At 35.1% G+C, this 288358-nt stretch overlaps 8 protein-coding genes and 1 non-coding gene across 14 annotated transcripts; 5 read left to right on the top strand and 4 right to left on the bottom strand.

The window, feature by feature from the left end:
- The first annotated feature begins 2357 nt into the window (after window positions 1-2357).
- On the top strand, window positions 2358-17841 carry LOC118276290 (gustatory and odorant receptor 22). Its single transcript, XM_050707369.1, has 8 exons — window positions 2358-2499; window positions 3320-3418; window positions 3912-4084; window positions 11573-11772; window positions 12203-12348; window positions 14948-15144; window positions 15602-15763; window positions 17662-17841. The coding sequence occupies exons 1-8, from the start codon at window positions 2466-2468 to the stop codon at window positions 17821-17823; spliced, it is 1173 nt and encodes a 390-aa protein (XP_050563326.1). The 5' UTR covers window positions 2358-2465; the 3' UTR covers window positions 17824-17841.
- A 64208-nt stretch (window positions 17842-82049) lies between these two features.
- On the top strand, window positions 82050-82122 carry Trnav-aac (transfer RNA valine (anticodon AAC)). Its single transcript has one exon. It is a non-coding gene; the product is annotated as a tRNA-Val (tRNA).
- Window positions 82123-132056: 49934 nt separating this feature from the next.
- On the top strand, window positions 132057-260944 carry LOC118276016 (Kv channel-interacting protein 4). The gene is made up of 8 exons (XM_050707175.1): window positions 132057-132135; window positions 132496-132610; window positions 132787-132968; window positions 173322-173342; window positions 245528-245722; window positions 256752-256825; window positions 256912-257124; window positions 257359-260944. The coding sequence occupies exons 1-8, from the start codon at window positions 132057-132059 to the stop codon at window positions 257467-257469; spliced, it is 990 nt and encodes a 329-aa protein (XP_050563132.1). The 3' UTR covers window positions 257470-260944.
- LOC118276291 (small ubiquitin-related modifier 3) lies at window positions 253336-255514 on the top strand. The gene is made up of 3 exons (XM_035594547.2): window positions 253336-253512; window positions 253681-253797; window positions 254939-255514. Exons 1-3 carry the CDS (start codon window positions 253495-253497, stop codon window positions 255077-255079), a joined length of 276 nt encoding a protein of 91 aa, XP_035450440.1. The 5' UTR covers window positions 253336-253494; the 3' UTR covers window positions 255080-255514.
- A 267-nt stretch (window positions 260945-261211) lies between the features above and the next one.
- Window positions 261212-265650, bottom strand: LOC118276285 (delta(14)-sterol reductase TM7SF2). The gene is made up of 4 exons (XM_035594537.2): window positions 265382-265650; window positions 263956-265288; window positions 263292-263712; window positions 261212-262902 (listed from the first exon to the last, which is right to left on the bottom strand). The coding sequence occupies exons 2-4, from the start codon at window positions 265285-265287 to the stop codon at window positions 262616-262618; spliced, it is 2040 nt and encodes a 679-aa protein (XP_035450430.2). The 5' UTR covers window position 265288; window positions 265382-265650; the 3' UTR covers window positions 261212-262615.
- Window positions 265651-266012: 362 nt separating this feature from the next.
- On the bottom strand, window positions 266013-267899 carry LOC118276186 (phospholipid hydroperoxide glutathione peroxidase). Its single transcript, XM_035594409.2, has 3 exons — window positions 267532-267899; window positions 267085-267245; window positions 266013-266555 (listed from the first exon to the last, which is right to left on the bottom strand). The coding sequence occupies exons 1-3, from the start codon at window positions 267737-267739 to the stop codon at window positions 266409-266411; spliced, it is 516 nt and encodes a 171-aa protein (XP_035450302.1). The 5' UTR covers window positions 267740-267899; the 3' UTR covers window positions 266013-266408.
- Window positions 267900-268645: 746 nt separating this feature from the next.
- LOC118276187 (uncharacterized) lies at window positions 268646-272148 on the bottom strand. 2 transcript variants are annotated; one of them, XM_035594410.2, is made up of 4 exons: window positions 271981-272148; window positions 271530-271729; window positions 271125-271297; window positions 268646-269224 (listed from the first exon to the last, which is right to left on the bottom strand). In XM_035594410.2, the coding sequence occupies exons 1-4, from the start codon at window positions 272064-272066 to the stop codon at window positions 269081-269083; spliced, it is 603 nt and encodes a 200-aa protein (XP_035450303.2). In that variant the 5' UTR covers window positions 272067-272148; the 3' UTR covers window positions 268646-269080. The 2 variants fall into 2 exon arrangements, with proteins under 2 accessions (XP_035450303.2, XP_035450304.2); XM_035594411.2 differs by having other exon boundaries at window positions 271134-271297.
- A 458-nt stretch (window positions 272149-272606) lies between these two features.
- On the top strand, window positions 272607-274902 carry LOC118276188 (iron-sulfur cluster assembly enzyme ISCU, mitochondrial). Its single transcript, XM_035594414.2, has 3 exons — window positions 272607-272861; window positions 273340-273643; window positions 274487-274902. Exons 1-3 carry the CDS (start codon window positions 272769-272771, stop codon window positions 274558-274560), a joined length of 471 nt encoding a protein of 156 aa, XP_035450307.1. The 5' UTR covers window positions 272607-272768; the 3' UTR covers window positions 274561-274902.
- Window positions 274903-276489: 1587 nt separating this feature from the next.
- Window positions 276490-287368, bottom strand: LOC118276117 (protein Son). 5 transcript variants are annotated; one of them, XM_035594290.2, is made up of 14 exons: window positions 286384-287368; window positions 286047-286145; window positions 285542-285754; window positions 284865-285028; window positions 284309-284484; window positions 283660-283806; window positions 283197-283288; window positions 282783-282841; window positions 282065-282147; window positions 281754-281837; window positions 281200-281310; window positions 277825-278019; window positions 277259-277435; window positions 276490-276690 (listed from the first exon to the last, which is right to left on the bottom strand). In XM_035594290.2, the coding sequence occupies exons 1-14, from the start codon at window positions 287205-287207 to the stop codon at window positions 276580-276582; spliced, it is 2535 nt and encodes an 844-aa protein (XP_035450183.2). In that variant the 5' UTR covers window positions 287208-287368; the 3' UTR covers window positions 276490-276579. The 5 variants fall into 5 exon arrangements, 4 of the variants coding, with proteins under 4 accessions (XP_035450183.2, XP_035450184.2, XP_035450186.2 ...); XM_035594291.2 differs by having other exon boundaries at window positions 277265-277435; XM_035594293.2 differs by lacking the exons at window positions 276490-276690; window positions 277259-277435 and adding an exon at window positions 278313-278388 and having other exon boundaries at window positions 277871-278019.
- Between the last annotated feature and the right edge of the window lie 990 nt (window positions 287369-288358).

Genomic DNA, 288358 nt, shown 5'->3' with positions numbered 1-288358 from the left:
AAAAGACGATGTTTTCATTATTTTCTTCGTGTAACGTGACCTCAAAACTGTTGCATTGTAAATGATGCAGTTGGGTGGTATATGGACGCTGTCATAAAGGTTCTGGTTCACTTGATAGTAAAAGTAATATTAGTTTACTATTGTAAAATGCTTGTTTTAAGTTTGTTAAAAGCAAGGACTGGACTTAAGCTAGTAGTTAGCTAACAAAAACGGGGTTGTTATTGAAAAGTGGATTTGTTTCTATAATTTCTTATAGTTAAATTTATCTTACTGACTCCTTGTCCGAGTGGTCACAAGTGCGATTGCCGGACAAGGGGACTCGGGTTTGATACCCGGGTCGGGCCAAGCATTATTGGACTTTTTCCGATTTCCGAAAATTTCTCAGTAGTAGCACTGAGTCTGGAATTTTGCCTAGTATATGAAAAGTGGGTGTACATTGTATAGCAGCATTACGCGCCGTAATGTGCACCTCTGCCTACCCTTTCGGGAATAAAACATTAATCTTAATTTGAAAATCAAAGAGACATTTTGTTTAGCTAATTAATAAACAAAAACAAATAATCATATTTTGATTAAGCTAATTATAAACATTAATCCAATAACAAAACCCAAAATAAGAATAATACAACCACACACGACCATCGTAATGGTTTGCCCGAGTCCTTAATTCGATATTGAATATTTAACGCTACGGCACGAGGTCTTGCTTACATCTCACTTAAGGGATCGTTAAGTGTTTTCGAAAGTCGCCATTACTGTGAAATATGAATTAATGGCGTTGGAGCGACGCTGCGGCGTCATCGGTATACGGCGTCAAGAGGTGTCTGACGACTAGAGAATGGGATGGAGTGTCCTTTCAACAATTTTTGGTGGTCCTTGTGAATTGATTACGTTGAGTAGGTTGCTTTTGGTGGCGTGCAATGAGGTGTAGCGTTGTTGAAGTTTTGGAGATCGTTTGTTATTGAAGTTGTTATTAGTTTTTCCATCATTATTAGTTAATTCTATCGCAATATTATGTTTCTATTATTTTCGTGAGACATACTAAATTCATTATTATGATATCGGCTTACTCACGTAACTGTTTGACGAGGAACTCAACTACTTTCAAGCCATGCTAGAGGCTCATATTCATGAGCAGCATTCCGCGACACACGACGTGGCGACTGTCGCGCTGTTACTGGTACTAATTACTGGTAATAATTAATATTATATTTATTTTTCATATTGATTCGGACATGCATATAAACGTGTCCATTGCAATATGAAAATTTTCAGTTAACAATATTATAAGACATGAAATTCGAGTGTAACTATTATTTTCGTGCTTATTCACTATCAATTAATCTATTATAATCACAATTCTGACACCCAAAAACTACTCTAATAAAGCTAATAATATATCAAAACAAAGAAAAAAAACAAAAGAACACAACTCCACCCCACTTTATTGACAAACGGGCATAACCAAGTAAGCTGAGACGGTCGGGTTTATGATTGATTATTACCTATTCCGTAGCCAGAGCTTTCACAAGGCTCATTCGCTGCGGTCGACGCAAGGGCTCTCAACCATTTCTATATTTGGGAACAAAAGCGTAACTATGAACAAAGAACATGGATTTCGGGTTTACAATCCCAATCCTGTTAACAAAGAGACTCGTAAGAGGGAAATGTTTCAGAGGATTGATGAGAAAGATGGTATTAAAGGTGAGAGTTTATCTATAGTCCGGGATAGGAGTAATCTTGAGATATTGCCGTTTGAAGTGTACCTGCCAGGTTTTGTTACCCTTGGTTACAATGGTCTGTAGTGTGTTCTTGGTTGCAAACCGTTTTTGTATCTAGTCCAGTTTATTTGTGATGAGGTCATTATTGTGATTAACGAAAGTGTGATGATATAGTTTCGAGCTTCATTTTCGAAAAGTGTTTCTGGATACCATTTGTCTGTGCAACAATGCTAGTTGGCGATATATTTCCGGGTATCAGATTCTGTAACAATAAAAAAAAATATTATAACTTTCGTGAGACATACTAAATTAATTATTATATTATCGGCTTACTAACGTAATTGTTTGACAAGGAACTCGACTAGTTTCAAGCCATGCTAGAGGCTCATATTCATGGACAGCAGCTAAGTAGCAGCCCGACAATCGCATCAACATTCACAGTCGGTTAAAGCATACACCCATAATTACGAATCTACACCACAACTGTAACAAAGAATAATATAATAAATCAAATTCTTTGAAAAAAAAGGAAGTGTTTTCTCGTAATTTTTCACAACCGAGATAAGTGATTACATCATCTTAATCATTGTAATGAATCTTTTATTTTTTTCTTAATATTTCTTTTTAGAGTACGATGCGAAGGATCTTTATGGGCCGGAGATAACGGACAAGGATGGAGCCCTTTTGGATGCCCATGACAGTTTCTACATCACGACCAAGAGTTTGCTTGTACTATTCCAGATTATGGGAGTCATGCCGATTATGAGAGTGCCTAAACGTAATTTATTTTGTGTATTTTTTCTCATTAGTGTTTTCTCGTGCATTGGTGTTAGATTAGGTAGCTCAAAAGATGGTCCAAGCTCTAGAAAGAGGTGTACTTGAATAAAATTGAGAGAGCGGACAAAGACCAATTAAATTGGAAGACACTTGGAGCAACGAATAGAAATCAGTACTAGGATAGCAGCTGCTTTTAAAATCAATTTTCGATCAAGGAATTCTACTAGTTCGAAATCTAAATTCAATCCAGTGAAATATTTTGATAAATAAAACCGTAGATTGTTTTGATTGATTAAACTGTTAACCAACTCCTCGGGGCCAGTTTTGAGCAAGAAATAAATGACAGGCACAAAATAAAACAATAGATTTGAAAAAGTTTAAAAATATTCTCGGTTTAAATTTTCAAAATGTCGGCATTCATCTTCATCAGATGGAATACGGTCGTAAAACTTTGTTTTAACTTTAGCACATATAAGTTTAAAAGATTTCAGAAAGAAAATGTGTTGAGATTTTTCAGAATCCAATAACTTTAAAACAATGTTTGGATCGTTGGAGTGCACCCTTGTATTGTTGAGCCATAAAGCCTTCAAATATAATAATAAACTTTATACAATGGAAACCTCAAAATGTATTTTTATATTACTTTATCGTTTAAGTTGATAAATATACTCTAACTGCCGCACTCAGAGACATTTAACCATTTCTTAGTAACGATTTTGTTAGGAAAACAATTGCTAAGGCTAATTAACCATTAAATGACTCTGAATGCGGTTAGCCTTTGTAATAAAATGTTTATGAAAACATTTAAATGACTTTAACAGATGCACAAACAACGAAGCGGACAACTTTCAACTGGATATCAAAGGCAACGCTATGGGCGTATCTAGTATGGGGCTTGGAATGCATCATTGTAGTTAAAGGTATGAAATTCCTATAGAAGTTAGTAGAAGAAGAACCCTTTGTAGTAATTTACTAGTAGTTTTAAATCAGTATCTGGAATACAGAACAGTTTAAAATATTATAAATACTTTATTTTACATAGAATCCACTCCCTCTTTCTGTCGGATAAATCCTTCATGTTCGAGGATCGTGGTCAGCCTCAGTCTTGCAACTGGAGTGGACGATCTGCTTATATCAGCTTGTAATAATATTAACGCATATTTCCAAATGATTGCTAATACTGCTGTGAAAAATAAGACACTTAAATACAATTTTACTTTCATTATGGTACTTTTCCTTTTGTTTATCAAAGGGAATGAAAAGTCCTTCTAACATTAAGTATGTACCTAATCTAAAGGACCCAAGCGGCGTGAATTTCGCAATCACTTTTAATTGCTCGTAATTTCGACTGGAACTTTTTGAACCTTTTGAAAAGTCAGGAAACAATTTTCTATAACCGAAGTCTCCTTTCAGTCGGCAGAGAGCGCTTGGCGAATTTTCAAAACAGTTCCAATAAGCGATTTGACGAAGTCATCTATAATATTATATTTTTGAGCATTTTGATACCGCATTTTCTTCTGCCGATTGCCTCGTGGCGACATGGGCCTCAAGTCGCTATTTTCAAGAATATGTGGACGCATTACCAGGTAAGTTTTGATCAAGTACTAATCCCTCTTAAGGAAATAATTGTGCTATTTAAAAGTATTTGAGATTTAGGGATAGCATTAGCAGTTGTTGTATTATATTTTAAGGAACCTCATGTTTTCTTTAAAACATAGTTGTATCTTTACGCAATTTTACGACTATAGAATTAGTTTCATATAAAATATTTTCTAGTTTTATATAGGCAACAACCGAATGCAGTTTATAGGTTCAAATTGCTTACAGGCCTGTGAAGCTCTGAATACTGGTCGATTTTCGACACTCTGTCATAGAGTGAGCTGTGTTTGTTGTTTTGTTTTAGAATGATTCAAGTGTCAAAGGCTGTGTAGGATAGTTATCAACTGCTTTTAAAGTCATATGTACCCTAGGATAGTTATCAATGCTTTTGATTTTTTTGAAAGGGAAGCCAGTTATATCAATTAAAGGAGATTTGGCTGAACCGATTTCGATGCAGATTTCAGCATAGTATTTTTCAGACTTAGGAAAAGGTTTAAGGTTCAAACTTTAATTTTGAAGGCTTTTTTAGAGCTCTTTAAAAAAAAGTTTTATGAAAATTCAATACTTTCATGTCATGTATTAAAGACGTAAATATTGGAAACTGTTACTTATGTAACAAAATATCCTCTTTTCAAACTAGTTCTTACGAATTAGGTCAAGATTAGTCATTCTATTGTTAGACCAATGGTTCAGACGTCACATATCTTCTCTATTCAACAAGTAAATAAAGGGTTCCTTTATATTGAGAGCTAGACCTTTCCAGGTATTGGGTTTCAGTGCTTCCATTAGTGCTCGTTTAATGGACCTATGTAACAATGTTTCTTTGTTAGTACCTCTGTGATACTTAGTAATTGAAGTGTGTTAAGGAAAGTTCTTAGGAGTTCTTCTATTTTGATTCAGGCAGGAGGATAGTACTCTTATCATTAATTTATGAGTTGGCTTTTGATACTGTAGGTTTGTTTATAGACTATGTTTTGCCCAGGTGGTCTAAACCATATAAATCATGAGTATAGGCCCTACGCAGGAATCGTGCTATCTAGTAGTTTTTCAGTTTATCAAGTTCATACGAACAGCCCGGTGCGACAAGGGGACTTCTTTTTATAATTTCTAAGAATTTTAGTGGATGTACTTATACATATATTTATCTTGTCTATTATTATCAAGAGCCATTGTCGAGTATGCTGTTAGATCGCCAAAGTATGTTACTATCCAAATTATGGGTGCTTTTTTTTTTTTTTTTTTTTCAGGGGGAAAATCATCCAATGACTTCTCCCACCTTGGGCGAGGCGAGAGGGAGTGTCAGACTCTTACTGACTAAAAACCACCCCGTTCCTTCTCCTGCTTTTCGAGCCGGAGCCCCGGTAAACCCGCTAGGTAGTCCGCAGCTCCGGATCAGGCATCAGCCCTACTGGGCCCCATCTGTGGTGGTCTGATGGCTCTTTGAGGCGCGCGCGGAACGCTACGCGCCGTACGCACGGGTCTGGTTCTGTTCGGGCGGTGAGCTACCCTTACTCGCCGCCCGCAGGCCCGCACTTACGGTGGCCGGAGATCGTCCCGCGATCCCCGACGCCCGGAGTGTCTCTCGCGACGGCTGGGGCGTGAGGAGGTTTGTTCTCTCACGCGCCCCGCCTCCTCCTTAGCTAGCATGACTGCTTCGCAGAAAGAGGAGACGGCATCCCAGTCCCTCTCGCTCCGCACCATGGCCTGAACCAGTGCCGGGCGCGAGAGGTCGCCGTCGCCGACCACATCCCTGAGGACTTGGCGGTGCTCAGCCCACGCAGGGCACACCGCCACCGTATGTTCTACCGTGTCCTCCGGGCGGTCCTCGCAGTGATGACACCCGGGCGTTTCCTCCCGCCCAATAAGGAACAGGAACCTACCGAAACTCCCATGTCCGGTAAGCACCTGCGTCAGGCGGTAGGTGAGGACGCCGTGGCGCCTCTCTAGCCACTCCTCAAAGAGGGGACTTACCGCTGCGATGACAGCGAGCCCAGCCCTCGGTTGCGACAGTCGTTGCTGCCATTCCGCCATGAGATCGCGCCGGAGCTCGTCCCGCCACGCACTGATCTGGCGCGGCAGTGGAGTTTCGCCCCGGCGGCACGCGTCGGCGCGCAAACTGAACACGTGCGCGAGCACCTTCGCCTCCAAATCCCACGGCGGTAATCCGGCAAGGAGGTTCGCCGCCTCCCCGGAGATCGTGCGATATCCACGGATCACCCGGATGGCCATGACCCTCTGAGATGTGAGCAGCGCCCGAGCTGGCCGCCGCATCAGGTTCGGCGCCCACACAGGGGCGCCGTAGAGGGCCATGGATCGCACGATCCCCGCGTACAACCTCCGGCAGGAGGCATTTGGCCCCCGAGGTTTGGCAGGAGCCGCTTAAGCGCAGCCCCCGTCCGTTCCAACTTAGGAGCCAAACGTCGAAAGTGTTCCACGAAGTTCCATCGACTGTCGAGGACGAGTCCTAGGTACTTCATCGTCGTCTCGACGCCGATGGAAACTCCTCCCGCCGTTATTTGGGACCCACCCGGAGGTGGCGCGTTCCCGCGGCCATGAAAGCACATGGCCTCGGACTTGTGGAGCGCCACCTCGAGTCCCAATTGCCGGATCCTTTCAACTACTGTCGCAACCGCTCTCGCCATTAAGTTGGCCGCCGCCTGGTGCGACCTCCCGTGCGCTAGCACTAGCGTATCGTCGGCGTAGCAAATTACGTCGACGCCGTTCGGGAGGTCGGTGCGCAGCACCCAGTCGTAACCGATATTCCACAGGAGCGGTCCCAAAACCGAACCCTGTGGAACACCGCGCGACATCTCTCGCCGTTTCCATTCGCCCTGGTGACCGGGGTATATAACATACCTGTCTGTCAGGTAAGCCTCGATTATACGACGGAGGTAGGTAGGCACCCGGTGATACCGGAGTGCCTCCAGTATGCAGCTCCAGGGTAGGGAGTTGAAGGCGTTGGCGATGTCCAGAGACACCGCCACTACGACCTTACCCCTGGACACTGCAGTCCCCGTCGTGAGGTCCCTTACGCGCATGATGGCGTCCACCGTGGAGCGCCCTCTGCGGAAGCCGAACTGGCCATCCGCGAGGTCCGGCCCAATTCCGGACAAGTGCGCGACGAGGCGGTTCGAAATTATCCTTTCGAAGACTTTTCCCACCTCGTCGAGCAGCACAATGGGCCGGTACGCGGACGGAGAGTCCGCAGGGCGCCCCGGCTTCTTCACGAGGACCAGTTTTCCCGTCTTCCACTGAAGTGGGAACTGGCCCCTCTCCATGCATGCGCTGTAGAGACCGATTAATCGAGGCCTGAGAGCCTCTGAGGCCAGGACCCACGCCTTGCCATGCAGGCCATCGGGTCCTGGGGCGGTGTTCTTGGCGCCCATCCGGCGCACCGCCGCTCTCAATTCTGCCTCGGTCACCTCCGGAACGATGTCGTCGTCGTCGTCACTGTGACCCGCATTGGGAACCGCAGGGGGCGGAGTCATAGATGGAGGGGTAAAACCCCTCCGTAGTCGGGGGAACAAGGTGCCGACTACTTCCTCTACGACCTCTGGCCGGAGACTCTGAGTCAGTGGGGGAGCCCACGTGCGGAGCTTATCACGCACCATCCGATAGGGGCGCCCCCATGGATCTCTGTTCAGAGTCTCCAGCATCTGCCGGCGGGCTTCCTCCTTAGCCCGCCAAATCTCCGCTTTGAGGGCGGCCTTCGCCACCTTGTACCCTTCGTACAACTCCGTCTCTCTAATCTCCGCATCTGGAGGGCGGATACGGAGCCTGCGGTGCCTGGTGTACTGGCGTCGCGCAGCTACGCACGCACTGCGCATAGCAGCCAACTCCTGCGACCACCAGTACACCTGGCGCTTGCGCTGACCTGGCCGGATCCGGGGCATCGCCACGTCACATATTCTGGACATGGCGTCCTGGAGCCTTCTTGCCTCCTCATTGATGTCGGCAGGCCTGTCCGGTGGTATCACCCAGGCCTGCACGATTGCGGCTTCCAGGAAAAGCTCCCGGTCCAGCCGTCTTAGCGCCCAACGCGGGCCACATGGGGCCTGTCTGACTGGCGGGTCCGCGGACTCGGCGGAGACGTTGAACCGGATGTACCGGTGGTCAGAAAACGTCTCCACCTCCTCCATAACGCGCCAGTCAACAACACGCGGTGACAGAGCGGGGCTGGCGAACGAGATATCCACCACCGACTCACCCTGCATCCGCACACACGTGGGGACAGAACCCCGGTTCAGGACGACTAGGCCTGTCTCCAGAGCCCAGTCTTCCACCATCCTACCCCGAACATCAGTCAACCGGGAACCCCAAGCCAAGTTCTTGGCATTGAAGTCCCCGAGGACAAGCACGGGGAGGGAACGGAACCCGACGACGACGGCGACCAACTCCCTAAGGGAGTTGTGGAACTCGGCGAGAGTTCGGTTCGGAGAGAAATACACGCCCACCACAGCGATCTCTCCGAACCGTGCTGCGACACAACCCCGGCCTCTCCGAGCGCTCTCGAGAGTCGGGGTACCGGCGGCGGCCGACGAGATGATGGTCACCGAGCCGTCCAAGTCCGCCACCCAGTGATCCCTGGGCGGGACGAAATACGGCTCGGAGACTACGGCGACATTGATCGACCACTGCGCCATGCTCTGGAGCAGGAGATCCTGAGCAGCGGCGCAGTGGTTGATGTTCGCCTGGAGGAGGCGGAATGGATGCATTAATGGCAATCCATTACAACCTCCTCCCTGGCGGCATTAAAGCCGGCGCTTACCGCGGCGGCGGTGGCAGTGGCAACTGCTACGGTGGCGGCGGTGGAAACGACGGGGGCGGCGGAGGGCCTGCCCTTGCCCCTGGGTTTGGTAGGCGGGGAGCAGGCCTTGCTCCCGGCCCGGTGGTTGGCCGGCTTGCCAGCCGCCGCACATGCGTCGCAGTGCAGCGGGGCGGTGCACGTACCGGCCTTGTGACCGGGCTGACCGCAGCGGAAGCAGCGGTCGCTGCGGTCAACCTCCGAGGTGCATTTAACGCTCACGTGGTGGCCCACGTGGCAGCGGAAGCACCTCAGAGGCCGGACCTCGAGCAGCTTGACCTGCGCCGAGACCCAACCCACCAGGAGCCTTTTGCCCTCCTTAATTTTGTTGGCCGCTGTGACGGGGCAACTCACGACTACCGTTCGCAGACCCGAGTTGTCCGGACGGATGGTGCCTGCTTTGACCTGGTCAACAGGGCACCCTCCCGTCCTGGCGACAGCGGCCACCACCTCATGCTCCGTCACGGAGTCGTCCAGGCCCATTATTCGCAGATCCAAGCACTTAGTGGGCCTGGACACGCGAACCTCGTCCGCACCCAAATTATGGGTGCTTGCTATGGTGTTCTGGTAGACCAAGCATGGTAAATCACAAGTGTGATTAAGAACACTTCTACCTCCCCTTTTGGGGGTATAATGATCTTATGTTTTGTGTATGTTTTTTTCCTCTAACACAAATAGAAAATGACAGCCTCGTTGGTCGAGTGGTCGCAAATGCGACTACCGGACAAGGGGTCTCGGGTTCGAATATTAATATAAGTATTCCTGATTTTTTTTGTTTTTCTATAATTTCTCAGTGGTAGCACGAAGTCTGGAATTGTGCCCAGTATATGGCAATAGGCTCACCCCCTATTACATGGGACTTATACCACAAATAGTGAAAAGTGGGTGTACATTGTATAGCGGCATTAGCCGTAATGTGCACCTCTGCCTACTCCTATGGGGATAAAAGGCGTGACGTTGCTGCTGATACAAATAGAAAAAAATATTCTGCTGCATATCGACCATGCTTGTATAATTTAGTACTGTAGGTTGATTACTCTGTAAATACAAACCTACAAATTATTGCATCGATCAAGTTCACTCATAATGGCTGTATTCGAAATGAATTGAAGTATTAAATATTAGTAGAGTCGCGTGTGCCTAACCAAATCATTAAATATGACCTAGAACCTAACTAGTGCGGAAACACAGATGAATAATAAATCATAACTGATGAATGTGAGGTTGGATTGTGGTTAACCATAGTATTACACCTATTTTTATGCAGTTGGGTTTGCAGAGAGATATTATGACATGTGAACCAGAGCTGTGACTACCTAGCGGGTTACCAGGGCTCCGGCTCAAAGAGCAGGAGTAGGAACGGGGTGGTTTTTAGTCAGTAAGAGTCTGACACTCTCTTTCGCCTCATCTCAGGCGGAAGAAAGCATTGCATGATTTAAAAAATGCCATGATAAATTCTTTATTGACCAGTCATTTTCCGTCAGATTCTTGTAATTATAATTTTGTTTTTATAGTCCTGTATTTTATTAGTTAACAGCGGTAGAGTTCGTACTGTATTTTGTACAACACTTATTGCGAAAAGAATTTCATAAGGTCCATTTCTTGTGAACTTTGATTTACATGAGAATATTAATTAATTTATTTAACGCCTCCAACTAACTATGAATCACTATAATTCTATGATACTCAATTTTAAAGAACAATCCAAAAGACAAAACGTTGCCAATTTAAACCAGATGGGTAAGTTTTACAAATATCACGTTACGCGTATCTTGCCAAATGTTGTATAGTTTACATATTCGTGTCACGTAATCTATGCCAGCGTTGCAACGTGAAGCCGAGAGTGTCAACAATGTAAACAAATTGGCACGCCCCGCGCCCCTAGCGTATCCGATTCATTTATTTTGGAGGAACCTTTCCCTCCTCTTGAGTCCTCTACGATGGAGTCGACTGTATGAATATAATTATCTACATTTGTATCAGGATCTGTGAGAAATGTTTATACCTAAACAAAGTATGGAGGAAGAACTAAATCTGCACTTTTCTGCGCTTTTTTTAAGGGGGTTAAATCATCCAATGACTTCTCCGCTCTTGGGTGAAGCTAGAGGCAGTGTGAGATTCTTTCTGACTAAAAACCACAGGGCCTAAGTTTAGTTGACAAACAGGCCATGATATTCACTCTTGCATGGAGAAGAGTATTACATGTGGGTCGGTCAGGTTCTATTTGATATATGTAGTTCCAAAAGCATCAGAAAACATTTACAGTAGTCCTGTTGTCGATTTCTCTACAATTACGTCACGAATTGAGTTAGTTTGAGATGTGTATTTGTATTTGCTCACGTATTTATGACTCCTGTACACAAGGAGATAAGAATCGTTTTAAAATTCGTTGGGTATCGGTTTTGGAGGCCTTGTATAATACTTGTAAGGCATACTAATTATATGAATTATAGGCTTTTTTTTTGAGAGAGGAAATCATCCTTTGACTTCTCCCGCCTTTAGCGAAGCGAGAGGGAGTGTCAGACTCTTACTGACTAAAAACCACCTAGGTAAACCCGCTAGGTAGTCCGCAGCTCCAGATGAATTTGAAAGTTAAAAATTAAAATTAAGAAAGTTTGCATATGATTATAATTTTATTATTATGTCTAATTGGTTGTATTTTAATTTTCAGCTAAAATATTTAAAGATCACAGGCACGCCTATTGTGTTCCCCAACCTATATTCTCTTACCTGGGGTCTATGTGTTTTCTCCTGGGGTCTCAGTTTTGCTGTGATCTTGTCCCAACATTATCTGCAAGACGACTTCGAGTTATGGCATTCATTCGCTTACTATCACATAATCGCCATGTTAGATGGATTTTGTTCGTTGTGGTGAGTATTATTTATAAGTCATATGTTTTAAAATCACTCATTTAAATTATGAGCGAAAGATTAGGACGTCTAAAAGATTATTTATTTTGAAATATTTCATTTTAGCAAGTGGTCCCAATGCACATCAATTCGTATTTTGTTTAAACAATAAATATCTTGACTAAACTTCAGTCTAATTACTAGGAATTAAACTATTCCTATAACCACAGAACAGAGAGTGCATACAACGCAATAATACTTTGCACATTTTGATTCGAAGCCTAAAGCTGCACAGGCACTGTGCAAGAAGCTTCGGTAACAACATAGACATATTATATGCACTTGAAAATAATCGAGCTCATAATTTGAATGCCAATAACATAGCTCAAATTCAGCATAAAAATATTGATTTATATAACAAGTCATAAATTCTTTATCCTAACAAAATCAGGTACATAAATTGCAACGCTTTCGGCACGGCGTCTCGCGGCTTGGCAATGAACCTCCATAAAGCCTTGGGAGCTGAACATCCGGCGCTGAAAGTGGCACAATACCGACATCTGTGGGTCGATCTCTCTCACATGATGCAACAGTTGGGTACGTGGTTTATGTCACAGTAGAGCTGGACATTGTTGGAAATTGATATCTGTGGGTAATATTTATAAAGCTGAGATTGCTTCTTTTGTTTGTTTGAATTTTACTGTTTATTTTTTAATTAATGTAATTGTAAGAAGGAGTATTAATTACGTGATTACATAGACGGTCGCCTAAGATGGGCGATTCATTAGGTTTGGAATTTAAGAGCGTTTTACGCTATTATGGAAAATATACGAAACATAGAAATTAACTATAGGCTCAGCTCATAATACGCAATAATAATACGAGTATAATTATATTTTATTATAATTTTGTTGATATAACAAACCCAACTTATCTTTAGTATTGTAGAATTGTACAAAAATATATTTTTGACAACAGCCTGAACAAAGCTAAATAAAATAGCTGATACCGAAAAATAAACGTTTCGTTCGCAAACAATGTAAAAACAAAAAGCTTTAAAACAATCAGTTATTGCTACGTGATGTTCGCATCAGTAGCTGCAATAAAATAATTGTGAAGCGCTTTGTACAACGCGGAATAGGGTTCCGTAGTACAAGTTCTTTTGTCACATTTGTACCAAGAGTTAAAAGACAATTTGCAAAGTAACTTTACAAAGTAATTTAAAGTTATAATAATCCACTATCGTTTGTTATTACTTAATAAGCGGATTAGCAAGTGCAGTGCAACAGGCTTCTGATTAAATCAGATTTATAGTTTACTTTTAATATTTGCTAAGTTAAGAACTCGTTCCCGATATTACCAAAGTATTATCTCTATCTTTTTGCCCTCTTGCTTTCTTTAAAATTTACAACAAAAATACCTAACATAAAATAAATAAATGACATGTGTAGCTACCTAATTGGTTGAGAGATAGTTGTTGAGTTGGAGAGATGATGCGTATTGCTCATCTCAAATAATACTATGTTTATATACGTAAGTCAGTTTGTTTGTTTGTTCGTTACCTCTTTATGCTTTATCTACACAACCAATCATCGTGGAATTCAGTTCACACATAGTTGGGAGTACGAAAAAAGTCATAAAGTACATTTTTGACTTAATTATTATGTTTTGACGAGGAACTCGACTAGTTTCAAGCCATGCTAGAGGCTCATATTCATGAGCATCATTCCGCGACACACGACGATGCAGCGATGGTCGCGCTGCTGCTACAGTAGGATAATAATTATTTTGTATGTCTCACGTAAATAACTTCTACGGAACCCAACAAAGAATACAGAAATCTCATCTAAATAACTTCTACGGAACCCAACAAAGAATCCAGAAATCGTTCACAAGTTTAGCAAATGTTGTGTACTTATTGTTACATGACTGTTGGTGCGAATTGCTCTCTTTGTTCCAACGACCATACTTACTGGGTTGTTTGTTTTCATGGACGATTCCATACATTTTGTACAAAGTGATGTCTATTACATTCAATGTTCCGTGTTAAGATAGGACGAATCTTCGTATTTAAAGTACGAATTAATGTTTTTTAGACTTTTCAGGTACATCGTATGAGGTCAGGTATGCGTAAGATAATTTCCTTTGCTAGCACGGGGTGAAGGTACAGATAGAAGGCCACCAGTCTAATGTTGATTCGGTAATAATAATATAATAAAACTTAATTTTTCACTTTATATTTATTACTATTAAGGCATATCAACATTCCATTGTTACGTTCCACAGACACTGAAAGCATGGAATACAGAAACTAGATTGAAAGTAATTAAATTGACAGAGATACAGACTAGTGTTTACATCAATTAAGGATATTATAAGATTACCAGAAGCTTGGAATAATATCGTTGAGCTAGATAATCTAGAATTCCATAGTGAAATGCGAACAAAAGCATAAAAAGTAAGGATCAAGAAAACTGTCAATAATTCCATTAATTAATGAAAATTTCCCGCAGCTTTAATATTAAGGCGACGTTGTTTCGGGGATTAAGAAGAGTTATAACTTTTTGAAGACTGTTTTCACGCCAAAACAATTAAGTACAAGGCTGTCTCCCCAAATGCTTATTAAAATCAATTTTGTGTTTAGACATTGACGGCTCAAGAAAGACAAACTTTATTTTATTTTTGAGATAACGTTATTTATAGAGCAATATTTTTGTATAAATTATAACTTTAGAGAGATATACTATATTAAATGTTTTTCGGCTAACTCACGTAAATATTGATAGTAGCATCGCGGCAGTCGCCGCGTCATGTGTCGCGGAATGCTGCTCATGAATATGCGCATCTAGCATAGCTTGAAACTAGTCGAGTTCCTCGTTAAATAGTTACGCGAGTACGCCCAGTTGTCCAGTAGGATGTTTATAGGTTTTTTTTAATATTTTAGATACATACAGAACATGACAGTTGATTTTTAGTAAATAGGCAAACCCAGTTTTAGATAGTCAGAAAGAACGATAACTCTATACTTTACCTACCCTTTGACTAGAAGTAGCTTCAAATGGTCAATTTACCTACCGTTTTAGACTGTTTATAATTATAATTCATATGTGTGTAAATTCGCCCACGATACACGAAAGATTGTAATGATCGACAATGTATAACAAAGGCGTATTTATTTTATTCGATTCTTCCACAGGTCGTGCCTACTCGAACATGTACGGTATCTACTGCATGGTGATCTTCTTCACAACTACTATTTCTCTCTACGGGGCACTATCAGAGATCTTGGAGCACGGTCTGAGTTACAAAGAGATGGGACTGTTTGTCATTGTGGGATACTGCATGACTCTTCTTTATATCATCTGCAATGAGGCCTATCATGCGTCTCGAAAAGTAAGTAGCAGAAAAGAATAGAGTTGAATAGTATTGAAAATCTGAATTATGATATTAGCCGGTAAATGAGCAGATTAATCACCTGATGGTAAGATATTTATCGCGTACTGGATACAAATTCGGAGTCCCGATAACACTAAAAACGCGATTAATCAATCGATATTTCTTTCAAGGCCTAGTAAACCGGTCGAGCCGACCCATTCATTCCGAAGCATGGCTTTCCCAGACTTTAAATAGATAGAAAAAGTGATACAATATTAGGGATACGTATCGTCAAATTGTATTTATCGCGTAGTAAGTGGTAGACACCTACAAATTTGGAGTCATAAATTAAAATACGAATAATATTTTGTTCAACCTTAAACTAAAACTCATGACTTAAGACTAGAAGTATTAGACAAAGAATACTTTTGAACAGATCTCAATACTTAAGCTCAAATTATTTACTTTTCTTCAGGTGGGACTAGAATTTCAAGTTCGTCTTCTGAATGTGAACCTCGGAGCAATAGACAGGAGCACACAGCGAGAAGTAGAGATGTTCCTAGTGGCTATCTCGAAGAACCCGCCCATCATGAACTTGGATGGCTTTACTAATATAAACAGGGAATTGTTTACAGCTGTAAGTATAAAATTATTGTTCAAAGGCACGCGTATAGGTACTAACAATTACGTAATTGACACACCTATAATAAATACGAAGTGTTTTTGTTTGCTTTTCTCTTACGTTGCAACGAGGCGTTTTTATTGTATGGTTTGTCTGTCTAGAAATAGTTAAGAGGTTAGAGAGTGATAGAAGATACTTTTTTCTTTTTTATATAGTGAGAGAAAGATACTCGTATTTATATGGAAAGCGCAAGCAAAAAAAAAGTTACAAAGGAAAAACCGGCCTCTCTTTTTTCTTGAGCTTTCCAAAGCCGTCAAAAGATATATAAATTATGTATATCATAGAGTTTTGAGATAACCTGTATATGACTAACATGAGTGCACAATATGCAATATTTTTTTAAGAAAATCGAACATTGTTTTTAAAGCCTTAATTTACGTATGACCACTGAAACAATATGAACTTAGGGTAAAACTTTCCTCCCCCTCAATCTACACACTTTGTTGGCAGACAACCACAGTTCTAGCCAGGATTTGACTAACCAGACGTTCTGGTCTAGTTTATTTGTATGTCAACATGGTTTACTACATGAGTTGAGTGAGTTTACCATTTGATTGGTTAGCTATGTTTGGTTAATGTAAAATCTAAATATTCTTCGTTCTATTTCTTTATTAATAGAATCCATTTTTAAGAGAGGACAATCATCCTATTACTTTTCCCGCCTAGAGCGAGGCGAGAGGGAGTGTCAGACCCTTACTGACTAAAAACCACTCCGTGCAGGAACTTCGGTAACCCGTTAGACAGTGCGTAGCTCTGGGTCGATAAGAGGATGCTAATAATGGCATTTCCACATTGAACATCAGTCGGTTAACTGTCGGTCATAGTAGTCATCTGATCTGAACGGGTACAGAATCATTCTCTAATTAATACACGTTATTAGGTAAATCATTTTCTAAAACCAAATGTACTGAAAAAACAAAACAACAAAGATTTTAGATATAAGAACCTCGTAATTTATCTCAAATACAATATCACATAAACTGAATCTCAATCACAAATGACCCGCAGATTCACTAATAAAACTAGATCAGTTCTATTTATAGAAACATTAAGTTCTATCGTCGATAGTAGACATTACATACGCAACGCATCAAGTTAAGCAACCAGTATAAATAGACCGTTGAATGTACGGAAAGATTATACAAAGCGAGATCAACATAAATTGGTTTTGTATAGCTCGATTTGCAGTGGACAAGTAAAAGGATAATATTCTCCATAAAAGTCGTCGACCCGGAACTAATGTTCCGTCTATTAAATATAAGAGTCATTCATTATTCGCCAATCAGAGCTCGCTGGAGCTCTACTGGTTATTTTTCTTGTTTGCGAACGAATCAACTTGGAAAATATTAATAGCCAGTTATTAGTTCTTTCTAGCTAATAAATGAGGTGAAGCAATATAGATTTTGTAAAATTGTTATTATATTTTAGTAATAAATGTCGATTCTTTCTGTAGTTACTTATTGCAAATACGTAAAATTTAGGACACGATCACATGTGCGTGCGTCTTTTCCAAGATACCATGCTGTGTCATGCATTTTCAAAAGCTATAACGAAGATATAACAGTGCCGTTAATAAATAGTCTTTAAAATGTAATTTTGAGCGGGTATTTTTTTAATATGTGGATCCTATCAAACTGTTTTGTATACAATTAACTATAATTTTTAAAATAACTATCGTGCGACATACTAAATGAATCAAATATCAGGGTTTACTCAAGTCAGTAGGCTGTACGACGTCTACGCACACAGCTCATGATAAAAAGTCCCTCTGTGACTCGAAACTAGTAGAGCTTTTCTTCATTAATGTACGTGAGTAAACCGTGATGTTTAGTTAATGAACTATAATTTTCCAGAACGTCTCCTTCATGTCAACCTACCTGATCGTGCTCATGCAGTTCAAGCTCACTCTCCTTCGACAAAGTGCCAGGAAGACACTGAAGTCTATAGTGAAGGCAGTCTTCAATACTTCTACCACCATGCTAGATGATGATTTCGACGAGGAAGGTGAAGAATAAAGAACAATATAAGAAGATAGTGATAGCTTATTCTAAAATGTACTTTAATCTTTTGTAGTTTTAGTTCATTTTTAACCGACTTCCCAAAAAGGAGGAGGTTCTCAATTCGGCCGATATGTTTTTATTTCTATGTATATGTATTAACACCGAGGTTTATTAGATGTCGAAATCATGAGTTTACTAATTATTTTTCTATTGCTTCCTTAGTAAAATTGTAATATACCAAGATTAATGTGAAGGCAATTAATTATTGAATATTAGAGTTCGTAGTATTTTTAATAAAGTAAATGTATTACATGGTAGAGATAATGTATTTAAAAAGTAGTTGAAGGCTATTATTAAAGAGTATTTATAACACAAATCATATTTTTTATTACTTTGTAATAAAATTGCCTACTTTTTCCTCAAATCCTAGTTTTAGATCGTACTTGATCCATCAACACAGTATTATTAATACAACATAAAATAGAGGACATTAATTAATTCACACCAATGAATGGAATATGACGTCATACGCAATTTGTTAATTACACATTGTTTAATTAAATAAAAGCACGTTTACGAGTCACTGGGGTATTCTGCAAATAATAGATATAAAAAATACTGAAACAGGAAAAAGCTAGGCAGCGAAAATATTTTTGTTTGATGAATGTTTTGAAATAAGTATACAATATATACCTACTCGTATCATGTCGTCTCGTTCATTGAACTTGGTGCCACGTGCCTTGAAATTGGTTCAAGGTTTTGATCTTTGGTTTTGATGTTTCCGTATCTCGTCTTTGAGGTCCCACAGTAGATAGTAAACCTATTGTGAAAATTCAGTGGAATCTTCCAAAGGAAGTCATTACCTAACTGGGCTAACTATTACTAAACTTGTAAGTACACAATCTATCCGTTTATGGATTAATGAACATTTTGATATTGTGCGTATCGTCACGCCTTTTATCCCCGAAGGGGTAGGCAGAGGTGTATTTTATGGCCCGTATTGCTACTGTACAATATACACCCACTTTTCCAGATTACGTGCTACTACAGAGAAATTTCTGAAAATCGAATCCGGGAATCGAACCCGAGACCTCATGCCCAACAGTTGCACTTGCGATCATTCGGCCAACAAGGCAATCACATTTTTATATCTTCGAACATAATAGTTCACAGCTGGACATAAGCCTCTTCAAAAGACCTCTACATGCTATGCAACGTAGCACAAGATTCTTCATCTTCCTAAGCCTCTATTAAATTCAAGTCAGGTCACAAATCTCATTCATAAACTACACAAGTTTTATTCAATGAAAACATAATCGAAAAATCTTTAAATAGAATAAACGAAAGCTACTAAATAAAACATTAAAAAGAAAATTATTCTGCAAAGTGAAAGTAGAACCTAAAATAACATTGTAAGAAGAAATGTAACAAAATGTATGAGGATAATTAAAACAAAACATTGAACTGACTACCAGTATATCTTGATCTCTCTGAAGTTGTCTATTTCACTGAGAAAGCGAGATAAACATAGGCGCTTATGCTAATGAGTGACAAAGATGTCGATATAATTATGGCGTACTTCAGATCGGTCAAGGTATTGGTTCTGAGAATTCAGTTAATATGAACACTGATTTTGGAAGCAATGAGTTCGAGATTGTTCTTTTCTAGACTAGATTTATAATTTCAAAATAAAAACAAGTATTCTAATTATGTTATTCTGATGATATTCTTTATTATACTTGTGATTCAAAAAAGATTGGGTAGAACTTGAAATAGAAGTTAGTAAAGTCGCAAATAAGCATAAAATCTTCGTGTCTCTCTTAAGGAAGATTAAACAAATGTAATTTAAGCCATAATACTTAACATTAGACACATAAAAAGATGTCGTATATGTATGTATATTCCCATTTAATGCCTGTCAGCAAACATGGAGTATCCATCTTCATTGTAGGAACCCAAATACATTTCCGAGAAGTAACTTGCTTTATAATTCAAGTAAGGCTTTGTTCACACTTGGCGTACTACTGCTCGAATTGATGATGTTTCTTGGAACTGCCAGATTGTGGTTGGTGCAGACCACATGTATGTTATAGTAGTGAAGCTAAGAACACTAACCTGGAACATAGTAACAATATTTGTATAAATATAGTAATTAATAATAAATAAATATCGTCACGACTTTTATCCCCGAAGGCGTAGGTAGAGGCACGTAATACCACTGTACAAGGTACAAGCACTTTTCACAATTTATGTTATGATTTCAACTAGGAACATTTCTAGACTCCCTGCGGTTAGAAAATTTCAAAAAATCCCAGCAATTATTTGCCGACGAGGGAATCGAACCCGAAATCTCTTGCCCAGCGACTGCGACTGTATTTGCGACTTGACCATTCGGCCAACGGGACAGACAATGATCAATTTTAGTGTACATAGTTTCCACCAGTAATTAAAGGAATCAAAATGAGTAACACACTTTCTAATTAGCTTAATAAGAAGGTGCCTTCATTAACTAGTAGACAAATATGTGTACTTTCAAAGGATGATATAATTTAAACTATCTACTTTACATAATTATCTAATTATGCAAAAAAGAACGCTTTACTTTTTTAAAAGCTACAAGAAGACCGTTTATTCTTACGACGGCCTTAGGATGTTTCTTACAAACAACGTAATTTGAAACTATGAATCTTTTTTCTGACTTAAAGTGAAGGCAACCATTTATATCAAGCGTCTTAATAAATGGTTTTGACTTTCACCTTACCTCTAGGATTCTAAAGAGATAGTACAAACTGTAGGTGAATTTTTTAACAAACAAATTGGTCTTTTGTTTAGATAAACCATACAAATGTTTTCTTTCTTTTTTTCTTTTTAGGTATTCTCATTTCTATTGTTCCATGATATTTTATCATGATAGTCATTTTAACAATCCGTCTTCGTATCATACTCTGTATTATTAAAACTGAAGTATGTAATACTGACGAAAAAAAAACGTGATGATAAACTTTAAGGAAACACTCAACTTTCTTGAACGTATCTCAATCAGAAAAGATCAAAAAATTTATCAGTGACAGCAGTAAAAACGCATTAAATATTATTAGAATCCAGAATATCAAGATGAAATTTTGATCATAGTGTTTTAGAATTACTAGTACTCAACATGTAACTTTCTTTTTTCTTCTATTGACCTTGACCAACGATTGCATAAAATAAAAAAAAAATGATCCCACAAAAAAGAGACAAACGATTTCATCGTAGAAATAAATTATACTACGAACGACTACGGCGTAGCAGTCGATGACGTCACCGCTACGCCAGTATAGTTCATTGAACTTCAAGTGACAAGGCTAGCAGAATGACATTGAAGTAATTAATTAAACTATGTTTCATTTGAATACAGTCATAGAGAATCCATTATTCATAATTTAAAATGTACTTTTTAAAAGTATCGTGGAATTTATAACGAGTTTCACTTTTTTTTTAATTGGTTTGATTGTGATACTTTTTCTCTGAAGGTTAAGTGTGAAAATTTATTGATTAATATTTTTTATTATTATTTATTATATCTTACGCAATTACATTTTTATTTACATTACAATGTAGCTACACAACGAAAACTCCAAGGCGTAATTTTATAAGTAAATAATAATATGTTCTTATATTAGGAAACGTTTACATCTGTACCTATAGCTTTTCGATATTTTTTTTATTTTCTATTGAACAGATAAGGTGTACTTGGAGACGAGCATAGCATGCTGTAAAGAGCGTGCTCGAAAAATTCTGTTGCAGTTTATGAAGTTAAGAATATTTTTTAGACTCTAAATCTGTTTAAAAACAGACAAAGCTACGTTTAAAAACTAAATTACTATAAATCATATTATATATTACTTAACCATTTAACACAAATCAGTTTACGACAGCAATACTTGACATTATCATTACTTTACAGCCTCCAAAACATAATTGTGTCATCACAAAAATATCTCAACAAAAGATAATTTGTTCAGGTTTCAGCTGAAAAGGAGCGAAACACGCAGACTTTGACGATTAATCAAATGTCCCATTTGATCAATGTTACAAACGAGGGTAGATAAAAAATTACTTGTTCTCAAACCGTTATTGAATCATGCTGTATACGAGTATGCGATAAATACGTTCACTTTTATTTTCAGGAGTGGTGACAGGTTTATTTTACAATTTGAATGTCTGTATCGATTGTGGTATGAAATAAAAAAGTAATACAATTATTGTATATCTTTTTTATGGTTTAAGCCGGTAAACGAGCAGACGGACTACCTGATGGTAAGCAATCGCCGCCACCCATAAACACCCGAAACACCAGAGGCATTACAAGTGCGTTGCCGGTAACCTCACACATACAACGCAAGTGTTGTTCCACGTATGTTTTCTGTGAGGCCGTGGTATCACTCCGGTCCAGCCGGCCCATTCGTGCCGAAGCATGGCTCTACTTTAGATAAAAAGTTATATAACAAGCTTTACTTCTTTGATCACAGGTAAAACACAAAATTCAATAATGAGAGTAAAATTATTGAATGAAAACATTTCAATGGCACTCTTTAATTCAGTACTCAGAAATACCCAGAATCTCAATTGCAAATACGTATTACGTAATTTTTTATACCTAATTGAAGAATCAAATTAATGTGTAAAAATCTCTCTGCGGCTTGATTCCACCAACCGAAATTAGGCTCACCATTCAATATTTCAAACTTTGATTCAATGAAAAATCCAACTGAGTGTCGGAGTTCGTAAAATATTCGGCTGAAACCGAATTAATTGACTTTCATTTAAAAAACGGGAACCATTCAATGAGGGTGCCTGCCATACCGACTTCCATTCATCTCTTTTCCACCTTTGTTTCATTTAAACTTTATTCGTTAGTAGTTTTATAATATTTTCCCACAACCCAAACTACATATAAAATGGATTCCGATATTCAGCTAAACAGAACCTACCACTATAATTATTTTTTGCATTATAGCACATATTAAAAAAATCACTGGACCGTTCGAGACATAACTTCTTCTAAAAGTTCGAATCACTTTGTTTCTATCAAACTGACAACTCTTAGACCTTCATTTTGTATTCAAAGTTTCACCTCGTAAAGGGGTGTGTCCACTTACCTTATACGTTTATAGCCGCACTGCGGTGTATCCGCATCGCTCAAGTCCAACGGATTTTGTGAATGCCACTCAATATTCTATTGATGGTCCGTTCACTTAGTACACTGCAGCTCTTTTGCCTACCAATATATTTTTGCTTTGGTTACGTAAATCTAATGCCTACATACATGCAGTAGCGGAGGAAACTTTTCTGTGCCTAGTAGTATTGTGTACATATTGAAATGTGATTGCTGCATTAATATCGTTGGCGACTGCACTTGATTGCTGAGCAAATTGTCACAGGTTCAATTACCGTGCCGACTAAAAGTGATAATGGCATTTCCTGAGTAAAATTATCATTACTAGCCCAGAGCCAGGTAGTTCGGCGGTGTTTTACTACCGTGCGAGAAGCATGCTATAATATCTCCTGCCTACTTGGCTAGTCTAGTTAGAGAGACTGGACACCATGATTGAAATCCATCGGAAGATTATCGTTATATTTAAGTTTTAATGTTCGATATTTGAACATGCATCCTTGATAACAAATTAAATCAATCCAAAAATAGTTTTAATAAAGGAACATCATTGTTTTGTTTCGATTGCAATATTAATCTCAATTATTATTCAACTTTAACGATAATGATGTTAAATTGACATTACTAGTGTTAAAACATAAAAATATATGGCATGTATCAAGTAACCTCTCGTATTACGATCTAGGCAATAACTCAGGCTTAGCTTGGCTTGAAACTGGCTGGGAGGGTAGTCAACGGTGAGAGAACCACTTGTTGCTATGGTTACGCCAGTAACATTAACCAAAAAACTTATTTCAAACCTTAGGTGTTACAAAAATAAGTTTGTTTTTCTTCAGCAAGATACTATTGTGGCTGTATTTGCGGGAGTCGTGTGATCTGGTGTTATGTGGAGTATTACCACAAGTACCTACACAGTGTATGTTATAGTATTATTACATGTCTTTCAGAAATAGTTATGACAGGCGCATGCGACACCAATTCTCTTCGATATTTGTATTTAAATTACTTTTATACTTATATCAGTATTATCTCTTATCATGAGAAGCGTTAATATATAACTGTTACTTCAATTATTTTCTATTAGGTCACCTATTTTCATGTGTGGATATAGAACTTAGGTGCATACTTATAAGTTATAAATACTATATTCCGATAAATAACTAAACTATTACTAATATATAAAAACACCTATACCATGTTTGTGAAACTTAAACATATTCAGAATTCAAATACATATTTTGTATATTTTAAGCAATAAATACAAACTCACACCTCCACGTAGTGATAAAATACTATCTCATGGCAAAAATCTGACATCACTATTCATGGTATCTCACTATGGTACAAAATATTCCCATAAAACAGTTTAAACTTTCCATCATAGTTCAATGTTCAATGTTGCACTGAACGCATAACTTTTAACAACCCTATAATAGCAACAGGGAATTTATACCTTATATGTATGTAGGTAGGTACTATAATGTTCTAGGACATAGAAGTAATAAAGTTTACACGCGTGTAAACTGTGATAAGACAACAAGTTTACTTAGACGCGACGCTGGGGCGTAGAATGGAACGGATACAGACCATCGCTTTTCATCAGATTACTTTTTTTCAATTTCTTTTTTTCAACTTAGTTTTTTTGGTGTTTAGAAACGGGAAGCATGAAAATCGGTGTTGAATGCATTGATGTTGTGGGTAGTTCTTCAGAGACAAAATTTTCGATGTCTTTGAGAATATTTTTGAAACCAACTAACAAAAAGGCATGTAATATTTTTTTAGTATAGTTTAGCTATATCAGTTACTAGGACAAATAATATTTTTTAAATAATTCCAGTCTAGGTACAAAATATATTTTTTTAAAGCTTGTTCTTCTGATTCATATGGCGTGTCCGTTTGCCATTTTCCGGAACAAAGTAGTCGATTTCGCATTTTCCCTTTGATACTTCAATATAAATTATAATTATATCGAAAGGAGATGAGTTGTCCTCTTCAAAAAAAAATATGCATTCGTTATAACTATGTTAGTATGATTATAAATAAATAAATAAGAAGTGTCCGGCGTATAATACTGATTAATATGGCGTAAGCTGCGAATGACCATACTTGGTCGGGTATTAATAATGAGAGTCTGGCTTCCTGTGCGGAGGGAAGCCAGGCGTGCAAGGGACAAGCTAGGAGGCGGACGTGCGGCTGGTTGGCTTAGATCCAGGTGTTACTAAGGTAAATATCTGATTCATCTGTGTTTGGTTTACATGGCATCCTGATTACAATGCCTATTTTATAAAATTTACTTTACAGTTTTAAAACTTTAATCTATGTTTCGTGTGAAGCTTTTTGGTTATACATTCGTGTAGAAAAATGACAAGAATGAAGTCTGTATATACGATGAGTTATGCATGATTGTAAGCAAAATCCTGATTCATCTGTGCCTGATTCGTATGGTCAAAACCGCATATGAATCATAAAAGTTGCGTTGTCCATTTTTTTACTAGTCTTATTTTTAAATTAACTTAGCTATAAAGGTTATAGCTATAATTTAAAAACTTTTTTTGAGGAATGTAATTAATATGAGTCTGAAATTGCTAATCCGCCCTGAACAAGCGTGATGATGAATGCTCGTGATTTCTCTGTGCGAAAGTACTTGAAAATGGTATTCTAAAAAGAAATTAAAAGAATGTGAAATTAAAATAAATACAGAGCTCATTTACATACAATTTTCAATTGTTCAACAGATTCATCTGTAACAATTTCTGATTCATCTGGGCAGAAAATATTCGAACGTCGATATCTCGAAAACTATTTTTTAAAAACGAGTCCCTCATTCGAATATACGTTATTCGGTATATCTATTTTCATATGAACACGTGTTACATATCTTAAAGTGGAATAAAATTTTGGCCATATGAATCAGTCGAAGAATCAAATTTCGAAGAACTACCCTTGTATTCCTGAATGAATATAGGTAATAATTTTTAGAAATGTGTACTTGTGTCTTATATTAATTAGCAGTGAGACAGAGCCCATAACACATGAAATTGAATAATACAGACAATTGTAGACCCTCCTTGTACGCCCTTTCTCTCTCCTACGAATTTTATATTTTGCTGTACCCGACAGGGTCCATAATTGTAATTAAATACTTTATTTTCTGTGTGCATTATGGATGCAATAAATACTTGAATAATAAAAAAAAACCACCAACATTATTTTCTTCTTGAATCTAGTTCTGTCATTTACAACAGAACTACTCAAATATGTTTTAGGAAACTCTTTACAGAAAACGATAAAATTAAAACCCTCTCTTATGTGCACTTTGTACCCCAAAAAAACACAAAAGGAAGGGATCTTTCTTGTTGATTCTTCGATTTTTCTCAACCCTTACAAAGTCGGTGGTCTGCCCATACATTGTAGGTTCAGAGTTTAACCGGAGCACGCTTAATTACGGTATCAGCCCCAACGGCGACGGGAACTGGATTAAAGTCACCAAGTCTTCGGTTATGTGACTTTATTGTTGATACAGAGTGTCCCTAATTAGTACCGACTGTGGGTTACTGTTCTTAATTCTTTTATGAACTAAGTTTGTTGAAAGTAATCAAAGATCCATTCGATACTAATGAGATGGGGTTTTCTTAATTGTAGTTTTGTTTAATTTGCTTTTACATAATTATCTGTTGGAATAGTTCAGTGATTTAAGAAATTATTCTATTACTATTGCACTTTGCCGGAGTCTGTGTTTCCTGATGGGTATAACCTGGGTGTCTTCAAGGCCCGAGTGAATAGGTTGCTTATGGGCAGACGTGCTCCACCGTAGGCCGCATCATCACTTACCATCAGGCGAGATAGCGGCCAAATGTCGACCCATTAAATGTAAAAAAAAAAGTTTAAAAGATTACAAAAATACATCCATGATGTAGCTTAAAAAAAATATTACTTACTACATCATTTAATAAGGTAAAATGTAATAAGGAATAAGGAATGTAATATTTATTCACCGATTTTCAAAAGGCACCTATGTACCTATAATGTGAATTAAAATATTTCACTCGATCATTTTGGACATATTGTGTATTTTTTGATTTTCCTTGAATGAAACCTTCAGTATCAATTTAATACATTATTACTATTATCAATTTCTCTTAAACCATTAATATACTATTAAGCATTCGTAACAAGAATCAATGGAGGCCATTGAGACTACGAGGATGGATTAGGCGCGTAATTACTCGATGTATGTCTCATTAGAGAGATTAAACGGTAGTGGTTCCACTGCGGCGACGCAAGGATTAGCTGCTCCATTGAAAACCCTTACTGATGCTTTTTGATCTGAATGCTATAGGACCAACATAAGTGCTTTACTATTGATTTAGGTTATTTAGTAGAAATGGAATTCTTGCTACATAATATGTCCTTGAAGACAGGAACAATGTTATGTAGGTGTAATGGAACCTGTCAAGTAAAGCAAATCACAAGGTTTTATTATAATACAATTTTTCAAAGTCAAAGTCTAAATTACTTTTGAACGTCTAAGCAAACATAATAAAATAAAAACTGTCTGTCTGTCTGTCGATCATTCATCTAGTTAAGGTATTTGCTCGTTCTAAAGTGTAAATTCTTATGAAGAAAAACGATTGGTAAATTAAATAAATTAGTCCAAATTGAAAACCTCTTTCGCTTTGTGCATTCAATAATTTATCATTTAGGATTTTTTCCGTCCATTTATTTTAAACAGTTTATTTCTTTTTCCATTTTCAATTTTAATTAACACGACTAATCCTTCTTTGACTACGCTAGTGTTGTGAGTGAGCCGGTTAAACTCACGTCGTTGGCAGAGTCCCAGCAGTTTACCTAATCTGCATTGTAATTATCCCCTGTAGCCGCCGTGCAATTTGTCCACAGGACGGACTTAGCTTGATAAGTGAACTCTGTTGTTCTATTAATTTTAATGCTGGATTTGTGGTCGGATAATTATTTTCTGGATTTTTCGTGAACAGGTTTTGTTTTATGAATTGCTAGTTTAGTACTAGGGTTAGGTTAGGTTAGGTTTAGGTTAGGGTTAGGTTTCTTTTTTATTTTGTCTGTGCTGAAACTGAAAATGATTAAAATTTTACTAAGTTATTAAAACTGGGTCCTAGGTCACATTTCATTCCGGAGCTGCGGACAACGTAAAAGCTTACCGGGACTCCGGCTCAAAGCAGGAGAAGGAACGGGGTGGTTTTTAACTAGTAAGAGTCTGACACTCCCTCTCGCCTCGCCCAAAGCGGGAGAACTAATTGTATAATTTTCCCTCATAAAAAATAAATACATGGCAAAGGTTTAAATCACGTATAAATTCATATTCATTATAAGTCTGTTCTACGTTCTAATTTCTTCGTTAGTAGCCTGTTTTAATTAACCCGGCGTCATGGGGGTTGGGTCTGTGCGACCCACCACATTTTATTTCGCTTGTAGTTCGGTTACTATGCGTGTGACGTTGCTGCTCTTCTCAATAGCTGGAGCTGTTGAGTTGTCCTACGCGTCGCAAGCTACACGTTAGTCGTGCCACGGCCGCAGTGGGAGATACAGGAGCACAAAGTTAAAAAAGGTACGTGAGACCCATCCCCGCAGTCGGTGTAACAATTTTGCGCCATTTTGTATACATAGTCTTTAACTTATTATCTGTGTTTTTATCATTTTTATCTTTGATTTTTTATTTTTATTTACAATTGTAGCTGGTTATGTATAGTTCAATGTATTTTATTTGTATTTTTTGTAGGTACTTAGTAAAAATGGACCGTGAAGAGGCTGAACGACAGCGTATTCTGGCAATTTTACAAGAGTCTGACTCACGAAGTGTGTGACGAAGAAGATCACTAGAGTGAGCGTAGTATTTCAATTGACACAGAACAGGATATCTCAGAGTCTGATAATGATGATATTCCACTGTCTATTCGATTGCATAAAAATCGTTCGCGAGAAGAGCAATTTACATCCGAATTGTTTAGTTCTTCAAACATAAACCGTGATAATTCTTCGGACTTTTATCATGGCAAAGACGGAACAAAGTGGAATAAGAGGCCTTTTTGACAAAATGTCAGAACCAGACCATTTAAGTAGAAGAGAAAATGTTTGTTAATAATTTTAGTTCTTTTTTTAAAATTTTATTATATATAATTAAAACATACATAACATAATATTTGTGTTTTATTTAATCACAAAAATACCCAAAAATATAAACACGCATAAAAATAGTCTTTGTTATTTATAAATTTATACAAATAATTTGGACAATATGAAAGGGTCGGTAAGACCCACCCCAACGTCCGTGTAACACTTTTCTACCCCCATGACGCCGGGTTAAATCAAGCAAGCAATCAAGTTTTCTACTCTAAACCTCGCAACACCAGTTAATATGTTTGACAAAAAAATACTAATAAAAAAAACTAACGTTTCAAAAAGTTGGAGTATACACAAAATTTTTGCTACTTATAAGACAGTATATTCATTTTTCAAATCTCCAACCTAATAATAGAACATGTACTTAAAGTCTGAAGGAAAAAATAATTGATTTCCCAAAGGCTGTGTTTTTCGTTTATATAGCAGACATTTGGTAAAAAAATGACGTGACTCAGATACAGAAGTTTCTGAATAAGCCCACATTTGTGGTGTACTTACTAGGGAAAGTTTTAACAAGTTTTGTTTAGGTATAGCGCATACATTCGGTTGAGATGGCAACTAAATACGGCGACAGACATAAAACTGGTGTTTAAAAACCTATTTTATATGAAATTGGATTAAGTCCATTTTTCTTAGAAACAAATTAGGGCTCAACGCCTAATTTTCATCTTTTCACATAATAACGTAAAAAAGATTCCCACGAATTGAACTAGTAACCTGAACACGTAATCATTAAAACGTGAAGGAAAACATTAAATATGATTCATCGGAGTCTTAACGAGTATCTAGACTCTTCTATTACTGCTTCAAAAACTTTATCTAAGTTGTCAAATAAAATGTATCTATCAGAAACAGCCTAAACACATGAAAAATGTGTGGGCGTACAGGTCCTAAAAGTAAGATATATGCGAGACCTTACCTGCCTTCACAGGCGTCCTACAAAGGCCGTTTGAGACGTAAACAAATAAATCCCGAATTGTTTTCAACAAACAGTTACCTTCTCAACTTTATGTTGGCCATTATTACAGACCTTTTCGATTTGAGGAATCATTTTATGACTTTTCACGTGCCATTCACAATTTTCTCCTGTATTTTGGTGTAACTTTATTTGTCTCATTATCCGTGTGTCGTAAAATATCAACTGTAAGGTATAAAATATAAAGGTCCACGTGTATTTACGATCAATTATAATTTAATGTCTATTTTATTGCCCGAAGGCACTTTGGATACCTTTTCTAGAGATCGAGCAATCGAGCATGTTTGTTTTACTTTGTACTTGAATATCGAATAAAGTTGTAATAAATAGTACAAAGTTGTGAAGCGAAATACGTCTCCAAGACGCCCATTTTGGTAGATACAGACGATATGATTATCGTCTCTTTATAGAGACTATATAACTATAGAGACTATAATAGAACAACAAAAGATTAAGTAACGATCCAATGATATTATATTGAAAGTTTTGTAATCAAAATTCTTAGTAAGAAAATTGTTGATTGGGTATTATGCCTGCCTCCAATATCCAGAAATCAATTCGCAAAAACGTAATTAAAAACTCTCCCTAATCCAATTCCTCGACGCCTGTCTTCAAACTGCCATCTGCGTTCAGCCAATTTATGTATTTCTTCCAATATTTTTGTAATAATTCCCTGTCTATCCAGGTGACATAGTCTCAGAGCCTAATTTGATCGTAGGAGGCCACCAATTTGTCCCCCAAAGTAAACACTCGGTGGCCACGACTCATCCCCTCGCCAAGAAATTCAATTAAAGCTGGTAACTCTGTTGCATGTCCTTGCTTCGTTACCTACACAGTGTATATGTATCATGTACGGCAGGTAGGTGAAATAGTGTGGAATATATGAAGTAAATTGGTGTTGGTTCAACAAATTAAGCTGCAAACGTGTTGTGTTCTTTTCTCGGAGATATTGCGCTGACTGACTGTGGAAAATTATTTCGCTGTTTGTTCTTTTTGCACTATGGTATTGGTCACGTCTTTGCATTTAGAGAAAATTCGTTTATAAAATGACTAGGGTTAAAAAAACATATTTAATGTTGAAGTCATTTCATTTGGCAGTGTTTATGTATATGTTTATGTAGGTATTGCCATCAGCACTCTGAACCAATTCAGTAACTTGCGTCAAAACCCAATAATACCTATCTTCTAGAAAAAATATAACCTTCTGTTATTGTAATATCGTTTCTGTCATCCTAATTTTGCGAGACAAGTCGAGACGAATACGATAATTTGTTTATTTTTTTCTAGTAAACTCGTTACAATTTAGTATAATTTTGATTTCTGTAAACAAGGTCCTATTTACTCTGTCTTTCTTAAGAACAAATATTTGTACATGAGAGAAATATATGTACCTACGTACCTGCTCAATCACTGAAAATTCTAGTCACGTATAATAAGACCCACTCCAAAAAAGTAGGAGCAAAAGTAAAATAGCATTAAAAGGATCAAACGACCTTTTGGTAGTCATCCGAGCTAGGCATCTAGATTCTAGATATCTAGGCATTCAAATCGAGTAGAATTTTTATCGATAACAGAAAAAACGTGAATTTCTATTGGAATTGGCTGACTTTGACAATAGAACACATCTGTTGTAGATACTGACAGCCATTCAAATGGACAACGCTGAGAATAAAAAGTTAGTACCAAAATCGTTTCATTCTATTGTTACAATCCAAATTGAAGTTTACAACGCGTAGACTGTTTGATGTCTGACAGTTTTGTTTACTATGTATTTTTCATTCGACTTTGTTAAACTAAGAGTCGATGAAGAAGTTCAATTTGAGAAATTGATAGATTATAAACAAGAATAGATCTCTTGATTACTTACTTGAAACACTGTTACGTCATTGTCGTAGCAAGATAATTTGAAATTGTGTTTACGCATTTAGTATAAAGCTTGTTGTATTGTAATTCTTTTCATCATCCTATAGGAACGCCTGCTCGCCTCGCCTAAGGCAGGAGAAGTATAAACCTTGAAATTTATATTAGAAAGTCTTATTTATTTTCTACTCACACTTATGACCCATAATTACCTATTAACATTCTTCTAAACTGAATAAAATTTTCCCTAACACAAACTGCTCTTATCATTACATGCGATAATCGCCATTATCAAAAAAAACTTCGTGTCAAATTTTCCCTTAAAAGACTTTTCAACAAAATGTCCTACCAGATATTTAGGTCAAGTGGTACATATTTTTGCATAGCCAAACAAGAAGATGTGAGCTAAAAGGGAAGGCAGCCCAATCGATTGGTGATCAATCAAAATCTCATTTAAACACGTCATTTAGGCGGAATCTTCTATCCATCTTGCGTAATTTTGACCTTACACTGTGTTCGTAGGTCTGGAACGAGATATCGACCATGTTTCTTGATTTTTTGTAATGACTTCATTTTGTGTCTTGGCTTGATGAATGGTTAAGGAATGTTGTAGTTTGATTTTTGCATCAGTGCTTGTGGAAACAACGATACCTACCTACGGATTTACGATATTATTATAGGATGTTGAAGCATTTCTTTACGTATTTCTTTTTTGAAAACTATAATTGTGGTATTTATAGGTTTACAGAAAGTATATGAAGAAATGAGGTATTTAACATTTAGAGGTGTTTTCTTGATAAATATGTATAACAGTTGTCTCTGGTTGACATATAATAACTTCAACATTGTATACCTGTAATTAGGTATACACAGAAAACCTACAAATACTGTCTTGGTCTAAAATGACCTACACAGTTCACAAAACTCACTTAATAAACTGGAACCACCAACAAACATTAACACATTGCTCCTTAATTGAAACCAAGGAAGTTTTCACCTTCGTTCAGTCTTTTCCTCTCAATAATTTTCAATTTCTCGAATTCCATTTCCATGTCGTCTCTTGAGTCTATTTCCCGTCACTCAACATACTTTATTCAGTACCAAACTTTGCCAATAGTACTTTAAAACTCTGTGAAGGTTCGAGAGAGATCGTGTGTGATCGAAATTGCACTGCTCACCTAGATTGAATGGAACGGTTATTTAAAAGAGACGGAATACTTTGAAAAATTGTATTGTATTCAGTTTAAGAATACGTGTATTTTTGTTTAATTACATAAATAAAAATATTGAATATCGATCTACTCGGAACCAGAATTGGTTGTTGTATAAATATCTTCGAATTATAAGCGTTATACTTTCAAGCGATTGTGTTTGAGTAAATATATAAATTCTGAATCAATTAGCCCTATGAATGAAAGGGTAGGGTGAAGTGGACTTACGGCACGTAATAGATACCACAGTACAATGTACACCCACTATTCATAATTTGTGGTATAAATTCAATGTAATAGGGGGTGAGCCTATTGCCATATACTGGTCATAAAACCAGGCTCCGTACTAGTACTGAGAAATGTCTGAAAGATCGGAAAAGGTCCAACAATTCTTTGTATTCTTTGTATCAGTTACGAATAGTATTAATAAATATAACACACACCTTTGCCTATCGCAAAAAATCAAGCTAAATAACAATAATAATTCGTACCAAAACACCGAAAAGCACTCACAAGAAACTATTCTTTCCTATTCCGATAGCGTTCGGTAAGCAGATTAGTATTTCAATTACGTACAAGTTGGCTGGTTGCCATTTCACACAAGTTATAAGTGCTGGTTAGGAACGTTGGGTATTATGGCACTTGTAGACGATACGGTACAATGGCCAACTTGTCTCAGGCTCAAACCATTTATTGTATAGTCCTACTCCTAAGAGGTTTTCGTACAGGGTACAGCCTTGAGCTAATAACTCTTTGTTATGATATCATCATTCTTTGTAATGTATGAGATTGTCTAGTGACAAAGGGTAGTTGATTTGGAGTTTTATTTGTAGTGCGATTACTTGTAGCTGGTAGAAATTGTTGGAATGAAATTTGTAGTCTTAGTACGAATTTGTTTTACGTTTAAGGTAATCGGAACGATAGCGCGTTCGGCATGGTTAGTTCATTTGAACTGGCCAATCACAGCGCATAACAAATTCGTAAAGCAAGCTTGTACTAAGGGTACTCGTGAAGAACCGCGAAAAATTAGGAAATAAAACGAACTAAATTGATATTGATACTACTAAAAGTATATAATGTTAAAACAGACTAAACTTAACATAGAATTTTCTACCTAAACGTAAAAGTAATAAGTAACATTATCCCATGAATTAGTTTACCCATCTTAATAAACTACAGCAGTGAAAAAAAAAACGAACGGCCAACACCTCTCGACTACTTATCGACGAAGATGGATGGAACTGGCCTGTCACTCAGTACTCCTCCTTCCCTCACTTACAAAATAAAGAACACGACTGGAATGAATTCGATAAATGAGAAACGCATGTTAATATAAGAGACTAGGCACCAGCGTACTGTGATGAACCTAATCCTATAAAACTGTGATCACACGCTTGAAAAGCGTGGAGAGAATTGAGGAGATAGTTCAGCACTGGATTCTCACGAGTTGATGATAATGCGTGTTGATTCTCTGGCCTGGAGAATTAAAGTCTGTTGTTCAATTGAGGATTTATTTACTTTATTTTATTTTACACTTTATGTACATTAGTTATACAACACCTTTGTATATTTACAGACTTAATGCCAGTTTGGCATTCTCTACCAGTCAAGTCAAGATTTATTAGTGCCTAACCATTGGATAGTCAATCTTTGATAACTACAATGATTGGGCAATTCGCTTGTGCATTAATATGATAAAGTTTACTAACTTGTTTGATATTGTCAATATAGTAGTAGTTCATATGATATGATAGAGTTTACATGTTATTTAATATTATCAATAGTTTCATGTTTATCCGCTATTCGATGAGACTAATAATGCGAATTCCATTGTTGAAACTTTGTTAGTCGGTACAATGGTATTTGTTACAAATTATATTTTTACTAGCCTCTGCCAGTGGCACTGCCCGCGTTCCCGTGAAATAAAAAAAGCCCCAAAAGGCTGAAATTTCGGAAAAATCTAAAATATCCCAGTTCAATATACAAAGCAACACTACAAATTAAATATATGTAACAAATTGATTTGAATTTTGAACTCTGGTCTCCGAGTCTCGCTGTGTCGTTCATAGCTTGAAAACAAGACGATCGATTGAGCCCCAAATTCATGGGATACGTCCGATGTATTCCTGGTAACCTTTTCAAACTTGTTTAATGTGTGTTTTTTTTCTGACTAATTTACAGATTATTAGATATTTTAAAACTAAATAGATGTTTATTAGTAGTTATCATTTACAGATTTTTATTGTTAGTTAAAATAGCACAAAGAATTTGTTTTTTTGTCATTGTTTCAGTCTTATTGAAATGTATGATAACTATGTATGTACTACAATGCGTATCAAAAGATCCTTTTTATTGCATTTTGTTTATGTTCATGCACAGTTTGATTTTCTTACTAACCCCCAACAACAAAGTTTCTCAGATCCAAACCACAACGAACGATACTCGTTTGTTTATCATTGATATTATGAGTCAACAGAGTTTTCTTTTATGTGTACACATATTACAGCTTAACGAACATTTTCTACATAAAAAGCAGAAATATCTCAACATATAAACTTGACTTTTTATGTAAGGAAGGCTGGATAAAAATAAAGTACGTACTTCCTTCAACTTATAATTGAAAATAACGTAAGCTGAATCAATTTCATTCATACAAGTAAATTGCTTGACTTCCGTGCGTTCACATTATCATTTTCATACATTCCCTCACGTAATGTCTTCGTGATATTCACCCAAACGGCCATTTTCATCGATTCCAATAACATTTCAATCACACACAAATAGCATATCAAAAGCATTTTATCAGGAAATTGCTGAAGAGCTATTACGCAGACAGTAGCAGTTATACGTAAAACTAGGTTGCGCGCCACTCGTCTAGGGCGGCGGCCGCAGGGGGGTAGCGATGGGTGTCGTATCGTAGCAACGAGCAGCATCCCTCTCAGTGTGCTCCCGACGATCGTACGGAACGCCCGCGCGCCCCTCCCTGACATACCGCTTCGCTCAACTTGAACGAACCTCACCGAACGTTCCATTCAAATTCAGTGCAGTGACAACCAAAATGTTCATACTGTTCATATTACTGACTGTGTACCTCATAACTCTATGCCACGGTTAATGTGCTAATTGCAATGGATTTGATATTATCGGCGTAAGATAAGCCTGCCACGGAGTTGACAGAACGTTGTGGATCTTTTCAACTGCTTCGACAGTTGGTGAGTTTTGTGATTGGATTTTTATCTCTAACATCGTTTTCGTTCCTTAGTTCTAATACTCTTTTGTGTTTACTTAGCGCGTACTTTGGCTGTATACAAAGTCACCATAATACTTTTACTACACGCAATTACCTAAGTACGCGTGTTTAATGTCGTCATTTGTTACGCCCCGTGGAATTAAAATTAATTGCTAAACATAATTTCGTTGGGTTCCAATATATCTGTTTCAATTTAAATTATGTTACATAGGTCGTTTTAATTATGTCTCTGCTAACGTTCTTGTTTTGTAATTAGTTTCGGAGCTTGAATTTCGATATCTTGGCGCGTTGACGATGGAACCTTTTTCCAAAAATTCGTCGAAGAAAAGAGGGTACAATTTACCTGTTCTCGACCGTGGAGTGTGTAGCTACGTAGCTACATATATGTATGTGTTTTTGCGTCGTACGGACACAATTGAGACGAAATATGATGTATGGACCGATTAGTCATATTGTTTTGTACGTCACGAGCTGTTTACAGCGTTACAGGCATATTCCTACAATGTCTTTGGCATGAAATACTATATACATTTTATACTGAAGACGGTATCGAGAAACATTCATAACAAAATTGTTGTTTATGCAACAATGTTATGTAACATGTATTTTATATGGCAATAAGATGAAATCAGTTTTGACTTTGTTATTTACGGGACCAAAATAAATATTTTATTGCAATGACTATCAAAACCAATAATATAAATAAGCACCAATCTACAAATAATAATTAAAACAATGAATCAATCGGGAGATAAACAAATAACTCGAACTAACAAAGGGATGGTATAATTACAATTTGAGTCTTGTATTTATTTGACTAACCACCATCGTAGAGTTAGTAGATAGAGATTACATATACCTACCTACAACTATGTAGCTATATATAAACCGACAACTTATAAATTTTTTGTTACTAAACGAACTACTGCTTGATTGGTCAAAGGGTTATACCTAATGGACTAACTGAGCATGAAATATCTAAAAGATGTCCTACTGAGCTTGAAAAATTCCAGATGTTTTCTTCATTCGAATGCCCATTTTCAGTTTTTAGTATTAGGTTATCAGAGAGTATATAATAAGTATAGGGGAAGTTAGTATTTAATATTAAGTACCTAGCATGATGTTTGAATTTGTGTTTCACATTTAAAAATTTAATCGCTCTCAATGTAGGATTAGTATGGTAAAAAAGATTAAGTTTACCTTTGACTGGAGCATCAGACAAAAAACTACCATAATGTTATATTATGAAGGAGCATATTTGCGTTGCGCATTTATCATAACCATTCTCTTTTAGGGATATTACGCAGAGCTAATTCTTAAAAACAATTTTTGTTGCAAGTACATTTTGCCGTTGTTATGTTTTCCCTGAAATGTTTGTCTGTCCCCCGGGGCATGATTCAATGGCGGCATTGCGTTTTCCGTGTTTCGTAAATTTACGCGACCTTCAGCAGGTCGTCGATCCACAATATACGAGGATACTCTTTATGTTTTTTAAAACGTAATCACCATTTTGGGATTTTTTATTCACATTAAATGATATTTTTTTACGGTGTCGCAATCATTAAATAGTAATGTTTGTTGATCAGGACTATCCTGTCAAGTTATCTCTACGCAGCTTTTACATGCATGCTTGAAAGCCTTCGTCTTACCGAAATAAATAATGTTCCTGTTCCAAACTATATCTTTTGATACCAACGTCCCGCCTTTTTATCCTTGAAGAGTTAGGCAGAGTTAAACATTACGGCACGTAAGTCCCATGTAATAGGGGGTGAGCCTTTTGCCATATACTAGGCTATATCTTTTGATGTGTTTGAATTAATGACTAACAATAATTATTATTATTCCTTTGAACAGAAATATGATTTCGAATGATCTTTTCTATTTTTTACTTTGTGTAATACAGAAACTGAATATCTTACAGTCAATTCAGTGCCAATACACAAGTTGCGGTATAAAAACTGCAAGTTTAAAACTTTATAGGGCCTTATTAATGACAAACACGTACCTACTTCTATTTATATACCTTCATAGTTTAGATAGAGGACTGTGTTTGCGGTCACAGACCCTTGTCCAGGGTGACATAGGTCATTATCAAGTGCGGTATACATCTATTGTTAGACTACAAAATGTAAATAATTATTTTAATCTGTTATAAGTAGTGTCAACTTATACTTTAATCCAAAAATTATTAATTATACTTGTGGTATTATTTCATCTTCCTTAACTAAAAAAATCACGATTTACTCACACGCAGCCTAGTCACGCTGCTCATGATGAAGAGTTCCTCTGTGACTCAAAACTAATAGAGCCTTTTTTCATTAATATTCGTGAGTTAACCGGGATTTTTTAGTTAATTTAGTATGTCACACAACAGTTATTATAAAAATTCGTTAGAATGCTATTTTCAGCAAAATCCGATAAACATATAAAGAGGCCATATTTTTGAAATTCCTATATAACTTAGATGCCATCTTTCATTCAAATAATAACGTAGGTACTTATTCTCTAAACTTTAAAATACATTAATTCAATGTCATGTTAACGCAGACTTAAAACAATATGCTTTTTTAAAGAATATGTTCGGTTCAGCTCACAAACTTGTGATTTTATCCAATAGAGAAAAGGATTTATTTTTCTTTTCATCCGTACTTATGAACTTTCCGCTCTCGAATGTAATGGAAATGTTCTGACAACTTTCCAATTGTAAGTTGAATATTGTTAAAAGATTTCGCGATCATAATTTCATTGTAGTTATTTTTTAAACGTATTTAATAGTAACGATAGGTATTCGCGAATTAAAATTAAGCCATAGCTCTAAGTTTGTAATCGCCAATTTGGCTTAAGCAAAGGTGATGATAAAGAGTGCTTTTCCACTAGAGATGTGCCATGTAGCTGTGCGATGAAGATGCGCAGCTCGTGTATGCGATTTATTGATAGTGGGGAAGTCATATACAGCCCACATCTTTCCATATAAAAAACATAACTTGAGTGTATCCGTTTCTACTAGTGCTATGCTATGTGTACCAATAAATAGCGCATTTCTGGTAAAAAAGCACCCTAATGCCCTCTTCTTATGTGAGAAGAGGCCTTTATTCTTAAATAGGATAATCAAGTTCAGGCTGATGATGATCATGATCATATAAGCTTATGTAATCAAAAGCAGATGATAACATAATAATGATTATGTTATATCATAATGATAATAATGAATTAGAAATGGTTCGTTGGTTTAGAAGATAAACTGTTAATCTAATTTAAAATGTGATTTCTATAACGAGTTTCGTCTTACGTCAATTTTAAAATAACAAATAGTATTATGGTTTTATAAAAGTAAACAAGTTGACTAAAGAAAATTTTATGTTGTTTTACTTTTTTACTTACTGCTAATGAACTTCAAAGTTAAACAAAAGCAAAGCATTAAGACTCTTCCTTAAAAATATTCACCCTGAAGGCACCAAATTGATTACTCTACTCCCTAGGGAAATAAGCTTAATGATAATTTTAAAATTGACGAGAGCACATCCAGGTTTATGCATTCACACTCGATTGAATATCTCAGCTCGATCCTCGGGAGAACGGACTTGGAAATAATGATAATCATAATAAAAACGCTTGGCTGTGCACTTTTGTGTTCAGAATTCTTGGGTAATTTCTCATTTTGGGGATATATTTTTGAAATGGTTTCACTATATTTCCAGAAAAATCTACGATTTACTAACATGACAAATAAGCTTTTTGGAGAAGTGTGTTTTTTTGTTGTTTATAATATGTATATGTGTGTGTAATTTTTTTAAGGGGTGAAATCCTACAATGACGTCTTCCGCCTTGGGCGAGGAGAGAGGGAGAGTCAGACTCTTACTGACTAAAAACCACCCCTTTCCTACTCCTGCTTTTCGAGCCGGAGCCTCAGTAAACCCGTAAGGTAGTCCACAGCTATGTATGTGTAGTTAGTGTGGAGGTATGTAATAGATGTTCAAAGAAATCAAAGACCGATTTTTTTTTGTAACTAATAAAAAATAAATAGACATGATGATTTAATAGACACACTTTTCGTTTGTTTTTTTTTTCGGGTGTTAACGGAATTCTAAATAGGTGTAGGTGTTAATGTCTCGGCCCACAGCTAGCCAAAGGTTATTAATATTGCCACCCACATTGCTTTGATAGTAGTAGGTACAGAAAACACCACGTCAACCTACATATTTTTGTTACATTTGTTGGATTTTCAACTTTTATTATTTTGTTATAAAGTCGAAAATCTAGCAAAAAATGTTTGGCTATTTTTATTTTAATGTCAAAACGTCATCGCTCTGTTTATGTTGTTAAATGTTATATTGGCAGACATATAACTTGGTTGGTTCGTTATTTTTCTATTTAAAATAAATTGAGCTTTAAAGAGGACCTGGCCCATTATTAGGCTACAATATTTATGTAAAATTATGATTTTATTTTAATCCCAATTTATTTTAATTGCTATTTAATCCAGGTTCTCGTGTAGATAAACTCATTGGCATAATTCTATTAATAGATCTGTCAATGCATTACAGAATTAATTAAAATTATAGATTAATATTAAAATGTTTTACTCGAATTTTAGTTTAATTATACTTTCATTAAGTGTATTAAAAACTAGCTTCAACCACAAAACACAAAACTTTTTAATGTTTTACATTTAGTCACTTTTAATAACAGACTTGCATTGTTAGTAACTTAATTTTATTAAAACTTTTGAATTAAAAGTAGCTTAATTTAAATGACTACGAGTTTTAACTAGCATAGTTTTTTCGTAGTTTCTTTTTGTTAGCAATATAAGTATTAAATGAATGAAATTGAGTAAAGTGATATTACTAGATTTTTTATTTATACATAACTCGCTGCCGTAGACGCTCTGATTGGTTGGTTTATTCGAGCCGGCCAATCATACCGTCGAACGCGCTCACGTTTCGGTTACTTTAAACGTAAAGCAAGCTTGTATTAAGGGTCAGTAGCAGAAATTATGATAATTATAGTGGCGTGAATTATGTATTGTATAATTTTCGATAATAGGACAATTAAAAGTAAAAAATTACACGTAGTCATTAAATCAATATAATATTTTTTGTTAATAGCGACTAAATGGAACAACACTACCCAAAATCGACGAACCAAATAACATTTAAAAAGCAAACAAAACAAACCACTAAACTACAACACAACAAAAGTTAAATAAACACACGATATAATGAAAAATGTCCACCATTTTATTCAGAGATGAAAAAATAAACAAATCCATTATCGTAAAAACAGTGTTACCAGGTCCTTGCGTCATCTAATATTTATTATATTCGGTTCGTATCTCAATTGATACGTAACAGTGGTAATGCGTACTCACAAACGGAATATTAATGATCTTAGGCATACTGCGCAGCTTACAGACTATAATAGATCAGCCGACTGCTTCCATTAATTATTTAGATCACTACAATCTCAATTTACATCAAGATATCTTGGAGAAATTGACAGGGAGTCATTGTTCATCTGTGAAACGGTATTACTTAGTAGACGTTTGCTTGATTTAGTGTTTACAGTATTCTATGGTTAGGTACTTTATTTTTGTAACTTTGACTTTTATAGACCAAGAATACAAACTGTGATCAATACTCTTATACTCTACTCTCGTTTTTTGTATCTTTCAATGTGTTTGTTTTGTTATTTCAAATATTCTTTGAAAAGTTTCAGTTGATAGTACCTACAGTTTATATTTGTATGCTACTAACGGCTAGACGTAGGGAACTATAAATATAACACTGACTATGTACACCTTTTTATGCCTATGATCTACAAATAAACATTTTGATTTGATTTGATAATTAATAAAAAAGCGTAAAATTTTTGAAAAATCAACTTCACACCCTTCCCAATTATACCTCTTCTAATTCTATGGACAGCTCCGTTGATCGCTTACAATTAAGCAATTAGTCTGCTCGTTTGCCCCCTATCCCATAAAACTGTTTTATTTTTCTGTAATTTTATTAAATTTAATCTTCCATCACCAAATTAAGCAAGCAAATATTCTTAAAATTCAATCAGTATTTCTATTTTTATGTCTATTTTTTGACCATTCCAAACCAGGATATACATAAAAGGTGACATTTTCATTTACTGCCCGTCTGTGACCCTCGAGGTGACCTCATTTAATATCCATCTCGTATCGAGGATACAAAAATAGTACCAACAAGGACTCCGATAGCTTGTACCGAAACTTTGAAGGCCACAGTTATTTACAAAATGTGTCTATGATAGATTACTTCAATACTAGACAACTATTATTATAAAAGATATTTTATGTTCGTTTTTGAGGAAAATGTGTATTGTATACCTAAAATGTAATATTTCTAGCCGATATCTAAAATGAATTAACATTACTGTGTGTTGATAATCTCAGTAATTAATATGATCTGATATGATCTGATCAAAAAGTAAATATGTAACGAAAATATAATAAAAAAAATCAGTAACTTTTCACTCAACAGTTTTCACGAAAATATAATAAAAAAAATCAGTAACTTTTCACTCAACAGTTTTCTGAATATTGTATGCAAATGATTTTCCAATGAAAAACAATCATGAGCTTTTAATAAACTGAACTGAATTCTATCAATTATACCATTTATAAAATCAAAACAAATCAGTGCTAAAAATCCAGTTGTTCAAACTAACCATTACAAAAAAAAAATGTCTAACAAAAAACATTAGACTTTTCAACTTTACTCATGATATGACATTTCATTTGCCACAAACAACAAAAAAATATTTGTAAGAAAAACATAACTGGTAATTTCCCAGCACTAAAAGGTCACACTGACATTTCATACCTTATTTGCAATGTCAGCCTACGCACAGACACGGGGCGTATTTTATTTCACATCTCTAGTCTAGTAACACCTGACCATACATCATTCTGTTTGTAGAAAGTCTGAATCTGTAATAAAAAAAAGTCTTAAAGAAAGTACTAGGTATTCAATTATACTTGACATTTCGTTTTTAGCAATTTAAGAAGTCTATTTTACTATTTTTTGAGTTACAGTGCCAAATCCGCGTGAAGATTAGTAAACTACTTAAAAAGTCGAAGTAAAAATAACTTAGTAAAAGTGTCCTTAAGGATAAATCTCAGGTGGTCTACTTTATTTTAGAAGTATGTATCTCATTATATTTTATGTAGCCGTACGAATAGGTTTTGCCCATGTTTATGACTAACTAGCTACTACACCGCAAATTTTAAATCGAACCTGGAGATCCTGTGGTCAGCAAGTTCAAACAATTTCTCTTCAGCTTTATATATCAAGTATGTACATAAACTAATTGGCATTATTTCCGTTCCCAAAGTGTCATAGAAAAAGAACCCAATACATTTTAGTAACAGTCATTGATACCTATACCTTTTCCCATATACCTACATAGATAGGTACAATACGATTTACCCGAAAAAGGCTTTGTGTGAAAATTTTCCACAGTTACGTTTATAACACATGTCTCGGTGAAAGCATAATATTCAAGATCACTCAAAAGGCGACGACCTTTGAAGTTCCCTATTGTACCGAAGTTCTTTACAGGCTTTGCTTCAAGTAAAACCTTATCTTTCTTTACCTGCTAGCGTAGATTTACCGATATAAAGACGCCGCAAGTAAAATAATGGAGTTGTAATCAATCATAGTTTGGTAAACAGAAATTTATAAAAAAACGTATGCTTTCCTTCGTATACACGTTAAAGTAGTCCATAGGTTTATATAAGTTTTTAAACTGACATGGTCACTAACACTAGAACTTAGTAAACATAGTAAATATCCCTTTTTAAGTTTCAATTCTAGTTCATAGGTTTATATTCCACCAGCTGACTGTCTCGGGCTATTGATTATAATAATGTCTCTTTATTGCACACATACATTAAACACATCTAAATCGTAATAGTAATTTGAGTACAATGGGCAAAAACACATATCTCATGATAATTACAATACAAAAAGAAAATGTAAAACACGTCGACACTACCTATCCAAAGAGAACATAAAGCCATAAAATTTCAGAGAGCCTAGTACCAATACTAGGCAGATGGTATTACCAACACGTGTGGAGTATACCGAGTCGTAAACTGTGATAGCAAAAGTTGCGAGACGTTCATTAAACTTTCGTTATTGATACTAAGTAATATTCGATAGGGATCGATACGTGGTATTCGAAGAATAGGGCTTCACAGTTTAGTTGGTAGCTGTATTGAATGGCATTGAATGGATCGTTGGATCAAATTTTGAACTTGAATTGTTTGTTAGGATAGTGATCGATGCGTGCACGTGTCGTTACACGTATCGTTGTGTTGAAATATGACTCGTGATATTGTTAGCATAGATGTAAGTTTTGTTTTGTTTTTTATGGAGATAGCCGGTAAACGAGCGTACGGTACACATGATGGTAAGAAATTGCCGCCGCCCATGTACACTTGAAACACCAGTGGCGTTACAAGTGCGTTGTCGGCCTTTTGGAAGTTAGGAATTTAAGGATAGTTGGGAATTTGAATGATATAACTTTATTATTATTGAGTATTTAGAATAAACCACTACTTTAAAATTGATTAATTAAATTATCTTAATTTGAATAAAATCAAATATGAATAAGTCGTAGAGTTCCTACTATACCTACTACTCATTTATATTTGTTTTGTGTATATGTGTGTATCATATATACATGAACACACTTACCAATTCATGGAAAAATATTTAGACTAGACGACAATAAAGTTCAATTTGATTCCGAAAACGTGACTCATATTTTGTCTCATTTTAAACGTAGGTATACAAATTTCCATTCGCCGGAATATGACTACATTATTCCGATACCTAACGAAAGCATTAATGTCAAAGACTGATACGAGTATGCCTAAAACGTTTTTATAAATTCGAAACACAAAAAAGGTTTTATGAAAAGTAATAAATGTATCCGAACTCATTACTTTTCCTTTCTCGCAGGGAACTAATAAGGAATTATGTGCGAAATATCATAGCCGCATTTTTCGTATAATAATATAATATAGTTATGTGAATAACAATATACGTATAATCACATCCGCTGACAGAAACTCTATTAAGATCCGTTCAAGTTATATCTTATATTGTATTTTGTTTATACATATTTATAATGTATACAATGTCGCAACGTACGATGTAACAAATTAATTCTTGCTTTGTTCCTTGTGACATTTTCATTACAATGTTATACTACTGTGATCTCGTATGAAAACACAAGTACTTGTGTAAACCAAACACAGGCAAATGTTTAATGTACGCTACACACTTTGGGTTTTAACTCTGCAGTTTTAACTATACACTTCGACAACTACCTGTGTTTGGAACAAAAACAGTGTCTTACAGAGGCTACACAGTAGCCTCTGTAAGACATTTTTGTTCAACAGTGGCGCTTATTACTTACCATCTGGTGATCCATCTGGTCGTTTGCCACTGTATGTCTTAAAAAATATGAAAAATTAGATGAAAAGGAGTTTGTGAAATTAAAATTATCGCAAATTCATATCATGCCTATGTATTTCCAAACATCTTACGTTTCACTTAAGAGAGTCCACAATAAGCAAAATGTTTTTGTTTTACGGAAAACTGAGTTAAATATATTATAAACTTGACACATGTCTTACCCAGATCGTGTATACGAACCCTTATCCTATCGATTTCTTCTTTAAGAGGGTGTTCGACGAATGTCAGAAAATTGATATCGGGTATTTTAACAATCGCTTCCTGCCCTTCGTTCGCGCTTGTGAACATAGCTTTAGAGCTACGTACGTACTCGTATGTTTTAAAGTAATTCAATTTTGAAATAAGATGGAAAATACTAATTTCATGACAACTTAAGAGTAAAAAGTGAACTGAATTGAATATAATTTATTGTAATACATGTAAAAACTATCGATTTTTTGGGGCCATTATTTTATAAGTATACTAGCTTCAGTCAGCGGCTTCCCTCGCCTTCCCATGGAAGAAAAAGTATCCTATCTCCTAAGTCAAATCCGTTCAGTAGTTTCAGTGTGATTGACGGACAAACATCCAAATAAACAAACTTTCAAATTTATAACATTAGTGTGATATAAGTAGAACTAAGGCTTACGAACGAGTAGATTTTGTGTCAAATATTCATTTATAAAACTACGTATTAAGTAATTACCAAGTTTAGTACATAATGTTGTTAGGTTAAATAGAACACGTGTTAATAAAAAAAAAAATACTGGCAAATAGGTTCTATTGCAGTCCTTAGCTAATTTATTTTATTTTTGAAACAATAACAAAATGTCATTGTAAATGTGTTTTTACTGGGTAAGCTTTAAAACCCTTTTTGCTGATTGTATATTTAATGTATTAAAGGCTTTATACAACAAAACAATTCAAAATAAGCATTACCAACGAATTTCACAAAATCCTTTCAAGATTTTCATTTAATTTGTTTTGCGGTTGTTACATTGCATCCAAAATTAACGTTGAGTCTTAAACGTTTCAGTCATTTGAAACTGAAATTTGTCTAATTCACTTAAAAAGCTTAAAAATTTTGTTTTACGGTTTAAGCCAAGGTATTATCCTCATACTAGTTAATGGTATTATCCTCATAAAAGTAACATAATAATTACATATTATTATTGAAAGTGTTATTTTAAATTTAACGTTTTTTATTTTAGTTTTTAGTCTATTTACATTATATCCTAAATGCTAACGCTACATAAACAACGTTTCTTCATTCGCTCTTCAAACGAAACATTGCCCTCTACTTTGCTACGATTTTGCTACGCGATGCAATTACATGCTACGACCATGTGCTACGACTTTTGTAGCCGTAGCTCGTAGTAGCACTCGTAGCTTTTACATTTCATTCTGTCCTTTATTATTATAAATAATAGTATGAAGCTACTATTTAGCAGGGAATAATGTAACTAATATTGAAGATTTTTATCTTTTCTGTTTTGTTGATCAAGTGGTCAAGTGACCGGATCGATTAAGGGCAGAGAATAGTACACATTATAGGAATTTTCAAAAATTCTTCGTAATAGTCTGGCGTATGACATAATGAGAATAGATTGGACCCATATTATAATATGGTATTTGTAATATCAATAGTGAAAAGGATTTTTTCATTATACTTACGCACCTCTGCTTTATCTTTCTATGTAGGTATTTAAGCTTTAAAGCCGTCACACACCTAGATATAATATTTATTATAGAAAGGCATATTATCACATATTTTCAATACAAATCTTTGAGTGATACACCTAGCTATAATATACAGAAATGTATATTTCTGTGACATCACCAAAATATATTCACGAAATATAATTGTTTGAAAAAAAAAGACAGAAAACAAAGGCTGAATTTCTTCTGAAATAGAATTGGCACGATACTCGCGCTCAGTAATTTTATGAGGAATTTAATTATAATGCGCGCACAGATCTAGGAATGCAAGCAACGCTCGAGCTCTCATTATCATATTAATGAGAGATTTCTGTTTATTTACATGTGTGTATTTTCTCCATATGTGGTTGTATTTGTTTCCTCGCATTAATATTAACTCCAGCTGCTTGAATTCAATTTATGTAATAATTTAATATTACGGAAGATGTGAGTAACGGTTCCGGTGCACGCACATTATCAGTTCTAAAATATTGAATGCACGGTTGGCGCGGTGGCTGGGCAACTGGCTGCTGCGTAACGTGTTGCGGGATTAATTTCCGCACGTACAGCAGTTTTTTGTGTGATAAACAAATTGTTGTTTCGGGTCTGGATATGTGAACTTGTATGTTTGTAAACGTACCCACGATAGGAGAACAAAGTGTGGAGCAATGTTTAAAAAAAATGTTGAAGCACTTTAATATTAAAATTTTATATAGTTTTATAATCGTCATTTAAATGTAAATGCCAAAAAAGTTTAAGACGCTTTCTTCATTAATAATTCATGATATTCGAACCGCTAGTATTCAATTAAAATGTAAAAAAGACAATATTCAAACACACAGCAAATTGTTATTACCGAACAATTCGGAATTTGCCCTAACACGCGTCGGTGAACGGTACACTTTCGCAATTTGCATATCATTCTCATTTTGGATAGTCATTTGAATAATTGTTTAATACCAAACCGAGGTAGGCATGCATTCATTCAGCTTTATACTGATTTATTTGCACCGAAGCGATAAACGAATTTTAAGCATTTTTTATTATAATTTATGACTTTTCATACTTTTATCGTATTGTGGCAGAAATGTTTGTAAGCCTGAACCAAAATAAAACACATACATTACTACACAATTCTCTCAATCCGTTCATGCAAATAAGATCTTGATCAACATCAGGTCAACCTCAAGACATTTACTACTCCAAAGACCAATAACTAAATTTTTTTTCAGTTTGTCAATTCATAGTGACAGACAGCGTAGGTGGACAGTCCTTAACGTAAACGTCACATGGAAATAGTAAAATACACAAATATCGTAATGTATTCATGTCAATCATACAACTTCAGACTATGCATTACTTCCCACTATAAAAACTTTTCCTAATTATATATTTTCTGCTTAGAATTAAAATTAAAATTGTGAACAGCCATCGCACTTACCTACTGCCACCCAACCAACAATTCAGCCAAAACAGAAACTGGAACACAACAACGAAACATTTGTTAATCCCAGGCCTAATTCGCAATTTATGACAACCCTAGGAAGCAGCGGTGTTCTATTAATAGCCGAGAGCAATCTGTTTAGAATATTACTAACGAATGTTACTTGATTGGGTTTCTGGGTCAGTCAATATCCTAGGTCAGTAACCAGTCAGTACTGATGCCATTGCAATATGTACAATTGACAACAGCAAAATTTACAAATTGGAGTAGATAGGTAAATTTTTTCATTGCATTTTCTATTTAATATCAAAACAATTAAGTTGTTTTTTCTTCGTATAATAACAATAGTAAGATAGGTACTAAATTATTCGCATGAATAAGAGTAGCGTTGTAACTTTATACTAATTGAGTTGTTCTTGAAACTGTTGAGTTACTTCACGTAAGTAAGAATTTTCAATTAATATTAAAGTTAAAAAACTAATAAAGAAATGTGATTCGAATTAGAGTATGTCACTAACCTGCTTGTCGATTGTACCTTGTCACAATACCATGTTGCAGTAGTTGCAAAAGTTTTTAATCAAATTTAGGTTTACTTTGTAGTTGGAGGTCGATGTATTTACAATATGGGTATAGAGTTGTTTTTCTGTGCTCCGGTAAATTGGTTACGACATCACGCGCACACACACACACACAAGTTGTTTTTCAGACTTGTGACAGACTGTCTGCTGGTTGTTTGATATTAGTTATAACGTATCTACATAATTAGTCCATTGAAATGTTACATGAGCTTTACATTTTTTAGAGGACGCAATTTTATTTTTTGATCATGTAGGGGTCAATAGAAGCTTAACTTGAAGTTTGTGGGGTCGCCGCCCTTGTCCCTCGGCCGCCATCTTGGAAAAAGGGATGGAAACACTTTTTTTAACTATATCTCGGAAACTATGCATCGTAATAAAATTTTCAAAATCATAATTTGTAGAAAATTATTTTGCCTACAAATATGTTTATATACCTTTTTGCCCTAAATTAACAATTAAAGAAGTTATAAGTAAAAAAGTGATAAATTTTTAATAAAATTTTCTTTTTTGCTCTATAACTTTTTTTTTACATTTTATAAATAAATGACTACAGACCAATCTTGTAGAATATTTTTCGAGACAAATTTTCACCTACAACTGTTTTCAATTTCATTCATTAGAAACTCAGTTACAGCGCTCCGAAGTTAACCGGGTTCGTCAAATTAGTCCAGTCAAATAAGCTTAAATTAGGTAAGAATCTCGGAATGCGAGATACCTAGCTGTAAGTTTGTATATACTTATATATTGACCCCCTAAAGCTTGTCTCAAAACCATGGTATATATGGTAGGGTGTAAGCAACTCTTAAAATTCAGGGTCAAAGGTCCCAAAAATCGTTTTTTTGCGGTTTTTTGGAAATATCTCATTTCCTTTGGGTTTTTGGTATTTGTATTCATTATTAATATTGTAGAATACAAAATTCTCTACAAATTTGACTAAGTTTTTTTTATACGGTGAAGCGTTTTCGAGATAGAGGACGGAGAACGCGCGGTCACTGCATCACATCAGACATTTTTTTTTTCAGCTAACCTATCCGTGATGGTTGGTTATTGATAGGACATTAAAAAATACGTTATAGTTTCTAAAACCATTTTTCGTCAAAATCAATTGTTTGAAAGATAGACGCTTCCAAAGTGGAAAATTGACCGTGCGTTCTCCGCCCTCTAACTCGACAACGGTTCACCATATAAAAAATAAATTTAGACAAAAGTTTTAGAGAATTTTGTGTACTACAATATTGATAATGAATACAAATACCAAAAACCCATAGGAAATGAGTTATTTCCAAAAAACCGCAAAAAAACGATTTTTGGGACCTTTGACCCTGAATTTTAAGAGTTGCTTACACCCTACCATATATACCATGGTTTTGAGACAAGTTTTAGGGGGTCAATATACAAGTATATACAAACTTACAGCTGGGTATCTCGCATTCCGAGATTCTTACCTAATTTAAGCTTATTTGACTGGACTAATTTGACGAACCCGGTTAACTTCGGAGCGCTGTAACTGAGTTTCTAATGAATGAAATTGAAAACAGTTGTAGGTGAAAATTTGTCTCGAAAAATATTCTACAAGATTGGTCTGAAGTCATTTATTTATAAAATGTAAAAAAAAAGTTATAGAGCAAAAAAGAAAATTTTATTAAAAATTTTTCACTTTTTTACTTATAACTTCTTTAATTGTTAATTTAGGGCAAAAAGTTATATAAACATATTTGTAGGCAAAATAATTTTCTACAAATTATGATTTTGAAAATTTTATTACGATGCATAGTTTCCGAGATATAGCAAAAAAAGTGTTTCCATCCCTTTTTCCAAGATGGCGGCCGAGGGACAAGGGCGGCGACCCCACAAACTTCAAGTTAAGCTTCTATTGACCCCTACATGTTCAAAAAATAAAATTGCGTCCTCTAAAAAATGCATTATTCGGCCCTCAAATTGTAACATTTCAATGGACTAAATACGAAATGCTAGCAAACAGTTTATAAATTGAAAAGATACAAGTTCTCAAGAGACAAAATGTTTCAAATTACTCAACACTTTTCTAAACGTCCTAAGTTTTCAACAAAAACAACAATGCATGGCTTATAGGCCACTGGACAGACTTTATATAAAATTGGTAAAATCTTGAAAGATCTGTTGTCGATAATTTTTCTAGCCTAATAATCTTAATAAATTTGACGACACATAACATATTTCACAAATACTTTCACATTAAACATGCCGTCAAACCCCAAATAAAGGTAATAAATCACAGAGCAATAACAAAATTAATCAACGTCGCTTCGAACGAGCTTCGAGAAATGCCGTGTTATTGCTACAAGATGAGACAGATATTGCCTTATATTTAGACATGGTGCCGTGGTATAAATAGACATGTTGCTATGGTAAGCTTGATAACATCTGGATAGCAATTGAAGTAAATGACTGTTGAAGATGGATCAGATTATGTATAAATAAAACTTATTTACAGAACTTATAGTTTTGTTTACTTGCTGTCATAATCAGAGTCATTTAATGGTTACTTGGCCCAGACCTTGGTAATTATCTTGTTTTTTAAATATATAGTTCAGTTAGAAAAGTGTGAGTAATCATTAAATGTCTCTGTATAGGACAGTTGGACTCATATCTTCTTCTTCTTCTTTCTACAGCCCATTACATCCACTGCAGGATATAGGCCTCCTCCAATGCACTCCATACACTTCGGTCTTTTGCCTTCCTTCTCCACATCGGACCTGCGGCTTTCGCGATATCATCGCTCCAGCGAGCTAGCGGTTTCCCTCGGTTCCTGTGGCCCGATCTTGGTCTCCAGTCAAGCACCTTTTGGCTCCATCTTCCGTCCTCCCTACGGCTTATGTGCCCGGCCCATTTCCACTTAAGCGAGGCTACTCTTTGAGCTATGTCGGTGAGTTTTGTTCTCCTTCTGATCTCGGTGTTCCTGATCCTGTCTCTCAGTGATACACCTAACATAGCTCGTTCCATAGCTCGCTGTGCCAGATATATTTGTTTACTTAAGTTTTTCCATGGCTTCCACTGTGAGGGTCCAGGTTTCACAACCGTACGTCATCACGGGGAGGACGCATTGGTCGTACACTCTCCGCTTTAGGCTCATAGGCAGTTTCCCTTTCAGGACATCCTCCAGTTTATTGAAGGCTGCCCATCCTAGCCTGATCCGCCGCTTTATCTCTTCCTTTTGAGCATTTTTATCGAGGGAGAGCATTTGACCTAGGTAAATGTAGTGTGGAACTCGCTGTATTTTTTGCCCATTTACCTCAATATGATCCACACCGTCCTGGGTCATAAATTGGGTTTTATTGATATTCATTTTTAGGCCGATTTTACACGAGGCTTGCTGCAAGTCCTCGAGCATACTTTGAAGATCTTCTACAGAGGTGGCTATAATAGCAATATCGTCAGCAAACCTTAAATGTGTTAATTTCCCTCCGTTTATATTTATGCCTTTGTTGGACCAATCTATTGTGCGAAACATATCCTCCAGTGCCGATGTGAACAATTTTGGCGAGATGGTGTCACCCTGTCTTACACCACGAGACATTTTAATTGGGTCTGTCAACTCATGCAGGCTTATTAGTAGGGTAGCCTTGCTGTATATGTCTTTGATGACTTGAACATATCGATCGTCCACGTTGGATCGCTTGAGTGCATGAAATACAGCCCAATGTTCCACTGAATCGAATGCCTTCTCATAATCAACAAACCCTACGTGCACCGATAAGTTGTACTCCCTACATTTCTCGAACAGCTTCGGACTCATATACCTTGTAACTTATAGCTTTGTTTTATTACCGCTATCAACTTGCTTGCTTGCTACCAACTTTGCGTTAGTGAAACCGACTGGATTTACTATACAAATGAAAAAAAAATTACAATTCCAACCAGTAGTCCAGACGAGACAGATATTGCCTTATATTTAAACATGGTGCTGGGATATAAATAGACATGTTGCTATGAAAAGCTTGATAAGATCTTGACACGTTATTCCAAAGCAATTGGGGCGACTATTGAAGATGATGTCGTATACAAGTGGAATTAATAGAACTTATGGATATGTTTAATTGGACTTATAAGTGATGTAGATACTCATAAGGCCATTATTTTGCATTTAAAATAATATTTTATTCACCAAGAATTTACATTTTTATTGGATGAATTTCATTCAGCTTGGACTTGAAACGGAAAATCTGCAAACTTCAAGTTAGTCCATGATCAAGAATAAGGAAATTAAAATTCTTTTTGTGGTTTTAAAAGTTTCATTATAAGTAAATAAAGTTTTACATTTCAATGTAATATTCAATACCAGGAACCAGAAGTCTTTATAAAGCTACTTAGAAAATACGACGAATAAATAAAGTTCTATTCCTTAGTGTACCAAAAATCGAAAAAACAAACAATGAATTCTGAAACGTATTACTGAGAAATCGTTAAGGAAAATTGTGCTCTAATCGTAAAGTCAATGGAATCTATTTTGTTTGACATTTTCCTCTATCATTATGTCGATAAACATCTGATTATGATGATTGAACTGCTCTATGTTTGTTCCCAGTTTTCGGAAAAGGGGGATGAATACAAAGGCCCAAGTAAATCATAGGGGGCTATTATTATTTAACTAATTACTTTTATTTATCTTTTTTTTAGTTAAGAGGCTATTTCACAATGTCTGATTGAGTTATTTTTGTCACATTCCTTTCCTTCGTATAAAATTCGTCAAATTATTCGTCAGTAAAACTGAGTAATCAGTACAATTAAAAAAGACACATATAGTCACACGCTGGGAATGGGATGAATACACTGGTTACAATATGCTAGTGCGTTTTATATTTACACTCGGCGCTTGTTAGCCAGTTTCTTTGCTTGAACTTGGCTTGACACGCTGCCGCGTTTTCAGATAGATTTGTTCTTATTTTATTTCTATCATATACGTATACGTACACTATACAGTATTGTATCAAAAATAAATTACAATAGACATCTATTTCAATCCAATCAGAAGTAAGATTTCCTCGAAAATCTCAACAAAAATGATTACTTACGTTCTGTTGAATTGATCTAAGATGGCGGATGATACAATGTGGAGAGGTTCTTTGAGTGGACGACATCGCCGATACGATTGTGGGGTTCAGATATTAGGTTGGTTTCGTTTTGGTGCGAGTTATAAACGAATTATTGTTATTTTAATTATTGTGAATATTACCCCATTTTAAGAGATTGTCGTATTTATGTGTTACAGTTTTTCAGATAGTGGTGTTATTAAGGAGGTTAGATGATCACAATCAGCTCCTGTTTTACATCTTCAACTATTACGTTTTTAATTTAAACTTGGTACATAGTGACTATCCAGATAAAACTCAGTACTACTCTAATTACTAGAAAAAAACGAAGATTTTAAAGTATTGCACATAACGCAACGCATAACAACGACTACAACCATGAAACTGTAAGTTCGGGTTATAAGATCGCCAATATTTCCAATATCTTATACCAAGAAGTGTCAATCAGTGTTCATACAATACATATTAAGCCTAGTCTTAACATCATGAAACTAAATTAATACAATCTAAATATGGCAATACTACGAATAACCAGAAATAGATATCTCAATCAAACACACGACATTTCTAGAAAGATCAGCTATAATATTCAACACGTAATTTCAATTAAAACCTCATATACGAAGCTGGATCAAGCAATTACGCTATCTAGATTACAAGCACGTGTAGACGTCTACTCACTCAGTTCATAATATCTTCTTTACCAATTATTTCTCAACGTACGCTTTGCTCTTACGCTTTGAACACAACGTGTGTAAAGTCACCGTAAGCGACTCGCCTGCTTTAATTAAACTCTCAACTCTAACTGGAGGTAATAGAACTGTAATTAGATTGCCGCTACTTAGCATTTCAATTACGTCGCTACTATAATTTTGTATGTACAAAATCTAGTTGAGTTTGTTTGTGAAAGGTTTGCTGAATATGACGTCTAAAGAGAGTTTTATAGTGTTTTTAAAAAGGTTGAATCAATTTGTAGACTATTTAGTTTATTTAAATTGCACTACTTGACATGCAACACATGTGATTGCAGAAGAAACTTTTTTATGGTATAAGCTTAGCATACATACCTGCATCACCTGATGATAAGCTATCGCCGCCGCCTATGGTAACCGAAACACTAGAGGTTTTACAAGCGCGTTGCCGGCCGTTTGGGGTAATGAATTGAAGGGTTGTTGGGGAATCGGGGTTTGAGTTGATTGGAATGGGGAACAATTGGGCCTTCTATAATCTCACTCACACACAGAAACACAGTGCAAGCGTTGTTTCACGTCGGTTTTCTGTGAGGCCGTGGTATCACTCCGGTTGACCATACTTGGTGATTTAGAGTCTCGTTTTGATTTTTCCGTAGTAACGTGAAACTGTGCCCTTTTACTTAATTTTATTTCGTCGTCACTCTTAATTTGTAAAGTACATCATATTAACTCCAAATCTTAAAATTTGCTACAATCATAAAGATTTTGATTAACCCAGTGCTCGCGACGTTGCCAACGCATAAACTTCTTCAAATCTGCACTATCCATGTGGTTTGGCTAAGCAGCTTGAAGATAAGCTACTTATACTGGCTTCAAGCCAGATAATTACAAATCGGAAACATCAAATAGTTCCTTATGTGGATGTCTTTTGACAATGTTGGTTTAAGATTTCTGATGGACACATCTGCTCAACACACAGAAATCTTCTTTTGTTATATTTCTGGTTTAACAAGATCTGAACAAATAAAAGTTAATGAACTCTATCGAGTTCCTCTTACTGCCGATTTCAATAACCGATCTCAATCCAAAATATTTAGATTAAGTTCGATTTTTGTCATTAGTTCTATAGAGTTTCTTAAAAAAAATACCGATCCAAAGATTTTGGATGAAGATCAGTTATTCATATTCGCAGTTAGTGTCATTTTGATTTTCCAAATACACAATTAATTAACTTTTAATATCAGTCTAATGTCAATTTAATTGGTCCTATGTATATCACACCACCTCCTATATCTAAAAGTATAAGTAAAAGGACATAACTTAAAATCAACTGTTCACACATTCACATTTAAAATGACCACAACCACTGAACTTCGGGTCACAATTTGTTTTAAAACTGCAATGTATCACATAAACGATTTGCGGCACTAACCGGCATGGAACGGCGCCAACATATTAATGAACCGTTTTATATAGCTCAATGGTTAGGAAACATATTATTATAGACTTTACATTATGGACTAAGTTATCGGAAACTGACTAAACTGACAATGCTAGAGATACTCGGAGACAAAAATCTGTTATTCTAAGGAAAACTCAAGTTTCGTTTACCTTGATAAGATGTTAGTTTTTTATTAATAAGTATAAAAAATAGTTACCCTTAGAAGTACTCTAAATAAACCTCTTTATGATTAAGACACATATCGTCACGCCTTTTATCCCCGAAGGAGCAGGCAGAGGTGATCGTCAACGGCACTTAATGCCTCTATACAATACATACAATGTACGCTCACTTTTCACCATTTGTGTTTTAAGTCCCATGTAATAGGGGATGAACCAATTACTATATACTGGGCACAATTCCAGACTCCGTGATAAGAGAAGATTATTTTTTTCGAAAACCGAAAAAAGCCCAACTTTACTTTACCCAACCCGGGAATCTAACCCGAGACATAATTATAATCAAACTCTACTTATAATAATTATGTATTTCCTAAATGTTTATCCTTGCTTGTTTATTTAAAACATACTAGACATTGCGCTTCAAATGATGATTCCTATATTAAAATAGATTATATTCCAAGTCGTCACTATTCATACAACTGAAATTACAAACTCTCTCCCTAGGACCTCGAGTATTATTTCGACAAACCCTAGACAATATATTTCGGGCAAATCAAACAATAATTCAATTAACAAACGGACCGTTTTGACTTGTGATCATTTGAGGAGCACTATAAATTAGGACCTCTAAGCGTTTACTTGGAACAAGGGTCTAGACAGCTGTGATATATTAGCATTTAGTTACAGTAGGCCTCGTGGAAATAAATTTTAATGTAAATTAAGATCATTACTTGCTATCTTTAGTACCCAAAGATAAGCGCAATTTTATAATTATATGGCTAGTAAAAATATAACATGTCTAAAGGACTAGTCGCCAAGAAACTATACAACAAAATCAAATATTACTTACCTTACTTATTACCAGCATCTATTCATCATTACCAAGTATTACCAGTCTAGACGAGACCTAAATTAAGATACAAAACCTCTTTTGTTTCTCGATACAAAGTCATTCTACCGTGTAAGTACTAAATCGAAATTGGAATCAGGTTCATCAGAGAATACATAATTTATAAGGCTGACAACAGATGTATTAGACCTTAACCTAGGAATTTCGCAAACACGTACAGTAACTTTGGTTCGTAAACGACCCAAAAGGACGTGACGGAAAACGACAATTCAGCGGTCCCAACCCTAGGGGGTGACAATTCAAAAATGCTTCCTCCTTCTTTTATTCAAGAAGGTTTTACCTTATGAAAAGAAATAATCTTGTTATCGGCGGCGCTAAGAGTGGCTGAAAACATTTTCGGATGCCAGAAAAAAGTTATTTGTTATTATGACAGCTTTTTAAATTGGCGGGATTCCCATTCTTTTTTCTTTCACTTTCTGACAACTTGCGTCTATTGTAAATTGTCGTCATTGTCACTAACAATATCTTATCGTAATTATTTATTAAAATTAATAATTTAAACTTGTTTCTTTATTATTTAACGTTCAAATAAAATTGATATCTATGTACTTTAATTCTTTACACAATTATCTATGACAATAAGCTATATCATAATAAGTTATTAAGCTCATGGCAAATCATTCCAATTCAATCAATCGATCGAAAGTCAAAATAATTTTATAGGTCGCAATACTTCGTTTCAGTTCACAAAACCACTTAAAGCGACCACGTAAAGTGCTTAATTAGACATTTAACACAAGAAACAACAAACAAAAAAAGCAACTTCTACTGTCTATTTGAAAAGAAGTAAAAACTAATTACTGTCGAGTACTAACTAACTGTTGTTAATAAAACACAGAAGCTCAATAAAGCCGACCTTACCCTTACAATAGCCGCGTAGCCTCCCAGAAAGTGCTAAACCTATTTACGTAATACCTATGAACGTTACTTTTATATTCTTACTAATAAACGTTGGGGTAACTACCAATAATACTGGCTTCGAAATATTCCAGCTTATTCGTCTACGGCTGACTAATAACCATAACAATGTCTTGGTAACAGAAAACAAGGGAATATTTAAGATTAGTTAATTGCGTGGAATAGATAGGTACACGAACTGAGCAATACTCTTTATTATTTTAAGGGATAAAATAAAGATAACCCAAAAAGTAAACAATCCTAATACCTTAGTTGATCTTCATATTTACCAAATAAAGTTTTCTATTGCTAATAATTTTAAGACATGTAAACAGTCACTCTCCATTCAATTGTCACACATATCTTTTAAGGAGCAGCAACTCGATATTAATAGAGAGGGATCCAATTTCATTCCGGTAACTTCGAGACGAGACGTAAGAGTTTGAAATCAATTGAAAAGTACTCAGTCTGGCCAATAATACTTTTTCCAAATCTTGCTTAAAGTTCTTCTTAGTTCGATATCACTATCTCTTACGGAGCAGCAACTCGATATTAATAGAGTGGGATCCAATTTCATTCCGGTAACTTTGAGTATGAGCTTCACACGCTTTCAAGACTCAAGAGTTTGAAATCAATTGAAAAGTACTCAGGCTGGTCAATAATACTCTTACACTTAAAGTTCTTTTGATATCACTAACATATGTAAATATTGTGTTTACTAGCAAAAAACTCCGTCCGCGCGGAGTCGGTCTTCGCGTAAGTTTTATTTCTCCATTTTGAGTAACTCTGACAATGACATTTTATAAATATCTGTTGGACCCAAATACTCAGGCCCATAATAATTAAGGAGATCCCTCTATTGAGCTACTGCTGTTGAGCTCGCGTTCTGTAGAATAAAACTGAAAAATAAGGATTTTTTTTCTACGTATCTTTCCAGGATAAAGAGTATCCCATTTTAATCAGGATAGTAAGATATAATTATACCAAGTTTCATCAAATCGAACCGTTAGTTTTCTGTGATGCCTGACATACAGACAGACAAAAAAAAATTTAATCACATATTTAGGTTTGGTATCGATCCAGTAACACCCCTTGCTATTTATTCTTTCAATATTTTCAATGTACAGAATTGAACCTTCTACAGATTTATTATAATATAAAAAAACTAACTACAGTAACTACTAATAATCGATATCAAACTAAACCTACGTTAAATAGTTTAACCAAAAAACCAGGAAAACCCAACAAATAAACTTATTAATTGACAAATACAACGAAACCAATTTAGAATATACGAAACAGCAGGACCACTACAGACAAATAATCACGTTGATAATAAACTTTTTCTACGATAGTACCGAAGCGCTCGGCCGATACCCAACCAAATGAATGTAACGAAACCATAGCGCGATTATTTCGATCCCAACGCCATCTATCGAGGATAAAGACAACTTGGATTATTTATTTATACTCCGTTCGGGCATTTTCTTTGTACTAAAAGTTTAATTATATTGATATTATTTTTTTCATACCTTTTTACTATTTATTTACTTTTTTTCGATGAATTAAAACAATAACATGAACCGAAGTCGTGTAACGATCCATTATCTATACTCCGTTAGAGCATTTTCTTTGTACTAAATGTTTTATTATATTGATATTATTTTTTTCATACCTTTTTACTATTTATTTACTTTTTTCGATAAATTAAAACAATAACATGAACCGAAGTCGTGTAACGATCGACATAGAATTATTTATAAATAATTTATTTCTTATTTTTATTTTTTGATTTTTGAAATAAAAATATATCTATGTCCTTTCTAATGTTCTAAACTATATCTGTACCAAATTTCAACCAAATCCGTCAAATAGTTGCGGAGATTAATGGTATAAGCATAGAATGTTCGACGTGATTCTTTAATTTGACATAACTTTTTTATTTATGAACCGATTGACATGAAACAAACACTAAATGTAAATTTAAGCATCCCACAATATATTCGTGAAAACCGTCCAACTCGGATGCCGTTTCTGAGATTAGCGCGCACAGACAAAGACAAACGGCAAACAGACAAACAGACAAACAGACAAACAGACAAACAGACAAACAGACAAACAGTGCAAACAGACAAACAGACAAACAGACAAACAGACAAATAGACAAACAGCGTTAATTACATTTTTGGGTTCGACATCGACATAACAATAACCCCTGCTATTTTTTTTATTTTTATTTTCAATGTACAGACAGACTTTTCTACGATTTTATTATGATGTATAGATTTCACTAATAAACGAAGCACAGTCTAGAACTGACTCAGACTGTCCCAACTCATCAAATAGAATAACTCACATAACTACCAAAGTCAAGGTTACACTTATAATAACTTTTGGGAACAAAACAAAAACATTATGACAAACAAAAAATGTCGCCAGTTTTCCTACTTCTACGACAAACAAACTTAATATCAATTATGTTTTTCGGCTTACTCACCTGTACCCTTAGTATGAGTTTGCTTTATGTTTAAAGTAATCGAAACGAGGGCGCGTTCGGCGCTCTGATTGGTTTGTTTATTCAAACCGGCTATATTTTAAACGTAAAGCAAACTACTGTTTGACGAAGAACTTGCCTAGTAAGACAGTCATTGCCGTCGCGTTTGGTCGCGCAATGTCGCTGATGAATATAAGCCCTTAGCGTGGCTTGAAACTAGTTGAGTAGCGCGACAAACAGTGAAGAGTTACGTAAATAAGCTGAAAAACGATATAGTTAATTTAGTATGTATAATGAATATAGATCCACGATTAAATAGCTTATTACAAAGGCTCACGTTAAAGTAAAGTCATTAAATAGCTCGGAACTGAGACTCCCAGAGGTCGAAACCGCGTTGTACTACTGGATGCTACTCTGTTAATTAATATTGGAGTGTGCGGTCGGATATTGCATAATTTTAATTATTTTAATAGCATTTTGTTAATTTGTTAGCGTGTAAGTGAGATGCTTTGAGCGTGTTGTTCGTTCCATTACGTTGTGTTGTTTAGTCTTTTAATTAGATTTACGGTAATGGAATTCGTGTATTCTATTTTATTGCGCTTTTTCATGTCTCCTTTTTGTTCCAAAAATATCGACCGAATACAGGAGTTTGAAATATAAAGAGCATTTTTAGAAAACGTAGAACTTTTCTCTTTTTATTTAACACTCCATGACAGAATCTAAGAGCGAATATCCTCATCTCTCTCATATATTATGATTTCTTCACGTCCCCATCGTTAGCGTCGATTTAAAGTTAGCATATTAAGGAACAGTTTCTCCTTCAAAAGTTTTACACGCTAATGCGCCTTATCAAGAGATGCAAGTGTCATTATGGCTTTAAAAAACTTTTAGCTATAAAACAGTATCGCTCGTTAAACAAAATTGCTTTCTTTATCTAGATAGTTCTATAAAAAGAAGATAAAACAGGCCCTTTGCCTTTCATTTACACAGGCAATAGACGGCCTAAACTTTGTCCTGGACCTTACCCATTTTTCTTTCTTTTACGATGCGAACTAAGGGTTTAAAGAAAGTATTTTTTCTTCTGTGTTGCTTGTTTACAATAATTTTTTGATTTATTTTATGTAAAGTTATGGACTTACAATGAAGATTGAATACTTGTATTGATTTAGTTTGTTAACGTTATAATTATGTTAATAATAACATACTACTTTTACTACTCAAGTTACAATTTAATAACTTAAGTTACAATTTAACGTTTTATTTAATTCAAGTTGGAGGTTTCCTCTTATAATTGTTTCAACTTCATTAAGTCGACTTTAACTCTTAACAAGATTCATTTGTATGCATTTTCTGTCAATTTTGTTTTGTTTATGCTCAGATAAAAGTAAAGTAACAAATTCCTCAAATGTCCGCGGAACTCCTTACGAGTGAAACCGTCAGTCAAGCTAACTCTAATCATAAACTATAACTCATTTTAGAAATAAGTACCCTAGTACTAAGGTTTTAACAATGAATATTGCATAGCAAAATGATATTAAAGATACTTTCAAAGTGCATGTACCGCATTATTGTTAGTTTGGAACAGTTACGACCATACCAAGTTAGTGGCACTTAAACTTTTGTATGCTGTGCTGGGAAAAATAACATTGACATATCGTGGGTTGTAAACAAAATTCAACTTTAATAACTTAATAATAAATTGTTATTTTGAGGTAGGTTAATATACATACATACGTAATCGAAACGACACCTAGGCGCTCTGATTGGTTGGTTTATTCTAGCCGGCCAATCAGAGCGCCGAACGCGCTTTTATTTCGAGTAGTTTAAACGTAAATCAAAGTCATACTAAGAGTACTGCACTTATGAAAATTGGTCAATATTTTTCAAAACTGTTATCTACAACCAATTTCAAGCATTTAAGGATTTATATGTAAGGCCTATGTCCAGCAGTGGACAGAACAGGCTAATGATGATGATGACCAGGAAACACAGTACTCTTTCATCACCTTGGTACGTTTACGTATGGAAAAACTCAGTAAAAAATATATTTCCCTCTTCGTTCCTCATGCACATTAACCAAAAAACAATGACATGACATTCTTTTGAAGCGCTACACAGAATATTTTTCCGTTAACAATGTAACTGGTCATTAGATTCATCCAGTGTTCAAAGTATCGATAAGTTTCCTTCGGAAGAATTTTAAACAACAGGCTGTTTGTTATTCAACTTTCGTAGTTTTGTTTTACTTTCAATATAATTACACCCTGTTAAACCCTGTATACTTCTTTGTTATTACGAAAATTTTGAAAAAGTGAAATATTCATGATTTTTTGGGACGTATTTATACACATAATATACACCTAGTCAAAATATTATCGTGAAAACAAGTGAGTAGCCGACATTAGCTACACACTTAATGAATTAATTGTAGAGTCGAACTGTACAGTTAAATTTTAAGGTGTTCAATTTCAGGGCTTGTATACATGAGCTCTTATTGTTTACATTGCATTTTTTCATTTAGATTTCATCTCAATCTAAACATCGAAGACCATCATAATCTGTCAAATATCAAGATTAGACCATTATGCCCACAACATTTCACCAAAGCTATAACATGCTATAATTGACATAATTCGTCACGTTGGCATGCGGCGCACGTGCTTGCCTAACCACTTCACTTCACTAGTTTGGCATTCGGTTACACGAATTCTTGACTAACCAATGTCCAATTGTTCGGGTACAGACCCGAATAGACCACAGGGTCGGTTCTGAACTCTGTTGTAAGAACAGTACAGTTTAATCTAAGAAACCTTAACTACAAACTGGCTTTATAAATAATGCCTTTATTGAAGAAAATTGTTTGTTGTTATGTTGAACCTCATTGCCATACGTATTAAAGGAGATATGTAAGAATCGTAGCAATTGGCATTCCATGCCTACCCCTATATGTAACAGTCGTTAGGTTACGTGTGTAAAACTTTAACATTTTAGAAATCATATTCCATTATTTAGTATCTAAATACTTTTTAAATTATACAGGATCTTCAATAAAATTATGCTGAATGTTCAGCTAAACTGGTTTCCCATTACAATATGTTTCCTGCTTATTAAATCTTTGAATAATTATCAGCATTCTACTCTGAATAATATCTGCACCACGCTGCAATGAAAAACTGCATCATAATAATTACATTCTACAACAATAAGGTTCATTTTCCTGTAAAATGAATTCTATTTGTCTGATGTTTCATAAAATATTGCGCATTCATTGAAGGAAAGTACTCTTAAGTTTTCTGAGAATTAAAACTAAATTTCAAGTAGTACGTACGGTTGAGAAATTCTAATTTAATTTCCCTTTTGTTTACGAAACGCCAGAAAAGATTTATTAAAACTTTTAAATCTGGGTTATTATTTCCTGTGGGAAATTTTCTATATGAATGGCGTTCTAGTTCAACATTTCAGTGGAAGATATTTTTTGGATATATGAACCTACAATATAATGTAGACAAAATATGATCAAAGCGTGTTTTAGTAAATGTGTATGGAATTGAACAGCGAGCAAGGGTAGCTCGCCACCCGTACGTACGGAGCGTTGCGTTCCGTGCGCAGCGCGTCTTAAAGAGCCATAAGACCACCCCAGATGGGACCCAAGGCTGATGCTTGATCTGCTGCGAAGCTGCGGAATACCTAGCGGTTTTACTAGGGCACCGGCTCGAAAAGCAGGAGCAGGAACGGGGTGGTTTTCATTCAGTAAGAGTCTGACACTCCCTCTCGCTTTTCGAGAAGTCATAGGATGATTTTTCCCCCTCAAAATTTCATACAAGACTCATCATTTCACAAAATTTCATACAAGACTCATCATTTAAAATAAACTCAAAAACATTTTAATAAAACTCTTAGAAACCACTACATACCTAACCTCCAACTAATCCACGAAATTCTCAAAAGATTATTTTTAGAAAATAAAAGTTTAGAATGTCGCCACAATTCCAGTGTTCAGAGCAAGTTAACACGTGTAAAACTTTACAAAAACTGGGTCAACATACTCTCATACATCCTTATGACGTATTTTGTATGTTTGTGTGTGTGTGTGTTTGCAACAAACACAATATTCCACTCCAGGCCGTGGCCGTTCACAAGAAAAACAATTACTACGATTTGTACGCCACGTGGGAATGAATAGAGCAATATGCTAAATGGATTCTGAATATTACTTATTTTTTCTCTAACTAGTATAGAAGTTTACCATTTATTCTTGTTAAAAATTGTTTAATGTCAGCAGCCTAAGGAATAGACTTCATCCCAACGTTATCGAATAACAAAACATTAGCACATTAAATGCCACGTGGGGCAAAAATGACCGGCGCTAACGGAGGATTTGTCTTCAACAGATTTGTGTTAAAATGAACAGCTTGTTACTACACATAATAAAAGAAAAGCATATTCTGAATCACTAGTTTTTTACCAATATCAATAGTCTGACAGACAGAGAGTCAAGTCATCAGCCGAAGTTTCTCCTTAAAAGCTTCAATACCAAAACACACTTACTATAATAAGCTAATACAATAAAAATACTTAGGTAAATTCAACCTCATTTCAGGCGCAATACCCAAATGCCAGCACCTAGAATGAACCACTAACTATATGGAAAATTATCGTCGGCGTCTCGCCCGAGGGACTAAAACACGCTACGGTTACATCGCTGCTTTAATTACTGTCTCACTTCTGCTACACAAACATAGCCGGCAGTGTATGTAGCGCTAATAGATTGTGTCGCAATTTCACCGTCAATTGTTATAGGGCTGTCTAAATAAAGATTGTTTGTTCTGATAATGCGGTGTCCGTCTATGTACGGGTATTGACGTGAAGGTTTATTATGTGGTAGGTTCATAAGTACGTTGCTATAGTATAGGTAGGAGTAGAATGGTGTTTGGTGACCTAAAACTTCTGTGCGTTATCAATATGTTAGTGATATGTTCGATTTCGTTGGTGATTGGATTGGTTGGATCATCGCTTTGAAATTATTAATCGTTGGCGTCGTTGTAATGTGGAAATAGATTCAGTCTTCTGATTTTCTCTCTTTTTGTATTTGCACTACAAGATATCGCACCATCCATGTTCATCGTGTTGCCCATCACTATGGACTTCTGAAAATCACAATTTTATATGGTTAAGTTTTAACGAACTGAGCTCATTCTATGTTGAACTCTTAAAAGAGTATAGGACGAGATACCTCTATACTATATGGAATATAAAAACTTAATATATAAAAGCTGAACTTAAAAAAAATATATAAAAAAATAAGTCACTCAAAACACATTCGTATCACTCGCACGTAGGAAGGTACGGGAAATAATTGGGCGTACTTCTGAGACTGCCGACCTCTTAATGGGTTGGTGGTAGTGTTAGTTAACTACGCTCATTATTACGGAGCGCTTGTACGGTCAGCATCGAAATTAAATTGCCAGCGACTACGTAGAATATACCTTGGAGACTAGGCCAGGAATTGTTATTGAGTGTGTTATAGTTATAATTTATTTAGGTTGGAGTAGAAAGATAACATAGTTAGGTACTGCGGAAAATGGGATGACCTTCTCTATAAATGGGACTTTTTTGAAAGTTTTTGCGGTTGATACATTCAATAAAGTTTGTGTGGTTAGTGTGTTAAGGAGAATGTAGTCCACAACTATAATGTTTTTCTAGATTATAGTCTCATAGAGACCTTAAGACCTTAGATGTCGTGTTTGAAGGCTTCTCATTGATCAAAATACGGGTTCAAAACCTACTAACGACAAATTTGGTAGCTTGTAACTTTTTCGCGTTATTATTATGTATTTTCTAAGATTATTTAGATACCACTGCCTAACGGTGAAGGAAAAAATCGTGTGGTAACCTGGGCTTTTAATTTCTAATTATAACTTCGAAATCGCCAATCCACGTTGAGCAAGCGTGGCGATTAGTGCTCAAACCATTTCCGTGCAAGAAGAAGCCGTTTTCACAAATGCTTATCTATGTGTACCTACCAATGAATATGATTGGTGGATACCCAACATAGCACATCTTTGGTGGAAAGGCAATATGGGGCTGCTTGTTATTTCCCTACAACCAGATATTATGACATCCTTGTCATTAAGTAGTAAAGAATATTTCACCTGTATTTAAATCGTACAAACTGGAACACGAGTATACTGTTAGCACGAGTAACGAGTACAGAAAAATAAAGATAAAGGTAACAGGTTCCCCGAAAATTCTTAATTAACAACAAAAATTAAAATGGGTCAACCGAAATGTTTCACTTAGTAATTGCTATCTTTTCACTTTTCAGTCTGTTTTTTGAGTGAATTGAATAACTTTTAAATGAAAATTCTAAGTACTGACCTAAGTATGGGGGAGCCATGCTTCGAAACAAATGAGCCGGCTCGACCGGAGTGATACCACGGCCTAACGACAACCAGCGTAAAACAACGCCTGTATTGTGTATAGCCATGTGAATGGTGTTACCGAAGGTCCAATGCTCTCGTATACCACTTACCATCAGGTGATTAGCTGCGGACTATCTAGCAGGTTTACCGGCTCCGGCTCGAAAAGCAGGAATAGGAACGGGGTGGTTTTTAGTCAGTAAGAGTCTGACACTCCCTCTCGCCCGAGGCGAGAGAAGCCATTGGATGATTATCGTCCCTTAAAAAAACCATCAGGTAATTAGTCAGTTTGTTGGCCACCTATGACATACAAGACCCTAAATAATTATCATCCTGTCCGTACTACAGTAATATTTTTACAAGTGTAGAGATATTATGTTTGATATAATGTAGATATTAACTTATTCTTCTCCTTATGTACACACATTAGTGGGGCTATCTAGGTCTATTTCTATCTAAGTACTTTTTTGCTTGAGAAATGAGGCGTATATTTAGGCTAGAATATGGAGTGTAATATATTATCATCAACGTCTATTATATGAGGGTATGGTTAAAAGCATAGTTCATGTAACTACTACTGTACGGCATTGGTAGATTATGATACTCAACCTTCAGTCACTAGTAATAAAGTTTGATATCGGAGTCAGAAAAGAAAGAAGATACAACGACTTTCATGTAGGTAGTACAGTCCACTATAACTAGAATTCACACTTTTAATTTTTGATTGGAACTATTTAAATATTTTTGCGATACGAAAGTTTTACTAGATCTCATATACTAAAGTTTTAGCATGCTGCGCTTAGCGAAAAAGCGTCTCAAAATGTCATGTAATGGGCGAAAAACTTTGTTAAATAGATATTTAATTATTGAACAAACTTCAACTCTAAAAACCATTCGTAGACAAACAAGACACATCTTAAAATAGATACCCACCCCCAGAAGTACATTAAATAAAATCATCCCACGTTACTACAGGAACTCGTTTTAAAACGACCAGCTTCTGTTAATTGAGCTGTAAAATACCTGGTACAATGCTTAGAACTAAAGTAAAAACACGGAGAAACGTAGGTCCTAGGTACACACGGCTATCAAGCTATACAGAACCAGTATAAACTGACCTTTCCGTGTGTGGAAAGATCGTACAAAGTAGGACCATGATAAACTGGTTTTGTGTATTTCGATGTGTGGCCATGTGTACATACATCCCCAGAGCGTTCCCCGTAAGCACGTTATATATGGTGGATATAAAACTATATAACGATCTAGAACTTTCTATTTTAAGATAACTGGTTTCTTGGAGGTTGTGGCTTGTTTTCATCGGTTATATCACTAGTTAGTTTCTGTATGAGTGATGATTTTAGATCCCTATTTAGAATATTAAGGGCTGTTCTTTGCACTTTTTTGTCATTACTATCTAAGTAGTTTAAAGGCAAAATGTGACGTTAATTTTTCGAAGAAGAAAACAGTGGCTAGAAGAGAGTACAAAAAATTTGAGAACCCAATAATCGATGGCTTTTTGCCTATTCTCAAATAGAATTTAAGAAACACGACAAATAGACAATTTCATACAGTACAGTATCAAACATCTATACTGCATAATAAGTAGCTTATACAGCAAAACAAAAAGCAACCGAAACTATCGAAGCGTCAATAAAAAATGAGTTCGTTTAAAAAAATAAACTGGGCCATCAAGTATACGGGCAATCTCCGAAGCTATTTAAGTTGGTGCGTTCCCAACACTCGGTTTTCAGGAGACGTCGCGCAATGTGTTTCACGCCCAATTACCTGCAGGCTTTCTTTTGTTTTCTTACGTTGAAAGTACAAATAAGTATAATGTTAGCCGAACGCCCTTTCGAATGAAAAACCTTGGATAACATGGTTGGGAGGGAATTATTCGGTTTGTTGAATTTTTGTTTAATTTCATATGAAACATTGTTTTTAGTATCAAGCATTTTAAAAGTAAATAGTTAGGTATGTTGTAGTATTATATATGTATTATTATTTATCTATACTTTACTTTATTTAGGCACTTTCCACTAAAGCAGTTAACTACACAAACACAGACTTGCTATTGTTTTTTGTGTTTCTATGACTGACACAGTCATAAATGTTAGTTCTATTTTCATGGTACATTTAAAGCAATCAAAAGGAGCAAAAATATTGCACTAATTAATATGAGTACCCATGTTTTATTATTCTTTGAACAAAACTAGTCCTTATATGTACCTTTTCAGTGTTTACCAACACTCAAAAAATGAGTCCATTTAGACCTTGCATAAAATCAAACAAAACCAATTTTTCTCTACAAAATTTTAAATTAGTTAACCATAAAAATATTTAAAAAATAAGCAACTCGGAAAGCTTTAATAAAAATTCCTTGAAACTTGCAAGATTGCTAGTTCATTCGGCCGCTGCTAGCCAAGTGGGCGAATTTTAAAAATGTATGTAACATCACGTAGTGCCTCGGTACTTTTGGCACCTAATTAGCTTAGATTTTAAGCATATAGATAAAAGAAGACTTGTTTTTAACGAAATTTGGTGGCAGCTTTACAAGTTAAAATGTGTTTGTTTTAAAATATGTTATAGTGTTGATGAGTTCTTAACTGCGAGTTTTTACTTAAAAAGTCACATTAATTAAACATAAAAATCCATAATCATACATTTCATATCAATTTATTGAATAGACACTAGACAGGTTGACTGCCTCGTTAGTCGAGTGGTCGCAAATGCGACTGCCGGGTAGGGGGTCTCGGGTCGACAAAGCATTGCTGGACTTTTTTGGCATGTTGCATCTCAACCGCAGATGTCACGCGACTATATTAAATGCATAGTATATTGAATGTTGCATACCAGGGCTGTTTCTGAAATATAGCATTTCTAATGTGGATACGGATATTGGTATAATATTTCGGATTTGAAATCCAGATATAATAATTATTTTATATTATCCATTAGTTCTGTTGTCGACTAGTGTTCCAAAATTAGCTCAATAAGCTAAATAAATACATAAGCAGGTGGTACTCTATATTTAGCCTACCTATCATTATCTTACTAATAATATGTATTCCGGAGCTGCGGACTACCTAGCGGGTTTACCGGGGCTCCGGTTCGAAAAGCAGGAGTAGGAACGGGGTGGTTTTTAGTCAGTAAGAATCTGACACTCCCTCTCGCCTCGCCCAAGGCGAGAAAAGTCATTGGATGATTTTCCCCCCTCAAAAAAAAAAAAACTAATAATATGTATATTAATCTTTATTATTATTATTAATCCTTATTACAATAAAAATTAATCATAAAAAATACTCATTTGTACTCCATCCATAACCGAAACTTAACATCAAATCCAGTTATCCAAATAATTTTCTTTTTCGCATATCCGATAGTTTCGGCTACGGATCTTCGAAACATTCTTATTGTATACTCCCATTCTTGTGGCTGGCCAGACTTAAATCGGATATCAGGGTGTAGCCGCGGTCAGCCACCCAATCCCAACATAATCCTTTGGCACCGAGCCATTGAAAACAAGATTTGATTTTCACACATTTGGCGTAACACTGATACAATTCCTGGTCAACAATGTGACTTCATACTTTCTAATATAATTGTGATTGAATCCACAAAAACAAACTCAGAACAACTTAGAACGGCAAACAAGGCAGACAAGTCCAAGACTGCCTTGTTTGCCGAATGGTTTAAAATTGCTAGGCTTGAGGTCTGCTGCGGACTGCCTAACGGGTTACCAAGCTTCGAAACGCAGGAATAGGTACGGGATATTTTTTACCCAGTAAGAGTAACACTCCCTCTTGTCTGATCTAACGCAGAAACAACAAATTCTCGGCTGCTCATTAATACCACAGTCTAAAATGATGCCCTTTTATGTGTATTTGTCCTTCACGTCCTTTATATGGATCCATGACAAAAATGGAATATGAGTGTAGCACTCCCATTGTAATTATACGACTTAATCTGACCAACCACTTTGTCTGATTAAAAGTCATGAAACTACGATTTATCAAGTACTATACAATATACTAAAGAATAATACAATTCATAGAGAAATTGAAATGTAAAACTAATAAATATACAATGTTAACTAATGTACTGAATTCCATATTCATTTGCAGGTAATTACAATTCCCATGAGATTCCACACGCTGTAGACTATAGCACGGTGAGTAAATTAATTTAATCAATTTCTTTTGAATGTACTATTTTTTACCTATATAGGTTTATTGATTTTAATTTATATCAGCAATATTTCTAAAGCTTGTAATTTGATTACTTCCCTCGGTGAGTTTAAGTTAAAAGCCTATTCCCTCTGATTAAATTTTCTCAACTTACCAGACAGATGTCATGCAAATCCAAATGCCAGTAATAGTAGTTAAGAGGTGATTTTTTTTTTTTTTTTTATATGTTTATTTACATTTGTTCTCCACGGACTCTTGGTCCGTGCCCTTGTCATACAATTTGTGTTTCTTTTTACAATAAATTTTATCAATATGGTATCTACCTTACGCACTACAGTTAAACACAACTATTAGATTATAACTACAAAAATACTTATGATTAACATATTTGGTTTTTTTTATCCACTAAATTAAATTTACCGGCGGCTCTGCCAAGTCAGTCCACCGGCGCGCTGGGAGAGCCGACCTGCCCCAGCAGAAGGCACTCGTTCACGGGTATGACGTGTGTGTCAGCAATTGATCCGGTCAACCATTTTGTTGGGAACGGAACAACCCAACACACAGCGCCACCGACTGTAGGACATTTATGTGTGCATGACGCCTCAACCCCTGTCGGGTGGGCTGACTTCAACAGAGCTTACAGAAGTCAAAGAGTTTACAATTATATAATTATGTATATAGCAGTTATGTACTTATTTACGATTTCCGCATACACATTACCTCCCACTATATAAATTTTTATTTTAGTCCAAGGAACATTTCTCACCCAAAAGCGCCCCCAGAACTGCCGCGTCTCTGTGTTTGATGGCCATTTTCAGGTTGTAGTCCATTATCCTATGGTCGCTCTCTTCAGCAGCCCTTCTGATCAATTTGCTTATCGCGTCATCACAGTTGTCCGTGTAGTAGATGCAACTATGTGTGTGACGCGATATTGCAACTACTGCATGTGGTACGCTGTCATGAATTTTCTGCCTCTTTGTTGCTGTGTTCACAACTACCACCTTCGCGGACGAAAGCCCCTGAGCCTCGTGTATAGTGAGAATGCGTGATCCCTCGCCCGACCCGTATCCCTGGTTCTTAAGGGATTCCTTTTCTGCCTGGGTGTGTACCAGGTATAAGGTGTCGGGGAGTGATTTTGGGATCATCGCTCCCGAGAATCTTTTTGTCTCCAGGGATCTCACGCCCGACCTGGACGAGTATATGCCACTGTAAACTGTGTTGAGGGCATAGGCCACGTCCATTGGATTCCTGTGGGTACACAGCAACTCCTGACTTATGGGTGTGATATGTGTAGGGCGGCCGTAGTGGAGAGGGAAGAGGTTGTCACGATCAATGAACGGGAGCTGATTAATGTCACCAATTAGCAGGACCTCCTTGGCTAAAGTTATTCGGGCAGCCATCACCACCGCTCCAAAGTGGTTCATAAGAGCCTCGTCTACCATTAGTCGAGTGCAGCTCTCTCGCCCCTTCAAGCCGTTTACTAAGATGGACGCCATTGTTCGAACCCTAGATTTGACTAGTAGTCCCCCAAATCGGCAAGATAGTTTGCCTCTGAGGTCATTTGCTGCTTCAGTTGTTGTGGTGACAATTAAATCTTTGTCCGCATCAAATTGATCCACTATCCAAGTCGTTTTACCGCATCCAGGGACCCCGTTCGTCCAGTGAAACCTCGGAGTGCACCAGCTCTCAAAGGTTATGCCGTCCGGTCCGGATTCCGATATGGATTTTGCCATTTCTAATATCCCATCGTCTAGCATAATCCTGGTACACTTGGCAACCACCACTAGGGAATCGTTGGGGGGAGTTTTAAACTTCACTACTCCGCATCGATTTGATTCCTTCTCGTCGAGAGACACAAATCCTGCAGTGGCGTTGTAAGCTGCCATACTACGACTTATAGAGGTTCCTCTCAGCACTCTCGATGTATTATTGTCGTATATGACTGCTTCTGCTGCTTCGAGTCTATCGTCCAGTATCAGCTCGTTACCCTGCAGATAAGTCTGCAGGATGGCTTCGCAATTCCGCAAGTTAACCTGTTTAGTTGCTTCTATTACTGCGACAAACTCGAGAAAAGCGTTTATGAGATGGTCTCTGGGAGTGGTGGCTTGTCGAAGCTTCGGTGGACAAACGTGGCCCATAGCTGCTCTTGTTGGGGATGACCTAGAATGAGCAGACTGTATTTGAGCGGGACAGCTCTCCGATCTATGAGTGGACTTGGATGCATTTTTCCTGAAAGGTGACGCAATGAGTCCGGTTACTGAGCATATGGATGTTGTTATTGCCCACATTCTGCCTCGGGACTGTAGTTTTTTATTTTCCCTTTCGGTGGCCCGCTGTTGTTGTTGCAGAGCGCTCTGTTGCAAATATTGTTGCTGTAAACGCTCTGAGCCGCTTGGAGAATCCACCCTTAGCTGGCGCTGAACTGACCTCTTGAGGAAGCTCAAATCTTCCCCCCTGTCCTCGTACACGATGACCTCATGATGTTCTGAGGCCCTAATACAGCCCATAAGGTCTGCCGTTTTCCCTTTTTCATAAGCCACCACTGCAGCGTCTACGCTAATTATTCTGGAATGTATGCCTTCTACGTCTCCCCACTCACCCACGCCTGACAGCACCCCACATGCTTGTGCAAAACAAGTTATAGAGTCGACGCTGGAAAACATTGCGATTGTTTTATTGCGTGTTCGCAACAATCGACAGCTTCGACCCAACAGTTTCATGTCTGGTAGTGCGTCATAGACTTTGCGTCGCATGCTTGTTCTGGATGTGCTGCCATTGATCAGGGAGGCTAGGCCCGGTGAAATAGTGAGCCATTTGCTATTCCTTTTTTCGCAGAAGGCTATCCCTAGTCTTTCGCTGCTGGTGTTCATGAATAGGGCCACACCTCGCAACCGTATTCCTTTGGTGCCGCGTTCTCCATGTAGGAGTATTTGCTTCTCATTGATTATGAGCGGCTCATTAGTACGAGGGGTCTCGGGTACTGCCGTGGCAGTTGTTAATTGATTCTCCAAGGTGGCTATTTGGTGTCTATTATTTAATGTGCTGTTTCTTTCAGCTGCCCTGCTAAAGATAGTGTCTATGTAGCTCAGGAAGTGCGGTCTTTTGACTTTATCAGCTAGAATGGCACTCAGATTGGAGGTATCCAGATTTGTATCTATTTGAGCCTCTAAGCTGGATCTGGCGGCCAGAAAACGGGGACAGTCGAGAATAATGTGCCATACTGACTCACTGATGGTTAAGTCGCATTCGCAACCTGCATTTTCTTTTAATTTGAATCGATGCAGGTACTCAGCGATCCCTCCATGTCCAGTCAACGCTTGTACTTGGGCAGGTGTCAACTTTGTCGATCTCACTAAACGATATGCCTCATTGACATCCGGGAGAAACGTCTTAGTGACCTGCCCAGTAGTGGAGGTGGTATACCTGTCCTGCCACTTTCGGATGGTTTCGTCTCTGATTTTCTTTTTGACGTAGGACATGGGTACCATACAGTAGTCTGCCGTGATGTTATTTTTCTTTTTGGCAGCAATTTTAGCTAATTCGTCTGCCCTCTCATTCCCGGCCGTTCCGACATGGGCCCTCAGCCAGTAGAACCGGATTTCTCTTCCCTGTTCCTCCACGGTCTCCACACACTGCTTTATTTCTTTGGCCAAACGATGGGTAACTTTGGGGTTCTTTAAGATGTCGAGTGATGACCTAGAGTCACTCATGATGTTTACTCTAGTTGCTCTGCTGTCAAGAACCATTTTGGCAGCTCTGTTCAAAGCGTATAGTTCAGATTGGAAAACCGTGCAGGTAGGGTCCAGGCTAAAAGTGGAGAACACCGACTCACGACCCTCCTCCCACCAGGTCAAGGCAGAACCGACGCCTCCCTCAATTCTGCTTCCATCTGTGTATATCTGAGGGCCGGTAATTCCTCGGACGAGAGGTGTTCCAGAGTCATCGCTCTCCAGAAGCTCATAGTTGATAGATATTAATTTTGCGGGATGTGGCTGATCTAGGTAGTTAACCTGCCTTTCTAGCTCCTTATGAGGTGGTAAATAGTCTAGAGATAATCCTCTTTTAGTTAGATACAAACTGGCACACTCCTGGACTCTCAAGTCGAGTGGGAGAGTACCCGACAAGACTGTTGCTGATGTGAGCGACACTGTACGATACGCTCTGCAGATTTTTTGTGCAAATCCCCTTTGAAGAGCATTTAATTGTTTTTTAATCAACTGTAGCTCCGTCACTGGGGCCCACACGTTTGCGGCGTAAAGTACAATCGGCTCAATGACCGCTACGTAGATTGTTCTCGTTATCTCGCCATTAAGACCCCATGTCACTTTTGCTGCGCGTGCCAGCTGTTTGTAAATATCCGCAGCTTTTTTACACGTTGCGGATATGTGTGACCTGAAGGTGAGTTTTCTGTCTATGGTGAGGCCCAAGAGCTTTACCTCATCTACAAGGTTTATTCTGGTGCCTGTCATGAACAGTTCTGGGGGTTCAAAAACAAGCCTTTTTGTCAGCAGCATAGCGTTGGTTTTGCTTGCTCCGAACCTAAGCTTGTTGCTGACTCCCCATGCTGCAACTATTTCCAAGGCACTATTTACCGATTGCTCCAGTGCGCTCACCCTATGGTTCGAGAATAAGAGAACGACGTCGTCCGCAAATGCCTGGCAATAAACTCCTTCACCTGTTAGTCTGTGTAGCAACGAATCGAGGATTAGGTTCCAAAAAGTGGGTCCACCTACGGACCCTTGTACACAGCCCTTATTTGTTCCCTTTTCGCTGCTGGCTCCGGCGAAGTTGACTTTGACTCTCCGTTCGCTGAGGTAGGAGTTTACCATGGCATACAGGTTTTTCGGACACTTCCTGGCTATCAGTTGATGTTTCAGGGCCGGCCACCAGGCGTTGTCAAAGGCGCCCTCTATGTCTAGTGACACCAGAACGACTATCTTTTTTCATCCATCTCAGTTTTTATGCGGTTGACCAGATCATACAGTGCGTCTTCCGTTCCGCGTTGAGGCAGAAATCCATACTGGTTTTTGTGAAGAGTTGGAAGGATGTGCCACTGGATTCTGCCTATCATCAGTTTCTCAACTATTTTTCCAAACACAGACAGAAGTCCAATTGGTCTGTAGGACTTTGGATTAGAGTAATCATCTTTGCCTGGTTTTCGGAGAATTATAACATGCGCAGATTTCCATTGCTTTGGGAAGTATGCCCGCTCTAAGCATGAGTTCGCTATGGCAAGAAACACCTCCCGTCGACAATAAATAGCTTCTGCGCAGATATCAGCTGTCAGACCGTCGGCGCCGGGGGCTTTTTTAGGATTGATCTCGTTGAGAATCAAATCCAGTTCTGCCTGTGTAAAGTGAGGGTCGCTTTCCGACAGCTCCTCCATCCCACCTAGACATCTTCCATCCGTTAGTGCACGAAGGTCAGCATGACCGGGATCATCCGTGGAGGTAGTGTCATCAGGGTAAAAGTTTTAGCCAACAATTCCGCTGACTTGTCCGGGTTCAGTGTTTGACCCTCAGAATTTCTAAGCAGGGTGTTTTCTCTACATTTTGTTGTTTTCCTGATGACCCTGTATATCCCGTCCCACATGCTTTCCCTCTTTTGAGTCGAGCAGAACTCCTTCCAACTCTTCGTTTGTTCTTCATCGGCTTTTGACGTGTATGTTTCTTTTGCCCGCAAGTATTCCTCAATGACGAACTGTTTGCGAGAGGGAGCTGCGTTCCTTATCCTCCTTTTTCTTCGAAGCACGTCAGTTAAGAGGTGATTACAAACTTTGGACTAACACTAAAGTTAATAATCGTTCAAAAACCGATGGTAGTTAACCCAATTATTCGAAGAGAAAGGTCATTTTGCGTAGTACATATCTTGAGAGAAAGATATTCTGATGTAGGACGTAAAATTGAAAATTATTTCCCGAATCGATTTCCGATATCTAAAGCGATTACCTTCAAAGCAGATTCGACGATAAGTAAGAAATGAGGAGTGCAAAAATATTCACGGTCAGATACCCCGATAACATCAACGTCGTGGCCCACAATACTAGGGGACTACGGTCAAACAGATTCTGATAGTGACCGAAGTTTATCGGGGGCATTCGTCCAAAGAGTGAATTGCTGACCACTCGCGACTACGTCCGCGCAGAATTCGCTAATGTAATTTATTAGGGTACCAATAAAACCGTCGCTATTACAATTTATAACCATTGTCTGTAACCCAAAGTGCGTTTACTTAGTTCCACAGCTTTTGTGAGACTGCGAAAACATTTATAAAGTGCTACGATAATGTTGGCAATTGAATTAGTTGTGACAAATTAAGGTAAAGTTTGCGATTAAGATATTGATTGCCTTTGTTTGTAGGCTATTTTGTTGTACTTTTATCTAGTACTTTTATTGTGGTCAAATCACAGTATAACAGCTCAAGTTTGAAGCTTTCATTCCCTACAAAAATTAGACTAATACTCATCCTAATATTATTGTTAAAATTTTATTTTCACCACAGAGATAATTAAATAAAGTTAGTATTAAATACATTGCAATACACTTACATTAATAAACTGAGATAAAAATAACTTACAAGAAGATGTACATACTTAAAGTTACTATGATGAAAAGCAAACGATGTAACATAGTTTCAGATAAACATTTCTATAAAAAGTAAACGTACGAAGAAAATCTGAAGGGAGTTGATAAAATAAAAAGACGCTGTTAATTCCTGTCGACGCTAGAAACAGCTCCTAATAAGCTTATCTACGTTTGCAGCAAAACATTCCAACACCTCGACTTGGCTATATTTTTGCCAGCAATCTCTGCTTACTATGAAACAAAAAGAACATTATTATTTATCGAACCTATTAAGATAACGTTAATACCATCGAATGAGATCATTTAGCCAATATTATTGCCATCAAAATTGTTTTCAAAAATCTGATCACGCCATATGATGTGTTATAAAAAGATATGGTATTAAATTGATTCTTTCCATAAGGTGGTTTAATATGATCTTCACAATTTTTTACATTCTAATTTAAGTCATATTAAGCAAATTATTTTATGCTTGTGCAAGATCACGTCAAAAATCCCAAAAGTTTAAAGTGGAAACAGTCACATTTTAAAATGCATTTAAAGAAAGAGAAAAAGAAATACCTAATAACTGTTACGGATATATAGCATTAGAATAGCTGACTAATATAGTATAGGTATGGAACATAGAATTTATTTCAAAACAATTTCTGTCTATTTATTTTTACATGAGACAGTCTAATAAAGTAATCAAGCAGTAAACCCATATGTCCAACGATTAATCAGCAAAAACATGACAATTAAAATTAATATTTAACTCCTATACGACAAGGTTCTAAATGTAAATAACCTCTCCTGAAGGTGAGTGAAGGTCAACACAATTCCGTCAATGACATTATTAAGTGCCATGTATAGAGGGTGGGGTTAATATTCTTGGTACTCGCATTCAAATTTAGGCAGCCCATTTATAAACCATTCCTAGAATATACCAACAGACAAATATACCAATATTTATTACTTACTATTTTGATATTGTACTGATAATTCACTAATCGAATTATCACGAATTATTACGCGGCTATGTATGTAGGCGCGGCTGTATATAAGTATATACATAGCGCCTCAACTTTTATACTTATGTAAAGAGCCACTAATATCAACCGACTTCTTTCCAATCCTACTATTATTATAAATGCGACAGTTTGTATGTTTGTTTCTTACAGTTTGAGATTATGTGGAATTTTGTTATTGTTTGATTATGTTGTTGTGGAACAGTGAGAGATTATATTCCGGTATGGCCGCTGGCAAAAGCTAATAATCATGTTATAGGGAGAAGGTCTCCTAAGGAAGTTAGTCTTCTTAAACGTTCCTACAAAGAAAGCAATAAATACATTCTTCTAAGAAAAACAAAATACATATTTTATCCTTCATACTCATTGCCTTTAAAAATGCCGATATAACAAAAAGGGGTTTTCTAGGAAAGACATAAATTGATAAAGGAACCCTGAATTCATACATAAGCCTGTAAGACCTAAAGCGATTTGTCTTATCGGAAATTTATTGATAAGAACTGAAGAAAAGGGATGCCCCAAGCCTTTCGACGGGTTAGGAAAGCCTAAATTGCTCATTTTGATGTCAAAAAATATGACAAAGGGACTTTTCCGATAAAAATACCGTACATACTGGAAGTGGACTTGACTTTGAAAATTGAAATAAAACTAAGATCAGTAATATTACTCCATTATGCACAATATCTTAAAATATTATATAAAAGAGCTAACATATTTTTTATTGAACTTAATATTTCACGGAAGAAAAGAAAAAATATAATAAGTCTTTAATCAGTACCTATGCTGGGTTAAATATTATTCTTTACGTACTTTAAAAAAGTACACAACAATATTATAATGAATCTATAAATAGTGTAAACACAAGATTGAAATAGTTAAATTGTATTATAATTTTCCGATTTTTAATTACATAATTGGGAAACCGTTGATGATAATAACCGTGGGTTATTGTCAATAAATCTGTTTTTAAAGTGCTGAAATATTAATAACGAATGCGGTTAATTAACGAGAAATGCATAAATAATTATTGTTGAAAATTAAAACGATGTCCATTTAATGACTCGTATTTCAGATGAAAATTAATCAATCATAGAGTTTTAACTTGTCCATAAATGGATGCGTTACTTTAATTACCAAATATCATTTAAGTAGTTCAAAATAAATAATAGAAATTATAATTTTGAATTGTTCTTGAATGTAAAAACTATAAAAACCTAGGATTATCGACCGATTCCGGGGCTGCGGACTACCTAGTGGGTTTACTTGGCTTCCGGCTCAAAAAGCAGGAGTAGGATCGGAGTGGTTTTTAGTCAGTAAGAATTGGATACTCCCTTTAGCCTCGCCCAAGCCGGGAGAAGTGATTGGATGATTATCTCCCCAAAAAAAAATCATCCACCGAATGTAATACAATATTACAATATTTTAAATTAAAAAATATTCTAATATTCTTAAAAAAAATAGCGTAATATGACATATTGTAATACGTTATTTGGTACCCTTCCTTCAAAAGACAAGTGCTAACACAGGCTCTTACATAATTTACAATGTCTCACCAAGTTTCATTAAAAAATCCTACAAAACTTAAAACTGTGCTACTCGATTTTCTATGGTTAAATGCCAACCGTTATCAGCGTATGGCACTTCGAATCTGTCTTCCACACCACGACGTGGGTTTCCGATAAGACTTTGACTTTCACTTCGGGCTTCTAATAAATCTTTCTTGATCGAAATCGAGTGTCATTGGACAATTGGCTGCTATTAAATTATTGTTCATGGGACAATTTATTACGGGTAGGAGTAGGGATGAATTATTATGCAGTTGTAAGTTATAGTGTGGTAACTAATAAGGGCTATAATTGTTTATCCACGAAAAAATAATGCCCTGCGTTCTTGTTAAAAAAATATATTTGTACTTACTAGAGATGAGATATCTGGTAATAGAAAATAGCAAGTAAAAAAGTATTTCTAGCTGACATCTATGTAATACTGAAGAACGATAATATCTTCATCCTAATGTTTAATTTTATAATCCCAAATCCGTAAAGGCGCCATAAAAAATAGGTTGACCTTGAAAGCAAATATGACTTAAGAAGGTCACGGGCCGTACCGACAACCAGCTGGTAACACACATCTTATTGAGTTAGTCCAATGCAAAATTTTTGCAACAGAAGTTTCTGGTATATAATAGTAACTTCATCAAGATATAATAATAATATATTCATTGCTATATTACAAGTTACATGTTTAACAAACAAAACAATTTTATGTAATATATATTGGCTTCATATCTCCAGTTCAATATAAATAATACAAAATTATATCAATCATTGTCATTACTACCTATAATAATTATTATCGTCAGGGTATTATAAACTTATCTCTTCAGCAATTAGAGTGATAATTGCGTGACACGGTATGATTTATTTATGGCCTCTGATACCGGTTTCGAACAAACTCTGATTATATCTTGGGGCTAATAATTGGATCACTTTCACGTCTCAGAATAGATTGCGGTCATTTATTTTGTCAGTAGCTATCAAGTTTCCGTGGTGTAGCGGTTATCACATCTGCCTAACACGCAGAAGGTCCCCGGTTCGATCCCGGGCGGAAACATAGTTTTGCTCTTTTAAGTTTTTATTTAGTCTTTATGACATATTTTTCTTTGTATTTTTACTATATTTTTTTACAAATTTCATAGATTAAAATTACTTGAATTAGTCCTTCACAATTAAAGTTAAAGTTTAGAACTTTAATTATTATAATAAAATAAATTACTTAATATAAGTTAATTTCTTGAACTCCGATAAAAGTTGCTTGATAACGTAATTCATACAACATTATGCAATAAACTGAACAAATTTTAAATTTAAATAAAACCATACTCAGTTCGTGCTCACAGTACCTACCTACGTAGAAAGTATATACATACATACATATAAAAAGCACCGCTAAGGATTACATATACAATAAATTTACATTTTGTCTCGGATGAAAGACGAGAGTTAGAAAAAAAATAAAAGCCTTTTTACTTTAACATACGGCAAGCGGAATTCTGTTTGATGTTAGATTTCATTTCTTGGTGAAAACCTTAGCAAATAAACGTATTGTGATTCTATAAAGGTTAAAATATCAAATGTTACCGATCAAAATGGAAGTTGCTATTGATTTTTGACGTAAAGTAAAATAACCAAAAAGGCCTCGTAGTGAGATCCTATGAAGGAACATCAGACAGATACCAGGAAGTAGTTAGTGTACTCTAATAAATTAAACCCTTTAAAGTGTGGGAGAGCCATGCTTCGGCACGAATGAGCCGATTTGACCGGAGTGATACCACGACCTCACAGAAAACCGACGTGAAACCACGCTAGTTTTGTGTTTCGTTGTGTCAGTGAGGTTACCGGAAGCCCATTTCCAATGTTTCCATTTCCCGTTACGCCAACAATCCTTAAATTCGCCTCTGGTGTTTTGTGTGTCCATGGACGGCGGCGATTGATCAGGTGATCCGGCTGCCCGTTTACTGACTTATACCATAAAAAACTATAATTTCCAACCTACCAGTTAAGTATGGAGTACCATATGGTACCTAATATAAAGAAGGCACATAATTCAGCAGTGTCAGAGTGTTCATGATAAGGAAACAGACCTATTTCAAATATGACTTCATACAATCAACAACAACAAAAAACAATTCTATCCATTTTGACCAAAACAAAACACTATCCCTCCAAGACAACATCAAAACAAAATCTCGAACGATGCCTATAAAATGCTTAATTAAAGTCATAAACTCCCTTCATTACAAGTGACCCGAAAGTGGTATAAAAGTCATGTGTTATTGTATGAGCGACACAATAGAACGGGGAATTAACTCGTACACTACCAGCCGATAAATAATACACATCGACCTTTTGTAAGAGAATCGGCCAAGTCACTAGACACTGCTTATGATTATGAGCCGTTAAAACTAGTCGAGCACCGTCCTCAAATCATAAAAAGAAAAAAGTTTTATACAATCTAACGATTTTACAAAAAAACATTCTGTGGTATGTCATGATAGGCATGCTGAAACAGCGCTCGCATTGTGTTTAACCATGAGGTTACCAGTCACCCAACTCATCTCCTTCCACCATCAATCCCCAAAATTGTAACCTTCAGGAGGCCGGCAACGAATCAGTACATTCTCTTATGTGTGAGAGTGTCCATTAGCAGCACCGATTGCTAACCTTCTAATACGGATACTCGTTTGCAGCCTTATTCCTTAAAAAACTAATTTCCTTAAAAAAAGTTGATGTGTAATATTTATCGCCGGGCACTGTACACTCATATCATCACGGTGGCGACCTCGATATCATACGAATGACGCATTATGACATGAACTAGATTGAAATAGAAAGATTCATTTTTTTAGGTTCAGTTTGGTACAACTACGTTCGACAAAGATTCGATTGTCAATATCTCGTTCGTAGTTTTTTTGAGTAAATTGATTTGAGTAACGTAGTATAGTTTGTAGGATCAACTGTCTGGTGACAGCAGATTTAAATACTTCTGTCACCGGCCCCACTCTTGCCGTGGGTGTTGTAGGAACCGATTAAGGGATTAAACATTTGACAGTTTTTATTACATTATCAAAATTGATACAACTTACAAATACATAGCTAACCCAATGCGATATTCCAAAATATTCTCATCACGATCAACATCAGCCACTTGATCAATGAGACTATCGAAATAAAACTAATTACAACCCTACATTGCAGTATGCGTACAATAACATCTGTTCCCCGAACCTACCTTTAACCCCAATAAACTCGTGAAAGGTTACTATTCGCCCAATTCCCATTAACCGGAAAAACACTCCATTAAGTTTCCCAATAACCGGGCGCAGAAGGACCCGAATAAACGAAAATACTTCAAAACCACCCGGGTGTTAATTTAAAGATGCCATTTACACTAACAATATATTATTTTATGTATTATTGCGCTTGTAGAACAACTAAAAAAAGTTATTGTATTGTTAGTGCCATTTGCGCGATAGGAAGTTATGTATTATAATCGTATGTCTTATAGACAGACTTTATGAATTTTCATTTGATGTAATATTTACGTTTTTTTATATTTGTTTTACACTTGCAAGTAACAGACTGCTTCATTAATTGAGTAATAACAAACTCGATTGCCAAACAATGTTAAAAAGTTAGGTCAAATATAGCCCTATATGACATTTAAATACAAAACTCTACCAACCGAGATCAGAAGTTGAAAGCGTTTATGTACCTAGTTTCAAAATTGAATTCTATGTATAAGCAATTAAAATTCATTTCACATAAAGGCTAGTTCGACTATAAATTAAAGCTTTATCCTATGGAAATCTGCGTACGTGAGAGTAACCACTATGAATAAAATTCTAAATTGTTACACATACGTAATTCTAACATGGAACTTAATTAAAAAGTTTTAATGAATATTGCATAACCTTTGATGTAGTTGAGGTTAGTGTTTGAACTCAGCACTTAACATTGTAGTGAGAATGAAAATGTTCGATAATTTTATCAGCAACTTTGATTGCGTAGTTTCTATGCATATACCTGTAGTAACTCATTACTTTAAAAATACTTGTTGTGGAAAATGCTCTTTTCAATACTTATACCTCCGGAACTGCGGACTGCCTAGCGGGTTACTGAGACTCCTGCTCGAAAAGCAGTAGTAGGAACGTGGTAGTTTTTAGTCAATAAGAGTCTGACACTCCCTCTCGCCTCGCTCCAGCCGGGTCAAGTCATTGGCTGATTTTCCCACAAAAAAAATACCTATACGCCGGTATAGGTATTTTTGGTAAAAGTAAAACTATTTTACCAAATTGACGAAAGAGGAATGCTACGTGTAATATAAAAATACCTCAATTAAAATGGAATTTACGTTATATGTTATCGTTATTAATAAACGTACTAAAAATCTATGTATTGGAATGTATAAAATGCCCGCCATATGCCGTCAACGATAGTTTAGCTAATAAAATATTTGCATTCGGAATTCGAACGTGTTCGGAATACCAACCGTAATGAAAAAATGTTGCCAGTTTTGTACATTTTATGAAAGTAACCTGTGTGGACAGTAATTTAATTTGGTTTCTATATTTTTGCTAGGGTATTCATAATTTAATTACTGTACTTACTGGAATTCCCTTCCTAAATGTTTTGAAATGTTTTAAACTTTGTTCTGTTGTTTTACCCCAATTACTCTGCTGACTATACCAGCCGTACAACATCATTATTAACAATAGCACATGACAGTTCACTGATGGACTAAAACCTCCTTTATATGGTTTGCCATAATCGCCACACTGAAAAAGTTGACACACTATACAACGTGTAATATGTGACTGAAGTTACTGGGGGGCTAATTCCCATTCTTTCCAGATTTAGAAGGGGGTAATCCACGATGACCCAACAACCTATAAATTCCTAACCCCCAAAAGGACGTCAACATACTTGTAACGCCTCTGGTGTTTCGGGTATCCACGAGCGGCGGCGATTGCTTACCATCAGGTGATACGTCTGCTCGTTTACAGACATAAGCCTGTAAACTTTTTTATGGTATAAACCGTAAAAAAGAAACTACTAGGTATTATAAACTTACAACAACAACAATCCATGTACACCACAAACTTTCTACTAGTTTCCACAAGTAATTAGATCTTACTTACCTGTAACGTTTGAACTAACCGTCCGTAGATAGCAATCGTTAAAAGTTACCATACGTTGAGTCCAAGTTTACTCTAACTTTTCCCATGTAATTCACTCTGCTAGTTATAAAATGAAGTTTTTTCCTTCCTATCTCGTACTAAGAAAGTTCTAGAATTAGTTTCTCAACTGTTAGTGGAGTTAGACAGTGTTTTTAATAGACTTGTAATGGGGATGAGGTAGGTAACGGCTTACTTTGGTGTTTAAACTTGTTTAACAATTGTAGAAATTGTTTTGGGTGTTGCTTCTTGTTACCTTATGATCTGCTGGTCAACAAACGTCAGTCGAGAAAAAAATCTTTTAATCCCTAAACACACGAAAATTGAAAAAAATGTCATGTCATGTGTATAAATTACTTTGTATAAATTTCATGAAAATATCATTACCATTTTTAGTCCTGTGTAATTCCCTAACTCTTTCTAGATAACAATTAGAAAAAAATATATCCGTAACTTACATAATTACCAATTCAAACAACCCTGTCACAATGCTTCTTATATTACTAAACTAGAGAAAAAACAAGCAATAATGTAAGAAGGAACGCCATTTTGGAAGAAACTAATTATTCGTAGCGGCTATGAGTGGAACCGTGTTGACTTTTAATAAACTTACCCATCGTGACCTATCGCAAAGGTCAATACCAAACTCATTGGAATTCCTTTCTTCATAATTTTCTTAAACTTTTTTTCTATCCGTCTGATGTTTTATTTACCTAACCTTTTTATGGAATACTTAATTTCTTTTCATATTAAAATAACTTTTTGGTAGGTATAAATAAAGGTTATTCTTATTTGAAAGCTGTGCTACTACTGTTTATTTTATTTGCTGAAGAATTTTAGAAGTAAAATGTGTCATTTTAGTGTATCTCTGTAGATAAAGTAAAATCACTTTTGCATTTAAATAAGCAGTTTTTTGTTAGTTATGTGTTATAAATCCATCTATTTACAGAAGAATATGGCGAGAATCCATTAACTTTAAAAAGAAAACATTAACAAAATATCATTTATTTTAATAAATACGAAACTCTGTATTCAAATTGGTACTAACATTCGAAACTCAAATTCATTCGAAAATCGTTTGTCATAGTCAACAATAGAAAAATAAAGCTTGGAACACACATGACTCGACAAAACTATGGAAATGGGTGACACTATTAATACTGTCATTCGACGTGACACTACTGTTGTAGACTATGCGTAGTGGAATCTACTCGTGAAAGAAAGGTGTGGTATTTTATAGATGCCAAGTATGTATATTTTGACTGGTATTTTAGAGGTACTAAGCATGTATAATTTTATTTTCACAATGACTGCAATTATGAAAATAAACAAAAACATAAACCGGTATTGGTTCTCCTAACCTCTATTATTCTCTATCTCTCTAACCTCTACTATTGCGGGACTTGCGAGTGTCCATGGGCAGCACTGACACCCTACCATCAGGTCATCCATATGCTTGTTTACCATTTATCACATAACAAAGTTAAAAATTAATAAAACTTAATTAATGACTGCCAGCGTCATAATCATTATCATCAGCTAGAAGATGTCCACTGCTGAAAAAAGGCCTATTCCTTAGTCCTCTAAGTTGAACGCCAACTCGCCACCTACATCCACTGCCACCCCGAGCCTTAAATTTTCTTTACTTTTCCAAACAAATGCCAAGCAAAATAGTTTCAGTCAATCAAGTCAACTGACACATGAGTGATATTTATTCTTCTTTGTCTGGCGCACTGGCGCACCTCTAACGTCAAGGCGTGTCGTTATTTAATACGAGGCTTAAATGGAAGGTCCATCACTAGCTTGTCAGCTATTGAATTTCAAAGGGACATAAAAGGCGAATTAGTACGACCAGTCAGTTACTAGTTGGTACTAGTTGAGGGGGCGGTGTGACAACGTAACGAGCACGCCTTGATGATGCGTCATTCCCAGGTGAGTGAAATGTAGACACCAATTTACGGTCATTACTTTTTTTATCCTATATTTCGCGAATGTGTGGGATGTTTGTCATCTTCATGGGGTAAAAACTTATTAGGTACATAGAACTTGGTGCGTTTCACAAATTGCCAAAATACACATCTCCCTATCCCTTCAGGGGTTAATATTGGCATAAATAACATGTTTAATAAAAATGCATATTACTTGAAATTGTTTAAAATTCTACCTCTACATTTTAAACAGTAGCTACTCAACGTTATTTTTGCAACTAAAAATACATTGTTTTGCAATCTATCAAGGCCCCTAAATTTCCCTGAACAGATTCCCAAACAAATGCCAAGCAAAATAGTTTCAGTCAATCAAGTCAACTGACACATGAGTGATATTTATTCTTCTTTGTCTGGCGCACTGGCGACCTCTAACGTCAAGGCGTGTCGTTATTTAATACGAGGCTTAAATGGAAGGTCCATCACTAGCTTGTCAGCTATTGAATTTCAAAGGGACATAAAAGGCGAATTAGTACGACCAGTCAGTTACTAGTTGGTACTAGTTAAGGGGGCGGCGTGACAAGGTAACGAGCACACCTTGATGATGCGTCATTCCCAGGTGAGTGAAATGTAGACACCAATTTACGGTCATTACTTTTTTTTATCCTATATTTCGTGGAATGTGTGGGAAGTTTGTCATCATCATGGGGTAAATACATATTAAGTACTACAACTTGGTGTATTACGAAATTGTCCACATTACCCTATCCCTTCAAGGACAATATAGGCTTAAATGTTGCATTTTAATTCGGATGTTTAAAATTCTACGTCTACATTGGTAAACAGTAGCTACTCAACGTTATTTTTGCAACTAAAAATACATTGTTTTGCAATCTATCAAGCTAATTTCCCTGAACAGATTCTAAAAGCGTTCACAGATTTTAACTTAAGAGAAAACTTAAGAAACTGAGTTTGCATATCAATTGGAGTAGAGCGGAGGGATTAAATTGTTGAATGCGGAAAATAAGACGAACTAAGATTTAACAATTCAAATTGCCAACAGTCAATGGATGACGAGGATTTATTCATTGTTTTTTTAAGGCGTGACGTTTTTTGTGTGTGTGTATCGAATAATTTTTACAGTACTGTTATAAATTGTTATATAATTATAACAGTTAATAACTACTGTTATATAATTATAACAGTTAATAAATTATCAAATAAGTAATAAATAGAATAATTATCATCATATCAGCATCAACATATCTACTGCTGAATATAGACGAAGGGACTACTAATATTGTACTAGCAACGTATTGTGCGATTAATTTTTATAATATATGTGTTCACTGTAACGGAAATTGCAATTAGACCTCTAGTATACAATAATTTATTGCAAACTTATCGTGTAGAGTTAAAAATAAGCATTCTAAGTATAATACTCATAATTTAAATAATGCTGTAAAAGTTATTGTTTAATATCCAACAACCATCATAAAACACTTCCTATTTATATTCTAATCTTTAATACATTCTGAAGGTTAGCTTTAACATTTTATTTTTATATTCTTAGAACATAAAAAATAAAAAGAACTCGCATAATAATATATTTTACCCTACAATTTAATACAAGATTACGTTTCTATTTAGAGCGCAAAGCGTGACGATGTCAGATTTAGTAAAAAAGATTTTATATGCAGCATGCAAAACTGAAGCCTTAGCAAAGAGAACCTATTACGCTAAGTCGAGGACGTGTCGGGAGTATAAATAGAAACATAATGGATGTAATTATATTCCTGGTACTGTGTCAGGTAGAAAATAAAATAAGTAATGTTGTTCAAGAACCCTTTTTTTCTGTTGTAATTAGTAGCTAGGGTTAGAAAAGGTTTTTTGGTGTACCTAAGAACGGGATGTCTTGTTGAATGCTTTAGTAGGTTTTCAAGGGCAGCCGACTGTCACTTCGTTGGTAATACTAATTCGGCTTAATCCAAGTAGATTCTTAAGTCGTAAGTAGGATTACTGCTGACATAAAATTGTAGATAAAGTACACAAAAATACAAATAAGACATTTTAAATAAGAACCATTACGGAACATAAGCCTTTTCCAATAACTTACATTTACTTTACTACAATTTATGTACGTATTGATTTACATAACAACTATGGAAGACTAATAGCTAACAATATAACAGAAAGTAGAAATTGTATATTATTACATGTGAGACTATATCACTTGGTATAAAATTGTTGGCATGTATGAAGTACTAAAATTACTTTCAGCCAAAATTTTTAGTAATCATCACGAAAACAACTAAACTAAAGTAATAATTGTTAAAAGTAACATATTGTTTCCCTAAAACTGAAGCATGTGTGTTACAAACATATTTCCGTCGACAAAATTCCAGTGTAACGAATAAATTAAAACTTCTGCCATGAAACAGCTTGCTTGTTAGTACCGGACGACGGAAAATAAACCTTTCAGCGTTCCTTCATGAGTTTGAATGCCTAGTTATGTCCGCCCCGCCCTTATTGCCTGAATAAAACGCTTAATTTTTTACGACTTTTTACCCCTTTTTATGAAATTTACGTTTGACCCTGTGTTAATGGTAATTACCCTAAGCAAGGGTAAAGTGATAAATGTTGCGCTTTAGAAAATTCGTCGTGCGAAAGAAATTAGAGGCCTTTGCTGTCAGATGTGAGAAAAAATGTCGCATCTACGGTGTAGAGCTAGGAATGTTATAGAAAAGACGGATGCACCAATTATATAAAAGTATCATAGACGTGTCATACTGGACGAGTATTTACCACGTAATTATAAATAGAATAATGATTTACAAAAAAGACAAAAAGTATTTATTTGTATTCATTAGCTTTGATCAACATTTTTCACTGATTGCTTACCATAAGAAAATTAGTAAAATATTAAAACATCTTCCAGATATTTTTTCCCTCATCAACTTCGAAATTATGGAAATGGAATTTAGATTTCGTACCCACATTTTACTGAAAACAATACATTTTTAGAGAAACATAAAATTTTATTGTAATAATAACGGATCCGAAAATTTGAACGGAATATAAATTTTATAGATCGTAACGAGAACCTAAGCTTAAACCTTTTGTAACCTTATATACATACATTATGCGTACATACTACAAAATTATCATAGTTATATAATACTATGTAATTACATATTATATTAGAAGTCTACGGTTAAAATATGCAAGAAATTAGTGAAGTTATTAAAATAAAATACACTTTAAGGCATTATTTTCCTTTTTATAAAATACTACCAATTTATTTAATTTAATTTCCGCGTATAAAACTGTTAATAGTATATATAACTGTTCCTAACTCTATATTTCTTGCGACGGGATGAAATATTGACGCAGTCGTCGGTGTCGTCGAATATTTCATTAGCGCTCGTTACCTCTCACCCTATACATAAATATACATTATATACACAGTATATACACCACTTCATATATATAGGTATACATCTGCTCTATCATCAGCTTTTGACAGCCTTAGTGAGCCTTTCATATTTGAAGTAATTTCCGCAGTAACGCTTCGTAAATTTAATTGAAACGATAATTAAACCACTGATTTTCCAAAATAATTTACTCGGTGTTGTCTCGTGTGAGTTTGTGATTAGTATTAATGTAAATAGGATGTTTATCATTATTGTGATATCGATCATAATTATTTATCATCATGATGTATATACGTACTACTCGATTACTTGAGATGTGAGTATCTCTTTAATAAATTATGGTGGTTTCATATCAAAAGAGCTACAAAAGTCAAGATACCAAGTGTTCCATCTCACAACAGACATTTTTATGGGAAAAAATAAACAATATCTCCCATAAATAAATTTACAAGAAATAAAACACTCAACGCCACGAATTCAAATAAATATCCAACACGGAACCACACTTCACATTGTGAGACCACAAAGAAAACAATAAAATTTAAGGCACCCATAAAAAAGCCAGTTTTTAAGTACCCTTACACCCTTACTAGAGTTCTATAAAAACAAATTTGGGGTAAAAGTAATAAAAACAGATAAAAAGCTACTAACGTATATATTGAAAAAGTTAGTTGGAACATCCTATAGATTCTCGTCACGTGCTTGCCTTCCAAGATTCAGTTAGATCGCAAATGAAGGCTTCCATGTAATCCCCAATCGATGGTGTGAAATTACTGGAGCTGTCGATAGAAAATGTAATCTCTGTGGATGCAACAAATTTGAATTTTGTTTGTCCCTGAATCCTGCTTTAAGGCCAAAAGATTTTCGGTGAAACATTTCCTTTGATTGGATGACATATTTTATGTGAAAAGTTTTAAATTATACTCTGGGATTTTCCTTTAAAAAACTTTGACGGAAAATATTCCTTATATTCGCCAACTACTTTCATAAAAAACTACACTAGCTAGAAAATTGAGAACTTAATCAAAATAAATATAAAATTAATCGTTTCACATTTTTTTGTAATAATACTATTATAGTATAATAACATTAGTTTACTATTCTACGTAAACACAAAACAGTTAATTCAATAATAATAATTTGGACCTAATCTCCATAATTTTTAGCTCTTAACCTAAAAATTACCGCCGTCCCAATTTCCATACAAAACATTTATGCGACAACCTAATTTGCTATTTAAATGTCGTTGTTAAAATTCCGACATTTAATAGAAATATTAAAATTGTCCGACATAAAATTCTTATTTAAAATGGGTATATGGTATGAACAAAGGATACTAAAGCCTGGCTGTTTTTAAAACCTACTTTGACGTAAATCTGCTTAATTAAGTAGAGACATGGCTTCGTATGTAAACAGAAGACATTAAAATCCTGGACAAAATGAAGAGTGATGGCCGTGGGTAGGGGTGCCATGTAAAATGAAAGCCTAATTAATGAGAATTTATAAATAAAACGTTGATATACAACGTTATCTTGGATGTTTCCATTTTTATTTAGGTCACATGGAAATCTGTCCATTGCATTGTTATTTTTGCAGGATCGGATTGTTGATTAAAATGCAGACTGAGCTGTTGTTAATTTATATGGTTACTGAATATCTTCTCCATGTCGTAAAAGAACGATATACTCGTAAATTGCGACGTACATAATATATTTTATCTTTAATAATAACAAACCTGACATTGTGGTGATAGATCGACCAAGCCGTCGCACAATGATAATTGATATAACAATCCCACATGACGAGAATCTTGTGAAAGCTGAAAAAGATAAAGCCAGTAAATATCTTGATTTAGCTCATGAGGTTGTCGACATGTGGGATGTAGATTCAGCAATCATTGTGCCGATAGTCGTATCTGCCAATGGCCTTATAGCCAAAAGCCTCGACCAACACCTGAGTAGGCTAACGTTAGATGGTTGGATCAAGAGCCTGATGCAGAAGGCAGTACTTCTGGACACGGCGCGTATTGTCCGGAAATTCCTCTCTCTTGAGCCCTGACCACCGGTAGCTTGGATTTATCCCGTTACTGGTGGGCTACTGCTTTTTATATTTTTAAATGTTTTATTTTTTTCTTTTTAATTTAATATTTAAAAATGTAACAAACTAGTATAAGAAATAAATGAATGACAAAAAAATATGCCTTTCAACAAGAATAGACTGAGGTGCATAGTATCATTATATCAGTATATTGCATAGCGGCATTACGTGCCGTAATATGCACTTCTGTCCTTTCGGAGATAAAAGGCGTGACGTTGTATGATCAATACGTAGGTGTAAATTAAACAATACAGACATGATAAATAGAATAGAAACCAGGCAGAAATCAATTAGTATGTTAGACAAACAATAAAGAGGAATACGCCCAAAAATTGCTTAGTTCCCCTTAACTCAGTGGAATGAATCGGCTCATTAATTTAAATTCTGTTAGTCTAATAAACTTTTGGAAGCGCGCTAATTGGCCCCTGAAACTGGAAGTATTCAAGTGTCTTTATGTTTAATGTTGATCTTTAGCCATGAATAAAGTTACACCGTAAATGATAATATTTGCTTGAGTCACAAAATTCTTTAATGAGTTATTAATTTTATAGCATTATAACATTCATTTGACTTGACGTGATAACTAACTGTAATAACTGACGAACTGACTGACATAAATGAACGTTTATATCATGTTAATTTATGAAAGTTTACATTAGTTTGGATTATAAACAATTTTACAGTGTATGACGTATATATATCATTAGAATTATCATGATCACGGATGAACGTGATTTCATGGCGCTTGCAACAGTGCCGAAATATCGGAAAGTCACAAAAACTAATAAACATGGTAAATATCCCGTTTTAAGTTCTAATGATATTACTAATGACCATGTCAGTTTAAAAACTTATATGACATATATGACAAAGAAAGACACCGGAAAATAGTTTATAATATGATGAATTTCATGAATAATCTACACAGAGTTTCCTTCACGATAACTCATTTAAACAGATCACACTCATAGTTAACAAAATTGTCAGCTTTTAAATAGAAAACGAGTTAGTCAGCAAAAAGAGTGACAATATCCCCTCTGAGTCTGTTAACGGACCCTCTTTGTCAATGTAACTAACCTGGCAAAAAAGACGATCCGCAGATTTTCCTTTCACGAATTTCCAGAATCGGGTCCCAATTAACTTTATCTTTTGTATTTTGTACTAATTTGTACGAGTCGAGTGTTTTTCTTTAAATCCCTTTTACAAAATGAAGCCATGTTTTGGTATTAAGCCTTCGCGGATATTTTGTTCAATTGACGAAATTAATTGTTGTTATTTTAAAATATTACTGGGCTTTTTTCGATTTTTCGAAAAATTTTCAGTAGTAGCACGGAGTCTGGAATTGTGCCTGGTATATGGCAATAGGCTCACCCCTTATTACATGGGACTTATAACACAAATGGTGAAAAGTGAGTGTACATTGTAAAGCAGTATTATGCCGTAATGTGCACCTCTGCCTACGACTTCAGCAATAAAAGGCGTGACGTTGCAACAATATTATAGGACAGGTGGCATTAGTGTAGTTTAAGGCAAATGCAAAGTTTTGAATCTACAGTAGTGTTTAGAACATTTTGAATGTTTACTGTAGTGGTTAACCAGGTTTAATGTGTCAACTATGTTATTTGCTTGACATAGTTACGTTAGCACGGCTCTGGTATATCGGAGATATGAATTTCTGCATCGAATATAAACTTGATAAACCGCATGTATCCAATAAATTGGGTTATCTATGTATCCAAACTGCATTCTTTGTAGATGGAATGCAACAACCGCGAGCTGACACCGAAACTAGTGTTGCACTGTTACGATAGCATGCACGACATGTGAGTCACACATTCTTAGAGACAATTGTTTGTAGGTCTCGCCTTTTGTTTGAATATTGTAGTCGTGATTATTGATAGTTTTAGGTCTGGTTCTAAGGTCCAATTACCCCTCTTCCCAATCTCCAATTCCTCAACAACCTTTAATTTCCTAACCCACAAAAAGCTTAACGCACTTGTAACGCCTCTGGTGCTTCGGGTGTCCAATTGTCCATGAGCGGCGGCGATTGCATACGATCAGGTGATCTGTCTGCTCGTTTGCTGCCTTATACCATCAAAAAAGGTTCTGAATTTTGCAACAAGAGCAACAGATTAGGTTCATTTTACATAGAACCAATAAATACAATTTTACAGTCAAAGAAAGTGCTACGCTACCTGAAGCAATATCTTACTTACTTTCCACATATAAACATTGAGTCTATGGTAATGTTTTATGAAAAAGACAGCCATTCAACTCTCACACCATCGAAAGTCACTCAATACAAAATTCTTCACTGAACCTTTTGTCAAAACTTTTGGCAACTTTTTCATAACGACTGTCACAGATGTTCATGTGAAGGGGGCATGGCATATTTATTATTATTTTTCTATAGAACCCAAGTTTTTGATTATTTATGTATGGATCTGGCGCGTCGATTGATTGATAAATTGAAGCGTGTTTTAAGGAACCGCTCATTAAAATTACTGCTAAATTAATATTCTGGAAAGTTGGAATCTGTTCTAAAATAATTGAGATCATTTTACTTTACAACGTATGTGTGTGTAGCTTTCAATAATTCGGTACCATCGCAAACACCATACATAAGTTTTAATGTTAAAATGCTCACCCACATCCAAACTCCCCAAACAATTCAACTCAGTACTACACAAAAGTTTCATCCTTCCCTCTCTAATCTTAAGAAATAGAGTAACAAAACTTGCCAATTTATAACCAATCCATATCGCGAGGAAAGAATTGAACATTCCCGGTTAAAGCTTAGACAATAGGTATTTGTACATTAATCTTCGGGAGTCGGCAAATCCTTTAAGTCTTCCGATCGGTTCGATCCGCGACCGACCGTCGCGCCGATAAATCCAGATTAGAATTCTTTGTCCCTGCCCACAGAAGTTGATATCGACTAATAATTTATTGGGTTCTTATGCTTTATTAACATTTGTGCATTCTTCACCAGGTTTTTTTAAATATATTATGTGATACCCCCTATTTTTGGATAGCTAATTAGATATGATGAGCATAATTTTGCCATTCCTTTATTTGGTAATTAGTTATGTAGCTTAGGGTCTATTCTTTGCTCCTTTGCTCTTGAACCTTAATAGAAACATACTCAAAATTGCATTTGTAGCAATGGAGCTTAAATCTTCTTCCACAGGTGGTCTCTAATGTTTGCGGCAACCATTGTTTTACTTTCTAGAGCATACCGATAGATTTTCTGTTTTAACAATTATTATTCTTTATTTTTTACGATTATTATTAGAGAATATTAGTTGAAAAGGATACAATACTCTTATTGTAAAATTAAAAGACTTTGAGAAATGGTACTTGTGCCCTTGAAAATAAGACTGAATATTTAATAGGAAACAAAATTCCAACACGACACCGAGACAAACATTCCGCTAATCCATCATAATGGAAATAAACCTAAGTCACGTTTTTAGAACAGCAATAACCACTGTCATAGCACACAGAACGCTTTAACACACACAAACAAACAGATTTTACAACTATCCGCAGTTCCAAATGCAATAAACAAACGGAAACGATACGTTTCGATTTTTATACCGATTTCTTCGGTCGAGTCCGACAGTTCATGTTGCATCGATCCTACAATCGGTTCAGTTATTGTTCGAGATTTTGTCTTATAATCGATTTGTGTTTGTGTTTCATCGATACGGTATGTATTGACATTGTGTTTCTATAAATATTGTGGTTGTAAATTTGTATTTCCTAGATTCGTGGAATTATATATATTTCGTCTATCTCCGACAGATTATGATGAGTTAAAATGTATGATGTAGAATATTATTTCTTTTTAAGAGTTTGTTCTATTCATAAACTGAACCATATAGATTCCATTTTACCTTAAAGTACCTAAAGGTAGAGTTTTTATACGTAGCAATTACACTTAAATATATTGAAAAATCTATTAAAATAATGTCCTGATCAGGTTCCTAACTATCGCAGAAAACACCTTTACTCAAAATCGAGTTTGATATTAAATTATATTCTTCAGTTGTAATGTGCCATAATTTATTTATTTAAACGAGGATACCTAACATTACTACAAAAAGTTAGCAGCCTCTAAAACAAGTCTATACTATAAGCAGCTATCTCATAAATCTCGTATCCCAAATCAGTCTACTCCCATTTTATTCAAAATACATTTTGTGTGCCAATCCATTGCTAAGTTGAGAGCGATCGGAACACTGAACTCGTAAAATATGGAATATCTTGAGAATGTTTCAGTTTTATAGACTTTGAAATGGCGCTTCCAGTCCTAACATTGAAGGATCTATGAATTTTTAAAAATGAGTCTTGAGTTCTTGAACTGCCGCTGTGTATGCATGAGTTTGATACTTCGAGTGGTCAGTTGTTTTGTTATGGATTTGAAGTTTTGACATTCTTCGTACGGGCTTGTGATATTATGTATGAATTTTGTTAGATTCTTGTTTATTTAGAGCTATATCGAAGCGTTGTTGCACAACTGTTGCAATTGTTTTGAACATTAAGCTATACAGCTTTCCGGAGCTCCGGCTTAAAGCAGGTGAAGAACTGGGTGGTTTTTAGTCAGTAAGAGTCTGACACTCCCTTCCGCCTCACCCAAGGCGGAAGAAGTCATTAGATGATTTTCCCCCCTCAAAAAAGGACCATTGATAAAACCTATTCAACTCATGTTAATTAACAACACTAGAACTCAAAACCATCTTCACTAACATAATTACAGAAAACAGGATATTGCTTCAATACCTACTTCATTCACTTCACTCTTGTTAAATATGCACGAGTAATTAATCCGTGGAGCTGATGGTTCGATATTTTCATTCAAATAAGTCCCCTTTTGTAATGTATTACGCATCCCGTATTTCTCTTTGCATCTCTTGCTTGTCGTTCGTCAATAATATTCAGTTTCATTACGATACCGGTTCCAGTTCAGTCGTAAAGGCGTTTCTCGGAAAATAAAACGAGTCTCATTTTACTTTGACGATCTGAATATTGTATCCCACAAAAACATTTCATGTTAAATGTTGCCAAGACGAGACCATATAGCTCGCACTGTCAAAAAGTAATCAGATCCCGTGTAGAGCCAAGTTTCTAACCCTATACTTTTGAACTGGCGAGTCGGCCGCACGGACTTTTTGCTATTCGTCATATGGGCTTGAGCTTAAAAATCTATTCAATCTTCTAAACTCTTTCCGTGCGGCCGAAATCGGGGTATTTTAGATATCAATAAAATCTAAAGTATAAAAGCTATGCAATTGAAACTTTAGAGGTTTATTAAGTCTACCACTGACATTATATCCTGAAAATTTTGTTTATCTGGTATAACCCAAACTCAAGTTATGAAGGTTCAAAAATACGACGAAGCGCTTCGAGAAAAGGTAGGTAGTGCCCTTGCGCTTGCGCTTCGCTTGGCTCGTCAATAATATTCAGTTTCATTACGGGTTCCAGTTCACTACCGTGCCCCCAGATTTGTAGGTTTTAAAATTATTTCTTTGTTTTTCATTTCTTGTTTTATGAAGTAGGTGTACATGTCGTGGTGGCCTGGAAGTTTCGAAACCTACCAATGACAAGTACCAGTGTCACTTTTTCCAAGTTATATTTCCTTACCGTACTTTCTAAGATCATTTAGACACCGCTGACTAACGGTTAAGGAAAACGTAATGAGGAAACCTCTGGACCTATAATTTCTGATTATAAGCCAACCTACATTAAGCAAATGTGGTGAATAATGCTCAAACCTTCTCTGGACGAGAACAGGCCTTTGGTCAGCAGTGGCCACTTATAAGGTGTTGATGTGTGTGATATGACTCAATATTTATACTCAGACTTATGTATATAAAACACTAAGATGTAGAGCGCAAAACCTGATTCCATACTTTTCATATTTTGATAAAAAGAAAAAAAATGTTCATTTTATGAAACGAATACTGAAATAGAAAACCATTGTTTATCAAATATGCTTTCCACAAAAAAATGTGTTTTCTTGTTTTTAAATGTATTTAAATACATTTATACCATTAATTTTTCTGCTTTAAAATTTTAAATCCGTTCCACGTCAAAATCTAACCCTGTCAAAACGGACGCGGTATAAAACGTACCCGGGTGTTTTATATGTAAAATTTTGTCATACAAGTTTTGAACGCTTTTCATATTTTGTCTGACAAGTGACAGTTAATTTGAGTCCAAGGCCTTGCAGCTACATCAATCATGCGAGCGGTTGCGATGCGGTACAGATTACGCTTTGCAACATTACTTGAATTACTCTACCACGTTATTTTCACCGTGTCTCTGTTTATGCTGGCAAACGAAGCGTGTATTTTTCGGTTGGATTTTCCGTACCAATATTTTAAAGTAAAAAATCAGCTCAGTGAACGCGGAACACATTCCATGTATTTTGTCGTTGATATTGGATAAAATTGAATTTAAGGATGGAATGCAGTGTGTGCTGTTTTTGTTTCAGCTTTCACTTGTTTTTTTTTTTATTTTGTATCGTTATCATATTTATGCTGATATTATTTCAAATTATGGTTAGATACTAAGGTTATAAACCTGGATAAATTAGCACAAATTCTTAGTAATAAGTACTAGGTATTATAATCAATCAATCAAATTAATCCAAATATCAAAATAACAGACGCGTCAGTATTACCAATATTTTTTTTACTTATAAACGCGATCTAACATCACCTGCATCCAAAATCAACAAACGAAGTCCAATATTAATACACCAAAGTATTCTATACCATAAATACTCTGGTAGCACTTAACTTTATTAAACGATCAATACTTGTACCCACAATGGTCAGCGATCACATCTTGGGTTGACATTCCATTGGTCCATTGTACCTACCCATATCAACTGATGATAATTTACTTTCAGTAATGAAGGAGTAATCTGACAGCCCCATCAGATTCTGTGTTAATGTATTTAGCTTGTGCACTGCGGGGTTAAGTTTATATCGTTTAATTTTTTTCATAGGAACGCACATTGGAATTTCACCTCCAGACAATTAATAAAATATACTCCGCTACAGCTGCAATGAGTCTCTATAATTAGACTTTTGCCTAGCCTTTTCAAGAGATACATTACGATTTTTAATTAGCAATTTGCATAAATTAATTATCACATTCTAGACTCCCAGCTTTGTACCTACTCTTTTAATAAATCCTGTTTAATTACAATAAGAGTCCTAACGAAGAGTGTAACCTTCAGACTGCCACAATCTGGTCTGACGTGGAATTAATCGCCCACGGACGTTCAAGGGTTAATATAAGCTATAAGTAATTGCGGTCCGGTTATCATTAGGACTTGCAATATATTAGCGGTTGAGATTTGACCCCCATAAAGAAATGTAGGGTTAGGTCTGAAAAAAATTGTATGCCATCTTTTATGGGGCATGTTATGGTAGGTGCCTTTGTAGGAAAATTATCTAAACAAATTATTTTAATTCTAATGAGGACTTACTTATGCCATTTAGACGCTAATAAAAACTAATATTTTGTTGTTCACTGAATTTACCATAGTATTAGGCAATAAATTTTTAGCATTGATTGGAAAAATTGGACTTCACACTGCAATAGTGCCATCTAGTGAGCTCAGAAGCGATACTTTAACATTATCTAACTTGAAGACCAAACCCAAAACTTTATGTTTGGCATTGAAACTTATAATCAGATTACCAACAATGCAATGATTTAATTAATGAAGTGATTTCAACCCCAATGTAGTTTGATGCTACTTACCAAGTTTGTGTTTTGGTTTGTTAATTTCAATTTTCATGTTGTAAATTTTAGAATAGTAGTTACTTTAAAAAATATACAGGCTGTAAAACATCACGCTATAATCAATAGGAGCCGAGCAGTGCGAGTGAAACCGCGCGGGAGTAGCCAGTTTGTTTGATTTATATCACTAAAAGAAAATCATAATGAACAGAAATAAATATCTACCAAAAAACGAAAAAAATGGCTTTAAATAAAACGTCCATGAACTTTTTATCTTCGAAAAATGGATAGCACCTTTAGCTTTTAGAAAATAAATTGGTTATTTTCCTAACGTTTTTAAAGCACAGCTAGTAAATCTTTCGTTAGTCAGTGCGGTGAGCGCTACCCACTCGATAAATCCCTGTTGTTTGCGCCACACGTCCAAGTAAGTGTAGGAGACAGAGATACTGGAAAATATACTTTCAGATATGTAATTTGTGAGTGGTTTATAGATTCATATCGTTACAAATATTATTTCTCACGATCTACAGTAATATTAGTTATCACAGTCCGCGATAGTTCACAGATAGACATTAAGCGCCTCCAGAAGAGCGTTTGGCATTATCTCCATACTTGATGGGAGGTCGCAGTTTAAAAAGAAACAAATATATTCGAAGATATATTGATTTGAAATATCGCGTAACGTCACTTCTAAGTACATTTTATACGTAGAAATTATTTATTCACTCCCACTTCTAAACTTTGATGCGTTTTATATTTAGTATTGTTGTTAAGTCTTTGACTGCCAATAGAAAACTGTTGAAAGCAAATCCTCCGCTAACATCGGTCACCGGTGACCACCACGGCGTTTAATGTGTTAAGTATCTTATACGACAAAATACGTGTCTAATATTTTTACATTACCTAACTGACGGACTAAATAGATTTTTAATTTTCATACCCCGTCATCATCCTTACTCTTAAAGGAATTAAAGCCAATGTTATTATGAAGTAACAAAATTATAATTTCTACCGAGTACTATCAAGTATCACTTGCTTGACTTGATCTAGATAGTGGCACGTTCAAGAGACTCCTTTCAGTGCCTTTGTGTGGTCGACCGACGACCGACGGTTAGACACAAGCACAATACATAGATATTCTCGAGAAAGGCTTTAGCAACTTATTTAAGAACCCCTTTTAATTAAAACTAAGAAGCGTGTCGACTTTAGTTTTTAGTTTAGTTTATTTAAAATTGTGTATTTTTAAATAAACATTTTCTTTCTTCTCTATAGAATTGATTCTATTCTGAAAATTCTGAGTTCGTTAAAATTATAGAGGTAGCAAACTTTTCGAAATATTATTTCAAAAAGTTATTTTATTTTGTTACACCATTTTTGTAGCTTTAGTTTAGATTTCATTTCAGAGTTCAAATGTCGCTCTTTCAAACAGAACAGTATTTATGAAACCATTCTTTATCATCTGATACTGTTTTAAATTCGAAATCTGTATTTTATTTACGTAAGTACCTAAGCCTTCCTTTGCACACTTTAAATATTTGAATCGCTAAAATTCAAAACCTAAAGGTTATACCTTCATTATTCTCCATAGCCATAGATGTGTTGTACATTGAGGGCTCCGAAGTAAGTCTATTTGAAAAGAACTAATGTCCCTTATTAGTGCTGATGGTAACCATTGTAGATTTCGGAGCCGCGGAAGACTTAATGGGTTTCCGGGGCTCCAATTCAAGAAGCAGGAATAAGAACAGGGTCGTTTTTAAGAGTCTGACACTGCCTCACCCAAGGTGGGAGAAGTCATTGGATGATTTAACCACCTCAAAAAAAACAAGTTATTGTAGAGCTGAAACCTAAGAATTCTTATTCCCCTAGTCTTTTTCCCCAAAAAGCCGGACGCTTTTTCATCATCATCACCACCATTCATAACAATAAGGTTCAATTTCGCACTTCACTTGCAATTCTCGTTCAATTGACCGCTCGAACCGACTAATATAACCAACACATGTAGTTAGTTACGCCAGTCCACCGCGATATTGCATTGTGTCGTTATCTGTCCCGTGTGATAACTGCATCCATTGTGTTAGGGGTCACAAACCGCCATTGTTACCGTGCAAGCCTGCCCAGCCTGTAAATGCCCTCGCCTTTGACAAAAGGTACACTAACGGTATGATAGTGTGAGTTTAAGTAGTTGGGAATTTAGTGAGCTTATAAAAGACTTGTATTTAGCAAATTAGCAACATTAATTTCTTTCTTTATAACTTATTATTATGATATGTCTTCAACACCTGACTTCTAATTTCAAGTGTGGGAGAGCCATGCTTCTAAAAACTATGTAGCGACTAAAACTGCTGCCGCTGTAACAAATACACGATAATAATATATTATACATATAAGATTGAACATAAAGATCACTTTCGTATTTCTATACACACACATTTACTTAACAGCCTCGTTTAACCACGCGTAGTAAATTGGTTGCGGTATCCTCACGACCCTTTTAGCATTTTAATAAAATAAAAAATGTGACGTCATCTTCGCGTTGGATATAATGCAAGTCTTCAAAGTGTATGTAAATAAAACGGCACTTGTCTCACTCTATTTGAATGTTGAGTGCATTTACCTATTACAGTAATGTTTGCCATTTGTAGCTCTGACTTTCATTTGGAGTTGAATATGAAATTGGGAGAAGGAATGGAAATCTTATTGCTACAATTTTATTGTAGACATACAAGAATTTTGCTCATGAAATATAGGTGTTGCGTATGAAAATTATTCATCAACATTTATCTTCTTTTTCAACAAAAAATATTGTTGCTTGAGGCTAAATCGAGCTCAAAATTTCAAGAACGTCAATACTTATTAATAGATTCATAACCGAAAAGTAATAAGATAGATGTATTAAAACAGCTTACCTATCTCAAAAAGCGTATTGCTTTATGCAACTACATATTTTTCAATTCGTATTTACATTACATTTACACACACACACATTTACACACACGGTACCACATGGTTAATGGTGTATTGCCTATTCCATTTACGTATGTATATCAAACAATACCAAGTGCACATTACTAAGTGGACCACGTCAAAGGGCTAATATGCAGCAATAGCTAATTTGCCACGAGGTTGTGGCTGATCTCACCGCACACAAATAGCATTGATTACGAACTAATGTCTTCAAGATAATGATGTAAGCGGTACTGCACTGCTTTCTCCTATTCTGGTACCATGTCATCATCAAATCAACTCATAAATAGAAAAAACAAGTCCCTAGAAATACTTAGTCCAAGTTCTAGTTGAATAATTCTAGAATACAATGATAGCAGTGTAAAAATAAATTGTTGCAGATGCAAATACAAAGCAAAGTTTTATTTACTTTACATCCAAGTAATAACATTATACTCAAGTACCCAAGCCAATGCCTCCATCAAAATGCAACTGTTACATATAACACAATTTATTATGTACCTTCTACAAACAGCAATAAAGCTCAGATTTGAATACAAAACTTCCGGGAAAACCTAACACTAGATATATTATTTAAGAGTATTTGACGAGCTTTTAAAGATAACTGCCTTGAAAAGTTTCCTTTGTACTATCATTCATTGTTTCGCCAAGAAACTGAATAGGAACTGACACTTTTATTTTTGTTTTGGAAAAATAGCAATATTCTTTTGTCTCAGGTGTTGGTATTTCAATGGATGCGAGCGCCCTTAACTAACTGTCCGGGAACACACGTCTACACCCGTATAAAGAATGAGCCTTTAGATAAATAGAAATAGCGAGGAAACTTATACAATATTTTATGAACAAAACAATTTATAAAAGGAATTTCTTGTTGAGACCGTTCTCCTTTGTGGGGTGAGCACTGAGCAGGCTGCACTAACAAGTTCAAGTCAGGAACACTAGGAAACTTAAATGTTTGGAATTTTTCCACGGTAAAGCACAAGAAACTATTTCTTTACTCGAAGATTTACTGCAACAATTTAACAGCAGCTTTAACATTTTTTTGGAAGTCTTACATAGTCATGAAACCAATCAACCGCAAGCCATAAAGATCCTAAAACACTCACACCGGCATAACATCAGAATCAAAAATCGCATGGCGAATATTGCTCCCAATTCCGCAGATCGTTCGAATCGCTGGCGATACAAATGAAAGATTCCGTTTCGGCGTGGCTCGTGTGAATTTGGCAAAAAGTGTTTTCTGTACATCGAGAGTGTATCTGTACAAAGGACTCATTGGGCTGTTCCGCTCCGCTGATTGTCAAAGCTGGCGTGAACACGATGCTTTTCGCGATGAAAATAATCATGTGACATTTATTATCTTTATTGTGTATAGGGAAAAATGTTGGATAAGTAACAGATGTGTGTTGATTGCTCGTCGAGTGTGTGCCACATACATTTTGCCCTTTCGACAGACAACTTATTGTTGCTGTGGTTATGGTTGATTAAAGATTGTTATCGATTTGGATTAATTCTTTTCGTGAGGTTCAAACTTTCGAGTGAGACTTTTCAATCGACTTTAGATAGAGTCATCTTGTTTTACAATATTTGTGCCTTACAGTATAGCCATCTCAGTGGGTGTGGGGACGGGAAGCAAGGGGAGTCATCAGACCACTACAGATATCACCACGCAGGGATGATACCGCCCCGGAGATGCGGACTGGAGCTATAGCTCAAAAAGCAGGAGTTAGGAACGGGCTGGTTTTTAGTCAGTGTGAGTCTGACACTCCGTGCCGTCTTGCCCAAGGCGAGAGAAGTCATTGGATGATTTTCCCCCGTCAAAAAAAATGGAGTAACATAACTACTACAAGTAGCTCTCATTATCTCCTACTGCTTCTAAAAAAGTATAAGATTTTTCTCATCTTAAACTAATTCCCTTTTTAATACAAATTGACTTGAACGTTAATTGGCTAGTAGTGAAGCTAATACAGTAAATAGGTAATAGCGAAGATGCATAAAGATTAGCGCGCGATGAAAATTCATGAGCTTAAGCTATGATCGCGTCGTTAACCTTATTGCTTTGTGAATATATAATTATCTTGTTTGCTGACGCCGGTTTCTATAGTTTCTGTATACTAAAAGGATTAGAATATTAATTATTCATTTAAAAAGCAACTGTGAAAGATGAAAATTAAGAGCGATTTTAGCATAAAAATTAATAAAGTGAAAACTGGAACATGAAAGCACTTTGATTTTTTGGAAAACTTATGAGTAATGGTTACATTACTCGATTTGCGTATGACAATCCAATACTTCAAATCTACACGTTGCGGAGATGTCTTAAAAAAATAAATAACTCAATATAGGAATAATAGCTTATCGATAGGAGAATGTCGAATTTATAAGCTTTATCGGTCATTAGACTTCTCTCTTTTCTTATGAGTAAGGTTAAGTAAGGCGAATATTTTCGTACTTACTCAAAAATGTATCAAGTACTTAAGTACCTACTTTAAAAATACTAGTCAAATCTTGGTGTAAGATTCATTGTAGATTGATTTAAAACTCGTAAAACTACTTCCCATTAAATCCGACAACTTATAAAACGCGTCGAATAGACGTGATGCAATAAAAGTCAAAATATCTAAAGAACTTTAAAATGTTTTCGAAATAAAACTTCAATTCGATATAAAATAGTAAGAAACAGATAGAAATACACACATGTGAAAAAGTTTGTTAAAGTTATAATATAAAAAAGTTATTCTCCAATTAAAGACAAACTCCAAATCCAACTTCACTTGGAAAAAAGTATAAAACAAAAGAATACCTTCATAAATCCATATGAAACAAAAATTTTGAGCAACCTCGTCATTATCGTGTACAATTTCCACATCCACGAACAAGAATAACGAGTGTGTCTGTCTCTTCGCATGTGCTCGTAATTAGATATCGATTCAACCCTATTCGATTGTCGGTACGAACAAATTACCGACTACATTGTATCGAGTCGTGTTATCATTTTGTTTAATCTTTCGATTTTATTATTTATGACTCGAATCGATGACGTGTTCTTCGTGTAATAGTGATGTCATTCTGTTTGTTAGAATTTGGGTCACTGTTTACTTGAGATTTTAATTGAGGGAGTTAAAATGTTTGTCATACATAAATACTTTTTGGTTTAGTGGTTGTATTTTTGTTTGTCCAGTTTGTAGTAGTGTTTGTTAGTCTGTCGGGGGACGTTGTTGACTTGAACAGTTACTGAGGTTTTATGTGGTACATTTTAAATCATATCAGCCACAAGACGTTCCCTGCTGAACATGAGCCTCTCTCAATGACTTCAAATACTACATTAAGCCACAGTTTAGCTTTTACATACCGAAGTGTAATTATCTGCAGAAAAAATATTTTAGGAATATGCAGTACCTTTATATCTCATGCCTTAATGTATCTGTTGTGTCTATTATACATAAATAATAAATAAATAAATATCATATCCACAATTACCGTTTTATGAAAATAAACCAACTATTTTGTTCATAAAGTATAGTCAAAATTTAATGTAATGCAAATTGAACGTGAAAATTAGCAATATTGATCATATTGTTCGCGCTCCAATGGAGTAATAGCGTATAATGAAGCTTGTTCAAACAGGATTGTCTAGTGTACGAATATGTAATGACGTCACTACTAAATTACAAATCATAGTAATTGTTTTAGTGTAAGATTAGATGGAGTTTTGGTTGTGTTTCTGGGATTATTGGATGTCTTCGTATGTTTGCCTTTTTGTTGACGGGCGCAATCTTTCAAAGGGCGCCTAGCTTTTGAGGATAAAAGACTAGAAAGTGTGAGATTTTGACCTCACTAAACCATCTTGGTGGCCACCCTCTACTCCTGTAAGAGGTACCGAGGCCTATAAATAGGCCTGCTCCGGAGCCCCCACGGTGCAACGCCTGTTAAGGCACATTCTTAGGATCGTTCTTTCGTTCGTTCTCATCATATTAATGAGTCCCTTCTTTACAATAACTTTTCTTACAGTGGACGAATATTTTAGTGTTATCTGTACTATGATAATTATACTTATTTCAAACATCGATAAAAGCAATATCAGCAATCTTAATTAAAACTCAGAAAATTAAAAACCAATTTTTAAATTAAACATCTATTACAGACAATATTGGCAAGATCGGAAAAATTACCTTCGAAAAAAAAATTAAGTAAGCCACTTACATAATTTATCTTTACAATATTATAATAATTTCGAGCTTTATAAATTATAAATTAATAGAAGCAAGAGAGACCAATTTCGGGAGTAATTTGCGATAGAGAGAACCTTTGATAAATGATGTTCTTTTATTTATGAAAAATGGAACGTTCAGTTAGAAAAGCGTATACATCAATCAATATTCGTTTATTAATTGAATGTTAGGAATGGTAACCGGACTAATGGAAGGAGACATGAGAAGCAGCATTGTTGGTAGCTATCGGTATCTTGGGAAATCGTTAATCAGATTGATTTCATATCAGCATTGTGTGTAGGAACTTACTAATTGAATGAACAAGTTCGTTATTTAGTGTAGTGAGATGTCTTTTATTGATTTGTGAGTGTTGGTAATAGTAAGATTTTCGTATAAGATCACATTTTCTGATGTTATTAAGAGTGTAACGTCTGGGGTTATAATGTAAAGAGCTGTGGACCATTAGACTTGTTTTTCTCTCGACAATGTACCTACCTACTACGTCACATATTTACCATCTTTTCGAACAAAAACAGGCGTGAATATGGTTATGATGTAACAACAACAACCTACGATAACATAAAACAATTTGGTAGTACAGCATAACAAACACAAAACCGCTTGTCATACGGAGTCAACAACATTCGCTTTGATACCTACACACACACACACGTGCGTCAGAAACAGTAAATTTTAGTTGCCAGCAATGAAACGACTAAAACAAACAAACAGTATTTAAATACACGTTGCCGAGGGAAATTGAAAAACATTTTTTACGAAAATAAAAATTAAAGATTAAAAGCTTTGCAGGGGTTGCAAACAAATACGTTGTTATTCAATTCGGGGGTTTTATGTAACTGATCATTTGGATTTAGTTGTTTGCGCGGAACGTGGTAGATTTTTGGCTTTCGACGCAAATGGCGAGGCGAATGTTTTCAGCTCTCTAATTAAATGGGTACGTGTGTTATGGCAAACATTGATGTTCTGCAAAAAGTTGATGGGTAAAAATATTGATGTGAAAACGTGGAATGTTCAAATTAGTTACGTAGAGAAAAATATACATGATGATTTGTCATCCGGAGAGTTATGATTGAATGATCACATTAATACATTATTTAATGTAGGAACTAAAGCCAACTCATCACAAAGAAGCCAATTGCTTAACTACTTCGCCAATTATACAATCCAATTCCAACATTAACCACCTTATAAATGTTCAATATTTAACAATAATTAATATCCAGAACCCTAACTAATACAAATCTGCAATTAAAACAAAATTAATTTCCATACAGTTCATCAAGGGTCCGTCCACACGCTCAGAAACTCCTACATTAGTTGGTATGTCAACAAAACCTCGCTGTTTCTACACGGAGATAATATTGGATCTTACTCACTGGCCGCCTGGAGCAAACATCAAGTGAATTTCACCAAGTTAAATTGAAAGTGAGCGTTCGGGGCCGGGCGATTGATGAGTGGGCCATTCCAGTTTACACTTCCACACGTCCGATGCCTTCTTGGTTTATTGAGATTATTGAAGAGAGGATATGGGTTTTCTGCATCTTGTGAGGTTCTTGATGGCATTTTATATGTTAGTTTACATACTGATTTGCCGTATGGTATTGATAGAGTAAGATGATGTTAGTCACCACCTTCACTCTTCCAGTGAATGAAAGACTACACATTTGACTGAGACCGAATAGTAGCGCTCTCTAATAAACTAAAACCCTTTAAAATTGTTATCTCCAATCGCCTACCTAGTGTGGATATTACGGTGAACCCCTCGTAAGCAAAAGTACGTAGTAAACTATTAGGTATGGGATTTTTATGGTGTTACTGATTTCATTTTAAATATAATTGTAAGAGAGCCATGCTGCGGTACAATGTGTCGGCTCGACCGGAGTGATACCATGGCCTCACAGAAAACCGACGTGAAACAATGGTTGCGTTGTATTTTTTTGTGTGAGTGAGGTTATCGGAGGCCCAATTACACCCAACTTTCCCATTCCTCGATTCCCCAACAACCCGTAACGCCTCTGATGTTTCGGGCATCTATGGCCGCAGCGATTGCTTACCATCAGGTCCGGCTTACCGACTTGTAGCTTAAAATAAAATTCTTCTAGCACGAAATTGTTACCAAAGGGCAGTCTGTTGTTTTAGATCAGCTAGGGAAAAATCCATCTCTTGTCTACATTTTACAATTTATCACCTCACTTTAGAATTAAGAAAATGTGGCAGGCACTACAGGACAACAAGCTAGTCTTCTTGCAATTTAAATGTTAATGAAAATATATTATTATGTGCAAGAAAGCCTCATTTTGCATATAAATTACGGTTGCTGAATATAAAATTATGCAACTAAAGCCCCGGAATTAACAGTTAGTTTCTGCGAGGCTTTTACCAAATTACTATTTGTTTTTAAGTGAAGACATATACTTTGATATACATACATTTCACTTCACGTCGCTCTTTCTATTTCAAAAATCCCCTTTCAAGTTAATTTTCCAATCTTTTGTGAGAATCTTGTTAATTTAAATCGTTGGAAGAATGTTTTGGATTTGTTTGGATTTAGAATGTTTTAGAAAAAGTAGATCCCAAGTTAATATTATAAATGTTAAGTTTATTTGTTTGTTTGATATCTCTTTACGATTTTGTCATCAATCAATATTTTCTTTAAAACATTTGTATAATATAGATAAAGGAAGAAGTTATTTGCACTCGTAATTAAACTACAAAAAGTAAACGAAAATCTTGCTAGCTTTAAAGTAAAGCAAATCTTAAATACAAACCCCGTCAAACTTCAATAGATTTCAGACTTTATTACAAAACGATAAAATTCATAATTAATCAAAGAACTTTGACTTTGAATAAGTTCATCTACTGTACCTGTATATGACGTTTTTATTGCCATAAAATATAATTCTTACAGCTCTTGTGTACCTCAAACTCAAACAGAGAGCTACGTAAGAGCTTCTTGCGTACTTGACCTCCTTTACCTTACTTTATTGTCCCAAATACCTTGATATTTTGATTCTTGTTAACACTGAATGACTCAAACAAATCTCCTGTTTGTAAAATATACGTATAATTATCGTTAATTCAGATTTAAGACAAGTCATAAAAGTTGTTATAGGTTTTGTTACAGTTCAAAAATTTAAGGTTAGACTATTTGTGTCAGAGATTTTTTTAATTGCCGTTATAATATTATTTTCATATTTTACCAGCTAATCCTGTAGCGTGTACCCGCTGCTCGGCCATTAATGATCGTGTCACCACTAAAACCATCACGTCAATCCGTGGACAAACAGACAGACACATACACTACTCAGTGCGGATATTTTTAATTTCGACATAATGTTTATTGAGTAACTTAGATAGCACGTCACATGCATATGCCACGAATTCACACACGAAGTAATATCACAATGCAATCTTTTAGCAACTGCCAACTGGTATAAAACCAGTTTTCCCTAAACAATCATAAACAACACACGAAACAGGGACTGCATAACAAATATTTCACTCCGTATAGGACACTTGCAAGCACTAGGTACTTAAAACATACCGCATAGAGCTTCAAGCAAAAAGACCTCAACCATTTTCTGCCTTTTTCTAAGAGATGAAATATAGTTGGTATGTTTTGTAATTATTCTTACGAAGCCACAGCCATGAATCATGTTTAATGTTGAACTACTTCTGTTGTGGAATTTTAAAGTATGCTACGTTGCTGTAGGAGCGTTTGGCTTCTACCAATCTTATTCATTGGTACACGTAGCTTAGCACTGGTGGAAATGGACTCAGCTACGCTATGTTTGTTATATGGAAAGATGTGTGCTGTGGATGGCTATGGATAGTAGGGACTATCGATACACCGCTATCTATATACTCGAACTGTGCATCTTCCTCGCATAGCTACTTTGCGGCAGCGCATCTTCTTAACGCATCTTCCTCCCACAGCTACATAGCTTAGTATTAGTGGAAATGGTCTCATAGTTTCACAGCTTAGCTATTACATCTTCGTAGCATAGCTATATAGCACATCTCTGTTAGAAAAGCACCCTAAGAAGTTCCTAAATAAATTGACAACAAAATACATTGACGAAAACACCGTAGATCTAAATAAAGTAAACCCAACTACATTTAAAGTTTGTGTATTTACACAAACTCACACTTTCGACATCGCCAAATATCTCCTCAACCTAACCTCATAACTAAAACAGGACTCCAATAGTCGTACAAAGCTTGTCACAGGACCATACATGCGTGGCATTGAAGTGAATTACAAAGCAGTTCCAATTTCAGTGTCTGATACCAATTAGCCCTTAATAAATGGGTTCTGGAGTACGAAGCCTGAATTAGACGTTGCCATTGGACGTCCTAATTGTAATGCATGGTAGACAGACTGGTTTAGTAGTTCGCACACATCAACCTATACAAAACCAGTATAAACTGACCGTCGAGTATGCGGAAAGGTCGTACAAAGTGGGACCAAGTTAAACTGGACATGTATCGCTTGATGTGCAACTATGTGTACCAGTCGCAATATGTAAGAGTAATTGAGATGTCTATCTTCGTTCATGAGTCATTGAGTCTGTTTGGGACTAGGTAAAGTTGGTCGTTTTAGTGTAGTGTAATAGAACATGTAGTATGTTAGTGAATGAGTGGTTCTGAGTATTACTTAACGCTAAATTAACTAATATTAGTTGTGAGCTAGTTTTGATCATAGAGTAACTGGAAAAAACTGCGATACAGGTGAAAATGTTACAAAATAAACCTTACCGAATTTGAAGTTGTTTATATTATCAAAACCTCCTGTAATTATATCTTTTTTTGAGGGGGAGGGGGAATCATCCAATGACTTCTACCATCTTGCGTGAGACGAGAGGTAGAGTCAGACAGTTATTGACTAAAAACCACCCCGTCCAAACAACTGCTCTTCGAGCTGGAGACCCGTCAGGTCTTCCGCGGCCTGTCACAGTCCCTACGCCTGTTTTATTAAAATAAACCTCCACAAATAAATAAAACAAAACAATCTCAAGATAAAATCACTATTTATCACAAAAACTTTATGAAACTAGTTTAAATCCGGTACAAAATACTGTTTAAGTTCTGATATAATTTAATACCAGGATAAGATAATAACAAAAGACTGTGTCTCATCTCATTGTCTTAAAGTTTGCGTACTGAACAGAGCTACGTATATTGTCAAGAGAAAGTAAGTTGTCTTGTTGCATTGTGGTGGCAGATTATCGCTACTGAAGTTCCTCATTTTGTGATTTAAATATAGCTACGATTGTTCTTCTTTAAGTACCTTTTTATCGTTGGTGCTATTTTTGAAAAAGAAGAATTTGTAACCTTATCTGGATTTATCCGTAATCCGTAGTCGTAAGTACCCATTAACTGCCAATTTCGATAACCGATCTTAATCCAAAATCTTTGAATCGATCTTCATTTTTGATAGAAACTCTATAGAACTAATGTCAAATGGATTTTGGATTGAAAACGATTGTTGAAATCGGCATTAAAACACGAACCTGCGGTCTACCTACCGAGTGACTGAGGTTCTAGCTCGAAACAGGAGTAGTTACAGGGTAGCGTTTTTAGTCAGTAAGACTCATCCCACCAAAAGTCGACCATCAAAGAAGTCATTGGCTGATATTCCGTGTTCACAAAAACACTTGTTCCAGTTATATAAAATCAAACACTGTCGACACTCGTATACGAAGAAAACATATATCAAGATACAACATAATACAATACTGTTCTCCACAACTCTCAACATATTTCATTCAATGGATTTCCAAGCAATAAAAGTCACTTGTAAAAGTGGAGAAAACTTCAACCGAGTATTGAAATAGCTGTACAGAGTCGTCAAAACTGCACGTAAGGCGACAAGAATTTAATATCGCTTTGTACTTGGTCAGTAGTTGAGTGTAAGGACCGTCTTTACTGTGGGACATATTGTCACGGTACTTTTATTCCCTGAAGGGTTAGAAATACGTACATAGATCTTTTTACGACTGCCTCGTTGGTCGAGTCGGGCAAAGTATTACTGGGCTTTTTTCGGTTTTTAAAAAAAATCTCAGTAGTTGCACGGAGTCTGGAATTGTGCCCAGTATATGGCAATTAGCTCACCTCGCTCGCTCATATGTCACAAAGTGTGAAAAGTAGGTGTACATTGTATAGCGGCATTACGTGCCGTAATGTGCTTCTCTGCCTACCCCTTCGGGGATAAAAGGCGTGATGTTGCATATATCTTTTTTCGAACGGTACGTATTCTTTTTAGTTAACTATTTAAGAATAGAAATAACATATTGGAAAGAGACAATAGCTTCACTAGAGTACTGATCAACAGACTGTCATTTATTATTTCGTTTGGCTTCCAAAGTCGTAGTAGTAGGAAGTGTGCTTATAATCGAATAACCATACCATAACAGTTCCACACTCCGCCTCCGTTTGCAAAATAAGAATTTTGAACTCAGTTGATTGAAATATACGGCTTACTCACGTGGCCTTTTGGACAGAGGCTCTACTCTCTACTAGTTACTAGACTCATATTCATGAGCAGTATGCAACGTTGGGCAGCCATTGGCTACCAATGAACTCGAAAATTTGTGGACCTAAACTCAATAGGTACCTAATACTTTGTATAAACTGAAGACCGAACTAAAACCAGACATATTTAGTCAAAGCATCATAGTAATATTAAATCTAATGCTCTACACCAATGCCAAGCAATTTTCATCTTAAACTACACGTACGTATCAAAGTAATATGAAACCAAGATCCTAATTTTAAAGTCCAATTACGTCTGTACATTGCCGTCAGGCTGCGTACAAAGTTTAGAACATAAGTGATTCCGGCGTAAGTTCTGAGAGCGTTGCACATGACACTTAATTTCTTCGTCGCCGTGGGCGTTGTGTCTTAAATATTGTTTACTAGCAACCTGGTTTAATATTTAAAGGTTTCTGTTTTGCTATTTCATGCTTAATGTTAATAAATTACACGTATTTTGGTATTCAATTTTATTTAGTAGTTTTGATTTAACTGCTGCATAAAGCCGTAGGTAATTATTTTTATAATAACTATCATGAGACGTACTAAATTAACTAAAACATTCTTTGATATTTTCTCCATTAATATAAGTTAGTAAACCGTGATTGTTTTGTTAACATAGGTAATTATTATAGCATTGATTTTTTGCTTTTTGCCGATTTTGTATTTTGCTTGCATACAGCAAGACAGGTATTGTACTAAAACGTTACTAAAATTGCTTTATAAAAGTGTGTACGAAGCAATTTCAAAAAATCAACAATCTTGTTACAGGTGTACTGTTAACATACAAAGTACAGGACAGCGATAGTAACTACAAAATCGATTCTTTTGTATGGGGTAAATAACTTACATTTTGTATGCATATCGTCCTGGGACGGAGATGTAGTTTAAAAGCGATTTGATCTGGTCCCTCCTTCCAACCATTCTGTAGTGTGTCAACGTCTGAAATCGCTTCGGCACTTTAGATTGTAAAAGCTTTACTTCCGAGAGATTGTCGATGAATTTCCGATTTCTTTTTACAACTTGAAATGTAGAATAGGTTGCCTTGAAGTGAAGGGTATTTGTAAGACGTCTGGACTAAATGGTGTGGACGCTTTTATCGGTTTGAAGAAAAATTCACATAACTAAAAATAGGTGACCTTTACAGATGTAAGAATGACTTTCAATTATGAAATTGATTCAATGCTATTCAATTAATTTCACAACATGTGTTTGTTACTATCAACCAAAGCTATTTGATCCAGGTAAGCGAAGTGTAGGCCTATGATGATGAAGCAAAGGAAACTAAACCACAGGGAGACAAAGCAAAGCCTTTGACACCAATGCTACTGTTTGTCTTTGCGGGCAAGGCTTGGAAGTCACAACCTTTGTAGTATATGTCAAATTAGTATCAGTAAATGTCGACGTAATGAACGAACTGTGTCACTGCATCGATCGTTAGCAGTCTTTTGTATGGTATAAACTAGCAAATCAACAGACGGATTACCTGATGGTAAGTAAACGAAACACCAGGGGCGTTACAAACGAAACGCAAAGCAAGCGTTGTTTTACGTCGGTTTTCTGTGAGGCGGTGGTATCACTCCGGTCGGCCCGATCCATTCGTGCCGAAGCCTGGCTCTCCCGCACTTAAACAGTCTATGTGTTGATTGGCCTTTGACTAAAGTCGCTGGAATTGTTGGTTACATATTCTATCATATGCTAAGAAGAGACTATTTGTCATCTTTTCCTAAAACACTAACTAGATAAGATATAAGATAAGTTAGACCTAAATATGATTGCATTAAAACAAAAAGTTCCAACCATCCATCACAATGCTACTGTTGCAGAAAGCAAATCCTCATAACAATCTTTCAACGAAAATAAACGAAGAAACAGCAAACATTGAAAGTGAACACCCATTTGCAAACACATAAATCGCTATCAATTTCACACGTTCATGTATGTAAGTACTAGGAAACCAGAACCATAGGAGAGTTACTAAGTGCATTGAAACTATGAATAATACATATACGCTGAGAGATTGCAAGCCAATCTCTTACGTAGTCATAGCTATACCACACTCGCTTAACCCTTATCGTGGCCAGGATGCGAATTTGCTCTTAAAAGTTTACATACATGTAAAAACTCACGAGTTTTTCCCGTGGGGAAATTACAAAACGCCACGTGTTACAAATCCTTGTCTACTTTTATTTTGTTTTTTGTATTTTGTTGAGACACCCTTAATGCATGTGTTTATGGTTTCAGACATGTAGATTATCTTTGTTTTCGTTATTTTAATTCCAAGTAAAACAAAGTTCAAACAAAAACTATCTTAAAAAAATCGTAAATGAAACTAAAGGTATATAATATCTAAACACCTTAAAATTTGGACTTTGAAATCCTAATCCCGAAAACTTATCGCATACTTTACTTAACATTTTTATACTTTTCAACAACGTACACTCGGAACCGATTCATTGTACTCCTGGGCTCCTGTACGTAGTGTTCCTATAAGTAAACCTACTTACTATACATACATGCATAAACATACATAAATGTAAAGTTTACGAGTACATCCTCATTTGTTAGTGTTACGTCATCCTTTGTTGTCACTGGTTATAGTGAAGGCGAGCTGTTATTACGGGGCACAATTGTGCTCTTTGTACGCAAAATGCCACTTGAGCTGGAAGGTACGCAACTCACGTTGATTTCTCTCAACTAGGGGTGTTATGAAGATATATTTTATAAAAATATAAAACAATTTTAATATTCAGCCCCTGTATCCTCTTTAAGTATTTATTCAATACGAAACCCTAAAAAAGAGTAATATTACTTACTAAATCACGTCGAGACTTTGAAGACTTTATAGTCTCAGGCGTGGTGATTAATCCTCAAACCTTCTTCATGTGAGAAGAGGATTTGGTCAACAGTGGCCACTTATAAGCTGATGATGTTATCTTCTTGTTTATCTTATTTAAACAACTTGGCAATTCAACAATTTGTGTTATAACAACTTTGGAAGGATGTTACATGAAACCTTTGCTTTCTGACCTCTCAGTAGCTTTCGCGTTGTACCTCGGGGGCTAATTGAGGCTAACTATACCGGGCTGAAAACGATACACTGTAGAGGTGCATGTTACAAGGGTTGTTATTCGTACAAGTGATTCTATTCTTAGGTTGAACCTGAAAATGGGTCTAGAATCTGTACCAAGGTATGTGTTAACTAGAGACCTTCATTATGTCCAGTTGTAGATCTATATAACCGAGCTTAAAATAACGTTGTATGTAGATAATAAACTAACATAGGTTTTCCACAAGCCCTTGGAATTATCCACAAGTTTTGACTAATTGAATCTGGAAATTAAATCGAATTTTCTAACACTAATACTCAGATCAATAAAACCCAAATTGGTACAGCAATAAAGCTAAGCCCACCAAAAGGAATTCATAGAAAAAAGTTATAATAGAAATAAACATCTTCCAGAAATATCTCATGAATACATTACGACAAGCGGATTATGCTGGCGATCCGATATATAAATGTAATGCGGGCACAATAGATTCCCAACTAAATCGGAGATAAGTCAGATATTGTCCAGTCCATGGACTCACCGTTTTGCGTATTCAGCCATCTTGCATTGTCCCTGATTGTACCTTCGCAAAGATTATGAGTTATCTTTTTTGCGAATCGGATGATAGAATTTGTCTGTATAATTTGTGGTGACACAGGTCAATAATTTAGTTGATGTGTTAAATCTCGTTCCTCGCCTCATTGTAAGTCATCGGAACGAATAAGTGTGGGAGAGCCATGCTTCGGCACGAATGGGCCGGCTCGACCGGGGTGATACCACGGCCTCGCAAAAAACCAACGTGAAACAACGAGGTCCAATCCCCCTTCCAATCTTCCCAATCCCCGAATGCACAACCACCCTTAAATTCTTAACCCCCAAAAGGCCGGCTACGCACTTGTAACGCCTCTGGTATTTCGGATGTCCATGATCCGCGGCGATTGCTTAAAAATCTGGTGTTTCAGATTCAGATCGATTCGTAAAATCCGATTTTACGTAATGATTTTTTACTCTAGTACAACGTAAACGGCAAAAAGTTAACCATCTTGTTGTTCAGAAATCGTTTTTCAAGTCAATAATATATATAAGCAACATACATCCACCAAAAAATCACATATTTCAATATCCAAAAATCGCTGGACTTTCACATTATGGTCATTACCAACTTCAAATTCACTTCTCAAATGTTAAAAAACAACAAGGACACTCACAAATCGAAACATATAAAATCATGTTATTAAAAGTTGTAGGTACCATCTTGCAGTTGTCCAACAAAAAGTATGCTATGTTGACTCGCGTCGATTCGATAAGCTTGTCTGTAATTGGCCCACTGGAGATTCTTCGGGAACTTCCTCGACATAGTGAAGACTTTTTCTGATCTTGTTTTTATTTAACTTCGGCCGGATCACAAGTTGAATTTTATTTCCTTTTAGCAGTCTTTTTTATATGTTATTGAAATGTTACTACTGATTTGTATATAAGAGAAATATTTGCCTAACATCTCTCAAGTAGCACTTTAAATCTTTTGATAATGTGGTTCAAAATCTATTAAAAAATCTATATGTTAAATTAAAAGTCAGAAAGATTCAAAGAAGCTACAAAATTGACATTATCTAGACTTTGTTAAAAGATAACTTAGTACTTTCGTATCTTTATGTATCCTATAAACCCTAACCTACAATCCAAACACCAACTCTAAAACAATACACATAAAACCTAAAATAATTTACTTAAAATACACCCGTTAGAGTGAGTATCGCCTCGATGTGAGCTCTGTAATTGGGCGCGGAGTCAAGGGCCAGACTCGCTTGACACACATCCACAGAACAACCTTGTACTTGAACTTTACGAGATAATGGCTCTACAGGCTTTGGACAACTTTTAGCCTGTTTCTAGTAGTACATACACATTTTTAGGATAGGGGTATTTAAAGTTTATTCTACTTAGTATTTATTGCTAGAAATATAAGAAGCTAAGTAAGTGAGGAAAATATTTTTTTAGACAAGGAACTACTAATTTCAAATCAAATCACTTAAATGACAAATGTATCCATAGTGTATAGTGTGGTCTACAATTTTATAACCCGAATTACGCAACCCGAACTACGCCCTCCGGACTACGCAACGTGAACTACGCCATCTGGACTACGCAACCTGAACTACGCAACCCGAACTACGCAACCCAAACTACGCAACCCGGACTACGCAACCCGGACTACGCAACCTGAACTACGCAAACCGGACTACGCAACCCGGACTACGCAACCCGGACTACGCAACCTGGACTACGCACTCCGGACTACGCAAACCGGACTACGCAACCCGGACTACGCAAACCGGACTACGCACTCCGGACTACGCAAACCGAAGTACGCACTACAAACTACGCAAATCAAACAATTCAAACCGAACTACACAAACCGAACTACGCAACTCGGACTACGCACTCCGAACGACGAACTAAGCGAACCAAACAACTCAACCCGAACTACGCACTTCGGACTACGCACTATGAACTACGCAATACAACGTACGCAACCCGAACTACGCAATACGAACTACTCAGAATGAACTACGCACTACGAACTACAGCGGTTCTGACTACTTAAAGACAGTGTGAAGAAAGTGTGTATGGTCTTAGCAAAATTTTATATGAAAATGTATTTTGTGGTATTCAATTGACATATAACACAATAACATTCTTACATGTTCATTCAGTAAATCTATTTTGGTATTTTGGAGTTTTCCTCATAGGTAATTGGCCGGTAGCGAGGTAAGTGCCCCAGGTACTCGACAGAGGGCGCATAATATGTTATACATATGTGGGACCCATTGACATGTAGGACATAATGGGTAACGCGACCTACGTCATACGAATTTTCCTTACTCAAAATTTTATTTGAAATAGAAATAAACGAGCTGAAATAATGTAGATTTTTTGTGCATATTATTTACATTGTTAGTTGATTAAATTATTTATTTATTTATGTTCACACTTACAACACAACAAGGAAAACTCACAATATATAAAATCTAAATACATAGGTGACATTCAAATTATGTAAAATGGAAGTACCATTTTGAATTACTTTATGTAATACGTTTTTATTGTATCTATTCGAAAAACATAAAAATAATATGTACCTAATAACAACTTTAGATGTTTTCTCTGTAACCATTATTTACGCCTATTTATTTAAACATATCCCCCATACATATCCCACACAAGTAGCTACCATTCACGCACGATAGATACCTATGTATATAACATACCGTACTTCAATAGGCAAGTACATATATCATCTAATTTGCCCTACTCTAGCTCGAACAATCACAACACCGACGTAGATTGTCAATTGTTCACCGACTCAAGCATCGAACATTAATTTACGCCCAACCTGTCAGGCAACCATCAGTCCCCTAGACAATAACAAGTGTCTATTAATTAGGAATACCTGGAATTCAGCCTAGATTCTGCACAGGTCCAGAACAGTTCGTTATGTCAATCAGAGGAATATCTAGGACATGTTCTTTTGAATGAGTTGATGGGAAATGTGTCAGTTATTTCGTAACGAGAGTTCAGCTGACAGTTTGTTAGTAAACTGAATGTCTGAACTCAATATTGTTTCGGGATGTTTTCATTATGTCTTACGCTTCCGATCTGAATTTTTGTTTAGCTAACCTCATTACGTGATTAAATTAAAAATCACAGTTTACACACTTTATTAATGGAGGAAAGCTCTACTAGTTTCGAATCATAGAGGGACTCATCATGTGCGTAGACACGGCGACGTAGCAGTGGGCTGCGGGTTTAGAGAAAACCGTGATTTTTTAGTTAATGACAAAAAAATATTACGTGATATTACTTTTATACCACCTGAAAAATAGTGGTCAAACCTTTTTTTTTGAAAAAATATCAAACTATTATCGGTAAAAATTCGATTGAAGCACACTGTTTCGATTGCAACTTCGCCGTAGACATAAAAACTTGTTCACATGCAATCCTAACATTACATGTTCCAATGTTCTCAGAATGCACTGTGGTGCCATTTTTATATTTAGTTTTTATACTTTTAATATGCATACGTTCTAATTTGTTCTTTATTCTCTCGGAAATAGTTAGAACTAATAGCTTTATTAGTTTCAAAGTTGAATAGCAGTTCAGCAAAACTATTACCTGCCGGTATTTGTTTTAGCAAAAGGTATACGTAGTATTGAAAACTAACATTATCAACTAGTAACAATGTATTATAACGTCTGAATAATTAATCTTAAATATTTTAACACGTTAACCGCTACGTCGGTCACTACTGACCAACGCTTAGCGGAGAATTTGCAGTTTTCTTTCAGCAGTTAATGCTTTAGTATGTATGTCTAGTTGAACGAAACAATTCAATCTTAGAATATTTATCCCAAATAAAACCATAACGTTCCTATCCATTAAATAAGTACCTGAAACAATTTGTCCGCTAAATTACTTGAAAAAAATATATTTATAAACTAAAGTAACGATCCAGACTTTCTTTCATGATCCGGACCATTGAAGCCTGTCTGTAGTCCCCTATCAAAAGACTCACTGATCCCGAAATAGCTCAGCATAAGTTCCACGTCGTTGGATCAGAGCTGAACAGAGCAATAAGGCAATAACCGCAAAGGTTATATGCAATAACGAGCATCGGATTCACCCCCGAACATTGCCGAAGTACCCCGAAGTACCGCGAACTCTATTGACACCGAAACCAGCTTCATCTGGTTTGAACTGCTTCGGAAGTAAAAATGTTTGTATTGATGAATAGCAGTTTCGCGAGGTTTATTTATTGGGTTTAATCGGGGGTGAGATTTACGGACTTTGAGCAGCAAGAATCCGTATTGACATTATAAATGGGGCATTCTGTTAAGATGTTTGCGCTTAATCCCGATGGTATCAAGGGAAATTGTGTTTAATTCAGTTTTTATAAAGCTTATTTTAATAGACAGACACACATTTAGTAGTAACTAGTATTATTTATAAAAAAAATTCGTACGAAAATCTTTAAAGTACTTTTCTTTCTTTTCAGATACTATAAAGTCTACAAATGAGCTCCTGCTACTTAGAGTGTAAGTAAAGAGTCTTTTTTATAACATACTAAAGTAATGGCCAGTTTTATTGTAACCAAACTTTAAATAAATACGGAAAAGTCATATCATTGAATATGATAAAAGTTTTTAAGCTCATCAAAAATAAAGGCGGCGCAACCATGGCAGAATGCTGACTCTCAAATTAATTTTAGTTACTTTAGAGCCCACAATGGGTACGCTATTCCGTATTAACATAATGATTGTTTGGAAATACAACTTATGCAAATGTAAAACTGTTTTTCATTTTCACCATAAGGGTGATTTTCCACCAGAAATCTGATATGTACGAAGATGTAATAGCTAAGCTATAAAACTAAATGACCGTTTCCACTGATACTATACTATGTAGCAAAGTAGTTATGCGAGGAAGGTAAGGAAGCCATCCATAGCACTCATCCATAGCACGCATCTTTCCATATACAAAAACATTGCTTAGCTGAGTCCGTTTCCACCTGTGCTATGCTATGTGTGCCAATCGCATCCATAGCAACGTAGCATTCACATCTCTGGTGCAAAAGCACCCTTATAGAAATGTACAGAAAAATATAATAAAAGCAGCAACGATAATATATTTTATCATCAGACAAAGGGAGAAGAGATGAGAATGTCATGCTGTCTCATACATAATGTAAAAGAGAATATATAAATAATTTAGTCATACCGTTGGAACTTTAATTATGAACAAAAGAAAATATAATTTCATAGTCAACTGCATTTTCTTTTTAATGACATGACGTTCCGAACGATGGTGGAAAAATGTAAAGCACGGTTATACATATATTATCTTTATGTTTTTTATTTCTCTATATAAATAGAGTATTGTGATAATCACATATACCACATCAACAGCTTATACGTATCCACTACTGACCAAAGGCCTCTTCTCGCATGGAGATGATTTGGGCATTACTCACCACGCTTGCTCAATGACAGTTCGCGATTTCAAACTTATAATTACAAATTATAAGCCCAGGTTTCTTCCACGATGTTTTTTTCTTCTCCGTTTGTCAGTGGTATATAAGTAATCTTAGAAAGAATATATTATATAACCCGGAAAAGTCACATTGATACTCTCTGTTGGTAAGTTTCGAACCCATACCCTCACGCATGAGAAGAGGGGGACATCTTCGGCCACCACGCCATGTACGATGATAAATACTCAGGAAAAAAATAAAACATAATTCTTGGTAGAATTGATTAAGTCAACATGAACATAACTAAAACAATTACGCTCCAAATAACTAATAAAGATAGCCAAATAAATCCGTAATATTACATTAACGTAATTCTCCCTATCAAATAATTCTACCTAATTACACAATTTGAAATCAGACTCTAATTACGTATTCAAAGTGAGCCAATAACAATTAATACACAAATCTCTTCATAACCCACGAACTTAATCACTCTGCAATTTTTAATCTCCATTTTTATAAGGGTCCGTAATAAATTGGAGGGTAACATAGGTTTACCCTGTGCTCAGAATCCATTGTGTAGCAGATCGTAATTAAGCCAGTAACATTTGGTGCTCGTTCCTTATATTAATTTTAATTAAAACTCCTAAAACGTTTTGTCTTCGGGTAAAGAATGAAAGAATGAAATTAGGACTTAATGAAAGTAACTTGAGAACTAGGTAGGATTAGGTACACTTTTTTTAAAGTCATTTAGTGGCGTATTTTTAAGGACCATTAAGAAAACCCCCAGAAATATAATGTTGAATTGAAAGTCATTTTAATAGCCAATCTAAAAACTTATAAGAAAGTCTGAAACGGCAATTAGTAAACACTTTTAACTATGAATGACTAATTCAAACAATGACAACTAATTTTACCTTAAAATTCTAAGGAAATACAATAACAATTTTAATAAAATAAAAAAAACTATTACAATTATTTACTCGTACAACTAATACAATATAAGAATATATCTCTACTACACCACCAGTGTTATAATAATCAGGATTTAAACCACAATCCAAGGTCCTAACATAGTGAAAATCACCTCTAATACCTGAGTAATTGAATCACAATTCTCGTTTCACCAGAAGGTCGGTAGATAGGTAATGAAATCAAATAACTTTAGTTGGATCCCATCCCTAGGGGAATCTTTATCTTTACGTAGAGGACTGCTTTCCATAATTTTCTACAATTCACTATCTTTTGTGAAGATTTACGATCGGCGATTTTTTTTTGTGTGCCTTATCTTTTACGAGGAAAAAAGATACCTAGTCCCGTGGATTCGTGCTCGTGCTAAAAATATATATCGTGCATAATGCAATACAGGGTGTAGGACTTTATTTAGGACACGTTGATCTGAACGCGAGGGAAATATAGTGTGACAGCTTTATTTCATGCTGTATAAGTTGTGGTCGGATAAAGATGATATCATATTTGCGGTTTATCTTATAACAACACAATTGTTCTAGTTTTGTTTCTGTTTTTATAGTTTTTATTTTAGTGTTAGGATAGAGTGCCTTGTTGCTAGAGTGAACGTGACTGCGACCGCTAAATTAAATCTCTGTTTCGATTCCGGAGTGAGGCAAACCATTGCGTATTGTAGGTCCTATTTTGATTTTTGGACAACCTCCGTAAAATCAACAGGCAAGACTCAACAGACATGTCCTCACTTTCAACGTAGAACTCATCACATACATAATAATTAAACATATTTTATATTAGTAAATGTCCACCTCTGCTTACCCCTTGAAATTAAAAATGTCTGACATTATAAATAAAGTATTCGAAAGAGATTTAAATGCTTTCTGTCCAAAAGAATTACATTGTGCGTCATCATGGCCTGAATTCAATTTATGTGCCGCACTTAAATGTACTGGGTTCTTTTAAATTGATTTATTGCTTTGTATCGGATTTTCGTTGATTAAATGCCACGGAACAATTGGTTCATAATGTATTGGTGAAGTGTATTGTAACTCATTACTGCGTACACTTTTTGATGAAGACTTCTATATTATATAGTTGTGTTTTTTGACTACAATACTAATTAAGCTATTATAGTAGTAATTCAGTACTATACTGGTCCACATCTTAGCTTCAAACTACGTGCATAAGGGTGCTTTTCCACCAGAAATGTACTACGTAGCTATGCTACGCATCTTTCCACCATATAAAAACATAGCTTAGCTGAACCGGTTTCCACCAGTGCTAAACTATGTGTACCAATGAGTATGATTGGTGGAAGCCAAACGCATCCACTGCAACGTAGCATAGCACATCTCTGGTAGAAAAGCACCATTATACTGGTTGTAACTGTGCGGCGTCGTCAATTGTTTCGCGGCGTCAAATCGTAAACATTAACATAGAAAACAGAAAAGTTTTGTAACACAGTTCCTAGCATTCACATTGCTTGTTATTTGAGGTATACAGAGTTGTATCCACTTGAATTTGTTGAAGTTGCATTCTTAAAGTGTTTTAAAACGGTTTTATTTTGCTTGACCCGTTTGTTTGTTTGAGTCTAATTTAGTTATTGGAACTTCACCCCCTTTAACGACAGATCGGCTGATTTTTGGTGCACACTCTTAATCGTGATGACCATACTATAGGTAAGTATATTGTAATCACATTTTTTTAGAGCGACCTCCATTATGAATATCAAATAAAACGACTTGATTGGTAGAATAGAGTTTATTAAAACCGTTTAACTCATAAAAAAAGTTTTATGTATTACCAGAAACAAAAATGTATTTATATTGTTGTTTAAGTGTTTTGATTTCAAAGGGATTGACCAACTTGTATGGGACTTTGGCTATTTTTGAACAAGCACTTCAGCTAATAATATATGTTTGATTTATTAGTTTATATCAGTAAGAATGAAGATACAAACTTAGTTTTGTATCAAGATTTATATTTAGATATTTTTTTACATTTTATTGAAACTGATTATGCATGAAATAAAACATATTTTTTCTATTAAATTGCATTATTAATCCGATTCATATGTAATTAAAATATGGTCAAGGAACTCGGTAGGTGGATTAATAATTTTCTGGTACTTTGCCCAGCTTAAAACCAAATAATAATTATTATATGTGCACATCAACCTACTGTTCTATGACCCACCATGCAGTTGCAGCAATAATGTTTTATGGCTGTCCTGCCTTTAGTGTTATTTTCATATAATATATATACAAAATATGTTTTCCTACTAATGTGTCTACTTTGTATTTTCCCACGCAATAAATTGGAGTTTCAACACTCACAATGCAAAAGAACAAAGCGAATAATATCTGTCATTTTGACGAAAAACACAACAGATTGACAGCAGATTGGCAGCACTAAAGTCAAATTCAAAGCCAACTACTACAAATACTTGGTCTTATCATAACAAATAACAATAAAAATCGATTTTTTTAAAGTACAAATTGATACAAAGTTATTAGCGTCAGACATTTACTAAAATATAAATAAAATTATTGGTAAATTACATTTTTGTTGAGCAGCCTGTTCAAAAATAGCCAGATTTGGACAATCTCCTTTGTTGATAATATCAACACACATACACACACACACACACATTGTTGTATATTTCTTGGAACACATCATAGTGTTTGACAATACACGGAAATAACGACATTTTAATTTGACAAACATATTTTTAAATTACTCCCTGACGTGTCGATAGGCCCTGATTTTAATCCTTCAGACAAAAAATGACAAATTCATCGATGGATTATTGATGAGCTTCGACCAATGAATGAACTGAAATGTCAATTTGGTTGTCAAAAAGTCGAAAGCAAAATTGATTAATTGATTTCAATGATTTCCTGTAACGTGTAATATACATATGTATACGAAGTCTAAAATTTTATTTGTGTTTATGTATCCTACAATTTTGTTTATTTAACACCAACTTATTCAATAAATAATAATACACTTAAGTGTGATCGTAAACACAGTAAGACATTAAACACACAAACATATTAATTACACTATAAATCCTACATTTTCAAGGAAGGATACACGCCATATTGTAAATTACCGCGTAATTTTACGTTACGTCATAATTACAACCCTCCCATTAAGTGAAGTCGCAAGGACGTGTTGGAAATTAAACACACAACACAACACAACACGCTACAATCAACACATAGCAGTTATCTTGACAAACAGTTAAAGCAAGAAGGACTTAAATTTAACTTTATAGCGAAACAAAAATTATGCGAAGTTGAATCGGAACGCTGAACGCTGATGCTGTTTGTTCATCAAGGAGACTTTATGTTTATTGTTCCCTCGATTTTAATGCCATTCAAAGATTTATACGAGGAAACTCGTAAAGTAATGATGCCCTCACAAATGTTAATTCTCTTCTTCAACGTTAAAATCAAAGTCAAACGGCATTTGTTTCAATTAGGTCGTTACAAGCACTTTTGAATTTCAAAGTTGGTCTTCTTGTTTGAAGGATGATAAAAATGTAACTAACTTATTTTGATGTCTATCTCCCTTTTTTCGGAAACAAGATATTGATTGTTGAAACAATTTATTTTGATGGGAAGATTATAAATCAAAACACTAGGTTTTTTTATAATGTTTCTTATTACAATGACGTTAGCGGGACGAACTTGACACCTACGATAAGGATTAGCCGCAGAAAAAATCTCTGCACAGAGAGGAGTGGAAGGAGGGTAGGGAGGCCTTTGCCCTGCAGTGGGATGATCACGGCTAAAAATAAAAATAAACTTGTGAACTCCAGCAGTAGCAGAATTATATAGAAGTCTGCAAGCAATTCGTCTGTATTTAAACCAACAGAGTAGAAAAGGACTAACATATTAATTGAACCAACAATCTTAGTTAATAGTCTTGAAGATCCAACTGACATAACATATCACTTCAATATTTCTCCACCTCCTCACAATCAACCCTTCTGCCGTTAATCAAGCAACTTTAATTGCAAGTGATTTACCGAAGCACGCAATTATACGAGCGACTTGGAAAGTTCTATAGCATAGCCCGAAGTGGTCATCAAACGTTCATTTCACAGGTTATTACGAGCCATCCTTTCGTTTGCCGCTTGCCACGACAGTGACACATGGTCTAATTTATATACTCACCGTGTTTACTATGCGGACGAAAACATCTTTATGCCAACCACATAAAGTCTTATTTATCCTGTTACGAAAGCACGTGAACAGAGATTTAAGTTTGTGTGGCGCTCTCAGCGAGCCCATTGTCCCTGCAGATATAAAACTGCGACAGGCGGCTGGTCGAGTGAGTTCTTCACGCCGTGATTTATATCAAGTCACACACGCGAATAATTTCATTTTTTTGACAATATTTATTATCTTCCTTTTTTGTTGTTATTTTTTCACCTTTTTGTATTCTGTTAGCTTGATACTAACTACTATTTACTTAACAAAGGTTGAAACATTTTAGTCAAGAAGTAATTAGTATTTGTCTACGGCGTAGCCATTCAACCTCAAACGTCTACGCCGTAGCACTTTGCTACGAGATATCCGTAGCAAATTGCGTAGTAGTGTTGTACGTTTACTTTGAATTAATTTGTATTAGGCCTCCCCGTCCACCCTCAAGGTAGGCAGAGGACGTAGAAAGGTGGTAGGGGGGCGTCACAAACTGAACTAAAACTTAGGTTCAACAGTGGACGTCTTGTGACTGATATAATGACACCTCAATTATAAAAAGTTCAGATGAAAAGCATTCAAATTTTACGTCATTAGTATGATAGCAACTTCATAATGTAAAAGCTGGCTCCAGCTTCGCCACAATCATCAAAAATTCCGCTGCATTGCAATCGATTATCTAAATTGAGAAATTAGGTTGAAAGCTACTACGTGGCTATTTAAATATTAAATTGAGTTCAAAAGTTTATTTTTCGCTACAGGAAAATTCTATAATTGAAATATTTTGGGCAACAACTCATCAACGTGGATGATATTTATAAACCCTTTACATTTTACGACAGGCAATCTGATAGTGTTTTGCATAACTGTTTATCCTATTTTAATTAACATTTTTAATTGAGAGACTTGTTTTATTATTCCACAATTTATTTTAGTGACGTAGAATACTACGTCACTAACACCTACTGCGTTTATTCCTCATTGGGGTAGGCAAAGGCGGATATAAGGAATGTGTGCCATAATAAGAAACCATTACAGATTCAGTTCTATTAGTAAGCATTTCCAAAAATAATCTGAGTAACACTTTGCCTGACCCAAAACACGAGCACTTACAATCACACCCCGTAGTGGAGATACACAGAATTATTGCACCGATACATCTATGACAATAAACAAATAAGCATAGTAACGTCATATACTAGTTTGAAGCATCCAACAGTTGATCAGCACGTTCCGATAAACCCCGATTTATTTCCACTCCCACGGGTAAAATAAACACAGCCCCACAATAACAGTATTTCTACATTTTGCATGACTTTCAGCTGAAGGGATTCAGAGTCGTATGTTATGTAAATCAACCATTATATTTGTAAATACAAAGGCATATGGAATGAGTGATGTGGTTTTCGATCTCTTTTTTCTTTAGGCGAAAACAAAAAAAGGTTATAACTTGTTTTGCTACTCAAAATCACATGTTATTATTAATCAACATGTCTGGCTGTTTCTACCCGGACAATGCTCCATATTCGACGGCATTGTCACTGATAATTAGGTAAGATCGTGGTCAAATACCTATCTAATTTTAGATAAAAATGAAAATATATAACAAGATTGTGTTTTTAACAGAATAAGCAGCGTTTCTCTTCCGTAGTTACACTATTTAATTAGTGAACCAATTATGTTAATTATAGGCATCTGGTGTGAAGAATTACTCAGCAACTTTAAATTATTGACTTAACAAATTTCAAATATTTCCCACTATACTTAATAAAAAAGAAAATGTATTTATTTTGCACAGTATAGGCCACGGGTTGCTATGTCGTTACATATTTTTAGTATTAGGAAAAAAACAATATGAAATTTCTACCAAACTATTTTCTATTCGTGTAAACTGGTAGATGGATGATCTCTACAACAAGAATCAGAAATAACTTATACCCCATGCAAACAGAAATTTTGTGACTGGCACATTGACTGACAGACGCGCAACTTAAACCTCAGGGGATTCGAAGTGAGAATTTTGAAAGACATGTTCCCAAGTGGGCATACAAATGTACACGGAAGTGTTTCATTTTATATTTTATTGATTTACTAAGTGGTATGTTTGAATAACACGTCTTTTTAACTGAATTATTGATAAAGCTAAAAGAAAAATGTAAAAAATATTGCTAAAGTCTGAGGAAAGCAGGTCACAAAATGTCCATTTAGGTTTTGATATTGTTAAACAGAATGTGTTTATTGCATTCATTTCAATAACTGACGGTTTTATTATTTATCCTATATAAGAATAATATTTTTCATTATTTCTATGTATATACCTACATTTACTTACGATTCATCACTTATATACATAAAAGTTCTACGCATCAAAAGGGTGCTATCGAGGCTCAACTATCAAACATCGCGATAACGTCAATAAACTCAATTGCCACTAACGGGAAAGATATAAAACTCCTTCGTCATTGCAAAAACAATAAACGGACCATCGGCCGTACCTACCCTTTTCTTTATTATGTTATAAACCAGTATCGAACAAGACAATCAGCAAAAACCTGATCCCATTTAACTTTCTCCGCGATGAGAGTTATAAAAGCATTTCAAACGAAATAATGGATTATGGAGAACACAAAAAGAACCATACAAACGATACAATAGCCAGCGATACAAAGAAAAACAGCCGCGATAAATGTAAATAGAAAAGGTCGAGATTTGCGATTTTCTTTCGATTTCCTTATTGACGGCTGACGTCACTGGTAATAATAGAATACAAACCGACGGACCGACCGAGCGCTCCTCCTAACAAGGACTAATTTAGCACGTCACCGGCTACTAACAAGACTAACAATCGTCCTTTCTTTGTTCACAGATCCCCGGCATCTCCTCTAACGCTTACTTTATTGGAAAACTTAACAAAAAGTTACTACAAAGTTAAAACTGCTTCACTAATTACTTTTAATTCGGCTTCGCTGTGATTTGTGTTTAATAGTCGATGAAATTCCTAACTAATTTGTCCAACTTCGGAGATTGAGACAAACGTAAATGTTCCAGACCAGTTTAGTAGACGCTTAACATTCGACCGCTCCTTACGGATGCCCTCTGAATTATTAAGGCGGTCTAAACATCCACTCCAAAGACCTCCATCAGAGCTGCGGCTGAAACATTAGTGCTTCTATTATCCCTATGTTGTGCTTAACTGAATTTCATCGAGCCTGAAATACCAGTAACCGAGTGAAATACTAATACGACAGTGTACAGTGAAAAGTGAAATGCATGTGAGTGTCCGGATTGTGTGCGAAAGGGTGCGGTTTCATTAGCGCAGCGAGAGCGTTTTGTGTAAAGCTGGGTGTGGAACGCCACGGCGTCGTCGGTGGAGGGCCGCGGTGCGGGCGGGGCGGACGATCCCGCGCCCTCGCCCGCGCCCGACGCGGAGGCGCCTGTTCGCCGTCGCCGCCACCGCCCGCTATATCGCCGACTCTTCCACTATGTCCGCACCGCGTGGACTGGCGTCAAGTTTGCATTAGGTATGGTTTTCAAACTAACTTCTAACTACATCATCTCCTTAATCATTATTTGTTTAAGACTTTACACTATTTACGTCAAAATATATTACGAACTTACATGAAGCCAGTAGCTGGAAATTGGCTTCACGTAAGTTAGACTTAAGTTAAGCTATGAGAGAAACTTTTCTATATAATTATCCAAGCACACAGAATATAGTGCATACGCTTACCTATATTATGCAATTTCTGCATTATATGAAGATTTAATCTTGATATAACTCGGCAACTTTGTTCCTTACTAAACCTCGAGCTGAGCAAGTATCCGAGGGAAGCAGCGACGCGTATAGAACCTCGTAAGTAAGTTAGCTCGCCTGTTTATAAAACTCGGGCGAAGCGCGTAGGTACTAAACTGCCTACGAACAAAAGTTGTTCGGGCGTCCCCTAATATACGGACAAAGCTGAGCATTTAGTAGAAATTTCTGGAAATGAATTTTCAACTTTACACTTGGACGAATATTCGTAAGGTCGCGACGTACATTTGCGTAAGAATCGTCGGCTCCTTTGATATTGCCAACATTTTCTTGCCGCTTTCACAGTATGCTTGAGAATAAGTAGCCATAAGTTTTTGATGAGCCTTAACTTGCGATAAAGTTTTTACGTGATACTTTACATCCAGACTTTTGTAGTAAAAGATTTTGGGTAAAAAATTGAGAAATTACCTCGACTACATCATGTGAATGTTTCGAGCCTAATATCGGGTCTAAGAGTACGATTACAATCTTAATTGCTTATTGCAGAAGGTTCGTTTTTGAATATTATAAATCTACTCACTTTTTCTTTTTGTTAATTGACTATCAAAAGTTGTCGGGAATAAAAAGCGGCTCCAATATAAAATCTTATTCCTTCTTACCAAGAGACGGCTTTAATCCTGGTACGGTTTTATAATTTTGTAAATTCCATTCGTAAATACGAGACGGTATACCTCAAAATGATATTTATTATAAGGTTGGAAGCTGAGAAGGGAATTTATTATGCGTACATAATCCAACGTGTTAAATGTCCCGAAAAGGTAGATAGCACTTCTCAAGTGAGAAATAAACTAGAAACATGAAAACTTCATATCTTGAGGCTCATATTTTGTATCTTTTGTTGTGTGTATGATGATTATCCAACATAAATGAATAGAATAAATGACTGCCTCGTTGGCCGAGTGGTTGTAAGTGCGACTACCGGGCAAGGGGGTCTCGTGTTCGATTCCCGGGTCAGGCGAAGTACTGCTGGACTTTTTTCGGTTTTTCGAAAATTTCTGTTGTATTAGTTAGATTGGATATCAATAACTCTTACTTGGAACTGTAACAAGCTAATTTGTACGCTATCTCACTTTAAAATTAAATTCGTATTCACTTTTATAAACATAAACCAACGTTAGATGTAAGAACTACGATTTTATTTGGACAATTTACTATCGATGCAAAGCACAAACTTTACTTCGCGTATCCCAAAACAAACTTATTATACGAACACAAAGTTTATTCGAGTGATAAAAATAAAGATATCAAAACAGTTACTTACGATTGGGTCCCTTGTTATCGGAACCTGCTCTTTATTGCACAGTACAATAAGCTTGTAGATATGTTTTTTCTAAGAAATAAACTCGGGTAAAATACATACCTATAGAAAATTTTCTTACGTAAAGTATCAAAACATTTTTCCTGGTTAGGAAAAGTGTATGTACCTAGTGTCGTGGTTTTATTTTGAACGATGAGCGTCGAGTGTTTATATTCATTTTGTGAGATCAATTTAAATTATTTTTAAGGTACAACTCTGTTTAAAGTACAGAGTGTTCTAGAATGATATATTGTTTTTCTAAAACTATACAGGTTGACCAGTTTATGGCAATAGGCTCACCCCTTATTACATGGGACTTATAACACAAATGGTGAAAAGTGGGTGTACAGTGTATAGTGGCATTACGTGGCGTAATGTGCACCTCTGCCTATACATTCGGGAATAAAAGGCGTGACGTTGTTTGTGTGTATACTATATACTACATTTTGATGTCATAACTATGGTTAAAGTTATTTCAAACAAATTATCTATAGGTACTAAACGTGCCTTCTAAAATCCACTGTGAAAATAATACCGATCCCAAATGTAACATATCGTATGTATAAAGTAGTTGAGTAAAGTACACATATCGAACGTTAGCCATTTAGACCGATAACTGTTATTGGCCTACGTGGCTATAACGCGTTATTGCAGCACCTTCGTGAAATAATATACAGAGTACTTCGTCTTAGTAAAGGAAAGTCGTTTAGTGGCTTTAAGTATATGTGGCTTTAATATTTTAGGTAACTGATACAGACGTTTATGGAGCTCAAGCTCTCATAATATTCAGAAAGCTATTTGTATAAACCAATTAATTATGAATACTTAGGTATGCTTTTCATCATATAGACTACGTTATTTGTTGAAAAATATAATTTGAAGCACTTATGGCTTAAAAAAGAACACCCTTGTTAAGACAAGAATTCCGAACATTTCATAAATTGATAGAAATTGTTATTGATTTCTCGACAACCAGCATTCGATTATTAAATTATTTTCTCTTTTCAAATTTTACTACTGAGCTTCTTTTGACCATAAACGAACATTCAAAGACTCCACAGAATATAAATCCAGAACGATTATGCCTACACACTAAGTCGCTCATAAAGCGAGCTTACCGAATATCGAAGTAATATGAGGTATTAAAATATCTCTATATTCGGTAAACGTAAAGCCCTTTCATCATTGAACATTAGCCCCTCATAACCGTAAAAACTGTTGGTGAAATAGTAAAGTCTGCCGGCCTTCTTGCTCATAACTTTCAATGTTATTGGCTGTTATATTAATAATAATATACTGCATAAGGGTGGTAAGTTTATCAATAGAGGGGTTCGGTGGCGCCATTGGTAGTGACTTAAATAATTATGTATTTGCTTTTGCGATGCACGTAGTCCTGTTTATTGTCGGTTGGACTTGCACAATGGTAATGTTTACGGTCAAATGCTATGTATTTCTTTGCACATTTGTGGTGTTATATGTAGGTTTAAAAATAGTTTTAATGTGAATTATATGTCATGATCGATTTCCACTCCGAGCATAAATTAGTCACTCCAAAATAAGAAGATCTTGTTTTTACCTCACATGGCTTAGCTAAATAGCATATACTATAACATATCAACTTCAGCCCGCCCTGGAAAATAGTCATCATTTTTGATATCAAATAGAACAGTTCAATAAAGTCTGTTGCAATTTATCATTTTTCGAATTCCGATGACAAATGTCAATGGTATTACGGCAACGAAGTGCAATATGTGAAGTATTGCATTCCATGTATCATATAGCAGTGGTAGGCCAATAATAATGTCAATAGCTAGACATGTATTTGTGACCGCAGACTCACTTATCAATTTTATGCATTCGTTTAGCTGTTATTTGTGGAGAATGAACGTTTGTAAATGATCCGTCAGATAGAGAGTGACTCTAACAGAATTCAGGCGTGGCGTGAAGTGGTGGTATAATGTACCGCCGTTGTTAGGCTTTAGGTACCAAGGACCCAACACAGAGCAGGAGTCAGAACAGCATAGTTTTTAAGCAGTGAAAATCTGACACTGCCTTTCACCACCCAGGGCCGGAGTAGTCGTTTGATGATTTTCAGCCATTTTTATGGGGGAATAATCACACATCAGTGAAAGGGACTCTTACTAACTAAAGAAGAAGAAGATGAGTAGGAGTAGGAACAGTCACCCCGTTCCTACTCCTACTCTTCGAGCCGGTGCCCAAGATGTAACTCACTAGGTAGTCTACAGCTCCGGGAGTTTCCTTCATAGTTTTATGTGTTATTTGATAAATACAGAAGCTAGACATATTATATTTTGTAATATGTGTATTTTAAAATGTAAAGTATAAATAAACACTGCAGTACAAACATTTAGTTCAAACAAGAACGATACACCATTCTATATAAAGCTTCGTAAATAATATGAAACGAAAGAGAAATAATATTTTCTTAGCAATTTTCAAAAGTCGCTTCTATTTTCTATTTGCTTTACAATCTAGTTAGAAACACATATTTACGAGTATGTTAAAGTAAACAAAATGAATATTCGTATCATTCGCTACGTTTTATTTTTCTTGGTACGAGTAGAACTAACTAACGAAATATAAACTTGTGAACGAAAATATACGTCAACCATTTATTAATTAGTATATTAGAACATTCTTACTGTAAAGTACAGTACTTATATTTGTTTATTTACATGATTACATAATCTATTCTTTAGTAACGATTTTGTTCCGAAAACAATTGCTAAGGACTGGCTTACATATGTAACTATCAAATGACTCTGAGTACGGCAATTACTAACTAAGTAGTCAACTTCAAATATTTTAAAATCTATTTATAGCAATATCTACTAAGAACAGATAAATATCATTCGCGATGTCCTTGCAACTGTGAACAGATACAGTACTTACTTAATTTACCAACTTTATTGTGCCCGCCTCCTTTGAAAACTTCGCCCAAACTTCGGTCAGTGATAAATTGCTTTCATACGCGAGCAATATTGTCATTGTCTGGTAATTTACATCGCAAGTGTTCTACGTAGTAGGAAATTAAGAAATTTGTTAGTTACCAACTTCTCTTTTGTTTCGGTGGTTCATTAGGAAATTGTGGTGGAAAATGATCTGTACTGTATGTTTGTTAAGTTCAAAATTGTTAGATATTCCTGCCTTAGATATTCCTTGACACGTGTCAGCAAAATAAGACGTTTTTGCTCTAATTTTAAATCATAGTGATGACTCATGAACCATATCATACTATGGTAAATACCGGCTATACTTTATATTAAGAGTTGGGCAGAAAACTCGATACCGTACCTAACGGGATGGAAGTAACAACTACCACTGAAACAACAGAATACCCAAACTATCATTAAAACTGCTTTTGGACCAGAATCAACGGCGTGTGAGCACTAATGGGTGTCAGTTTCTCAATCCGTGCGAAAAGATAAGCAGTTTCCCGCAGTGAACTCCATTTTACAGAATTCTCGAATCAGCACACTACAAATATCCCTCATACACGTACTAAATTACTTTATTCTAAAACTACAAAAGACCCGTTTTGAATATCAAAAGTTATTCTTGTTTAATGTTCTCGTCCTTTATTAAATTTAATAATAATATCTAGTCTGAATCTCCGAAAGCACTATTCTAAAACGTAAGAGACTGGCTCCAAGCAATCATTTCGACGTAATGGTTCAAAATGGTTGAACATCTCGCCTTAAGGTCGGTACGTACTTACATCTGAGAAACCTCGGCGGGTCGTTACGAATCAGTTAATTTTCACGAAGAAAGCTAAAGTATTCGACGGTAGGTACGCAAATTGTTCATTTACGAATTCCGTGTCGTTCCCTTTCAATTGGCAGACGATTTCGATGAAAAAAGTGCCTTTATCGCAACCTCCGAATCTTCTAAGAAATGAAAGTTATTAAACGACGTTGAAATTTTTTCATCAATTCTGTCAATTTATCGAAATTCCCTTTCAAAGCACTCTTGTTTAATTGAATTTTTATCGCGAGAAACTCATTAATATTTTTTATTCGTATTTTTCATTAGTCATCAAATGAACAGTCGAGTCGGTAGCGAGCAATATACTGGAAAGCAATCAAATTGGTGTGTAATGCAAAACGTTTGTAAACATAAAGGTACCCTTTGAGTTGAAAACGATCGCGGATCTATTGTTTGTGAGTTTGCCAAATATTTGGCGAATATTTGCACAGTACTGGATATCGGATAAGCGTTAATTACGTAAACTATGCAGACGTTGGAGACGTATATGTATGCAACCATGCATGTATCACGTCACCAAGCCACACATGCACAAACATTTACCAATTCGTTAGCAGATCAATTACCTTCACGTCAAACCGTTTCAGTATTCTGATTCGCATAACTGATTTGTCTAAACAGCTCACTAGGTGCAGCTAAACCAATGCCAGTAGAATCTAGAACTGGTGGAATAAGTAATGAAGACTGTTCTTTACACTCTTCTTCAAAATGAAACAAAAAGGTGAATGAAAAAAGAAGTAAAAGCCAGGCTAGTCGAAAAATATAAATAGTCCAGTGTGTGCTAGATATAAGTATCAGACAGGTTATTTGTATTATTTCATACGAGTAAGTACCTTTTGCTTTTCCACGACTAGTACATAAAACTAAGATCCTTAGGGCTAACCAAAAATAATTATAAATAAGTCGTTCGTTAATATAATAAGTTAGAGATCCTCTCGTCTGTGATACAGGATTGCAGACCTAGTACAGATATCTTAAATACGCGAGAACTGTATCGTTAATTAAGAATTTTTATTGTAAATTTTAATGAAAATAAAGAATATTATTATTATTAAGGAAGAAAGTACGAATGTAAATTTACACTGCATTTCAAAATTAACACCATGTATTTATAATAAACTTGATATTGCAAATGCACATCTATTTTCGTTGCCACATAATTAATTGTTGCATGACAATCACGCCGACTTAAAATTGGAACGCATCGAAATTGTCTCTTAATAAAAGCTGGCAGGTGACCAAACACGAGTCAGTTTTGCTTTTAAACTTCAGTTTTCTATTAGCCCTTCTAAATAGACGAAGCTTACGTAGAATTTACTGCGTCAAGTACTAGGTAATCAATTGGTTATGTTCTAAATGATGTGCGCTAAATGTTCGCGATAGTCAATACTCCAATAGTTTCAAGCTGGCGAATTGAAACTAAGCCAAGTGTCGCGTAGCTACCAGCCGTGCAAATCATCCGCGTCGTAACTATAAGTACTCTCAGTATCATTGTGTGTCGCGTAAACAAAACACATAGTAGTTACATATTCGTCGCGCAACATAAAACACAAGTACGGAGTTGAAACAGTGGAAGAGGACTAGCGAAGTCAGCGTGAGACCGCTGAACGTTCAAAAACAAACGCGTAAAAATGTAGCCGACAAAGAAAACTATGGAAAAAATCCGGAACAAACGAGCGGCGGTGTCAGTGTTGTGGTTCCAAATGAAGTGAAAATTATGAAGTCTAGCTTAGCGAAGAATAAAAAGTCGGGGAAAACGAATAAGGGTAGACGTGGCAAGAAAAGGGTTAGGTTCTCCGACAGTGAGCCGGCTCCGAGGGTCGCGCTAACCCTGTGCGAGCGGTTCGCCCGATTTTTTCATTTCTTCTGGAAATATACGCGAGGATCCGTGAAAAATGTTCTAAGTAAGTTTCCCTTTATTGTTTAACGCCCACCTTTTAATAATATCCTGTTTATATCGCTCATTTTGTGCTGTTGTTTGTTTTTGTAAACAACTTTATTTTACGTCGTTTGTATCTAGTTTATTGAAGAAGTTTTAAAGAAGATAAAAATACTTTTATTTCGGCGATTGTTGTAGACATTAATTAGTGAATACTTGAGACCAAGGGTCTGTTAAATGTATTAAAATACTTCAACGAACAATTTCATTAAATTACAAATAAAATACGTACATGAATTGAAGCACTAAACAGAACAGAAACAACAAACTTCATTACAACTAGGAGTTGAATACGACGCCGATACGATTTTAATGAAACCTTGAGGCTGTTAAACTACAAAATGTTATATTCTAGCAACGAGTTGATCAACAATTTCGGTTCAACTCTATACAACTTTAGATTGTAGTACTAAATCCTCTTTGCGGTGTTTCTGGAATTTTCGATGGAAGACAAGTAATGGATTCCCTTTGTTTTATTCAGTGTTCACAATGTCTATTTCTTTGATTGACACATAATTCGATAGTTACAAAATGAAGAACATTAGTTTGCAAAATCGCCTGAGTGAAATATCAATTGATATTAGAGATAAAAATAATTAATATTTTTATAATAACTGCAACACGAAATCGAAGTTATTAACCACACACACACACAACACATCATAATACATTACTATCTGACTACGTAGGTACCGTATATGTTCGTCGACGTAGGTTATCAAGCTCAACGTCCAGACTTAGTTCTCTAGGTCATTCTGTGTGGTCTATAGGATTATACTAATGTATGTACACGAGAATCCTGATAAAATCTAGCACAAGGTCTGTAAACTATCGATCTTCAGTTCAATGTAAAATATGTATGAGTAGAATTATTGTAGATGTATAATATACGTAGTTTACATATTTGGAATTGCTTGTATTGTAAATATTATGTTTAGAACACATTTCTTGAGCTCTTGCTAACACTAAGAAATAGAACCATCTTCTTTTTTTTGATGTTGGACACCGGAATCTCTAGAGGCGTTACAAGTGCGTTGCCGGCCTTATGGGGATTAGGAATTTAACGGTTGTTGGGAAACCGGGGATTAGGAAGATTGAGGAGGGGGGTAATTGAGTCTGCGGTAACTCACGTCACATAACACAACGTAAGCGTTGTTTCACGTCGGTTTTCTTTGAGGCCGTGGTATCACTGCGGTTGAGTCGGCCCATTCGGGCCGAAGCATGGCTCTCCCACGCTTATTATACCTTATACCCGATAATCAACGACTTAAACTAATATCACTTAATCACATTTATGACAAAAATGTATATCCAAGTTTTAATATTAACAATTTCCATTTACACATTAAAGAATACATATCTATAAATATTTTTAAAAACGACCCAAAAATACTGGCCTTAACCCTCCCACTGAAACGGGACCCGTGCCTATTTTAGCGAAAGTACATAATTTATTAGGGTACGTATTCGAAATACCGAATATATACGAATTATCCGACCTATATCTCATTTTTCATGTCACACAAATTGAGTCGTTTGAAGTCTCAGGGGCTCGACGCGAATTACATGTACTCCTTGAAGTACAGTGCCCGGCGATAAATATTGCACATCGGCTTTTGAAAATTCTTAATTGGCCATTATAAGCCGCTAAAACTAGTAAAAGAAAAGCTTGGAACATTTGGATATTGAAAAAATTTTTATACATAATATAATTATTGTACCAATACAACTTTTTCAGAATTATTAATACTTACTAAGATATATTTAGACACCACTGGCAGACCATGAAAGAAAACTTCGTGAGGAAAATTGCCCTTAAAATTTCAAATGATAATTTTGAAATTACAAACCAGCCCTAAGCAGGCCTGGTAATTAATGCTCAAACAGTAGGTTTGAGAAAAGGCCTTTGCTAGGCAGGGGGCACTTATAAGCACTTATAGGTGATGATGATACTGCATAATTATCACATAACATTTTCTAAAACTGGATGTGCAATATTTATTGTCAGGTACTGTAAACTGCTGCGTGTCTGAACTATAAGCTTACGCACGTGATGACATGAATTAGGGTCGGAAATTGAGCAGTTACCTAAGTAATAAGGGCTAATATGGAAAGTGACTAAATAGAGCCGAGGTTATCATAAAACGTTTAAGTTTTGATTGAATAAGTGGTGATGTTATTTGGAGAATGTTGTTATTTATAAATCTTGATAAACAATTTGCAACTTTTTTTAATATGTCAAATAGACATTCATGGATGTCCTTAGAACACTTTACGTAGAAGAAATTATGACTTCTTCTCAGTATTACTTGGAAACTTTTATTTTTACTATTTTAACAAAAAATAAATTAAAAGCTATACCTAACTAGGGTCTGTACAATGTACAGCTTCTAGTCTGCCCTTTACTCAGAGCAATTGGTCAGTCACTAGGGACATAATGCTACAAAGGAAATTGGCTCCATTTCCAATTGCTCAACAATAGTAGAGCTACCCTTCACATGCTCAAATGCATCATCCAATTCTTTGGAAATGAGTTTGGTTCTTATTGGTTGTTAAAGCCCGTTTGCTTAGTTGTAATTTTTAATAACATTGTGCGTCCGGTTGGTGGGTTGGCTGGACAATAGGCTGCCATGTGACGCATAGCTGGTTCAATTCCCGCACGGAGCAACTTTTTATTGTTGTCGGGTCTGGGTATCATATGTATGCTTGTAAACGATAAAACAACACAGGAGAAATCCTAGTGTAGGAAAGCGTATTTAAAAAAAATACTCACTTTCACTAATTTACCATTAATTAAATTATTTGTAATACCACCAATTCTGTGTACCAAAATAATGTGAACCTTGACAAGAACCAAATACCTTGACAATAGTAATTCTAAATAACATCTCCAATAATTCAAAACACAACAACTATAATTTCCTTAACACTTTCATAAGTAAATGACGGAGTACTAAAGGTGTTAATTAATGCCACAATAATTCTAAATTAACAAAGCGTAATGATGGTGTTAAATCATTTTTACTTCGCCTTGTGGAATTACAAGAAATTTATGGCAACGAAACATGTCTGCGTCGGGCATTTCTCTTGAATTACTGTAATTTTTATGATTAATTGTTGTTTAATGTATCAAAAATACATTGTAAATATTTTCAGTGCCTTTTTTACAAAGTTCTTTATAGAAATCTATATTGTTATACACTTTCAGTTATTGAAGTAAACTAATAAACTGGTCTTTGGTATCTGCTGAACATGTCTATACTTCTACTTCATTAAGTGTTAGTGCAACTCCATCATCCCCTTAGCTCTTTTGCTGCCAAGAAGAGAATGAAAACTTTTGGAGGAAACCGTCACGAAATCTCTTCTTCTTCCATTTTGAGGCCACATATTACAATGTGTTTACTTCCAAAACTACTCAACTCCTTTATACCTCTGCGGAGGGTCAAACGTCTCTTCCATTTGACCGTCCAACTCATTATCCCGAATTCGCACCTAACACATCCAATATCCATAATATCAAACTTTCTCTACACAATACCAGTTATTTGTACATGGAAGTAATTTTGTCGAACTATTAATGGTTATAATCATAATGTTTCCTGGCACAAATCGAGCCCTCCCAATTTCCCGTCTTTCGATATCATAGGAAATCGAAACATCGACGTCATCTTAATCATTACTTTCGCAATACCTTTGTAGGAATGTTATTAATGCGAATATTTGTATAGGGAATAAATTGTTCAGAGGTTAGGGAAATTTGTGAGGTCAAGGAAAGCTGAATGAAATAGAGCTTTAATATGTAGACACTGTTTTACTAACTTTATAGAAGAGATAAGCTTCAAATTTAGGGTGCTTTTCCATCAAAGATGTGTTATGTAGCTATGCTATAGAGATGTACCGCCGCAAAGATGGTATATTAATAAGATTTTAGATGTTAACAAAAAAAACGGTTTTAAAGACGTTTTTTACAAAGTTGTCTCTGCACTACCATGACTAAAACTATACAAAAGTAACGAACACTAATAAAAACCCCTAAATTCACAAAAAATATAAACAATTAATCCTTTCTTACGTCCCAAATCTTTAACCCAATTTGTCTAGAACAGGATGATATTTCAATTGATTGTACATACGAGCTCCTTTTACGAAGCGAGTCAAGCTAAAAGCTGTATCAACGGTAAGTGCTTCACTCAGGCCACGTAGTAACCGGACAGTTTGAGAACTGCACACGAGACAGGAAGAGGGAGATTCAACCGAGTTACGGTAGTAAATAGAATACTGCAGTAATTTTATCTTATTTTTATTTATTTGATTTTAAAATCTAACTGCCGCACTCAGAGACATTTAATGATGAAACAATTGGTAAGGTCTGGGTAAAGTAACCATTAAACGACTCTAAATACGGCTGTAATAGTAATACGTACTATATTTCTAGTGAAAGACTCATCGTCCTCGAATTTCTACGCGAGAGTCGTGAGAGACGCACGATCGGAGGCAATACAAGCCGATCATCCACTCCAAATGTATTTCCGAAGCTGACCACGATCCTCAGATTGACTTTTTTTAAGGGATAATTCATCCAATGACTTGATGAGAGGGAGAAGAGTGGAGTATCAGACCCTTGCTGACTAAAAACCACCCCGTTCCTACTCCTGATTTTCAAGCCGGAGCCCCGGTAACCCGCTAGGCAATCCGCAGTTAATGATCATCAGATATGAGAAACCGATTATAAAGAATAAATATTTCAAATCCATAATTGCTTAATACCCAAGCAAGACATCTCCAAGCAATTAAGTCCTATACAAATCATAATTTACCTACCTCCCCAAATAACCGGCAAAGTCAATTCACGTTTAGGACGGAATAAATTATTATCGGCTTTATGAACATATCCGAAATGTTTAGGACAATACCGAAATTCTCTAATACTTCGCCTAAAATAGACAAAGCATTAAGCCCCAAATCCAAATGACTACATTGAATTGCTATTGAATATGCGGTTGAAATCACCCGTTACCCGGGCCGGGTAAAACCCTGTGCGGAGTATTTGACAACGGTAAGCTGCTATTACGTACTCATTAGCCGAATGACGTCATAAATAGAAATCCCCTATGACAATGACGTGGAACGTTCTATAATCCTTAGTATCATGGTCGATGTGTGAATCTATAGAAATTATTATTACAGTTATAGATGGATAGTTTGGGGTAAAAGGTTCGACTGTTAATTTGTGAATGAGTAGGTATTCTCATTGGGTTTAAAATGGCTTGCCTTTGGATTAAACTCCTTCTTACAAACTTAGTCATACAGCCTTTACAATACGGAAAAAATATCAAGAGTTACATACAACCTTAACCGATGAGCATGTATGAAAATACTGATGTATGTTGATGAAGCGAAAGAGATTAGTAGCAATTGGCGTTCCATTGTCTCTGCCTACCCCCATGGGAGACAGGCGTTAGGTTATGTATGTATGCATGTATGTAGTTCCACACCTTTACAAATAAATAGGTTACAAAATAATAAACATTAGACGTTATTAATCCTGCCTTTATTGTTAATCAGCATAATTTGCGATATCAGCATTAATAACCAGATTTCCAAAATCAAGAGCTTATCAGCTCTTACGTTATCTGCTAATGTATTCAGTAACAGAAGCTAGGTTAAGCGTATCATAACATACATTTTCTGAAAAACAAATGTATAGATTTATTGCTTTATAATCATATTCATACGCTGCTCAGCTCCTATTTATCGTAGTGTGATGTCCTATATGCCTATAGGCTGTATATGTATGTAACACAAAAATAATAATTCAAATCAGACCATTAGCTACAGAGATTAGCGCGTTCAAACAAACAAACAAATTGTTCAGCTTTATGTATATACATATTATGTATATAAGTGATAAATTATAATATAGATTTATCCTGCGGATTTATCACTGGTAACTAATAAATACCTTTTATCGTTTAAAACAGAAAACTGTTATTAGTGAATTTATCACAACAAAATGAAACTAAAATATTAACGTTACATTTAAAATCATCAATTGAAAATGCAAAGCTGTTAAAGCCATTCATTATTTCCACGTTTGTAATCTACTTTCCACTGATGCAGCATTGTTCGATCCGATATTGTGTAGAATGGAAAATACGTTTTAAAATATCTCGATGTTGCAAAAAATAATGCAAATTGTACTCAATTCAATATTATTGAAAAATGAATTTAACTGGTACGTATTAGAGCTTAGTTTTGATTAACATGTTATCATCTAAACGAAAAGTCATTACGTCACTGTATCGTAGACACGTTTACAAACAATTTCAGACTAGAAATAATAATTTGCAAATCATACAAAAAATTGATCCGTGCATAAATCAAATCCGCAACACGTTACACAACCAGCTGTTTGTTTAGACTGCATAGTTGATGACTTCATCATCTTTAATAATGGAATTCAACAAAACCCATTGCAGCAACCTACAGTTCATTGATACCATACAAGCAAGTGTCAAAAGCATTTAATCATTTTATACAGAAACAACAATAAAACTAACAATACCACAGAAATCGTTTAAAATTATACAATACCAAACTACCGATATTTCAATGTTTCACTTCAGCGACTGAACAAGTCTAAAAATTAATACGCAAATAGATTTATGGCCCATTAACATACAGTTTAATTTATACTTCAGTCCACAGCTACCTCGTACAATACGCCCCATCAATCATATTTCCCAGTCAAAATTCAAAATACAACCTAAACTTTATGCAAATAAGGTACATTTCCCAAATGACTGAATCGTTTACCTCTAAATAACATGCATTTCGCACAAATTTCATATTAGCTCGTTGTGACACAAAATAGTCATTATTCATGCAGATTTCTGCCCAAGGTATATGTTTAAACAATGCTGTTTGTTTTATAGCGAGACATGTTTATATTTAGTTTATTGACATCGTATTTTAAGGAGTTATTGGTTCATCGATAGGTGACGGCGAAGGGTTTGGAGACGGCAATGTACTAATTTAAGGCTGTGGCTGCTTCAGTAATAGTAAACTAACCATCAAACACACCATATATATCACAAATAGACAATAGTAAATGATTGAGTCGTTAAATCTCAATAAATAACTTAATCAAAGAGTCTAAAAAGAAGTCATTAGAGCACAACAAGTAACTTAAATGAAATTATTGTCTCGAAAAGATTCACAAGAATTTCTACGATCGAATATTTTGAAAATCCAATTCCAACATAAAACACGTACTTCACAAATTGGATGAAAAATAGACAATAACGACACTGAAGAACATACGAAAAACTTGAAAGAAAAATAACGAAACGTCAGACAAATTAAATTTGATAAATGAAATGGAAGCAAGAAATTTAAAAATAGACAAAAACAGCAAGGGATTCATGTTGCTGTACTATAGCGTCTAAAATAAGAGTAGTAAGCATCTGTTTTGCGTGTAATAAATTAGCATCATACAATTAACTGTCGAATTCTTCTGGTTCATGTTAATCTTGTCTAGCATTAAAACGTCTTTTGGAATAGAATTTTTATACAATTTTATCTGTTCAAATCACATTGATTCACCATCTACCATGCATTTTCTTTAAATTACTATAAATATTTACTCTCGAGCTTTCCACATCATCATTGTCTGCATTTAATTTATGAATCGCATAAATTACATCTGGTACTTCTCAAAGCAAGCAATTTTTCATTTCAACTGTAATCTAGACTGTATCTAAAACAACGTCAATTGGCATTCCATGGTCATCATATTTATAGAGTTCATTATTTGCTTCATGTATTTCATATGTAGGTTAGGTATTACAGGAAACATCTTGTACATTTCATAATCTTTAGAAAACATTTGAACCTGAATCTCTTTCTTAACTAAAAATCACGGCTTACTCACGTAAATTAATGGAGAAAAGCTCTACTAGTTTCGAGTCACAGATGGACTCTTCATCATGAGCAGCGTGCACAGACGCGGCGACGTCACGCAGCCTACTAGTAGAGCTTACTTTAATGTACGTGATTAAACCGTGATTTTTAGTTAATTTAGTATGTCTCACGATAGTTATTCTAAAAAAGGAATCTCTTTCTACCTAAAACGTTCATTGTCAAACCATCATACGAGTACTACCTACTCTAAAAAAACAGCCAAAACAATTCGGGACAGAAAAAAAAAACACAAACGATTGTACAACGTTACACATTTAACGAGATCACGTTCAACACAAACGAGAGACAAGCGAAACGTTATCAAAACAACGGAATTGTAATGTGTTCCATCATAAAATCTCATTTGATTGTTCACGTCAATTCGAGGTCTCGTAAAGTCCTCGTTTGTTAATGAACCTGATCTCCCCCGGCTGTCTGGCACGAGAATAGAAGTTGTTTACCATACGTCGATTGTATACGTTGAGCGTTACACTCATCTCCTGAAGATGGATCTTATTTATCAGGTGCTAATATTATTATGAATTGTGAAGGTCTGGAGTGAGTTTGCGTGGTTTTATATTTTTTTAAACTATCGATATTGAAGAGATCGAGTCGATTTAAAAAAAATAATTGCAAAAATATTTATTTATTTTTGTTGTTTGAGTTAAGTTTTTAACTACCAATAGAATACTGTTGAAGGCAAATCCTACGCTAACTTCGGTCACCGGTGACCACCACGGCGTTAAATGTGTTAAGAAACTAATAATACATATTAATATTCCAGAGACTTTTACAACTTTACAAACTATACAATTAAAATCGCACGTGGTACTATTTATATCAACAATCTACCAAGAGGTTTTTGTACAGCTAAAAAGACGTCATTCAAACATTAAACTTCCGAAATACAACGACAATAAACACAAAACGACACGACTTTGGCATACATTAGTAATCGCAGTTATAGCACCAAATTATTACACAGTCGTAAGTATTTCGACTCCACGCATTGCGCTGTTCGTTATAAAGTCTTTAGAATTCGCGCGTGAACTGACTGTTACTGATATGCATTTACGCGCAGTATATTCCGGGCTCCCGAAACAAAAGGTGTTCAGTGCGCAGTGTTGTGCCAAAACAATGTAAAATAGCTCTTAACGGCAGCAAAATAGAGTTGAAATCAAAATGTCTGTGAATATTGATATGGAGAACTTTTCGGCGAAGAAAAATCTAAGGCGTCGTACATTGAACACTATCAAATCGGCTGTGACGGCGCTCAAACAAATCGCCAGTGAGTGCTCCCAAATTCTATTATTCGGTGTACTATAGTAATTCCGTATATCTAACGACATGTTTAGTGTTTACCACGCTGTATCGTCGGATTTTACTATTGTTGTTTTAGAAGTGGGCTGTATAAAGCGAGCAAGTTAAATGTTCCGATGAAATTGGTGTCTGGAAGTTTAAGTGGATGTTTTACATTTATAAACCTTATTTTGTATCTTATATAGTACTAAATTGTGTATTTTGTACCGTCATCTAAAATTGATTTGAAAGCAATTGAAGCTATTAGTAATTCATTTATTCATTTCGCATTTATTAATAGTAAGTTATTTATGATTCGCTCTAATGAATACTCGTAGATAGTTCTATAGGTAGCTTCGGTAGGTAGTACCTAGTTACCGCACTGTATAATACCGTTATCATATCAGTGAATATCGATGTACTCTCATCAATATTAATGAACGTAATTATCACTACAGTGTGAACTGCTGTGAATGCGTTAATTACATTATGAACTTTATTTATCTTTTAAAAGCGCTTTATAACCCATAAAAAGTACTTAATAAAAATACGGCACCTTTTCTCCAAGAGTATTCGAATCATAATAACGCGAATCCAGTATTTACATATCATGATAGCGTTGAGAGCGAAAATAAAGTAAGGAGACCATTAGACTCAGCGGCTTACTTTTGAAAACACTTGGTAAAGTGCGCGGCAACAATTCGTCGAGTATTTTCGAAACGACAGCTTCTATAATGAAGGTGTCAGTCAGGGGCTCAGGAACCCATTGTGTTTGTCATCTCGCGCCCAAACAGACTCGTCACTCGCCAAGAAACTCTCAAGCGCCTTGTTTGTCAGAACCAGATCGTTGCCGTAGACAGAAAACACTTCACAATTCGTTACGTTTTATCTTTCAATCTTTTGTTACACCTGTGTTTTGCCAACTAGGGCATCGCGTCGTGACGTTTACAAATGAACCGCGGATTACCATTGTCTCTTCACATTGATTTGTTACACAGACGCCTTCTGATGAATTATGGAATGAATTTGCATAAATAAACCTTGTTCGCTAAAAGCTTCCTTCGAACGTTGATGCATAATTTAATACAACCCTTATTCAGTTGATACTGCCAGTTCGGCATGACATGTAACACGGCAAATTATAGAGAATTTATAATTTTGATGTTGGACTATACTTGCATGTAGAACAGTAGAGTTTTAAGTAATCTCAAATGGGAGAGTAAGTTTTGATTCAGCTACCCACAAACTTTGTTTAGCAAATACTGGCGCCCACCGTGGGACTGCAGAGATTGAATTATAAACACGCTTACAAGCTTTAATTACATAAATATTCATGTGTATTTCGTTACTTTTCCGCCATATGTTTGTACGGAAGAAGCTGCAGAATGTTATTACTGTTCATTTTGGAAGCTCGCCTACTTATTATTTTATTTCTTTACATTCGTCATTCAGTGTTATATTGCATGCAATAAAAGACAGAGTTGAGTTGAATATGACTTTTAATTATGACAGGTTTATATTTTATGAAATATATGACTTTATTTACAATCACAATTCATTTTTAAATCATCACGTATAGCTAACACAAATATCTTAGTTCTAAAAACTTCACAACCGAATCCTCTTTCCTCAATTTATTGAAAAAAGGGGTCTTCACACACCACATTCTAGGAACACATCTATTCTCAAATGCCATGGAAAAGATTCGGTTTTTTCAACTCAATAATAATCGTTGAAGCCCATAAATAACGTGGAGCTTCCCCATTTCCCGGCAATACGGGTCGAGGCCTGCCTTTATTTGGTGCGTTTCCTGACCGCGATCTTTTCAATGTGAGGGCTAAACTTATTACCTAAGGTCGATCATTCACGGCGTACTCTGTTATCTATTGTCGGGTGAACGGAACAAGAGGTCTTTTAAGTGACTCGCCTGCTGTCAATGGCGTAAATGGGTTTTTGTTGGCAGTGGCAATTGTAGGTTATGGTTATGGAAGATCTGTGGAAATTCATGGTACATATGATATAATTTCTATCAATTATTGGTTATGGTGATAACATATAAAATGTTTTCCATAATAAATTATTATCTTATACGTATTTTTATGTCACTATAGTTTAAAGACGGACAAAGATAAGTACAATAAAATTTCATTGACTAATATTGCATTACCTACTAGTAATCTTCTAGCAGAATTTGAGCAAATATGATTTCTCAGCATTATTTTCTTTTGCTTCAGTTACTACTTGATTAGAAAAAGTGCTGATTTTCCAACTGATACTTACGTAGTTTCTAAAAATGTAGAGAAACAATTGAAAGGAAAACTTGTTCGAACAATATTGCTGAGTGTTTGAATTTGAAAACCTCATTGTTCAAAAATGTAGTTTTTGCATTCTCATCGAAATGATATTGTGTTTTGTTCAATACTAGGTATGGCTCTTGTATCGGTATCGACATCGGCACTTTTATTTCATTTCATTATAAGAGTTCATGAACTCATATTATTTGTTGAAATCAAAGTTGACTCAGGAAAAGTACAAGGTAGACCCGAAAAAGAGGTAGTAGTTAGGTAAAACCGAAAAAAAACCTGGCAATACTTTGCTAGACCCGGGAATCGAACCCGAAACCCCTTGCCCGGCAGTTGCACTTGCGACCACTCGACCAACGAGGCAGTCATCCTTGCCGTTAGTCGTGATCATCGTCAAGCTTTATAATATTATAAAACCACAAAGAAAACCATAAGGAAACATACTAAAACATTTATAATGTAGTCCTGAACTAAACTCACACACCAAATCATTAGCCGACTGGCGACTGGCGACTGTTGCAACAACTCTGATCAACCGGTCAACGTACGTATTTCCAGAACTAAATCTGTTTATCATTACCGTGGTGTAATGGTAGTTAACTTCCATTGATGCATAAATAGTCGATTGTAATTAGGTTACCGTAAATTTTGGTATGTGTTACGATAGCTGTTTGATCCCAGCAACCTTAAAGATATGGACTTGAGAAAAGTAAGGATTCAGTAGCAGTAATTGGATTGTCAAATTTTCTGTTTTGGTGCTTCGGTGTCTAACCATCGAAAGTATTTTGACTGCACTGCTGCTGTGGTGGATGGGCAACCTGTTACCGCTTATCATGTAGTAGGTTCCATTTCCGCACGGAGCAACTCTTTGTGTGATTCACAAATAGTTGTTTCAGGTCTGGGTGTCATGTAAACGCACCCACGACACAAGAATATTCTAGAGTCACTATAAATATGATAGTAGTAACAGTTTTCATGTGAATAAATTTTAATGTTCATCATCCTACACAAAATGCATTTGGTTTTCAACTCAACAAATCTCAGCGCTACAAAAATAAAATTACATGAAGAACTTTATACTTACTGTGCGTGAGCCAATCTCCTTTCTTTTTAATATGAAATATACTGGAAGTTGACAACAAAGTAATTGCGTATATCTTTGTCGCATTTATACGTTTGTCCTTGAAAAAATATAATGAACACTGAATTTGTATTACTGAAACAATACACCTGGCGAAATTTTCTTAAAGCGTCGCCAATAAAGCATTCGTTCCAAAATAATAAGTGTCAGTATTCCCAATACATACAATTTGTAAGCAAAGCAAAAATCCGCCGGAGTACCGACGGAATTTAAATGACAGAAAGCCGTTTGAGAGGATTACGGCGCTCTATAAAAGGAACAACTTTCGCTACGGGCCCCGGTTCCTCGAAAAGTATTCGACTTTCAGCCCCTAATGCGATCCTAAAATATTTTCATTTACACTGAATAAAAATTATTTCCATCCAGTTGGTCTTGTGTTTTCTGTTTTATTTCAAATTAAGTTGGTACGTTATTGCCAGGACGTTCCTTTATCTGCGAGCGACTAGGCTTTTTGAATTATTTGTGGTTGTAATCTTAGGGTAGGTACAACGTGCTTCGCCTTTCAAGCAGATAGGCAGATTATTCTTGTCACAGACTAGAGTGAACATGAATCCTGAGTGAGACCTTACTTTTCCTTGACAAACCCAGATATATTCTACAACAAATTTAAAACAAACCTCTATGCAATTTACGCGGACATTTTCAATTTACGGCCGCCTTTTGGTGAAATTAATGAAGGGGCTCTCCATCCTCTATAAACCGTGTTACGAAGCAGAAAATTTGCAGTAGCCAAGCAAAGTTTTGTATAATTGCAAGACAAACACATAACTCGTGTCCATTAACTAATTCTCCTACAGTTTACACAGTACGGAACATTTAGTTGTTTTATTGTAACATTAATTTAGAAAGGAACATTCGTATGTGTTGCTGAATACAATATGTCTTCATAAAGATACATACAATAACTGCCTCGTTGAATAGTTGACGCTAATGAAACTACTTTACGAGAAAGTTACTTATTATTGTTTAAGTTTCAAAATTCTTAGTAGTGAGTCGTTTAGGTGTCTGTCTAATGATTATTTTATAGTTAATAAGAACTAGGATTAAGATACTTGTAGATATTGCCCGCGTTTGTTTCAGCATTCAACACAGTTTTTCACTGACTCACACTCAAATAACTTAACATCCGCGTCGTAATTGCGCGATCAAATGTTGAGTGAGATTTGTAGAAATGGGACTTATATTTCGACACCAGCAATTTATACTACGCTAACTCGAAATTTGGAAAAAACTTTTTTTATGCCAAGTTGCTTAAAATGTGGGTTTACATACGTCATAAAAAAATTGAGAAGAAATATGCAAAAATAAGAAAGTTACAAATCTTATAAAACGCTAAGTAAAGGTACTTTTTGAAATCACTCGATTTATATTACGCCATCTATTATTAGCGGAGTGTGCGCGGGGATCACTTTGGTCAAAATTTATGCATCACTGCGCTAACTCATAGTTAGCGTAGTTTAGTGCGTTCGTGTGTATACTTGTTCGTTTGTACAATGAACGACTTAGCGACTTTTACATAGTAAATACTTATGTGTTAACTTATTAATTAGTTTATTAATGGTACGTTGACTATTCTTTTTGTAAGTAAGTACATGTTCTTTATAAAAATATTGAAATATGCATCAGATGATTGATCATGCACTACGACCTCCCGTACTACACTACGCTAACATTAGTTAGACGTGTATAAGATGTAACATTTTTTTGATGAATTACGTTTATATACGGCTAACTTGCGCTAAATCAAAAAATAGAAATAAGTAAGGAAATATAAATATGAGATATTACAATGAATAAATTAAATATTAAGCATACCAAATTTCAAAAAAGTATCTTAATTAATGTAAAAGTTATCACGTTTTTCCCTTTAAACGCCTCTACTGTAAAGTACGCTTTTTGAGTTAGCGTAGTATAAATTGCTGGTGTCGATTTATGTAAGTTTATACGAAGGTTTTAATGGAAGTACCTAATTATAATGTAAAAATTTGGAGCTACCTTGTTGCAGCAGAAGACATAAAGAAGCCTGACCTCATGAGGCTTAAATTAGTTTCGTCCAAGATCCAAAGGTTGCAACTTCTTACAAAGAATACTAAAACTTTAAAACTTTTGGAAAGATTACCTCCTCTAAAAAACTGCAAACATTTGTTAGCACTAAAGTGCAACATCTCATCCTTGTGCCAAAAATATTTAATCTAGGTCACTATTACTACATTGTATACAAAATAAAACAAAGCAACCTCATTACTTGTATGTGAGTTAACAAGCAACTAAAAAGAATCCCTTAAACTGAAACTCTTTTTTGGTTGAAAATAAATGCATTTGGAGAACCGCAACTTTGTCGGCTACAAAATTAAAATTCACAAAAGCCCGCTTACATTCTCGTTCGCATCTTTCTTTTTGGATAGTTTTTAATCTAACATCCTATGTTACTATCCAATACGAGGATAGAACTCGTCACAGTTTTATCAACGAACTTGTAGCCGACCAATTAAAATCCAGACGGGTATGTCGGAGGACACGCGGGGCCAATTTTCGGACGCCTAACACTTATTTTTTCGCTTTACACGCTCCCAGGGCCAACCATTTCCACTACGGATGAGTGAAACTTGACGTTAGGAATTTTAAGCTATTTTCGGCTTGACCGCTTTAAAAACCTTGAACAAGCCACTGATGCGGTGTAATGGCTTTCAGTGGTGGACTAGCAAAGGCTCACTATGTAAATTGAAAACTATTTGTAACTTTTTTGGTTTATTGTTCATTTGCGTTGAGTTTATTAATGAGGATGAGAAGAGTTGATTGTGATTGTGTACTTTTCTGGTTTACGCAATAAGACACAGTAACTTGATGATTCAACGACGTATGTAGGCAGTATTTTGGTATCAGGAACTGCGGACTACCGCTAGGGTTTACCAGGACACCGGCTCGAAAAGCAAGAGTAGGAACGGTGTGGATTTTAGTTTAGTCAGTAAGGATCTGACACTCCCTGTTGCCTGGCCCAAGGCGGGAGAAGTGATTGGATGATTACACCCCTCAAAAAAAAAAGGTAGTCTTTAGGTACAATAGAAACAAGACCTTAATATCAACTGGCAATAGGTACGTTTCTAAATACAAATCATGACATAACAACACGACAAATACCAACAAGCAATGAGTTTGTTTATTTACATTTCGATTCTATTCTGTGCATAACAAACAAATGTTTGAACATCCATTCGAGGATCTCGTCAAGATCTCGTGTACATAATTACAGTTCAGAGTGAATTAATTGCTTGGCCTTCCTTCACGTTGAAGGATTAGCGTACATTGCGTGTTCTGAAATAACAAATCAGACGCACCTTTACAGAAGCTACCTCGCGGATAACAGGAAGGCCCTCCATTAATTTTCATCCGCTTTACTTAAATCACTGTGAATTAGGGATTATTTAGCTGTTTATTGCTTACCACTGGGCTCTTGAGGGCTTGCAATTGGACTCGATTTTTGGCTCGATACAACAACGTCACGCCTTTTTATCCCCGAAGGGGTAGGCAGAGGTACGGCACGTAATGTCACTGTATAATACGATATACTAGGTACAATTGTAGGCTCCATGCTACTACCGAACAAAGCCCAGTAATACTTTGCCCGACCCGAGAATCGAACCCGAGACCCCTCGTCCGGCAGTCGCACTTGCGACGACTCGACCAATGAGGCACTCTTAACGTTTTGGCTAAATCTTTATTGATAACTTTTTCTCATTTATATACGTGATTCAGCATATAATATACATATAAGCCTAGGGCGTTGATTGACCTTGAGCTTTCATACGGCACCCATGGTGAGGGACCACGTCTCGGTTCCATAGATCATCGCTGGTAAACACACTGATTGCCTATAGAGTATTTTTTAAGGCACTGAAGTATGTTAACCATTTAATATTGTCAGCATAAGGTTGTACTCTTAGAGATAGATTTCTTTAACATGCACGGCCCAAAGGGAAACATCTTTGATCTCGAATTTCTGCAAGTTATATCAAATTACCAAAGGGGAATCACTGAACTGAGAGTTTGTATATTCCGCTGAATCTACATCATAAATTTTCTTATATCGTATCGTTTGTTGGTTTTAAAAAGGGAAATTTGAATAATTGGTTCATCCCTTAATCTTTGTAAGAAGATTTTGTTCTTATAATGCGTTATTAAAACCGTTGCTTTATTGTTATTGTTATATTTTTGAAAAATATCGACTAAGTAGGCATAAGATGTGTACAGTACCCTTAGTATGAGTTGGCTTTACGTTGAACGAAAACGAAACGAGAGCGCGTTCGGCACTCTGATTGGCCGGCAGAAATGAACCAACCAATCAGAGTGCCGAACGCGCTCTTGTTTCATTTTCGTTACCAAGGGTAGTGTACAAATATTACAGAAATGTTGATATACCAACACAATGGTTTTTAATTACTAAAATTATCTTCAAAATAATCGTTGATTTTCCCAGTAAACACCAGCAATAATAAAGCGAATAACAATCAAAACGGACGTACAGTGCGCCGCAAACGGATCAAATATACACATCTCAACTGATTTCCATTCTGCATAATCGAAGGAGGCAGATATCGACAGCGGAATATATTACACCGGATGACGATGCATTTTATAAAACTTCCTATAATGGATTTCAAACTTTTTGGCTCTGTAATAAAGTCGAAAATCTCTTGAATAATTTCGTCAGATTGGAGTAGCTTCATGTGCTGTTGACTGGGGTAATGACGTCACTTTTCTATAATATATGAGCCTGTTGAACTTCTTGGACTCGGAACAAGTCGTTAAGAATAAGGTAAAGATCATTTTTCGAATATTGTTTCTCGAGTGACGAGGGCTTTGTGTTTTATTGGCAGTTAATTTTTTTGGTGTGCTGGTGAAGTGATTTTCGGCTTTATTACTTGTGCTTAGAACTCAAAAACACATAATACAACTTTAGAAATCGTGTGGTGTCAAATTATACTGTTGATCGAGTGTGCCCAAGACATTTTTGTGGTATATGGAAAAGTGGGTCTTTCATAGAACTTATATGTTTTATCATAAGTGTGAGAGAACCCTGCTTTAGCACGAATGGGGCGGCTCGACCGGAGTGATACAGCCTTACAGAAAATCAACGTGAAACAACGCTTGTGTTGTTTCTTTGTGTGAGTAAGGTAACCGGAAACCCAATTACCCCCCTTCCCAATCCTCGATTCCCCAAAAACCCATAAATTCCTACTACTTGTAACGCCTCTGGTGTATTAGATGTCCATAGGCGGTGGCGATTGCTTACCATCTGGTGATCCGTCTGCTCGTATATCGGTTTATACCATAAAAGAAAACTTATGTTTTGATTAAAAGACCTAACGGTACGGCACGGTTCGGTATAGTTTATAATATATCATAAGTAAATTACCTAGTTATATTTTTAGTCCCATCTACGACCTAGATTCTCTTATTAAATCCAGCTGGATCATTTACTAGTCGATCCAAATAGTGCAATGAAACTTCCGATCTCCATGAATACGCTCCACGAATAGAACATGAGACAATGAATGTCATCGGATTCGATTCCCGAATCTAGGCCAATAATTGTAAAGGCTTTGGATTAGTCGAGTGGCTTCGTGTTCGGGATATAACGTTCGGTGGAAGTTTCTGGAAACAAAGGTTTATTGTTTTGTGTTAACATGAAAAAAATGTAGGATAAATAGTTAATCCTTTTTCTTTAAAGATCTCTTATTCCTGAGAATGATAATATGATTAATAAAGCTTTTCATTATATTATTAACTAGTGCACCCTAAGAACTTTGTGTTGCCTTGGATTTTTTTTCTGCCTTTATTTATGTTTTTTTCGTGCGCAAACGCGGCGACGTCACGCAGCTTATTGAGCAGGTAGGAAGAATAGAATTAATAATAAAGAACACAAATTAAACCCAGACGACACGTTTTAGGTTTGATACTCAATGTACACAACAAGAGCATTTATAATAATTAATCTTTATATAAATAACACCCTGGCTTTAATAATAAACCCCACCCTTTTTCACAAGACACCCGGGTGTAACGATGATATACCATATTATTTTTATTTACTAAAAGTCACCGTCTAAAATGGGGGATCAAAAGAAAACAAACTTATCACATGACGAAATTTTCTTTCATTTTCCCCGCTCCCCGTTTTTCATGGGTAATTACCCCCGTGAGCGAGATGACGTCACACGTGATTGATAACGTCCTCTGATTAATATTTTATGAAATCTAATGAAATGCCTGTATACTGTATAGTTGACGACACGTCAGGGTGTATTTATAACGATGTATCGTGTGACATCACCGTATAATTCATTTAGAGGGATTAGTTCATAATTTTAGCTGGATTTTTTATTAATGTTATTATATCTACGATTTTTTTTAATAATATAATAAAGCTGAAGACTTTGTTTGAGTGCATTAAACTCCGGAACTACTGGTCCAAATTGAATATTGTTTTTGTGTAGGATAGCCATTTATCGGTAAAGGCTATGCTATAAAATATCACGCTACGTTCAATAAGAGCTGAGAAGAGCGGGTTAAATCGCATGGGAGTAGATATTAGTTTTATTATAATGATAGAAAATTAAAACAATTTTACTATGAGATGCATTTTGTTCTTATACTTTGACTTTTCACATGATATTCGAATTACCATAATAATATGTAGGTACAGAAGACATCAACACAACTAAGTTTCTACTACATATAAACCTCTGTGTGTGTCTGTCTCTTAAGTCCTAATAATACTTTACATAAAATAGAAACTACGACCTCTATACGAAAATAGCAGACTATTCTAAAACATTCCAGAACATACTTTACTCAAAATATGGAAAACTTATTGCCAAAGGAATCCAAATTTAACACGAAAACTTTGTTAAATGAACCCTTATATAAGTCCTTCATAGAAATTAACAAAACTTTGTAAAAGATACCATATAACACATAATTTAAACTCAATTTTGATTGTGTTGTATTTTGTTAATCATACTAAGTTCCATGGTTTCACTTACCAACAATCTTTCTTAAATACCTAGAAAAATAGTTAGATATAGCTCATAGTTTGTCCCCATCATCAACAACCTATTAGTGGCCACCGCTGACCATAGCCATTTTTCGCACAGAGAAGATTTCATAATCACCTCGCTAGCTGAACGCGGGTTGGCGATTTCAAACTTATAATTAGAAATTATAAGGCTAGGATTCCTCACGATGTTTTCTTTCACCGTTTGGCAATGGTGTATAAATATAGTCTGAGAAATTACATATAACTTGGAAACAAGTGTGGGAAAGCCAGAATGGGCCGACTCGACCGGAGTGATACCACGGTCTCACAGAAAACCGACGTGAAACAACGCTTGCGTTGTGTTTCGTCGTGTGAGTGAGGTTACCGGAGGCCCAATTCCCCCAATTCCATACATAAGCATTAAATGTGGCAAACGGCATATTTTGCCGATGGTAGGTTTCGAACTCATGAGTTCGGAACAGGGTCTTAAAGGTCCGGGTCACCACGACATATTTCTTGAATATTTTTTTAGACCGTGAAAATAATTGATTGTAAATCTTCGTCTATAAACAAACTGTAATAATTACATATCCTTTACATATTATCCTTACACCCATTGTAAAATTGATTTATTATGATACTTCATATTCCTTCAATGTATTTATTTATAGACGTTATTATAGGTACATACTACTTTGGAGCCCATACGGAATCAATCAACGTTTTGAAATAGGATTCATTATGGTGCTCTATGGCAAGCAATTTTGATTTTAATGAACACACTTTACGCGTATGAATCGACACTTTTTTGTGACTTCATTGTGTTCTCAGTTCACTTGAATATAAGACGATATTGTTTATTATATTTCGCATTTATAATATTAGTAGGATAACTATTACTATCGTTCTTATCTTCAACACTTATAAGCAAGTGCGCAATACTGAACAAAAGCCTCTTCTCACACGGAAAAGTAGTCAAATACCATAATATTTAAACGTCACTAAGAAGGAGCCCTACGGTAAATACCAAAAATAAATTACAACACGCTCATTAAAATACACATAAAACAAAGTCACGTGAATAAAATAGTTATTTAATCACATCTTTATATATTTCTTAGGCGTTATCTAGTATGGTATCCAAGTTTTGATGGCAACCATATTTTAAATTTTCTTGGTATAAAATCATCTAATTGGTTATGTGGTATAAAGTAATCGCCCATAGAAACTAAGTACTAATTACCGTAGCTATATGTAAGTGAAACACCACACAATAAAGTGTTACAATTAATATAACAACGAGTTTCATATTTGGCCCACACCGAGTTATAAAATACAAATACTCGTACGCGAGCTTCCACTTTCGAATATTAAGCAGTAACGTGTATGAAACAACGACTACCGTAGATTGGGGGCGTAGGAATATTAGCTTTAAATGCTAAAACTCTCAGACTAAATTTTCTTCTCAGTTACCTACATTTCATACCAGTATTTGGGTATTTTGAAAATACGTTATGAAAATACAAAGAGGCATTTGAATTTACATGGAGAAAATTAGGACACTTTATACATGGTACATTTATGTTCAATACAGTTCTAAGTAATCCAGACACCTTTACTATTATTTTATGGCTAATATAATAATAAGTTTCTGAATTACAATAACAACAGTAAAGCCTATAATAATAACACTTGAAATCATGTTCCCAAATACTTCATGAACTGCGGATTGCCTAGCGGGCTACCGGGGCTACGGCACAAAAAGCAGGAGAAGGAACAGGGTGGTTTTTAGTCAGTAAGACTCTGATACTCAATTTCGCCTCGTCTAAGGCGGGAGAAGGCATTGGATGATTTTCCCCCTACAAAAAAAAACTCTAAAAGCAGGAGTAAGAATAGGATGGTTTTTAGTCAGTAAGAGTCTGACGCTCTCTCTCGCCTCGCACAAGGCGGGAGACGTCATAGGATGATTCTTACCCCCAACAAAAAATATCATAAAAGTACAACAATATAGAGAAAGATTTCAGAAATTACTTGAAACTTAAGCTAAAACGAATCTCAATTTCAACATAATAATAACTTGGCAAGTTCTACCTCTGTTATTAATACCAATCTCCATTATTATATCAAACAAGTAACTAAAGGTTTTGTTTATTTTGGAGGACAATTAATTATACAGATGGCTGTATTAACATCGTTGAGCAAATACGTTTCTACTGAGCAAGCATTGAAATAATATTAATTTAACTATTGTTGTCTTAATACTGAAGTGAGTTTACATAAGTACATACTCTAAAAATACTTGGTTACGTACTGAAACTGTTACTAGACGTAGGATGACTTGATTATGTAGTTAAAACATTTTATAATTTCACTTGATAGCGGTGTAGGTATCTATGTTTTTATGTTTTCTAGAATAAACTATATTTAGAGACTAAACTTCTCTTAACAACTTTTTTATAACTTTTTGAATGATATTATCAATTTATATAATAATTTTCGTGAGATATACAAAAAAAAAATAACTCAAAATCACGGTTCAGCTTCCTGACGGCGCGCATAATAAAAAGTCCTTCTGTGACTCGAAACTAGTAGAGCTTTTCTACTTTAATGGACGTGAACAAACCGTGATTTTTAGGAATTATTAATGTGTAAAGTACTAAAATCAATTTAATATTTCAAAGAAATAACTAAAATAAGTTTTCTTCTTTATCGTGATATAAATAGAGGAAACTTTAACAAGATTTACTTTTGAGTACCCTTATCCATTCAATACTTCTAAAAAATGCATAAAAAAGTAATCAAGTACCCTTAGTACGAGTTTGGTGTATGTTGAACGAAAACGAAACGAGAGCGCGTTCGCCGCTCTGATTGGCCGGCGCAAATGAACCAACCAATCAGAGTTGCTCGTTCCGATGTCGTTAAACGTAAAACAAACTCGTACTAAGCCCTCAGGAGCACCGATTTCAAATCGATAACGTTAGAGTTGGTCCGTCCATATATTTTCAAGTAAATGCTGCAATGTACCTGAGCCAGCTTATAGGGCTTAGCGTTTTACTACGGCTCTGCTCCTGCATCGAATGTACGGGAATTTACCTTACATTCAATTAAAATTGCATACATGTATATGGTTTATTTAAAATATGGAAACTAAAAAAGGTAATTTTATTATAACTTTCGTGAGACATACTAAATTACAGTAGCAGCGCGACAATAACCGTGTCGTGTGTCGCGGAATGCTGCTCGTGAATATGAGCCTCTAGCATGGCTTGAAACTAGTCGAGTTGCTCGTCAAATAGTTACGTGAGTGTGTAAGACGATAAAATAATAATTTACGCCCGAATACTGAAATGCTACTCAATTTTAAGTGGTACTTAAATATCGTGCCTTATCTGTCATTTTATAAAGAATTGGCAGCGACAGAGCTAGTCTTGAGAGCGTCTTAAAATTGAGTAGCGTTTGAGTATTTGTACATTAAAAAAGTAAGTACAAAATTTTGCTAAACGCCGGAATGTAATCTAAAGTCGTGTGTACCTCAAGCTAATATACCTACGAATTGCTACGAATCTTGATAAAACCTTACCTTGAAATAAAAGAAAAAGGATTTCACGTCAATGAGAGATCAAGAGGCGCGACTTCAAACGCAGGAATGTAAAGTAGTCTAAATATATTCAAGGATTTGGTAAAAGGCTTTATATGTATAGAGTCGAATTTGAATAAATAAATATTTAGGTATTCACTTCTCTATTATGTAAGGATTCCTTAAAAATACATGCTTATGATATTTTTACTGGTTCTTTGGTAGAGAACATAGCGTAGCTGGTAAAAAGTTTTTATTACCTTAAATATGAGACTGCAAGGTTGGTGCGGTGGCTGGGCAACGTGTAGCGGGCTCGATTTCCGCTCAGAGGAACTCTTTGTGTGATCCACAAATTGTTGTTTCAGGTCTAGCTGTCATATATATGTGAACTTGTATGTTTGTAAACGAACTCACAACACAGGAGAAAATCATAGAGCGGGCAGGGTTATTAAAAATACCTATGTTTTTTTTTTCAAACAACTTCAAATAGAAAATGGTTCTGTTATGTAATACAAAATTATTTTAATAACGATTTTCTCGTTTAATTAAAACAATAACTGTTACCCTACATAAAATTCAAATATCGAAAATAATTTAACGCACACATGAACGAGAGTATATTTCAAAATAATTATGTACAACTGACAAAATACGTTCGAAATTCGAACTGAATTTCTGACACCATTCGAATTCAATCACTTTGGTCGCGTTTTTTTTTTATTCCGCCCGTGACTTATTGGCGTTGGCAACACAACCGGCAGTGTAGGTACGTGAAAGATTGTCGCAACCCCGCTCAGGTTCCCCAGTCAATATTTGTAAGAGAATTCGTTCACCGGTCCCATCGTAAATAATATATCGTTTGTTATTACTACTGCGAACTGCGATACGTTTTAAATTGGAACCACTCTTTTTAATGACGTGAAATTCTGAATTAATTTTGTATGTAACGTTGTCATATTTTTTACCTGTAAAAAATAACCTTACTGACGTATGGATCAGAATACAATATATGGAAAACTGATCAACCATTTCATTCAAAATGTAATCGGTTTATTTTTAGAATCAATCGCAGAATATATTACTCTACACGAGCCCCTGATTAGCAAGTCGGCAAAAAATATTCTCCAAGAACAATTTCTGAATTTAGCAACATCCTGTAAATATGGATGAACACGTGCCCGTAAAATTTTGACATCGGATCATTCACGTTCACTTACATACACGTGTCAGATTATAAGAGGAAAAAACCTTGAACTGCTTAAAATCTTTGGCGGAGATACAATCGCTTCCTCCAAACTGCGGTTATCCCTAAACATTATACAAAAGCTTGAGAGATTCTCGTCCCATTCGCGACATTTAAATGAACCCACGATGGCTCTATCAGCTTTTTACACGTCATCAGTTTTCGAGTGGAGCACCCTTCATTTTCCCTTGAATGGAGAATTTTCCAAAGCGCACATTGGCCCTCCCTGCCTATATCTGTCGACAAAGCGGTTCGTTTCACTAAAAATTGCGCACCATTTAAAATGAGTCGGCGTTTATTTACGTACTGGTTGAGCTCTAAAATATTTTAAAGGGTGATTAATTGGTAATTAAAAGCAGTAGAGCCTTTAATTGTTCAGTTAGGCTGTTTATCTGGTTGCTTAAGTTATTTCAATTATTTTATTAGGACAATGTTAATTACGTTTTCTGTGAATTATGAAGATGGCTCTTGTTGTGGACTGATTTCAATGTCGTGATGAGAAATCATTAAGTTGTATAAAATCAGCTCTACACTGAAGATTACGTTTTTTTTTATTGTAAATACAGTTTCAATAGTAGCACAAATTATGGATATAATTTCGGTATAGTCTATCAAAGAGCTTGTTATAACCATATTTTCGGGGAATATTACATCAGATATACATTATAGGTTCCATGAAAACGTATACACATGACTCCCATTCACAGAGTTACCTTACATTTAATAATTTCGTACTGTAGTAAACAATGAATAAAGTTTCAGTGTACATAACATTAATTGTAACCAACACGCAATGTTCAAATGTAAACTAAGTAGGTACGTTTCACTAGTGTTTTAATTAAACTTAGGTGAGGCAAATAAAACCGCGGTACAATATACAAACTCCGCCATTTACTCATTAGGCCCACAGGAGAAATATTCAATTGAGATAAGTTCCAACAAGTTGGAGTACATGAACTTCTATATGTAACTATGTACGGAGAAACTTCTTGTATATTTCTAAGTACAATTTTAAATGCTATGAATGACATAAGAAAGACAGCTTAGAGTTTTGCTATCAATAACAGCACACCTTTTTTCAGATAAGTTAGACCAAATTTTAAGCGTAAATAAATTGATCTAATCAAGTAATTTCAAATTAAATTGAAACTGCAACATTGTCCCCAATAACACAATCAACACTCAATTACAAATTCATAACAAAATAAAAATTAATACATCCAACAAAATCCATTGAACAATTTGTCCGTACATTCCACTTAACCCTATTGTGCCGCAGCGGTAACTAACACCCAATACCAGTAATTGCACAAGAAACTCAAATTGTTCTTGTTCTAATTGAACAAAAGCGAGATAAGGCCACAGAAGACCATTTGTTCCACGATTTTCGTGTTTTTACTCCAACGAGTGCACGAAGGGTTATTTTTATCGAGTCTCCGTATTTACATATGGGTTTGTACGTTTAGTGGGTTATCTGAACTGCAAATAAATTGAGTGCTGATACATTTACTAATGGCCCAACTAAATACACTAGCAATTCTATTCATACAAATGTTTGGCTATTAATGCAAGAGCAGAATGTGGTCGTGATTGTATCGTGAATTGATGTTGTCATTATATTATTTGAATGTAATTTATAGTGTAATGAAAAGAATACAACGATGAATCATATTCATCACACTAATGTAATAATTGAATCTGAAAGTTTGTTTGGTTAGATGTTAGTCCGTCAATCAAGCTGAAAGTACTGAACGGATTTTTATAAAATTTGGTAATATAGACAGGGAATGAGCCGACTTGGGTGATAGGTTACTATTTATCCCACAGAAGCTAATTTAAAAAATTACAACGTCATAATGTTTCTTTGAGTCTGCACTTAATTGAAACACACACTTTCATTATTTTATGAATACTATCACTACACTTTACCTTCAAGAACTAATAAGCATTAACTCAACTGCTAAACAAACAAACTTTTCAAACATCGGCTAGTGGTGTACCACAAAATAATATCCAGCAATTTAATACCGACGTTAATGCAGCCAATGTCATTGGATTTTATAACTTTATCAAAGTTTTTACCATCATATTTGCATAATCAAAGCATCAATATCACTTGCAACGTGTCAGTTAACGACTTTAAAACTTTATCAGCGGCCATTTTGTGACGCCATTTTGTTGCGTGACGACATAAAGTTGCTGTCATTGTTGCTGTGAATTTACAACGTTGCATGTTGCAGATGTATTAGCGAGTCGTATAATGTTGTAGCTTTTAAAGGGTTAAGTTGAGTTTCAAGGTTTTTAATACTTATGGTTAACAAGAAGAGATAGGATAACAGCTATATACATATTTATGCACGTTAATCTAGATTTACATCTTTATTTTTCTTAAGGAGTCAGAAACAGACCACAAGATGCTAAAATGCTGTTCTGAGCCAAAATGAATTGAGTTTTTCAATTTAAAATATTTCATAAAAACCAGAGCATTGGAGCCTAACTCCCATTGATCTCACTGAGCTATCGAAAAAGTTGAAGAGAAGTTATGCAATCAATTTTACGAGCTAATGAACAGCTAACTTATATCATGGAACATTTTAACTCCAAAAGTGCTGAGGTTTATGTACATTGTACACACACAGACAAAGTTGTTTACCTACCTACTAGATATTTTGTGGAAAAGCCACGATTTAATTACAACTATCAAAACATTGTATAATTATGTAATATGAAATCTCTTCCCAGAATTCAATATTCGTTGAAACATTTTGTAATAAACTGCGCAGTATTGAGATGTTGAATATTTACTTTCTCTCTCTACATCGTTCTAGCATCCTTGGATAAAATATATGTATGGTATAAAACGCTAAGTACCTACCTATTTAAATTGTAAAATGCAATTTAATGATAGCATATACATTCTTCGTCTGCCGTGTACCTTTTCCCAATATACCAACCTATATGATTTTTTTATTACTTTTTTAAGATGGAAAATCATCAGCAAAGCAAGAGGGAGTGTCAGGCCCTTACTGGACTTCTTATTTACACATATTTTTTCCGGTAATAGCAACACAACCAAATGTTAGTTCGTTAAAATATATTAAATTCAAATGTTTTCCAAATGCCACGTAATTTTCAATTAAAACAGCCACTCGACATCTTACCATATTATGCTCAAAACATACACAATATATGATACTCGGAACGAAGATAAATGATGTGACATAATTCTAAGAACACCTTCCTTCCTTGAAACCTCTTTCAGACCCGTATCAGTTATGAAACAATTATTTGAATTTAATCAAGGAAATTGTGAAATTATTATAACGCTGACTCGCCCGGACATTCAAATTTTCCGTGGCCAAAGGCGGTTTCCCCTTTGATAAATTTTCAGCCATAATTAATATTTCCTTGGAAAAGGGGGATTTGGATTTTTCGTAACATCGGACGCAAGTTAACGAGTAATTCGGAATGATGTATCTTTTTATTTTATCTCCTTTTTCTTGGGCTTTGTTCAGTTTTCTTTTTTTTTTTGTTTTCGTTGATAAAGTATCGAAGTTTTACGATAAAAACTGTTAAGTGCGCTGTGACTTCCTAAAGTGTTTGACACGTAAAAATATTATAAAGTGAAAGTACAAGTATTGGTTTTCTAAGTTTTTAAAATTTGGAGAATGTGCGTGTTTATTTATTTGCTATTTTTAATATAATAAATTAACTATACAGTGACTTTATTTTGAACTGGATAGTGATTATAGTATATTGTCCACATTGATATATCAGTACATAAGTGTGTGTGTACATACTACTAAATATTCTCCTCAACAGAATACCAGGTTCGAAATAAAAAAAAAAGTTTTCACGCATTTCATTAAAAAAGATGCACCATTAATTTTGATTAAAACGGTGGATGCCATAACACTGAATTTATTTGATGGAGTGGAAAAAATAACAAAATTCACGCTTCCATTTACAAAATTGCCATAATTTCCGCAGGGAAGCAGTTATAACCTCATCTCCGAAACTTTATCTCAAAACCCGCAGTAAATAACCTCGATACGGGGCAGTCTTTATTATTTAACCCAAAAACTGTATAAAACGAACCATATTTGGATCGTTGGAAACTCCTGACAAACAATAAAAGGCCATGTAAATTGAGACAGGGCTGCCATCTCGCTTCATATTTTTTTTATTTTCTGTCCCAGCAAATGCATAAAATAAAAAAGTTTTAAACAAACTCTTTGGTTCAAGTTCTTTTATTTTATGAGTTCGAGAAGCTCTCTTTAGTCTCATAAAAATTTTGGTCGAAGTGGCGAAATTTGGGCAATTTAATAAGCATGTTTTATATACTTTATTACTTGTATACGAGTTTTTTTTTATTATGATACCTTAGCTATTGAAAACGGGCCTTAGTTATTTCTTCAGATAGATATTCTATGTATCAGATAACTTTGAATTAAGAACGTAATTTGTATGCACTATCTGTCACATAAGTTTATCGGGCACTTATATGAAAGTGGTGAAACAAACAAAACAGACATTTTCTTTTAAAAATGTCAAACAAAATCAAAATGGCGGCATCATTTACCGCCAAATCCCTAATTTCAATTCCCCTTTTTGGTATCCGGGAATGGAAAAGACCTCGTGATCCGTAATTAAGTATACTCCTATTCTATTAGGACGCTATAATTATATCCTGTACGTCTAAGGAAACTCGTTTTAAAACAAAAAGTAGTTAATTATGCTCAGGTACAAGTTAAAGAGAAAGTTTTACAAGCATCCTTATTGAAGTTTGCATTTTTCTTCTTTGTTACAACGTAGTTTCTTTAATACTTCAGTATCTGTTATATATACTTTGTTGTAAATCCTTTCCTTAGTTTTTATTAAACTACAAACTATAATGTAGAGATAACAACGTTTTGTTAGTTAAAACCTTGAACGTTATTTTCTTGGAATTTTTATCCATTTACCAGAAAGTTGCCACGAAACCGTTAGTTACTCTTAACTTAATATCATATGTTCCCTAGTTAGGACAGAGAGCTTCCATAGATATCCTTACATTACTCTTACTACTGTTTGTTAGTCTCGCTAAAACTCGAGAACGGCTGGACCGATTTGGCTAATTTTGGTCTTGAATTATTTGTGGAAGTCCAGGAAAAGTGACAAAAAATCTTTCACTTGATACAAAGTTCGCTGCTTCAGCTAGTACTAGGATAATGTTATATGTCGAACATCTTAATAAAACGAACAAAAAATAATCTCCATTTATTTTCACTCCGAAAAAACAGCAAAAGGCCATCAAATAAGCACGCCATTTTAGTTACACGTTGAGTTTATGACACTCTTCACCGCAAGCGTCATGTTCATGACAATCCAGGTGAAATATCGGTTACACATCAAGTTTTAATAAACCAGTTTATCCTGGTCTCGCTTTGTATAATCTTCCCGCACATTCCATGGTCAGCTTATACTGGATTAGTATAACTTGAACTGCAGCTGTGTGTACAAACCGAATGCGTCAATGGTCGGTCTATGTCCAATGATACGTATGCTACATTTATACCCGTCACTATCAGACGACTCACTGCGAACAAAATGTGAAAGGACCCTTATCGAAATAGCCTTTATCGACTTGACGAAGGAGACATATTTCTAGCCTTGACGACTAGTTGAAGTAAAATATCTAGAATGTTATATTATTTGCGAAGGGAAAATGCTCTCTTGAATCTCTAAGTTTTTCAGCCTAAGTTGATATCAAGGTTACAGAAAACCCCACACCCACCTTCTTTCCTATTTGTGATATATTCGATTATACCATAAAAAATCTATGACGGCGCATGAATTTGCTATAGTTTTATTGCCTTGAATAGAGGACCAAATAAGGTTATAAAGAACAGCTGCTCGTTGAGAATACAGCATACTGATCAGTGCATGGTTAAACCTAACTCAGTACAATATTATTCAGAGTTCGTATACGATATGAATAATTCTACAACCTAAATCATAACATTCAGCTCAACACACAATATTTTTCTTTTCAATTTCGACACGCACGTAGTGTTCAATAAATAAAAAAAAGCATAACGCTTTCCTCAATGTATTTATACATTGGTTTATGGAAAAACTATAAATATTGTATTAAGGGTACCCGTAAATCGTACACAAAGAAAGGGGAACACGTTTGGTGGAAAGCTAAATGTGATAAGTCACGTTGTGGTATAAAGGCCTCGGCAACCGCATATGGGAACTTTTGACATATTGCCGTAATGTTTTATACGTTGTCGGTCAAGTTTGTTTATTCGGAGATATTTCGTGAGCTCCGTAAATCGTCATTACATTCGCGTTTGAGATAGTATGAATATGTTCTCGTAAATAACTTTGTCCATCTAAAAATCATTGTGAATTTCTGTCTGCTGTAATAATAATATAAGAATGAACTAAAATTAAGTTTTACGATGATTTCTACGGACTTTATAATTAAAAACATTCAATGTTAATAAATACTTTGTATGCTACATATAACAACATAACAATTTATGTAAAAGAAAAGTCTTCGTTTTGAGACAATTTCAATTTCTTGCAACCGTTAAATATTTCAAAACGCAATAACGTAAGAAATTCAAATTCAAAATGCGAATAAAATTAGAATCAAAACTCCTCTCTCATTCGTTTCAATAAAATATTATTCAAAAATCGAACGTGCCAATGCAATGTGCCAGTCACTTTCTTGGATGCAATTTGCGAATCGAAGCACGCCAACTGCAATATTTGATTGACGACCATTTATCGGAGAAAATATGAAACGGTGGAGTAGACTTGTTTAGATATGAAATGAAATATGTTATAATATCACATTGAATTTCTTTTTCAACGCAATAGATAGAATAGAGGTATATTGCAACAAACTAACTTTTTATTTGAAATGAAATAGGTTTTATTTCACTGTTTTGTTTAATTATTTCTAAATTAATAAAACGCTATCACAAATCTGTTTTAGAAAGCCACTTTATTCTTACTTAAGTAGCTCGGGTTCTTAGATAGTCCGGGAGGAAGATTCTAATTATTATTATTAGTTTAAGAACTTTATGGCAACTCCATCTGAAAACATTTGATTTAAAAACCAATATGATTGTAGGTTATAAATAAAAATATGAAGTGTGGAAATACAATATATTTTGAACAAAACAATGTAGTTTTTAACTAGTAGCAACATTGTAGATACCTTGTAAAAATGGAAGGATTTTTAGATGTTATCTAACTAGTAGAGGAGACTGCTCTAGTAAGAAGTGAGTAAAGTAGTAAATTTTCTGCTCCACCTCGCAGATACCGAGCGACGCTAGATGAAAACGGGAAAAAACAGAACTAACATTGTTTCTCCACAACTTTGTGTACAAATTAAAACAAACCGTGATATTTTTTATAATAAGATGCACTATTTTTACAATTCTGTAATACGCTTCCAATTGATAAACGATGTGTGTAAATTATGAAACTAAATATTTTCACCAAAAATCAAATTAAAAATAAAAGAAAAGCTTTACTGGTTTCGAGTCACAGAGGGGACTCTACATCATGAGCAACGTGCGCAGACGCGACGACGTCACGTAGCATACTGGCTACAGCATTCGCCGTCCTCTGTGACTCGAAACTACTAGAGCTTTTCTCCATTAATTTAAGTAAGTAAACAATATCTTTAGTTAATTTAGTATGTCGCACGATAGTTATTATAAATACATATTTTGATGATGACGTAATTTCCAATCTAATAACGGATCTGTGTTTAACAACAAAACAAAATAATGAAATCAACTGTCAAACGCAATTACACTTGAGGCCAAAATTAGTCGACCATCAGCAATAACCTCTTCAAAACTTCAATAACGTCATTTGATAAATGATTAATGAACGGGAATCACAAACATTTGATCTATTGATTCCATACAGGACACTGGCGTGCATGATTGATTGACTAACATACATCAATGTTTCTTATTTTCATTGTTATCCGGATAATATTTCACCGTTGGCCGACGATTATGCCGGAGCGTGTAAGTGATGTTCCGTTGACTGATGTAGCTAATAATTTACGGTTGCTGCCGTTTATGTGAACGGCTGTGTATTTTTATAAAAAGGATTTCGGGTTTGCGATATATGGCAGTAGGCCGAAAGGGTTTGTTTATTTTTAAAGGTTTCGTCCTAAATATTTTCGGAAGGAAATTGCTTTGATTTTTATGGAAAATTTTGTAAAGTATGTTTATTGTCGTATTTAGGAATATTTTCTTAATATACATAGATTTAATACGTCATAGTAAATACCACATAACCTTTTACTTATTGTCATTTTCTTATTTCTGACAACCAAACTAGTAACTACTGTTGTAAATTGCAGCCTTTGACTTTATTTACCCGACTAATTATGTACCTCTCTCAATGATACTAACATGTAGCCTATCCCTCCAATACTAACTTATTGCTATATTTCCCAGGTCTCACAGCGCAGTCAGAAAGTAAGCTCCAGAATCCGAACTAAGCATGTAATTGTAGATTTTCAACCATCTACACAAACTACTTCACACCAAACATCTGAGACTTCATTATTTAGTAATATTTCACTGTCACACATACTTTGATAGTAGTTTTAATATGAGTAGTACCAACAAACAGTAGAACACATTACCCTAAATTACTATTTCTAATACACTTACTTGCAAATCGATAGTGTCGTGTTGTTTAACACGCCCACGACATATGTGTCCCATTATTTTGGCACCATGTGTATAGACTTTTTATTAGCACGTAGCACGAAGTATATCTCTTCACTATCTCTTGGTACTGTTCCTATTTATAATATCGATGTGCAACTAAGCATGACAGTAAATCGAATAGTTCTTAGACATTTTTGACAATTTCATCGAGCGTTTGTATCGACATTACCTAAGTATCAGCAATATCGCTTGATATTATGAGCATTGTTGAACAAAGCGATTTTACCCATATCTTTAGCGAGCATATGTATAGTTTTATTTATCCCTTTTTGAGCTCGTCGCCCTTCAGATCCACTTACTATTCAAGCATGAAGTAGTATCCGACTACATAACGATACATTTCATTCAATATTTTATTCTAGTACTGATACTAGTCGTATTTGTGAAATAAATATTGTGATTTGTACTAGAGGTAGATGTTCACAGCTCAACGACGGGTAAATTATGTTAATGGTAAGTGAGAGTAAGTATTTATTTTATTAAATACTTCTTGAACAGATTTTTGAAAGGTATTTTCAAGTGTGATTTTGTTTTCAAAGAATTTATACAGGTGTATACAATGTGAAACCATAACATAAAATCAAATCAAAATAAAATTGCAGATATAAAAATAATTTTCAAATCACAAAGTATCCAAAAAAGGACCTTAATTAATTTAGCCTAAACTCCAATGTTGCTTAAAACCCCTTTCTCTTACATTCCCTACATCAAAACTGTCATCCCCTTTCCTAAGATCTCGAACCATAAGTACAGTTTGAAGTAACGATCTCGAATTCTCTCGTAGACAAATTAAACTCCGACAACTTCCATTGAATTACATTATGTAGGAACAATGGATTTCCTTAGATAGTACCAGACCCTACTTCCATCAATGGTTACATTTAAACGCTGATACCATCTTTATTTTCAAAGGAGTAAGGTTGAATTTCAGAATGCTGTTACTGTAACTGAATACATGACATGAACTGTCTCTAATTAGAATTACATTTTACTAAAAACTATTATAGTAGTAGATCTTTCTTAAATTATCAAATTTATATCAAAACCTTTCCTAAAATTAGTAAATAATATATACAGTACAGTAGAACTCCAATTATCCGAATTAATGGGGACCGGGACCCATGCGGATAATCAAATATTCGGATAATCGGATTTTTTAATAAATAATTGCCATTGAAGAGAATAAAAGCTACGTTTTGATATTGCACTATTTTTTTATTGAATTAAATTGCGGGGAAGTCAGTGTAGGCACAACGGCAAGTTAAGACAAGTCAAGTCAAGACTTGACGCGCAAACACTGGCTTCGCGGGGGGAGAATAGCGCACTTAGACTTTTTTTGTGATTCGGATAATCGGCGATTCGGATAGTCGGAGTTCGGATAATTGGAGTTCTACTGTATATGTATAAAATCATCGAATCCTAATCGTAAAACCTTGGGCGAGAGAGAGAGTCAGGCGAGAGAGAGTGTCTTACTGACTAAAAACTATCCCGTTCCTACTCCTGCTTTTCGAGCCGGAACCTCGTCAACCTGTTAGACAGTCCGCAGCTCCGGAATATCTACACTTAAAAAAGATATTTTCTTCTTCAGACGTATGTAATTATATAATATCAGGCCCTATTAAATAACACAACAAAGCGTAATTAAAAATACACAAAAAATATAAACAAAGGAACACAATATTGTCTTTTTAATAATAAACTTTAACAAAAATAGTTTCTGAATACTAAGAACGTCTCTCTTAATGGAGAAAAATTGTATACTTGCTGAGAGAGAAAGAAAGAAAGAATTAAAAACTCAGAGACCCCGGCTCGGGCAACGTCTGAGGCAATTTTGTGCTCATTCCAAACTTAGCTATTTGTAAAAAAAGGAAATTGCACGTCGCTTTGTTGTATAAGGAAAAATATCAAAGAAAGTACTTTTCACTTGTTCATTAGAATAGGCCGAAGTCACACAGCTGGACAATTACACATATTGTTCTAAATGGGAATATAAATAAGATATGAGTAATGTGGTTATTTAATCCTGGAGAGTTATGCCAACATTAGTGCGGCTATTATACCATAATATATTCGAGCCGTACTAACTGACACACAGCTGTATCTCACAGCCGTCGGTGTGGCCTCGCCCTTACGAGTCAGGGGACCGTTGACGAAAATGTTCATGCCAACAACAGTATATTAAGTAAATTCTCTTCACTTTCCCCGATGCGCAACAAAAGTATCATAATCCCGAAAACTTTATGAAATATTCACATTTTTTTCTTGAAACTTTGTTAAAATGATCTCCTCGTTCGTCCTCTTCAAGCGAATTTTGCTTAAGATGTATATTTTTTTTTCTAACTTTCCCATACTTTCGCAAGATTCCAAGCTTCAAATAACGTATTTACGAAGATTTTGTTTTATAATAAAGTTCACTGTATATTTTTAAAAGTTAAAGAATATTTTGTTTATTTTTGGCCTTTAATTCTTGCTAACCAATATTAAACGAAACAAGAAAATAAGGCCAGTAAACAAATAATAAACAACACTAATTATTTTTAATGAAAGCTTTTCAAGAAACTAGATTTTCCAGTAATTTAACATTATTTCAATCTTGAAAGAAACAAAGAGATTACAAATCATAATAAAAAATCTCATTAAAACCTGTCTCGGAAAGGTCTACAACATCTAGACACGTACTTAATTAGTTCAGTTCAGTACAAAAAACAAATAAAATTTAATCTAGAAATATTTTATTCCACAGTGTAACAACAATAAAAACTAACTTCTCTCCTAAAAAGCCAAGAAACAAACAACCGTACTGATTAACTGTAGAAAAAAACTTTAAATTAAACATTTGTAAGACTCCTTCTATTCAGCCACATAGCAACTAATATACACCTAATTCCCAAACCATACCCTACATAACACAAAGAATAAATGACGTACTTTCCATTACGTAGATATGACGTCACAATAATGGCCGCCACACATATTATGTTAGCCCAGAAACCCGTTTAAGAGGAAAATGGTGGACTCTCTGGGGAACACAGAGAAAATGTCAACGGTATGAGTGGGGATTAAAGTGTTGGACAGGCTAGCGTTTACAATGTAGGTAACTAGGTAGCTAGGCAGACCGTGATTAGTCGTATTCAGATGCTTACCGCAACATGTGAGCTGTTTATGGTTTATACTCGGATTTACTCGTGAGCTGTCTTTGAGGAACGGGTATTATGTTGGTTGGAGTTTAATGTTAAAACGGATTTTTGTTGGTATTTCTGGGAATTATTTATGTTTCGTAGTCTTTTCATAGTGTAGAGTAGATTTTCGTGAAAATGAAATAAGGCAAGAGCGGTGTAAATTACGTTTAGCAGATTTAGTATTTGCTTTCTTCTTAAGTTTCTTTTCGGTGTCCAAATTAATATTGTGACTGGACTTTTTTATGGAATTAGCCGGTAAACGAGCAGACGGATCACCTGATAGTAAGCAATCGCCGCTGCCCATGGATACTTGAAACATCAGAGGCGTTACAAGTGCATTGCCGGCCTTTTGGGTTTAGGAATTTAAGAGTTGTTGGGGAATCGTTAAGATTGGGAAGGGGGTAATTGAGTCTCCGGTAATCTCATTCACACAAACACAACGTAAGCGTTGTTTCACGTCAGTTTTCTATGAGCCCGTGGTATCACTTCGGTCGAGTCGGCCCATTGCCACACTTCTTTTTCTACTCCTTTTCATTACCAAATGAAGATGTAAATTCAACCTCTTTATAAAACTGAATTTACATTCACCATTAATAACAAAAATCTTCCCAAATGACGTGCCTCACTAGTCACACGACGCTCGACAAAACGAATAGCAATAAAGCCGGTAAAACAAGTCTCGTATAAATTCACATTCATGAGATGATAATAATACAATCGTCCCGTTCCAATTACACCGCCATTGATTTTCTGTTACCCTGGTACATGTACGAGTATAACAGGCGACGCAATTACATAGAGGCCAATGAAATGAACCTCCTTTTTTGGTATTTAAATTTCTTCTGTGATAATTATCGTTATTGAAAAACTTCTCATTAAAAACTTAATTAATACCTACTTAAAGAAAATAAACTAATCGATAAAAAGCTATCTTGTTTTTAACTAATGTAACACTTGTGACTCCCATGAAATAAATAAAAATAAGCTAATTTCTTATCCAGTGCATAACCAGACTCCTTTCTTGTTCCAGACTTTGATGTACAGAGAATTGTACAAAACCAATCAAGGATAAAAAACTGAACATAAAACTCCTTACCTCAAACTCTTTTCTCTTTGATTTTCTGTTAACCTGGTACATGAATTACAGAATTCACAATTACATAAAGCCCCAACGAAATGAACCAAACGTAGGTTTTTTTTTATATTTTACTTTAATTTCTTCTCTGTCAAACGTTGATTGGTTTAATTCTGATGTTCACGAGATACACACTTTATTTTTATTTTATGAAAATGTGTGCGACCTACATATGCAATGATGTTATTCGCCCGTTCTACGAAATTTCTTTGTTTTTATTTTTTATATTTGAACATTCATATTTTTTAAAAGAATTTGCAGACTTACGAATACATTTATGAAAACTTTTTATTCTCATACAATATGGGGTGAACTTTTTAGAATAAACTAAACTCAATGACAAACTTAATAGTTAGGTACATAGGGCATCTTATAGGTAGTTTAAAGTAAGTAAATTCTTGTCTATTACAAATCAATTCCATCCAATTTATTTATTTATTTTACAAATAATGTCATTCATTGTTAGTAACAATAAAACTAGAGATCTTCGTTAAATGAAATACATACAATTAAATAATAAGAACACCTTTTAAATACAAAGTTAAAACTGCCATTTCTTAATTAATTCCGTCCTTCTTAAAAACTTTCTTGTATTGTAGTCAAAAACCTTTTATCTCGATTAAAATTTCTAAAATGTCCCTCTAAAACGTCGCGCCTAATCCAGGTCAATTAATTTAATTGGCGAAAAATAAGACCTACTGTTATTTAATCTGTTTACTGTTAGATGGTCAAGTGGTCGTAAATGCGTCAGCCAAGTGAGTGGTTTCTGGTTCATTTCCCGGATTAAGCATTATTGGATGTTTGACAATAGGCTCATCCCTCATTACATAAGAAACACAAACTAGCTCTTTATAAACTCATAAAAAAATTAACAAAGTCGCGTAATTTTAAATTAATTCACTTTTCATAATGTTATTTTTACATTCCGACGCGACGGCTTATATTTAATTTTACTCGTAAAACGTAAATAAGGTTGTAATGAGATATTTTTGTTGCAACACTGGCCGCCATGTTTAGAAAAATGTTTTGTAAAAAGAAAGCTCTAATTAAAATGAACATCCTTTTTATTTCGTTCCATCCCGTTTGGCGTAGGTACATAATATCACAACTTTACGCTTTTTACTCCCCTGAAAAATAGACCGAATCGCACATAAAAAAAAAACAGTCACTTTTTCAAGTCCACGCCAACTTAAGGCAAGCTAGTCACAATCATTAACCTCGCAATACTTTTCTCAATCCCTAAAATACCCTTTGCTCAGAAGTGAGTCTAACGACTATTGGACTAACAAAACAATATTTTTTTATTATTTGTTTTAAAATATTTTTTCAGTAAACCAAACAAACTTTTTATAATTTCCATAAAAACAACCTACAAAGTAAAAGAATACAAATTAAAAAGAAAATTAGCGTGAGGCAACGATTTAAAAAAAGAAAATGGTTGCTTTTCTTTTTTGTATATAATACATATTTCTCCAACAAAACTACTTATATTTTAAGACCCTCATATACATACGTAGGTAGGGTACACAATAGCGATTTTTCCACCGTGACCTTGAATGAAGGTAAGTTGAAAAAATCCGAAAACATCCGAAAGGATTGGAACTCTCAGTCACGTTCCGTAATAACGTCTTAGGTTTAGACACACTTAGACCTACGTCAAGCCAAATATTCCTTGTTATTCGAAAAAATATAAAAGAAGCAACAACTAAAAACAAGAAAACCAAGAAGTTGTTATGAATTCTTTGCTTTCAACAGGATAAGTGCTGAACATAAGCGAAAATGGGATTATTCGTATAAGCAAACTTACTGAGAAATCAGTGATCCCTTAATACGAGTTTCTTACGTTGAACGAAAACAAAACGAGAGCGCGTTCGGCGTTCTGATTGGCCAGTGCGAATGAACCAACCAATCAGAGCGCCGTACAGCTGTATGAACGGTTTGACATCGTTTCAATTTTTCGTTCTCAAACAAAACTTTGTTTACTCATAGGTGATTAAAATGAGAATTAATTAGAGCATAAAAAGTGAGACTATACATATAGAAACATAGCAATTTTAATCAAAAATATTTACAGAAAAAAAAAAACGTCAAAGTTTAAATTGTATTTGCGTAATCAACAAAATACCAAAAACCGCAGCCACATATTAATCACAATAACGGAATTGCAAAACAAAATATTGTGCAACCAAATATTTTTATTCTGAATACTGTACAGTGTACAGAACAGTATGAAACACAATGAAACTGTCATTGATTAAAACTAAAATATTCACGAAAGGATTTACTTTCGGCAGGCAAAGCTTTGCTATTGAAATACGTTGATATACATATTTAATTTGCAATATAAAATAAATTGAAACTGAATGGATGTTGTAACTTTGTATTTTGAAATGAATAAATACAGTATTGTGTAATATAATAACTTGTTGGTCGAGCTGATCCACGAACCACAAATTATCGGATCGGATCGGATCGGACTAGTACCTACTATTAATGATAGTAGTGGTAAACGTTTTCTCCTTATGCGGCGTTGATTGCTTACCATTTACTCGTCTGCTGGTTCATCCCACAACAATTCTTATTCCCGAAAAATAAACGCAGAGAAAAAGACGTATAACCCTCAAATTAAAAACTCAGAAAATTCTCTGACTCTGTAAAGAAATCATTATCCTAATAAGTGACAGTAATTCTGATTCGATGCGACAGTTCAATCCGACAGTTAACAAAATAATGTCAATAGCTGTTTTTGTATTTCCCAAAGATCGTACGGATAGAATGGAAGCTATTCCAAAAGCAATTTCCTTTTATTTTCTAAATTGTACGATTAGCATAATATTCTGGCCAAATGTCGTTTTAAATTATGAGTAAACTTAGGTAAGTTAGCAATGTAAGTAGGCAATCGCATTTTGGAGATTAGAGTGATTTGATTTTGATAACTCGCAAACGTTAAGGAAACATCAGAAATGCATTTTTCTTTTAAATAAATGGTCTTTTCTTAAAGGGGGAAAATCATCCAACCTCTCCCGTCTTCGGCGAGGTGAGAGGGAGTGTCTGACTCTTACTGACTAAAAACCACCCCATTACTAGCCATTCGAGCCGGAGTCTCCATAAGCCCACTAGGTAGTCCACAACTCCGGATCAAGCCCTGCTGGGCCCCATCTGTGAGGTATCTTAAAATTGGCGTATAGGTAATCTATGACCAAATTGAAGTCATATTTCAATACCATCTCATACAAACTTCTATAAATTCAGCGCACGTGACATACAAAAATGATTTAATGCAACCTTAATATTCTAAAACTTTTCTACTACATATCATAAATCAAACAACACTTTCTAAGAATACCTACAGTACAATAATACGCGACGTTTGTTAAAGAAAATAAACATGTATTGTTATGGAGTTGGAGTCAATAGAGTCCATTTTAAAATGAACAAAACCGAATAGCACAGTTGGGGTTAATTTTCTCGGATGGCGCCAACGATCTCGATCGTCGCCTTCTGTTGCACCCATTCCGGATATTTTCCTGCGACTTTTCAAACTTGCTCTTTATAAATCTTTGTCCGGTCCGACTTTGGGAACACTTATTCTGGAATAGTTCTTGAAGAAACGATGCTAGATGTATTTTTACATCAATAGATAAAATTATTCTTAACTTAGATATTGTAAAGAAGATGTTTGACACTTCAGGTGAACAAAAGGCTGACTTCTACCTTAGTCCATACCTCACGACTCCACTGAGGACTATTTATTCGAAGCTGTAAGTTAGTTTTTCTTTATTATTCTTTTCGTAACATAAAAGGTCAATAAAAAACAAAATTAAATCAAAACAATAATCCTCAAAATAAAAAATGTTCCAATAAATCAAACAAAATATATCTAATTTACCCTTGCTACACAACCCAAGTCCTTTTCGCCTCATTAATACTGCTCAAATTACCGTAAAATTCATTGCCCAATACTTTTCAACCATAAAGGATAAATTGGTGGATCAAAGCATAAACTGGACAGGCGTGAAACAGAATAGGGCTGCGACTCTGAACTGCAATGAGTTGATAAATAGTTCTACTTTTGGAACTTTATACCATTCGTCTTTTGGTACGAAGTTCCCACGGTAATTGTCGACTAATGATCGGGAGTTATTCCTTCTTCCTTTAAACTTAAAATCAACTATAAACAAACTATTATATAGAATGTCTTTGCGTTGTAATTTATGAGCTATTTCTGTCCTTTGCAGTTTCTTATCGTACAGGAAGCTGTGTAGATTTATTGATAGTCAAACTCTCACCAAGATTTGTGTATCCCTTCTCATAAATAACTGTCCATATTGTGTGCCCCTCGTAACTCATTACTTTGGAAAACAAACTTGAATCATGACTGCTTTGTTCGCTGATTACTCAATGATTGTAACTACAAGCAAAGAGTTTGAATTACCACGTCGAGACGTGAATTGGGATGATAACGGTGTCTGAAAATAAAGTTAGGTAATGAAAAAATATTATTACGTATTATTTTATTTCGTCATATAAGATCATAAGAATACTTAGATAAAACGAATCAAAGTTTAGGAGTGGGAGTAAATATGTCATTTCTACGTATAAAATGTACCCAGAAGTGACGTCACGCGATATTTCAAATCGATATATCTTCGAAAGTATTTGTTTCCGTAAGAAAATAAAAAATACGTGTCTAATATTTTAATAATCTACAAGACGGACATTAAAATAAAAATTAGTTTTGCACCCCATTATTGTGTTTTTCGATTTTTTGATATCACAGTAACGGCAAGGAATTAACGTTTGGTAAAGTAAAGAAACATTAAAATCATCAAATATTGTATTTTCTGATAAGGAACGAATGCAATTTTATGAAGTACATAATAAAAATGCTGACCGTTACTTTAAAGATAAGCTTTAAAGATTCTTGTACAATGGCTCCGGGTGGTCATATCTGAGGATATTCTTTAAGATAAACATATAGAAAGAGAACCTTAGTTTTGTTTCAACAGATCTGCTTTTGTTATTTGTTTTCTTAGTGTAGAAACAATGTAACTGGCAATACTGGAACAAATTAAGATGGTTTTATTAATTTTTGCATTCAAATTGCATTTGTTGTGTACTTACATAGGTAGTCTATTTACTAAAAGAAATCATGAAGATTTTGATAGTTATAAATCGTAAACACTGTCGATAGAGGGCGGCCTAGACGGACATATTTTATCGACCAGATTATAGATATATTAAAGAAAGACCAAATTAACACTACCCTTAACCAATGAGCATGCATGAAAAGACTGATGACTGTTGATGGAGCAAAAAAGGTAGATATGTAACAACATATGCTTACCCCCAAGGGAGACAGGCATAAGGTTATGTATGTATGTATAAAGATTGTGTTTTAGACATCGACGTCTTAATTATATGGTCAAAGATTTTATACTATTGCACGGTCTATTGAGCGTAAACACAAATACTCAAATCAACTGCAAAATTTACATTATGCAACAACAAAAACGACAGTTTCCTCAAACAATACACATCACAATCGGTTGTAAAGGACCGTGGCACAAAAATTCCTTCACAGAAAGAGGAAAAACGTAAAACCGCAACACTATATATTTTGTCCATTACGATTCTCTAAGATAAAAATATTGTGAAATTCCTGTAATACCATCCAAGACATACCGGTGGTCCTTTGACGGGGATCATGGTCGTTTTGAGGCGTTCTCATCTATTTTTATTATACCCGCAATATTTACGAAAGCGGAAAAATATGATGGCGGACAGAAAAATAGGGACAGCGGGTAAACCAACATGTTGAACTTTCGAACTTATTTTTTGGAGTTTATTATTGTTATCTTCGATTCTGTGTCAGTTGATCAGAGTTGATATTTCATTGGTTGAAGTTATTAGGTTTTTTTTAAACGGTTACATTTAGCTTCTGCGTGGAGGACTAAGGGAGAGGCCTCTGTTCAACTGTGGACGCGTTTCGGCTGATGATGATAATGATATTTAGCTTGGCCTGTTTGTTTGTTGAACTCCCTTTCAGATCTCCGGTCGATCTGATATTTGTTACACACTCTTAATCTTGATGACCATACAATATAAGCACATTAAAACCATTTAACATAAAAATAATATATTACTTGTGTATCATATAACATCAAAAAAGACACGTTCGAGGGCTTAATAACACACATCGCGCAAAATAAATGAATCAGCAAAATAGGATTAAAATCACAAACACATTTGTTGGTAATTCTAGCAATAAAAATGTGAATTATTAAACCGACTCATAAATTATTCCACTCAGTGGTAATAATGAGTCTTTTCGCGCCTACGGTTAGTGTAAATTAAACACGCACTTTGTAGTTAATGGGCAATATTTTTACGTCGTATAAATAATATTAGCACCCGACTTTAAATTAGGTTTATAGCCTATTCACAACCCACACTTAATCATATTAGTCAGATGTAAAATATTTTCAAACTAAATACGTGTTAATACTAGCAACAGCTCGTGACTTTAGTCTGTTTTCAAAAATTCATCGAACTTTCCAAGTTTGGTTTAGATTACAAATGGAGATACCATATTCATGTATCCCATAAATCAACTTATTTTCAGGTACTTTTAATCTAATTATTGTACTCATATAAGAAAGGACAAGGAACCAAAGTTTCCAATAAGTTCGTTTTAAATATTTAGTTATTTTTTTTAAGCCAAGGAGTAAAACTCTGAAAAATAATTTCAGTAAAAACAGGTGCCATTAATTTACAATACCCATTAAAATAACGCCTCCAAAAGAGTATTCCATTGCTTTATCTCATTAAGTGGCTGGAGAATCTTAAGGCTTTACCATAAGCTCTTTTCGTGAGAAAATTCTTATTTAAAATAGGGCTTCAAAAAACAAATGGCTTGGACAAATGTTCGTGGTCCGTTCACACGGTACTTCCGCCTTGAAAATTGCGGTTCGCAATTTACCATTTGAATCTCGTGAACCCGAACTGGGAAGATTTATATGGCCCGCTGTGTATTTTTTTGTTTATTTTTTTATGATTTTTTATTACGTATTCGGAAATGTTTGGTGTCGATGAATGATCTGATTTGTTGTTTTTAATTACCTATAATTTCATGTTGGTCTGAGTAATTATTTTGATCAGGTTTTACATGTTTTCCTACGAGTTATTCACGTAAAATTCCTCTTCTCTACTATAGAAATGGTTTACATAGAAACCGCTTTTCAAATGCAGCGAACAATGAAAGCACTTACGACTTACACGAAAACACGTGAACGCTCCCGAAAGTCAGCGAAATTAATTTTAATTTCGCGCCAACAAAACGGAATCGTTTTCGCGCTTACTCGTACGAATTCGTAGCTATTCGTACGCTCCGAGTAAATTATAACGTGGTGGTTATCGCCTCACAAAAGCCTCTCCGCATTGTTCCACTTCCGTGAATTCCGCGCTCGCTCCGCTCCGCTTCCGATCGACGCGTCCGCAATTCGACACTTCCATCCCTCTCTTTAATACGCAAAAAATATATTGCTCTCTCTATCATGTGGCTCTGAACGTTATGGCGTCATAAGTTCTGCGGCTGACTGGCTAAATATTGCACTATTAGAAATTGTTTAACTCCGCACACACAATGACTCGGAAGAAAATTATTTTCCATATCACAGCGCCCGGATAAAACGCTCTCTTACTACTTTCGTACAATAAAACCCACTTTATTTTTCTAGGTAAAGCTCGCACAAAATGTTATTAATACCTACCTGGGATTTTCCAGCTAGTCGAGAATATGAACTACTTATCATCGCAAGTAGTTTCTCATTTGTTGAAAATGGAAGAGAGCAAAGTTTGCAGACTAACTCGAGTACGTCGGAGCTTTACACTGAGATTTTGTATATTATTGTGTAATATCTCATGTCCTGCCACTAACCCACGCTCAGCTTACCTACACAGTGACTAAGCGGTTATAAAGACACATTGTGCCACTTTGTACGTGTAGAAATTGTACTTTAAATGAAATACGATGCTCATGTCTTGTACTAATACCATTTACACAGGTTCTTCTGATATCAAAATATCTTGTCTAAATCCACTCAGTAAAGTGTGATGCCAATATAACAACAAAGTTAGTTAACAGCATTTATTTCAAGGACATTCCAAGTCCGAAATTAGTTGCATCTTCACAAACAAACCCTACTCCGAAATTCTTAAAGTGTCAAACTGTTCTCTTAACAACTTATAGGTGACTTCCTGAAACAACTGGTACACGGCTTACAGGGCAACAGTCTACAAACATGACAACTTCGGTTCAAACACACTAGCACAACGCTGAAACACTTTGCCATAGTTATGTTTTATTCAGAAGTCGAGGACGGAGTGCCAAAGCCGACAAGTCGGAGGTTTATTCCCAAATGCGAGGGACACGGAACTCCAAAGGCCTTATCGTGGTCACCCGAACATGTCGCAAACAGGCTGAATTGACATACGTGTCCCGATTTCCGAAATTTTGCTATACGAAATAAAGTCGAAGTAGATTGCCAGTGAATTTGTAGGTTATAAACAAAATGTTTTATTTGATTGATGCGTCATTCTGAATTTTTATGTAGCTACATTCCCTTGTGTGTTTGTCTCATTTGTGAAGGTTGATGTGACCAGATTTTGCGAACGCTCTTACATTATGCTGGAAAGATTAAAACTCATACATTTTCAACTAACCTTTAATAACCTTTGTAATGAGTATTATAAATACTGTACTACTACAACTAACAGTACACAGTACAGATCTGTACCACAACCGGCTTTAGAGATTCTCTGTGGATGGTAACAGTTGGCTTTTCAAGGCTTATCCACGAAGGGGCTAACCACATGAAACCACCACGAAATCGCTTACACTTCCATTACTTTGAAATAATACACTATTAACTACTCCAAAAGCATATTCGTCTCAATTGTCAAAAAACTTTTTTTATACTTAATAGGATAGCGTTTGGCCACCATCTCGCCTGATGGTAAGTGATTCTGCCGTCTGAACAAAATTTTTACCTGCAAAAAGTATGAGAGCCGATATTTTTTATACACTCATTTTTCTTACGCATACAACTTTTGTTAAAGAAGTGTCGTTAGTTCTTATATTGCCAACATTAAGTCCAGTTAAAAGCAAGCTCAACGTCTAGGTTCCCTAACTTCTTGAAGTCCTATAAAAAGAAATAGCTATTTTCTTCACTAGCTATCATTTTTATTCGCTCGCGAAAAGTTGAGACTTATTATTATATAAGATTTGAATACGCAGCGGGGATTTTTATTTGTTTAAGCAAAATAAATGAGTCAATTTTGCCTCTTTTACGTCAAGAACAGAATTGATATAAATTCAACTTTTTCTATTATTACGTATTCAAATGTAAATAAACTACTACTCGAGGCTCAGTGAACTGTGTTGTTCAAAGAATTTTAAATGAAATAAAAGGACTTGATTTCGCTCCTAAAACATTTTATTTGTTTTTATAAGGGTTTCCTAAATCTTAGTAACTTACAAATGAAGAGAGCAACGAATTAATTTAATCGACAATCGTAAACTTCTGAGAAATTTAGCAGTTTACCATTACAATTCCTAGCTTGTAAAAATAATTTGAAACATATGAATGTGAAATCATAAAACCACTTCCAAATCAAGCCACGAATTACCTCTAGAAATAAAATACAAAATATAAACACCGTATCATCACTTATCAGTCAGCCTAAATGTTTTATTCAACCGGCGTGGCGCTGTCGTCGCTTAAAAGCACCACAAGTCACTCTAGACAGTCGACAGACGGAAAACTTACTTCAAAACAAAGTAGAATCAAAGTTTTTCTATACAGACTTTTGTTTCGAGGATTTATTTATTATAAATGTTTCGCTTTGCTTCAAGAAAGTCGATATATATCGGATATTATTAGGATCATTGATATCCCCAGTTATTTATATCTGTCACGTACTTTTAACGTGACTTTTTTCGGATTTTATCAGTTTCGTTTTGATGAAGTGATTTGATGTCGTGTACTGAAAGTTTGCTGTTTACTCTTGCTATTTGTTTTCAGTATCCCAGATCTTTTATGGTATAAGCCGTTAAACGAGGTGAGGAATCACTTGAGGTGTTACAAGTGCGTTACCGGCCTTTTGGAGGTTAGCAATTTTAAGATTGTTGGGGAATCGGGAATTGGGAAGATTGGGAATAATTAGGCCTCTAGTAACCTCATTTATACAATGAAACACAACGCAAGCGTTGTTTCACGTCGGTTTTCTGGGAGACCGTAATTTAACTGAAGATCGTCAGGTTTGTATTATTAGAAAATAAAGTTTTCTAAAGAACACCTCCTTCTCAGAAAGACCAACATTGACCTATTAGTAATGACTGCAAGTACGATTTAAACTACATAAAAACAAACAAACAATTCTTTATAATACCATTCTTCACGACAACAAATACACCAAAGTAATACAAACTTACAACCATCCCATTGGTATAATCGCCAACAAAAATACAAGCAGTAAGTTCCGCAAAATAACTCCGATTCCAAAAGTATGTTCACAATTCTTATTTCGGCTGTCGATTTTTTGTATTGGATTTATTTCGGGTCAGTCCAGCGTACGACCTCGCATATATCACTATATCCTTTCGCTTTGAAAGTGAATTTATCGTATAAATATAGTACAGTTCTGTTTCTTACTAAAGCTGTCATCGACTGGCCTAAAATATCTTTATGATGACGTATGTAAGTTGGGACTTGGGATGTATTATTTCCCCAAAGAGATATCCTGATTTCATTTTTTATTGAGAGTGTATAGCTGGTTACCTGTGTGTAACTGAACTTTCTGAAATGTACGTACTTTTTAAGTAATATTGTTTTTTATGTATATGGCAATAGCTAGCCTATTCATTATAACAACCATGATGCAACTAAAGTAAGAGAAATGGCAAAATTAATAACATTATATAACTTCAATTAAGTAATAACTTGTAGATTTGTAAATTGGTATAAGTGCCTATTTAACTACGTCTGAATAAACGTCTGTTAGCTTAACTAACACATTTTTGACACAGTACGAATTGGAAATAGGTATTGAAACAACAATTTGTAAATCACACAAAGCGTCACGCCAACCGTTTGTGTAAGATTTCAATTAATTTTACAAGTTAGACTTCTTTTACCTTGTGTAATACAGTGTACAGCTAAGCAACAAGCTAGATAAGAAAAAGATTAGTCCGACGACTCGCAAGGTTATTAAATTCTCTTAGGAACTGCAGAGTGTACGCGATATCCTTTTAATTTAAAAACGTTTTCTATTTTGTTGAACAGAAAAATGTTAAGCGTTTTTTAAAAGGAACAAACTTTTAATAAATGACGTTTTGGTAAATTCAAAATATATAGTCATAGATATAAGATTCCAAGAACTGGTATAATCTAGACACAAATACCCAAATGTCTCCAATTACGGCATGTAATGCCACTATACAATGTGCACCCACTTTTCACCATTTGTGTTATAAGTCCCATGTGGATATGCCTATTGCCGTTATAGGCACAATTTCAAACTTCATGCTGAGAAATTTTCGAAAAACCGAAAATGGCCAGTAATAATGGCCGAGACCCCCTTCCGACAGTCGCACTTGCGACCACTCGACCAACGAAGCAGTTAATTTGATACATCCAATATCAAATATCGTAACTATTACTTAATGTTCAAGAAGCTTAAATATTTGTCCAGTACCTACCGTACGAGTCGGATCACAAGCGACTTTCGTTTACTTATTGCAGCGAACCAATGTCGTCGATACGGGTTCTTACAAGTACCTAAGCAATAGAAACTTTAACAAATAAACCTATGACTATTGAACTCGCTATGTGAAGCCAAGGAACTTTGTTTTACAGTCGTATTATATTAGAGTCTCATTATTGAGAACTTGAACGAGATCAAAGACATTAGAAACTGTTTGGAACAATGATAATTTCTGTAGCCATAGGAGCTAAAGTTACCCATATAATGAACTACTTGTTTACTGTATTTTAAGCTACTTCTAATGACTACATCTAGAGGTAATAGGTAGGATGTTACAATCAATATGATACCAAGCAATTTGTTATAATGGATATGCCACGATATACAAAAGTTCCAAGTGAAAAATCTCTTCGTTCATTTGTCTTTGTATGTTGCACTGAATATTGATAGTTGTTGCGTTTTCAAAAGAGAAATAGATTTCAAAATAGAGCAACAGAAATGGGTCAAAATGTCTTTTCGTGATCTACTAATGCAACCGAAATGTAAACACAAACACATACACCTCCGGTTTTTCTCGCTCTTTGATATGTGAAACTCGCACATCTGAGGAAACTCGTCATTTTTCTTTGTTGTTTTTAATTAGATCAAAGCGTTACAATAATAGTTTTCAATCATACACTGATTCAGAACAATTGTTTTGGTTGTATTGATGTTCTATACTTACTTTGTTTTACTATCAGATAGAGGCGAACAAAAGTATGGGTCACCTAATGGTAATCATGGGCACATCATCATTATCATGAGCAGCCGGAAGATGTCCATTGTTGAATAAAGGCCTCCCCTTAGTCCTCCATGTAACACTACTCTGACTATGTCGTCGGTCTACCTAGTGGGTGGTCTGCCCACGTTACATTTTCCGGGACTATAGGCACCCACAACATCAAATGATGACAAAACACAATGCAAACATTTTATCACGACGGTTTTGTGCCGATCAGTCAGTCGACTCGGTGTTGGCGAAGCAGGTCGTTTTACTTTAATCATAGCTCTAGTAGTTATTACACTATAGTAGATAGCAAATTCAATCAAATATTCATAAAACATCAAATTAGCATACTACAAACAAATAGCAAACGGGGCGTTAAAATCAAATATGGCCGTCGTTTGATATGTACGCAAATATAATATTCAGATGATAACATCACAAATACAGAACAGAGTGGTGTCGCACCCTTTATATGTTATTGGATTTTCCTAACACCGGCCGTCCTTAGTTTTATCACATCTACATTTTATAGTAGACTAAAGTAAGGCTAAAGATAGTAAAATGTATATCTATCGAACACAGATTCTTTCATCTAATGTCGCGAATACCAAATTACAGTATATGTAATATCTCCTCCTCCAGTCTCATTTTATGTAGTAGACAAATATATAAAACTAGTTTCTGTAAGTGGCTATGCCCACGTTCACCCAAATAAGCTCATACCCTGTCTGTATACCAAACTTCATCAAAATTCGTTCGATAATTTCAGCGTAATTGAAGAACAAAAAAATACTTTCTCATTAATAATATGACTGTGACTAATGTGATTAAATGAGAAAAAACTTGTTGTTGTTGATAAAAAGGTAAAAAAGCTAGAAAAGGAATAGGGATAATTTTGTCATGTCTTTATTTGTACCTAACTTATATCACAACACACAGTTGTTGAAACTAATAACATAACTAGCATTAAATAGATACTAGAAACTTTTTCCACCGAAACAGCTAGAAATAGACACAAAAAATATTTAGACAACCTTGTGAAGGAAAATATCGCGCAGAAACCTTGACTTATAACCTTAAAGTCTTTTTTTAGGGAGGAAAATCATCCAATTACTTTCTCCCACTAAGCGCGAGGTAAGAGGGAGTGTCTTACTGACTAAAAACTATCACGTTCCTACTCCTGATTTTCAGTTTCAAATAGTCAACCCACATTGAGCTAACGTTATGCTCAAACCTCGATGTGAGAAGAGGCGTGTGGTCAGCCGTGGCCACTTGTAGGCTGTTGATAATGAAACAATTGATATTAAATTATTAAACGCTTCCGGAAGCCACGCCACGGCAATTAGCGTTACATTTATTTCAACCACTTGTATATTAAAATATCTACTATTTATGAAACTGAAAAGCGAATTAAATTAAAATTATTTCACTAATTACAAATGAGTAAGTACACAGGCTGCATTTCATTTCATGATTGCGTTTCATAAATTATATGTACCGTAATTTCACACGATGCAAACACATTGCGTTTCATTTGGTTTCATAATTGTATTTCATGGCAATTTTCAGGATATCTCTTTTACATTTCTCGTTTATAAAATATTCCGGATTTTATTTAATGAATGTTTTAAATAAATAAATCAACTACATGTTTATGTTTTTGATGCAAACACAACATGATATTAATTTAAAACTCCCACAATTGATAGAAGTTTATTAATATAAGTACATATTTATTTTAATTGAACCTTTGCGTTCTGATAGATCTAAAAATATGAAAATAGGATAGAAGAATTGGAATACATATATATCATGTAGTTCAAAGTATGTTTGTATAGATACTAGAACGACCAAAACACACCAACGCAATAACCATTAGCTACCTTTTACCACAATTTTAGTCCCCATCAAATAACGAACGGTAGATAGAAAGTTCATGAATGGGCATCGAATAAAAAATAACCAATAAAATCGTGCTCTTTCACATGAATGCAACTGATGCAACCCGTTGCGCCGCGTCCGATTCGTTCCCGGCACCGAGTCGTGAAATAAATCGGAACCGAGCAAATGTAACGAACGTATAGCAGACAGGTGGATAATTATTTTTGTTCTGTTACCTGTCTACGGTTTGTTTTTTATGAGGAAATTGAAAATTGTGATGTTGACGACGACGGTGGCGTCGCCATGTTTATGGTGTGTTTTACTTACATAGATAGTTATGTTTTTTTTGTATGAACGTTATTTTTTTTGTTTAATAAACTTTGACGTATACGTCCAATCTAGTTGGACTAGCTGGTCGTAGTTAGATTACATGTTAGGCTAGTACTTGTATAATATATTGCAAGTATAACTTCTCGGATACTTTAAAATCTTTTCATTATAAAACGTACGTAAAATCTAAAGTTATCTTCTATCTACATCTTAAAAAATACATCCAACTGGCCACACAATATTACAAAGTACATACAAATATTTAATATCGTCAGAAAATATTGTGAAAATACTAAACAATAGGTAATAATGTTCAACGTCCCATCTTGTGATCGTTATGCACGCTCCTACCAGCGCCGCATTATCATAATCGTTTGTACCTTCAAGGATAGAGGGTTATGGACGATAGGAATTGTTCAAAGTTTTATGTAAAATATTAAGGACGTAGTGTTCTTAAAATACTAATAATTTGGGAGCTTTTTTTATAAATCATCCAATGACTTCTCCCGCCTTGGGTGAGGCGAGTGTCAGACTATTACTGACTAAAAACCACACCGTTTCTACTCTTGTTTTTCGAATCGCAGCCCCGGTAACCTGCTAAGAAGTCATCGGCCCTACTGAGCCCTGTCTGTGGTGATCTGATGGCTCTTTGAGGCGGAACGTGGTGATCTGATGGCTCTTTGAGGCGGAACGTGGCGCGCCGCACGCACGAGTCTGGTTCTTTTTATAATAATGTATTAAAACAACTGTAAAAAAAATTAAATTAAAAATTTAAAAAACCCCCGACGTAAACTTAATTTCCCTTTAAAAAGTAAAAAATAATAAAAGAAACTTAATCTTAAAGTACCTAAGAATATATTAATAATTCTAAAAAAAAATACGTCGCGTTGGGGGACCGCTCCTAATTATTTCTTACTTATCTTCGATTTGTTCATAAGTATCACATGCTTGGTGTGTATTAAAGTAAATTGATGTTTAACTACTTAACTATAACGCAGAAAATAGAAATATGGCGGCGCGGGTGCGGTGTGCAGTCCGTATTTATGCGGTCCCCCAACGCGACGTATTTTTTTTTAGAATTATTAGTAAATTCTTAGGTACTTTAAGATTAAGTTTCTTTTATTATTTTTTACTTTTTAAAGGGAAATTAAGTTTACGTCGGGGGTTTTTTAAATTTTTAATTTAATTTTTTATTTTATTCTTTTTATAGGTAGGTTAAGTTAAGTTAGGCTTAGTACTTATACTACATATACTTTCTATAATTTCAATTCTTGTTAAGGTAAAGATTACATCTAAGGTCAAGCTTGTTCGCTTTATTTTTTTTTACTTATTAATGTTTTTGTTTCTATAAGTAGGCTAAAGATTACATTGGTGCCAGATTTTTTGTTTATAATAAAACGTTAAATTTAAATATCATATTTTTGTTATTAAATTTTTATTATTTTTTTTTTAATTTTTTATTTTTGTTAATACGAAAAAATTATATTTCTCAATATATTATTTCAGTGCGGTTTAATTTGAGACCCCATCCCAGTATATTTGCATACCTTCGGCTAATCTCCCCACTTTCACCGCCCATAACTTTAAAACGGCTCAACCGATTTTCATCAAACATGTCTAAGAACACTCGCACATAAGTCCCCTTTCATATGAAAAAAACTAAATTGAAATCACTGCATCCGTTCGGGAGTTATGATGCCACAGACAGACAGACAGACAGACAGACAGACAGACAGACAGACAGACACGTCAAACTTATAACACCCCTCTTTTTGCGTCGGGGGTTAAAAAGGCTTATAAAATTAAAAGAAGCTATTTACATATAAGTTACATGTAGGTACAATATATTTTACTCGCATCTTAATCTCAAGCCAGATACACAGTAGTTACAAATTAAACTTTACCACGTCGTAACTAGAGGGTAAACATGAAATTAGATAATAAAATAACCCGGTAACTGGTAATATTCGCGTGGTTTATAGCGTAGTATTAACGTTAGAGACTTAATTACAAATACAAGTAATACATCGCCTCCACGGTAACAAAGTGTCTGGTACACAATGTGTGGTGAGATAAATCAACTGATTAGAATAGAAATACTCGTATCTTTACTTTACTATAATATTATATTATAAGTGTAGGAGAACCATGCTTCGGCATAAGTGGGTATTCACGTTGCAATAGCGTGTTTTTATGCTATGATTTAAAGTAGGAAACTAGTTAGGAAATTGAAGAGTGAGAGAGAAGGAACATAGCAAAAGCTTTTTTACATAGGTCTCAAGTTTCATTCAGCAAATATCCCTAACTTCTATTCACAAAAATATCAATTGCCCTAACTTTAAAATATACTAACACGAATCCCAATTCACAATCCAATACCGAGCCACAATAAAAAACAAAATGGAACCGGTGAAATAAACAAGCAATGTACAGGAAACACGAAACCTACAGAGCCAGCTAAACAAACGTAGGCAAACGAGATACGTGCAGATGCATTCAAATTATCAAATATACTGTGCATCTTTGGATGTGGTACCGAACGTCCCCGTAGTGGGACTGTTGAGTTACGAGACATGTTTAGCTTAGCTGCTAGGCTAAACAAGTCACTACTAAACTAGGCCCTAATAGTACGGTGCCGTATTAATAAACCAAGTAAGTAATTGGCTAGTTTCTGTACGCACTACAGCAATGTCTACATCGTAGTACGGAACAATCTACTACTACGCCGTAGCAAGTTGCTACGAAGGCTACGAAATTCCGTAGACCTAGAATAAACAGTGTTTATAAACTACATTTTTATTTCACTTTATAATATCCACACATAAAGTTATTCAGCAATAATAGTCACAGTATATTTTACCATTTAGATATCGTTTCATTATTCATAAAACCACCAGACGTAGAATACAAACAAACCCGACGTCTCTTTTACATATTTATGAGACAAATAATTTATGCATGTTAGTTACTCACTCTGGCTAAGGACGTATATCATCCTAATGTCTGGCACATGGTTCGCACACATCATCAAAGTCTCCTCTGGTAAACTGCTAATGACAAAGGATCGTGGCCAGCAAATCGCTGGAGCAATTTGCTTCACCCACAGAGTCTAAAATTGTTCACCAAGTTGTATAAGAGACTAGATTAATAGCTAGATAGGGAATGAAGGATTTGAGGGACTATACATATATGCAGGTTTTACTAAACGTGGATTGTGACCTTGACATATTCTTATTTATAGCTCTTGTGGTTCTTGAAAGGAACTTTGTATCAAATTAATGATAATAAAATTCAGTGAACTTGATTTTTAGGTTATATGATTTGTTATGCTATTACATTGATTTTATTATGATACTAGCTTCTGCCAGCGGCTTTGTTCGCATTCCCGTGAGATAAAGGGCAACCATAATATACCACTTTTCCAAATTACCGCGATCCCTTCAACCGTTTTGTTGTAATTACTATTACTATTACCGAACTTTCGCATTTATAAATTAGACTAGCGACCCGCCCCAGCTATACATGGGCGCAATACATATAAACTTCTTGAATCATTCTATCTATTAAAAAAACCGCATCAAAATCCGTTGCGTAGTTTTAAAGATTTAATCATACAAACGAACAGAGAAAGCGACATTGTTTTATACTGTGTAGTAATATTTATTTTCTTTACCAATGAGATCGAACAACGACACCATTTATTTAAACTCGACCATTAGAATCCAAGAGGTAACTTATTCAGCCGGAGTAAAGAAATAGTGCTAATTAAATTGCTTGCATTAGACTGAAAGCCTTTGACTCGGTTTACGTGCCTGCAGTATATAAATACAACCACCATTTACTACCATTTTCTTTGAAATGAACTAATTTGTTTCGCAAAGGCCCGCTACAAGTTAGCTAGAAATTTAATAACCAAACTAGAAATGGTTATTATTAAATGCAATGGATTTTGCATTCAATTGATGTTATGTATATTGTTTAGTTATTAGATGCTCCCTGGGATTGCAGACCGACAAGACCGGAGAGAGTGCAGACTTTCCCATATATATTTATGCCATTATATGACCCTGCGGTGTCCTAACTCACTCCATGCTTAATCAACATGACGGACAAAATAAACAAAATGAAGGTTATTATTTAAATAATCGTATTTGTACGAAGATTCTAATAACACCAAGAAAGAAATTTACCCAATCGCCGCTTCCCCAACAACCCTTAAATTCCTAACCTCCCGGCAACGCACTTGTAGCGCCTTTGGTGTTTCAAGTGTCCATCGGCAGCAGCGATTGCTTACCATCAGGTGATACGTCTAATCGATGTTCCATAAAAAAATAATGAAAAGCAAATATTTAGTTTTAACATACTGGAAAAGATGGCGTGTTGTAACACAATAAAGATCGCTGACAACACAGTTACTGTGAATAAAATAATTATCAAAAGTTTCCACTAGATTTCCTGAGGGACAGTGAATGTTATGAGAGTGAAACACAAATATTCACAACGTTAACATGCCCGCTGAGACTCAATTTATTAAAAACAGACATACATTTGTTGTAAAAAAAACAAGACATATTTGTTAATACCAAACCAATATTATTAAAAAAAACGGTGATCCACACAAGGATTATCTCTGTGTAGGGGATACGTATATCCAGAGGAAAACAACAATTTGTGCATCACACAAAGAGTTGCACCGTGTGGGAATCAAAAACGCTACACATTGCGCGGCAACCGATATACAGAGCTATACCTATATAGTATGAATAATTTCATGAATTAACTATATAGCCTATCTCCTAGAAAATTATGCTATTAAAATACTAAGAAAGATTTCTCAATTATAAAATATAATGCAATGTCATAATATACTAAGTCAACATTTTTTCCTCTAAAATTAGAACAGTGGTACATAGCAATATGGCGACTATTCAACTCAGGTTTCTATACAAACCATAGTGCCTTTACACAACTTAACAAAGAACAATGTTCAATTAAGAACAAAACACGTGTATCGAACATAATTTGTAATTGAACAACGGCTTCATCTAATAAGTTGGATATAATAAAACTACAAGTAAAGTTGTAGTACCCGCATTGTGTAAGTTCTCGTGTTTCTCTAAGTTGGTCCCCAAGCTGCGATAACTACCCTCCTGTACAAGAAGTAGACTCTTGAACGCTTTAGTGTGAGAAAGAACAGGTCATACCTTTGAGATTTATTTTTTATGTTTTTCATTTTAAATACAATGTTCTTATGATTTCGATCTTCATGTTTTGGGTCCCACGTTGGGTGCCAGATTTTATGAACAAAAGAAAATAATTTTAATGTTACAATCTCTAAATTGCAGTAAATTATCCTATTTTATTATTAGCCTCCATAAGAGTCAGATTTTCTTCTACATAATAAACTACTTAAAAATAATAATATTAATGAACAATTATGTAATTATCGTCCTTAATAGAACCCAAAAACATAAATTACATTTAAAAAAAATTACATAACAGGAAATATAGTTGAACAATGGTATTTTATCATCCTTAATTACTTCAAGCAAAAACAACATACTGAAAAAAAAATTATTAGGAAGCCAAACGTAACAAAATATTTTTACTGTCACACACCTACTAAGACACACACACACATACGTACCTTCACATATGTCGTTAGCAGCCACCTAAGAACCAGCACAATGTTTAATTAAAATCTGTGCTGAAATAAAATAAGCGAGCTTATGACGTCACGGAGCGTGAACTCAGTAATGATTGCCCTATATAATTGGCTAGGTACGAACAATGAAAGTCTCAACCTCAAACCTTAAGCCTACTAAGGAGTCATTTAGACTTGCTAGTAACAGTTTATTTTCACCGACTACTAAATTTTATGGAACGCCTAAAGTAAGATAGGTGACGTTTAACGACATTAATTTTGTTTTTTACTCTACTTTAAGTGACACCTAGTAATACAAGTAAAGTGTCAGTTTAGGTACTTATAGTTAAGTAACTTATAGTTAAGAAATTGTTCAGGAATGGTTAGTGAAAACGGCCATATACGATTTCTGCTTGACTCATTCACTTTATGAAAATAGCATTTATTTTCTAGTAGCGTAATCCAGTTCTTAGCTTTATCACAATGTTATGTGTGTAGTCAATCCTTGACTTAAAGTCAGTACTGTTTAAATTGTGGTTGGTGTAAACGCAAATGACGATTTTAAGTTTAAAGTCTCTAGGTCTAACTTTATATGAATACATTTCTCTTATTATTATAAAATGAAGCAGAAATGAAAAATTAAAACTATAAACATTTTTGTCATCCTAAAAATACCTATACACTCATAAATATATTTTTTCAATTAATTAACATTACCTAATATCAAAGCCATTACAAAACATTCCATACAACCCCCACCCTACCTAGAACCATATCTGTCACTTGTATATAAAACAAACTTTGTATTAAATAAACCGTTTATAAAACATTAATTGTAAATGTCAGCGTAATAATATTAATACTAAGGCTTTTGCTCCATCAACGTTTAATTAAACAATGGGTTTATCGTTCACGCTTCACGCTCGGCCCGTTTTCCTTCTAAGGCCTAGTTTACACCCGGCTTTGTTTGACATTTGACATGCAATAACGGGTTACTGGTTGTGACTTGACGTATATTTGTGATGGTGGTTTTGTCTTTGAACGTTGTATAAGTAAACTTATGGTAACTTTTTATTTAAGGGGATGATCACCAAATTACTTCTCCTACCTCAGGCGAGGCGAGTGTCAGACTCTTACTGACTAAAAACCACCCCGTTGCTACTGATTTTTTTTAAGCCAGAGCCAAGGTAAATCGGCTAGGTAGTCTGCAGCTCCGGATACTTAGGGTAGCTTGGATGAATAAATCGTTTTATAACTTTGAAATGTTTAACAAAGAATCTGTTAATCGCTCTTTGTCATATCTATACTAATATTATAAAGCTGAAGAGTTTGTTTGTTTGAACGCGCTAATCTCAGAAACTACTGGTCCGATTTGAATGATTCTTTTTGTGTTGGATAGTGCATTTATCGAGGAAGCCTATAGGCTATAAAACATCACGCTATGATCAATAGGAGGCAAGCAGAGCGGGTGAAACCGCGCGAAAGTAGCTATAATTATATAATCACAGACAGACGTTGTCCTGTCTACACGTTAATTTGAAAATTTTATTCTTTTTTTAATAAGCTAAAACATTCTGGACCTTTTTGATGAAAATTATTATTCAAATGTTATGACAATATCTAACGTCATTAATATTTGACACTGCGATGGTAGCGCCGTCCGTCGGATCCGATGTAAAACATTCCAAAATCAACAACTACTAATAAATTAAAAATTAATTAAAAAACATTGTCCAGCGGACAAAATTGTGAATCTAAACCATTCTCAGATCCTCTTGAACACACACAAAAAGTTTCATCAAAATCCGTCTAGTCGTTTAAGAGGAGTTCAGTGACATACACACGTACAGAAGAATAATATATAAGATTATTATAATCAAAATGACTACAAGATCTACCTACCCACTTACTTAATCATAAATAGCACGTGTGTTATAATTGTATTTATTAAGAGGTTGTAACAACAGTAGCTATGTAACATAATCTCCTACACTTATAAAGTATTGGAAACGTTACAGAATCATTCAAAATGCAACTATTTTAATCCGGTTAAAATGGGTTTTTCACAATTCCCATTGTAAATAATCCGATTTAAGTAAAAAAGTCGGTGCATTATATTACACTATAATACGCAAAACGTATACAGACAGTTCAAAACAGTCACAATATAACCAAAACATTAATTCACACATGCCTTTTTTAAGGGAGTAAAATCATCTAGTGACTTCTCCCACCTTAAAGGAGGAGTGTAAGACTCTTACTGACTATAAACCAGCCCGGTCCTATTCCTACTAACCTAAGATCCTAGTGTGAACACAACCTAATGTCGTTATTTACTTTAACATGTATATATTTGTATATATCTACGAGTATATGCATATTGTTATAAAGTTTAATTTAATTAACAATTACTCCGTCGAGAAAGTCTCGGTCTCATATTGTGTTTGTAATTTGCTTGATAATAAATAAAAAGGTAAGACATATGTTTTCTTAACAAGTCATATCTTTAGAATAATGTTACTGAATGTAGATTGCTTTATTTTGTTATTTTGCATGGTACAATTGAAGTAAAATTTAGGTTCTACTGATTTACAAAAGATTTAAATATTGTTGTAAATATCATTAGACATATAGGTGGGTATGAAGATAAAATACCTTTAGTTCACACATTACAAAATACATATGTATGATGTATCCAGTGCGTGATTCTTCTTATTCCTTCTCTATTTTATTCGGAATGCAGAAGGTGAATTTGACAAAGATCCAATTCTAAAGACATATATTCACTTCTTTGAATGTAAAATCTTTTAAAAGTTAACAGTAGTGTGGCGTTAAATCTGAACTCGCCAAACATTACATATTTTTTTGACTTTAAAAAATAAACAATTAGGTACACAATGCAAACCAAATTATGCTTACCATACTTAAATCCAAACAATACTCAAACGAAACTACATTATATAATTTTAAAAACACGTAACTCGTCTGTACTAAACAACAATGAAGACAATTACACCTCAGTGAAATCAGTAAATCAAGTCTGCCTCCATTTTATCATTGAACAAAAGACAGTAAATGTAAACTTGTTCGTCTCAGTATCTTAACTAAGGACATTAGAGGAAAATTCTAGACATTAACACAATTCAACAGCTTTATTGTTATCTAGTGACGACGAAATCTCTTTGTCTCGAAATTATTTCGTTAACTGTATCTAAATTCAAGTACTATAAATTGTAGGTATTAATTTTAGTGTTGTGGTTTTGTTGTAAGATTTGCTTATATTTATTTAGTAACAAATTAACAGTGGTGTTTATTCATAGAACGTAATCATCATCAGGGAGTAACTGTCCCACTACCGGGCAAAGGCCTCCTTTCATAAGAGTAAAGAACGTGACATAATTTGGGTAGATTGGTATAATATGCGTCTTTGCCACAATAATATCCTATCGAAAAACGCGTACCTTTGCTTCGTTCAACTTACTAGTGTAAATATATTCATATGAATTTTTATGTTGTTCGGCTTACTCGCGTAACTGTTTGACGAGGAACTCGACTAGTTTCAAACCATGCTAGAGGCGCATATTATATTCATTAGTAGCATTCCACGACACACTACGCGGCGACTGTCGCGCTGCTATATGGATGTATGTATGTATGTTCTTACCTTAAAACATTAACTTTTACTATACATTTGCTGTAAACTTTTAGGAAAAACTTTATTAAACCTCAAAGCAACGGATATAAACAAAAACTAATATTAATATTTGAAAAATATGACAACACTACAGAATTTCATATCGCTAACGAAGGTCCGAATAACGCGTAAAACCTCAAATTTAGAGCGAAAGGTTTTAATAAAAACCGGGAAAAGTAATTCTTGTGAAGTTATTGTATGGGCCATACAGTGCACGGTATACTGCATATAGCTGCAGTTTGGTAGTATAAACTTCGTACAGAGAAACGTTGTGCTTAGGGGTATATCTCGAAAGGAAAACTAGAGGTATAGTTACCTGGAATATTAGCTTTCATGGTTTCTTTGATCTATGGTAAACTTCGCTCTAGTCTTTAGGGTGCTTTTCAACCAGAGATGTGTTATGCTACGTTTCTGTGGATGCGTTTGGCTTTCACCTATTATATTCATTGGAATAGGTATCGATGCAGGAAAGCCATCCATAGCGCACACGCAGCTACATAGCTTAGCAACAGTGGAAACGATCACATACTTTCACATCTTAGCTATTACATCTTCGTAGCTACGTAGCACATCTCTTGCGAAAAAGCACCCTTACCCCCACATAAAATTTTCATCTATACCGTATGTAGATGAAAATTGTATGTGTAATATGCAGATTCAAAGCCAACTATTCCTATACAACTTAAACTCCTTAAAAAACTATTGTTAGTCATCATACAATCATAAACATGCACATACATTTCAATAACCCTTCACTCAACATAGAAATCTGACCGGACCGTTCGCTTGCAACCACCGCCACAACAGATTCTATATATCTAGATCTACATAAATATATCCGTAAAGCTCTTGTAACAAGCTCTTCAAATTGCTTGCTCTGCACACAAATCGTAAGTATTTCCTCATCAAGCTACACAAAACCAGTTTATCGTGGTCTCGCATTGTATCGTCTTTCTGTGTAATCAACGGTCAGTTTATACTGGTTCTGTATAGCTGGATGTTATAGTCATGTGTACATAGGTACAGCCGGGCCGTAGGAAGACGTGAACGAAATATAACATGCAGAGATTTGTTTCGAATCTTACCGGATTTTATTTGGCAGGTTCGGATCGCATAAACTTATGGAGATTTTTAAACTTTGCATACAAAGATGTTTGTATGAATTTGAGTGGTTTGAAGTGAGGGTAATTAATTTGTGTATTACAGACCTAGTGTTACAATTAATATCAAGGGCCTAAAGTGCCGAGGGTACAGGTCGTATTATAACCTTTAAAACTGTCAGTAATATCTCAAATATTGGAATTACAAGTAGTAAAGCACATTAATTGGACCTGTATTTGTCCTTAAATTAACTGTGACTAGCCACTGAAGGTAGCAGCATTCTCTTGGTAACCTAACTGCGATCCTCAAGCCGATTGCCAAATAAGGAAATTATGTCAACCTACTCTTATTTGAGAGGCCACGTTTAGTGGACATCCTCTGAGAATTATAATGATACCTATTGAATTAAACTTCACGATTATATCCAGGATTATTTATTACTCTCTCTTTATCATCCTAATTAAGTTACACTTTTGTCTAAGAGACGTGAATTACTTAAAATCAACTTCATTATTATATCAAAGTCTATATCTCTCTTCATAATCCTAATTAAGTTACACTTTTGTCTTAAACACGTGAATTACTTAAAATCCCTAATGCAATTGTTAGGACAATGTACGAGGAAGTTGTCTATTGTGATGTAAGGGGTCGCCTTACACCGCGGAAGGGTCATTACAATTTAAGCCGGTACGTTTAGTAAGTTTATAAAATAATCACAATGTAACACGTCTAGAGCCTTTATAGGTTAATTATGTAACACTTTTGTACAGACAGAAGTAGAGATTGCAGCTAATAGATTTTTAATGTATATTTTTGTGGAAGTATTTCCAATTAGATTCTTCAACGGCTTCGCCCGCGTTTCCGTGAAAAAAAAGTATCATATCACCTAAGTCAACTCATACCCTGTCTGTATACCAAATTTCATCAAAATCGTTCAGTAGTTTCACCATAATTGACGGACAAACATCCAAACATCTAAACAAACAAACTTTCACATTTATTGAAACATATCGCATTAGTGCGATGAACCTCAGCTCGCCCCTTGGATCTCGCCCCTGATTGCCTAAGTGCATCAACTCGCCCCTTAAATTATTAGATACTCCAACTCGCCCCCGATTGTTGGTTAGTTAAAAGTACTGTCAGCACTCTAAGTTTATAAAATATTTAAATGAATATTTTTTCTTAAAACTTCAATAGTGAAAATGTGTGCCTTGGGATTTAATAGTGAAAATTGAAATAAAACTGCATGTGTAATAAAAACGGGGCGAGTGGAACATTTTAATCGGAAGGGGCAAGATCAGAAGATGTTACAGTAGGTAAGCCAGGTAATAAGACTATCACAAGTGGTTAAATTACTTACCAGTTTTGTTTACTGTACATTTTTCTGAATATACCTTTTTTAGTTAAATTTCAAAGGGAATGCCGCAAGGGGCGAGTCGATGCATCAAAATAATTATTTAATTGTTAAATTTTTCACTCGCCCCGTAAGGGTTTTCGTAAGGGGCGAACCACAACTCCAAATTAATAAAAACGGGGCGAGTGGAACATTTTAATCGGAAGGGGCAAGATCCAGGGGGCGAGCTGATACTACACCGTCCAAATTACATCAAGCTCTGTCTCCTGAATTAGCCAATGCCTGTGTCTCAGGAAGAAAAGGAAAATAGGGCCTTGACGAAATAGTTTTATATAAGTATAAGTATAGCGAAATCACAAAAACTAATTTGAGCTCAAAACCATGACCATGCTTGTCATTTACACTAACTGGCTCATAATTAGGTAAAAATAGATCTAAAAATAGATTCAACTTTACATAATAACCCAGAGCTGCCAGAAATAATCTAAAAATAAAACAAAAAGAGGAGAACAACCAACCTTTTTCCTTGTTCTAATTCGGGCGTTAGTCACTTTAACAAACAACACAATATGGAGGCAAGACGGGGTTTTGCCTTCTTTATTTTACGTACAGTAAAAAGGTAGGATCAAACATAAATTGCTTTTAATGAAAATCATAAAACTGTAACACATGTAATAATGAAAATACCATAGAACTTACTGTTTCCAGTGGCTTCGACCTAGTCCTACCTCATTCGGAGCTGCGGACTACCTAGTGGGTTTACCAGGGCTCCGAAAAGCAGGAGTCCTGAACGGGGTGGTTTTTAGTCAGTAAGAGTCTGAGTCTCTCTCTCGCCTCGCCCAAGGCGGGAAAAGTAACTGGATAATTTTCCTTAAAAAGTCCTATCCCGTATCGTTTAAGAATCTCCTAATCTATATATATAAAAATCAATTGCTATTCCTTTGTCTCGCTAAAACTCGAGAACGGCTGGACCGATTTGGCAAATTTTGGTCTTGAATTATTTGTAGAAGTCCAGGGAAGGTTTAAAAGGTGAGAAAATATCAAATAATTGACGGAAAAACCCTAAAAACTGCCCTTTCCTTTATCCCATACAAACGTTTTCTAACTAATACGTAGAGTCAATTTGAGCTTTATTGCTATTGGATAAAGTTCATTGTTGGATAAATGCTATTGGATACTAAAAAACAAATGCTATTGAATAAGTGTGCGTTGGAGACTTGGAGCACAGAATCCCTACTAATATTATAAATGCAAAAGTAACTCTGTCTGTCTGTAATTACGCTTTCACGCCTAAACCAGTGAACCGATTTTGATGGAATTTAGTACTGAGATAGAATAGACCTTGATACTTTTTATTGCAAAAAAATAGCGGAGAATGGGTAAAAATAAGGGATAAATGGTAATATGGAAATTCGTCATTTTAAAAGCTGTAACAGTAAAACTTTGTATTTAGATACTTAATGAGGAACGAAAGAACATGGTCTACTTTTTATTGCAAAAAAATAGGGGAGAGTGGGTAAAAATAGGGGATGAATGGTCATATGGAAATTCGTCATTTTTAAAGCTGTAACAGTGAAATTTTGTATTTAGACACTTAATGAGGAGCGAAAGAACATAGACTACTTTTTAATAAAAAGGGTAGAAGGCGTAGTATGTTTGATAGAGGAGATTAATGTTTGCTTGAAAATTCGTCATTTTCGTTAATACGTTGCCTGTGGCTTCACTCGCGTTCGATTCTTATTTAAATACACATATACTTATTTAAATCGCCAATATCCCTACTACCATACTAATGTTATGAATGCGAAAGTAATCCTGTTTGTGTTGAGGTTACGCTCGCACGAATGTTTTTTTTTTTGGAATATAACAACGAAACAATGTATTTTTTTATTGATAGGCAATATATAGGAAATTAAAGGATAATAATATAGATAACCTTGGCTACTTTTCATCATGATTATAAAATGATGAATCGGCGGTCGTGATTTCTTTGGAATACATATCTTTAAAAATGCTAACAGTAACATATTTTCAAGTACCTAATTCACATTTTAGATGACATACGGCAGCAATTTGACCACTAACACCACTACGCAAACGAAGTCGCGGGCAAAAGCTAGATTCAATAAATTTTCATTTGTACATGTCAAATATTTGTTGTTTCTAAATTCAAATTCTGTAAATAATGATTGACATTTATGCATAAACGATGAAAAGGGTGAATAAACAATTGTCTGTATTTTTTTTAATCTATTGAAAATGTTGAAAAGTGCATTAAGCATTAATAGAAATTCCTCAAATATTAATTATGCGTGCGTTCAGAAATAATGACAAATTATCAACAGTTACGCGTGTGTTCAGAAATTTATTTTGTGTAAATTAAAGTTTCTATTCACGTTTTCGAACAAACGATGCTCTTTCAATGTAGTCTATTGGTGTGAATGACATTGACATTCGTATAGCGCGTTTTTTAAAATATGCAAAATTAAATGTATATTTTTCAATATTTCTGAGAGATTATCTTAATATTTCTTCGAGTTTTAAAGACTAAGAAGATTTTTATTTGCTAATAAGTGTTTGTTAATCAAGGTAAGTTCACATCTTTATTATTGATTTTTAGTAACTTTTGGTGACTACACAATACTACAATTTGGTATACACGGTTATGCAGAAAATGTATGAGAGCTTTTTATTTTCAGTTGGAATTTCGTTTTTAACAATGCTACCAACCAGACGTACAAGCTTAGGCCGCAGAACTCGAAATACGGCAAGTCAAAGAAATATAACAGCAAATCAAACTGATGAGCATCGCGAAGCGCGAAATGAACTTGAACTGAATCGATATCAAGATAGAAATGTTGTGTTTAATCCCCACAAAGCTGCATTCAGTTATAATGTGGTTTGGCAATTGATTACAGTTCAGAGCAAATTGTTGCTATTCGACTAATGAATATTGTGTGTACACATTGGGATTGAAATTAAAAAAATGAAGCCTCTGGATTGTGTTCCGCCAGCGGCCAAGTCAAATTGACGCCATTGGTACCGCCACCAGAGCCACTACATTCATTGGTTCATTTTTTGACTCATATCCAGCAGTACAATAATTGCTTTCAAATGACATCATTTGGGGCAACAAAAGTTATACGAGACAATTTTTTGCCTACTTTTAGCAAGTAAGTATAATGGCAAACGTTTTTTTAGTTTTAAAACCAGCTGGTGCATAATATGTCGAATCAGTGATGTGTTTATTTTGTAAACAATAAATCAAATACATAATAATAGTCTATAATCCGAAGACTTAATCAGCAACATTTATAACATGTTGTATTTTATAGTGGCATGAGCAAGATGTTCTTGGTAAAGCCTACTACCTAAAGCTGCCGTGGAAGGCTGTTTAATGTCGAGGTTAAAAGTAGTTTTAATTTGAAATGATGTAAAGTATTGTGGCAGTATTTTGCGAGCCACATGGTGGTACAATTTGCTATACAATTGCCTGTATACATATTTATATTCTTGCAGATTCAGGGATTCAAATATATCATCAAACAGGTTCCTTATTGCCAGTGCCTGTTGAAGACTATACATTTTTGCAAATATATTTTATGGACAATTCAGCAAGAGAAGTCGATCAGCGTTGTGCACACAACAACTCAGTAAAAAGATCCATTGTGATGAAAAACTTCAAACATTTTTCCTTCAACACAATGAATTAGTTGCATTAGACCGATGCATTAGACATTCACAAATGCATTAGACCGCATGCCATCAGATAATCATCAGAGCCGATAAGGCGCCTGCAGGACAGTGAAATGATTGAATCCTATGAAATAAACACTATTATGAAAATATATTTTGTTTTTTTTTTTTAATTAGTAAAGTCCTTTTCAGGTAAGTATAGTGAGATCAGGAAATTATGGATTCATTTTTATATGGAGGATATTTATAGATTCCAATTCAAATTGAATAGGGACTCATACATAACTCAGCTATACAAAATAAAGTAGAGCATCATTGCTACGCGAAAGCGGTACGAAGTTCGCTGGGTCAGCTAGTCCAAAATAAAAAACATAGTACCAAAACGATTTACTAAGATATTATAATCACTATTTTATTTGCTTTGGACAGAGATAAAACCGAGATTAATGTAAGTAGGCTTTAATATCTATCATATAGAAATAAAAACAGGGCAAATATCGAGAATACTGTAAAAAGAATGCATTAAGTTATTGAAATGTGTAGCGCGATCAGAGCATCTCATTATCTTTATTAATCCGATGATCCTGCAGGCTTTCCATCCGATCGATTTAATCAATTTCTATATAAACATAATCGTATCGTATGTTCTGTTGTTATGTTAATGTTATTTCAACATAATTTGTTATTTGTTTAATCGAAATGTTTATATTTTCAAGTTGTCATATTTATCTAAACAATCGGTTATTACAAATTAGGTACCTACATTCGATGCTAGCGTATTTGAATATAAATAGCAGATAAGCCTTATTCGTGTTATTTATTAGTAGACAGATCTGAGTTTAAAAGTTTCAGGTGATATACCTGAAACTCCAACCCGCCTGCTTAAGTAGAGGAGGTTCGTAGTTCATCTTGTTATGCGCTGGTACCTTATTTCCATAAAAATGCCAGCTACAAAAAGTTCCCTAAACTATAAATAATCCACAGATTATCCAGCCCACGTGAACAACCGCTCCACCATAAAATAGGTATCCACTAATCAATCTTGGATGTAAATCCTTCATTTCCCCGCCTAATAACTATCGGAGTGCCGTATAAAAAGCGCGACTGTGCAATAATGTGAGTGATCGAACGTAAGGAGACGAGTGAAGGGACCCTCGTCAGCGATGACGTCACAGCTCTGCACTATTTAATTTAATTTGGCCACATCAATTTGTTACTGCCAAATGTGTGTTAAAGTAAATTGGAGTTTTTAGTTTGGATTAGTTAAGTTTTTTAGGCTTTTCCGGGGAGTTTGTTGTTGATGTATTGGTTGGATGGTTACTTTGGTGATATGTTAAGGAAAGTAGGGTGGGAAAGATAACGTTAAAAAGATAAATCTTATTTTTACGTTAAGAAATCCGCTAATATGAACGTTTATTGTACTATATAACAGTGGAAATACTATTCAATATTTTAGAGACGATTTTATAGATATTTTACTTAAACCCAGAATGAATCTACATCATACATAAATCTGGTAAAGTTGTCTTGAAAAGAAATCATTCGCACTTAATTTATATGAATATAGCGAACAAACGCGATCTAAATTAACAAGTCCATTATTATTCACAAGTTACAATTACTTTGTAAACCAATTACAAACTGAGATAAAACAAAAAAATTACAATACACCCTCAGTCCACTAAGTCCTATTATTGCTTGAATAAGTCTTAATGCCTTTGTTTCGTTATTAAACAAACGGCCCGTGAATGCCCAATAATTGGAGCAAACCTTTATAGAATTTTCGCCCTTATTTAATTAGCTGAAACGTATCACGATCAAGATATTGTTACGACAAATGAAAGCGATCTTGGCAATAAAATACCTTTATTCAATAATGATACTTATTTCTGACTCAATAAATACGATTTCTGTAGTTTCGTTATAACAAGAATATATTTTTCAAATCTATATCGAGGTTGAATAATGTGCAGTGTACTGAAGCGGGTTCAAAGCAAACCAATCCATTGTTCACGAGCTATTCTTACCAATACAATTTTTCTTCGGAAAATTTACAAGAATATGGGTGTTTTTCCATCAGAGATGTGCTATGCTACGTTGCTGTGGATGCGTTTGGCTTTCACCAATCATATTCATTAGTACACATAGCTTAGTACTGGTGGAAACGGACTCAGCTAAGCTATGTTTTTTATAAGGAAAGATGCGTGCTATGGATGGCTTCCCGATACATCGCATATTTGAGCCGCGAATCTTTCTCGCACAGCTAAATAACTTAATATCATTGGAAACGGTCACATAGTTTCACAGCTTAGCTATTACATCTTCGTAGCATAGCTACATAGTACGTATTTAGTGGAAAAGCACCCTAATAATAGCTTTCATATTTAGTTAGGTACTTCAAAAAGTTCTTACATTTACCCTAATAAATAACAATACTTATGTATCATAGAACGATTTATTATTCTAAAAGTCGAAGGTATATGTCAGTCATAGATAGCAGGACCAAGCGATCTTGATCGTATAATAAAGCCATTTAAGAATATCAAATATTAATTCAGCAAAAAATTGTTACATAAAAATTCTCAAATTATTCGCAAGCGGCGCGTGCGGCCGCCCATCTCCCTGATGTCACATGATGTTAATCCTATTAGCTAGAAGGAGGTATTCACCTCACGTCCAACGCATTTTGGTTATACGTGAGCCCCAAACGAGACCTATACGCAATGCTGGTCGGATTGTAATTGATATTGGCGTTTCGATCAGAGTCACCGAACAAATACGCTGTATCCGTGTAATTGGGCTTACGTGCGTTTCTATTGAACGTAGAAATCTAGTTGTTGATTGTAAAATTAGTTGTTTGTACTGTTCAATTTCAATACTACAATAATAGTATTTCATAATGACTAGACAAATATCTGACAAACTATATAAATTCCATCTTATTTCAATATTTTATCAATAATGCTATTATGTTTCATTGAGATTAACTGAATCATAATACTAAAATAGAATAGAAGCATTAATATTGTAAACTATACTGTAGCTATTATTAAAATTTTGAATATCTGGATTGTTATAAACGTTGAGGGAAAACAGATGAGTGCGATGTGCTATTTCCGCACTTTGAGTCATACTGTAATTAATCGATGCTAGTATGCATAGTTTGAAATATGCACTACACATTATTGATCGTTGTAAACACATACATGCAACTTGTAATGGTAGCAATGCAAACAAAATATGAAGTCTTCAAGAGAAATTAGTCAGAATTACATTGGATATTGGAACAAAAACAAGTTCCCAATCCACAAAAATACCTAGGTATCATATCATACCTCAAAAACTTTCAATCCATATAATTGATTTACCTCTACATCAAAACGAAACTTCGCACAAACAGCCAAAACTTGAACCAATACCAAGTGACATTAGATTTTACGAGTATGACACAACGATCAAAACACTCGGTCGCTCTACACTGAGTCCGTGGCGGTAAACAAACATCGTTCATTTTTCTCTTTCCTTCCAACCAGTACGTGTTAAGATGAGGCGTGTGGCGTGTGTAATTCCCAGAAACCCTCTAATCCCTCTTACTTTGGCGGTAGCTGCGTAATGAATCAACTTTGCTATACTTAGGTGTGAAGAAAGGATACTAGTGCTTTCAAGGAGCAAGTTTATTACATTGTAGGCCTTTTTTTGTTTGATTTGGGGTGTAGCGTGTTTGTTTATGAAGGGTTGTGTTTATTTGAATTCTTTTCTTTTTCCAATATCCATGGTATGGTCTCCTACTGTTATATTATTCTCATGTGTCGTGCGATTCAAATCGATGTCGACACTTTGGTCACCCAGTCATGGTACCTACTGTACACTATATGCAGTAAAGAAAATGGATTCATATTCATTTTAATTTTTTTTGTGCTTTTATCTATTTACTAGCTTTTGCACGTGTCTTCGCTCCTGATAAGAATTATTAATGTAATTTAACAAAATCCTTTATGGGATGCCTACGTCATAGTAGTCGTTGGTCAGTCATTCGCCTTTGAGTTATATATATTTAAGATAACATAATATTTATAACTAAACAATAGAACTTAAAAACTAACAGATTAAATAAAATAAAACTAAAAATTAGGCAGCATTGTCAGAAAAAAAAACAATTACTCTCCAGATATTTTACAACACAACACAAAATAAACTCAAAATAGTTACTCTTCAACACAACGCTTCTCAAACATGAAACTCATATACCACTATCCAACATACGAGTACATAATATAATTTCAAAACCACGTTCTTCATATCAAGTCTACTGCAGCTCCGTAGCCGTCGCCGTCGGTAGAATTCAATCAAAATGCAGAATGTTCTAATGTAGTGTAGTTGAGTTTGAATCCGGCAATCTAGTGAACTTCCATGCATGCTTACATTCTATCTTGAGAGCGTGCGTCCAATCTAGTTGCTGCAAGCCTTAGTCTTAAAATGAACTTAGATAGTGGTATGTGGGATTATGAAACTTGTGCAATATGTTTGGTTGTAGAAATAGATGGAGAATAGTGAGTTTTAGAAGATATATATATAGGTTATTTACATATAGGTAGGTTATATACAATGTGATAGGGGTGGGACTTCTAACCCGTTAAGTTTGAGTACTACATCTAATTTTATCGACAAAAAAAATAATATGGGGGGTTGAACCCCTAATTGAAAATATTAAAAAATAGTGATTTTTTCGGTAAAAATAATTCACAAATGATTTTTTTTCTCACTAAAACATTATCAAACATATGAAAAAAGTAATGAATTAGTTAGCCAAGGTTATTAGCTACCGTTTGTCGTTTTTTTTTTGTTTCTACGACGCATACAACCTTTGATATCAAAAAAAGTAAAAAAAATATTAAAATAGCCATAAATTTTAGGGGGAGGGATTCGACCCCTTCGACTCCCGACTTTTATTGATAAAATTTGATGTAGAACTCAGCTTTAACGGGTTAGAAGTCTCACCCCTATCACATTGTATAGATATTAGTATATAGGTTTAAGTTTATTTTAGTGAAAGCCAATTAAAGATTGAGTTTATGATGAAAAGATTTTAAAATCTAGTATTAACATTCTTGTTCTTCATTGTGTCGCATCTATTATGAACCTAATCCCAATACCTGTAGGTTTACATTCACTTGCACCACTGAACTTGTCCCTGCAAGAAAAATATTTATTTTGACAAAGAGCTGTCGAAGGCAGCCATAATAGATGCCACGTGTTGGTTCTAGAAGCTATATAATATATAAGATTTACGTCAAATTCAAATTCACTGTTGAGATTTGTATTTCATCGATTTCCATTTCTTGGAACTCCTGATTAGATGCGTCCCACACGATCCGAGCACGTGGCGAGTTTCCGGGTAATCTGAATAAATTATTACTTGACGTGTGAAAGCGTCGATACTAATTCATGTTCCTGACCGTCTCGGGTACGCACCGGGTAGCACGTGTGAAAGGGATCTTATATCTGAAATGTGATTTATTAAACTGATTGACGAAATTTATTTTTATAATATTCTGGCCTCCTGACACTTTTGAGCATAATTACTACATAAACATAATATAAACTAACCTGAGTCATTTTTCCATAATAAATAGGATGCAGGAACAAATAAGTCGCATGTTCACCTGATATAGATATTCATAAAGTAAAAACTTTCCTGCGTAAAACATTCTTGCAGAATTAAACTATGTAATTAAAGTTTTTTTAGATAAGTAAACCTTTTGTTGTAATATTATATACTGTTTTTTGTTTAATGCATGTCGTGGCAGCCTCTAATTAAGGTTAAACACAATGATAAATTATGTTAAAAACCTATAATGTATCTTTGTGTACACTTTGATTAAATCAATAAATAAATGAATTATAAAAAACAGGGTTTACAACTTTTGATACGTCGTTTCAAATTCTATCAAACCGAAATGTTATTTTCTCAGAGAGACAAATTTCAAAGATGTACTCGTAGCTGCTAAAAGCTAACCGTGTCACGTTTGCTAGTTTGTCTATTTGTTCATTCAACACGAATCTGCACTCATCATTTCACGCCAGTGACTCTATCGTGGTTTTACTACGGAAACTCATTTCTTAAAAGTTATAAAACTAGAAAATTTTTAAATTTTCCTTTTAAAAATTCCTTTATATTTTACTGTTAATATATTTTTTAAAGTTTCAAATCTTATTTTCGTTTTGATATATTTAACCAGTTTTTGTTTAAATTTATTTATGAAATGTTTATCACTTCAAAACACACGTTATTTGATTAATTAAAAACGTTAACAATGAATATACTCAGCATTACAATAAGTGAAACATGCACTGTGTTATATACGGAAGTCAAAATTAAACATTGACAATCTCCTTACCTTACATTACAATAGCAAGCAGCCGCTGGATGCAAGTCGCTTCCAACCGGCCTATCTGGAAGTCATTGGGGGAGGCCTATGTTCAGCAGTGGACGTCTTGTGGCTGAAATTATGATGATGACAATGAATCTCCTTACAGCGACCATGGTGCACTACCCAAAAGTGGAACTAGACTTACAGAAAACCTTTAAAGAACTACCTCCTATCTATTTTACTATGCATCACAAACAAATAAATCTCATTGCATTCGAGAACAATAAGTAAGGACTGCAGTACATCTAGAGAGAGCTGACTTTGCTTCAATATTCATTTGCATTCAACATTCGAGCTCTTTCAGTGACGTAAGACAATGGAGCGTGCTACCTGCAACGCCTATAACGTGTCGCTTGAGTCTACGGAAATGGGGGTAGCCTCATCGAATTTGTAGCTGAGTTTGGAATGGACGATTATATACTAGATAGATATATAAGTATGAATGAATAAATATTTTAAGTAAAATAGAAGTTTCGATGTGTGTAGTTGTTTGTATATGTAGGGTTCACTATTTAAAACTATAAAGTTTTGATTGATGATACTTTTAATATAAAATTTATAAAATGTATATCTGATTAAATAAAATAAATAAGCACTAAAGAAAAACTTAATTTAATTTGAAACAATTTTAAAGCCACTATATTTGTAATGTTCTTAATATAGATAAAGATTGATAATACCTATCTATTATAAACAATAAAAAATCTTCAAAATTTTAAAGATTTTATGAAAAAATGGGGATGTAAAGAGAAACTCGATGAATTCTTAATCCAGTGCCTTTTAAAGCCAGAATCATGAGTAGACTTGCTTCGTAATAATACTTAAATATACACTCGGTACGAAAAGGGTCGGATGCAACTAATTAACTCCTGACAAAATGAAAAGCATTAAGCTCCTTAATAGGACTTTGCAACAGAAAATCCCTTTGACTGAAATATTTCTCGCTTTTATAATAAAATATTTACGAAAATCTTTTTAAAAAATGCTATATTTAGTATTATTATGGTAAGCTTTTACCACGGACACGGATAATGTAACATTATAATATGAAAAATATGGTAAAAATATGTAAAAATTAGTCTTATTTTTTAATGGTTTAAAAATGCCCTTAGCCAACAAGCCATTAAGTTTAATGCAACTGTAAATCATTTTACAGACATTGATCATTCGATCGATCATTATAATTAAATTATTTTTTAATAAAGACGTTGCCCACACTATGGTTTTCTTCTGTCTCGTTGGTGCGTTTACAAACATAAAAGTTTACATACACATTTTATTTTAAATCGTCCTATATAGAAAAAAAGAACATTGACATCAATTAACGCAAGTGAAATCGAAAAACATCTAGTTAGACACCCATTAAAATTAAATACACTTTAACGAGCTATCATTAGAGTTCATAATACAAATTACGAGATGAACTCATAATGTAAATTATGCAAATGTTTCAGTTTACCTAATGAAAAACTGATTACAAAATGGCTAACTGTAATTTAAGCGTTGAATTTATGATATTTTTTAAATTACGTATTATGCCCTAGACAATTCTTAATTATAAAAAGTACTAGGGATTTATAAAAAGTAACAGTTTTAAGTGGTATTTATAATGAGATTAAAAGCTTTTGCTGAAAAAGCATATCTTTTATTGTCCTACTAATATTAAAAGCTATAATGCTTGTGAGTATGGATGTTTGTTACTCTTTCACGTTAAAATACCTAAACGGATCGCGATGTAATTTGGAACAGGGATAGATTGTGGTCTGGAATAACACATAGGCTACTTTTTATCCCACGGAAACGCGGATGAAGTCACTGGTGGAAACTAGTATTTTTATGAAATTGTTTTCATTATTAAGTTCATTCTGATTTTGTGGTTTTAGTATTGAATAATACAAGTTTTGATTTACCTACCCATATACTGAAAACAATAATCGAAAGCTCGGAAGTCTCTATAAATTGTATCGGTGGTAACAAATACATATAAATTGCATCTATTTAGGTCTTTGATTTAGATGGGCATACAGATAGTGGTGCCCTCTGGTAGCTGATCAAAGTTGTTAAATCGGGATCGTTTAACGTATTGGACTGGTGTGGTTTATTTATTTATCTGTATCAGTAGGTATAAAAGGAAGGTGTCATATTAGAATCTTTAGTTCAACAGAGCAACATAATTTTGTTGTACCTATACCTGTGTAATCAAACCCAACAAACTTTTAAACTATCTCACATGCTTCCTTACAAAATCCACACAGACTATGCAGCATGATTATTTTTACACATTATAAATTCCTAACTCAAATACAGTCTACTATCTTGATTCCACAGGTATTTGTATAGAATGTCAACAGTCTTGAGATTGGTTCCCAATCAATGTACGGAGGTCGGAGCCTAGCCACGTATCTCTCAATGGATTGTGTCTGGTCAGCGTGGCGAGACCAACTAGACCTATATACCTAGTTATATACTATGTAGGTGGGTATGTACTAGGTGTGTATGTCTTGAATTCAATATACGGTATTCTAATTGTCAATTGTTATGTATATATGTTCCTAGGTTCCTACCAATAATAGAACGACTCAAGGTTTTGTCTATATTGTTCTCTGATACAACTTAACTTATGAATGTAATATTTTCGTTAATAATTTCCCTTTAAAAAGTAAAAAATAATAAAAGACCCCTTCCCATTCCCCGAATCCCCGATTCTCTAACAACCTTTAAATTCCTAAAACTTCCAAAATGCCTCTGGTGTTTTGGGTGTTCCAAGGCGGTGGCGATTGCTTACCATCAGGTGATACGTGTGGTCGTTCACAGGCTTATAACATAAAAAATATCCATATATGAACTTATGAATAAAACTGATTATATATGAACTTTATTTTCTTTAATTTTATTAGTCTCTGTTTACGTTACTAACCCAAGATTAGGACCTATATAAAAAATCAAACAAAGTAATTTTCTGGAGAAGTAGCGATTACCTATAACTTCAAGGACCATCTTAAAAAATCACTACACTAACTGAACAATAAAGAAAAAATCACAACACACTTGTTGCAAGTATTGTTATCGCCCATATTATAGCTGATTTACATTTTACTATACACCATTAAACGTAGGGATTTGCATAATGGCCGCTTCACGCATATTAACGGGTGATTGTGGATTATTGAATATAATTGACGAACATACATACCTACATATTACTGTTATATATTTTAATGTTATGTTTCGAGTGTACTGAATGCGATTTTTAATTGTTATGGCGTTCAAACACGCGTTTTGTTTGGGCCAGTCGCAGTTATAAATTCATGGTACGTAATGCTTTTATAGCACTTTGTTTTTAGAGGGAGACAAAATTGAAGGACATGTTTTATTATTTCTAGACTTCTAAAAGTCTTATTATAAATCGCAAAATATTAATATGTAGTTTAGATAAGAGGATCATTGATCAGTTTATTAGAAAACAAATACACATTTATAGCTCTTGTAATCTTCAACTCTACAAAAATGATCTTACTAAATACTGATGCTTATTTAAGTTTAGGTCTTGACTGACAATACAATACTTTTGAAGGCAAATCATGACGTTTAATGTGTCTATTATTCCTTCCGTTTTTAAGCTACAAAGTTTGTTCTTAAACGCAAAGTTTTTCTCACCAAACTATCCATCCATGTTTAAACAAACTACACATAGGTACATAACTCCTAAAGCCTTAAGATTTAATACACATTCAGATCATGAAGTTGTAGAGGATTATTGTTCCCAGAGGCCTAAGTTCTAAGAAACTTCCGCACAGCCAACCGACTTGAGAGCCATACACTCCTCAGTTTAAAGGAGTCAGTGAGCACAATTCATATTTCAAGGCGACCTTTAGCACTCCATTTTTATAATACTCTGTGAACTTTTTCGTAAGTTGTTAAAGTATTATGTTATGTGAGTTTTGATGATGAAATTAGATTGTGCAACTGAGCAAAGATTTTTCTTTCTTTAAAAAGCCAATTTCAAAGTCAAAGTCAAGATTATTTATTTCAAATAGACCAGGAAGGCACTTTTGAACGTCAAAGCAAAAATAATAATATTAATGTCTGTCAATGTTACTGTCAATTTGATTAAGGTCCCCCTCCTCGACGCTGGATGCAGGTCGCTTCCAAACAGCCTATCTGGAAGTCATTGGGGGCCTATGTTCAGCAGTGAATGTCCAGTGTCTTATAAGATGAACCAATTTGAAAACTTACGAGCAAAGAATTAATGTAGGTATAGTTGTAATTTATTGGTCTCAAGAAAATTCACATAAAAACCTGTTAAAACATTATTCAAACACTATAACTTGTTTTACAACACATAAATAACAATAACATGTAAATCTCAAGTGCGTGGTTATGAATATTTTCATCGTTTTCAACAAAACAGCCGGAGAGAAGCATAATTTTATTAGAAGCCAGTATTGTACGGTCGAATCGATGATGCCGTCTTTCAATTCCATTTTATATTGCTGTTGTATGTATTTTATATTCTTGAGTTTGTGTTTTCTTTAGAATTCTCTATTTATCTAAATCATATCCAAAGCATTTATTTCAATTAATCCTTAATTAGGCACTTTTGAAACGTCAAATTGAAATATCCGTCAGTCTATCTGTCAGTGAAGCTAGGTGCTCGTTCCAAAGTGTAGCTTCGAATGGAAAAGAACGAGAAAGAAACTCCATCGTAACTCTTCAAAGAAATTGTTTTTTTTGGTGTACAATCACTCTGATACATTATTTGATCCTTTACCGATTGTATATGTAACGACAATACAACGTCAAAATTAATGGGACTAAAACCTACCGATGAGGAAAAAAACACCTAAAAACAAAAATCATTCACATCCATTCTACATTCAAAAAATTTTAAAGAATTTAAGTAGTTCCGTCATCTCACATAATTTCCTTTCACAACCACACAAAAGTGTGACGTCATTTTCAATTAATTTCCACATTCACCTCACTCAAGCTACCATGGTGAGGGTCTTCAGCATAATACGATAGCGATGGCGTAGGAAATGGATAAATCACTATGTCGGTCACGTATCTGTCGGTCAAACAGGGTCAAATCATAAAATGTTTACGGCTCTTTCTCACTTCCCTTCAGGGCTAGATGGAGCCTATAAAGTAAATGTCAACGGCCCTGGAAACGACAGGTTTGAGTATAACTTTGCACATATGAATATTATGGTAACACCCACTTACTTTTTGCTGAGCGCTTTAGTTCTTAGTATAAAAAAAACAGTAGGTTTATTTTTTGTGAATATACTGTAGTGACTGAAAATGAAATACTTTAATGAAGTCTTTTACACCACTAAGTACTGCTTCAACTTGAAAATTTTACCTTAAATATCTTAACAGAAATTCTACCACCCACAAATAAAGACTTACAGACTTACACAATTTTCTTCAAACACCTCTAGACTTTAGATAAACCAAACACGTAACCATTTAATTTGTGTCACCACAATTTCACTCCACACACGACGACATAGGGTATAAACTCGAAAATCCGTGATTCCACATTAGGATGGTTTAATCAAAGGTTTTAATTTCCCAGTCGGTTGTCGTCACGGCTGGGAGACAGGTGGCGACAGGTTGACGTCTCTGAGGCCAGCCTGGGAAATGGGACAACGGAACGTGTGTGAATACGAGTATAATGGAAACCAAAAGTAGCTTTATTGGTTATTAGTACTTAAGGCTTATATTGGCTTGAATTCTGTGCGTTTATATTTTTGTTTAAGTCATATTATTACATCATATATTATGGTAGATCCTCTTATGAGCGTGAGGGACCTTACGACGGGGTCTGCAGTGTCCAGGGGTAGAGTCGTCGTGGCGGTGTCTTTGGACATCGCCAACGCCTTTAACTCTCTGCCCTGGAGCTGCATTTTGGAGGCACTACGATATCATCGGGTGCCTACCTATCTCCGTCGTATAGTCGAGGCTTATCTGACGGACAGATCCGTCATCTACCCCGGTCACCGAGGTGAGTGGAACCGGCGAGAGATGTCGCGCGGTGTTCCACAGGGATCGGTCCTGGGACCGCTCCTGTGGAACATAGGCTACGACTGGGTGCTGCGCACCGACCTCCCGAGCGGCGTCAGCGTGGTTTGCTACGCTGACGATACGCTGGTACTAGCACACGGGAGGTCGCACCAGGCGGCGGCCGACCTGATGATGAGAGCGGTTGCGATAGTCGTTGAAAGGATCCGGCAGCTGGGACTCGAGGTGGCGCTTCATAAGTCCGAGGCCATGTGCTTTTATGGCCGCGGGAATGCGCCACCTCCGGGTGGGTTCCAGATCATGGCAGGAGGGGTTTCCATCGGCGTCGAGGTGACGATGAAGTACCTGGGACTCGTCCTCGACAGTCGGTGGAAATTCGAGGAACATTTCCGACGTTTGGCTCCCAAGTTGGAACGGACGGGGGCTGCCCTAAAGCGGCTCCTACCCAACCTTGGGGGACCAAACGCCTCCTGCCGGAGGTTGTACGCGGGGATTGTTCGGTCCATGGCCCTCTATGGGGCCCCGGTGTGGGCGCCAAATCTACGGCGACGACCAGCTCGTGCGCTGGTTTCATCCCAGAGGGTCATGGCCATTCGGATGATCCGTGGATACCGCACGATCTCCGGGGAGGCGGCTAACCTCCTTGCGGGATCACCGCCGTGGGATCTGGAGGCGAAAGTGCTCGCGCACGTATATAGCTTACGTGCGGAGGCGCATCGCCGGGGCGAAAGTCCACTGCCGCGCCAGATTAGTGCGTGGCGGGATGAGCTCCGGCGCGATCTCATGGCGGAATGGAAGCAACGACTATCGCAACCGAGGGCTGGGCTCGCTGTTATAGCAGCGGTAAGTCCCCTCTTTGAGGAGTGGCTAGAGAGGCGTCACGGCGTCCTCACCTACCGCCTGACGCAGGTGCTTACCGGACACGGAAGTTTCGGTAGGTTCCTGTTTCGGATTCGGCGGGAGGAAACGCCCGGGTGTCGGCATTGCGTGGATCACCCGGAGGACACGGTGGAGCATACAGTAGCGGTGTGCCCTGCATGGGCTGAGCACCGCCGTGTCCTTAGGGATGTGATCGGCGACGGTGACCTCTCGCGTCCGGCTTTGGTTCAGGCCATGATGCGGAGCGAGAGGGAATGGGACGCCGTCTCCTCCTTCTGCGAAGCAGTCATGCTAGCTAAGGAGGAGGCGGAGCGCGTGAGGGAACGATCCTCCTCACGCCCCAGCCGCCGCAGAAGACACTCCGGGCGTCGGGGATCGCGTGACGATCTCCGGCCACCGTAAGTGCGGGTCTGCGGACGGCGAGCAAGGGTAGCTCGCCGCCCGACCAGAACCAGACCCGTGCGTACGGCGCGTCGCGTTCCGCGCGCGCCTCAAAGAGCCAGACCACCACAGATGGGGCCCAGTAGGGCTGATGCCTGATCCGGAGCTGCGGACAACGTAAAAGGTTACCGGGGCTCCGGCTCAAAGCAGGAGAAGGAACGGGGTGGTTTTTAGTCAGTAAGAGTCTGACACTCCCTCCCGCCTCACCCAAGGCGGGAGAAGTCATTGGATGATTTTCCCCCCTCAAAAAAAAAAAAAAAAAAAAAAAAAAGATCCTCTTATGAAACTGGTGAGTACGGATGCACTATTATAACATCGAATAGTACCAGTGCGACTGTTCCAAGTTATATGTACTTTCTAAGATAATTTAGACACCACTGACAAACGGTGAAGGAAAACCTCGTAAGGTAACCTGGGCTTATAATTTCTAATTATAAGTTTGAAATTGCCAACCCCCATTAAGCAAGCGTGGTGATTAATACTCAAACCTTCTCCGTGCGAGAAGAGGCCTTTGATATGATGTGATTGAACTTCATATAAATTAACTTAAAAATGTTCTCAAGTTTTAGCTTAGGTAATCGACTCTCTATCGATTCTCATTTTACTACTAGTCTGCGTCTAGTACCTACTACTCGGTACCAAGATTTAGGTCCTCTGTGGTAATTGGGTCAGAGCTAAGCACTTTCAGGTGATGCCTTTGTTTTTATTCAGAACTCCATTTCTTATCTCCTTCGTTTGTAGTTACGTTGGAGAATTCTGATTAAATGTTATGTAACAAATACTTGTAACATGTCACCCCTTATTACATGTGACTGATGACATAACTAACTCTAAAAGTACTTACCTACATTTATTAAATTCATCTTTGTTTATCAAAGGACTAGTTAGTTCCGCACGGTTTCCCCCACTCTACTCGGTTCTTTTTGCTTGTAGCGTGATGTCTAATTGCCTATAACCTTCCTCGATAAATGGACTAACCAACACAGAAATATTTTTTCAAATCGGACCAGTAACTCCGGAGATTATCTCGTTCAAATAAACAAACGAACGAAATCTTCAGCTTTATATAATAGTAAGTAAAGGATTAAGCTGCTTGTCTAACAAATAGATTAAACATTTACGTAGTTCGGTACGGTCTAGAAAACCTAAAGTTTTCATCGTATCGTCACGCCTTTTATCCCAGAAGGGGTGGGCAGAGCTGAACATTATGGCAAAACCTCAAGTTGATTTGAAGTAATAATGAAATGAGGTCTGTAATGCACTATAACCATTCAAAATAACTAACTTAAGCAAACACGTACTAATACTACCAATTTTACATGTCACCCTTAATGAAACAGCCTTAAAAGTAGCATAGTTTTGATAAGACCGCCACAAAGTAGTAATCTTGCTTCGTACAACTTTTGCAGTAAAACTGAATGAAATGCGTAATTACATTGACTTTAATACTAAACTTACCTTTTATGAGACAATGATTTGTCTTGGCGGTTTCATTGTTCCTAAAACATATATTAAGCTTGTAGGGGTTTTCTAAAAATCATCTGGCTAAGGGCAAAGATAGTAACGAAGGAATTTTAAACTACATCACATCAACAGCTTATAAGTGGCCACTGCTAACCAAAGGCCTCTTCTCGCATGGAGAAGGTTTTGGCATCAATCGCCACGCTTGCTTAATGATGTTTGGCGATATTATAAACCCAGGTTTCCTCACTATGTTTTCCTTCACCGTTTGTCAGTGGTGTCTAAACATGCTTAGAAAGTACATATAACTAAAAAAAGTCACATCGATACTTGCGTCTTAAACTTTCAGGCCACCACGACAAAACTCTAAAAATAACTTAAACTAATTAATTTTATTCTTGGAAAACATGAAGTGTGCATTCTACATAATATGAAAGTACCATAACATTCTTTATTCAAAAACCGAATAATAAACACAATGAACATTCGATATCATCATTAATATGCTGAGAAATGTTTAAACTTCATCGAACACATCATTCACGCCCCAAATAATCACGGATTTTTATTCTTTTTTTATGTCAGGCACATTATTTAAGTTGTTTCCACGTTTTATATGACATTCAGCCGGACATGCAAACCTTAATGTTCGACGGACATTCAGCTCATCAATTTTTATTACGTTTTTATTTTCTGAACGGTAACCCTTTGGACTTTGACATCTGTCATTGAGTTGTCATTATAAAAGATTTTTTTGACAATACATTTTCAGCTTTATCATTTTGTGAAAAAGTTGAAAATTCAAGTAAAAAATCTTTAAACTCTTATTAATGATGCGTGTATTGTGACTCAAAGTTCATTCTTTGCAAATGCATCTTTTCTTACGTGACAAAAGAAAGAGTATCATAAATCTTACTGATACAGCAATGACATTACTTATGAACTACAAATAAGAAGCCATCCATAACCTAAAATTTTTAGATATATTTTAGCTTCAAAAATGAACCCTTAGAAATGTATGAAAAGACCCTTTTTTATTCTAGATTCTTGACGGAGGTAAGAAAATATATTTTTATTGTAATAAAATATTGACAACCAATAGATATTCAAATATTACAACTAGGTACTATAATGGTAATTTGAAAACTTCATTGTTTATAGTAACATTTGCGTTGTCAAAATAAAGTGAAAACAGTCTGTGGGCACATCACGGGTTTTATGACGGACATAAAATGGCCTAGTTTCAAAAGTTGTCGTAAATACGGCACTTTACGATCGGACCGAATAGCGAATTAGATCTATGAACGATACTTCACCTATAAACCTCGTTCGAAAAGCCTGGGTACAAAAGCGACAAGTGAAAATGTATATTTGGAAAATCGTATAAAATTGAACAAAATATATTTATTGTGTTGTTATAACTTAATACTAACAATTTGTACAAAAAGAAAGAAGAAAGAAAAAACATTTATTCAACAGTAGACATTCACACTGATACACGGATTATAAAAAGAAAAACGCATATACAAATACTTATACATATATACTAAACTAGCTTTTGCCCGCGACTTCGTTCGCGTGGAATAGTGACTTCCGGCAAATTTTTGGTTTTAACCACATAGTTCCCTATCTCGCGGGATCTCTTCAAAAATGAGATGTGGAAGATATTCCAGGGAACTCTTCAAAAATCAACATAATGAGCTCTGCGTTTGAATTTAATAGATGTATACTCACTTAGGGCATTGAAAAAATAGTTTAAAAACGGACTTAAACTAACTTAAAACTAAAGAAAGCTACGAATTACGAATTTATAACAATTAAAAAAGAAACTATATTACAACCTATCCTCTATGCTATAATAACCAAGCTTAAACTAAATAATTTAAAAGAAACGACTTAAATCTAATCTAATTAAAAAAAATTAGACTTACAATTTTATTAAAAAAACTAACTACAGTAACTAATAATCTTCGATATAAAACTAACTAATAATCGATATCAAACTAAACCTACGTTAAATAGTTTAACCAAAAAACCAGGAAAACCCAACAAATAAACTTATTAATTGACAAATACAACGAAACCAATTTAGAATATACGAAACAGCAGGACCACTACAGACAAATAATCATACGACTGATAATACACTTTTTCTACGATAGTACCGAAGCGCTCGGCCGATACCCAACCAAATGAATGTAACGAAACCATAGCGCGATCTATTTCGATCCCAACGCCATCTATCGAGGATAAAGACAACTTGGATTATTTATTTATACTCCGTTCGGGCATTTTCTTTGTACTAAAAGTTTAATTATATTGATATTATTTTTTTCATACCTTTTTACTATTTATTTACTTTTTTCGATGAATTAAAACAATAACATGAACCGAAGTCGTGTAACGATCGACATAGAATTATCTATACTCCGTTAGAGCATTTTCTTTGTACTAAATGTTTTATTATATTGATATTATTTTTTTCATACCTTTTTACTATTTATTTACTTTTTTTCGATAAATTAAAACAATAACATGAACCGAAGTCGTGTAACGATCGACATAGAATTATTTATAAATAATTTATTTCTTATTTTTATTTTATTTTTTGATTATTGAAATAAAAATATATCTATGTCCTTTCTAAGGTTCTAAACTATATCTGTACCAAATTTCAACCAAATCCGTCAAATAGTTGCGGAGATTAATAGTATAAGCATAGAATGTTCGACGTGATTCTTTAATTTGACATAACTTTTTTATTTATGAACCGATTGACATGAAACAAACACTAAATGTAAATTTAAGCATCCCACAATATATTCGTGAAAACCGCATCCAACTCGGATCAGCCGTTTCTGAGATTAGCGCGCACAGACGAACAGACAAACAGACAAACAGACAAACAGACAAACAGACAAAAAAAAAGTTAATTACATTTTTGGGTTCGACATCGACATAACAATAACCCCTGCTATTTTTTTTATTTTTATTTTCAATGTACAGACAGCACTTTTCTACGATTTTATTATATGTATAGATAATAAAAGAAAGAAATAAATAGTGAAATAAACAAATGAATGAACAAAAACCAGATCTCGTAACATTTCACTTTTAAATTGTCCAATATCTATATTAATCATGAAACAAATATTTTTTTTTTATTTCAAAGAGAGTGTTCTAATTTCAATATTGATTTCATAATAAGTTAAGACGGTTGGAATCATTTCTTTTTTCTTTTTAATTCATTTTATTTTAACATAAACAATTCGCCATACATAAACGTTAATACTATCATTGCCCCCTTATTAATTCCAACAAACAACTCGTATATTGCAATGCCAAAGCATGAAATAGCAACTAAACTCCAATAAAACAAGTAAAACACTCAAAACAAGTAACATTGCACGCTCTGTGTAATTTTGGCAACACAGCGAAACTTTCTGTGTCGTCTATGGTAGCTGGCTGTATGGAGTAAATGCCTTTGCCTCTTCAACACACGAGTGGTTATTTCGTTCCTGATTTTGATTTAGCGTATTCTTTTTATTTTTAGAATTCATAAACTAAAATGAATAGGTATTTCATTGACTTAAAAATAGTGACATCTAGTGCTTCTAAATCCAAATTAATTAATAACTAACACACTTGTGGTCCGGAGCTGATGACTGCTTAGCGGGCTACCGGGGCTCCAGCTCTAAAAGCAAAAGAAATCGCGGAGAAGTTTTTCATCGGTAAGAGACTGACACTCCCTCTCGCCTCGCCTAAGGCGGGAGAAGCAATTGAATGACATTCCCTTGTGGCAAAAAAGGAACTAAATTACTAGCAATTTACTGAGCATTCTCATTCTGTCTACGATTTAATATTTGATTGATACCTATAAGATCAGAAAGGCAAACTGTTTTATCGATTAAAATAAACGGTTTGATAATGCTATGTTTATCAATACTTATATCAATACAGTCATTTGAAATAAAAAATAGGTACAATTACTAAAAACCTAAGAAAGACGACACGCAGTCTAGTGTTTATCGGACTAGAACTAGAAATATGAGACGTCTTTTCGTAGAAATCTTTTATTTGTCAACACTTATCAACGTCGTTTGGCCAGAGAGTACAATGTCTAGGTTGGAGACAGATTGTCACCCGATCTTATGATCATCCATCTTGGCGATTATTAATCGAGATAAAACCTAGGCTCAGAAAGAATTGTGGTAAGTTCGTAATTTGATCATGTGTCAGCTGTTATATGTAGTTGGAAGTAATAATAATATATTTTATTCTAACTACTTTTTTTGGCTAATTGTCTATTATAAATAATTGATGTACCTCTTGATGAATGAAAAATATAGGTAACACAAGACCTTTTTTAAGGGGGTTAAATCATTCAATGACTTCTCCCGCCTTCGGCGAGGCGAGAGAGAGTGTCAGACTCTTACTGACTAAAGACCACCCGTTTCTATTCCTGCTTTTCGATCCGAAGGCCCGTTAAGTAGTCCGCAGCTCTGGATAACACAATATCTACGTTTAAGCTCTTGCTTGTTTAAACACCTAATGATCATTCGACGAACGAAAAAGGTAGAAATGCGATAAGTGGAAGCCACACTACGAGAACGCCAAAAATATTCACATAAACGTGGTAAACGAGCTTGATTACAAGTTCATTGTCAAATGTCAACCCAAGTTTCCTAACAATGCCCATTCACTGACCCACAAGGTTACAACAAGCGATAAAAAGTGTTCTCCAAAATTGGTATACTTGGCAACACTAATCAGGCTACTATCGTACTCGAGTACAATGTCAAAGGTTGAGACAGACTCGACACGCGATCGCGTGTGGCAACACTGACTTATCGCGACACGACAAACGCGACCGACGCGCGACGCGACTAAACCAACGCTTTCCACAAACGCCTGTAGACTTTTGATAGCTTTGTTTTTGAAACCACAGCTGTATTTTGAAACGATCCTGTTTATTGAAATTGAGCCTTGAATGTTTAGCTTAAGATTCATTTTTGTTCATGTTCTTAAATGCTACAATTTAGATGTGAAAGTTGATTGAGGTGCTTTAGTTTTGTTGTTCTTTTGCTTAGCTACTTAGACCGTTTTATGCCTATCATGTCGCAATATCTACCTTAAAGAATTTGTGTTTTATTGGTAACTCGAATAAATAGAGGTTACTGGTACTTACTACAAAGTATTTATTAGACAACATGATATAAAATATTGATTGATTCTTCAATATATGATATCATATCGTATTGTTCATGTTAATTATGTGTTCATCATCGTTAAAATGAGTTTTGCCAGTAAACGAGCAAACGAATCAGGCTGAGGTAAGCAATGCCACAACGCAGACACACTAACAACAGAGGCGTTACAAATGCGTTACCGGCCTTTTAGGGGTTAGGAATTTAAGGGTTGTTGGGGAATCGGGGATTAGGAAGCGGGCTGATTGGGCCTCCATTGACCTCACCAATAACGAAACCGAACGCAAGCGTTGTTTCACATTCGTTTTCTTTGAGGCTGTGGTATCACTCCAGACCGCTATGCAATAACACAATGCACTTTTCATCAGTCACATGTGATTAGCAACACCCCACCTTCCCATCCTTACAAAATATCTCACCCACAGCTAAAGATATATCAAAAGCACGTATCGTAATTTAAGCAATATAAGTACCTGAGCGTGTAGTCTGTATATCTACGACATACTACCCAGTTACTTTAGTGGGTAAACAGTTCACCTCTCCTGGCCACTTGACTCGAAGCCAACGCTAACTAATAAAGATAATTTGAAAATAGGACGCGGTACGTGGTTAGTTTGGAAATTAAAACTTGTAAGCTGCTTATTAAGTTATCTTTTTGCTTAGCTGTTATTGGTTTTGATCGTATAGGTTTAATTTTACATTTCATTGAATAATTTTAATCAACGTATTAACTAAAAAATTACGGTTTCCTCATGCACATTAATGGAGAAAAGCTCTACTAGTTTCCAGTCACAGAGGGATTCTTTATCATGAGCAACAGTAGGCTATGTGACGTCGCCGCGTTTGCGCACGCTGCTCATGATAAAGAGTCCTTCTGTGACTCGATATCTTATTTACTTATCGAAACAAATAATTTCGAAGATTTTAATTATCGGGTGACGTCTTCTAGGTACATTTTATATGCAGAAATGATGTATTCTTCTACTAAACTTTGATTAGTTTTATCTATTGTTTTCTTATATAACAAAGTAAAAAAATACGTGTCAAATTTTTTCTCATTACCTAACTGAGGGACTAAATAGATATTTAATTTTCATACCCCGTCATCATCTCTATTATAGGTACTAACATATCTTCAAACTCAAATTACTCTAACTAAAGACATCCATTAATAAAATTAAAACGTCACCGTCGTAAAAACAAATGGATCGTGATTTCTTTATTATTGCCATTGAGTAAAACGAGGCAAGTTTAAATGAAGTAAAATGTTAGCTTATTGAGCATCGGCTTAAACTGACATTAAACTTAAAGCCGGATTAGGTTTCGGTGTTAAGTAAAGCCGCTTGAAGCGAGTTTAATCTCTTATTTCAACATGCCGATAGCAAATAAATACAATAAGCATGAAAAGAAAGCGTTGACTAACTACTAAGTTTAAAAAATGTTTTGTCATAGAAAATGGAGTTTGAAATTGGAACACCTCCTTGGTCAGTCTTTAATAGAGAATAGTTTTTAATAATATTTTGGAGTATTTCGAATAGTTTAATTATGGAAGAATTAATCGATATCCGTGTTTTTCAATTAATTTAAAAAAGGAAGTTCTCCGTTTGACCTGTATGTACGTATGTTTGTGTGCGATTATCTCGCGTTTAGCTGAACCGATTTTAAAGCTGTTTTTGCTGGCAACATAGTAAGTAGTTAAGCTGTCAGCATAGTATTTTTCGCACTTCGTAGGTTTTAAGGATATGGCCTGGCCTACAAAAATGGAGGCGGAAAAGAATATAGAAGACAGTTCCGTTTTTAAATAAAAATGTAAATCTTTTTGAGATTTTTTGTTGTATGTAACTTTAAATCTTTGTATTTAGTCTCCAATCTACTATCTAATTTATTCCAATTCACCTTCAGAACACTCAAGCACGTCCATAGCAACCCACCTTACTAAAAAAAACATGACACCAAACTCACACAACGCACGAATATACAAAAAATATTGACAGACAGAAACAGCAAAAACAAGCAGCCAATCATTCAGAAGTTAATCTAACGTGAATGTCGAGACATTACATTACACACGAAAGTTATTGTGATGATGTTTCCATTATCTTCGCTGTACATTTACCTTCTAAGATGAGGAGTGCTAGAGTTCATTGGGTATCGACGTGGAAATCGGTCGTGTGATGGTGTTGTTGTTATGCTTTCTATACTGACTCGTACTTATCGTCGTACTCAGATTCTTTTAATGATTACTCACTTAACCTAGTCTTTAGCAATTGTTTTCGGAACATAATCGTTACTGAAGAATAGTTTAAGTAATCATTAAAGCCTCTCAAAAATCAGGCGAAAGGTAGTGTCAGACTCTTACTGACTAAAAACCACCGCGTTCCTAATTCTGCTTTTCAAGCCGGAGCACCGGTAAACCCGCAAAATAGTCCGCAGCTCCGGGAATACTTAACATTCCAACATAAAACTGTATACATATATATAATTACATACAACACAGTTTCAAATCAGTCAAAGCCAGTCTCCACTATACCTATCATTCTCACAAAAATTAATCATTCATAACCAAACATTGCCATTCGTGTCCTTTATCACAGACATAGACGATTCGCGAGTATAATCCACAAATCGTTCAAAAAACACGTCGACCCCTTATAGGTATAAAAAGGTAACATAAATAATAAGCAAGGGAAACAAAAACCTCCACGAACGGCGCAGATAGAAGAAAATAAATAATGAGAGGAATCGCTGTTGGGGGAATTACCTCTTTTCTACAAATAAAGATAAATTGATTTCTGCGTGGAATGTACGCCTTTAACTTTTTTCTTTAACCTTTTACTAAGACGATAGTCAGTCTGTTCATAATTTCTTATGAAAATATACCTAAGCCTACAATAAAATTGTGTAGCTATCTTTAGTAATGTATTAATAATTAAGATACGTGATGTATCTATATGACGTATATATCTATCATGTGTATGTAGTATGAAACTAGTATGTAGCTTTCTGTTAACTGTCCCTATTTGTACTTAGATATTTAAAACTAGCACAGCTAAGCTATTACATCTTAGCAGTAAAGCTACATAGCACATCTCTGGTGAAAAAGCACGCTTAAAATACCATTTTCAAATCTCACGTTCGCATGACGCGTGATTAAGACATTAATTATATTAAAACTCTCAACTTTCTTAACATAATTTATGAAAGTTGTTTACGAGTTTAGCAAAGTTTCTCATTACCCATTAATTATCATTATTTCCACCTGAACGGCTTGAACCAATGAACTGTTATAAGAAATTGATAAATTAACAAAAGACCGAAAAAGCCTTTCAAACTAAATTATCTTCACTTCAATGAAAGAAAAAAGACTGCAGTATTCATTTAAAAATTTCATAGTATCTGTAACGAAATTCTTTTTTAAAAACTTTCCACGTGTTCCGAAATTTCCCAACCCAACCTTTAAATCAAATCAAGGGAAAATATATCAAAAACCAACACAAAACCTGGGAATAGAGGTCATAATTCTAAAACGGAACGATTTAATTCGCAGCAGCTTTCTTTAAACCTTTGGCTTTAGTCCAAAAAGTATTGTCGATTGAACTGATGCCTCTAGGGATGTGACTAAATTATTGGAAAGGTATTTGAGACGGTTCGTTGGTATTATGATATCGATTCCTGAGTTTTACTGGTCGATAAAGGCTTCACGGGCTCGTCTCTAGACAGATGCCGTACATTGGGACCACGGATCAAATGTCTCGGTTTATCTGTGGAAAATAGTTTTAAATAGCACCCTTTTTCACTTTGCTAGTCTTTACTTTATCCTGTTTCTTTCAATACAAACAAAGTTCTAAATTTGGATTATTGTTAATATGTATGTATTGTTATCTCTTACAAATTGATCTTTTTAAAGCTAATTAGTTAGTTACACTTTATATAAACTATAAAAATAAACGTAAATTATAAGTGAAAATTCATCAAAGATACACTTCGAAAATACACATACAATAAAGAGCTCAATAAAGTAAATGAATGATTAAAGCAATTAAACAAAATAACTACCGTTCTCTTCTCGAGGCACAAATCAATAATTTTACATTAAATAAGTGAAGGAATAAGGAAAACACTACGCCATCGCGTTGGAGACACGCCCGCCTTCGACGAAACTAAATGATCTCGAATTTTCTGAATATAATTCGTACGATTTTCGCCAAATGCCCGCGAAAATACCTTCGGAATATTCTAGCGTACGTTCTCTAGTACGAAATATCGTACGTGAAATGTGCACTGCCTTTTACAAATAGATTCACGCTTATAAACTTTAAAATAGAGCTTGAAAGATGGGTAAATGAAATTTAATTTATTTTTTTCAACGCTTCGAAATGGAGATAGATAAACAATGCTATCGTAAATAATAATTATCATTAACAAAATCTTCACAACAAAATTGTCCAAAAGTAGACCAGATTATTTCAACAGAAATATTTTTACCTACTTTTTATTTTGTTATCATTCATTCATTTTTTAATATTCTCTAATTTATAAAAAAAAATATTCTTCTGCCAGGAGCTTCAGTCCGTGTTTTCAAAGGATAAAAAGTATCCTATGTATTATTCCAGACCATAACCTACCCCTGTCTCAAATTTCATCCCAATACTCTCAGTCATTTTAGCGTGATTGAGTAACAAACTCACAAACATTCGCATTTATAATATTACCACAGTACTCATAGTGATTTAATGGTTACTTAACCCAGTCTTTAGGAATTGTTTTCGATACAAAATCACCAAGGAAAAGTTTAAGTAATCATTCAATGTCTCCGAGTGTGGTAATTAGTAAGATAAGATAACAAACCATTAAGTTAAGTTCTTCATTATTCCAAAACAGTACCAACTAAAGCCTTACTAGGTACCAGGAGTACATAATCCGCCATCAAGTGGGGCACACATTAATAATTTCACAATGTACTAGGGAACGGACTCTAAATCTGTGTTAGATGTCACCGTCACTTACACATGGTGCACCGTACCACTGAGTAGTCTGACGTTCAACAGATGGTACGTACTGGACTGAAACCCTGAAACTAGATTTGCGGTTTATAACCTGCTTGAATAACGGTATCACTTCTTTTAGATGTTTTATAGATAGATTCGACGTGTAGCTGGTTCAATTCCCGCATTGAATAAGTCTTTGTGTGATACGTAAATTGTTGTTTCGGGTCTGGGTGTCATGTGTATGAGAAAATGTATGTTTGTAAACGCACCCACGAAACAGGGGGAAATATTAATGTGGGATCAACGCTTTTATGTTGCTAAAAATAGATATTTGTATAGAAATATGTAAGCTGAAGAAAATTACAATATGTGCATAATACGTGAATATATTTTTTATTTTATTTTTTTTGGTTTTTGGAACAAAAAATGTCTACCACGAAACACTCTCTGGATAGCTACACACTACACACATAACCAATTTTACTACATTCGCTTAAAAGACTTAAAAATAAAAAAGACCAAAACAAAATATTCCAAAAATCTCAAACGCCTCTCGAATATGCAAGACTTTAATTTAAATTTCGTTGAATATTTTCTGGAAATCCTCGCACAACACACTGCAGTACAACGCGTGTTCAAGCCGATTTCCTTGTGGCGTGTGCTTGAATATTGTTCTCCCAGTCTTCGTTGGACTGCACTGAATAAAAGATCGGCCTTAATTAGAGCACATCCACCTTTTTGTTTTTACTCCCAGACGGATATTGCAGCTCTCTTGTTTGTTACCTTTCTTTGAGAATGGGTAATTCTAAATGAGTTTTTTTTTAAGTTGGTGTGTCAATTAAGAGATCTTAAAATTAGGTACTAAGTAGTGGTTAAATAGAAATCCTTTAAAGAGACCAGTCGTTCACCCAGTTCTGAATTAAGTTTACAAGTCTAAAGAATTTTAAGCATCTATCAAGACTTATCAATACCAATACAAGTCAAAAATACTACCTAAAAGTACACTTATAATGAGTTTACTTTACGTTTACTGATTAGTCGGCTCGAATAAACCAACCAACTGTCAAGTTAAACATAAAGAAAGAGTCTAAATATCTTGGATTTACATTCGTATAAAGTATTAACTGTACACAGCATCATTTCACCAAAATGTGGAAGAAACTCTTATTTAAATGATAATAAACAACCACAAAACGCATTAAGAACTCCGAAAATGTTGAGTTTTCCTCAGAATTCACAAGAATATACGCGCATATTCAAGTGCGCCTTTGAAAAAATTCAGAGGAATGGTGAAGGATATTACAATTTCATTTAACAGGGTCGCGAGACAATACATTAGCTGTAGCCCAAAGCTTATTTACTTGGCCACAAAAACAGTTTGTTCGTGACAGTATCGTGTGTAATTAGTAATTAACACGTACTTCCCACGGTCTTGCCACCCTCACTTCTTGTGATGTTGTGTGTTAATAAATTAATACGCATTATTTTGACGCTAGTTTTTCATAATAAAGTGTATGTGTACTCCAATTAGGATGCTTTATTTATTCAGACAAGGAATACACACGACAAACTTCGTTTCGCCTCATATATTTTTTTCTTACCTTTCAAATCTGCCCTGGAATTCTATAAATAATTATAATTAATTTAAGACCAAAATTAGCCAAATCAGTTCAGCCGTTCTCGAGTTTTAGCGAAACTAACGAACAGCAATTGTTTTTTATATATATAGATATATATTAAACCTAGTAAAGACAATAAGGTAGAATATTGAAACAAGCGACAATGTGACGACAAACCCCACTGTGCACAACACAGTCAGCTTTCAGAAATAATACAAATCGCTCTCAGGTAGTCCATTTCTACAAAGTTCAAAGGCTAGTTTCAGACAGACAAAGTCTTTAACGAACACCAAGCCCTAAGACCACAACTTAGCCAACTAACTAACAAGTTATCTAATGCCGCTGAAGCGGGTTCAGCAACAGTGTACAATTATAAGTTCGGTCCAAAGATATCTAAGTCGTTTCAGTTTAGAGTTTCAAATCCAGTGCTGCAGCGCTGCAAGTAGAAAAGCGATGTGGCCGAACTTCCTAGACCGAATTGATCGCGAAAGACTGCTCCGAAATTGAATTTCGTCCAAATCTCAATATCGGATAATCGGCTCAGGCAAACGTGTCGGCTTGAATGCAATCCCGACGCCACTCCGCCTAGATTTGCTACTTCACACGTCTACTATCTATCTCCGCGAACTGCGATAGGAATAAACTCGTGGAATTCATAAATAATTTATTTGTTTTCGTCCAAACTTGGTTTGGGCACTGATCTGTACATTTAGTATTCTGAAAAGTAGAACACTGTCGTTAATCTTTAGCGACGACAAACATTAAAAAAAACTCTATAAATCGCGACCACTCTCTAAATCACAAAGCATTAAGATTTAACATACACTATCCACCAAAAAGACGTCATGTAACATTACAAATAAACCACAAATAAATGGTCGGAACATGTTGCCGAAGCTCTAGTAACAAGTCACTTAGAAGCTACTTATCATATTGTCACAAGCCTTATTAAGTAGCACAGCATAAAAGGCACTCGGCCAACTTGCATGATGAATGGTAAGCCCCACAACGATGTATGAAAACGTTTCGACATATTTCTACAATATCTAACAATTGTGGCTGGCTGGCAGCCACATGCACCCACTGTGCAAAATTTCCGTTCTACGCCAAGCAAAAGCAATTTCCTTGGACTGTTTGTTCTCTATCTATCACGTTTCTTGCCGTGTAGTGACAAAGACGGCTTTGTTCTCAATGGCCAGTGTCGTGTGCCAGTAAATTGTCGAAACCATGTTTTATGAAGCGGAGTTTAAATTCAGATAAACGGGTCGAAGTTTTTGTTACTTTTGTTCGAAATATTTTTGTATGTAAAATAGAAATTAATATTGATTTTTTAGATTCTGAAGTTTAATTTACTCATGTAGCTGAATTATTTTATTGAATTAGTTTAATATCATTTTGCTTACCAAACAGTTAGGTAAATAATTGCCCTAAGTTTGTACTTAGGGCAATAAGAAAGTAGTTGTCTACTGACTTTAGAGTAAATATGGTACAAATAGAATATAGTAGTAATATGATTTGTCACAGGACACGCTGATCACTAATAAGGATAACTGATGTGTTAGTTTATAAGTTAGATAAATGTAAGTTAATGTATAGTTTTCAGCAATAAAGGCTTAATAAAAAAAAAAAAAAAAAAGTAATATGATTAAATAAGGTTGTAAAATGTTGAGTAGTAGTAGAGTAGTTGAGATAATGCATTGTTTGAGATTTTTTTTAACTTGGGTTTTAAAATAACCTATCTAAACAAAAACAAACATATGTACGTAGGTACTAAAATTTTAGAATTCCAATTCCACAATAAATAAACACAAAACAATAAACCTTTAGAAATAAATCTCAAAAAACCAACATCAGCAATAACCGTATAAATTCATTCGTTTAATAAAAAGCGCGGGATATCTTAGAAAAACCGTTGAGAAATGGCGCGAAAAGTTTTGCACAATGCACGCGACGGCGACACGTCGAGATCAAACCAGAGACATTATTCTCCGAGATATAAAATGTCAAGATGAATTTACCACAGACTGCGAATAGTTAATTATTCTCTTTAGTAGTAGGTACGGCGTGCGATTAAAGGATATTTGCATGTTTAATAGACTAATTTATCTATATAATAGTAGACTACTATAAGTTATGAACTATTATTAAGGGTGGCCTTTCATTACAGAAAATAACTAAGTAGGATCCCGTTTTGGATATTTGCGGCCATTCTATTTAATAATGGTACCTATTTAATTTATATCGTCGATTTATACTACACTTATTGTTATTTTAACCTACAAGTAACCTTCAAAAAAGCCATATTTTTAAATGACGGGAGGAAACCTTCGAAAGGCTCCTAGCATATGGGGATAAAAGACTAAGGATTGAAGGATTTTTACCTCACTAAAACCACCACGGTGGCCACCATTAACACCTGTAAAGGCACCGAGTCTTCTTGATAGACCTGCTCCAGAGTCCCAAGTGCAACGCCTGTTACGGCGTATTTATCCCTAAGGTACCTCCAAAAAAACCTAAGAGCATCTACAACTATCTACATATTGACATTAATCTAATAGTATGGTTCGCCAAAAATATTTGTTCAAAACAAATCAAATTCAAGAAACATTATACAAATCCCTATTTCAAAACACAGCAATCCATCTTGTCAACAATACAACATTACCCTTCTCTAATAGTAATACAATGCATTTAATTCCCAAAGAAACTTTCACTGTCTAAGCTGACCCATTTCATTTCATTATTCCCTCACGATGAACTAAATTCGTAGGGTTGGGCCCGACAGATATTTATGGGATCTTCAATTGGTCTATATCGGGGTTGTTATCGTTTAATCTTAGCTCAGTACCTCTATCATGAGTTTGAAGCTATAGTATTTGTCGGTAGTCGCTAGCGACGACGTAATTTTTTTGTATAGCAAATTTTAGTTCCAAATTTGACCGGTAGAGGCGTTGTAAAATTTCACATTCAAAAAATTTTGGTCGTCGCTATCGCTATTGTTTTAAACTCATTGTAGAGGTACAGAATATACTTTTAAACGCTACGTAATATTTCATTAGTTTTGATTTACTTGTCATTTTAGTAGCGTTCAAATCATTTTGTTTTCAATGTAAACAATACAGATTTTCGAATAGCTATTATCGAAGGAAAATAATTTATATTTAAAGCTCCAATTATTAATTACAATTTCATAATTAAAACAACAATATCGGGAGTTTAGTTGATATGTTTTGTTGAAATACTTTTCATTAAACAGTTCACAATAATTCATTTTAACTGTTTCCACGAATGATTCAAAAATCAATTGGGAATAGGCTCGCATAATTCTTAAAGTTTCCACAATTGCTGCTACCTACTTGTAATATTTCACGGCCCTCCGAAACACTGATAGGCCGAAACTTGGTACCGATATCAAACACCTGACTTTTGCCAACTCCCCCTTGTAACCACAAAATGTTCTTTCCGAGAATTCAAATGCCCTCCCTCAAATAATGAGACGCATTGCGGTAGCCAGTGAACACAGCGTGGGTTTGGTCGCTCAGTATTCGAAAAATCCTCTCAGACAAAACAAAAATACAGGTGAGTACACATTTTCACAATCAATGAAATTTTCAATCTCCACCCGCTCAACGTTTTCTGTTTAAAATCCGTATCTTTCCTCGAAGAAGTACGTTGTTTCGAAAGTTGGTTTAGATAAATTGAATTGATTGCATAATTTAAAAATAAAATACACCACACCAAATATTTAGCTTTACTCAAAACTCAAGAACGGCAAATGAAAAAGAATCTGACCGAACAACAAACGGCGATGTCTGTCGGAGTGAGGCAACTAGATTAAATTACGAATAACTCTAATTTTAGCATCAGATAATCATAATATATGAATATAGTGACGTAACAATGTTGCAACGGAATGTATATACATAAATGGTTTAATATAAAGGGTTTTGACCCACTCAGTGCACGTATTTTATATGTTGAAAATATGCCAACGGAAAACCCTTTTCCTCACGAACTCAGAAATATTTTCTTTCCTATACCAAGCGCACCCGCACTTGCTACATAAAATTTATAGTAAGTTCATAATTTAGGAAGTGCGGCCGCTCGCGGCTGTATTGTACACAAGTCATTTACGAGCGTTTTCACGGCATCTGAAGTGTCAAACGCACGTCGTTGATATTCATGGCAGCGGTTGGCACGCGACGCACGTTCCCGCGACATAATCCGAAGTTCCCGGCTCTAGCCCGATAATATCAAGCCACATGGAGCCACAGATTGCCGTCGTTCAATTTCGTCGTGTTCCTTAGGTACGCATATTTTTTACGATTCCACGTACGGAACTATACCGTCGTATCATCGAGATGTATGACTTAGTTTACGAGATTTATGTGCTAACTTGATAGTGCCGGATGGAGGTGTGCCTTCTATGTAAATATATCTGAATTATTTGAAGGAAAAATAAAGGATAAGCAGCTGACAATCCTGGTATGGAACTTTTTATTGAACGTGGCGAGGAATATTGCTCATGAAGCCTTTAGCATGGCTTGAAACTAGTCGAGTTCCTCATCAAACAGTTACGTGAGTAAGCCGATAACATAAAAATTGATTTAGTATGTCTCACGAAAGTTATAATAAAATTATTTGCATCGATTTATTATTGAAGGCTGTAGGCGTTGCCTTGGCCTGTGAAACCGCAAATTAATGTAAACCACGTTTCATTATACTAAGAGCTCATAAGTTGAGCTGCACCCACGCACGTTATGTTAATGTTGGGAACTTTACCTGCACTATTTGAATGAGAAACTAAAACAAGGCGCCGTGCGAACCGTGTACAAGTTTTGACTTACAAGATTTAATTAGTGGAACAGAATATTTCTTGGCAATGCACTAGACGGGATAAACTTAGACATAAATAAAATATATACATGTTGTATTTAGTAAATTAAATATGTTAAACTAAACGTAAAGCTTATCTATAGTGTAACTTATTTTTACAACAATATAATACTTATAATTTATTAAGTCACGCGGCAAGCGCAATATTGCCCGTATTGTATAGGGCCTATTCCTAAATATAAATTACAATTTTTAATCCCTAACCCACAACAAAAATAAAACATAAATCAATCTACCTCTTATTCCCAAAATAATTAAAATTGCAAGACAGCATTGTGTACAAATTAAGGTTGGAATTAAATTTCGAATCCTAATCCGATATCGTTCGGTACGGGATCGCACCTTTAATAGAAATGGGTGTAAAATTAAATTTCGTTGGCGTGACAGGATTTGTCGTGGACGCACTGGTACCGTGGAAAATTACCTAATTTCACATTCAGCCCGGCTTGCTTACTTAATTTAATATTCTAATCACAACATTACTTGAATCTGCTGTTGCTATCGTTTGTTTGTTTCGGACACTGAATGAAGCAATTGCCCTCACGATTGTCGTTGGTCATGGCAATCTTTTTCTGAATTAGTCGACTCCATTAAGCTGGGGTCTGATAAAGGGTTTGCTCCTACAATTTGCATATAATTGAGAGTAATATTGTACCCGTGTAGACCAAACTTTGCAACTGTTATTAGTTGTGAAAACACAGACATAAAAAGATGAACTTTCTATTTATGTTTACTTGGTTTATTTCTCTTTGAAGTTAAGATACGGATTGCGTATGCTCTAGGTAATAATGAACTGACTGACTATTAGGTACCTTGGTACCACTAATCTCCTGCATGATATGTCAAATACCTAGGTACTTCATTTGACATATCATGCAGGAGACTGAGTATGGAATACAACGTCACGCCTTTTATCCCCTGAAGGGTAGGCTGAGGTGCACATTACGGCATCCGCTATTCAATGTACACCCACTTTTCATAATTTGTGTTATAAGTCCCATGTAATAGGGGGTGAGCCTATTGCCATAATATACTGGCCACAGTTCGAGACTCTGTGTTACTACTGAGAAATTTTCGAAAAGCCGAATATGGAATACATACTTTTTATAACATGTTTTGATGAGCAGCATAAATGATAAGAAAAAAATAAGTTGTAAAAAGAACAGTCAAATACTGAACATTTATGAAAACATCTTCTGTCAAAAAGAAAATATCTTCGTTCTAAATCTAAAATTTTAAACGACATCTGAATATCTGCACAAAATGGCCGCACGTGACGTCACGTATCACGTGGATACCACAGAAGATAAAACGAGAGCAGTGCATCGTAATTATTCGTGCCTATCACAATAAAACCCATTTCGGGTTTTATAGACATGTGACACTCTTACGGCATTTTAACTAGAAGCTATTTTAAAAGCCTATTTTCACTTCAGCAAAACTTTTATTTGCTTTTAAGCTGAAAGACTTTCTGTGGTCGAAATAAATTGTAGATTCTACACATAAAGTTAATTTGGAAATATGTGCATTGGAATCTCACTCAACTGCTTAACGCCGCCGTAGTTTGGCAAGACATGCCTAAATAATTTAAAGTTAGTAGTAGTTTTTCCGCTGTAAATTTTTGTTACATATTTATTTAGAATAGACATGATGACGGGACGGCTCGGCCAAATACCAGCTAGATGCGCTCGAACACATTGAAAGGCGTGCCAAGAAGCTCATTAATGATGATGCGCTTGTGGAGGCCCGGCTTCAAAGCCTTGAACACAGGCGCAAGGTCGCAAGCCTTTCCGTTTTTTACCGGATACATTTCGGAGAGTGTGTGGGGGAATTGCACAACTTGATTCCCCCTAGTCCTTTTCATCATCGAACCACAAGACAATCGGCGAGGCGTCACCGCTACATGGTAGATATCCCACCCACTCGCACGAAGCGCTTCGCTTCAAGCTTCCTTGTACGAACTGCTAGGGAGTGGAACTCCTTGCCGGAGTCTGTGTTTCCTGATGGGTATAACCTGGGTGTCTTCAAGGCCCGAGTGAATAGGTTGCTTATGGGCAGACGTGCTCCACCGTAGGCCGCATCATCACTTACCATCAGGTGAGATAGCGGCCAAACGTCGACCCATTAAATGTAAAAAAAAAAATGTAGTCACGTATTTTTGATTTTATGATAGTTAGATAATACTTAGATAAAACAAATCAAAGTTAAAAAGTGGAAGCAAATACGTCAAAATGTACCTAGAAGTGACGTTACGTTACGCGATATTTCAAATCGATATATCATCGACAATATTGGTTTCCTTAAGAAAATATAAAAATACGTGTCTAATATTTAAAAAAATATATATTTATTCTATTATTATTCCCTATTTATTCTTACATTAAAAAATATCATTCTAGAAACAATATTCCTCAAACAAAACACGCAGTTCACGAAGCAACATAATACACACAAAACCAACATGATAATGCACTTTTGATTCGCATAATGATGCCGGCACATCATTAAAAAGGTTTAAATCATCGTCAGTGAGGTCACATGTCATGACGTCACAGCACAGAACCGCAAGGATCGCAATAAATTGCTCGTTATCAGCCCTAATTGCAGAGGAAATGGAATGCGAATTCCAGAATGAATTCGGGACTCAGCAATTAGTCTTAAGACACACCGATTACCGACAATTTGCTCGTGACGAATTTCATTATACGTGGTCTATAGTTATACGCAGATGTTAGATCCTGAGATTAGTTCTGAATCTCTAACGAGTTTGACTAAGGTTTACTTTTGTTCGTTAAGTTTCATTTTTTGGAATAATAGGGGAGGTGACTTATTTTTATTTTAATGTCCGTCTTGTAGATTGTTTTAAAATATTAGACACGTATTTTTTATTTGCTTACGGAAACAAATACTTTCGATTGTAAATATCGCGTAACATCACTTCTACTAGGTACATTTTATACGTAGAAATTACGTATTTGCTCCCACTTCTAAACTTTGATTCGTTTTATCTAAGTATTGTTATCTTATCTATATATGACAATTTTCATACCTCGTCATCATTAGTAGTTGGATAACTTATTACGATTTGATGATAGTTTAATTCAGGTTCCAAATTGTAATAAACAACCTTAAAGTCAGTACTAATTAGGTCCTTTATGTAACAGCATAAAATGCTCTTCAAAGACGGAGTAATTTACCGGACTTCCTACATCTAATCTAGTTCAGACTAGCGTACTTAACGAGGTAGAAGGAGTCAAGTGCTCTTTACGTAAGTACCATAATTAGTACGCAACGAGAACTGCGTAATATCTCAGATGGAACAACTTGCGATGTGAAATATAATCTTATCTCCCGGCTACATCTGCTGTATGAAATATCTGCAAAATTCCACGATGATGACTACTATTAATTTGGTAGAAAGTAATCTTCGGGTCCATCTCACAAATGAGATATGATGAAATTGCGTATTGATTCTGTTGTCCCTCTGAGTCCCTTTCCAGTATTAATGAAAACTGTCATAGGCTACCTTCTTAAAAAAATTACGAGTTCCTGGTATTTGTGATTACAATATTATGAATTCGCGAAGGTTCTACGTCGTTCGTAATTGAAATATTGATTAAAATACGTTTAAGATGGAAAGGGACGATAACATTAGTGGAAAAGGCTCTCAGAATGTGAAAGCGACAGAAAGTAATGATGTAGGCAGTAGGAGTATCACATTCACATCGTAACACATCCCTCTCAAGATGGAAAGAGACGCAATCATCAAAAGGGAACTAAATGCCACTTAGACACGGACTTCGTAGCCCTTTGACACGTTATTGACACGATAATACAAACAGACACTTGAGAACATCAAACATTGCCATAATCTTGCCAGTTCAGGGTTCTGTTATTCGGAGCAAAAAATGAAAGATAATATTGCAAGCCCCTTTTAGGGTACTTCGACTTTATATACCGGGTTGTAAAAGGGTATGATAAAGAACTTAAAAGTACTCTGTGGAAATTGAAAACTGAATTTGACAGATACAGGGCCTGTTTCACAATGTCTGGATAGCCGCTATGTCCCAGATAAATTTGAATTAAGAACGTAATTTGTATGAACTATCTGTCATATAAGTTTATCGGGCACTTATATGAAGGTGGTGAAACAGGCACACAACTTAGATACCTCTTCACATATCATATTTACTTAATTGTTATGAATATTTAAAAGACCAATATAATGAAATTAACTAATCAAATCGTTCCCTTTATCTCTCATACCCTATACATTCTATACTGACATATTTACAATTTGCCTCCAAAACCAAATTCAATTTCTCTGGCTCCTTGCAATGACATCGCCATACCCGATAAATGATAGATGATAACCGGCAAACAAACGGGGCGTCATTGTTCGACCTTCGTTGTAAAGCTCGGGTTTTGTCGATAGGGCACGGAGCCGATGGGAATCCATTCTTTCATCAGCTTCATCTCATAGCCGACGAGCATGAACGACCCGTTAGAATTTAAGTGTAGTTTTGCCTAGATCGAAACGGTTTAATGATTCCATATTATGTTTGGATGATGGAAATGAGTTTGAATGAGCTGCTCGTACTTTTATATTTGTGTAACATGACTTCGCCAAAAACATAATTACAGTAGAACTCCAATTATCCGAACTCCGACTATCCGAATCGCCGATTATCCGAATCACAAAATATGTCCAAAAAAGTCTAAGTGCGCTATTATTCTCCCCCCCGCGAAGCCAGTGTTTGCGCGTCAAGTCTTAACTTGACTTGTCTTAACTTGCCGTTGTGCCTACACTGACTTCCCCCCGCAATTTAATTCAATAAAAAAATAGTGCAATATCAAAACGTAGCTTTTATTCTCTTCAATGGCATTTTTTTTTAAAATCCGATTATCCGAATATTTGATTATCCGAATGGGTCCCGGTCCCCATTAATTCGGATAATTGGAGTTCTACTGTATTTATTATCGAGATCCTCAGCCAATGAACTTAGTCTGCGCTCCAGACTCATAACAAATTCTAGCTTAAAATGACTGATGCATTTACTATAATTCAACATTATATTATGTACCAACTATCTTTTTCCAAGTCGGTTTCGTCCGCGTTCCCGTGGAATAATAAGTATCCTATCACCCAAGTCAAGTCATACCCTGTCTGTATACCAAATTTCATCAAAATCCGTTCAGTAGTTTCAGCGTGATTAACGGACAAACATCAAAACAAACAAACTTTCACATTTACCTATAGTGTTTGTTATAAAATCTACCATAAAAATCTTACTCTTGCCCCACCCACTGGTCTATACCCTTTACAAGACACCCAGTAAAGATAATCACGCACTATCCTATACCTTTTACAAGAAACCCAGTAGCCTTAATCAATCACAATCTAACCGACACATTTTCCATTACATTTCCAGATTCGGAACTCGAGGAGCTGGGTGAACAGTTGCCGCGGTACCGGCCAGATTCCATAGCAGCGCTCCGAAGGGCCACCAGGTTCACCGAGCCAGAACTAAAACGTCTCTACAGGGGCTTCAAAGCAGAATGTCCTACTGGTGTCGTGAAAGAAGAAACCTTTAAGCTAATCTACTCGCAATTCTTCCCGCAAGGAGGTAAGTTGTGAGGGATTTTTATACTATGTAGGTATTATCAGTAGCCATGAAGTGGGACATATTATGATGATGAAGGTCATCGTAATATTATGGTAAGTACACCTAAAACACCAGAGTCATTAACATGGGTCGGCTCGGTCAACACCGGTCAAGCACGGCCCCAGCTCAAGGTCAAGCAGGTGTGGTAAGTGTAAAAACTGAATGTATATCTATTCCTATGAGCTGCGGACTGCCTAGCGGGTTACCGGGGCTCCGGCTCGAAAAGCAGGAGTAGAAACGGGGTGGTTTTTAGTCAGTAAGAGTCGGACACTTCCAGTCTCGCCTCGCCAAAGACGAGAGAAGCCATTGGATCATTTTCCTCCCTGGAAAAAAATATTCCTATAGTCACATGGATTTCCCAGTAAAAAAGAAAACATTGTATTTCGTAAGTATACCCAAGTTCGTAGGTACATGGAAACTGCCACGTGATGTAAAGAAACATCTGGAAACAACGCCTACAATAATGCGGCCTACATCAAGTGCCTCTCAACGGAAAATTCCAAAGATCTGAAGGCCGATGTAAAGTTACTTGTAGATATTTCAAGTTATTCACAGAAAATGAAAGCTTATAATTGTTTAGTTACTTATTAATGAAAGTAAGTACAGTTTAATTAACTCCCTTGAGATCTAAACAAAATAATGAACTAAGTTTGGTTAAATTAAATTAACAATTAAGTATATTAAGTAGTTGCCAGAAAGTAAATCTGGCATCTATCAACAGCCAAATTACAACTAGTAACTGTTATTAATTAGTTTTGAAGAAATTAATTTCACGTACGGGTCTCGAACCTACGTCAGCTGACTAGCCCTACCACGTACCATCAGATACACAACACACCAAAGGCCCTGTCCAACTAAACTACCCTGTTTAATCGTGTAACACTCATATACACCCAAACAGACTTGTGGCGCCATCTATTAGAATACTTTCGTATCATCGCTTTCAATGATTCAAAGTTTTACAGCATTCTTGAACACAAAGTAAGCAAACAAGTGGGCACATATGTACTAGCAAAATGTTATTTTTCTATTGCAACCAAAAAACTAAACTTAATAAACTTTATCATTGTGAAAAGGTAAGTTTACCGACTCTTATTCAAACATTTTCTTAAACATTTCTTCTTCTCCATCGTACACTTTTGGCAGAGTGGTCGTGGTTGCTTCGATGATATTAGGAGACTACGTCGGTACGTCTTAAACATAGCCCCACTTTTGTATTTTCTCCTGTGTTGTGGGTGCGTTTACAAACAAATTACACCCAGACCTGGACCAATTTGTGGATCACACAAAGAGTTCTTCCGTGCGGGAATCAAACCAGTGACACGTTGCACGAGAGCCAGTTACCCAGACACCGCGCCTACTTTGCTGACGACCAGTGTAAAATGTAACCAAAGTGTAGCAATAGGTATGTATAAGTAACTGTACAAACACCATTGACAAAAACAGTTTTAGCATCACCTCCCTAACACAGAATCACACATTAACTTCAACAAAGATTTCAACAATAAAACAAGAGACGGAGGTAAAATAAACATCAATATTCTCCTCATATAGATACAGGTAACCACGTACATACATACAAATAAACAATAGGAAAAGTGTGTCGTTTTATTTACCCTTTCTCCCATCCTTGGAGCCCTGACGAGAGTGAACGAACGCGGAAAGCTTACATAGGTACTTCGGTACCTACAGCTATCATCCTGCGAGCCCCTCTGAGGCAGGTAAGTGGATCTTAGTTATATGTTAGTTGTTTTTCATTGAATTAGGGAAGTTGCTAGGAATATCCATTTTAACATTTTCATTTATTTTTATTATGTTATCGGTTTACTCACGTAACTGTTTGACGAGAAACTATAACAGCGCGACAGTTGCCGCGTCCTGTGTCGTGGAATGCTGTTCATGAATATGAGTCTCTAGCATGGTTTGTAACTAGTTGAATTCTTCATCAAACAGTTACATGAGTTAGCCAATAACATCATAATAAATTGTCATTTTGATAGGTTAGCCGAAATTAGTAGTTTTCTTAAAATTATTCTAAAACAATGGAAATTTCAAAATTCGGTTCCGTTTTTCTAACTATTAGTTTTAAAGAGATTGGCAAATATTTTTAGTAAAGTCGTTAGGTAAATGGGTTTAGATAGCTATAAAGATTAATCAAACAAAATCCTATTCAGTTGAAACATGTAAGAAAAATGTAACCCTTAAAAAAATCTGTTCCCCGCTAAAATATGAGCCACAAGCAAAAAATCTCGCATATTTTCACACAACATAACCGGCGCTACGCACTTTACAACCACCGTTTATCACACAAAAACTACCCAACAGAATAAACGCCAAAGTTTACGTGAAGAATGTTAATAAAGTATACCGACCGTAGTAAAGGAATAAAATGGCGACATGAAAAACGCATCACATAATCATATAATCCCATCATGTTGAGTGGTCCGCATACTACTTTACATCTGCGCAAATTGTCCACGGGGCCCTAAGCTCGCGAACTTAGGAGCTCTATGAATATATATTTTATCACGACAGACATAAAGTACTGTTTGCAATATTTGGACAACACGAGAAATGTGCCTATTGCGAATGTGATTTCGCACGTGAATATATTGACCGATATTCTGAATACTACTTACATGGAAGTTTCTAATGGAACTGTATTTAAAATTAAAACATAAAATGTAAAACGATTCGAATTTCCATCAGCTTTAGTTTATTTTTCATATCATAACGTGATATCGTGCTTCGATAAAAACGTACCTATTGGGAGCAAAATAATTTCTTTCTTTCAGAACTGAATTTCGCGCAATACACAGTAATTGCACTCTCAACTGCACGAATGCTTCGCTATCGGTAATGGGCTCGGAATAAATACCGAGCGAGGCAGTTTTAAATAATAACGCTACAGCTATATCGTTGAAAACAAAACTCGTGCACGTGTAAAATATTTCCAATACAGTGGAATCCATTGAATTCAATACCGGATAAAATAATGCCAATCATAATAAAACGTCAGGCACGAACTGGGAAAACTTCAATTACCATTATCAGGTACGAAAGAAATCATTCAGTGCTAGCACTTGGCCCAAATGGAACAGAGATAAAACAGACAGTCGTATAGCTAATCCATTCCCAAGATCTGCCATTAACGGACAATGCGACATCTAACAGATCGTTAAGAAACAATTCTATCCCAACTTAACTGATCAAGACTTTGGAACAATCAAGTGCAAATTGTTCTGAATAAAATCGAATAGTAATGAAGCCAATGAATGGGGTGAAAGGGGACTAGATAACAAAGCCAGGGAAAAACCAATCGACATACCACGTAAGCGTTTATTGGCTTACAAATTGAATAGCTGATTGCTCTGCATGCTTTTGCATTTCTAACTAAGAGACGGCAATTATACGGATAATTTAAATGTCTAGCGACTATCTTGATCTAATAACGTTTTAACATAGATTGCCTTGAAACTATAGATAGAACCACCATGTTGTAGCACGTAAAACCTTTTTAATACTTTTTTAAGTCAAGTTACTTATTTATTCCATTTAATACTAGATCTTTTATTAATATTTGTTAAAAAAATTATAAGCTTAGTAGAACCTACTTTAAAGGAATCCTTCTATAATATATCTATAGGTACCGAAGTTAATTAATCCCTCTAATTGTCACTATTTACCCGCTCTCATTCAGTGTTTTGTTACAAAGAGACTTACAAGGATTACACCGTAAAGAAACTTACTTTCGACTTAGAACTGCGAGAACCAACCAAGAATGGTATAGTGAATCTGGTTGAAAATGAGTAACCTATAGAATTTTGTGCTCGTTTTTCTCCATAGGAATCTACACTATGTAACAAGCGAAAGCTTTACTTGACGACTGTACCCTTATTACGAGTTTGCTAAAGCTAACGGTTGGTTGATTTTTTCGACCTGGCCAATCAGAACGCCAAACGCGCTCTCGGTTCGACTACTTTAAACGTAAAGAAAACTCGTACTAAGGGTCAGTCTAATCGACAGACTGACATTTTTAAAATTTTAATATTTGCATTGACGTTCAAAAGTGCCTTCTTGGTCTAATTGAAATTAATGATTTTGACTTTACGCCACTGTATTCAAACATACATATATGCATAACTACCTACATAAGTAAGCCAATACGCCCACTTCACCAGCAAATGTATGTCATTATGATGTAATGTTAAAAGCAAAAGTGGCAAGCTCGCAGCTCGCAGCTCGTAGTCGCAGCTCACGACTCCGAGTGCATTCAGTACAGTTAACAAGTGCGCTCACTGCACCCCAATGGTAGAACGCGAGGAATAACAATCACCTTTTGTATGTGCAAGCAGAATGGGGAAACAATTTGCGACTTTCAACCTTTTTTTACTTACCTTTTTGGCTTTTTGTTGAGTTTAATTACGTACAAGTACATACGGCATACAGGCGTTATTGGATTGGAGTGTATACTTTAGTTTCGTTAGCTTAGATAAATACGTAAATATATTATGTTACAATAGGAATGATGACGGGGTATGAAAATTAAAAATCTATTTAGTCCGTCAGTTAGGTAATGAAAAAATATTAGACACGTATTTTTTTTAATTTTGTCATATAAGATAACAATACTTAGATAAAACGAATCAAAGGTTAGTTATGTGTCGTGTTAGTGACGTCACGCGACATTTCAAATCATTACAATATTTTCGAAAGTATTTGTTTTAAAAAAAAAATACATGACTAATATTATAAAATAATCTCAGTTATCTGCCCTTTAATTACGTATTTTGCTGTTAGTCCTAAAATGTTAAAAGTCTCACGTGTTCAAAAAAACACGCAGATATCCTGGTAGGAACTCGTAAACCGCAATACGTACTTATGTGGGTACATATATTAACCACTACCTATATTTATGTATTTAATTAACTACTCAGCTACCTACTATATTTTAACTACTTACAAAAGTGTGGGTACCCTTAAGTCATTGACTGCCAATAGAAAATTGTTGAAGGCAAATCCTCCGCTAACGTCGGTCACCGGTGACCACCACGGCGTTCAATGTGTTAAAGCTAAATAACTGTACCTACTTCTACTTATCTCTATGTTTAAATTATAACTTAATATCTAGGTATTTCTAAGAATTATGATTAACCCAATTTACGCCCTTATGCAATCAAAATTCTACTACCTACGTACAAAAATAGCTCGTACGCGTGTAGACACATTTTTAAACACGAGTTTTTTTGTTTGTTGGCAAGTTTTTTTGCGCAAGCGGCTTTCTGTGCCCCTTGGCCTTAGGTAACACCTGGCGACCGGGTGCCCCGCTCGCCCCGTTGTTAAGTTGTCCCTTACTTTTGCAATCAGATTATTCCAATCTGTGTTAATTGTAATATTGACTGTACAGTTGGTGCACTTAAAATATAGGTAGTATGATTTTGTAGTCATTACTGATAATATCATTAAAACTTAAAACGGGATATTTACCATGACTATTCGTTATGGTGAGTTTCCGATTATTGCTGATCGCAGAAATCAGATTATTATTCCTCGTAATTTAGTTTAAATTTACATTTTCACATTGGTCGAGCGAGCCCTGTAAATAGCGATGATTCTTACCAAAAAAACACCTGATTAATACGTATTACAGGTAATAAAGTCACGTCTTAAAGTTAAAACCAGAATCCGCAACACCACAACTGTTTAAATTGATGATCCCCATTAAAAACGGCAAACAAAAATTCCCATTTAGAAAAAAATAATTTAACATTCGTCCGCATAAAAACGTCAGCATACATTCACCAAAACATTTTTATTTAAATTAAGCCACGTAGCAAATTTAATTCAGGAAAAAAAGTAAAGCTTTCCGCCTACTGGCAATTATTTTCAAACGGCAACAAGGCTTTTATCAGAGTGGGGAAAATTCCACAAATCTGCGATTTTATGACACATTGGTACCGTAGTATACGCAAACTGTTGCGGCAACAATTGTCAATGTCCATAAAACACACATGTTGAAACAAAAAAAAGGATTTAAAGCAGTTAGGTAACGCTTGGCACGTAACTTTAACTGACAGGGCCCACAAAAAAAACGGTTGAAAAAATTGAATACTGCAGCAATGTTCGTATGTACAATGAATGGCATGAATTCCGTGAAAATAAGTGAAATTCCTGTTGTATGTATCTCCTTTATAGGCAGAAATGGAATTAAAAAACCCACATTAATTAGTCTGCTTTTTGACCAGGGCTTGCTTTGTATCTATGCTACGAAAATGAAATGGCTAAGCTCTGAAACGTTACCATTTCTACTGATTCTAAACTATGTAGCTGTGCGCAGATTATGGGCAGCTCGAGTATCGATGTATTAATAGTATAGAAACCATTCATAGAACACATCCTTAGCACGCATCCATAACATGCGTCGTTCGATATAAAAACATAGCTTACCTAAGTCCGTTTTTACCAGTGCTATGCTATGTGTAGGTACCAATGAATATGCACAGCAACGTAGTATAGCACATCTCTATTGGAAAAACCCATAAACCTTTGCCTCGCTAATATCTGACTATAACTATATAACTAGTATATAATACACACAAAAACAGCCACAGCAACTTTCTATTGCTATGGTCTCAAATTCTCAAGTGGCCCACAGGACAATTTGTGCACTAAGACTTAATGTGCGTCCACATTCATTGCAAGTCATTAGTTAGCACCCCTTCAAAAGCCCGCCCGCAGATGGTCAGGCCATCATAACCCCGTCACACGGAGTCATACATAACATATGCTAAATAATGTCAAAAAATACTTAAACATTACATTTCATCATATTTACCTCTGCCTATCCTTCTGAGAAGTAAAAGGCGTAATTTTTATTCAATAAAAAAAAGGAATAACCAACTAAAATGCCAAAGAACCAAGTTATCACGATTTTCTGATGATCTGCAAATCACAATGAAATACAATTATATTTTTCATGACGGGGCATTGATCGCACCTAGATAATTAGCTGTAATATAAAACACGAAAATTTTAAAATATTTATTCCGACCTTTCTAAAGTATTTTAATAATATTTAAAACATGGTCATGCTTGAACTAATACAAGTAACAAACGTGAAACGGAACGCAGAGTCGATAACATCGCCCAACACTAGAAACTTCCGTTGACGTCATTTATCGACATTTCACAACACTAGCGGCGGAACTTCGTTTGTGCAGTTGGCAATATACTGGAAGTCAATTGATTTTCTATTTTTACACTTCTAGAATGTTCCATATATTTCATAGAAGAAGTAACACACATTGGAATCGATTTTATGATTACTAAATTCAAAATAGTATCCTTAGTATCTTTATTTTGACGATTGCGTACTTACTAAACACAACACGACAAGTTAAAATATGTTTTCACAGTATAAAATAAATTATTTCCTTAAATATTAAAATAATCATGTTTAATGTTGAATAAAATAGTAGTATAAATATTTTTAAAGCAAAATATTTTTAAGCGTCTCTGCGCAGAAGCGCGCCATTTCGCCGTTACGAGTGCGCATGTGTTGGCAAACCTGCTTTGCTTCCTCCAAGCCACGACCCGCGATCGGACCGGACGCCATTACCACGCCATCGTACTGTGAATCTGTCAGTAGTGCGTTTTTCTATTGATAATCTTCGGATTTTCCGTAGTGTTATAAGTTCTGTGCTGACGGTTTCTTTTAATACATAAATATCAAAATGTCTGACGAGAAGAAGGTTCGTATCTTGCTATATTGTCAGTGTATTACTCAAAGTCGAAAACAGTGGTTCACCGACATGGCGTTATTAGTAAAATGTGGTTAGCCGATTCAAAGTGGAAAGTGATTCAATATTGTGCCTGTTTACATGTAATCTTCACATAGTTATTTGAAATTTATTTTCCAGGGAGAAAGCGAACACATCAACTTGAAAGTATTAGGGCAAGATAATGCAATTGTGCAGTTCAAAATCAAAAAACACACACCTCTGAGGAAGTTAATGAATGCTTATTGTGATCGAGCGGTAAGTTCATCATCTTTTATTGCTCATGTTCTTTGTTCTAACGGTTAGTGCAATTCCCAATACAAAAGGCATCGGTCACAATAGAAGTGGCGTCTTTAGTCTACATGCCATGTTTGAGTAGGTAGAATCTAATCTATAGTGAAGCAAACCCTCATGGAAAGAAGCTTTCTCCGAACTAATGATGATATATCAAATTATAGAATATCAGTTTGTCCCTCTCATGAACCTCATGTAAAATCATAGAAGTTCTACACACTTTCGCCAAATTTTATGTTTTACCCTCATTGAATAGGTTATATGGCGTAAATCTAGTTTAAAACTGATTAAACATAATACTCATTTACTGAGAAAAAGTGTAAATAATTGTTTTTGTAAACATGTTAAATAGAGATCAATGACCTTGCAACTTGGTATCCCCATAAACCTATGTGAATGCATAGCTGTATCTTTTTAATTATACTTCTAACCAATGCCAAAAGAAATTAAGTATAGACACCCAATAAGACATAGTTTATATAACAGTACATCTATGTCAAATTGGAACATTAAAAGGTGCTTTGGAATAGGAAATGCAGGAATAGTAACATTCTCTTATAGGGATCTTATTACTTATCTTAGTACTCAGTACTTAGGATCTGCTAATCTTCACTACGCTACTACAATATTGCATTCATTGTTAACTTATTTGTGGAAAATAATACAGCTATCTGCTTGAGCGAACATCTTTCAAAGAAAAAGCTTAGGTTTGTAATAAGCTGTATAGTCCATGACATTTAAATGACTTTATATTAGCTGAAGGATATTTGATATTTAGAAAATATAACATACAAGTTTTATTTTTTATGTTTATAAGTTAATAATTTAAAAGGTCATTGTCAACATGCTTTACAACTAAGTTATCTATTAGTTCTTAGTTTGTTCCATACAGCTTACATATCAGATCTAAAAAAAATCATAGATTCTTGTCAGAAAATTACCTTAAATTGTATAAAAACACAAATTCAGGTCAATTACAATATAATCTAGATTGACCTTGGAATTATTTATCTTATAGATGAAAAATAAATTTCACAATATTATGCAATTTCCTCATTCAATACCCGTGTCATTGTTTTTCTGAAAATATGAAATCTCTTTACAGGGCCTATCAATGCAAGTAGTGCGGTTCCGATTTGATGGTCAACCAATCAATGAAAACGACACGCCTACATCACTGGAGATGGAAGAAGGAGACACAATAGAGGTTTATCAGCAGCAGACTGGTGGAGCACCATTAGTGTAAACTTATCTTAAGGAACTGTCCAATTCCCATGGGAAGAACGCTATGGTGAACCCATCTCAACTTTAACATTAAGTTAATTTTAAATAAAACGATGCAAGTATAAAACGTAACTTTTGAGATACACAATAGCGTAGCCGAGCTTTTGTATACCTTAGCATTGTGTATCTTAAAAACAGTAGTACTGTATACTCTATTTAATTAAGGAGAAATTTGAGGTAAACCAAATGTTCTAGGTAACTTCAATAATTATTCCATTGTGATAATTTTTTAGTTGACACCGTTTCAGATCAGCTCTTAATTTTTTTTTTTAAGTGTGGCCAAAAAAATGACACTTGCAAGCTGTATGTGGTAAATAATTTATTGGACATAGGTCCAACCCAATTGTCAAGTCTGTAACCACTATGTAATATCTGAAATAAAGTAAACTTGAAAACCTTTCAGTTTTATTTATTGATATCAGTCCTCATTGCTACCCAATTTCATGTATTTTGTACCACCTACACATCAACTTTTACTACATACACAAACACAAAACACATTTTATTAAACTAAAACTGCTGTGGTTGGTATTTCCTATTTTGATTATCCAGCTCAGTGAAATAAAACAATGTTTTTAGATAATAAAACGATTTTATTGTAACACTAAAACCAATACCTATCTCAACACAACTATAGATACAATCTACATTCAGGTCAAATCTACATTGTAATCTTCTGAATCACCTGCATATCATAGGTAGGATATACATACCTACATATCTGGATTTTCCTCATTTTAGAATCTTAGGTCACCTTTATAAATACATGATGAGTCATCTGTTCAAAGGTCGCCCTTGCTATAACATGCATACCAGTAGGACTAAACGTGCTGAATTCATTCATTTACCTACTAGCCCTGAAAAAAGTAATAAGTTAGTAGGTGTACTACTGAACAAAATCTTCGAATTTATTTAGATGCAGTCTCATGGTAAGTAAATCTCAGACCCTATCTCCAACTCGTTTCAATAACCTATCTATCTGTAGATTTGCCTACTAGATCACACCAAGTGACAAGTAAGTATAATTTCTCAATGTACCTAACCGGTCTGCATTAATTCTGATGCTTTTTCAAACATTAGGTAAGTAGGTTGTCACAGGGACCTGGAAAACCTGGATCACTTTTCTATTTTTTATACGATTTCAACAGGACTTGACGTTATAATAACACGACTGGCAATAAGTGGTATTTCAATATGTACACGCACATCTACTGCCCCTTTATCAGACAAAATAACGCGTGATGTCGATTGTTTCATCCATGGGGTAGGGTATTTTTCCATTAGGGATTTGCTATGTACCTCTTATGCGACGCAAAGTACCTAGCAGTTCGAGGATGATGCACAGCTCGAGTATGCGATGTATCGATAGTACAGAAGCCATCTATAGCACGCATCTTTTCATATAAAAACCTAGCTTAGCTGAGTCCGTTTCCACCAATCCTTAGCTATGTGTTCCAATAAATATATATTTAGTGGAAGCCAAACGCATCTACAGCAACGTAGCATAGTAGGTACATCTCTGTGGCAAACACCATACAAAATATGTTAGAGTATTCTTCACTTAAACTTAACATGTTCTAAAATATAGGTAGTAAGTAGATAACTTTATTTCAACGGTGTTCTTTCTTTTCCAGCAAACACCGCCCAGTACGCGCATTTCGTTTTCAACACACTGGACCAAGATAGAAGTGGCCTGTTAAGTTTTGAGGTAAAATACTAACGAGATAACACTTATCTAATCAAATAAAGATTTCATTAATCACGCTTTTAACAACAATTTATTTAAATTAACAGGAGTTTGTAACCGGCTTATCAATACTATCGAGAGGGACCTTAGAAGAAAAGTTACGATGGACATTTTCCCTGTATGACATCAATGGGGATGGGTGTATCACCAAGGACGAAATGACGGAGATTGTCACCGCCATTTATGATCTAATGGGGAAGATAGTGGAGCCAATGTTGGAAGACGATGTGATACGAGAGAAGGTTGAAAGACTGTTTCAGGTGAGGATTTTTAAAATATCTCTATCTAGTAAAAGTCAGTTATGGCCAAAATTCTCTCAAAAAATCTCACAATACTCTGAAAGAATCTTGTTTTTCTACATGAATTTCTGTACCTATATAGATGTAGTTATTACTATTATAAGTACTAATGAGAATTCACAAACACACCAGTCTGAAACTAGCAGTTTTTATCGGTATGAATATGATATGAATCTATGTGATTTATCTTTCCAGAAAATGGACTTGAACCGCGACGGAGTGCTGACACTAGATGAGTTTCTTGATTGCTGTCTCCGCGACGAAGACATCTCGAGGTCGATGGGCGTATTCGACAGCAACTTCTGACGGCCTGCGGTCGGCGCGCGCGCTTCCACGTGCCGCGTCCCCTGACACCACGCTCTATCTCCCACTACGTCATTTTGTACATAACGATGAACCTGCAATTCTTCATCAGCCAATTGATACGTACGCAAATAATGAATGTAGTTAGGAAAACGAATGTTAGTAGTGCGGTATTATAGCACTTGGTGTCATAGATTTTGTGTAACCAATCAAATGGCCACCCCTATAATTGTTATTACCAGACCAATTTAAGAATGACGTAAAGAAAGATACACGCTGTATCTTTGATTGAATTACGATGTTATTGTAAAAAGAAATGCCTTATTTATAAGAAGCTTTAGCGAAGAAATAACTGGATTCATAGAAATGACGCCAGTTGCTATGTATGTAACAAGAAATGTGGACTTGTTTTGTATGTAATTGATGTGACATCAAGAAGGAATGATGTGCGGCTTATTTTGTACTAATAATTATGTTAGGACCTTTACTAATTTAGTAGAATTAAGTGTCCAGTTAAGAACTTGTTATAATTCCAATATAATTATAGTTTTATCGTATATTCTAGCGGTATTCTTGTCTTCTATGGGCAATTTGTTAGACCCTCGCTAGTTTAGTCAGCTCTAACTGGCTTTGTATCTTAACATTCCTCTGACCGGGCTAACAATGCCGCCTGCACTATTGCAAGCCTTTTTCATTTAATTTATTCCCTGAGAATATAGAAAACCCATTCTTCTTACATAGTTGAATAGTTCTTAAACCCGAATTGCCACTATAAAATCTATTCTATGAATATTTTAATAGATGTATTACACAAGATTTTAATAGTTCTACTTTAACCAAGGCATTCTACCTATTAGAAAAAAATCTAAGATAATCTAAATCTAAAATACCTACCTATAGTATTTTATCTAAAGATCTCTATTTCAAATGGTAGTTTTACGTGAATATCACTGATAATAATTAAATTTAAAACTACATATTTTAAAGCTGTTCAACTAGATATAGAAATTTCTTCTTGTAATGTGGATCAAACATCATAATAATACGATAAAAAATTAAAAGTAATTGGTAAAAATCGTCGTGCCATCCAAACCTAAATCAGAAACTACCTACCTATATTTTCAAACTCGTTTTAATAAAATAGAAATTAACACTTACTATTTTCCAATTACTATAATAAATAATTACTATTGTAAACAATAAACCATTTGTGATAATGGAGGAAGTAATGAGACGGACATAGCTTTCCCGACCAGTAATTTATGGGGCCTAATTAATAGGTAAATGACAGAAAATGCATTATAGAATTTATCGTAAAGAAAACCACAAAATCTGTGGTTATATGCGTATTTCTTGAGACATCACAGTGGATACATACTTTTCTCGACATCTTATAAATTAAAATTAATTCTTCAATTTTATCAAACACTTAATTTCCTTAATTTTAAATTGTTCCGGCCATTTTTCATAGTATTTAGAATAATATTTCCTTTAAGATATTTTATAGTATGCATACCTACCGTATACCTAAGTATTAAAAAATCTAACGCTGATAACCACTATTGCTAGATACCTAAATATTTCAAAGCTTTATAGATACTTTCAATCTCAAATGCTTGTTTTAAAACTACTACTAATCTCACTAGCTAGAGAAAAAGCTAAACAGTAGCTAGCAATAACTAAATTGAATAAAACAAATTCTTTGCAAAAAGAGTCTTAAAAACACTGCCATAAAGTCTCCTAACTATCTTAATAAATTATCTATTTCATGCACATTTCTGTGGTACACATTTCTTAATTTTTGTAACTGTTATAAGTGCCCTCTGTTGTTTCTACAATGTTTTATTTTTATATGTCAAAATCAACTTAACATTATTGTTTTAAAAATAACTGTCTACTTCTCACTGTCTCTTGCTTCGAAAATAACGATATTTTCTAAAGAAGATACCATGAAATGTAAATATACTTTGTAAATACCGATATTATAGATTTTTAACGTGTATATTTTCATAGTAAATGTTAAATGGAACCAAATAACTAGTGGCATTAAATAACATCGTATTTTAATATAGAAAAAAAAACAATATTATTAAAAAATGACACGCAAATAATACCAGCACTAAAATTATTAATATTATGTAATGTGATTAAAAGGTGATGAAATAATAAATCTAAATGATGTTAAGATATTTTATGTTTGATAATAAATTAATACGAAATAGTTACCTACACGTTAGACGACCACATTGTGCTTAGAAAGTTTTAGCTAATGACATCACGTGGAAATATTTTCATGTAAATTTTAAACATTGTTTTATTGGTCGAGCTTACATAGATAAGGTTTATGTGTGTCTTCCCAATAATACCGTTACGTTCAAACTATCTTACCAACCATTTTGATAAGCCCCTACCCTTAAAGTTATGTATACCTAGTATGATATTCTATTACCTATATTACCGTTATCAAAAATTCGTTACAATAACTATAACCATTGCGCCTGTAATGCCCAAAGGGTTTGGCTGAGGTGACATCTACTGTTTATTTTATTTTAGATATTTATTATATAGGATTAAAACACAATCTTATGATGAAAATTAGAAGTTATAAAATTAGATAAAAATAAAGCTATGTAACAACTTTAAGTTCTTTGTTAATTTACTACAGTAACTTCTTCCATTTATAATATGTATTTAATTTAGTCCACGATTGTTTAATACCTAAAATAAATGTCTTAGTGCCAAATATGACCCTTATGTGAGTGCAGCCTTTTGTAAGCTAGTCGTGTTCTGTTTGTTTAAATCCTACCTAAAAGGTTGCACCGGTAAATAAATTCAAAGCGTTTAATAGGCCTATTAGGATGGTAAAATAATATCGATTTTGTCTTAAGGTCCATGTACTAGTCTAAAATCTACAGGTACTTGATGTTAGTTACTTTAGTATATAGATGCTGTTTTGTCCCATAGGAATTAATTCTGATTAAATGCGATGTCATATCCAATGCTTTTCCAGCGATTGGCTTGAAGCTTGACCATGGGCGCCGTCAGGATTACTTTCAGAGAGTACATGCATCAGAGTCAACATAATAAGACTATTTCTCAGTCAACAACTACTTCTTTACATAATTTCATAATTACCTTTGCTTTAAAATTACGCCGCGGGCGCCTATGATCTTAACAGTATTAGTTATTCCAGATATCCACGGAAAATGAAGTACATATCAGTCTTTATGTAGATTTCTGCTATGTCTAACAAATGAAACAACCCACACATTGATTTTAAACGTAATAAATTAATCAGTATGTTAATTTGATGTTGTAATTGTTGCATAATGATCCAGCATCGGTGTAATAGTACATTATAGCGTGGACGTAATGAATATGTTTAGGAACGAAATCTGTACATTAGATATTTGAATATTGAATTGTTTATTTACAAATTGTATGTGTATTTTATAGAAAAATAAATAAATTCGAGTAATTCGTGTTTTATTGATGTTTTAGGACAATCAGAAAAGTAAGGGACACAACCCGTTCACCCACTGGACCATTACCTGAACCAAACTATAATAAATAAAAAATATCACGTAATAAACTTTGCTAAAAGCTAAGTTCTAACATTGTGTAGGTACTTTTTATTTTTAGGTATTTTTACTGAGAGGTTTGAGTATCAACTCGTTGAGTTAGGCAATTTTACCCTGTGTGGAGTAAGATGTAAGGAATAAAAGGAAGATTGAAAAAAACTCAATTTTACACTTTGTACAAAATCTTTATTCAAATTATGACAAAAGCATAATTAAAAATGAAAGACAAAAACACGCCAGAAGAAAAATTAAGATTAAAATTAAATGCAAGAACATTTTCGAACAAAACATTATTTCTTTCTAATATGGCAAAAGTTGCTGCATAGCAAGATTACAAAACTAGATTTCATCATTGTTCCAAGAAGGCGGCATACTTTAAGTATTTAGACATTAAATGTAAGCCAAATATTTAATTTGTGCTATTCCTTTGAGCAATCGACAAATTACAACAATATGAATGTCCGAAACATTACTACTTTGAGGACAATTATAATTCTAATACAGAAAAACTATTATGAACAATGACCAAAACTTCCAATCTACTTAATCTACCAAAAATTCTTAAAAAAATACATTTCATTTTTCGTATGTCAAATTGTTACTAATAAAATTGAGCCCTAACAAATTTCCAATCAGTAATTTCATCATGTAAATAATATTGTTACATTTAACAACTAATTTCTAAAATATAAACTACGTCCATAATGAGTCTTACAATTATTCGCCTAATTTTATTGGTCCTCGTCAATTTTGAATTTAGTAATTTAGATAATTTTGTACTAATTATGTATTTTAAGGTTGTCTTAAAAAGAGCGTAATAATAATATATTAAACATGTAACTTGTCTTAATATTATCAACATGCAACAACTCTGGCAACCAGCTATTAATAAGAACACATGCACTAACATGTGTAGTAAGTAAGGAGAAACATCAAACAGATCATTAGTCTTAGAAGATAGAAATATTTTCTATAATTAGCTAAATTCCAAATGTACTTTCTTTCTAATAATGAAACTTGAACACACGAGTCCTAATTACACGAAAACTAGATTACCAAAATACGATTTTATAAGTCAATTTGTAAAAAAATCAATTACCTAATTTATAAAGAGAGCTAATATTATAAAATTTCGAATTTTGTCCGGTGGTTTCGTAAGGCAGTACCAAATCTTACACAAACACTAAACTAATGTTAGTAGACAATACATCTATAATAAAACCTCAATAAAAACATCTTCACACAGAGATCTCGAAAATATTGTTCATTGCATTATCTGTGATGCATTATTATTGCTACAAATACATTTGAAGTAGTATACATATAATAATTATGTACATAAATTAAAATCTCTGACATAATATTCTAAAATACATTTAATATAATATAATTAAATCTACATTACTCAGCGGTAATGTACTCTTAATTTATAAGATCTGACATTCGAGTTCATTGTACTTAGAGATTTCTAAGATATTCAGTTATTAAGTCAAGCAGCAACATTAATATAGATTTTTTCTGAAAGAGGTTTATGCACAACAGTAAGTTGATGGAAGTCAGGAAAGAAATTAAAGAATTTTAGGTAAGAGTACAGATGGTACTCTCTTGCAGTATCTCTGCCAGGCTGCTCCGTAGCGCCTCTTGCATCGTTCGTGGTCCCGCCACGCACGGTGCATCAGCACTAGGATTGTCAAGATCGCCGGAACTGCCGCTACATACTGTCCAGAGATGATCCCAGGCAGTGCTAGAGCGCTATGAATCAATATGTCACCTGTATAGTTCGGATGACGCAGGATTCCCCATAAATTGGAGACCAGTAGCTTCTTTCCATGGAACGTCGGCATGGAGTCTACGTCTGAAAATAAAACCAATATTTAAGTTATACTGGAACAAGAATATTATTGATGTCATAAAATGTTTTGTTCAGTAACAAATTTAAAGTTATTATGTCTGATTTTAATATGTATATATAAGTTAAGATTGTGGTAAGTTGTAGGTGTAGTTTCTGCTTACCCCTAAGGGACAAAGGCGTGAGTATATGTGTATGTATGTATGTATAAGCTGCTTGTTATGGAAAATTACAATATTTTTGCATATTAATTAAAAACAACTGTAGATTGCTTACAATGCAACTATACATAATTTTGCTAGTTAACAACAATTCTTTACCCAATAAACCAGGTACAAATAAAGCATAAAAATATAAAAACAAATGCTTAAATAAATAGCACAGTTATTACTTACTTGCCAAGCTCAGATGTAGAGGATTTTTCCTGAATTCGTGTTTAATATTGTTACTAGAAAGCATTATAAAGAATCCCAGCACATATAGTAGAGAAGCAGAGATTAAGGTGTTAGTAGACAGCACTAAGTCTGTGTCTGCCACATGTTTAGATATTGTTGTGAAGTAGTATGGGTACAGCGCACTTGCCACTGCCTGAAGGTACCCTACCCCTTCTGAGTGCCAGTAAAACGTCGTCGTGATCTTGTGCTCCTTCATAATAAAGTTCAAAATGTATACATTCTGCATTATAGCAAACACAAGTATTGTCGGCTTCAACTCCACGCTGTCCACAAACTGTCTCCAGTTTTCCAGTGAGACCTCTCCTTTCTGAGGCAGTTTTATTAAAAGTCCTTTAGTAAAGATTAGCGACAGTAAAATGAGCTGAAACAAAATAATTATAGTGAATATTTTTTCATACTTATTTTATTTAATTTTCCTCATTGCTATAAAAATTGTTGTGGTCAAGTAAATATTTTTTATTATCATTTTCCTACTACATAATTATAGTGGCAGTTTACTGTGGTTAATTTGATTTTGATAAAGCCAATATGACTTGTAAAACAACTTGTTGCTTGAATATAAGTCATTAAAATCCTACCATACTAAGAGAAAAAAATTACTTACAGAAGTAATGTTTGAAATTCTTGAAATCCATATCTTAATATCCAGCTTCTTGATGAACGGATGAATTTCCCTTCCCATGAAAAAGTCATACAATGTATATCCAGTGTTTCCATACTGATTCAACTTGTCCTTTGCAAGTTTGCCACTCTTCACATACAACACAATGCTCAGTACAACAGCAAAAATGTATGAAAGTACAGCAAGCTTCAAATATTCATTCAATAAGGTCGCTTTGTTAATAATATGGAAGTAATCCAGAAGGAAAAGGCTACTTGTTGTCACCAAGCTGGAGAAAAATGCATTAAAACATTGTCTCGTACCAGACTCATCCATGCGGTCTGAACTTATACCAAATACTGGTACAATTGCAAAAATTGCTTGGATAGCACATTGCACAACAAAAAAGTACAATGAGTGTAAACTAAACAAAACTTGCACAGATTTATATGCAGACAGATCTAATAATGATAATGGCGAGCAAGACTTTCTACAAGATATTAAAATAGAAAATACTGTTGCAGGTATCAGTAGAATTAAACATAGAGACCCAATTCTACCACCAAATTCCCACTTGCTTGCTGTATGGGTCAAGCTGTTGATGCTGTTCCGGAGTGGAGTGGCCAACCTCCTTGTCACGGACTTTGACTTCTCCCTCTCTTTGAGGTACTCATCCTCAGAATTGTCCTCATCCGAGTATGTGTCTAGAGATTTACTGGCAGATTTGCTTATGGATTTACTCTGACTTAAAGATTTGCTAAGACTCCGTCTGATGTCAGGGACATTGTCAATGAATTCCCGCAACCTACTAGACCTGCGTGGCGCGACCTCCTCGACCGGCCGCCTGTTTCTCAAGCTGTAGATGTCACCAGAATCCAAACCATTCGCCTTGTCAAGGGAATACTCATTCTCTGTAATACTGGATGTCAGATCTTTCACGGAATATTCCAATCGCTTCGACCTGGTAGAACGGCGATAGGAATCAAGTTTAGAGGATAAATCTTCTAGTTTGATCGAAACACCAAGGTCTATAGGAGGTCGTTTTGCCGGAGACTTGGGTACACTGGATACCTCAACTTCTGTTGTCTCCTTAGTAGTTCTTGAAGGTGACTTGCGCGCTGGAAATTTTGATGCTGGTTTTCTGCTTGGCGATTTCCGTGCTGGAGATTTGCGACCAGATGAACGCGAGCGTGCAGGAGGCGGTGTTTTCCCGGACGGCGGCGGCGAACTTTTCCGCGTTCTGGCGGGAGAACGCGTTGGCGATACACCTTTACGTGTCCTGGGAGGACTCACTTCTAAAACGCTAGCTCTAATTCGACCGCTTCTAGTAGACATTCTGTAATGAAATACCACAACATTATAATACTAGTTTCTTTTTTTGTCAAGTCTAGTCTAAAATTATCACAAAACCACACGCGATGATATTTACTTGTCACAATATAGTATTCATCTATACACGACTCCTTGTAATCCTTGAGATTTATTTATGTTTATACACACACTACGTTGAATTCCAAACAAATCTTACAAAAATTGTAAAGCGCCACGAAAGTACGCAACATAAACAGAAACACGATGAATGAACACAAAACCTCAGAAAGAGAAGCCAAGCGCCAACGAACGACGACGCTAGAATGAATTTAAAAAGGTCTCCTGTGATTGGCCAAAAATAGTACTCTTCTTGCTTTACTACTTTTATATACGGGAATAGAAAGAGATAAAAAAATGTAACGTTCAACTGTCAACGTGGTCATAGACAATATAATTTTTCCAAGAACCATAGTCTAGTTTAGGCCTAACGCACACTGCGTAAAGTTCTATTAAATCCTTATAAAATAATAAAATTGTGTTGCAGTTTGCGACAATTTTATCTCGCGACATTCAGTAGTAATGCGCGCTTAGCGCTTAAGTTAACCGCCTAAACAATAGGCCTAAATTGCCAATCTTATTTTTGTCTATATTAAATATTTTCTATTTTTATCATTGGTACCAGTAGTACCATTCATAAAAGAAGTACAAGTAATAAACAAAACTTTGGGTAGGTATTTACTAATTTATTATCTTTAATTTTAAATTAATTCGGTATCAACAAGCTTCTGTGTATTTAAAAAAATGTCACTGGCACAACACTTTCCTTAAAATGTAATTCCTAAAAACGTGACTGTTTACGTTTGCGACGTTGATTTATATTTGGAGAGCTATCGATTTGAGTAGGTGGTAATAAAGTTGTGCATTGCCGTCGATTCGTCGATTCCAAAACATGATTTAGACTTGCTCCGTTAACAGAAGTGGCGATTTGAGAAGTACGACGTTGCAAAAAATGTTGTCTTCCACGTCGTTGGTATTTTCTCTTTAATAGTAAGGCTAGTAGCCGTGTCAACTTGTCGGAATTGATATCCATCATAAACTGTAGGTAGGCACAAGGTAAAAGTGAGTTGAATATTTTCAGTTCTCGTTTACCAATAGGGGTTCAGGAATGGTTCAAATTCTCCTGGTTCCACTTCTGGCCCATATCGTTGTACGGGTATACCCTGTTTACTCACAATAAATTTTGTGTAATTATTTTTAATCATGTTGCCATGAGCACCACCAGGTACCCGTGCCTAAAAAAGTGATAAGTACATTTAATTATGCTATTTTTGGTATTGGTTGTTATGTAATAAAAAAACTTACGACTCTAGCTTTATCAGGCCACTAGGCCGTCTTTGGGTATGGGCAAAGTGTAGAAGAAATTATTTTCAAAGCTGCCACCCACTTAACTTAAAGGGAATGGTTAACATAACTGCATATAATATGATTTACTAAATAAATATCATGCCTAGACTACCGCCGCGTGGGTGGAATGGTCGATAACATTACCAAATAAGTGATTTAGAATGATGTCCGGTGTATGGCAATACACCATATTATAACTAATGAAAACTGTATTATAAAATACGTTCAGACCTGCAGAATGCGCTACACACGATCCGTGTGCTGCACTATTTCTCCAAAGGGTAAGGCAAATCATGGTTAAACCTAACCTTCTGGAAGTTCTGAATAATAAAAGAGCATGGTGCTGACAGCGTTTGTGAAACCTATCTAATATTAATATCAATTAAGTAAGTCCTTAAATATTTAATTACAACACACCTTGATAAATTTCCATACATCACATGCTGTTTCGCCATTAACATCAATTTTAGCGAATATATCGAATTTGACGTTATGCTTCTCGGCGTGGGCGGCTATGGATTCCGGTGTACCAGGCTCCATGCCGAACTGATTACAAGGGAAGGCCAATATTCTTAGTCCTTAATACAAAAAGTATATTAAAACCATAACTATCTTAGTTTCTAGTAGTAAAAACCTACTCGATTAGCAACCACACGCAGGCACAACGCGGTCACGAGTTGTGTTCGATGTAGCAGACTAAGGAGGCATTAGTTTAGCTGTGGCCGTCTTCTATTGGATCATCATGATGATGAAAATGACTTGCTGATAAATATAACAAAATATCACGCTTTTAAATTTCTGAAGAGATGATGTAACATCCACTTTCCAGTTTTTGTTAGAAGTCTCATTATGAAACCTACCTACCTTTTTCATCCGCAAACTTATCCATTAAAGCGTTGAATTGCTTGTAGTGCATGTCAGTGAATGGTGAATTCGTGGCAGTGTTAACGTATATGCAGACATTTCCTTTATATTTATCTAATTTAACAAGGTTACCCTTTAAGTCTATCACTGTAAATTCATGCAGTGTTTGAGCAAGTGTATAATTCGGGTTGTTAATCTTTTGGTCCATGGTATGATGGTGTGTCTAATGACGCAACAGTAACATTTTAACCGTTTTATCCCATTGTAGGTAGGTATATTATTTCAAACAGTAACTATTTATTTTTATTATAAAACGTATAATAGAAATTCACAACATTTTTGACAGCCCGATTTTTAATTATCTATTTTTTTTTTCTTTAAAAAGTAAAAAGCAAAAAGGCTGATATCTGAACTTATTGTCTATTCTTCTATAGTAAAATCAAAAGCGCCAAAAATTTTTAAATTAACTTTCTTTGAGAAAAGGATCTTGCAGACTTGCACGCATCTTCAAACTTGTAATCTTTAATTTCCAAATATTCCTTAATGTTCAAGTCATTGCTCAGTAAGCCACTTGGGCAGCGCTATTTTTGCTAACTTTTGCTTGGATTTGTAGATACATAAGCCTACCTACCTATCTCATGCATAAGTTTTTAACTGCTGCGCTGGGTTACCGAAGTGTTTGGGCCAGGATGAGTGATCAAGGTTTAGTTCAGACACGACGGGAACCGCGCGATTTCAGAATCGCATGGAAACCGCGCGGGTCTTATTTGTATGAGTTATTAAGTAATCGTTCAGACATAACCGCGCTGTTCCCGCGCGGTTTCCGTGCTGTTCCCGCAAGTCTGATCTAGCTCCAACAGCTGCAATACAATGTAATACGGATCCGATTCCCGCGCAGAATATTTATAGACAAAAATGGTTGCTCCATTGGAAAAAAAAATTTGTTAGTAGTCCTTATTTTGTTAATAATTGATGGTTCGTTTTCATCAAATTGGTATAATTGCTCAATTAACTGGTAATTTCTGAAATTAGTACGGTATTGTAATTACACTAATTACGTATCAAAATACATGTAATTGTCTCGATAACTTAAAATAGAAACAAAAATAACCACTTCAAAATTATTATGTCCATATATTTATAACAAAAAATAAACATTAATAAGAATTCTTAAATACTACTCAATATATCACACAATGTGTTTGCAGAATTTTTATACATAAATATTAAATATATATTTTATAAGTTTCTAATATGCTAACTTACAATATTCTTTCGACATGCCGTGCGTGACATGCTAAAAAGTATACCTAGCCATTATTTTATAGGTATTTGTGTGCATTATTGCTTGGCGATGGCTACAAATTGTATCCATCTTTCTAAGAAATGTGAATAAATATAATAAACATTTAAGAGTCAATATGTCAATAACAGTAAAAGTTAAATGCTGTGAAGACAAAGAATGAACTGTCAAAAACCATCTACAACTTAACTAAAGCATACTATGTCGTAATAAATAAAATGTAGAGCCATTTTTCCAGGATGCTGATCACCAGTACTTCTCCAGGGATTTCACCAGGTCCAATGGGTCCACATTGGGTCCATGACGCTCAACTGGGACTCCATCTTTGTCCACGATGAATTTGGTGAAGTTCCATTTCACGAAATTGCCCAGTGTGCCTCCTTGCTTGTGCTGAGGAAAGATAAAACCAATTAGCATTATTATAATCATTGTTAGATCTATGTCATTTTGTGTTTAACACTGATGCTCTATAATAATTCTGCAGTTCTTATAGTGCACCTATTAGCATACTCAGCTCAGACTGAGCCAGATACCATACTTCATGAATGACATCACTGAAAAGTACAATACATTTTTTTCAAGCATTCATCCATCATACTTCAGCAATCATAGAGGCGTTAACTTATTTTTGGACTTTAAGTTTCAGCACTCCTAATATTTTTATCTCTAAGATAAGAAATCATATACTATCGACTAAACAGAGATAAGTGTTGGAACGACTAGTCACTCCTGCTAAGAATGATTCAAACCTATAAAAAATCAAATACAAAAATTTTGATGAAGATTGGAACAGAAGAAGTAAAATGAGATATTTATTTTCAGCAAACGGAACTAAAAGCTAGTAGTAGGTATAAAAGTAAATTGAAAATAAAATCAATACTTTTAAAACAATCAAAGCAGTAATTGCTCAGTTTGTTTCCAGAATTATGAATAATAGAGTGAGTCTATTGATTTTTCATTATCAGTCAATCACAAATAGATTATCTAGGTTGACCCTCAATACACCTGTGTTCCACCACAATTTAAACACGTATAGGCGATTATTTTGATAAACCCTAGTTCTCATCATTACTCGACAACTTTTACGTGAATCATATAAGATTGTTGTTTTGATTTTATTCTTTCTTATATTGATATAATGTAGTTTATTATCTCAAGTTAAATAATTAGTTTTTTTTAATTATCATGCTTTCACGTAAATAATTGACTTCAGAAATAATTAGATTTAGATTAGTGTTTGTGACACAGAATTATACATTGATTTTAGATTTCGCGCCCAATTTCGTCTACTTATGATTTCCGCTAAAGATAATATAATACTGGCTGTGACTGCAACTTACAACTACTACAAAAATAAATATCCAGAATTCTACTGTCCCTTTTTTACTTTATCTACATTTGTCTATAATACAGAGCTAAACCTCATTTAAAACCCTTTTATGTATCTATAAAGTACAAGCATCATTCATACAGCAGTCCTTTTAGTAAATGATTTAATAAATATCATTTGAAGTTGATGTTAAATAATACAAGCATGAATACAAAACAGAAAGAAGGAAGATGGTATTTTTGTAACTTAATGACATGTACTGCAGTCCAGAATACAGTCAAAATTATCGTTGCATAATGTTAACATCAACTGCATTGAATAGAATAATACATAAATGTATGAAGTTTGTGTTAAGGCATAATGTAAACAGTACAAAAACATTTAGTGTCAGTCTCAATATAAATAAAAAAAATCAAATTCATTAGCATTTACCGTTATCAATTCCAAGGAAAATAAGGAAATTCAAATAAGCAACAACTTTTTTAAGAACATTGGACTTTGAACAGAGAATACTGTTATTATTGAAGCAAAGGTCACATTAGAGGCTCAATGCTTGGGAGTCAGTGCATGTGTCATGTTTTTAAACCATAGTCAAGGATATTCACACAATTAGGTTTTTTTATGCAGTGGAACTTGTCAAGTCATGCTTATCATGTTTTATTTTAATAAACTAGCCCATCTTGCCTGGCTTTGCCTAAGTAATGATGGTTTTTGTTTTTAAAGAACCTACTAAACCAAAATGTTGGACAAGAAAACTATTTATTATATCTAATGTGAACTATTTATTATAATAATGTGACTAAAATTGGAATTTACTTAAAAATAAGTTAGCATACTAAACAAGTTACAACTTCCTTAGATTAATGATTTAATATTAAGGTTTTATCACTTACTTTTAATTTAGCTGTGATCATGCTGTTTTAGCCACACATTGCGGAATAATAAAATAATAATACATACAACTTTTACCTTCAAGAACTTCCACAAAGGACTGGCGCCATCTCCGTTAACATCAATTTTCTCAAATAGGTCAAACTTCACTTTCCTCTCCGAGGCGAAGCAGACAATATCCTCAGGGTTACCAGGCTCCTGGCCGGCAAACTGATTGCATGGGAATGCAAGAATGCGCAGACCTATTAAAAAGAAAGAATATAAGTTTTGTTTTGTTTTTCTATAAGTTTTATAGAATACTTTTTTATTTTGTTCCTATTATTTTTTATCTGTTCTTATTATTTTTTTATATTATTTTAAATGCCTTATTATAAGTAAAAGTGCGTAAACAGTAAGTAAGTACCAATTATGGTATTCAGTTACTGATTGCAACTTAATGTTGATGTTTTTATTCTTATCAGTTGTTGAACTTACCTTTATCCTCAGCATATTTCTCGTATAATTCATTCAACTGCTTGTAATTATTCGCAGTGAGCCCGCACTGTGAGGCCACATTCACAATAATGCAGACATGACCTTTATAAACATCAAGTTTTACATCTTCGCCCTTAATGTTCTTCACTGTGAATTCATGGATGGATGTTGCAGCTTTATAATCGGGATTACTCATTTTTCTGAAATATGCAAATACAAATCTATTCTTAAAACCGGCTCACCACAACAAGATATTACTCTGATTGACAGACAAGTTCTTATACTTATATACTCTTTGGTTCTATCATTCTATGTTCAAATTCCTACAATTAAAAAAACACTTGACAGATTAGTGTTGTACACACAAATTGCATCAGCCGGTCAAAAAAAATGACACTGATTGCATAACACTTAAAGTATTTCATGAACTTTGAATAAATTAGTTACTTACACAGCACTAAATTGGGCTCGAGATAAACAAATAACGTTCCCAACTATGGGCGCTACAAGCTTGGAAATTCTAAAACCGATTGTCATGTTCACTACAAAAAAGTTGCTATTTAAATAGCTATACGTTTAGAAACCAAGTTAATACATATTTTTTTTGGTGATAAGTAAATATGACTGCATATCTGAATATGGTTATATAACGTGTTTCAGAAACCAATAAAAAATTGAAAACGTACCATATATAAAAATAGAATACTGCAGTTTTTTATAATAACACTATTTTATTAAATTTCCCGACAAAAGATTATATATACATTTTAATTTTTTTCGAAGTTTTGAACGAACTTTATTTCTATCAATTAAGACGCGTTCCGAATCTTCAATTTGCACAAAAGTAGTTACCGATTTCAAAGAAAAGTAATTTTATTTTCTTACTGAACATTGTTTTACTAATCAATTGTTATTATAATTTTACTTAAATGTCAAAAAGCCTTAAATGTGACTGGAAAAGACTAATAAAGGTCAGGTTTAAAAAAGTTTTTTTTTTTGCATGTTCAGGTTTTCGATTGCTGCTGTCAAATGCCAAAGAAACGTAATTCTTATTGAAAATACATTATCTGTGTTATTTGTCATTTACTAAATGACAATTGACATTTGACATTCTGGGCTCCGCACTTGGCAGATCTGCAGATTCCTTCTTTCATTTCAATTTCTCTATCATAAAAAGTGCAGTCGGCTTGTGTGATCTAGAAATTTTAATTAATTCGCGAAATTTTTAACTGAATAACAATGGCGTTTCTCGTTACAAATATACGCAGATGCATTTGCCTGAAGAGTTTCAGCAGCCCGAACATCATCCAAACCGCATCATACCATGCCAATGTGAGTACCTCCAACATCATGCAATGTCAAGGATTATCGATTTCTCTACTGAACTACGTAATTTCATGAATAGCCTTGACCAGTGTTATAATAGGAAGTACAATTTACAGTTTCCAATATGAATTTTTATCGCAATATACATGGATCAGTTAAATATTCCAATTCGAATCTAATTACATTTTTATTGGTCTCATATACTAGTTGACTCAGGATATTGCGACTGTAAAATAATACTAGAATAATTATTTCTTTAGTCACTAATTTGAATTGCTTTACTTAATTTGAAATCGGAAAGTGCGAGTTATTTGATCAGCTGCGTAAATAATTACCCAAATGACAGTTCAATTATAATTTTAAATGATGTAAAGGAAATAATTTTGTTATTTTGCATACATTTGAAGCACCATATCAAGTTTCATGGTCATAATAATTATAGAATTTGTCACTGAAATGTAATGTTTACATAATTTTGTTTCAGGTGATTGATCATTATGAGAATCCTCGTAATGTTGGTTCTTTGGACAAAAAAGACAAAAATGTTGGCACAGGATTGGTTGGAGCTCCAGCGTGTGGTGATGTCATGAAGTTACAGATCAGGGTTGATGAAAATGGCAAGATCATTGATGCCAAGTTCAAGACCTTTGGTTGTGGATCTGCGATTGCCTCCAGTTCTTTGGCCACGGAGTGGGTGAAGGGGAAGACAGTTGACGAGGCTCTGAAGCTGAAGAACACAGATATTGCTAAGGAGCTGTCCTTGCCACCAGTCAAGCTACATTGCTCTAGTAAGTGTATAATTTGTTTGATAACTTAATTGCATTTTTATCAAATATAAATATATGCATAAACTTAGTAGAACACTGGTGATGTGTGACATCATTTAGTTAAATGAGTGATTGCAAATGTGTTACAACAATTATGGCAATACTTCATCAGAAACATTTTTATATCTGGTTATACACATTTTGACTCTCCGGACTTTTATTGTGGATGTTTACTAAATGGATCATACATAATATACTTGTTGTCACTCACTGCTATCCAATTTCATTTCTTTAACAATATTCCCAACATAGATATATGTTATTTCTTCATAAATTTTTGGCATTTATCCAACATCTTTCATATCAGTAACAGCAGTTGTTGACATTTATGAGGTTGTGTTCATTCATATCATGCCCAATCTTGCACGTATTGATATGTCACCGATGTAATGATAGATAAGTTACGAAATTTTGTTATTGTTATCTTGACCTAACAACCAGTTACTGATAAGGTGCTATAAACACATTTACATTTTTTTATAACTCATAAAATTAGTATAAATTATTATTTATACAAATGAGGACTAATTTGCTTGGTCCACAGATAACTAATGGGTCAAATGGTGTATATGGTCTGGTATATGGTCAATGGTGTAGATAACTAATTGGTCAAATGGTAAAATTAGGAATTCAAATACAGTGTTATATTTTTTGAGTGGGAATGTGATCATTTACAGTTATGACATCACTTGTTTTTGTTATTGTCATAATACTTATAATCTTATGAAAGAAAGTAACACATTTGCCACCTACCTATTGTGTGTATGTGTTATTAATTTTAAATGTATTCTTATTTTCTTTCAGTGCTTGCTGAAGACGCAATAAAGGCAGCCCTGTCAGACTACAGGATCAAACAACAATCTGGCGAGAAACAGTAAAAGGAAATCATGAAATGATGTGATTGGTGAAGAAAGGGAACAGATCTGTGATTTTAGTAAGAAACGTAAGGAGGCAGGACTAGTATCTATTACATTATTAGAAGTAATTGTAGGTACTGAAGGAAGAGAATTAAATTCTATTTACTCCACATACTAGATCAGCACTCAAAATGTTTTAAATTAGTTGTAATGTGTTGTTGTAACTTTAAAAGTATACTGGACTCTTTGGATCTTATGCACAATACCCCTTGATGTTAAATTAAATTGTAATGTCTTAGTAATGTCCTGTATAGTTGTAGTGATGTTGTCAATAGTTCTTAAATAAATCTGATTTATGAGTTATTTGTTTTTTTTATGGTTACCTATAATTTGTGAAAAGTAGTAAGCTGCAGGTGCTACATTCTATTTTGTCAATGATGCAATATTGATAGGCAAACCTTTGGGGACATGGGCGCTGAGTGGGGAATCTAGGCGCCCATCCAATGACCTCAAGGAAGGAGGCAGCACAGTGGTCATGCTGCACAGAGATTCAAGGATGACATACATACAGGTCTCCATTGAGAGGTGCCGTTACAGGTGCCTCCTTAAGGTGCAGATGGTGGCCATCAGGAAGGTTTTAGTGAAGTAATAATCCCATTTACAAAACATACATAAGTATAACAATGTGTCAGATATTATGTATAACAAAGAATAGTGAAATTGGGTACATTTGAGATAATCCAAGCTGACAAAGTTCATTGCGTTCTACATAATTATGTAGTTTAAAAACAAAAATGCTGCTGTGACTATAGTAATCTAGGTCATTAGCATGCAAACAAGAAATGTTATTATTGTAAATAAACATTATTAATTTTATCACAATTAAAGTATTAAAACATCACAATTGGCTTGCATTAATTGCAAGTGAGGGGATAATTGTTCACGCTCAGACTTAAATTCTATTGTTTGATAATGGTAAGTGCAAGTACCTACCAATTGATTGTATTAATTGTATTTTTGTGAGTGTTATCAGCTTATGACAGTGTGTAGGTACGTTACGTACTTGATATTGTTATCTATACGTGCGCCGTCGTGTTCACAGGGTATTGCTAAGTGCACGTTACACGTCATCGCATTAAAAGAGGTACCAAATAAATATATAGGTATTTATAACATAGTAATTGCCTGTGTTACAGGTTATACTAGTTATTTTAACTGTTTAGTTTTGAATTTATATGGTGTTATAGTGGTTTTAATAGTGTAAAAAAGGTAACGAACTGGAGCAGGTTGTTTAATATCTAGTATCGATATTCGTGAACTTAGTTGTTAACAGTCTCATAAAGTTATAAATAAGTTTCCTTCTACTATTCTGGTGGGAAATCATACCTAAAAATAGAATAGAGTTTCTGCCAACTCATATCTCAAATAGCTACGATCGAATTCACTTATAGGTCCAAAAATCAATATTATTCGCTGCCGCTCTCGCGCCGGCGCGATATGCCTACCGGTCAACATAGATGAGTCAATGAACAAAAATTGATTTTAGTTTGATTTTGAACAAAAAGGAAAGTTGGCTTCTGGCTGACTCTCATGTTCAAGACACTGGCAGTGAAGCTGTTTGTGTGTATGTTTGTTACTCAATCACGTCAAAACGGCTGAAGGAATTGGGATGAAATTTGGAACAGGAGTAGATTATGGTCTGGAACCTTTTGTCCCACAGTAACGTGGGCAGTGCCGGCGTTAGGGGGGGGCAGGATGGGTCGATGGCCCAGGGCGACAAATTCTGAGGGGCGCCGATGCCGTCGCCGATGGGATCCGCAAAAAACTAATACTTGATATTGTTTCCCTAAAGTGGGTGCCACAATATTTTCGCCCGGGGTATCAATGGCCCTTACGCCGACACTGAACGTGGGCGAAACTGGTGACTAAAACTAAATAAAACAAACCACATATTTCTAAACGCGTATATTCTAACAAACGTATGACAAGAGATGTACTAATATAATATAAACAGTCGTATACAATATACAAATAGTAACATTAGGTGACTATGCCTAGTTTCTGTAGAGCTAGCTGAGCGGCGTCAGCTTTCGCCTGCTTCTTGTTGGCGCTAGCTACTGCGGGCTGATATTCCGTCCCGGCCACTTTCACCTGTAAAATTGTGTCAGCTTTAAATATTTTGTTTTCTGAGGTCAGTTAGCTACAAAAAAATTGTTAATAAAAATGTTTTTATTAAGTACATCATTTTCTTTAGCTTCTAACAGCAATTTTTCCATTTAGCTTTCATGCAGCAACTTTACTTTTTTACTGAAACTTTGATAGATGTCGGTGGCGTATCATTTCCTGTACGATCAATTTCCGTCAGTCACTCCAGGACCCCAGGTATATTGAAAAACGAGTTGCGTAAAAAAACTACTTAATTACCTAAAAATCACGGGTTACTTACGAAATTAATCGAGAAAAGTTCTACTTGTTTCGAGTCACAGGCGGACTCTTTATCATGAGCAGCGTGCGCATAAGCGGCGACGTCGCGCACCCTACTGGCTGGTAGGCTTTTCTTCATTAATTTACGTGGGTATTTTTAGTTAATTTAGTATTATCTCTCACGATATTTATTATACAAAAATATAACTACTTACAGCAATTTAAACTTACCTGCTTACTTACACAAACTTAAAACTAAATAAAGAGGAAGAATAAATAACAAAAATCAACGTACGCAGACCTTGAACAGGAAGTTCTTCTTGTGGTCGGGACCGCACTCAAAACACAGATTGTACTCTGGGGGACCGAGTTTCTGTTTGGAACAATATTCGCCTAGCAACGATACTGGGTGCTTGCCGCCGGCGACTAGAGGCGCGGGGCCTCGGAGACGACCCGGCCGCTGTGGTTTCATCTGGAAGGGAATTAATTTGTGTAAAGTTTAGGATGCAATGAAATCAGCTGTTAAAACTGAAGTATGGGCTATGTTTAGTTGTAACGTAAAGTAAGTTAATTCATTGGGAAGATTTATGTTCCGCAGTGGACATCGGTGTGGCTGATATGATGATGATGATGATGATGAAGTTTTTAAGATGTCTCAAACTCCTTCACGCTTTATATAAACTTCAATGAATTATGACTTCTAATGTCTATGCAACATTTTTTATGCTTAGAAAACTCATAAAACAATGGGTCAAATCTTCTATTTCTTTACACACGATAAAAATTAACTATAAAAGTTAATTAGACAGATACTAAATTAAAAAAAGTATAAAACTACAACAAAATAAAAAAAATACTTACACCTCTACTGCGTCTACATGTAGTGGCCTCTTCTTTGGCCTGTAGACCTCTTGTATCAAGCTTAACTTCGAGCAGTAATGGCTGAAGCGTCCCAGTACCTTCCTTACCCAACCCTTGGCCGGGCGTCCAGCCCATTTTCTGAAGTAAGTGCATGCCCATGCCTCCTTCAACGGGCGCAGCACGCACGAGTTGATCCTATATACATTTCACAACATTAGACAATGCATTGACAATCGTGAGTATTAATTAATTTGTTTATATGAGAACTATTATGATTTTTAATGTATTTTAAGACTATTTTCGAAGAAAAATGTTGAAGTATTCTCTTAAAACACCAAAACCAGCGCATTGTAACCCAATTTTCAATAATATTGCAGAGTCTGCTAGTAGTAGATATCATATTTATCAAATTTGCACTCAGTGTACACAACATATAAAGTTCATTTTTGTCTGAGTATTTATTTCACCCCCTCCCATATTATACTTACCTCTTTGAATACATTGTAAGGTTAGCACCTATCATCGTAGACATCGAAGTGCACGCATCTCCTTATCACTTAAAAGCTGCAACAAATATTCATGAATTCCCCATCTTGGCCACTTTTCTTTGAGCCATCAATGCATCGCATTTTTTCACGAAAACGTATCTTTTTAATGTTTATAAAGACGCGAATCGCTTGTACATTATGGTAAGTTGTGCAAAACTTCGCACATAGCTTTGCACAAATGTTTGGGAGTGGCTGTAAGCTATTTTCGCCCTTCTAGGATAGCTCAAAGAATCGATGGACTTTTTTCATTATAATTTGAAGACTGACCAATATCATTTATAAATTCAAGATTCTACATGTCCGCCCAAGAGTCCTAGACAATAAATTCTTTGTATACAAAGTCAAGGACAAAACTAAAGTTGAATAAATAAATCCAACGACAATCAAACTTAAACGAACAAAATGGAAACTAAAACAATGCAAAACAACAACAATATAATATTGAAAAAGGTTTGCATTTTGGCCCAATGCCACACTTAATAAAAATACTTGAAAAGTAGGTCAGAAATAAAATAAATAAACAAGTGAAATAAGTCAGTCACAACCAAGGGGAAAACTGAATATCTGTACGCAATCTTTGGTAATGATGATTAACATGCCAAAGGGGGGCGTGGCATGAGAATTACCATCACGTTAGAAGAGTAGTGCGGTGTAACATGCGAACTTTAAAGTTCCCAAGTTACACGAACAGGGAATAACGAGGTCGCGTAATGGTTGCAGCAACATTCAGTGAGGTTACATTACATAATAATTATATAGAGAGGATAATAGCTTGAGTAATTATATATTTGGATAAATTTTCAAGTGTGAGTGTAGCCAAAGCAATTCTATATAATATAATAAATATGTTATTTTTTTTAACTAGCTTGAAATACATTTTATATTGATACTTGATACGTGTTAATTAACTACTGTAAAGAAGATATGTTCTGTGTAATATTCAAAACTACTGAAGTACTGATAAAATTTTGATAATTCCATTCACGAATAAGAACAATACATTAGCTAAAAATAACGGTTTACTCACGTAAGTATACTGACAAAAGCTTTACTAGTATCGAGTCACAGAGGGACTTCATCGTGAGCAGCGTGCACATACGTTAATTACGTACGTATGTACGTTGCGTTAATTTAGTGTCTCACGATAGTTATTATAAAAATAAATATTAGAATTGTGTGTGCAAATGGAAATAGTTCCAAAATCCCATTTTAAACATGGTAATAATAAAAAGAGAAAACAGTTCAATCTGTAGAAAAATGCAAGTGTAAGATAAAAAGGGCATCCACAGAAATAGCTTAAGCAAAGAATTTCCAATAGTTCATAGCGTCTTTCCTTTAAAACCAAGCATTGTAATAGCTTTTAGTTAATATAAAATACATATACATAAAAAAATCGTGCTACAATATAGCTCATTGACAAAACAGTGATACAAGGATAACATTAAAAAAAGTCAAGTTGTTGCAACCATCACAGTTTTTAATAGAAAAGGGTCAGAAAGTATAATACGACATGTATTATAAGTTCTGACCGAACGGTCGCACGCGCTGTGACCGCAAATCCCGACCGGCGAGGCAATCAGCTGAAAGAAAAGTCATTGGCATACCATTAAAGTACTGAACGAAACTACGGGGCTCGTTCACTGTCAGTATTGGTGAATGTATGGAGTTCAATCCTGTTAGGTATACTATGTGTGGTGTTCTCAAAGGTTAGCCAATAAACAGTGTGGCGTATGCCGCTAGATGGTAGGAATGTAGTGGTGATGGACGACCTGAATTCGAATTAATTGTGTAGATTAATGCTACATTTACACTCTCCGCGAGCGGACATCAGGTTGAGGTACATTGCAGGCTTATAATACGAGAAGAACTACAACTCTATTCATTATTATGTAATCGACTTACTCACGTAACTGTTTGACGTATATGAGCTTCTAGCATGGCTTGAAACTAGTCGAGTACCTCATCCAACAGTAACGTGAGTAAGTCGTTAACATATAAATAATGAATTTTGTATGTCTCACGAAATTTACTTATAATAAAATTATAACTACAACTCTTTTAAAATAACGACAAAATGTAGTTCAAAATAAATTCTAAAGTTCTGTTTATATTTCAATTTGCCCATTTCTGCATATTGATAACTAGATGTGTGTAAGGAGAGCTTAAGCTAGTTTTTATAGGAAAATGCGGGTAATATGTGTAGTGGAGTAGTTGTGGAATATGAACCGTAAACACACAAGATCGAACACAATACATAGTGCACAATAGGACAGTTGAGCACTGAAATAGATTTCGTTTCATACTTTAACGCATATTTTATTTTCGTCCCCTACAAGCGTATTGTTCTTTCATAATCACACTTTTAAATGAAATTGTTATTACCTACAAATACATTAATTAACATCTAAATTATATAGAATAAGTATTAACCCAGATGCCTTTATTCTTTGTATTTTGTTATTATGATAATACATACTACAAAAATTGTTCAGTAGATACTGGATACAGGAAAATGTTCTTCAATCATGTACCAGTGTTTATAGATCTCAAATGTCAATAAGGTTTAAATTCCAATGAGAACTTTTCGTCAAGAACGTTTTTCTGTATGAGCTTAATGCGTTATTACAAAATTCCACTTACGCTGCTTCCAGTCTCAATTCGTTTAGACAAGGGAATAGTTTACGCAATGCAATAATGAAAAACGCTAAACGCAACATCATGTATAAAAACGGTGAATTTTAAAACAATTTTGGTAAAAATGAAAGAACAATTTCACTGAAGTCATGTTATACAGTATGACGTTAAAGTTTGGAATATAATTTTGTACCTTTTTGGCCCACGCTTGTGTACCACTTGCTAGTTCCCTCGGCGTTAATATCTGAGCTCCTGTTGAACCGGTGAACTGACCAAGTGATGATTCACCCGCTGACCAACCAAACTGCGAAAATAAAATAAAAATTTAGAAATAAGCCTTTCCATTTTTTACCGGATACATTTCGGAGAATGTGCGGGGGAATTGCACAACTTGATTCCCCCTAGTCCTTTCCATCATCGAACCACAAGACAATCGGCGAGGCGTCACCGTTTCGTGGTAGATATCCCACCAACTCGCACGAAGCGCTTCGCTTCAAACTTCCTTGTGCCAACAGCTAGGGAGTGAAACTCCTTGCCGGAGTCTGTGTTTCCTGATGGGTATAACCTGGGTATCTTCAAAGCCTGAGTTAATAGGTTGTTTATGGGCAGACGTGCTTCATTGTAGGCCGCATCATCACTTACCATCAGGCGAGATAGCGGCCAAACGTCGACCCATTAAAAGTTAAAAAAATCTGTCTTTGCGAATTCAGACGTGTGTCAAAGGATATAAGGTACAGAATAGCTCACCCCATGTGTAGTAAACAGTTCACTCTCTTCCTGTTCCTTGCGAATTAAGGACAGTTTCTGCGACACGATCAACGCCACGTCTTGCTGTAATACAGAAAAAAATTGGAAATGAGATTAATTATCGGAGGCCTAAAACTCCCTTCCTAATCACCGATTCCCCAACAACCCTCTGGTGTTTCAAGTGTCCATGGGAGGCGGCGATTGCTTACCAGGTGATACGTTTGCTCGTTTACCGATTTTTGTTCCATAAAAAAAACAATAAGTGTAAAATCTAGATGTACGAATACATCATCAGTTCCAGTAATACATACCATCTTCTGTGCATCTACGCCCGGAGGGTAAGCTTGGGGACCCGGAGCTGGCAACACAGGTATTGCAGGCACTGAGTTCAGCTCTGGAAGATAACATTACAATATACTTTTATATTTTTACTGCTTTTTAATCCTTCGTCTGTTCCTTTATTCTTCAAGATAACTTGACACCAATATTATAAATGTGAAAGTATGTTTATTTAGACGTTTGTCCACCAATACACATTGAAACTACTGAACTGAATTTGATGGAATTTAGTATACAGACACGTTATGAGCTGTCTTGAGTGATGGGATAATTTTTATCCTACGGCAACGCGGACGAAGCCGCTGGCAAAGCAGTTAGTATAAAAAAAACATTAGTTTGCTTAGACCTGTTTTCGACACGTCTATGTGTTACCGGTTCAATTTCAGCCCGAGCACAGAATGACTTCAAGAACTTTGAAGTAAAAACTGTCAAACAACCACATTCTGCATTTGTAGCAAGTCACAGCTACTGCAATTTGCAGTCTAGCAGTTACTTCGAGGCCTTGCCATGCGACAGAGAAATTATTATTCATAAATTAATCAATTCATTATCAGCTATAAACCTAGTAATGGCTTTTATGTAATAGGAAAAAGATATCTAGGTCATAGTAAGTTTATCTAGACTAGAATGTGAATTAAACGTCATTTAGTTAATACGTTTAGTTATAAAAAATATTAAAACTATACTTACGACTACCAGAAGTGAAACTTTTCATATACGCAGGCGGACTTGAAGATCTATCAGATATTCTGAAACGAAAAAGTATTATTAGAAAATATACAGGGCATTTAAACTACAGTTCGACTATCGTTAATTCAAATCTTCGATAATTCCAACTTCTCTATCATCACAAGACAATCTCTTGATATTTTGGAATAAATACTACTGTATTTATTTATATCAAGATTTATAAATATCAAGAGATTTTCTAATAATAAATACTTCAATGCAACGAACGAAACTTCAATGCAATGTAACGAAATGACTCGTTAATTTGAAGTCATCGGAAGCCGAGGCATGGCTCTCCCACACTTAAAATCTATCTTATATTGATGATTACAATAAACTATGTCTTTTGTTAATTACAATAAAGGTTATACTTACTTGGCAATATCTGTGCATGTGTTTGTTGTGGAGGGAGTGGAGGCAGTGATTGCTTTTGTCTTAGAACTAGTGGAGTTGAGCTTTGCTACTTGCTGTAAACAAAATAAAAATAGATTAAATACTGCGATTGTGAACTCTATTCGTGAGAAGTTAAGATTGAATTTAGATTATTATCATCATCTTGGTTAGTGAACAAAGTTTCTTTGTAGACCATTAACCTTTCGTCTGCGGATATATGAGACAACAATAGAATACACAGTGTGTCTCACTAATCAATGCTTCAGCATACGACAGGTTAATAGTAAATCAAGACAGTCACATCACAGGGTTGATGATGTGAAAATATACCCAATTCACTACACCATAAAGTTCATTATACAATAAGCAACACTAGACAGACATATTAATACTAAAGATATATTTGCTTCACTGTTATATTCATCAAATAAAATCTATGTATTACCATATCCTTCTTAGGTGGTGAGACGGGCACCCATTCAGATGCCTTCTCTCTGTGTTGTGAGCCGGAAGACACGGGGAACTGAAGCCTTAGCTCCTCCTTGTTGGCTATAGGGAGGGGATTCGTTTTTATTGGCAGTGGAGCTCCTCCCTGGAAAGATAGATGTGTTTTTATGAGAATTTTTGTAAATCTTTTAATTACTGTGTCATAGGTCATATACCCTTAAACTCATATACTGACAAAAGAAACCGTCAAACAAGCAGTCTTGGGTGAGATTCTAGAGGTGGAACAAAGCATTCTTGGAGTGTTTTTATTCATAAATCCTCTGTAATAACATAGAATTTGAAATTGTAAAAAAAAGGTTTTTGGAAAGAGTAACGATGAAGCTTCTTGCTTGTTGTTCTATATTTGAAGCGACACTTTGGAATGAGCACCTAGCTTCACTGTCAGACAGACAGCCGGACAATTTAATTTGAAGTTTCAAAGGTGCCTAATTTAGATAAATGCTTTGACTTTAACTTTATGGTTGGTGTAAGGTGTAAAGCAATAAACTCGCCATGGGATTACTAACATAACCAAAACCAGCAAAACATTATAAACAGATAACAAACTCATCAAAAGAAGTTTTGAAATAATCACATAGAAAACTCACCCTTATATTCATAACAATAGGAGCCTTCTCCTTAACAAGGAAGGGATGGTGGAATGCCAGCGTGTCTTCGTTCTCACTCATATCATCGTCGTTTGATGAGACAGACGATAATTCACCCAGCGCTTCTTTCTTGGATAAGTGCTTGCAGAAGTCCGTCAGTTCATCTACTGATTTACCTGTAAAGAATTTAAATAATTAAATATTAGATTATATGTATGAATATGTATTGCATATTAACATATTTGTTGTATTTGTATCAATGACTAGTATGATCAATAAAATATCAGGATTTTCGAAAGTCAATTTGGGATTTAGAAATATGTATGCTTCATCAGCTACACGGACAGCTACAGACTAAATGGATATAACACACCATTGGGAAAAATATGCTAACACCAATTTATTGTTAAATGCTATCATATTATCATGAAGGAACTAAATAATAAATGACCCCCACTTTTCTCTTGTTTATTCTATTTTCTAGAAATCCATCAAATAAGTCTGTTTAAAAACTATTTTAAATGAAGTGTTGCATAAATAAGAAAAAGTTACTAACCTCCAGACTGAATAGCAGCCATTACTTGGTTCCTAGTATGCGGCGGCAAAGCAGCGGCCCCGGCGGGCACCGCGCCATTCTTGAGCATGTTTATAGCATTCCTTCTAGCAACTTCTAGCAGTCGTTTCTTTTCACTATCTGCTAACTTAACGCCGGTTGGTGACCTATAGAAGGAATTTAAGTATGATAATATCAAGATTATATAACAGTTTAAATAAAATGTTTGTTTTACTATTACTATTACAATATTTCTCTCTGTAAAGGAGTTCTCGTAACAAAATCTTGATTAAATTAAAATACATGAAAAATAAGCGTAACTTTTAATTTTAGTACAAGTAAAGAATGAATTTGTCACACTTGTGTATAGGTGAGGCTCAGTTAATATTAATAATATGTGCTGTGTGCATGGATAATTTATAAAATGTAACCTTATCTGAAACTAAATTCTAACTTAGAATATAATTATTCTGGTATGCCTTTTAGTAAAATAGTTATTTACGTTTTTCCCTAAAGCCAAATCTTTTCATGAGTATTTTACGAAAAGTTAAAGCAATTTGTTCTCATGTGACATGCTATGCTATGACAAGAATTAGAAATGGCTATAACTGAACAGAAAGTCATAATAGACTTATGAGTTAGTTAGTTAGTTTCAGTAAACCATAAAGTATTTTACAAACCTAGATCTCCTTCTTCCCCCATGTCTAGGCGACAACCGTCTGGTCCTATGTCGTGATCTCGACCTCGACCTTCGCCGAGATCGTGATCTCGACCTCCTTCGAGACCGAGACGAGGACCGATGTCGTGATCGACTGCTGTGTCTCGTCTTAGAACTGGAACGATGATGACGCTTCCTAGACGCTGATGATGATCTCCTTGATTTACTGCTAGATCTGTTATATAAAAAATAAAATAATAGGTACATTCATGATCCTTTTACTTGTAGAATGTAACTATTGGAATGCTTCAAGAGATGTATGAATCCTACATACCCTAGTCCTTGCCCTAATTCATTTAAAGATCCATTTGATCTTGATGAAATTGCAATTTGTCTTAAAAAAAGCCTGATTTTAGTGTTCAACTTTAATCAGTAATTAACTAATAAGTACAGGTTTTATTATGTGATTGACTAGATATTACCTTATATTAATTTATATGAATGAATACTTGTATTAATAAACTTACCTTTTAGGAGATTTACTTCTATCTCGCCTTGATGATTTTGTTGAGCTTTCAGACTTTTTACTTTTCTTTGAGGCAGATTTTGAATCGCCATTTATTTCACTGTAAATTAAATATATTAATTTATTAATAATAATAATTTGTTTCAACATTGTTTAGTACTTAAGATTTCATTATCAGGACTAAAACATAGTAACAGTAATGAGGACAGAATAGAATTTAATTATTTGTGATATTTAAATTCTATTCTCTGGAGGTTTTACATTAGAGGCAATTAAATGATTGTGTTTAGAAACTCCTTACTGGTTTTCCTGCCATACTAACAAACAAAATGACTTACATTTTCAATTCCTCCTCAGCCTGTTTCTTAAGTATACCACCAGGATCAGATGTTTTAGGGAACTGTGAGTTACACACAATTTCCTTCTCAGTACTGCTGGAAGAGTCTGTGTATTCACCTTCTTCATATTTCTCTGCTTTCCTTCTAGCCTCTTCTTCAGCCTTCTTAACCGTCTCCTCATATACTGCACTAAATTTAAGATTCTTTATTTGAATTTTACCCTTAGACTTGTCATTGTCTGCATTGCAAGATTCAGCCTTCTTACTATCCAGTTTATCCCGTAGGTCTATGGTCTTGTTACAGTCTATAGACATAGACATGGGATGTGGAGGTGACAATGAAATAGAATCTTCTTCAATTTTAATTGCCGCATGCTTCTTAACGTCTTTTTCGAGTTTAACTTCCTTGGGTTTAACATCTTCTAGTTTTATTTCTTTCTCATGTTTTATTTTTACGTGGTCATTTTCTGGTTTCACTCGCACTGGTGTTAGTGGGTATGGGTATGAAGGAGACCGGCTCTCTCTAGCACGTTTCTTAGACTTACTCTTTTTTCGCTTTTTCCGTTTATGTGTGTACTCACTATCGTCCGAGCTGTCGCTGCTAGAACTGCGGCTGCGTTTCTTCTTTTCTTTCTTATGCTTCTTCTTACTCTTCTTTGATTTTTTAGAAGGAACTTCATCTATCTTCGGCGGATCCGCGTTAAAAGCACTAAACAATTCCGAGAGAATCTCACTTGATGACTTTTTCGAGTCATCTTTTTTACGCTCGGGTGTTGTTTTTTCACGTTTTATTAGTTGTTCAATTTTATCTATCAAGCTCGTCATAGTCTTATCAAATTAGTTTTAACGTTCAGTAGACATAACAAGGTTCGTCACACTACAACAAGTAATAATTAACAATATAGCAACGTAAAACAGTCATTGATTATTGAATCAAACATTCGTGGTCTGCCGTCGCCATGATGCACTTCTTTGACAATGACAGATTTTGTTGTTGACGTTTTGTTTCACTCCAAATATATTTTTTTAGTGTGGTAATTATGATTTCATTTGTAAAATCCGACGAAATACCATGTATACGGAACGTAGTATTTAGGGGTATGAGCGTTAGATATAATCAAAACATTCAACACGCTAAGCTAAGCTAAGCAAGAAAATAAATAACAAAAATTCTAAGTGTTAAACCCAAGCAAAGGAATTACCAAGAAAGAAAAATATAAATAAAAACTAATAATAAATTATTACGAGCTAAAAAATGAAAACTACTAACATTAAATCCCGTCATAATGATAATCTAAGTATATATTTCTACTCATGAAAATTATGGATTGCACAACGGTTTTAATGCCATGGGCGTTACCATTACAATTAATTAGCCATTGGAATTATAATTACCTATCGTTAGTAAGTTTCTATATTTAGAAAATTATGCTTTATATAATAATTAAATGGTCAAGATTATCTAATTTGAGTTACAGATACTTCAATCATATAAATAATTTATTAAAAAAATAAGAACACTTGGGTAATTAAGACGAATCCAACGATGCCCTGATTGTCGAAATCCATCAAGCCGTTTCGAAGAAATGAGGTAATAATTAGTTTTCCAATATTAGGCTCATACATACAAGATACGCGTGAAAAACATAACCCTTCCTTGGCAGTCGGGTAAAAAAACAAATAGAATAAATACCTTTTTAACTGATTGTTTTGACAGCCTTTCCATTATATCCTCGGAGATACATAATCGGGATCCAGTCAGAATTGATCTATAAATCTCAGTGGCAAATTTCTGGGTTCTAGTAATTACTGCTTGGGTGGCTTTGGCGAAGTAAGATAAGAATCGCATCTAATCTAGTCGCTACCTCAAGTCTCTAGTCAAATCCTCCTTGCTATTTAAAAGCTATTAACTTCTGGTAGAGCAGAGGAGGTAGAGCTGCAATGCACAACTTTAATGGCCCAGCTCTCACATGAAA

The sequence above is a fragment of the Spodoptera frugiperda genome, chromosome 31 (assembly GCF_023101765.2).
Source record: "Spodoptera frugiperda isolate SF20-4 chromosome 31, AGI-APGP_CSIRO_Sfru_2.0, whole genome shotgun sequence".
NCBI classification, from domain to species: domain Eukaryota; kingdom Metazoa; phylum Arthropoda; class Insecta; order Lepidoptera; family Noctuidae; genus Spodoptera; species Spodoptera frugiperda.
The sequence above is the reverse complement of the archived record's forward strand: the minus strand, read 5'-3'. Positions and strand labels throughout refer to the sequence as shown.

What these genes read in the sequence shown, in the direction of transcription:
- LOC118276290 (XM_050707369.1), top strand. Translation starts at nt 2,466, where the DNA reads ATGGGAGTCATGCCGATTATGAGAGTGCCTAAAC. An exon ending in GATGGATTTTGTTCGTTGTG is followed by an intron (nt 11,773 to 12,202) that starts GTGAGTATTATT and finishes TAACAAAATCAG; the next exon opens with GTACATAAATTGCAACGCTT. An exon ending in TCACATGATGCAACAGTTGG is followed by an intron (nt 12,349 to 14,947) that starts GTACGTGGTTTA and finishes ATTCTTCCACAG; the next exon opens with GTCGTGCCTACTCGAACATG.
- LOC118276016 (XM_050707175.1), top strand. Translation starts at nt 132,057, where the DNA reads ATGGATTATGGAGAACACAAAAAGAACCATACAAACGATACAATAGCC. An exon ending in GAAAAACAGCCGCGATAAAT is followed by an intron (nt 132,136 to 132,495) that starts GTAAATAGAAAA and finishes TAAATGTTCCAG; the next exon opens with ACCAGTTTAGTAGACGCTTA. An exon ending in GAGCTGCGGCTGAAACATTA is followed by an intron (nt 132,611 to 132,786) that starts GTGCTTCTATTA and finishes TTTTGTGTAAAG; the next exon opens with CTGGGTGTGGAACGCCACGG.
- LOC118276291 (XM_035594547.2), top strand. An exon ending in ATGCTTATTGTGATCGAGCG is followed by an intron (nt 253,798 to 254,938) that starts GTAAGTTCATCA and finishes ATCTCTTTACAG; the next exon opens with GGCCTATCAATGCAAGTAGT.
- LOC118276285 (XM_035594537.2), bottom strand. Translation starts at nt 265,287, where the DNA reads ATGTCTACTAGAAGCGGTCGAATTAGAGCTAGCGTTTTAGAAGTGAGT. An exon ending in GAATTTCAAACATTACTTCT is followed by an intron (nt 263,713 to 263,955) that starts GTAAGTAATTTT and finishes ATTTTGTTTCAG; the next exon opens with CTCATTTTACTGTCGCTAAT. An exon ending in TCTACATCTGAGCTTGGCAA is followed by an intron (nt 262,903 to 263,291) that starts GTAAGTAATAAC and finishes TTTTATTTTCAG; the next exon opens with ACGTAGACTCCATGCCGACG.
- LOC118276186 (XM_035594409.2), bottom strand. Translation starts at nt 267,739, where the DNA reads ATGGACCAAAAGATTAACAACCCGAATTATACACTTGCTCAAACACTG. An exon ending in TAAGTTTGCGGATGAAAAAG is followed by an intron (nt 267,246 to 267,531) that starts GTAGGTAGGTTT and finishes TTTTGTATTAAG; the next exon opens with GACTAAGAATATTGGCCTTC. An exon ending in ATGTATGGAAATTTATCAAG is followed by an intron (nt 266,556 to 267,084) that starts GTGTGTTGTAAT and finishes TCACTTTTTTAG; the next exon opens with GCACGGGTACCTGGTGGTGC.
- LOC118276187 (XM_035594410.2), bottom strand. Translation starts at nt 272,066, where the DNA reads ATGACAATCGGTTTTAGAATTTCCAAGCTTGTAGCGCCCATAGTTGGG. An exon ending in CGAGCCCAATTTAGTGCTGT is followed by an intron (nt 271,730 to 271,980) that starts GTAAGTAACTAA and finishes TGCATATTTCAG; the next exon opens with AAAAATGAGTAATCCCGATT. An exon ending in GAAATATGCTGAGGATAAAG is followed by an intron (nt 271,298 to 271,529) that starts GTAAGTTCAACA and finishes TCTTTTTAATAG; the next exon opens with GTCTGCGCATTCTTGCATTC.
- LOC118276188 (XM_035594414.2), top strand. Translation starts at nt 272,769, where the DNA reads ATGGCGTTTCTCGTTACAAATATACGCAGATGCATTTGCCTGAAGAGT. An exon ending in CCGCATCATACCATGCCAAT is followed by an intron (nt 272,862 to 273,339) that starts GTGAGTACCTCC and finishes ATTTTGTTTCAG; the next exon opens with GTGATTGATCATTATGAGAA. An exon ending in AGTCAAGCTACATTGCTCTA is followed by an intron (nt 273,644 to 274,486) that starts GTAAGTGTATAA and finishes ATTTTCTTTCAG; the next exon opens with TGCTTGCTGAAGACGCAATA.
- LOC118276117 (XM_035594290.2), bottom strand. Translation starts at nt 287,207, where the DNA reads ATGACGAGCTTGATAGATAAAATTGAACAACTAATAAAACGTGAAAAA. An exon ending in CACCACCTAAGAAGGATATG is followed by an intron (nt 283,289 to 283,659) that starts GTAATACATAGA and finishes TTTTGTTTACAG; the next exon opens with CAAGTAGCAAAGCTCAACTC. An exon ending in ACATGCACAGATATTGCCAA is followed by an intron (nt 282,842 to 283,196) that starts GTAAGTATAACC and finishes TTTTCGTTTCAG; the next exon opens with AATATCTGATAGATCTTCAA.